At 45.0% G+C, this 288358-nt stretch overlaps 3 protein-coding genes across 3 annotated transcripts; 1 reads left to right on the plus strand and 2 right to left on the minus strand.

The window, feature by feature from the left end:
• Positions 1-69033: 69033 nt before the first annotated feature.
• On the minus strand, positions 69034-119010 carry GLUD1 (glutamate dehydrogenase 1). Its single transcript, XM_065408754.1, has 13 exons — positions 118593-119010; positions 99753-99833; positions 98971-99026; positions 95903-95966; positions 92625-92719; positions 83104-83283; positions 77834-77971; positions 75776-75913; positions 75553-75633; positions 74318-74441; positions 72787-72878; positions 71158-71220; positions 69034-70470 (listed from the first exon to the last, which is right to left on the minus strand). Exons 1-13 carry the CDS (start codon positions 119008-119010, stop codon positions 70351-70353), a joined length of 1650 nt encoding a protein of 549 aa, XP_065264826.1. The 3' UTR covers positions 69034-70350.
• A 183-nt stretch (positions 119011-119193) lies between these two features.
• On the plus strand, positions 119194-194248 carry SHLD2 (shieldin complex subunit 2). The gene is made up of 10 exons (XM_065407681.1): positions 119194-119268; positions 153392-153542; positions 158156-160820; positions 163030-163137; positions 163858-164052; positions 169550-169684; positions 180950-181156; positions 183095-183329; positions 192253-192368; positions 193842-194248. The coding sequence occupies exons 3-10, from the start codon at positions 159248-159250 to the stop codon at positions 194012-194014; spliced, it is 2742 nt and encodes a 913-aa protein (XP_065263753.1). The 5' UTR covers positions 119194-119268; positions 153392-153542; positions 158156-159247; the 3' UTR covers positions 194015-194248.
• Positions 194249-213107: 18859 nt separating this feature from the next.
• Positions 213108-226003, minus strand: LOC135881534 (synaptotagmin-15-like). The gene is made up of 8 exons (XM_065408204.1): positions 225958-226003; positions 224537-224747; positions 223586-223728; positions 222603-222898; positions 221794-221964; positions 220567-220687; positions 215213-215392; positions 213108-213244 (listed from the first exon to the last, which is right to left on the minus strand). The coding sequence occupies exons 1-8, from the start codon at positions 226001-226003 to the stop codon at positions 213108-213110; spliced, it is 1305 nt and encodes a 434-aa protein (XP_065264276.1).
• Positions 226004-288358: the final 62355 nt, after the last annotated feature.

Here is a 288358-nt window from a genome sequence, read left to right on the forward strand (position 1 = left end):
GGAAAATCAATGTAGAATCTCCTTTCCTGCAAGTGAAAATGAAATTCATCTGTACCTGCTATGGTTCCCATGTTCAAAGAGCCAATGTTCCATTTTAGATTAAAGAAAACTACTTAACAAAAAAGGACAAAGTCTCCAAGAAGGAGAAAGTAGGGTGTGTCTGATTCTGTAAGAACTTCCAGTTCAAATCCTTTCACAGCCCTGCTCCCCAGCAGGCACAGACTTGATACACTTCGAGGTGCAAATACAGAAAACTGAATCAGAGCTGTATATGCCATAGGGAAAACCTGTTATTTTCTCCACATATGAAATATTTGACTCCATTTTGCAAAGTCTGTTTGAGTAGCCTCTTTAAAATTAAGTGGCCGATACACCATGCTGCAACAAGGGTAAATGTATTGTGTATATCCTGCAGGATGAGTTATCTCACCCAGAGCACCCTACAGAACCAGCTGCTGCAGAAGAAGAGACCCCAGCAGAAGCCATAAAAGCCATTGGAGAGGTAAAGTCCAGACTCAAACCAGCTAACCCTAGAATCCTTAGCTGGTCCAGGGTTTTTCTCATGATCTATCATATGTACATTTTATGTACCTTTTTGTTCTCATGAAAATGGAAGACTAACGTAGTCTTTAGCTAAGCATAGGTAAGCAAGTGATGTGCAAGCCTCCTTAAAAAGGTCTCCTAATGCACCTTTAACCTTACCTGCACCACCGTAGGAGTTCTATTTATGGATCTTCCCCACACCCACCATTCTATCAGTGCACCTCAATGCTGCTGCACAAAGGACCTATGCTCTAGTCCTGGGTCTCTCTGACTCAATGCTGCAGGATTCAGTGGTTTTATGACAAACTTAAATGGAGATTAGGCTAAGAATCATCAAACTAAATTTTACTAGGAACTTGAGCTAGAATAGGAATGTGTATGATTCTCAAAGGGGAAAGGATAACTCACTAACCTTCTGTATCACCTATAGTTCCTATCTTCTTATGGCCTATTTTTAATGTGAGGATCAACCTTGGTAATCTATGTTTTCCTGTTATATACATTCTGTTTGAAATATTACTCCATTTTCTTGTCTTGCTTCTCTTGCAGCGTGAAATTGAAGCCATTTAATCAATTTCAGGACTACTAGTGTGAACGTGAGAATTCCAGGAGTACACACTGAAATGTTAGTAGACACCATAGTAGGGAAATCATCCTTCCCATAGGCTAACTACTTTCAGCGCTATAGCCTTTCACATGCCTCGCTAACGTATCATACAATATATGTATGTCAGACTCTTGATTCTATGTATATGGAAACTGTTCACTACCGTCTGTCTCTCTCTAAGCATCTCTATCTCCTTTGTGGCTTTTTACCTTCCCATCTTTGAGTGTTCTGACTGTCTGGTTTGTTAGCAAATGACATATTGTGGTTAAAATCACTGATCAATGTCTTATCTCCATTTGCATCAGCACTTGGAATCCCTAGGTATGATGAAAATGATTTTTTTTTAACTACAAAATAAAAGTGTTTGAACTACTTTTTTCTTTGTCTTGTCAGTCCCTTTTATATGTAAAAGTTCTTTTAAGCATTAATGGTCTTGAGCTGAGTTTCAAAGCTGAAAACATTTCCAGAAGTGTGCACTTGGTGCTCTAAGAATTAACTGTCAAAAGGAGAAATAATCCAGTACTCTGCTCCACATGTCACCAATGAAATGAGGGGGGAGGGTCTGAAATCCTTAGAGGTACCCCTGACATGGGCTAGGGTGACCAGACAGCAAGTGTGAAAAATCGGGATGGGGGTGGGGGGTAATAGGAGCCTATATAAGAAAAAGCCCCAAATATTGGGACTGCCCCTATAAAATCGGAACATCTGGTCACCCTGACGTGCGCAAGGGTGCGAGGACTGAAATCATTAAGGGGAAAATCCCTTCAAGTGCTCTTCTCCTTTCCCATTTGAAATCCTCAGCAGGAATCACGTCTTGAAATGTGGATCAGTGTGGTCTGAAATGTTCAGGGAGAAATTCTTCCGGGAATGGAGGATGAGGAGTGTTGAAAATTTCAGAGGTGTTTCCTTCCAGAATAATACATAAATAATTAGTAATAATACCTGTCATCTGTCGATCTCAAAGCACTTTACAAAGGTGGTCAGTAACAAAGGGTCTGAAATCCTCAGAGAGGGTAAATGTTTCTGAAACTCACTCTGATAACCACAAAATATAACATTAAAGTAACTACAGATAAGCACAGCACATGGATGCAGTAGGCATTCTTTTATAGGTATAATACCTCCATGCAGCCAGTCAAATAATATTTGGATACTTGCTTTCTACTGGAATGATGCTGGAATAGATGCTAACTCTGGAAATGAGAGCTATTTACTCCGCATAGCCTACAGGATCTTTTTGAGCTGTTACTAATTAACAGTACAGCTCTGCATTTGTCCTATTTTTTGAACCAATAACGGAGTCTTTGGAGTCATTCTGGTCTAGCCCTTCTTTGTGGCTGAACTATGGTTGCCATCTATCACCACCCTCACTAGCCACAAAGACTGTAATGGCCTAATATTACACCAGAGCAGTTGCTACATTAATGAAGAATGGCTCAACCTCTTCCTTATGGGTAATGATGCAGATAGGTGGGGATTTTCCCTTGTGAATATACCCTTGCTACAGCTCAATGTAAGACCAACTGGAGGAGAGAGGGTTCAGACAGAAATAGCAAAAAGCATGTTGGGCCTATTTCTGTATTCAAACCCTTTGTTATTTATTCCACCACCAACATAACCTGAAAATTTTCGCTTGATCTAATAGGTTTGTCTGTATATAATGGACAGACAGAATAAAATTAAGTAACTGATATCCACCAACCCACTGGATTAAAAATTGCTCTGCTGTTGTCATAAACAGGCAGGATTATTGTAAACTGAGTCATCCTGATGTCAGAGGCACATCATAACCACATTAAGGAGAACTACTAGCGTAATGAGAACACATAGGCAAGTATGTGTTACAACAGAAAGTCAGTCATTGGATAGCAAATGCTCTCAAAGGTGCTGAAGACACAACGGAAGAGGAAATCCTTTGGATCCTTTGGCCTGGATTTAAATTATTCCAACTGAAAGTGAATGAGAGAAAATTGGTCCAGAGTTATCTTCCTAGCAGCAGAAAATATATAGATTGATAGATGTTAAGGTCAGAAAGGACCATTATGTGCATCTAATCGCACCTCCTGTATAACTCAGGCCCTAGAATGTCACCAAGTGGTTCCTTCAGCCAGCCATACTATGTGACTGAGCCAGAGCATGTCTTTTGGAACGACATCCACATGAATTAGCGCCAGCTGGCTAACAGAAAATCTTTCTTCTGCAGTGATGTGGGGCTAAGGGACATGGAGGAAAAGACATGGAGGCTGTGACTAAAGTTAGAGCAGTGAGGCCAGGATAGCCGGGGCTAGGTCCCAGGACTGGCTATCGGAAGACCTGCCATTTTCTATTCCTGGCTTTGGGACCATGAGCGAGTCTCTTCACCGCTGGGTGCCTGCCTCGGTTTCCTCAACTATAGCTAATCAAGGTTTTGTTTGTTTTTCCCATTTTACAGGGTGGGAAACCGAGACACAGTTGGGACCTGTCTATACTACAGGTCTGTAGTGTATTTGTAAGCTGCTGACCCCCACATGTTGTTGAGAGCCTATGGACAACACAGCTCCTAAAGGTGTGTTTGTTCTGTGCCTTTCCCCTATGTACCAGCAGGGCTGGACGGCCTTTTCTCACTGTGCTGTGGGGAGCAGGTCCTGGGTACTAAGGGTCTGAAGAAGCTCCGAAGGACTAATTTTTTAAAATAATTTTTATCAATGAATTGGGAGAAAACATACAATCACTGGGTGACAAAATACTGGCAGAGTGGTAATTACTGATGAGGAGAGGGTAGTGATACAGAGCAATCTGGCTCATTCAGCAAGCTGGGCCCATTCAAAGAAAACAAGTTTGACCAGAGCCAAATGCAAGGTCCTATACCTAGCAACAAGGCATGCCGGCCACACCTACAGAATGGAGAGGTGTATCCAGGAAAGCAGTGATGCTGAAAAGGATTTAGGGGCCATAGTGGAGAAGCCACTCAACATGAGCTCCCAGTGTGATGCTGTGGTGAATAGGGCAAAAGCCATCATTAGCCGTATGAGCAGAGCCGTGAGTAGGATAGGGAGGTGACACAGCATCAGTGAGACTGATATTGGAATACTGCATCCAGTTTTGGTGTCCTCATTTGAAAAAGATGTTGAGAAATTGGAGTTGGGGCAGCAAAGAGCCACCAAATGTTCTGAGGACTGGAGAAAAATGCCTTCTAGTGAGCTATTGAAAGAGCTCAACCTGTTTAGCTTATCAAAAGAAGAGTGAAAGGTGACTTCATTGAAATGTTGAAGTGCCTTAATGGAGAGAAAATATTGGGTATTAAAGGGCTCTTTAATCTAGCAGAGAAAGGCATAACAAGACCCAATGGCTGGAAGGTGAAAAGAGACAAATTCGTATTACAAATAAGGCACAAATAATTCAACAGCAAAGATGATGCACCACAGGAACAAGCTACCAAGGGAAGTGGTGGATTCTCCATCTCTTGATGTCATTTAATGAAGACTAGATGCCTTTCTGGAATGTGTTTGCCAAAAAAAGTAGCTATTGTGGTATACAGGAGGCCTGTGATATGCAGGGGGTCAGATTAGATGCTCTAATGGTCTCTTCTGGTCATAAAGTCTACTCATTTCTGAAAAACTGAGTGTAGCATTGGGAGCAGCCTCTGATGTTTTACTGTCTAGCTGGCTTGCTTCCTAGAATGAACACTCATTGAGTGGGGTGATCCACAGGGAGTAGCTCAAACTTCCAAAGTGTCTGGCCAGCGGCAGGACATTAGCACTGCAGGGGAGGGGTGGGTGTGGCAGTGACATCACAAAGGCCTTTTGCAGGACCTCAGCCTATTGGTCAAAGGTGGTGGGAGGTGGTGACCTCACAGAGAGATGCTGACATCAGCCAGGCAGGACAGGGGTGCAGGGTCAGGGAAACCTTGGAGACCCTTGTGGCTTTGCTTCAGCAAGTCTCCTTCTCGAGGTCTCTCTTTGAGGACTGAGAGAGTATTGGGGTTCATGTACTTGAGCGTGAGGAGGAACCTCTTTCAAGTTTTCGTCTTTTCTTTTACTGATTTTACTAGAAAACAGACGTCCTTGTTTAGAAGGTAAGAGCCTCCGAGAGGTTTGGAACCTCTTCAGTCTGATCCATCTGGTGCCAGCTGAACTCTAGGCATGGAAAACACTAGCTTAAGGTGGCAGAATTTTATTCCCAACCTAGGATTTTGTCCCTTAGAATCACTGGGGACATTAGGGTTTGTCCTTTTTGTTTTACCTTTTTCTCCATCCCTCCCTCCTTTCTCTTCCTCTCTTACTTATTTTGTCCTTTCCCCTGTTCCCCTCCCACCACCAGGAGGGGTGTGTGTGTGTGTCACAGGGAGTGCTCTGCAGCTCCCATTGTGGGAGGTCCACCCAAAAATGTGGGGCTGAAATAGTTCTCGGACAGTGATCCCCACCGGTGACCTGGGCCATCCTTTGGGCTCTCTGGTGAAAACCCTCAGCCTCCTGCCCCTCAGTCTCTACCCTGATTGGCTGAGCAGGGGGTTATTGGGAGACTCAGGTCCTTGTTGTTCTCTTTTAAGACCAAGTAAATAAGTCATGACCAGTCATATGTTTGACGAATTTTGCTGCTTCTCTGCATTAATTGTCACTGAGCAGTTCATGATTCTCTCTAGCATTCCAGTTCTCCTAAAATACTTGCTGAATAATTACTATGAACTGTTGTTGGTTTGGAGCTCATTTGAGAGCACTTTATTCAGGTCATTCAATATATGAAATTCAAGATCCGATGGTTAGTTTGAAAGTCAGGACTCTTGGGTCATATTCCCAACTCTGCCACTGACTGGCTGTGTGACCTAAGACAAGTCAATTCTCCTTTCTCAGCCTTAGCTTCTCCCTCTTTCAAGTAGGGATAAGAATCTGCTCCTACCTACCTCACAGTGGGGGAGCAGTGCATAATATGAGGTGTCCTATCACATTTACTCAGATCAGATTATGACATAATAGAGTAGCTGAAATATTCTATTTTATTTGTATTTTATTTTTAAATTGTTAAGAGCAGCAACTACTTAGCTCAGACTGAAGCATCTTGTCTAATTTTCGAGATCTAAGTGTTTCCTCTTTGTGTGCGATGAGACAATTTAACACACTGTGACAAACAGGAGATGCTTTTGTTTTGCAACAAAATATTTTTGCAAAGAATTTTCATCCCACTTGTTAAGATTTCAAGAAACAAACTGATTTATTCTGAATGGGATTTTCTGACAGAAACAGTTTCAGTGAAATTTCCCCACCATCTCGATTCCTGGGCTTTATCCCTGCCTCTGGGGAGTTTGTTGTCTGTTAGAACAGGAGTCAGGACTGGTGGCTTCTCTTTCTGCCTCTGCCACCGCCTTGCTGTGTAGGCCCTTGGGTAGGTCACTTCCCTTCTCTGTACCTCAGGCTCCCCATCTGTCCAATGGGAACAGGGCTAATTCTTGAACTCTGGGCAGTCGTGAGCCTGGGTGAGATAAGGGGCGTTAAAGCCCTTTGTGAAGAAGAAAGAGGAGTTTCACAGTGTTGAGCACCAAGGAATTCTAAACTTTGCTAAACTGTCTAGTCTGCGGAAACAAGAAATGGTTGGGGCCAAATTTTAACCGTTGTCTTTTTTAAAGCCCATTCAGGGGTGTGAGTCCCACTCTTTTAGGTACCTGGGGTTGTTTGCCAGGAGGAGAGAAGAGGTTCCTGCCTCGATTTTTGTGGCCTTAACAAACCAGGTGCTGTGCCCCAGTTCTCGTCTGAGATCCCCGAAAAAGAACATCTTCCCATCCATTAACAAGACAGTACCTATCTTTAAAAGGGGAACAAAGAGAACCCTGGAACTTACAGACTAGCTAGCCTCACTTCCATACCTGGAAAGATACTGGAACACATTATTAAACAATCAGTTTGTCAGCACCTACAGGATAATTTGCTTCTTAAGACTAGCGAGCATGGATTTGTCAAGAACAAATCATTCCAAACCAATCCTATTTCCTTCTTTGACAGGGTTATGGGCCTAGTGAAGGTGGGTAAACAGAAGATGTGATCTATCTTGGTGTTAATAAGGCTTTTGACACAGTCCCATAGGACATTCTCACAAGCAAACTAGGGAAATGTGGTTTAGATGCAATTAGTATAATGTGGGTGCGCAGCTGGTTGAAAGCCCAGACTCCAAGAGTCCTCCTCCATGTTTGGCTGTCCAACTGAGAGGGTGTACCTAGTGGGTCCAGCAGGGATCAGTCCGGGGTCCGGTACTATTCAATATTTTCATTAATGATTTGGAAAATAGAGTGGAGAGTATGCTTCTAAAATGTGCAGATGACACCAAGCACTTTGGAGCACAGGATTGGAATTCAAAACGCCCTTAACAAATTGGAGAATTGGTCTTCTTGAGCCAAACTCCATGGGTGGGCCCCTCTCTATAGACGGGGCTGAAGCGAAACCCCAGAGCCAAACACTCCTCCTCATGGGCAGTGCACTCCGACCTTTAATGGTCAGATGCTGCTTAGCACTGTCAGAGCAGCTTTTGCTGGGGGAATTCTCCCAGCACTTTCCAATAGTGGGAAAGTATTAAATCCCCATTTGACTGCTGGGGACAGAGCCATAGAGGTGGAGCAACTTTCCCAAAGTCCCACAGGTCAATAGGAAAACCAGCAATGGAACCCAGGAGTCCTGACTCCTAATACCCTGGTCCAGTCACTACAGCAGAGCACACTCCCTCTCAAAGGCAGGGGGACCGGACATGAGGGCCTGGTTGTAATTGTCAGCTGTGGGAGGGAGTGTGCAGCCGTGGTTAGTGAAGGGGCCTGGAAATAAGGACTGCTGGGTCCCATCCATGGCTCTGACACTTGGTGTGACCCTGAGCCAGTAGCTTCCCCTCCCCAGGCCTGTTTCTCATTGGTAGGGTTGGTGTTGCAGTCCCTACAGCCCAGGGGGCTTGGGAGGCTCCAGGAAGGTGTGTAAAGTGCCGGGATGTCAGGAGCTGGGAGGAAGTGCCACCCCCACACTAGGGCAGTGTTCTGCACCCCCTGCTGCTGGCTGAGTTTCTCTGTCCCTTGGCAATAAGACAGACTCTTGTTTTCACAGCCAGTTGATTGCCCATTGTCATCACCCTGCCTGCTGGCTGGGCAGAGTAACTCCTCAGGTCACCACCTCTCCAGCCTGCCTTGGGCTTGGAGAGTGAGGAGGAGGGCGAGGGACAGCTGGCGACCCTGAACATCTGCCACCCATCACTCCATCACCTAGAGCAAGTGAGTGGCATTAGGGTTCCTCTGTGGCGTCCCCTGTCTGTCTGGGGAGAGGCAGAAAGAGGGGGAGAGAATCTCTCCCAAAGGAGATTAGATTTGCAAACCGCCCCCAGGAGCTCCTCACTCTCAGACCGGGGAGGGGCTTCTCCAGTGTGTTTGGAAAGGTCCCAGCAATGGGGCTCCCAGCCCTTCCCTTGTGGGAGACTGTTCCCCAGGCTGAGTCTCTGAGCTGGGCCAGACCCTGTGAGCTGCTGAGCATGGAAATCAATGGGAAACGAGGGGGCCCTGGACTTGCTATGCCTAAGGACTTTGACATGGGGAATGGTTTCCCAGGAGAAGTCCGGACTCCTGGGTTCTGTTCCTTCTCTAGCCTGGGGAGAAGTGTGGCCTGGGATGGCTTGTCCAAAGTGACTGATGGTCTTTGTGACTGACCCCAGTGCTCGAAAAGGAGGAGACTCCCCAGGTATTGCAGCACCAGGGATGACGAGGGGGAAAGTTGGGAGCAGGCAGGAGTTCATGCAATGAACTCCTGCCAGTGTGTGTAGATTCCACTCCCTGTACCCCTGTTGGGAGAGGAGGAGCTGCTGTGGCTGAGGCAGGGATGGGGAGGGACCAAAAAGGCTGGTTAGTGAGAGGCTGCCTTGACCCCAGACTCATACCTGCTCCCCACTCAGTTCCAGGATGGCCAGGCTCCTGAGGATGTTCAGGAAGAAGGCTCTGCAGGTGGCCCCAGAGCCTGAGGGAAGCAGCTGCCATCTTCCCCAGGAGCAGAGCGGTCCCTCCATCCCCGCTGGTGGGGAAGGAGCTCCCAGCTGGGCCAGGAGGTGGAAGTGCCCAGCCTTCTGGCAGAGGAAACCCGCTCCTGGCGCAGGTGACGAGGTGGGAGAGGCACCGGCCAGGCCGAAATAGAGCTGGCCCGGGATGCGGCTGGGCAGGCAGGACCCAGCCCAGGAGGGGAGCTGGACAGGGTGGCTCTGGGGCTTGTTGTGTGGGAAGCCCTGGCCCCAGGAGCCCAGCCCTGATTCCCAGCAGGAGGCATCGCCCTGCCCTGTCACTGAGGACCTTCACCTCCTGCCCTGGGGAGGCTGGGAGGATCCCTGTCCCAGCACCAGCAGCTTGGCCTGCTCCCCATGGGACAGCAGCAGCACCTGGGACTCGGGCAGCAGCGAGGCCGATGGGTGCTGCTGCTTTGTTCCAGGTGAGGAGCCAGGCTGGGCTCAGGGAGGAGTGAGGAGGGGGCTGTGAACACCCGGGCCCAGGCACTCAACCAGTGCTATGGGGGCGGGTCCCCAGCCCAGGTGTCTGGCCTAAGCCATGTGAACCCCACTGACACTAGATGCTGCCACTTTGGTCCTTGATGCTCCAGTTGGGGGGGGGGGGGGAGGCAGGCACCTCCCAGGGAGTCCAGGACAGTGTGTGTGTGTGTGTGGGTCTTTTGCTATGGGCTCCTGACGGAGTTGGGGGCTGAAGGCATCACTGAGAGGGGGGGAGTGTGGGGCCCAATCTGCCCTGGATCCTGGAAGTGGGAAGGGAGCACGTTGCCCCACCATGCCTCTGTCCTTCCCCCGAATGGCAGCAGACGTCACCCTGTCCCCTTCTCTCCCTGGTGCAGGGACCCCCAGGGACTCAGAGGACAAGGAGGGGGAATGGGTGGATGTGGCCACAGAGGAGGCTGCTCTCAAAAACATCCGAGAGCAGCTCCAGGGCCAAGAAAAGGTACAAACATTCCCCTGCTGTGCTGGAATCAAGATTGTCCTGCCCCTTCCCAGCACCCTGACCCCCTGCAGAGGGTCTTGTCTCTATGATCCACCAGCCCTAATGGGGACCTTTCTAGTCCATGATCTGGGACCCCCAAGATGGGGGTGTTTGTCACACAGCAGCCGGGGTCTCCTCCCCGCCCCCACAGGCACTGTCCCAGTTCTTGACCCTGCTTGTGCAGGAGTCGTGGGTGATTTGGACAATGGGCGGGTCCCCACTATCCCCCATTCAGGTTTGAGTCCTGCAGCTGGTGTGGGTGGGGCCGGGAGGTCCCTCGCTAACTGGCTCTCTCTCCCCTAACCCCACTCCTGGTGGATGCAGGATGAGGCCCAGCAGCTCATGTTCCTGCACGCCATCCACCACACATGTCTTGCTGCACAGCAGAGAGGGCAGGACACATTGGAGCCACACTGCTGAAAGGCAGCTGTGGTGGAGAGGATTGTGGTGAGTGAGACATGGAGCCCAGCAGCTGGAGGGAGGACAGAGACATGGGAGGGGCAGGGGTCTCCCCGGGCCAATGGATGGGGGATGGCTGGTGCTGGAGGGGCAGCTGAGAGCAGGGATTGCTGGGGCTGAAGATTGGGGAGAAGAGACGGGAGAAATTCTGAGATTGGTCACATAGGCGTGCGCAGAACATTTCATTAGGGTGTGCACCCAGAGAACCCCCGCCCTAGCCCCACCCCCATCCACTCCCTCCCATTTCTCACCCCCTGACTGCCCCCCTCAGAACCCCCAACCCCCCCTGCTCCTTGTCCCCTGACTGCCCCCTCCAGGGACCCTGCCCCTAACTGCCCCCCAGGACCCCACCCCCTATTTAAGCCTCCCTGCTCCTTGTCCCCTGACTGCCCCCTCCTGAGACCCCCCCATTGTAACTGCCTCCCTAGGATCCTACCACTGCTCCATCTACTCCCCATCCCACCCCCTTCTTTCCCCACTGCCTCTTTCCCCCTGCCTGCCCACAACTCACTGTTGTACAAAATGAAGGATGGCTCCCAGCACACAGAAGGGAGTTCAACCAGCACTAGGACCCAGAAGATTGTGTCCAGCTGCAAAGTCCAGGGAGCTGAGCAGCACCTCCTTTTTTCAGCGGGGCTGCACAGCAACTCTGCGTTCACAGAAATGGGGGGCAGGGGAGAAGTGGCTTGTGACCTTGCACTCCATGTGGCCCCCACCCCTCGCCTCTATTTGGGGGGGCAATGCCCCCAAACTATGCCATGAACATTCCCAATCACATTCCCTGATCCTCCTTCACTTTCTGCAGGGAAGCAAAGAACACTGCAGGAGGGGGACCTGGGCTGTTTTCATTCCCCCTGGGGCCCAGGAGTACCCCACACAGACCCCCACTGCCCAGCACCATCCCCAGAGATCCACTCCCCCCACCCTGCCTGCCCCCCAGCCACACTCACTGGCCTGCTGGGCGGGGGCTATTTGCCTTGCCTGGGCTGAGCCAGCGTCATAGCTGGGGTCGGTGGGGGATCAGAGTGGGAGAGGAGGGGCCTGCCTGGGCTGGGCTCCCTCATAACCCCCTTGCCTAGGGTGACCAGATAGCAAGTGTGAAAAATCGGGACAGGAGGTGGGGGGTAATAGGAGCCCATATAAAAAAAAGCCCCAAATATCAGGACTGTCCCTATAAAATCGGGACATCTGTTCACCCTACCCTTGCCTGGCGCCCAGACGAGTCCCCCCTCCCCCCTCGGTGGCCAAGAATGACCCGGCCCCTGCACTGGTCTCAGGTGGCTCAGCCCCGGGAGGTGGCAGGCTGAGTAAGACAAGCCGGAGCCGCGCTGGGGAGCGGAGCAGGCAGATTCCTGTGGGACATGACTCCCGAGACGGAGGAGCAAGTGGGCGGAGGGGACAGGGTGGAGATACCTGGGCTGGCCGGACAGCTGAGCGGAGCATGGGGGAGGGGCTGGAGAGGAGCGGAGCCAGCCTGCGGTGGCTCCTCGGCTGGCAGCGCAAGTGAAGTGCAGTGCCTGGCCGGCTGACGGGCCCCTGTTGAGCATGGGCCCGGCGCCAGGGCGCCTGTGGTGCCATTGTAAACCCGCTGCTACTGCTCAGGGGCCAGGCATTAGGGTGTGCCTGGGCACACCCAGCACACCCTCTGCGGACGCCTGTGATTGGTCACTAGTGGGCAGAAATTGGAGGAGCAGGAGGCAGGTGGGGGGATCCTGCTGGCTGTGTGGGGCGCTGGCTGTGTAATCTCCTCACTGGCAAGTGTCAGTGAGGCCCGAATCTCACACGCTCCTTTGGGTCTCACAGGAGCTCATTGAGGAGCTGCCTGATAACTTTCCATCCGGCGCTGTCCTCGCTAACTCCCTGATTGCTGTGGGCAACCTCAGGTACCGAGACCCTCCCACCTGGTTCCCTTAACCCCGGTGCTGCTCAGGCCCAGTGCTGGGAGTCACTGCCCCTCCCACTCCCAGGTCACCTCCCAAGGGTGGCTCCTCTGGCAGAGGTGGTGGGAAGATTCACTCTCTCCTGGCTGGGCTGTTCTTTTCACTCCAGTAACATTGCAATGGCTTTGGGGGAAAGGCTCACTCCCAGGATCAGATACAGGAGGGGCAGCAGGGTCCAGGGAACGGGCGTTATTCCTACCCTGCCACTGTCTGTCTGGGAAACCTTGGCCTTGTCATTCTCTGGCTCGGTGCCTCAGTTTCCATTCTCGCCAGCCTGTGCCTATTTCCCTGCAGTTTCACGTCCGTGTTGGTGCCAGTCCCACCCCCGCACTGCAAACAAGTGGCCATCCTCGGTCAAGGCAGTCAGTGCCAGGTGCTTCCTCCTTGAAGGACAGAGGAAGGAGCTGGGACTTCACCCAGAGCTCTGCCTGGTTCTGTTGAGCACTAACCATAGGGCCCCTGGCTGGCTTGGGGAGTGAGAGTCTGAACCCCTCCTGTGAGATCCAGAAGATGGTCCTCAGAGAAGAGTTACAGGAGGACCCCATAGAATCAGCCCTTATCTCCGATGGGCCCTGAGATTCCTGGGGGGATTGTGCTCACACTCAGTCCCTTCACCCAACCAAGGACTTGAGAGCCAGGGAGGGGAGAGGGGTCTGTCTCCTTCCTGGTGAGCTGTTCAGGAATCAGGAGTTCAGGGAGGACGGGACCAGCCCTGACACCGAACATTGTTCCAATCTAGAGAGACAATGACAGGTTGTGAGCTGCAGGATACAAGCATCGTCCTGGGGGCAACAATCCCCTTCTAAAGCTTTGTGATCAATGAATCAGATATTCCACTCTGCGCACAATGTCTCAGCCCCCTGGGGTTGAGGTGTGTGTCTCATTTGCACAACACATGCACCAGCCCCTTGATCCTGAGCTGCCTCCTTTCCCCACAGCACATTAACTACTGGATCATGTCCAGGGTGTCACAGGAGAGAGCCAGGGCCATTAGGAGCAGCACGGCCCTGCTTAGATTTGCCATCACCCTCCCTGAGTTTGATGTAAGTGACCTCTGACCCCAGCTTCCTGACTCCAGGCATAGGTGGGCTGGCTCCAACTGGCTGTAGGATCTGCTGCTGCAGGTGCTGTGGGTTAGGAGTGTTCCTCTTGGAGAGGCAGAGCAGAGAATGAGCTTGGCTTGAGTCAAGTTCTTCTTGTCCTGGTTAAGTGGTGACTCTGGGCTTTTAAGGGGACCATGCTTCAGGTTCATGCCTTCCTGTCAACCTGGAGCATCTGGGGAACAGGAGCGGCACCAGGGTTTTTGCCGCCCTAGGCGGTAGCGCTCCTCCTCTGAAGCTGCATTCTCGGCGGCAGGGGTCCTTCCGCTCTGGGTCTTCGGGGCACTTCGGCGGTGGGTCCCGGAGCGAGTGAAGGACCTGCCGCCGAATTTCTGCCGAAGACCCGGAGCATAAGAAGCCCCTTTGGGTGGCCCTGGTTCTCGGCGGCGTTTCCGCAGCCACTTTTCTTCCCGCCCAGAGGAATCGCCGCCGAAATTCCGCCGAGGGCGGCGAAATGCCGCCCCCCACATCCGGCCACCCTAGGCAACCGCCTAGGGCCGCCCATGGAAGCGCCGGCCCTGCTGGGGAAGCAAGTCCTCATGGAGGGCCCTGCCCACATCTCTGTGCTCCAGGCTCCCTTGGGGGCAGAGGAAATTAAGGGTCTAGCATCTCCTGCAGAGGGGCTGAGGGGAAGGAGAGTCCTGGCCCCCTGGGGATGGGGAGCTGACAGGAAAATGCTGATGGAGTCCCCTCTCCCTCCCATTAGAACTCAGCAGAATTCCCCAGGATGGGTCACCATGTGGCACAGCTGGCTCTGTTCATCAGTGACCCAGCCAAGGACATCAGCCAGCAGGCCAGGGAGGGGGTTTACCGGCTCTACCAGCTGCTGCTGCACCAGAGGGGTAAGGAACCTAGCTGAGAAATGGCACCCGATAGAAGAGTGAGACTGGGACCCCAGCCAATTTCTCTCAGACTGACTCCAGCTGGAGGATGAGTCTCTCTCTATCTCTTTCTCTGTTCTACACCACCCCCTGCAATTCTGTTGGGCCAGGCACGCAGTGAGGACTCTGCCCACTGTGCAGCCACCAATGGGATTGGAAGGCCACAAGCACTGCAAGCAGAATGACAAATGTGTGTGTGTCTCTCTTTCCCAGGGCTGACCATCCATGAGGCCGAAGACCTGTGGTGCTGGGACTGGCACCAGGAGAGCAGGCTCCTGGGCTACAGGAACACAGCCAGAGTTGGGGATGTAAGAACACTCTGCCAGGGCATGAGACAGCTCAGGGAGTGGGGATGTCTGGGTCCCCTGCAGTGGCTGCCTCCTGGGGCCACTAGACGGAGATACTGTTCTAGCCCCAGGATTTGGAGCCTGGCTCTGGGCAATCTGCTAATACCTCACATCCTGTTGGTTTTAGGTCTTGGGAAAGTTCTTCTCGGAGGGGCAGAGAAGATTCTTCCTCTGGACAGCAGTGCTGGCCATCCACGACCCCCTGCTGCATGTCAGCCAGGCTGGGCTGCTCCTCCCCTACTCCCTCCTGGGGGAAGCCCAGCAGTTGATGGGGGACAAGGTAAGCAGCTGCATTAGACTCAGGAGATTCAGGCCTCATTCCCATCCTATCGCCATTTGCTGGCCTGGCAGCAAGGAGCAGGGCCGGCTCCAAGCACCAGCAAACCAAGCAGGTGCTAGGGGCGGCATTCCAGCCAGCCTTTTTTTTTTTTTGGCGCTTGGGCCCTGGCAGCAGCAGCGTGTCCTGCACCGGGGGCACCCTGGGGCCGCTGCAGTTCGCATTGGGGAGCAGCGCCCGCACCTTATGGCTGGGCAGGCTCCGAGCACGGGACACTCGGGCGGGGGGGCTGCCCCTTGAGCACATGGAGCTGCCTGCAGCTGCTGCAGGGCAGCCGCCCCCCAGTGCCGCAGCCGGGGCGGGGCGAAGCAGCCCGAGCCGCCCAGGGACTGCGGCAGGGCAGCCAGGAGCAGCAGCAGCAGCGGGGCCATAGTGGGAACTGGTGCCCAGGGCGCTGCTGTGCGGGGCCCACGTCCCGCTCTCCGGGGCTCCGCTCCCTCTGGGGCTGCCCTGCCCCGGCTCCTCAGCCCCCTGCCGGGGCGGTCCCCCAGCTCTGCCCTCCCAGGTCCCGGCCGGTTATGGAGGCAGGAGCCCTGGCTGGAGGGACCCTGGGCTGAGGCACGGCCCGGGAGTCCCACTGCTTACCCCGACCCTGCCAGCGCCGGACTGGCTGGAGGCGAGGGGGGAGCGGGCGGAGTCAGCACTGGTGAGGGGAAGCCCAGCGCTGGGGCAGCAGGGAGTGCGGGTGGGGTAGGGGGGGAGAGCCCAGCTCTGGGGTGGCAGGGGGTGCAGGTGGGGGAGGGAGAGCCCAGGGCTGGGGTGGGGGGCAGCCAAAAATTTTTTTGCTTGGGGCGGCAAAAAACCTAGAGCCGGCCCTGGCAAGGAGCCTGGTGGGGAATGAGAGTGAGAGTAGGTGCTACTGGGAAAGGAGATGAATTCACCTCCATGAACAGGAGAGAGCCAGCTTGTCCCCGGAGCAGCTCCAAACCAGCTCTTTAGCAAGGCTAATTAATGACAAGCATTGCCTCATCACAGACTTATGTTCTTAGGACACAGTGCTGTTGCTCTTGGGAAGGGCAGAAGAGTCCCCTAAGTGCCCTCTGCGAGTCTCTCCTGTCCCACCGGGCCGCACCCAGTTCCCAGTGGCCTAGTGTCCATGTGATCCAAGCCACCACCCAGAGTTGCTCCCATGCCTGGTAGACTGGGAGGCCAAGGACTGACTGGTGATGGCAACTGACAAGGCAGGGCTGAGGCACATGGGTGGGGGAAGCTTGTCCTGCTGCTGGCAGGGCTGGACCCGCTCTAGAGAGAATGGGAGGATTCAGCCAGCAGGGGTGGCTGATCTGCCCCATTCACCAGGGCTGCCATCCTGCAGCTTCAGCATTAGTGGCTGGGATGACTTGGGGAAAGGTCTCAACCTCCCCACATCCCACTTCACTGATGCCAGAATCCCTCCTGCCCCCCCTGCTAGAGTGGGGGTGGGGGTGGAGAAGAGGGTTCTGAGAACTTGAGCTGTGGATTGGAGGTGGAACAGCTGTCAGGGGCACTGAGGGGGAGGTGGCAGGAACTCACCCTACAAAGAGGGGGGTTGGCACTGGAGGTCACTAGAAAGGACAACAAGACCCATTCTGGGGGTCAGGAGAGTGAATCCATCCCTCAGAGGTGGGCAGGTGCTGTGTGGAAATGCTGCTGGTTCCAGGTGCCCTTAATCCCCCCGATTCCTCAGGGGTGTCTGAGTCTCTGACAGATTCTCGTTCCCTTGCAGCAGGAGGACGCCAGCTCCGCATCATCCGGCACATGCGCCAGGTGCCTGAGGCACTGCAGGGGCTGTGCCTCTGAGGCCACCAGCAACTCCCACTCCTTGCTGCAGGTACTGCTCTGGCTCACTGTAAATGGGGAGCTAGTGGAAGGGGAAATGGAGCCCCCTGGCACTCACAGAAACTCTCTCCCCTCTCTGTAGAGCAGGGTCCTTCCCTCTGTCCCCCAAATTCCTTCATCTAGGGCAGGAGCTCTTCCCCTCACACCCATTCCTCTCCCGCCTTTCCTTGGTCTACCCCCATCCCATTCCCCCTGCTCCCAGGCAGAGCTCTCCCTGCCCCATATCATGCAGAAGGGCTGTTGTGTCAGGGCCACAGCCCCTAGCCTCACTGAAGCTTGGAAAGCTCCACTTTTGAGGCGGTGGGGGTGGGACAGAGTATCAGGGCTAGCTTCACCTCCTGCCCTTTATTCTCCCCTTGGCCCTTCTACAGGGTCTCTGGGTGTGAAATGAATAGGAACCTCCTTCCCAGCTGTCTTCCAGGCCCTGGGATCTGTCACAGCCTCCCAGACGGGTGCAGCCTGCAGCTGAGCCACCTCAGGGAGCAGTGGGGACAGGTCACCTCGTCCCATCAAAGCAAGCAAGGCTGGGTCTCATAGAGGCTTAGATGGAAGACCCCACTCCCTCATGGAGGTAAGAGCCATTTACTCCTTAGGGCATGTGGGTCTCTTGTGGGAGAAATGCGATCCCCGATGCATAGCCTGGCTGGGAGCTTCCCCCGTCCCTGGCTCCCAGCTCTGGGACAGAGATGTCTCCATCATCGTACCACCCTGGTTTTGTTCCTAGGAAGGGGCTCCCCAGAGATGTCCTCGAACCTGGACTCCTGAGAGCATTTCCGGTAGGAGGCTCCAGCCCCCCAGGCATGAAGAGAGCATCAGGTAGTCTCATTCACATGGCATCTCCGCTCTCCAGCTCCACTTCCTGCAGCAGGGCAAACGAACCCATCAGCTCCCAGAATCCCAACTCTTTGACCATCTTCCGCTCAGCAGTGGGGTTTCTCCAGCCCCCTCACCACACCTGTCAGCCTCTGAATGATGAAGGTCCTGAATGTCAGAGTCACCAGAACAAGAAAACTCCAGTTCCAAGCAGTAGGACCTGTGTGTACTCAGCCCCTCTAGAAACCAGGTCTGAAATGGGGAGCAAGGACCCCAGCCAGTAACAGTAGGAGTGGGCAGAGCAGGCCTGTAACAGGGTGCTTTCCCCTGGGCTGCACAGCCTGGGGCTTAGCCAAGCTGATTACAGAATGAGCCCTAACTGACAGGCACCATGTACCTCCCCCTAAAGAGCCAGACTTCAGTGGTGATACAGCCCAGCTGGGGTATCAACAGGAATGAGAATGAGGTAGGAAATTCAGAGCAGCAAGGAATTCCTAGAGGGGAACTTGAGAAGAGAGGTAGGAAGTGCCCAGGGAAAACTGCAGCAAAGAGAAAGCAGCAGACCTAGCTGTTGGGTACAGGGCCCTGGGCTGCTACCAATGTCAGGATGGGACGGGTTCCCCTACTGGCCCCAAAGAAGGAGGCGTACACGCACCCAGAGAGGGTTACCATGCCCAGCAAGGGGGCTTCAGGCTGAGCAAGAGCCCCAGCGATGGCAGAAGGACTTCTTTTTGTGGAAAGACCTCTTTGGACTTTTAGTGTGAGACAAGCTGGGCCCCAGAAGGGTGGACTAATGGTGGTGACCTGGCCGAAGGCTGAGTTACCAGGCAGAGAAACTGCCATGGTGCTGAAGTGACCATTGATGGGGGACACTAGCCCAGCAAGAGGGCTGTGATACCATGCCTGGCCGCTGGGGGGGGGCATGTAATGATGAGTAGATTCGTTTATGATTGGCATAGTCAGGAGGATTGAATTCCCCCTGTGAGCCATGAGGGCTGATGGAAGTCTTGGTTGGTGAAGGAAGGTCTGTCCTCCCAAGCAGGTGTATCGAGGGACCGACGGGTCACTGGATTTCCCACTTCAGTTCCAGGGACTGGTTAAGCAGCCAAAGCAGATCTAGGGGTTTCTCCAGCAGCTCCTAGAAAACCAACAGAAGCAGAAGGAAGTGCAGGCGGAGCTGCAGACGCAGGAGCAGCAGCAATACCTGTGAGAGATCCTGCAAAGGGAAATCAACCCAGGGTCTGCTGTGCCCGTGGACGAAAAGAGCAGACAAGGAGAGCATGCCTGGGCTGTGCTGAGAAGGTTAGCCCAGGAGAGCAGGGCATGAGAAAGTGTACAAGCGTGGCCTAATGCCAAGATGGGGACAAGAGTTCTTTGTTTTGGGTGCAGAGAAGCAGGCCATATCAAAAGACATGGGTGACGGCCTGCTTAGGAAATTGCTGAGTGGCAAAAGGAGGGGCCAGGGCCCCGAGAAGGTAGAAAGAAAGGAGAAGGTGTCCTCTGACACAAACCCACATGAGGCAGGCAACGTGGAGGTGGCAGGGATGGCCATGGACCTTGCAGACCCTCCACCAACACACCTTGTCGGGTGCTGCAGGGAGGTGAAGGACTAAATGGTTGGCGCAGAGATGAAGCAGACTGAAGTAGGGACAAACACAAGGGTGGGGCAGTCCATGGTGGATTCTCAGACCCTGACAGAAAAGGTTTTGGCGTATGCAGCGGCAGTAGCAAAAAGGCTACAGAAGAAGCTAAAGGCTTCAGAACAGGCTCTGCAAGCAGTTGTTAATGAGAATGAGTGGCTGCAGGAAGAGTGTTGGGATACTGCAGAAGAGAAGGATTGCCTCTTAATTCTGGTGAGCGAGCTGGCAGTGGAGCTGGAGACACTGTGCGCACAGGCTGTACAAGCGCGCAGCTGGTGACAGTGATGAGATGACGAGGGATGAAGCGGACAAGAATAGAATTTGGGGGCCAGGTTCTAAAGAGGAGGGTAAATATGTGGGCTATAAAGCCTGGAGCTAGGCCAAATGGATTACAGAGTGAGCTCCACCTGAGGGGAAAACCAGGGAAAACTGCAGCAAAGGTACAGGAGCAGGCCTAGCTGTTCGGTACAGGGCCTTGGGGCAGAACCTAGACTCCAGGGTAGGACTGGTTCTCCCATGGTCTCTAAGGAAGGGGATGTACAAGGCCATAGAAAGGGCTACCAAGGCCAACAAGGGCAGGCCGAGCCAAAGTCAGGCTGAGGAAGAGCTCCCAAAGGGATGGAAGACCTTGTTTCTGTTAAAGACATTTTTTGACTTTTAGTTTGGGATGAGCGCGATCCAGGAAGGAGTGGACTAAAAAACGGTCACCTGGCTGAAGGGCTGAGTTCCCAGCCAAAAAACTGCCAGAGTGCCCTAGCGACTATCGGCGGGGGTGCTAGCCCAGCAAGAAAGCTGTGACACCTTGCCAGGAAAGGCATCTATCGGTGAGTGAACTCTGTTACAAGCCTGCTTCCATAATGGAAACAGCCTGGTATTGGAGAGTGGTGGGGATGGCCTATGTGAGAGGATGGCTGGAGGGGTCATACAGGAGGGGCAGCAGGTTCCAGTGATGAGAGCAGGGAATGGGTTGTACTGCAGCCCTGCCACTGACTGGTAATATGGTCCCGGCCAGGTCACTCTCCCACCTGGTGCCTCACTTTCTCTATCTTTGAAAGGGGGATCATCCTGATCCACATTAAGAAAGTGTTTGATCCTGTGCTCTTGCTTCCCAAATCCCTGCTCTCTTTGCCCCACACAGGCCTCTGCCCTATTCCTCAAACTTCCATGCCCATGTTAGTGCCTGTGTCGCCCCCCAAATGCAAGGTCTCATGTACAGTTTCCTGCCAGCAAACTGAAGCCACACTAGATCCAGAACAGGAATTGCAGTTCCTGTGCGCTGCCCTGAATGGAGTATAGACCATGGGCCTGGGGAAGGCCAACACTCACATCCAGGTAGATCATCAACCTACTCCTCTGTCCCAGGAGCAGGAAGGCCTCTGGTTCTTGCTCTCTTCCGTAGCTGGAGCTGCTGAGTTGGGCATGCGGTGGGCAGAGATGGGAACAGGCCATAGGATTAATCAAGTGTCAGGGGGAGACTCCCCCTCTGTGGGAGATTATGTTGCCCCTCTGTGGGGAATCCCTTCCTTGCAGATGCTGTGCTTTGGTTCCTGGACTCTGCCAGGAAGCCCAGCTCCCATCCCTAGCAGCTTGGGTGTTCCCTACCCTGCTGTGCACCAGGCCCTCTGCAGAGAGCTGCTCTGGGTAAGGACTGCAGAGCCAGCTGTCGTCCTGGCAGGTGTAGCCCCAGGTTCCATAACCCTGACCTATGGTCTCCCTCCGCTGACAGGGTCTGAAGAAAGCCTGCCCAGAGACATGGATGCCATGCTGAAGAGCTTGCTGACAGCAAACCCCAGCACAAACTCCAGCACAACTTGGAAGTGAGCATAATGGGCAGGGGCAGCAGGAATTTTACCTTAGCTCTGGGGAGGCCTGGAAATGAGAGACTGGATGATCCACATTTCCATTGCGTCCTGCTACCTGAGAGCCATTGGGCCACCTGTGGTCAGGGCAGTCAGTGCCGAGCAGTGTTGGGGCCCTTCCTCCTTCAGGGACGGAGGGAAGGCGCTAGTGCTTGACAACAGGGCTCTGCCTCAGTCTGTTGAGCATTAACTCCAAGGCCCCAGGCAGGCTTGCGGAGTGAGAGCATCTGACCCCTGTGAGGTCCAGGAGAAGGCCCTCAGAGAAGAGCACTGGCTCCTTCCTAGGAAGCTGCTGAGATTCTCAAGGAGGGATTCATCCCTTCTCTCCCATGGACACAGAGGATTGTAAGGAGCAGGGCGTTGTCCTTTGTCCAACAGAGACCTGTCCTAGGTCTCACCCACAAACCTGGGAGAGAGCTGGGAACTTGACTGGGTCCTACCCCAGCACTTGCCCTGATACACTCTCTTCTCCCCTCCCCTCTTGGCTATTTAGCTATGGCTCTATGAACATGAAACAAACAGGAACTTCTTCTCCATCTCTAAGCCAAACTGGTTTATCAAGTCTGACCCCTCAACATATTTTAGGGGGCGTATTTCCAGTACATGTACAGAACTCATTATACCCCACTCGGACCTACATCACACAAGGATATTCATGACCTGAGTGTTGTCAGCTTTCCAAACATAAGAAAGGCCATACTGGGTCAGACCCAAGGTCCATCTAGCCCCGTATCCTGTCTTCCAACACTGGCCAATGCCAGGTGCCCCAGAGAAAATGAACAGAACAGGTAGTCAAGTGGTCCATCCCCTGTCGCCCATTCCCAGCTTCTGGCAAACAGAGGCTAGGGACAGCATCCTTACCCATCCTGGCTAATAGCCATTGATGGACCTATCTTCTATGAACTTACCTAGTTCTTTGTTGAACCCTGTTATATTCTTGGTCTTCACAACATCCTCTGACAAGGAGTTCCACAGGTTGACTGTGCGTTGTGTGAAAAAATACTTCCTTTTTTTAGTTTTAAATCTGCTGCCTATTCATTTCATTTGGTGACCCATAGTTCTTGAATGGCGAGGAGTAAATAACACTTATTTACTTTCTCCACATGAGTCATGATTTTATAGACCTCTATCATATCCCCCCTTAGTCGACTCTTTTCTAAGCTGAAAAGTCTCAGTCTTCTTAATCTCTCCTCATTTGGCAGCTGTTCCATACCCCTAATCATTTTTGTTGCCCTTTTCTGAACCTTTTCCAATTCCAATATATCTTTCTGAGATGGGGCGACCACATCTGCACACAGTATTCAAGATGTGGGCGTACCATGGATTTATATAGAGGCAATATGATATTTTCTGTCTTATTATCTATTCCTTCCTTAATGATTCCCAACATTCTGTTTGCATTTTTGACTACCGCTGCACATTGAGTGGATGTTTTCAGAGAACTATCCACAATGACTCCAAGATCTCTTTCTTGAGTGGTAACAGCTAATTTAGACACCATCATTTTATATGTAGAGTTGGGATTGTATTTTCCAACGTGCATTACTTTGCATTTATCAACATTGAATGTCATCTGCCATTTTGTTGCCCAGTCACCCCGTTTGGTGAGATCCCTTTGTCACACTTTGCAGTCTCTTTTGGACTTAACTAACTTGAGTAGGTTTGTATCATCTGCAAATGTTGCCACCTCACATTTTACCCCTTTTTCCACATCACTTAGGAGTATGTTGAACAGTACTGGTCCCAGTACAGACCCCTGGGGGACACCACTATTTACCTATCTCCATTCTGAAAACTGACCATTTAGTCAGACCCTTTCTTTCTTGCCTTTTAACCAGTTACCTATCCCAGAGAGGACCTTCCATCTTATCCCATTTTGCTTCAGAGCCTTTGGTGAGGGACCTTGTCAAAGGCTTTCTGAAAATCTAAGTACACTATATCCACTGGATCACCTTTATCCACATGCTTGTTGACCCCCTCAAAGAATTCTAGTAGATTTGTGAGGCATGATTTCCCTTTACAAAAACGATGCTCACTCTTCCCCAACAAATCGTGTTTATCTATGTATCTAATAATTCTGCTCTTTACTATAATTTCACCCAATTTGCCTGGTACTGAAGTTAGCCTTAGTGGCCTGTAATTGCGAAGAGCATCTCTGGAGCCTTTTTTCAACATTGGTGTCATATTAGCTATCCTCCAGTCATCTGGTATGGAAGCTGATTTAAAGGATAGGTTACATACCACAATTAGTTAGTAGTACTTCTATTTCTCATTTGAGTTTCTTCAGAACTCTGGGTGAATACCATCTGGTTCTGGTGACTTATTGCTGTTTAATTTATCAATTTGTTCCAAAACCTCCTTACTGGTCCTTACTGAATACATGGCATTAAGGGGTAGGCTGGGTCCCCAAGGATAACTATAGGCATTTCAACATTCCCAATGGTTATTTTCTGGTCTGGAAAGTAAGTCCTTTGCTGCAGCTGTTCAGACAGACCAGAGTTCCTGAAGATGCGAGGGTCATGTACCTTTCCCGGCCATCCCACATTGATGTTGGTGAAACGTCCCTTGTGATCCACCAGTCCTTGCAGCACCATTGAAAAGTACCCCTTTCGGTTTATGTACTGGCTGCCTTGGTGGTCCAGTCCCAAGATAGGGATATGCGTTCCGTCTATCGCCCCACCACAGTTAGGGAATCCCATTGCAGCAAAGCCATCCACTATGACCTGCACATATTTCCCAGAATCACTACCCTTGATAGCAGCAGCTCAGTGATTCGGTTGGCTACTTGGATCACAGCAGCCCCCACAGTAGATTTGCCCACTCCAAATTGATTCCCGACTGACCGGTAGCTGTCTGGCGTTGCAAGCTTCCAGAGGGCTATTGCCACTCGCTTCTCAGCTGTGAGGGTTGCTCTCATCTTGGTATTCTTGCGCTTCAGGGCAGGGGAAAGCAAGTCACAAAGTTCCATGAAAGTGCCCTTACACATGCGAAAGTTTCTCAGCCACTGGGAATCATCCCAGACCTGCAACACTATGCGGTCCCACCAGTCTGTGCTTGTTTCCCGGGCCCAGAGTCGGCGTTCCACGGCATGAACCTGCCCCATTACCACCATGATGTCCAAATTGCCAGGGCCCATGCTTTGAGAGAAATCTGTGTCCATGTCCTCATCACTCTCGTCACTGTGCTGCCATCGCCTCCTCGCCTGCTTTTGCAGGTTCTGGTTCTGCATATACTGCAGGATAATGCTCATAACTGCCGCGGTGATCTGAGCGGGCTCCATGCTTGCCTTGGTATGGTGTCTGCAGGACAGCAAAGTTGCAGGGGAAGCAGTGGTTGGTTGACCAGTTTTGCACACCGTCTGCTGCCAGGACACAACAGCTGAGTGGGCTGCACGCGTGCCGTGGTATGGCGAGACAAGAGCAGGAGAGCAGAGTTGCAGCAGAAGCGGTGGATGACGACGATCATATAGAGGACCTGCAAGACCACCAGGAGAGCAGAGTGGCAGTGGAAGCAGTGGTCGGAAGACCAGTTATTTTCGACCTATTGCACCGTCTGCGGCCAGAACAGGAGAGCAGAGTGGCAGCAGAAGTGGTGGTTGGAATGCCAGTTTTTCCAACCTATTGCACCATCTGCGGCCAGAGCAGGAGAGCAGAGTTGCAGCGGAAGCGGTTGTTTGATGACGACGGTTAGCAGTCCTACTGCACCATCTGCTGAAAGCAGTATGGCGCCCGCACGGAAAAAAGGCGCAAAACGATTGTCTGCTGTTGCTTTCATGGAAGGAGGGGCGACTGACGACATGTACCCAAAATCACCCGCAACAATGTTTTTGCCCCATCAGGCATTGGAAGCTCAATCCAGAATTCCAATGGGCGGTGGAGACTGCGGGAACTGTGGGATAGCTACCCACAGTGCAACGCTCTGAAAGTCGACACTAGCCTCAGTACTGTGGACGCACTCCGCCGACTTAATGCGCTTAGTGGGGACACACACAATCGACTGTATAAAATCACTTCCTAAAAAATCGACTTCTATAAATTTGACCTAATTTCATAGTGTAGACATACCCTTAAATAGCCTGGGACCTACCCATGAGAGACCACACTGCCACATCTCAAGTCAGCAAAGGCACCTGAGCCGAAGCCCCATTCCTATGAGAAAGAGGGAGCAACTGGCAGGGTTTCTCCATTAGGGCTCCAACCCTTTAGAACTTATTTCCTCCCCAGGTCTATAACAACGTGAGTTTGTTAGCCTCTGGGGTCAACCGCATAGCCCCACTTTTCTCCCTTGCCCAGGAGATGAGAGCTGGGCAGTGGTAGCGTGGGACTCTACTGGGGATTGCAAAAGGAGGAGGCTGATTACTTGTTGTTATGTCTATGTTGTTGCTGGATTATTTGATTTGATCATGGTACCTGATGGTTCTGTTTTTTTTATTATTATTTATTTTTTAAAAGATTATCAAGGGACCCAGAGCATTCAATGTGTACTCGTTTATTGTAGTATGTAAAAATCCAAATAACTAAATCATTGAGAAAAAGAAAACCAGCCAGAAACTAGAAAAAACTACCAAGGGGAGAAAATAATTAAAATGCTAATAGCCCTGACTGGGAGAAAGGATGGCTGCTGTTTGAAATGAAAATGAGTGGTGCCAAGAGTTCACAAGTTCAAAACAGTTCTTTGAAATGACCAAATAGGCTGAAGGAAACTGGAGACTGATCTTCATTAAGGGCCTGTAATAGTCTCTGCCGAGGTTCGGCCCTCAGCGGGGCTGTGGGGTATCCCACCGCCTCGCTCTGGTCCGCCATCAGTCCTGGTCCAGCGACAGTCTGGGACAGCAAACACACGGTTAGGGGCTCAGGCCCCTAAGCAGGGGCTGAGCCAACAGGTCAGAAAAAGCCCCGGGCCCTCAATCAGGGCGGGGCAGCAACCACGCAGTCTGGAGCTCAGGTGCTGAGTCAATGTTTATAGCAGCCCAGGCCCTAGGTCAGGGCGGGGCAGCAATCAAACAGTCAGTCAGGAACCCAGGCCCTTAAGCAGGGGCTGAGTCAATGTTTGTGGCAGCCCAGGCCCTCGGTCAGGGCGGGGCAGCAATCAAACAGTCAGTCAGGAACCCAGGCCCTTAAGCAGGGGCTGAGTCAATGAGCAAGAGGTCCCAGGCTCTCTAGGCCAGGGAAAAGGGGGAGTCTGCCACCCAAGGAGTGGGTGGCAGGGGGGATGCAGGCCCTCCCACTCCACTGCGTCCCAGCCCGGGGCCCTAGCAGCGGCGGAAACTCGCTGCTGTCAGTGGGGATCCTGGCTGCAACACACTGACATAGGCTCTGGCAGTGCTGCAGCCAGACTGGGGTCGGCTGCCCCCGGGCTACTTCCACACTCCCCCTCATAGGGTACCTGGGCCGTACTAGTGTCCTCGGTGCTCTCCACCAGCATCGGTTCCACCGGGTAGGTAGCGAAGGGTATGCTCGGCTCCTCCTCGGGATAGCAGGAAAGGGGCAGGCTCGGCTCCTCCTCGGGATAGCAGGAAAGGGGCAGGCTCGGCTCCTCCTCGGGATAGCAGGAAAGGGGCAGGCTCGGCTCCTCCTCGGGGTAGCTGGAAAGGGGCAGGCTTGGCCAGTCCTCCTCAGGGTACCGGGCGAGGGGTAGGCTCGGCTGGCCTGGTGGGTCAGCAGGCCAGTCACGGCCTGCTGCTGTCTCCCAAGTGGGAGCTCGGCCACAGACGTCTGCTCTCTCCGCCGGCTTGTTTTCCACTGAGCTCTGCAGGCGGGCTTTTATACTTCCGGGTCGGCGCCGTGACCTCTGAGGGGCGGGTGCCGGACCCGGTGGCTCCGCCCACGTTGGTGTTAGGGGAGGTTCGGCCCTCAGCGGGGCTGTGCGGTATCCCACCGCCTTGCTACAGGGCCTAATTCTAAAAACCCTTAATCATCTTGAGTACTAACCTTACTCTGCCATTGAATGCACTCATCGAAGTGGGACTACTCTTAGAGTAAGGTGCTACTCAATGTGCATCAAGGTATCGAAATCTAGACCAAAGTGTTTTGTGAACTGGAAAGTACTCTGGTGATAAAGATGACACCACATTCCACAGTGCTAAATGGACCACTAATACCTGACTCTTCCAAGAAAACAGTAGTTTATATGGATAAATGTTCTCTGCACACAGGATTAGTGGTGGAACAAAAACTTTAAAGGCTAACAGAAAGCCATGAAACACAGGAGACTAAGGCCAGGCCTAGACTAGAAACTTTTGCCCATATAGTAATGTCAGCTGGAGGTGTGGATTTTTTTTGTGTGGACATTTCTATATCAGCAAAAGCCCTAGTCTAGATGCAGTTATACCAGAAAAAATGCTTTTGACAGTATAGCTTTTTTTCATTCAGAGAACTGGTATAATCTATACCAGCAAAAGCACCCTTTTGCCAATATAAATTGAGTCTACACTAGGACTATATAGATAGTTATACTGGCGAACATCTTCCAGTGTAGACAAAACCTTAATAAACCATGAAGAGGAGGTTACTTAACTTATAGTAACTGGAGGTTCTTTGAGATGTGTGGTCCCTATCTGTACTCTGCTTGCAAGAATTCTCCGATTCTGGACACACAGTGTCCGTTGGTCCATGCATGTGTCCTTGCCTTCCTCATGCTTCCAACTGATGGCATAAAGGGCAGAGCAGACTCTCCCACTTTCCAGTTCCTTTTTTACCACAATCTAGTAAAGATCCAAAGGAGGGTGGGTAGTAACATCCAGTTACAATAAGGTAAGTAACCTCCTTTTTTTTCTTCAGGTGCTGACCCCTATCTGCATTCCTATGTGCATTCCATTGTGGATGACTGACAAGCAGTACTCAAGTGGGTGCGAAGATGCAGATGGCAGAGCCATCTGGAGAACCACTGTCCTAAAGGAAGAGTCAGTGGAGTTCTGCAATAGAGCATAATGTCTCGCAAACATATGTTTTCTCCTTTGCAGGTAGAAGGCATGAGTGTGATGTACATTGAGGGAGTAAAGTCTCTCTTCTTCAGAAGCATGCAGTTTCAGAAAAAACACAGGTAAGTGAATCGATTGATTCATTTGAAATTCTGAAACTACTTTGGGGGGAGCATTTTGGATGTAGTTGTAAAGAGACTTTGTAGTGAGACCGAATGGGAGTACCCTGTGTTGAAAGTGGTCAGGGCCCACAATGAATTTGATAAAAGGCCTGTGGGCAAGGTGAATATCCATGTGAAAGTAAGCGTCCTTCATATCAAAGAGCTGTAAAGCATGTCTTTTTCTATTATTAATAGGATTATTGATACCAGAGTGACCATACGAAATCTCAGCTTGCATATACAAGAGTTAAGATTGCAGAGATTGAGGATAGGTCTCCAACCTCCCGTCATTTTGGGAACTTGGAAGTACACAAAGTAAAAACCTTTCCCTTGGTGTTGAAAAGTATGCGCTCTATTGCTCCTCCCTGGAAGAGGGATTCCACTTCCTGCCTGAGAATCCCCTCATGATGGGTCCCTGAAGAGGGACAGGGATAGGCGTTTTGCAGGAGGTAGATAAGTAAACTTGATATCATAGCCGTTATGGATGATATCTAATACCCACCTGTCTGTTCGTATGGCACTCCAGTTGTGGAAAAAGAATGCTACATGACCTTTGTAAGGGTATGTGGAGGTTGGGTAGTGGTGTCATCATAAACAGTTTTCAGCTCTCAAACTCCCATCAAAAACATCTTTTTGCAAGGAAACAGGATTGAGGTGATGCTGTAGACGTGGCAGGTGCAGGGAAAAGAGACGTCTGTATTCTTTCTCTCTTACAAGGAGGGCCATAGATTGATGGAGATAAAACTGTTCAGATGCTGGTCTAGGTTAGTAAGGTTGCCTGTGATACTTCCTTTTGGGGGAAGATGTATATACTCCCAGGGTGTGGAGGGTGGCCCTGGAGCCCTTTAAAGTATGTAAGGACTCATCCATCTTTTCATTGAAAAGATGGGCTTCATCAAAGGGTAGGTCCTCCATGGTGTTTTGGACCTCGCTGGGAAACCCTCAGGAGTGCAATCATGACTCACAGCACATCACAATGGCCATTGCCATCAACCAGGATGATGCATCTGATGCATCAACCACTGATTGGGGTGAGGTTCTGGCCACTAGCTTACCCTCTTCAATAAGAGCCTGGAAGTGAACTCTGTCCTGCTGTGGCAGCTAGTCTACACAATTTATTAATTTGAAATCATTTAGGTAGTCGTACTTAGTCAACAGTGCTTAATATTTCGGTATAGGAAACTGAAGGCTAGTAGATGTGAAAACCTTTCTTCCCATGAAGTCTACACATTTAGTCTCCTTGTCAGAAGGAGTGGATTTAAGATATTGTTGTCTAGATCACTCCATGGCAGCCTGGACGACCAGAGAGTTCAGTGCAGGGTGTGTAAAGAGAAAGTCTACTCTCTTAGCTGGAACAAAACAGGGTTTCTCTGCCCTCTTGGGTATTAGGGTGTATGTGGCTGCTGTATGGCAGACTGCTTTAGCAGGTTCCAGAATAGCTTCATTAACTGGAAGTGCTATTTGATTGAAGCCAGTGGTTTTTAGGATATCCAGGAGTATGTGTCAAGGGTCCTGGACCTCCTGTAGGGAGAAATGGAGTTCCTCTGCCACCCTTCGCAATAAATCCTGAAGCTGTTTATGATCTGGAGGGGACAGAGTTGCCATGGTGACTCCTTCGTGAGAAGATGAAGATGACAATCTTGTCGGTACCAGTGGAACTGTTTAGCATTCCTCCTCTTGCATGGAGTCAGGAGGCTCTGGCTGTTTCCTTAGAGGCTGTTCCCTGGCAGAACGCACAGGTTCTGTATATCTGGCACATCAGGATGATGTTGTGGAGGTCCCCATGGCATGGAGTATCAGCGATCCAGAGGCAGAGGTTGGTACCAGGAGGCTCTGGATCTCCTGTCTGAACTAACATTTTTGTAGAGGAGGAGACAATGGGTCCTCTGGCAATTTGGATCCTATCAAGTAAGAGAAGAAAGGGTCCAGATCAATGGCAATAGTGACGGTTCAGACGGAGGAAAGGCATAACCAACAGATACAAGAGGGGATAGGTTTCTATCAAAAGTAATCACTTGGTGGAGTCACAGTCTCCCTAGTGGAAGAAGTGCCCTGATGATGGGTGAAACTAGGACTTGGGAAGAGCAAAGACATCCTCTGGTGCACTATTAGTCTTTGACCTTCCTGGAGTGCAAGGGGTCTGATCTTTTTGTGCTGATGGGGCAGGAGTAGGAAGAGTGTTCCATGTGCCAGAGTATGAGACAGTGATTGTACCACTGGCAGTAAAAGCTCGGATTGTGCCAGAACCAATGGATCTCGACTTTTTGACTTGTATGTTACCAGTGGAGTGGGTGTCGCTGGTATGGGGTCTGGTACCGGTAGAACCCTGGATTTATGGATTTAAGAGTTGTGGCCATGGGATTTAGGACATACTAAACCTTTAGGGGTTTGTGACAATGTAGGGACTTACTACCGTGGCACCTCCTACTGGTCGTCTCGGGGAATTGGTTCGACCCAGTAGAGCGCCCCTTTCTGGTGGCGTCCCGTCTGTCGTCTCGCCTTTGGTTGGCATGTGGTCCCGCGTTGCTCCCAACGCACAGTGTCCTCTTCTGGAACACTGTCCTCCGACAGTGTCCCTTTGTCCATTCACACCCCCTTCCGGGGGCAGGGTGACCCACAGTCCTACACCTCCAAGTCCGATCCCTACAGTCCAGGATCTGGTGTAGTTTTGGCTGGCCGCTCCCTGCGGCCTATGGCTGGGAGTACTGCCAAGGGGAACAAAGGGGGGGGGGGGGGAGACCCAGGCCCACCCACTACTCTGAGTGCCGGTCCAGAGGCCCTCTAGCGACAGCCTCGCTATCCTCCTTCTCCTTCCTCCTCTATCTGTTCCTCTGGACCGCTTCCCCAACGGCCCTTCTTCCCGCTAGGCCCTTTCCTTCAAGGCCTGCCGCCCGGCAGGCTACGGAGTAGGACCTTCTCCCGCTCTCCAAGGCTGGCCTGCACTGCGCTGTCCGTGGTGCTGGCCTCCCAGCACTGGAGACAGACCTTCCCCTCTGAAGGCCTAGGACAGACTGACTGCTCTCTCCCTGAGCAGTCTTTTATATGGCTGAGCTTGGCCCTGATTGGCTGTCCCCAATCTGGGCTCTGATTGGCTCGCAACAAGCCCTTCTCTTATTGGCTGCCGGGATGTGCAGGCACCCGGGCCTGCCGCAGCCCACACTCTCCGGGCGTGGGGCAGCCGCCCCACCACAGGGTTGAACGATCAGATTTGCTTGATTTAGGCAGAGTTGCTTCAGATGCAGACTTTAAGGGAAGACCTGCTCTTCTGCTTGTGCGAGCATTCTCAGCCTTCCTGATGGGAGGTCTTTGGGTATGGATTCCCCTGCAGTCGGAGCTGGGGCTGTGTGCCCCCGCGGCTTTGGCTGGTGCCAGAGCCACTGCTGCCTGCCCCTGCCCTGTGACTTTGGCCAGGGCTGAAGCCTGGGCTGTGTGTCTTCCCCGTCCTGTGGCTGAAGCAGGGGCTGGAGCCAGCGTTGTGCTCCCCTGCATTGGTGGTGGGGCTGGGACTGTCAGTCCCCACCATCGGGCTCCAGCTGTCATTCCTCCCTCCCCAGCCTTTTCTCCCCCGTTATTTTTAGTAAAAGTCATGAACACGTAACAGCTCCCATTAATTTTTGTTGATTGTCTGCAATCTGTCAGTGACTTTTACTAAAAATAACCGTGACAAAATCTTAACCATACCCATGGGTATGGCCAGGGAAAGAGTGGCAGATATTACACCTAGCCACAACATGTGCCTCCTTGAGACAGTATAAACTGTTATGGGGGTTGTCACTGACCGAGAAAGAGCAGGAAACACAGTTTTTTGAAGCCTGGAGTTCTGGGCATAGTCCAAAACCTATAGAGGTACGGGGGTGAGGTGTTTCCCCAAGGCTGGGAATCTACCTAACTAGAAAACTCTGCTAAAAATTATAAAACTATTAAAAACTTACTAACTGTACAGAACTATATACAAAAGGCACCAAGGCAAACTTTGAAATATTTACAGATTGAAGAAATCGAAGGAAAGCTCTGGACACTGGAGGTTCTAACCCAGGCCACCTGGCAGTAAGAAGGAACCGGAGAAGCAGTCAGTTCATTCCACCCTTTATACCTTCGTTGGAAGCACAAGAAAGGCAAGGAGGCACGTGTGGACCAATGGATGCTGCTTGTAAGAATTCTCCGATTCTAGGAGTATGGAGCATACACTCACATCCGCAGTGGAATACACATAGGGACCAGCACTCAAAGAACCACAGGCATCTGGAGGATATTTGGGAGACACAAACTCTACCTTTGAAATCCAACTAGACACACAACCAGATTGTTAGGTTCACTTTAGGGCCTATGTCCATTAGAACTCTCATCTTGTAAGGATATTCCAAGGGATTTATAACAGCCAAATATGGGGCTAAGGTAACAAAGTGCTTCAAACTGTAACATCACTTATAAGGACATTTTCTTTGTGTTTTTAGCCTACTACCAACAGGTAGAAGTTAACCACAGCACCTACAGCATGAAAGAAAAAAAGAAAATAAGGGGAAAAAAGAGACCCATTGGAATAAAAACCTAGCCTTCCAAAAATCCATTCTAAAGCTTACTTCAGTAATTTTCAATGTCCTTCCATTGCACTTTTATGTTTTGCTGAGAAAGTTCAATTTTTTTGTTTAGAAATGTTTATAAAAAAACAAAGGTGATGAAAGAATTAATTCCTCTGTTGCAAAAACCCTAGATGGATACACCCTCTCTTTGGGAAAAATAAATAATTCACAATTTCACTGCACACTGTCAGCTCTCATTCATTAAACTCAAACTCTAAGCCTTCCAGCAGCTCCACCCATTGAAACAATTTGCCCAGTGGGCATCTGGAGGAGCCTTGGCACATGTATAAAATCAGCACAAGTTAGAGCAACCCTGGCATAGCGTATAGCAAATTGCTTTGCTTTTTTAAACTGAAGCAGAAGATTTTAAAAGCTTTTAAAAGTAACCATGTCTGGTAAGGGCTTCCAGGGTTTTAAACAACACGCAGAAGGGGAGGTCCAGGATGCTGGTAAGAAACATTAAATATAATTTCTCTGTTTGTTGTTCTGAAAAAATCAAGGGCTAGTTTCTGCTCTCACTTACACCAGTCTAAATCTAGAGTTACTCCACTGACTTCAGTAGAATTACTTTGGATTTAAACTGGTGTAAATGAGAGCAGAATATGGGCCTGGATCTATTTTTGTTTGTCCTGAGGCTGGTTTTGTAATTTTGTCAATCTCATAATGTCAAAAACAACATAATATTTTGGTGTTTTATTTGATAGTACACTGAGAATCCAATCACTTTATAGATGGGATTAGCCAATCAATGTCCATTATTATTTGAGACTGATTTTTTACTACTTCTAAAGGGAAAAAAATACTGATTTTACTGCTCACAAGAAGACTCATACTGATAGTATGGGAGACTAGTGTCTTCTGTTCACAAACAAAATAACTGGAATGTAGGGTTTGGTCCTGCCGCACTGAAGCAATGGTTTTGCCACTGACTTCAGCGAACACAGAATCAGAGCCATGGACTCTAGTTAGACAAGCTTCCCTGTTAAAGAGCCTTAGCCATGATTTGGAGAACACCACCTTCAGGATTAAGAACCCGACCCTGGAATGAGCTCCATGTGGACAGCCCCCCTCACCGGGATGGAATTTACTGCAGGATAGGGTTCAAAGAAGATGGTTCAGTCTTTATGCCTGTTGAATAACAACTTATTTTAAAACTTCATATTTTGCAAGCAACTAATTACTTTTTATTCTGAACCATTACAAATACTTCAATGTTTGTTTTTGGTTTTTTTTAAATGGTTACTGCCTATGAGCAGTGTAACCTTTTTCATACACTGCTCTCTAAACTGACCTCTGTTGAAGAAATTAGATTTAACCTGTGGCGGGTATGTTTGCAACCTGGAGTGAATAACAATGCTTTGCAGAAATCAATTTTAGTATTTATACTGACTAAAAATATAGACTAATTATAATAAATATAATATAATACTTTGGTTTTACTCTCTACTATGAGCTTTCAGATTTCTCTGGCTTTAAACAAAAACCTTTATACTTTTTATCATAGGGGATGTTTGATGTATTGCAATAACTATAACTATATTATGACTATTATTGTGCATCAGAGGTTTATATTTCAACTTAACATACAACAATTTTCTTTGTAAATTAATATATCCACTCTATAGATGGCTCACTATACCCCTTAAACTATGTTTGCTGTAGATTTATTTACCCTCTGCTGAAGCTTCTAGAGTTTGTCATGAGGTCACATGACCTCCTTAGCCAAGAGCAGATCTTCAGCAGGTAGCGACAGCACTGCTGGATATAATCCAAGGCTCTAATCCTGCAAATACTTACGTGTGTAGCTTAAGCATGTGAGTAATCCTACTGACTATAAAGGAATTATTCTTGTGCTTAAAGTTAAGCATATCTGTAAGTGTTTGCACAGCTGGGGACAAATTTTAATATACAAACAAAACCTAGTTTATTTTGGTATCTACAGGTTTTATATTTCCATACTTGGGGAGTCCAGTTTCCAGAGATGCTGATTTTGAACATCTCACTTCAGATGCTGCTCCAACCACACTCAAAAATGTGTAAAATTAACGTACCCCAACCTCTTTAACTGCTCAGTTGCTAGCAATCCAGTTAAACAGCATCAGTTTAAGACATTGTTCAAATATTACTTCCAAATTCATTCTAGAATCCAGGCTGTGATGCTCAGTTTCTTTCTTAATATATTTGATACTCCTTTTATGGCTTGAAAACAGGTACAGAAACAGGGTATATAAACTGAAGTTGTCCTTCAGGGTTAAACACCTTCTCTTGCATTTACTCTCATCCTTCTTTCCTTACTCCATCTCTCTATGTTAAGCCAAATGTGCAGATGACTGAAAACTGGATTACCTGGGGGGGGTCTCCCCAGGAGGGCGACAGGAACTCCCCTCCCTCAGCTCCTAGCTCCACGTGCTGCCTCCGCCCGTAGGCACCAATGGGAGCTGCAGAACCGGGGCTTGAGGTGGAGTGGAGGCAGCACATGGAGCTAGGAGCTGGAGGTCACCATTTCCCAGGAGTCGGGTAGGGAACCTGCCCCGTTCCTGCCAACCCTCCTCCCCCCCGGCCTCCCGAGCACCCGTGGCGCCCCCCGGGCCACAACACTTCCCCCCAAAGCACCTGCGGCGCCCCCAAGCACTCGCGGCACCCTCCCAGGTTACCCCCCCAAGCACCCATGGTGGGCCCCTGGGCCATCCCTACCGAGCCCGCCCCCCCCCCCCCAAGTTTTAGTCAGGGATATATAGTAAAAGTCATGGACAGGTCACGGGCTGTGAATATTTGTTTACTGCCCATGACCTGTCCATGACTTTTACTAAAAATACCCGGGACTAAAACGTAGCCTTAATCATGATACACTGACCAGAATTTTCCAATACAATTTAACTCCAAATCAGTGTGGATCAGACAGAGGTGCAGGGCACTTCAGCTGGAGATTTCTATTGCTGTATGTATAGATGTTCAGTTCAGAAGAGATTAGGAAGTAAATGTCATTTAATGTTAATGTTTAATGCTAGCCTTATGAGCTCTTCTCAATGTGGTATATGCACTCCTGTAACATAAGGTTTATAAAACAAAATGTACCTAGCTATGTTTCTAAATGCCACATATTTTCAGAAAATTCTTGTCATTGATAAGGCAGGTCACAGATAGTCACCCAGATGCTGGGAAAGTGAGACTGTGCTTTCATAAACTGTATATATCTTTGATGTGAAATGGCTTTTAGAGGGACGTTCCCACATAATTTCTCATTATTGTTTGGTGTTCTGCAGTTGATCCATTATATTTTTACCTCTTGTTTCTCTAGCTGTTCCTTGTAAACATACCCCTTTCCCTTCACTGGCCTGTCATGCCTCCATCCTTCTTTCCTTCCTGAAACCACACTCCTTCCAAAAAGTCTGCAAAGACTATTTTACCCTTTGAGGAAATGTTAACAACCCAGATGACAAAACATCTTCAAAACAAGAAATGTAAATACATAAATAAAAAACCAGCATCATGGAATTAGCAATGTGCAGCTAAACGCCACTGCTAATCACATCATTCTCTCTCTCTTCCTACATTTTGTCGTCTTATCTATCACTAACATGCCCAGAACACTGTTGTTGCTATATAATCGCATAGCACACTTCGCTGGCAGCATGCCAGCCAGCTTATGTACCTCATACAGATACCCATCAGCAATCTGCATAGCCTCAACCTATTCTCTATTAATAATCTTCTGATATACTCCCACCATGGTCTACAGCCTGTTAAACATGCAGCAGAGCCAATGGTCATAAGCACTTCATGGGCTGTGATGTGGAGAGTATGGGAAGAGAGAAGAGGAGAACATAATCTTTAACAGGTTAAATGCATTGTTTTTCTTAATTACAGCAAATGCACTGGGAAAGTCTGCACAGCACGTAGTGAACCAGGCTACAGATGCGGGTCAGAAAGGTATGAGAAATTATATTACATTCAATGAGGGCAAAACTGGGCATGAAGGGAAAGCTAGCAAAAGACATCTTTAAAAAAAAAAAAAAAAAAAGAGTACAATGAACCCAGGGCCAAATCCTAATATTCTTACTCAGTTTTTACTTGGTGCTTTCTCGGGCAAAACTCCCGTTGATTTTAGTGAGAGTTTGACCTTACAAAAGGATTTACTAAAATGTGGGTAAGGATTTCAGGATTTGTATATGTATTTACTCTTGTTGTAGCTGTGCCAGTCCCGGGATATTAAAGAGACAAGGTGGGAGAGGTATTATCTTTTATTGGACCAACTACTGTTGGTGAGAGAGACCTGAAGAAGAGCTCTGTGTAAGCTCGAAAGCTTGTCTCTCTCACCAGCAGAAGTTGGTTCAATAGAAGATATCACCTCTTCCACCTTGTCTCTTTGCATATTTACTAGCAGATTCACTACTATTCCCATTGATTCTCTATTTCTATAGCTCACACAGTACATTTAGCATTGTGTTCAAAGTTCATCATTGATCACAGTGCGGGTTCTGGCAGTAGTGTAGTCAAAACTTTGTCCATCTTTCCTAGAGGCTAAGTAAGCATGTGGTGTATCTTGATTTCTCCAGCTCTAAAGGCAGGAGGCCGTAATGATCCCAAGCCCAGCTCCAATATGTGGCAGCTCAAGGAGCTGCAGAGCCAGCAATGATGTCAATTATTAAATGGTGCTGGCAGCCCTATGGCTGTTGTGAGGGGAGTATTTTGTTTCCTTTCTGGTGATGAGAATTGCCAGCGCGAAAGACAAAAAGGTCACTAAATCAGTTTCTAAGAATGATGGAAGCATTAGCAACTTTGGAGTCTAAATGTGCACTTATTTGAAAACCAGAAGCTAATGGTAATATCATGTTCTCTCCCTCTAGAACAGGGCCTCTCATACTGGTGATTGTGACACGAAGGAAGGTCACCAGGGAGTGGGGTTGTAGCAAAATTGCCAAAATATGGCAGCTGCTAGGACCCAGGCAAGAGAACTAAAGGGACACCAGGAGAAGCTCCACTCCTTCTTGCTGCTGCCATCCCCTTCCCTGCCATTCCAGCTCTACTACAGCTTCCCATTCCTCCCGCTTCCCCTCACTATCCACAACATTCTCTGCTTAAAAATAGTGAGAAACCAGCAATTTTGTTCCTGCGGCCTCTCTCGGTGTGCAGCTCCCTGCATAACTAAACAGTGATTTCCTGAACTTATGCAAGCTAGGGAAGGGAGGGGCCAGGAGGAAGCACCTCCCTACATTTCTTACCCCACTGACCAACACCACTCTCCCTTTCATCAGTACCCAACATCCACCCATACCTCCAGTAGCCACTAAAACACCTATCATCCCACAAAGTAGCATCCAGCCACTCATCCAGATAGCACCTCCACCATTCTTAACCAGCAGCCCCCCAACATCCATCAGTTCCAGCACCAGTATCCCCAACCAGCATGCCCTATTATCCCACCTAATAGTTCCCAAAACCCACAGGCACCTGCCCAGCAGCACCCAACCTGTGTACCAACACTTAATATATCCCACCACCACCACCCCAACCTGCACTAGCAGAGAGAAACTCATCTTTAGGAAATGTAAGCAGCTGGTATCTGGTGTAGTGAACATGAATCATATGGTGTAATGATTAAGTACACAGTTTGGTGTAACAACAATACGGATACTTGAGTCAGTTTCTCACTTCCCCATTCCACGATAAATATGAAATAACATACATTTGAATGTATTGACTTTGCTTTTATGTTAGCTGCCTCTTTATCTTTCTCAGCTATTGATCAGGCTTGCAAGACTGCTCAAGATGGTGTAGAAAAAACAACTGGACAAGCATCAGAAGCCGTGTCTGGCCTTGGGAAAAAAATTGGACTTAAGAAATGATGAGAATTTAAACAGAGTGTGAGATGTTGTAAAATCAATGTTTGCACTGAAATTCAGTAATCATTTCTGTAGAAATATGAAAGCTGTTTTAGATTTGCATCATTTACTGTGCTTAGCTTTATGCCATATGCAGAATGCTCACCCACCAAATAGTTTTAAAAAAAAATCTTGTATGCTCTAGTCATAATCTCCCATTCAACATTAATCACAAAAGTTTCAGCAGTGACTAAGGCATTGTCTGTCTCATACAGTGATGTAAAGGTTGTTGATACATTAGTTCAATGTACCTAAGAATTTAAATGATGAAACTATTAATACTCCTGCCATTACATAGGTAATAAACAGCAGAAGATTTACCTATGACATTCATGTTTTTTTCCCCCAGCCAGAGCTAAGTTGTTACATTTCAAGCCAAATGTTCATTTATTCTAAAATTTTAAAATAATGGATAAGGGAATAAGAAAAACATATGATCAAATGTCTTTCACAAAGGAAAAATAACATATCACCTATAAGTACACTGGTTAATTATATAGAGCTCTCCACCAAAGGATCTCAAAATGTTTTACAAACCTCTCTGACCCTGATCCAAAATCCATTGAGTGAGCTAAGTATCAAACACATTTTACAGATAGACAATTCAGCCTCTGTGTGACTCAGTTAGCCTAAGGCCACAGAGGAACTCAGTGGAAAGGTCTGGAACAGAATAGAAGAGTCTTGGTACCTAGTTCTCTGTTCTAACACGGCCTGCCTCATTTATTGTTATATTGTGCACCTGTCATAGTGCCTGGTCCTACTGCCATTGGAGTCAATGGCAAACCTCCCATTGACTTCAATGGGAGCGAGCAGGATCAGACGGGTATTCTCCAGGCCCACTATATAACAACTTCAAAAACACATACCAACAGTCAGTTCTAGTGATGCATCACCAAGGCTGAAATAACTCTCTTAACCTCCAACTCTTGCCTATCCCTAAAGTACCCACTCAGAAAAACCCTGACTAAATATACTGCCTTTTAAACATGCCTTAAAACTAATCAAGTTTAGTTTGTCTCACACCGTGCGGAAGTGAATTCTAGAACCATGGGCCCTCCACCAGTCTAACCTCACCCATTTAATGTACAAATCTAGGAAATGTCAGCTTGAAAATCTCTGCTGAGCTTAACAGTTGATCAAGACCATGCAGAGGGATGCAATCTTCAAGGTTACCTTGACCAAAACCTTAAAGCGCTTTGTAGGCTAAAATTATTACCTTGAACTGATCCCTGAAATATACTGGAAACTAATGCAGTCAATACACTCCTGGCATAATGTACTGTATGCATGAAACATTGTTAAAGATGTGGGCACCTGCATTCCATGTGAGGTGAAGTTTTTGAGTGGTCTTCCAGGGCAGGCCCGAATACATTACATCAGAGTAATCCAATCTGGAGGTTCCAAAGCATGGATGTCTGGTACAATGTCCAAATCCAAGAGGAAAGGAGACAATATTCTCACTTGGCAGACAGTACCGGATTTACCATGGCGCCGGGCCCACAATCAGAAGGAGCCCCAGCCAGCCCCATCCCCCAGCTGGCTGAGCCGGCCAGGAAAGCTGCCCCCGCCCCCGCTCCACCCCTTCCCCAAAGCCCCCGCCCCTGCTCTGCCCCCACCCCACCCCTCCTCTGCCCCAGTCCCACCCCAACTCCACCCCTTCCCCTGAGCTACATCCCAGGGGTCTGCAGCAGGGGTCAGGCCTGCCCTGCACTTACCGGGCAGCGGGAAGTGGAGCAACCTGGCCCCAACCGGCTCCGCGCCGCTGGTGAGTGCTGGGGGGAGGTACCCCCCTGCCCTCCAAAACCGGGAGCCAGGGGAGCAGAGTGGAGTGGGCTGGGGCCGGGTCACTCCACTTCCTGCCGCCCCGTGAGTGTGGGGGGTCAGGTCCGCCCTGCAATCACCGGGCGGCAGAATGTGGAGCAACCCGGCCCCAACCCGCTCCGCTCCTCCGGCTCGTGTTGGGGGGGCAGTTTCCCCTCTGCCCCCCAAGCCTGAGGAGGAGATGGAGCAATGGGGAAAGGGTATGGGATGGGGAAGAGAAGGGGGCAGGGGGAAAGAGGCAGTGAGGAAGGAAGGGGGTGGGATGAGGAGGAGATGGAGCAGTGTGGAAGGGGTGTGGGATGGGGAAGAGAAGGGGATCGGGGAAGCTGTAGCCCAGCATGCGGCATCCCCTTGGTAGAAGCTGGGGCTCCCCTGTTAAGCAGGCCCATCGAACCCTCACCTTGACAAGCCCCACCTCCCCTGCAGCTGTACCTCCCCGATGAGCCCCCCCAGACACTCTCCCCACTGAGCCCCAACCACCTGCACCTGGACCCCCACCCAAATGAACCCCACCGCCCCTGCACCTAGACCCCCACCCATGCTGAGCCCCAAACACCTTCAGCTGGATTCCCTGCACAGTCCCATTGCCCCTGCACCTGGAACCCCCCAATGAGCTTCTGTGCCTCCAGATCTCCCACTGAGCCACCCGCACCCAGACTGCCCCACAGAGACCTCTCTTATCCCCACCTGGATCCCCCCACACTAAGTCCCTCTGCACTTGGATATGCTGCCGGGCTGAGCCTGCTCACCCACACAGGGTGGCACACAGGTGGGCAGGGCCCCTGGGTGTTTCTGGGGCAGGCCTGGCCCTTGCACTGTGTCAACACTGTGGGGGTGGGGGAGGCTGCAGGGTAATCTCCCACCTCCATGCAACCAGCAGCCTGTGCTCCCCACTGCCATGTTGGAGCCTCCACATTTATTTATTGACAAATAAAATGTGGGCATAAGGGTGGGGCACTGGGCATGCTGGCAGCACAGGGCTGGGCAGGCCAGTGTGCGTCTGGCAGCTGCAGGCTGCGCAGAGCAGGGCTACTCCCACCGCACTGTGCCTCATTGCCCCCAGCCCGCTCTTCACTCTGGAGACTGACCATCCCGTCGCCCCTGCACCTTGCCCCATGGGGGCCCACAAATATGTTTGGCGCCAGGCCCACAAAGTTAATCCAGCCCTGTTGGCAGACACAGATCATAAGGAGCATTTTTGTTTGCAGCTGCTTTCTGGCCAACCAGGAACAAGCTGGAATGGAATAGAACCACTGGTTAGTGCTCCTTTTCAACAAAAGAAAATGATATCCTCTGAATCAAAGGGACCAATAAATGCTCTTTCTTTCTCCTCTGAGTATTTGCTCGGCCACCAACATCAGCTCTATTTTATACAGTTCAAGACTTACCCAGCCAGCTCTTAATCAAGCCCTAGTCTTGGCCACACACAGGAAAAGCTGAGTGACCATAGTATCTGGGTCTGATGAAATCGCATGTAGCTGTTGGCACAGCAGTGCAGAGTGACTCACTGTCTCCCCCAGTGGCACATACCTACTGATCGGGAGGCATAACAGAATAGATCTTTATGCATAGAGCCCTGCCAAATTCATGATTCATTTTGATCAATTTCACGGTCATAGGATTTTTAAAATTGTAAATTTCATGATTTTCAGCTATTTAAATCTGAAAGTTCACAGTGTTATAATTGTAGGGGTTGGGGGGGGGTGAGCAAGGTTATTGTAGGGAGGTTGTGGTACTGCTACCCTTACTTTTGTGCTGCTGCTGGCGCTGCTTTCAGAGCTGGGCAGCTGGAGAACAGCAACTGCTGGCCAGGAGCCCAGTTCTGAAGGCAAAGCCACCGCCAGCAGCAGCGCAGAAGTAAGGATGGCATGGCATAGTATCGCCACCCTTAGGTCTGTACTGTTGCCTGCAGAGCTGGGCCCTCGGCAAGCAGCTGCCATGCTCCAGCTGCCCAGCTCTGAGGGCAGCAGTGCAGAAGTAAGCGTGGCACAGTATGGTATTGCCACACTTACTTCTGCGCTACTGTTGGCAGTGTGCTGCCTTCAGAGCTGGTGCCTGGCCAACAGCCGCCGCTCTCCGGCCGCCCAGCTCTGAAGGCAGCGTAGAAGGAAGGGTGGCAATACCACGACCCCCCTACAACTTCCTTTTGGGTCAAGACCCCCAATTTGAGAAACGCTGGTCTCCCCCATTAAATCTGTATAGCATAGGGTAAAAGCACATAAAAGACCAGATTTCACAGGGGGAGACCAGATTTCACGGTCCGTGACGTGTTTTTCATGGCCGTGAATTTGGTAAGGCCCTATTTATGCATATTAGTAACTGTTAACAGGATCTCAGAAGAGTGACTCACTACTGCAACCGCTGGAGAAAGCTGTTACCTCCAATCTGCACAAGGAGTGTTTGCATTAAGAGTATGTTTACACTGCAATGTAAACTCAGGGGTTGAACTAAGGCTCAAGCCTAACCCCCCTTCTGCCTACATAAAAATTGCGCTAATCCAAGGCACAGACCCAGGGTTCCAGTACCCCACAGGAATAGAGGGTCCAAGCCTGACTCAAGCCAAGACCCAGAGTTCAAGCCCTATTGCCCTGCAGTGTAGACACAATCCCACTGGCCTCATGCTCTGTAAGTCTGCCAAAAGTATCCCACAATCCCACGAACTGACTTTCTTTGTCCTCCGGACAATGACGTTTGGTGGACAGTCAAGTTTTCTCACACTGCACCACATTTTGGGAAGGCGCTAGGAAGTCTGGGATATGGGTGGTTAGACACGGGCCCGCATGATGCAGTGGAGCTCCAGGGCTCAACAATTCCTAACCTGGGGTTACAAGTGAGTGTAGATGCTCAAACCCTATGTTAACAAACCCAGGGTCTGCTACCTTCAGTTATACTAACCTTGGGCTTATTCTGCTGTTAGATATACCCTAAGAGGCCTGCATGGATAACCACGTATAGCAGTGGTTTTCAAACTGTGGGTCGCAACCCAGTTCTGGGTTGCAGAATGGAAAGGACTGGGTCACGACGGCTCTGGTCAGCACCGCCGACTGGGCCGTTAAAAGTCCTGTTGGCAGTGCTGCCTGGCTAAGGTGGGCTAGTCCCAACCTATTCTGACACTGCGCTGCGCCCCAGAAGTGGCCAGCAGCAGGTCCAGCTCCTAGGCGGGGGGACACGGGCGCGGGGGGAGGGGAAGGCGGCCGGAGCCCGGGGTGGGGGGGGCGGTGAGCCCCGGCCGGGGCTCCGCTCTCCCCGGCGGCCAGAGCGCCGGGGGGAGGGCGGCGAGCCCCGGCGCTCGGGGCTCCGCTCTCCCCGGCGGCCAGAGCGCCGGGGGGAGGGCGGAGTGCCCGGCCGGGGCTCTGCTCTCCCCGGCGGCCAGAGCGCCGGGGGAGGGCGGCGAGCCCCGGCGCTCGGGGCTCCGCTCTCCCCGGCGGCCAGAGCGCCGGGGGGAGGGCGGAGTGCCCGGCCGGGGCTCCGCTCTCCCCGGCGGCCAGAGCCGGAGTGCTGCGCCGCCCCCCTCCAGGTGCCGCCCCAAGCACAAGCTTGGTGGGCTGGTGCCTGGAGCCGGCCCTGGACACGGGGCTCCACGCGCTGCCCCCACCCCAAGCACCAGCTCCGCACTCCCATTGGCTGGTTCCCTGCCAGTGGGAGTTGGGGGGGGCGGTGCCTGCGGGCGAGAGCCGTGCAGAGGTGCTTGCGTGCCTCTGCCCAGGGGCGGCTCTATGTATTTTGCCGCCCCAAGCACCGCAGTGAGACTTGGCAGCAGCTGCAGCCCTAGCAGGAAGACAGCTGCAGCAGCACCGCAAGGCACCAGAGTGGTGGCATGGCCACAGCTCCTGCGCTCAGGTCAGCACAGAGGATAGCAGCAGCAGCTGGGGCTCCCCTGTTAAGCTATCCCAGAGCTCACCCCTCTCCCCCAGCCCCAGCATCAGCAGCCTCGGTACCACTCCAGAAAAGGAGGAGAAAGCCAGTGAGCTTGGGACACTGGCTTCACTGCGCGCATGCATGCTTTCTTCCTCCCTCACCCCACATATAGGAGTCAAACTATGCCTATGATTACAACTACAGACTTCATATCCTTCACCACAGACCACATGCCTCATGAACTCTGGAACCCCAAATCTTGAACCCCACAACTGGACACAGCATCCCAGACCAGAGTGGAACTGAATGGGTACCTCTCCCCCTAGACTCCAATGATCTGCACCACTATGTGTTGTGATGAATGTTTTATTCCTAGTTATCTTAGAGCCCAAACTCTTTGACTCTTGACTACAGAGCCCCTTACAGATTCCTTCCCCTACTGCAAGCAGTAACTTAAGTTAGTTTGCCCTGTGAATCTAGGAGAGAATCTGATAAAACAAACTCATCTCTGTCTCTGCCTTGCCTGCTCTTTCCAACCTAAAGCAGCCCCTACCCTGCAAAGTCCTCACAAAAGGGAAAGTGAGGAAAATGCAATGGAGGTGGCACTCCCCCTTTCCCAAATAATTTAGGGGAGCGTCACCTTTGTGCATGAATCTCTGGGGTAAGATCTGGCCCATGATTTTAAGTTTCAAAGTATCAGAAGTGAGTTTGAGCAGTTTATTTTAGTATCTCACTTTCTAAAAAGTCACCACAACTTCATCATGTCAGCTAAGGGAGGCTTACTGCAGTTTTTTATATGCAATAAAAACATATATTTTTAAAAACAGCTTTGGAGCTTCAAAACAAAAACAAATCCACAAAGTTACATTCTTGCGCTCTAGTCACAATTATTTGTCGTCTTGTAGTTTCTGTTTCCAGCCACAGCGTGGAGCAGCTGTCTGTGAATACAATTATGTGGTATCTTCATTTATGTGGTTGGTAACTGTTACTCAGGTTTCCTCTGTAATTATAGCACTGTGTTTTGTGCAAACACAAAGTAACATGAAATAAAATGAAAAACATTAAATGAAAAATATCCCCTTGTCAATTACTGTTCTCCCTCACTTTATCCCCCTCGGTCCTCATGTGAGGGAAGTGTGAAGATGCATTCTACATGAGTGACGTGATTGTGGGGTGGAAGCATGTGGGGTGCACCTAGAGGTGGGTGAGTGGCAACAGTACCAGTTCCCAGGCTAGGTGAGGGGGATGCAGCTAGTGAGCTAGACAGCCAGGCACAGACTCCACCACCCAGAGCCAGAAATAGAAGCTAATAGGGAGCTGGGGTTCTGTTGAGAAGGGGGGGTGGGGAGGGGTCCCTGAGACTAATGAAGGAGCTGAGGTTCAATGGGAAAGGGTCATTTGAGGAATTTTATTCATGTAACTATAATAAAAACAAAATATTTTAAGGATAAAACAGTAACATTAAATTCCCCCCAAAATAAAATGATAAAAAATAAAAATGTCACAGGGCTGTAGCTGTAATTTGTAATTTTTGATCACAAAACACAGTGGGTTTGTTTGGCATGTACAGTGCCATTGCATCACATTGGATAGGATATAGGAACGAGAATGGGAGCAAGTAAATAAATGTATCTGAAAAGAATCAATGTCTCCAGAGAGACCTATGGCCAGTCTAACCAAAGAGTGAGTGAGTGTGTGTGTGTACATGTGCACCTCTTCCCCAACACATACACAATGTGGGAACTGTATTAGAACACCCCTTTTGCTCCCTACTATCACTCTTACCACACCCCCTATTAATGCAGAGCTAAGAGAAGACAGGGCACCATGTCAAAATTTGTTCTGGGTCTCCAGGTGCCCTTTTTACTACACAGCATATGCAAACTTCTCTGAATATATCTGGTGAGCATGTGGAGGGTGGTTGCATATGTTCATTGGCACGGCTTGGTGAGGCCACAGCCTTTACCCTGCCATTGCCCTCAGTTAAATAATTGCCAGGTTTTCCTAGTATTGCTACCTCTTGCAATTATATCACGAGTCTCACATATTTTAATGTTTTATTACAAGTCCAGGTGCTGGAATCATGATAGCATGAGGGAATCTCAACTCTCTTTTTTTTCTCCTTCTTTTTTTAAGTAAGTGTTCAGTCCTCTTGGGTGCAGAGAAAAACTTCCAAACATGAAATGAGTGCAACCTTAAAGGTTCAAAAGTCAGAAGGCAAGTGCAAAGAAACCACCTTCTTTTTTCATGATTTTGGGAGGCTGACCTCATGATATTTGATTACTTGGGGTTGGAAATACTGTTTTCCCCAAAGCATTGTTTCCCATAACTATGCAGAAGGGACGGTGGATGGGGAAGTCTTGTCTGTTTGTGGTCATAGTGGGGGATGGAATTTGTAGGAGAAACTGGAAAGCTGGCATTCCTACTGGGGGCAATATTTAAGGTTGTGGTGCATTCTCTGAGGTGTAGAGTGATTCTACTAGTGGTGAGCTGTGTATCTTTGGCTGGAAGAGCAGAAGCGATAAGTTCCATGGTGTGGACAAAAGATCCTGGGATATGATTGAGAAGATAACTTCTGAGGCTCGTGTACTTGAGGAAGTCAAATACTCACTTAAACTAAGGGACTATGCAGGACGTGCAGACATCATTTTTTAAGTGGATGCTCAGGTACACAACTATCATAGTAGGAAAAAAAAGAGCCAAAAGGAAAAGACTATCACTTCAAATGATCTCTGTGCATAAGTTTTGAGCATGACAAATAGGACAACAATCTTATGCTCTGCTTGCTTCTAGTACAATCCATAGGCCAAATTCACCACTAATGTAAGTGGGTGAAGCTACAATGATTTAAAAGGATTTGAACTTCCCCACATCAATGGTAAATTTGGCCCTATGCTTCTAACTTGACAACTCAATTGTGCTGAACTCTATGGATGGGGAAGAGGTAGCAAAGGTGTAAAGAACCTTTTTCCCCTTATGCACCCTCTAAGCTAGGATTGGTACCAACTCTAACTGCCTCAAAGTGATTAGAGAGAAATGAGTGGGCACCTCAGCACCATCCATTTTGCAATAGCCAGGAAGTCAGTGAAGGGAAAGTGTACATGGTAGCACAGTAGACACACTCCGCCTCTCTTCCAGGAAGCGTTCTGTCTGACTGAAGCACAATGCCTCCTGAAATTCTCACTGGCATGACGCATCTCCGCATTGCTACATCACCTCTTACTGCAGACTGTGGCTTAAAGTGCAGTTCTAATTTGAAAACTGACGGTAAAAATGATACCTTCATACTCAGAAAATCAACTCCAGCAATGTATTCAGTCAGAGCTCTACTAAATACAAACTGAGCTTTTGCTAAATGAACCCATTAATAGTTTTATTTTGCTGGGGTATAGGGAAGTGTTTTTAATCAAGTTAAAAAACATACTATTCTGATCAGTTACCTTTTTCAGCAGTTCTGCTTGAGATGCAAAGCCGGTTGTCATTTCCAGCTTGTGCATGTCTACTCAGTACACAACTTGTCCTCCTGCATCCTTATTGGTGACGTACAGTCTGACTAGATGTGTAGAACAAAACACTAGAAGGAAACGCTAAAGAAAAAAGTAAGGGTTGTGACAGACCCAGACCAGTGGGGTACAGGAGTCTGGTAGAAGGCAAATATACTGGTCACTGGATGAGTAGTTTTCTGTTCCCTGAGTGACCAGAGCAGGGGCTGCACTAGAGTAATCAGGAACGTGCTAAAACCAGTTAAGACAGGCAGGCTAATTAGAACACCTGGAGCCAATTAAGAAGAAGCTGCTAGAATCAATTAAGGCAGGCTAATCAGGGCACCTGGGTTTTAAAAGGAGCTCCTTTCAGTTTGTGGTGGGAGTGTGAGGAGCTGGGAGCAAGAGGTGCAAGGAGCTGAGAGTGAGAGGGTGTGCTGCTGGAGGACTGAGGAGCACAAGCGTTATCAGACAGCAGGAGGAAGGTCTTGTGGTGAGAATAAGGAAGGTGTTTGGAGGAGGCCATGGGGAAGTAGCCCAGGGAGTTGTAGCTGTCCTGCAGCTGTTACAGGAGGCACTATAGACAGCTGCAGTCCACAGGGCCCTGGGCTGGAACCCGGAGTAGAGGGCGGGCCCGGGTTCCCCCCAAACCTCCCAATTGACCTGGACTGTGGGTTCTTCCAGAGGGGAAGGTCTCTGGGCTGTTCCCCAACCCACATGGTGAATCTCTGAGGCAAGAAAATCCGCCAATAAGCGCAGGACCCACCAAAATATAGGAGGAACTTTGTCACCCTGGTGTCAGCAGTGGGATCTTGGGGTGCACAGCGCGGCGGAAGAAGGAGGGTGATTTAAAAACAACAACAACAACAACAACAAAACAAACAAATAAAAGGGAGAGGGGTTATTTTTTTTCACCACAATGGATGACGTAGTGCGGGCACTGATACAAGCTACGGCGGCCCAGCAGGAGGCTACCCGTGTCCAGGCAGCTGCCCAACAGGAGGCAGTGTGGCTGCAGCAAGAGACTAATCGCCTGCTGATGGACCAGGCTGCTCAAGACCGAGCTATGTTGCGGGAACTGGTAAACCAGGTAAAGTCCCTTACAGAGCTGAATCGCGGCCATGATGGGACACGGCTCATACGGGCCAGCCATTGGTTGCAGAAAATGACACGGGAAGATGATGTAGAGGCATACCTTCTGGCCTTTGAGAGGACAGCCCTATGGGAGGCCTGGCCTCGAGATCAGTGGTCTGGCATCCTTGCCCCATTCCTGTGTGGGGAGGCCCAGAAGGCCTACCATGATCTGCCTGAAGAGGCTGCGGCAGACTACCCCCAGCTGAAAGCAGAGATCCTGGCTAGATCTGGGGTAATGACAGCAGTGCGGGCCCAGCAGTATCACGGTTGGAGGTACCAGGAAGACAAAACCCCGCGGTCCCAATTGTATGACCTCATCCATCTCACACGAAAGTGGTTGCAAACAGAGTCCCGGAGTCCGGAAGAGATTCTAGCGGTTCTGGTCATCGACCGATAGATGAGGGGACTACCACCAGACCTTTGTGCCTGGGTAAGCCAGAACGAACCCTCCACCTATGATGAGGTTGTCGCCCTGGTAGAGAGGCGAAGGACAGTGAGGGAGCTGACCCGACCAGTTAAGGAAGAGGCACCCCGGGTTAAACTAGCAGCACCAAGCCCTAAAGTTCAGGTGACTGGGCCACCAGGAGGGCCCAGGTGGAAAAAGAGATAGGCTGAAGGCCCATCAGAGGCCACAAAGAGTCGGAGCACTGAGGGAGAAGAGGATCGTGGTGCTAGACTGCCCAAACCAAGAGACCGGAGAATGCCTAGGGCTCCATACAGATGTTATGCCTGCGGGGAGTGGGGACACATAGCTGCACAGTGTCCCAATGCTGAGGAGCCTATGCAGTGTAACCTGGGGAACTGGGCAGATCCATGCTCCCTAATCCACCTTGTGGGGGTCTCACTAACCCCACATATGTATACCAGACCAGTGAAACTAAATGGGGTAGGGACCACGGCACTGGTTGATTCGGGGAGTGCTATCACGCTTATCTCAGGGAAGCTCGTGAAGTGTAGTCAGCTGCTGCAGGCTAAACGTACGGGGATAACATGTGTCCATGGGACAGTTAGTTACTACCCCACCATCCCAGTAAAAATCGAGATCCAAGGGAACACTACTGAGGTAGCAGCAGGTGTAGTCCCTAAACTCCCATACCCGGTGCTCATAGGGAGGGACTTCCCAGGGTTTGGAAACTTACTCCCAGTAGAGGGATTGGAGAAAGATGGGGACCCTAAAATTGGTGAGGCATCCACAGCAGACTGTCAACCCCCAATCTTCTCTGAAATATCCCCAGATTTGTTCTCCACTCCCAGACAGGGTAGAAAGACAAAAAGGGAAAGAAGGGCAGCTAAGGCCTTGGGAACCCGAATACTGACCCAAAGCTAGAGGGTCGCTCTTGTAGGTAGGCGGACCCGCGCAGCTGAAAAGGAGGCCACGCAGGAGGGAGAAGCACCTGAGTCTGACCCCCACCCTAATGCTTCTGAACCAGTAGAGGCAACAGAGACTGGGCCCCTAGATCTTTGGCAGATTAGCCCCGGGAGAGGAAATTTTGGACGGGACCAGGCAGAAGACCCAAGGTATGATAACTTTAGGAAGGAGGTGACTGAAATAGATGGGGTCCCCGTGGAAGGGAAAACCCAGCGACCAGGACCCTACTTCATAATGAAGAAGGATCTCTTATACCGGGTTGCACCAGTACAGGGGCAGAAGGTACAGCAGATCCTAGTACCTCAAAAACACCAGAACGCTGTATTAAGTCTTGCTTATAGTCATCTTTTTGGGGGGCATTTGGGGGTAGAGAAGACCCTGGCACGAGTCCTACGACGGTTTTTCTGGCCCGGAGTACATGAAGAAGTGCGGAGGTACTGTGCCTCCTGCCCGGAGTGTCAGCTGCACAGTCCCCGTCCCCACTTGAGGGCACCTTTAGTACCCCTTCCCATCATAGAGGTCCCCTTCAAGCGAATAGCCATGGACCTAGTGGGACCCCTGGAGAAGACGGCTCGGGGCCACCAATATATACTTGTTGTTTTGGACTATGCTACTCGCTACCCAGAAGCCGTCCCCCTGCGGAACACGGCCTCTAAAACTATAGCCAAAGAGCTGGTGGGGATCTTTGCCCGAATGGGGCTACCGAAGGAGATATTAACCGACCAAGGAACCCAATTTATGTCGAAGCTAATGAAGGACCTCTGTACGCTGCTCCATATACATACCCTGAGAACTTCGGTCTATCATCCGCAGACTGATGGGTTGGTAGAAAGGTTTACCCGAACCCTCAAGGCTATGATAAGGAAGGTGGTAAGTCGGGACGGGAAGGATTGGGACACCCTACTACCTTACCTTATGTTCGCTATCTGGGAGGTACCTCAGGCCTCAACTGGGTTTTCCCCCTTCGAGTTATTATACGGGCGTCACCCCTGTGGCATACTAGATATCGCCAAAGAGATCTGGGACGAGGAACCCAATGAGGGGAGAAATATAATAGAGCATGTAATGCAGATGTGAAACCGGATAGCCCGGGTTACCCCTATTGTATGGGAACATTTGGAGAAGGCACAGGAGGCCCAGCGAACCCATTACAATTGCCAGGCAAAAGTGCGACAGTTCCAACCAGGGGATCGGGTTATGGTGTTGGTACCCACGTCAGAAAGCAAGCTTCTGGCCCAATGGCAGGGGCCCTATGAGGTGGTTGAACCCGTGGGGGAAGTAACCTACAAGGTGCGGCAGCCAGGACGCAGAAAACAAGAACAGATTTATCACGTTAACCTTCTGAAACCCTGGCATGCACAAGAGGCATGCACAACGGTCCAAAAAGACCTAACCCAGGAAAACAAGCCTTCCAAACAGGTGAGAGTGTGTCCCGATTTAACACCAGACCAGAAGAATGAGGTGTCTGAGATGATCTTCCGGAACCAAGATGTGTTCTCGACAAAACCGGGTCGAACAACCGAGACATATCACCACATCGTCACGAACCCTGGGGCCAGAGTAACAATGAGGCCCTATCGGGTGCCAGTGGCAAAAAGGGAGGAAATAAAAGCAGAAGTAAAAAAAATGCTGGAGTTGGGGATCATTGAAGAATCCCACAGTCAGTGGTCCAGCCCAATCGTGCTGGTGCCCAAACCTGATGGCACCACAAGATTTTGCAACGACTTCCGGCGACTAAACGAAGTATCCCAGTTCAACGCGTACCCCATACCTCGCATAGATGAGCTAGTGGACCGTCTGGGTAATGCCCGGTACTTGACTACCCTAGACTTGACAAAGGGGTACTAGCAGATTCCCCTTGCAGAAGACGCAAAGGAAAAGACTGCGTTCTCTACACCAGAGGGTCTTTTTCAATATACTGTCCTCCCTTTTGGACTACATGGGGCCCCAGCTACCTTCCAGCGCCTCATGGACAAGCTATTACGCCCGCATAACAGTTATGCTGCTGCCTACTTGGACGATGTGGTCATTCATACCCCAGACTGGGAAACCCACCTGGAGAAGGTGGAGGCAGTCCTCGATACCTTCAGGCGAGCTGGCCTTACAGCAAACCCTGCCAAGTGCGCTGTAGGGTTTACAGAGGCCAAATATCTTGGCTACATTGTGGGAAAAGGTCTGGTAAAACCCCAAGTGAACAAGTTAGAGGCCATCCAAAATTGGCCCCGACCAAGTCGCAAGAAACAAGTCCGGGCGTTCCTAGGTGTGGTGGGGTATTACCGACGATTTATCCCCCACTTTGCCACAAGGGCAAGCCCCCTGACAGACCTAGTGAAAGCCAGTGGACCTGATCTGGTGAGATGGTCTGACGCAGCAGAGGAAGCATTCACAGACCTACGGACTGCCCTCTGCAGTAACCCCGTACTGATAGCCCCTGATTTCACCAAGGAGTTTATCCTGCAGACGGATGCATCGGAAGTAGGGTTGGGGGCCGTTCTATCACAGATGGTCGGGGAGGAGGAACACCCAATTCTATACCTCAGTCGGAAACTCCTTCCAAGGGAACAAAAATATGCAGTGGTGGAGAGAGAATGCCTCGCTGTAAAATGGGCCATGGAAACATTGCACTACTACCTGCTCGGGCGCAGATTTGTCCTCGTGACCGACCATGCCCCTCTTCAATGGATGCAGCGGAACAAGGAGAAGAACACAAGGTTGACCAGATGGTTCTTATCCCTCCAACCTTTCCAGTTCCGTGTGTAACACAGAGCAGGGAGCCGTCATGGCAATGCCGATGGCTTGTCACGTGTGCACTGTCTGGCGTCCCAAGCTGCCCAACCCCTTGGCGTTGAGCAGGGGGGAGGGATATGTGACAGACCCAGACCAGTGGGGGACAAGAGTCTGGTAGAGGGCAAATATACTGGTCACTGGATGAGTAGTTTTCTGTTCCCTGAGTCACCAGAGAAGGGGCTGCACTAGAGTAATCAGGAACCTGCTAGAACCAGTTAAGGCAGGCAGGCTAATTAGAACACCTGGAGCCAATTAAGAAGAAGCTGCTAGAATCAATTAAGGCAGGCTAATCAGGGCACCTGGGTTTTAAAAGGAGCTCACTTCAGTTTGTGGTGGGAGTGTGAGGAGCTGGGAGCAAGAGGCGCAAGGAGCTGAGAGTGAGAGGGTGTGCTGCTGGAGGACTGAGGAGCACAAGCGTTATCAGACACCAGGAGGAAGGTCCTGTGGTGAGAATAAGGAAGGTGTTTGGAGGAGGCCATGGGGAAGTAGCCCAGAGAGTTGTAGCTGTCATGCAGCTGTTACAGGAGGCACTATAGACAGCTGCAGTCCACAGGGCCCTGGGCTGGAACCCGGAGTAGAGGGCGGGCCCGTGTTCCCCCCAAACCTCCCAATTGACCTGGACTGTGGGTTCTTCCAGAGGGGAAGGTCTCTGGGCTGTTCCCCAACCAACATGGTGAATCTCTGAGGCAAGAAAATCCGCCAATAAGCGCAGGACCCACCAAAATAGAGGAGGAACTTTGTCACAACAGTTAATTTTGTCTCCAATCTCCTCTCCCTGCCCACAATACCATGAGACCCCCAATTCCATGAAGCTCCCAGCTGCTCCCAGCTCCAAAATTTATGTTCCTCCTTGGGAGAGGAGGGGGTCAGTGTTCATTGTGGGGCAGGGGATGGGCAGATGTGGGGGAGAGATCTCTTTCAGCACAGGTCTCAATCACCTTATCCAATAAATCTGGGGAGCATGGGCAACACTAATTGCCAAACACCTGAGGGTGGACAGGGGGACATTCAAAAATCAGAAGACAGATCAAAGAAAAACACAGTGTAGTCTTTAAAAAACTCATGATTTTTAATAATTTAAAGGGGATCAATTTATGATTTTTGATCTCTTGAGGTTGGCGCTGAGGGTGCATAGGACAAACTTGGACTGCCACATCATCCTACTATAGAAGCGAAGCTGGAGTCACATGTTGTCCAACTCTGCCTTGATTGCCATTCAGAGTAATCACTGGGTGTGCAAAGTCATAAAATATCAAGGTTGGAAGGGACCTCAGGAGGTCATCTAGTCCAACCCCCTGCTTAAAGCAGGACCAATCCCCAGACAGATTTTTGCCCCAGATCCCTAAGTGGCCTCCTCAAGGATTGAACTCACAACCCTGGGTTTAGTAGGCCAATGCTCAATCCACTGAGCTATCCCCCCCCTCACTAAGATCTTACTAAGGAAGCTTAGTAAGATCTTGCTAGTCTAAGGGCATGGCTACACTTGCAGATGTAGAGCGCTGTGAGTTAAACCCGCCTGCGTAGATCGCAGTAGGGAAAGTGCTGCAGTCTGTCCACACTGACAGCTTCAAGCGCACTGGTGTGGCCACATTTGTGGCACTTGCAGTGGCATTGGGAGCGGTGTATTATGGGCAGCTATCCCAGCATGCAAGTGACTGCAATGTGCTTTTCAAATGGGGGGGTGGGGTAGAGTGTGACAGGGAGTGTGTTGTGTGTATGTGGGCGGGAGAGAGAGTGGGTTTTTGGGGTGCTGAGAGTGTGTCAGCATGCTGTCTTGTAAATTCAGATCCCCCTCCCCCACCCGCCTCTCTCTCACTCACTCAAAGCAAACAGTAAATGTTTGCTTTTTTTTCGGAACTGATAAGCAGCTGGCTTCTCCGAAACGGAGCTTTGAAAGGGCATTTCCGCATTCCTGCAGCCGATTTCACAACAATGACAAGAGTGGCCACTTGACTTAAGGGGATTATGGGACATTTCCGGAGGCTGATCACAGCGCAGTAACGCAACACCTTGTTCACACTGGCGCTGCAGTGCTCCAGCGGGGGCGCAGCAAACGTTATTCCACTCGCCGAGGTGGAGTACCAGCAGCGCTGTAGCTGTGGAGTCAGAGCACTCTACGTGCCTTGCCAGTGTGGACGGGGAGTGAGCTAGGGTGCCCGGGGCTGCTTTATTGCACTGTAACTTGCGAGTGTAGCCAGCGAGCCTGTTCATGCGGCTGCGTTATGGAAGCATGTTAGTGCCTCTATAGTGAAGGTTGTGTCAAGTTTTTGCATTTGATGGGATATAAATACCTCTTGTCATTCAAACTGACAGATTTGTTTTAAAAAACAGAAAGTGGAAGCTACTTTTTGAGGATTTGGATGAATTTTGAAAGCCATTCTGGGCAATGACAAATACTACTTGGTTAGGATATAAATGTGCTAAACTCTCCCACTTCTAAAACTGAGCTAAGTGCATCTCCCCTATTTTTTATCTATTTTCTAAACAAATTTACTGTGAACATTCACAGTAAACTTGAAATAGATTGAAATTTAATTTGCATATATAATGCAAATATGGCCATTTTCTCAATAGTTTGGTGAAACTGGAATTATGTCAGAAATGTTTTTAATCTGTAGAGCGCTAGGACAAGAAATGCAGGTAAAAATCTGGAGTTTCAGCACATCCTTCTACTTCTCCTGCCACATACCTGACCAATGTAGAGGAGAATGGGAGGCAGGGAGTGAGAGTCAACATGTGGAGGGAAGCAGGGAACCAGTTGCAGGTGTGGGGAGGGCAAGGCACACAATCACTCCCCCGTTGCTTCCCATTTTCATTGCCCCCCATAGTTGGAGAGGGTCAGCCTCCCCAGTAGTGCTCCCACTTCAAACTTGCAAAGCTCATCAGAGCGTGTGGGCTTATGTGAAAGCATTGGAAATGGTATGGTTGAAGGAGGCAGGGATATGGGGAGAATGGCAAGTGGAGTTGGCTTGGTAGCAGAATTCTTCCAATAATAAAGCTTCAATGTACAATGTGTCATTTGTGCAACAGCTTCTTATCAACCTCAGTAGCCTTAGAGTTGACGAAGCTGTTCAGGTGAAAAGGGAATGAGTGGCTAACTGTGAGGGATTGTGGGAATGATCTGAGACTTGCGGAATCTCTTTTTGGTATCTCCAGGGGGTAGAATTTGGTTTGTGAGTGGAGTTTAGGATAAGATGTAGTGTACAGGAACAGGGTAGTATTGCTTTAAATTGTTTAAATCCCTAAGAGAGCTCACTGGCTTTTATGTTTTAGAAGTTGCCAGAACCCAACCAGAGCAACAGTGCGTATACGTAGTAGGGCCATGCATGTTGTCTAAATATGGTTATTTGGTGGGCCATGCTGTGTGATTCTTTCATATTATATTTCTTGTGTGAATAGCAAAAGACACAACAGAATAGTACTACACCTCTACCCCAATATAATGCTGTCCTCAGGAGCCAAAAAATCTTACTGCATTATAGGTGAAACTGCGTGTAGTAAGAGGAGGTCCTAAGATATAAACCCTTATCAGAGGCCCAATATGAGGCCTGAGGCCTGAACTAAAGTAATGGTCAAGACTTTGCTAACATAAAGCAAAGTTAAGCTGTGAGCCAGAGGCAGGCCCTGCTCACAGAAGCTGGCAAGGAAAGGGCTGATGTTGCATAAATATATATTCACCTAGCAAAGTTAAAGTACAAACATGGTACCAAAACACACTATACTGGAACATTCCGCAGATAACTGACCCAGCAGACCCGAAGTCCCTTCCTCCAGCTTTCGAAACAGACCAGAGTGCCTGAAGACGCGAGCATCATGTACCTTTCCCGGCCATCCCACACTGATGTTGGTGAAACGTCCCTTGTGATCCACCAGGGCTTGCAGCAGCAATGAAAAGTACCCCTTGCGGTTTATGTACTCGGTGGCTTGGTGCTCCGGTGACAAGATAGGGATATGGGTTCCGTCTATCGCCCCACCACAGTTTGGGAATCCCATTGCAGCAAAGCCATCCACTATGGCCTGCACGTTTCCCAGAATCACTACCCTTGATATCACCAGGTCTTTCATTGCGCTGGCAACTTGGATCACAGCAGCCCCCACAGTAGATTTGCCCACTCCAAATTGATTCCCGACTGACCGGTAGCTGTCTGGCATTGCAAGCTTCCACAGGGCTATCGCCACTCGCTTCTCAACTGTGAGGGCTGCTCTCATCCTGGTATTCTGGCGCTTCAGGGCAGGGGAAAGCAAGTCACAAAGTTCCATGAAAGTGCCCTTACGCTTGCGAAAGTTTCTCAGCCACTGGGAATCGTCCCACACCTGCAGCACGATGCGGTCCCACCAGTCTGTGCTTGTTTCCCGTGCCCAGAATTGGCGTTCCACAGCATGAACCTGCCCCAGTAACACCATGATTTGCACATTGCTGGGGCCTGTGCCTTGTGAGAGGTCTATGTCCATGTCAATTTCCTCATCACTCTCGTCGCCGCGCTGCAATCGCCTCCTCGGCTGGTCCTGGTTTTGCTTTGGCATGTCCTGGCTCTGCATATACTCAAGGCAATGCGCGTGGTGTTCATAGTGCTCATAATTGCCGCGGTGATCTGAGCGGGCTCCATGATCCCAGTGCTAGCTATGGCGTCTGGTCTGAAAAAAGGCGCGAAACTAGTATCTGACGGAGGGAGGGGGGGAGGGAGGGGCGAGTGACGACATGGCGTACAGGTACAGGGAATTAAAATCAACAAAGGTGGCTGTGCATCAGGGAGAAACACAAACAACTATCACACAGAATGGCCCCCCCCAAAGATTGAACTCAAAACCCCGGGTTTAGCAGGCCGTTGATTTCACAGAGGGAGGGGGAAGCAAATGAATACAGAACAAATCTATTTTTTACATCTTAAGCTGGCAGACGACGGTGCAGCATGACTGATAGCCCTCGGCATCTTCTGGGTGCTTGGCAGAAAATACTGGGTGCTTGGCAGAAAATAGCATACTACAACTGATAGCCATCATCATCAAGACAGTTCGATAGGACTGAGCATGTCTGCCCAGGTGCCCATGATTGACAGCCACTGCACTACAATGACGACGGATACCAGTCGTAATATACCATCTTCTACCAAAAGGCAAGGGGCTGCTGCTGTGTGTGCAATGCAGCCCCACGTCTGCCAGCACCCAGATCGCCGATGAAGGCTACCAGTCATACTGCACCGTCTACTGCCAAAAGGCAATTACCTGCTGCTGTGTAGCAATGCAGTACCATGTCTGCCGGCACCCAGATGACATATGGTGACGGTGAGCTGAGCTGAGCGGGCTCCATGCTTGGCATGGTATGTTGTCTGCACAGGTAACCCAGGTAAAAAGGCGCGAATCGATTGTCTGCCATTGCTCTGACGGAGGGGGAGGTGCCTGACGACATGTACCCAGAACCCCCCGCGACACTGTTTTGCATCATTCAGGCATTGGGATCTCAACCCAGAATTCCAATGGGCGGCGGAGACTGCGGGAACTGTGGGATAGCTACCCACAGTGCAACGCTCCAGAAGTCGACGCTAGCCTCGGTACTGTGGACGCGGTCCGCCGACTTAATGCACTTAGAGCATTTTATGTGGGGACACACACAATCGGCTGTATACAACCGATTTCTATAAAACCGGCTTCTATAAATTCGACCTAATTTCGTAGTGTAGACATACCCTAAGTATTGGAATAACCACCAACTTCTGGGATTTGTCTGCCCCATTTTGTTTGCAGTTCACCCTAATTGAGTGACCTCAGCTGGCTCCCATGGGCAGCACCGTCACATAGGTGGAGACCATTTCAGGAGTAACGAAGGATGTGGGCAGAGCTGGACCTTATCGTTATGGAACACGGTGTACGGGGGCTCTGAGTTCCAAGACCCATCTAGCAGACATGCTTGCCACCAGGAAGGCTTCCTTCCACGAGAGGTGTGACCAGGAGCATGTAGCTAATGGCTCGAAGGGGGGACCCGTCAATTGGGCCAACACCAAGTTCAGGTCCCACTGTGGGACTGGGGGCCTAATGTATGGGAAGAGACAATCCAAACCCTTAAGGAATCGGCCGGTCATAGCATGGGAGAAGACTGTGTGCCCCTGCCCCGGTGGGTGGAAGGCCGATATGGCCACCAAGTGCACCTTGACGGACGAGGGCTAAGGTGCAGAAGATAGTCTAAAATGAGCTGGATCGGGGCAGCCACGGGGGAAACGCCCACTCAGCCGCCCATTGGGAAAACCGAGACCACTTTGCCAAGTAGGCTCGACGCGTGGAGGGTCACCTGCTTTCCAAGAGGATGCGCTGAACCCCCTCTGAGCACGTCCTTTCCTCTCGCCCTAACCATTGAGCAGCCACGCCGTGAGGTGGAGTGCCGCTAGGGTGGGGTGGAGGAGGCGGCCCTGGTCCTGGGAGAGCAGGTCCGGGCGCGATGGCAACGGCCACAGCAGGGCGACTGCCAGGCTCATGAGGGTCCGGTACCAATGCTGTCTGGGCCATGCCGGGGCAAACAGGAGGACCTGGGCCCTGTCCGTCTTTATCTTTTCCAGGACCTTGCCGATCAGCAGCATTGGGGGGAAGGCATAGAGAAACTGGCATGACCAGGATAGGAGGAAGGCATCTGAGATAGCGTCCATTCCCAGCCCCCCCGGAGCAGAACCGGAGATACCGGCAGTTCTGCCGAGTCATGAACAGGTCCACCTGGTGAGTTCCTCACTCTTGGAAAAGTCTGTGCACCATCTCTGGGTGTAGAGACCACTCGTGCTGAGAGGATAAGTCTCAGCTCAGGCGATCCGCCCGCGAATTCCGGGTGCCTGGTAGGTGGTAGGCCTGTAGGCAAATGTCATGGGCTATACAGAAGTCCCACAGCCTGAGGGTTTCCTGGCAGAGGGGAGTGGAGCGGGCCCCACCTTGCCTGTTGCTGTAAAACATCGAGGCTGTGTTGTCCATGAGAACCCTGACCACTCTGCCCGCCAGGTGTGAGCAGAAGACCACACATGCCAGCCGGACCACCCTGAGTTCCTTGACGTTTATATGTAGGGCTAGGTCCTACGTAGACCACAAACCTTGTGTCTGAACGTCCCCCACATGGGCTCCTCACCCCAGGTCCGAAGCATCGGACACCAGCTCCACCGATGGGCGCCTGCCCCTGAACGGGACCCTGCGGAGCATGTTCCCCGGGCAGGACCACCATTGTAGGGAGGCGATCACCGGCTCGGGCACAGTGAGGACCTTGTCCATCCTGTCTCTGGCCTGGGAGAACACCGAGGCCAACCAGAGCTGGAGGGGCCTCATCCTGAGTCTGGCATGGCGAACCACATATGTGCATGCCGACATGTGACCCAGGAGCTGGAGACACGCACTGGCTATCGTCACAGGAAACCTTGTGGCTGTGTCAATGAGCCCTTTCAGGGTCTCAAATCTGTCCGGTGGGAGGGAGGGCCTGGCCGACATGGCATCCAGGACTGCCCCAATAAACTCTATGTGCTGTACCGGGCCTAATGTGGACATGGTGTCGTTCACCAACAGGCCCAGAGTGGCACACGTGGACAGGAGGAGCACCACGTGATCCCGCACCTGTGACCAGGAGCTGCCCTTGACCAGCCAGTCATCCAGAGAGGGGAAGCTCTGGACCCCACGATGTCTGAGGTAGGCCACCACCACAGACATTAACTTTGTGAATACCCTGGGAGCAGTGGACAGGCCAAATGGGAGGACCGTAAATTGGTAGTGTTCCTGCCCAACCGTGAAACGGAGGAAGCGCCTGTGCCCCTCAAATATATGGATGTGAAAGTATGTGTCCTGCAGATCGACAGCGGCGTACCAGTCCCCAGGATCCAGGGAGGGGATGATGGAGGCCAGAGAGACCATGCGGAACTTGAGCTTTACCATGTACTGGTTCAGGTCCAGGATGGGCCTGAGCCCCCCTTTTGCCTTCGGGATAAGGAAATAGCAGTAGTACCCCTTGCATTTGAACTCTGCTGGCACCACTTCCGTTGCTCCTAAGCCAAGGAGCTGCCCCACCTCCTGCTCGAGCAGGGCCTCGTGAGAGGGGTCCCCCGGGAGGGACGGGGGGGGGGGAGGGTGGTTGGGTGGGATAGAGGTAAATTGGAGGGTGTAGCCCCGGGAGATAGTGTTGAGGACCCATTGATCCGAGGTCAGCTGCGACCACTCCGGGAGAAAAGCACATAACCGGTTGGAGAAGGGAAGCTTTATTGCAGGTGGATCCCTGGTGTGAACCGGTAGGTTGCCCCTGGGTGTCCTGTCAAAACTGACGTTTCCCCGCCTGTTTACCCTTGGAGGACCCAGGCTGGGGGGCAGACCGGGACTGCCTCTGCAGGTATTTCTTATAGTCCCGCAACTTTTTATAAGGGGGCTCGTATTTCAAGTGGGTGGCCTGGGTGGGAGCCTGCTGTGGGTTATGTAAGTGTATTACCTTCGTAATGTAACTGATCTCTGACTCAAAGCTGGAATCTTTTCAAATACACTAGAACAGTGGTTTTCAAACTTTTTTTTCTGGCGACCCAGTTGATGCCCATGACCCAACGGAGCTGGGGATGAGGGGTTTGGGGTGTGGGAGGGGGCTCTGGGTTGGGGGGGCTCAGGGCTGGAGGGGCAGTCTCTGGGGTGGGGCCAGTGATGAGGGATTGGCGGGGGGCTCAGGGCTGGGGCAGGGGATTGGGCACAGGGTCGGGCTTACCTCGCGCAGCTCCCGGGCAGCGGTGCAGTAGGGGTGCTAAGGCAGGCTTCCTGACTGTTCTGGCACCGCAGACTGCACTGCACACCAGAAGCAGCCAGCAGCAGGTCCGGCTCCTAGGCAAACGCAGCTCTCACCTGCAAGCGGCGCCCCCACCCCCAGCTTCCAGCCAATGGGAGTGTGGAGCCAGTGCGCCCCGTGGTCCCCCTCCCCAAGAAGCCAGACCTGCTGCTGGCAAATTCCATGGCACAGCACGGTGTCAGAACAGATAGGAACTAGCCTGCCTTAGCTGGGCAGCACTGCCGGGACTTTTAAAAGCCCGGTCAGCAGTGCTGACCAGAGCCGCCATGACCCAGTGCCTTACATTCCACGACCCAGTACTGGGTCACGACCTGCAGTTTGAAAACCACTGCACTAGAACCTATGTTTCTTGCATAACCATGCACTACGCTGCTGTCAGAGCATAAGGCCAGTACTGTTCAGAGAAGCCAGAGGTGGAAGAGTCTTTCAAGGGGATCTAACCCACCCTTTTTCAGCCCAGGATTGCTCCCTAGAATGTAGTACACTATTAATTTTAATCCTCACAACACTATATTTTCCTGACAGACCATTACTCCTAGTTGTGTCATCATCTACCTTAAATAATTAGTCTTTCCTTGAGATTCTTAAATTGTCCTTACCCGTTAAATACATTAACTGCCTTTGGGACTGCAGTTGGATTAATTTTCAATATAGCTCTTCTAGTAACGATGCTTATCAAGGAGATAGTGAAATCTGAAGTAAAAAATACATAAGTCATAGTAGACTTCTGAAGAAAGATTCTGAAATGGTAAAGTCTTCCCCTCCTTCAAATGGCTGATTTGATAAGAATCGTCATATTTGTCTTGCCTCAATAAATGAATACTGGCTTCCCATGAAATTTACCCCAGTTTGTATTTCATAAGCTACACATGAAGTAGCTATCATTTTAGAGCAAACAGGACAGAATCAGGTGGGTATAATGGTTATAGGTCACTTGCTTCAGTTTCTTCCATGCTTTCCCCCTGTCTCTAGTGGGAAAAGTAACAGACATTTGATTTGCCCACATGACCCTAAATTTACCCTCCACTCCACCCATTTTGAATGTGGCTAAAATGTGCAAAGCTGCTCAGGACGCTGGTGACAATGCTGTACAGTGTACCAAATCAGGCATCTGCCTGGGGCAAAAACTGTGGACAGTGAAGATAAGAGAATGTACCAGCACTATTGCTTTTGAACTCTCATGATTTTTATTATATGCTTTTAAAAAATAAAATACCCAAGATCTAGACAATTGTACTAATCTTTTGGTGGTTTTATTTTGTAAGATGTTTACAATTTTATAATCCCATTAAAGATGAATTGACAAACTGCCCTAAGGACTTAAGCTTTTATCTAGCCATCTTTTCTAACAGTTTGACTGTTTTTCACTGTTAAAGTAAAAAGTAACATTATGAAAAATCATGTTTTGGTGTTTCTAGAAAGACAGCTGCTACTGGGCTAGATATGAGGAAGTATGGTCCAATGCTTAGGGCGCTAGCCTAGGACTTGAGACATGGGTTCAATTCCCTGCTCCACCACAGAATCTCTGTGCGATTTTTGGGCAAGTCACTTAGCCTCTCTGTGCTGCAGTTTCTGGTCTGTGAAATTAGGATACTACTACTTCCCTACCTCCGAGGGGTTGTAAAGATAGAACCATTAAAAATAACAATCCTGAAGCACTCATACCACGGTGATGGAGGGGATGGTCTTGAGTACCAATACCTACCTATTTATAGCGTTACCAGAAGGGTACAGTTCCCTTAAACCACATGGAGAGTGGGAAGATGAAAAGACAGCAGGTAGGTGGGAGCAGAAACAGTGAAGACAGGTTTAACTAGGCAATAGCCTTGGGGAGGACTTTGAACCAGGAGGAAGAGCTTGAACCTAATGCAGAAAGAGGGAAACCAGTGAAGGGAGTCACAGAAATCTGAGGTGTTGAAAGATGTGGTTATAGCACTTAACTAGCAGTAAGGTACCAATAGTTAACCTCCCTCCCAAACTTAACTGTTAATTGCTTATTTGATATCCTGGATGAGGTCACACCAGGAAGCATCACTGTTCCATAGCAGTACTTCTGGAAGTGGCAGTAGTGAAAGCTAATTGGGCCTTAATGGTTGTTCGTTCCTGAGATTCTTTTCAAAGGTGGTACTCATTACTGAAACAGGATAGTGCAAGGAGACAGAGTTGAATTCTAACTTTCCTTAGGACAGAGGGTTTCTAAGGGTGGGGTAGAGAGCACATATGTATTTATGCCTGGTTGGATAAGCAGAAGCATTACTTGCTGCTCCTTCTGGAACCAAACCACCTACACAAAGTACTTGGGCAAGCAGCATTACTGGCAGCTTGTGGGGAGGCTGATTCCAGGCCTTAATCTTGTTCACCCCCATGACTGCTTCTGCTGAAGAGGCTACAATGGAAAACAGCCCCCATCCAACCTAAATCTTAAAATTACCCATTCTTCCCAAAAATAGCTATTTAAATACACGCTATTCAACTCTGCACATGGTACTATATCGTTGAAGCTGCTTGGACATTGAGGAAAGAAATCTGATCATGAGTCAAAACAGGACCATGATCTTAGGAATGGAGATGAAGTTTATGGAGGAACCTTGCCTCAGCAATTTGACCCTCTAAATGCTGAAGGTGTTTTTTTTTTGCACTTTTTGCAAGAGAAATTCACAACTAAGTGCATTAGGAATAAGTGGGAGAGTTAACTAAAGGAATGGCTAGTGTATTCTTATTTGAATAATTTACACTAAAGGTTGATACAAAAGTGGTGTGCCAGAGAAGTGGCAACATTTTAAAAGTTTGATAAAAATTAGTTCAAATTAAATGTGATTGCAGCATGCAACTAAACAGATCTAGTATTTCATATTTATCCTCAATTTTTCTTTATTACTACAGAGTGGTTGGCTGATAGGTTAGAAAAAAAACTGCATTAAAATAGAATTAGGTTTGCAATGCTTATAAATAAACTCAGTAATTCTGCAACCTGCCTCTTATTTATTAGGCCAACTACTAAAAGGCATGATTCAGAGCATGGGTCCCCAACGCGGTGCCCGCAGGTGCCTAAGTGCGTCCCCGTACTGGCCGGCGGACGAGCATCCGCTGAAATGCCGCTGAGAAGCAGCAGCAGCATCCAGAGGCGTCGCCGCCGAAATGCTGCCGATTTTTGGCGGCAACGCCTAGTGACGTTGCCACTTGTTGGTGGCATTTCAGCGGATGCTCATCTGCCGCCACGGTCCTCCGTGGCTCGTCGTCTGGCGGATGCCAGACGAAAAAGGTTGGGGACCACTGATTCAGAGTATGTTTGTTAAATGTATAAAGTAGGGAAGGTAGAGTGCTACTATACAAAGGAGTCAGAATACAACTCATTTTCCTCTAACTTTAATTAAAATCTAATTTCCTTATCACAACGATTAACTGTGGCTGACAACATCCATGGCATAGCCTTTGCGTACGCTTGCTAGGCATTGAAGTGTCTGATGGTTACAGCTTCCTCAGGGAAATTTTAATCCGATTTTGACAGCTCTTTGAATGTATGATGTTTTTACTCTTAAAAATAAAAGGTAAAGTTATAACAAAGAATAGGGCAAGCAACTCCACACTACTATTCCAGTCTATCAGAGAAGTTTTACAAAACTTGTGTCACTGGAGAAGTTACACCATAAACCATCTTCATAACCAAGACTGAGCCTAGGGAGTAGGACTCCACGAATTCACAGAGCTGTTCTTTGGTAAGCTTCTTACAGCTACTCACCCTGTATGAAGGCAGTATCAGTTTCACTGAGTAGCATTAGATAGCTTTCTGTAATTCAAGGAGACGTTAGGTATCTGCCTAAAGCACGTGACATTGTAGCCTATTAGTCTAATAAACCTGAATTCGTATGCAGGTAATAGCTGTAAAATATAGTTTTGATTAGACAATACTTCAGACTAAGCCCTATGCATGAAGGATGTCTTTATACTGTACCTAGGACAAGGCCCAATTCTACTGTGCTCCACTGTAGTGGGGCTTTTTGTGTATGTAATATTAAGGGGCTGAGTACTGGCAGCCTCTCACATCTACATTGCAGACTCAACCCCAGTCTGCACTGGTAGCCAAATTATAGTCTATGATATTGGTGCCCTCAGGCTACTTCCCAGAAGACAGGTGTCCAACATTACAAATATTACTCATTAGTAGGCTCAGGATATAGGGCAAGAATTGAAAAGGATAAGATAGAGGCACATCTTTGTGAGGAATCTTTCATGTGTCATAACTTGGGGCATGTTTGGCGCAGTGGCCAAGTAGCATTTCAAGCTGCAGGGTTGTCATTCCAGGGTCTTTCACAAGGATATTTCAACCTGTCACCCTGACTTTTGAATGACTGGTCATTTAAAAATGCTGGAATGTCACAAGATCAAGGTTTAAAACTCCCTCTACAGCCCTAGCGGCAAAATATCTTCCAGCAGGTACTATTGCAAATGTCACTATTTCTTTGGCTATGGGATTGACTGCTCTGTCTGTGTGCAAGAAGAGGAACAGTGGCTACCTTGGTCACCTCTACCTCAACATGCTCTTATATGCTTAACTGCTTCTCCCTAATGCCTCATCTTCAAACACAGTCTACACATTTGACACAACATAGACGAGTCTTTCTTTCTGAAGCACTCAGTGATGTTGGCCAGGTTTATCAGTCTGAACAGAGTTCATATAACTGTTAAATTTATATTTAAATAACCAATCACTGCCATGGTGGAACTGAGATTAGGTGTGACTTGTGGAAGCCAAAACATCCTATACTTAGACTGCAAGTGGCTGACAGCAACTTAGGGAAATTTTAGGAAGAGACTGCATCTCAGTACAGCTTACTGCCTACCTTCCAATGCATGCTACCTTCAAGAGCAGGGACAATGCCTTGAACAGCCTGGCTATACATGATTTTCCAAAACAAGATGCTAGGTGTGAGTTCAGCAACAACTGCTGATAGTGGCAGGAGTTCAAAACCTAGCCAGTGTATGCCCCGCTACGGACACCATCCTGGGGCTGAACTGTTCCTGATCCAGTTAAGCTGGAAAGGAGATGGGTGCCTAAGCAACTAACAAGTCTGCCAGAGGCAGTCTGGACTCACTCCTGCTCAGAACAGTACAGCTGAATGACTTGTCTATTGCTTTGGAGACAAGAAATACTCTTGGGTTAAACCGAAGTACACCTGTAAATCTGTACAACTACTCAAGAGTGTGCCCAACTGCTCTGACTGCATAACATCTCAGGAGTCTTCCTCTCAAGCGATTTATTTCCCATAAGTCTTTTGTGAGCCAACTAGATTAGTTTAAAAACAAACCTACATCCTTAAATTGATAGCCATTCTGTTCCTCTCTACATTTATGATAGTGTATACGTCTTCTTTGCCACAAATCAATCAAAATATAATTTCAGCATATCTTACAATTTTATATAAGCCTCCAACTCAAATGCTATTGTAAATCATAGTAATAATCCATCTGTTAAATGTGCATCAAGTTGGCTACAACTGAACCCAACTGCTCTAATTTCAGGGCTAGATCCTTGGGTCCAGTCAAGCTATGCTCAATGCAGGACCTGAGAAGAGGGGCAGACGGCATAGTGCTATTATTCCACTCGCCCCATAGCTGGGGATTGCTGGAATATTAGCTACTCTGACCAAGACCCTGGGAGCAGATGGTGTAGAACCAACAGCAACAGCTTTTGCCATCCAGAGATTCCTTTATGTGAGAGGAATTCCCAACTGGCAACTCAGAATAGCTATTCCACAGGAACTCCCTGTGTGGACAATTATTCTGCACTCAGAGCGCCTTTGGGTGGTTTAGCTTAATCCACTTTGGAAGTGGAGTACTGCAGAATAGCTATTGTTTTAAATTCACTCCTATCTTATTTTGCAATAGCTGCCCTGTATTGACAAGCCCTATGCCAGTTTCCATTACCTTTGTGCATGGCTCCAACAGTGCAAGAGCACAGGACCCAGGCTCTGGCTCTATCTTTAAAAGCAGCAGTGCCAGAGTATAACGAAGACAAGGAAGATACGGTATTAGTCATTTGCCCCATGAAAGCACTAAGGAATTTTAAGCACAAGTACCCAAGTCTTCTTACTGTTCCCTTTTTACATTATCCAGGCCATAAAAGATTCTGAATCCACTACAATTAGAACAGATGAGGTTACAAAAAGTGACATTCACCTATTTTCAACATAACTGATAAGATTAAGGTTACTATTATTGATGTTGCAAACTTGTTTAGAGGTTGATGCCACTTAAAATTTGTCAGGAGTAGATGACCTTAGACAAGGTCTTATTTTAGCACTTCATGGAGATTTACATAAAAAGCTGTATTGAAAAGTAACCTCCCAGAAGTTCACTTTTGTTCTCTAGCTTTTGGATCTAGACTTTAGACAGCAATACAGACTTACCTAACTTTTACTTTAGGTCTCAAAATTAAAAAAAATAAAATAAAAAAAAGCTCTAAGCACTTCTTAAAGAATCCAGTATCAATAAGCTATGCTGGCATGTGCATTACTTAACTACTACTGCACTTCTTGGACAGCTGAAATAACTCTATTCTGGCCTTTGGCCTCACGACACATGAAGGGGTAAGACACTAAGTGCCTCACCGTGTTGTAGTTTATTGCTTCATAATTCTTCTATGAAGAAGGCGGCTAATTTCTTCTCAGAACTTAAAGACATGGAAAGCAAAAGGCTGAGATGATTACCAGTTTCAGAAGTTGTGTTGGGTAAATAAGTAATTTTGTTTGGGAGGGGAGGGAAGGTATAAAAATCTTTTTATTTGTCCTGGGAATCAGAAGGATTAGGGTCTTACCGCTAGTGATGAGTTGAATAAATGTGAAATTCTGTGTGACATTTCAGAGATTTCACTGTTTAGCAACTGCTACACAACAAAGCTATTACCATGTAAAGTGATTGTGGAAAACAGTAATACACCAGTATAGTAGATTTGGAAAGGTCAACTTTTTAATAACTGCTTTTCTCACCCTGTTATGTCTTGCAGTTACAAAGTAGTTAGAAAAAGCATGAGTTCCTCAGAGGGATTAGGTTTGGGTTTTTTTTTAAAAAATTCTTCTTCATTACATAAATAACATCTGACACTTCAATGGGACTCCACTGGACAAAGGCCTTGATAAAAACTCAAAAAGCTATGTTTGATCTAATACTATATCAAGGTCCATTTTGTTACAGTTGAGTATGTTCAGAATATGCAAGCTTTCCCAATAAAGAAAAAAAAAATTGAAAGTCAATGTGTGTTAAGACATTGCATAAGGTCTACAGCAGCAGTCTAGCTCCTTTGTAGTTAGGCTAACAGTTTCAGGGTTCGACTCCACTTCTAATTGTTCATTGAGGCAACTAAATGTTCAGAAAAAAGCCTCTGGAAATAAGATCACTGAAAAGAATTAACGTTAAAAAAAGTTAGAGTTCGCTGGACTACATAGATATAGGATTATACATCTCAAATTCAGATAATCTTTAAAAAAAAACTATAATTGAGTGGTTATGTAGAGTGACTTGATTAAAACATAACCAGATATATGTTTGCTAGATATCTGTACACAATGATACTGTTTCAGCTTATAAAAATTCTAGTTCCTGTCACCTCTAATGTATCTCATAATGCTTGAGTCAAGTTCAGGTTCAATTAGTGATTAAAGGCAGTCCTATAGGAGAAGCACAGTTTATAAAAAGAGAAAAACATTGCCTAAAAAAACCTCAGGCCTGGAGTTCTGCAACAAGTAGAAGTTAGAGAGTCCTATCAAAGTTACTCCCTGCAGGAGGCCCATTCTGCCTTTGACAATGCAACAGCATTGATCATACAAGGCCTTACTGAAAGTGCCAAAGCCAAAATTACATCATTGAACAAAAGTGCATGAAGTAATAGGATGAGCTAACTGCTCATCTAGTACAGTATGTTATCTGAAATTTGATAGGTTGCCCATGTAACATGACTGCTGATCCATTCAGGAAGTGTACCTTTTTATTTTAAAGGTGAAATATCCAGAATGGCCCCCACAAGTGCAGATGAACTGGTTATCTTTAGATACATACTTGTATTCAATACCTAATCCATGGATTTTTCTTTATTATATTAAAAAAAAAAAAAGATTTGTTTGGACTGCAACTAATTCAGAATAGTACCCACTATAATGTCAGAAGAAAGAGGAATTTTTGTGGTTACATGTAAACTTGTGATAAGCTTCTCAAAAAAGAGGGTACACAATGGCAGGAAGAGTAAGGATATCAATGAGGATAGGTAATGACCCGTTTATGTAAAAGTCAAGCCAGCCTCATTGTACACCTTGAAGACTTTCTCAATTGCATTGACGTAGGCAGCTGTTCTCAGGTCCAGACCCAGGTTGTACTTCATGGCAGTGCGCATGATTTGCTGAAGTGAAATGAAAGAAAGCAGAAGTTATTTATGATTGCTTGAAAAGCCTTTCCATGTACACTATTTTCAAGGAATTTCAGAGAGAGGCTAAGGCTCAGTACAGAGAGATCCTAGTATTCAGATTACAGCCCAGCATCCACGAGGTTTTAGTCTTTCCTAGATTTCCAAGGTGCCACTTCTCACCATCCAAGACTCTATCCCCTCCATGTATGTAAAATCTTCACAAAAGCCATGGCGTATCCAGTAGACTTCATGCCCCCTTCTGCAGTATTTTCCATTGGAGGGACAGTCTGATCTACATATATGTGGTAATATTAAGTATAGCTTTGAAAATATTTCTGCCCCAACAGATTTCTAGAACATAAAAAGATAAATGATGGGGCTCTCCAATGGCTAAACTTTTTACCAAAAAATATGCTTGCTAAATCCACACAAGTTGACTTTAACTTTGTTTTCAGTTTCCGGATGGCCTACAACATCCAATTAAAGGTATCCACACAAACATCTATTCAAAGGAGTGTCTTACGTGCAGTGACTACCATTATTGTCAATAGCTGTCTTCTATTTTAAGTGCAAGGAAATAGTGTCGTTCACTGATACCATTACATGCTGACTTAGTTTGCTTTTGTGACAGTTATGTTTACGTTCCCTTGCTACAACTCTACATGTTAATGCAATACTTACTCTGGCGGAACGCTCCATGGTGTAGGCCAATCCAGAGTGGACAATGTCTTTTTCAGATGCACCCTGAAAGGGAATGAATGCAATCCGGGTTCAATATGACATGAATGAATATGCAGGATTATTGATTTTCTCTTAGTACATCAGACTAACATGCTGGGTTCCGATAATTAAGTCAGCCTGCTTTCACTGTAGATTTCTTCTAATTTTTAATATTTTTTTTTAATACCTGGTAAAAGGAGACCAATATGTGAACACTGCTAATTCAGCGGGTGATCTTACAGACAGTAAGCCCTAGAATATGGTATGTGAAATGTTTAGAGGTTCAATAAAAAGAGAAGATAGACTCTAGATATCAAGCCCGCAGTGAATAAAATGCCCAGTAGTGGCACTCTGACTTTAGTGTTTCTACAGAGAACTACAATTTATTACTTTTACATTTATAAAGTCAATGAAGATATATTCTGGAATAAGGAAGATTCTTTTTTACAAAAGACTTCTAGGATAAAATGTTGCTCCATTACAGTGGTATAGATTCCAAAGTGACATGCATCACTGAATGAGTTGGTCAGGACTTATGCAAGTACGAGCAAGCTATTTGGTCCCTGTTTCTCAGTACATTTCTTATGGCGAATACAGGAATACTTAAAAAATCCTGAAGTAGGATGACTAACACAAACCTCAATTTTTAATATCCTATTCCTAGGGCAGCCACAAGACTGGTAAATTAGGACTGGATATCATTCTAAGAGAATTTCTGTTTGAGATACAGCATATATGATATTGACGCAACAGTTATTGTCTGAAGATCTATGACCTGTGTTGCGAAGGTGGTCAAAAACACATCATCACAATGGTCCCTTCTGGCCTTAAACGCTACGAAATCAGTATACTAGGCTTCTGACTCAGTCTAACATGTGACCTTTCATGAGTATTTAGCTCATTATTGAGAAACTCTCTGCCTCTGAAGTACCTATTTGCAATTCCTCTTCCTTTCAAAATGATACAAAACAGTAACACATTATTTGTCCATTGCCCCCCTCAAAAATCCTTTAATTACATTTTCATATAGTTATGTATGTATAAGAAAGGGAGAGTGTTATTCAGAATACTGGAGTTGGTGATCACTTCATATAAACAGCAACAATTCTGAGTAACATTTTTGTAACGTATCACTGAAGTATAAGAGGTAGGCACATCAGAAACATGTTCAGTAAATCAATCTATCTATATATATAGTGTCACCGTAGAAGAGGCTTAGATTTTGTACCTCTGCAAAAGGAGAAAGTTGCTTTGTAATACTAGTCCCTGTTTATAGTGCAATAACCTATCTGATTAACAATGCAAGACCAAATTACTTGTATGTACACACTAAATTTCAGCTTTAGAAGAGCTTTAGAGCTAGAAATGTTCTGTGGAGTCAGGTGCAAGATACCAATTGGCCATAGCTAGCCTGCTTGCCATACTACTGGGCATTTCAGAGCACCCTGTTCGATCATGTAACTAACCACACACTAATGCCTTATGGCAAAAACATACGCCCAACAGCAAAATAATGGATTTTATTTACAATTATAATACTAGAATGCAACTGGAGTAACAAAGATTAAAAGCATCACAGCAGCTACTTACTGATATTCTATCCTGGAATTCTGCTGTAGGCACAACTGGAATAGTTCCACCATGTTTCCCAAACTTTCTTTCCAAGCTCTCTTGGACAGACACTGGAAGGGGAAGGAAAACAAGGCAAGTTAAATTTCAGCAGCGATAAAAAATACTTTCACTGAAAAGTTATTCTAAGAGTTTCAGCACTCATTACTTCAACTAGTAGTATAAACTGAGCTGTGCTAGGTAACCTTTTAAAGAACTGAAACAAAGTTTGAGTCCGACTGCTTTGATATACAAAGGCCTCAAATTAGAAACCTCAAGGTCCCAAATACGCTCTTTGCTGCAAGACAGTTTGGAAGACTGGGATGGTGAAGTAGAAATGGTGGTGGTAGAGCTGCAGCCTAAACTCAACCAGCTGATATGTCACCATCCCAGTCCTCTATAAATGACCACCCTGAAGAGTATAGACCAATACTTCTAAAGTAGAAACTTCAGGCACTGAGTTTCAGAGAGTAAAGTGAACAAACATTTCCCCTTTGTAGCTCAAATTTAAGAAGGACAGCACTTACTAACAATAAAGCTTAAAAAGTTTTAAAAGCTTTCTAAGTTCCAAAGGAATTTAAAATGTCTGCACACAGGACACTGTCTCTTACGCAAGTTTTTGCATTTATATTGGTAGGGATTCCTAACCAACTCTGCATAACATGTTTCAGATAAATGCAATTTTAAGGCACTGTTCTAAATGCTAAGAAGGACCCTCTACTACTTGAGCAATGCCAGAGCAAATATTCTCTTCACATAGGGTAAACTATGTTTAAAAAAGATTCCTTATCTAAATTTTGTCAACTCCATTAAGTTCTGAAAAACTAAGGCATCTGTTACTGGTATTTAGTTTTACGATGAAGTGTTATCTAAGCCTGGTGACAAGTCTTACAGTTCTTCTACTCCATGAAGCTCATTTTTTTCAGAAGATCAGCATTCTGGTCAGGAAATGGGAAGCCCAAACAATGGCCTCCAAGTCAGGAGCCAAGGGGGCCACAAGCCAAGTTTCAAGAATAGCCGTATCAATTATATTATTGCACTTCACAGAAATCCTACTTTGCTGTATAACTGCTCAGTGTCATAATGCAGTGATCTTCAAAGCTGTAACTTGTTGATTAGCCAAATACACCATTGAAGGTTTTTGGATTTTGTTTTTACACTGAAGAGAAGTGAATATTTTCTTTGATAAGGGATTTGAATTAGTATTTGTAAGGCATTTTGACAATACCAAAAGCTAAGCATCACTTCATGAAGACACTGTTAGTTTTCTACAATGTTTTCCCAAGTATTACCCAATTCATCAGTTACTAGCTTACAAATGCACCTAGTGTGACTTTCTCACTGTCCAGCATACACTAGGAGCAGATTTAAAGAGAAGTTAAATTTAGAACATCTTTGTATTTGATTTCTTCCATGTTTGGCATAGGAAGATATTAAATGTAACCTTGGTTTGAGTTCCTTTCTAGTTCAATTTATCTGTTGAAGAGCTAATAAAAGTAGAAATAATGCTTACTCAGCAAGTGGTAGTTCGAATCCCTTTCGTATTTAAATGTCAAGCGGCCATAGCTGACGTGGTTCAGGTTTTTCAGCCACTCAAAGTAAGACACAGTTACACCACCAGCATTTAAATAGAGATCCTGCACAGAAACAACATTAATAGAAAGCTTTCTGAACGATAAACCTATGATAAGACAACTTACTCTGTTGTATTTTTAGAAGGCAAATTAAAATGCAAAACCATGGAAATCCTGTTTAAACGTAACAGGCAGCACAGAGAATAATTCAGTCATTAATTCCCCTAAGGAGAGCACTGAAGTTATCAGGATTACAAGTTTTATTAATTTAAAAATGTATGAATTTAAAAAGCCTCAAATTCAACTATGCATGATTAACTGTTATTTCCCCCCCCCCCCCCCTCACCACCTGTAAGTTTTTGGCAAGAAAATAAAAGCATGCATCAGACTAGCCAAATGAGCAAGATTTAAAATAAATCACTTGGCAGCAACATCACTTTCTTTAGAGATAGCATTTCCCTTCCCCAAAAAGGATCTCACTGTCCTAGATAAGGTTTCTTTCAAGTAATCAGTACAGCATGCAACCTTTAGTTATGGCTATACATTCCAGATTCATCTGTAGCACAAAGCTCTATCAAAGCACCCATGCTCAGGTTTATTTCTAGAGCACAGAGGACAATGGCCAAAATTTTCCATACTTGGCTGCCTAACTTTAGGTACCCAGAGAGGCAGCTCTGATTTTCAAAAACCCTTCCACTGACTTCAATAAAAGTTAGACATCCAAGTATGAAAAATTTGGCCACTGCATTTAGACTCTCCCTCCCTACTCCGCTCACTGGACTGGGCAGTTAACGAAGCGCCAATTCCCAGAAAGGAAAACCAAGGTTTTAGGGATTTGTGTCATTATTTGATAGGAATAATTGTAAATTGTTTTTCTTTTGAAAATGTCACTCCCATGCAATAGATGAATTTAAGTAAGCGAAGATGGTTGTAATGAGGGATCTGGGATTTGAGGATAATTACCTCACAAGTCTTGAGTGAAGTTAGAACACCCATTTTCAAGGTGAAAGGCACAGAAAGGAGGGCATTGTAGGAATGGCTTTCATAGGAAAATTATTCTGAACACTTAAGTGATTCTTAAAGAATATTAATGCTAAGGTTGATCCTGTGATCAGGAGAAAGAATGCATTTGCAGACAGTCTACTTTCCATTACTGTTGGCAAAATAATCTTACAGGAATGACCATGATATTCCGCTCCAAAAAGATTTTATCAGCCTCAGGGGTTGTAGGTCCATTGGCACCCTCAGCAATAATCTAGGGAAAGAACCATGACACAATAATTACTGACACACAGAGGCATATATTTATATTCACACCAATAACTGGAGTAAATATGGAGAAAGGCATTTGCCATACTGTTTCCTGTTTTAATATTTAGTTTAACTTTTCTTCTTACTTTCGCTTTGACCTTGTGAGCATTGGATTTAGTCAACTGTTTCTCACTGGCAGCAGGGATGAGAATGTCACAGTCTAATTCCAAGATGTTGCCATCATACAGTTGTGCTTTGGGGAAGCCGACAATTGTCCCATGTTGCTGTTTGACGGGAAGAGAAGTGTGACTATCGGTTATTTTCAGTATCACTATTGCACAACAATCTTCACTTATTCGTCTTTGCATGGGTCTGTACAACACCTTGCACAGCATGTCTACTGCACTATGTGTTTAAAGCTAACACAAATGCCCTCCTTCCCTTCCTACAACTATAGCAAGTGCCATAAAAAAAAATCCAAATACAATGAAATTTTCAATTAAACCTTAAATATCTCTAAACAGAGACTGTACAATTCTAACAGGTTTGTATAAGCACTTTACTCCATTTGAGACAGGTAAAATACTCAGTATTTTCAATACTCTGTTTCTCTAAAGTACTTGCACTTTAGAGAAACAGAATGCAAGTTTACCATACTAGAAGAGTGAGAAAAAAGGGGTCTGCTTCCTTGCTTGTTCCCCAATCTTGAATTAAAAACAGTGTCAATTCAAACACCTACTAATCCATCTCAGTAAGTAAAACAGATATAAGGAACAGCATGTTCAAAAAGTCAGTATAAAATGTGGTTGCCATTCCTATTTACATGGGCAGCCAAGGATCATCCCACTAAGACTGTTGGATAAAAAGTTGAAACTTAATGCAGTTCACATTAAAATTAATTCAAGCTCAACCAGTGTGTCAATTAATTTAAATGCCTGAAATACATTCATATTGATTAGATTCTACAATCTGTTTACAGTAGATCTGTGGGATAAGAATGAAGATTAAGGGTATGCTCACCCTAAGCTCAAAAATACACTCTAAAAACATAGGTGAATCCCAGGCCGCATCCATGGAAGATCCTTACATATATTTTCAAAATATCAGTCTAGATTTTAAGTACATCAGAACATCTACAAATAATCACTACTGCTGCAGTACACATTACTATTTTATATTAAAATGAAAGTGCCTTTTCTGTCTTAAGCACTACATCTCTTGATTCTAGTGTACTCCGGGGGGAATTCTGCACCACTGTGCACACCCAGAATTCATGTCCCCTGCATATTTTTTTTTCCCCCACAGAAAATAGATTCGGTCAGGGAGGTGCTGCAATTACACCTCTGCCCACCAACGCCTGCTGTGATGCTAGAAGAGAGGGCAGCAGGCTCAGGGCCAGAGCAGCTAGCTGCAGAGAGGGGGCAGTGGCTGCCTTCCTCACAGTACCCTGTCTGTGGGGCCAGGTTAAGAGATACTGGATATAAGTAGTACCAGGTTTACCATGGCGCCGGGCCCAGAGTCAGAAGGGGCCCCAGCCAGCCCGATATATTTGGAAGCTAGCAAATTAAAGCCACAATTTACAACACCATATTCAATTTCCTCAAAATGAACTTCATCTCTTTTCTTGAGCATAGAAGTTGCTCAAGAAACTTCTATCTGTCCACACAACAGATGGCACAGAGGCAGCAGCAATGCAAGCTCACTCATAGTACTACACTAGTAAGTCTAAACGAGCAGTTCTCATCCTGTTCCGAACCAGGACCCTTTCCTTCCCACCTTTTGCAATCTAGCTGGGACGCTGCTACTATTTAGCAAACATGGGGGGGGAGGGGGGCTTTGAGATCGTGACCCCCCACGTTAAGAATTATCTAAACCAGGGTAATTTAGTTTGTTTGGATGCAATCCTTTGCCTTTTTGCAGAGACTCAGGTCCGCAACTGTGCCTATCTGGGTGGCGATGGGCAATGTAGGGAAACGAACAGACCAGCACCACTCAGGCTATTAAAGCCATGAAACCAATTAGTTTAGTCTATTTGGTCTGCATTCAAGCTAGTGAAAATGGAATGCTAAAAAACACAGTTGCCAATCCTGAACATTATAAATTGCTGATCATAACTTCCAAATATTCCGCACGATTAACACCAGCCTCTAGTCATCTCCAGTATTTTCAGAGTTTACATAGGGAGCAATACATAAGTCTCATACCAATTTGTAATCTTCTAGTTCTTTTGGGTCAATCCCATCAGGATTCCAGATGTTACCATCAATCTCTCCAACACCAACACATTTAGCACCAAAACGATGAAGATATCTCATAGAATGCAAGCCCACATTACCGAATCCCTGTAAATAAAAATGGGGAGAATAGAAGGAAGAGTAGTTAAATCATGTGAAATGATCCCACAAGTCTTAAAACATTCAATCCTTACAAGCATATATCTGCTTTTCACCTTTTTGTATCGTATGTTGGCATGGAGTGATATGGGATGGGGACATATTTGTATATGTTAACCACACTGGCCTGATGTTCTAGAGAGAATATTAATGTTATAATGTACTTTGCAAGATCAGTGACAGAACTTACACATCATAGACTCTAGGACTGGAAGGGACCTTGAGAGGTCATCTCCGCTGGAAAGGCATAACAAGTGGGGTTCCGCAGGGGTCTGTTTTCGGACTGGCTCTGTTCAATATCTTCATTAATGACTTAGATATTGGCATAGAAAGTACGCTTATTAAGTTTGCAGATGATACCAAACTAGGAGGGATTGCAACTGCTTTGGAGGACAGGGTCATAATTCAAAATGATCTAGACAAATTGGAGAAATGGTCTTATGTAAACAGGATGAAGTTTAACAAAGACAAATGCAAAGTGCTCCACTTAGGAAGGAAAAATCAGTTTCACGCATACAGAATGGGAAGAGACTGTCTAGGAAGGAGTACGGCAGAAAGGGATCTAGGGGTTATAGTGGACCACAAGCTAAATATGAGTCAACAGTGTGATGCTGTTGCAAAAAACAAACAAACAAACAAACAAACAAACAAACATGATTCTGGGATGTATTAACAGGTGTGTTGTGAGCAAGACACGAAAAGTCATTCTTCCGCTCTACTCTGCGCTGGTTAGGCCTCAACTGGAGTATTGTGTCCAGTTCTGGGCACCGCATTTCAAGAAAGAAGTGGAGAAATTGGAGAGGGTCCAGAGAAGAGCAACAAGAATGATTAAAGGTCTTGAGAACATGACCTATGAAGGAAGGCTGAAAGAATTGGGTTTGTTTAGTTTGGAAAAGAGAAGACTGAGAGGGGACATGATAGCAGTTTTCAGGTATCTAAAAGGGTGTCATAAGGAGGAGGGAAAAAACTTGTTCACCTTAGCCTCTAAAGATAGAGCAAGAAGCAATGGGCTTAAACTGCAGCAAGGGAGGTTTAGGTTGGACATTAGGAAAAAGTTCCTAACTGTCAGGGTGGTTAAACACTGGAATAAATTGCCTAGGGAGGTTGTGGAATCTCCATCTCTGCAGATATTTAAGAGTGGGTTAGATAAATGTCCATCAGGGATGGTCTAGACAGTATTTGGTCCTGCCATGAGGGCAGGGGACTGGACTCGATACCTCTCAAGGTCCCTTCCAGTCCTAGAATCTATGAATCATTCCAATATTTTTCTTCTAAAAAGTAGCATGCAAGATTCCACTGAGATTCATTCAGGCTGCATACACTTGCAAGGATGCTACCAGTTAAGTGATATGAAGAAGGCATTTATTTCGTGAGAGAAAAACTAGCCAAGATGAAGCCCTCTCCTATTCCTAAACTCTGCTATTCCATGCTTTTTTTGCTTCCAGTTCCTGAACATCTGTAGCAGAGCGCTTGTGGTAATATTGGGGATCGTAAAATTTCAAAGACTAAAACTTCAGTTGAAATTTGTCATAAGTTACTATTAATTTTTACTGCATTAGTGTACTTGTAAGTTCTTTCTTGAGGATAAACAGCTTTAAAGCTATTCATTTAGTCACTTAATGTAATGTTTCATAACTACATTTGCCTTAATCACATATTTTCTGAATGTGCACATAACTGAATGTTATATACGATTCCGGGGACTTTTAAATGACAATTCCCGAATTTGCTTGACACTTGTGTTCCTCTAGTCACTACAGATATGGGATGCCTGCAAAATTTAAAGCCTCTAAGAGTGGCTCAATATCATTTTATTTATTAACAAAATACAACTAAATTGTTTTCTCATGTTGACTCTTTAATGGAGCCCTGTCCTTCTGATAATCCATTTTATTGTCTCTAAAGCAGTCTTCCACAAAAACTATCGTTTTAAATTACATGATCTTATACTCTGCACTTCAATAGTAGCCTCTAACCATACTACTTTACAAATGTGAATTAAACCTTAGCCCCCTGGGATGTTATGCAAGTTTCCATATTTTACAGGTAAGGAAGCATGGATTAAGTGGTTTGCCCACGGTCACACAGGAAGTCTTTGGCAAAGCTGGGAATAAGATTAACTCCAGGGAAGAGTGAATATGAAACTCCTCAATTTATTGCTTTCAAATTATTTTGCATAGTTCCCCTTTTACATCAGAAGCTAGCTTCGATACAAGAATTAAGTTCTATTTATGTACGGAGTTTGTCTTCAGTGCTGTGTCCTCATTTTTTCTTGATTAGTCTTCAACTGTTTTGCCAAGTTTTCAGTTTGCTTGTTTAGTTTTAGACTCTTATATTTAGGCGCTGCCAATATGTGAATTCCAAAGGTTGGGGACGTTGCTGTGCTATTGTGTTTCTACATAGGGTACAGGAGGTTTGTCTCAGGTCACTGGTTAAGTGGCACAGCACAGTAGGTTACGATTAGATGATGTTGTGGATTCATTACTAAAAATGTAGCAATCAGTCCTCTGCCATTTCTAACACTAGCCACATTGATATGAGAACAGTTCCAAATAAAGCATTCTGGCCCATCATCCAGATTCTGCATTTAATAGCTCAATAATTATGGATTTATCCAACCTGGTGAACAGGACAAATTTCAAAAAACCCTTGAATGATATAATTATGCATGTTAAGTAGTATTAGAAATCCATTTCTCAGTGTAGTCTTTCTTCTCGCCCAATATTCATGTCCTAAAACATGTAGGAGCATAGTTTGAATGAAGGGTCTTTTGAGGTCTCACAAAAGTCAAAAAAATTCAGAACTAAAACTGAAAATCTAGGTCATCATGTTGACCTAAATACATCTGTGTATTTCATAATACCACAGATCAGATCAGATTCAAATTTTTCTGAGCTCTGAATTTTTTTCTTTAGGATCCAAAAATAAGGTAAATAAAGGGCTCGTGTTTCCATTATATGGAAGTAATTACAGAATGTAATTTTGCAAAAAGTGGTGTTACATTACACATGAAATGTGTAATATCCCTTAGTTTAAAGCTCCAAGAACTTGGAAAAGATGTCTAGAGCAGTAAGAGTATGTCTACATAGCAAAGAAAAACCTGCAGCTGGCCCGTGCCAGCCGACTCAAGCTCATGGGGCTCGGGTTGTGCAGCTCTATCGTTGCCTTGTAGACTTCCAGGCTCAGGCTGGAGCCCGAGCTTTGGGAACCTCCCACCCTGCAGTGTTTAGAGCCCAAGCTCCAGCCCAAGCCTAGAAGTCTACACAGCAACAGAATCATAGGACTGGAAGGGACCTCAAGAGGTCTAGTCCAGTCCCCTGCACTCAAGACAGGACTATGTCTTATCTAGACCATCCCTGACAAGTGTCCCTGCTCTTAAAAATCTCCACTGATGGAGATTTCACAACCACCCTGGGCAATTTATTCCAGTGCTTAACTACCCTGACAGTTACGAAGTTTTCCTAATGTCCAACCTAAACCGCCCTTGTTGCAATTTAAGCCCATTGCTTCTTGTCCTATCCTCAGAGGTTAAAGAACAATTTTTCTCCCTCCTCCCTGTAGCAACCTTTTATATACTTGAAAACTGTTATGTCCTCCCAAGTCTTCTCTTCTGCAGACTACACAAAGCCCAACTTTTTCAATCTTCCCTCATAGGTCATGTTTTCTAGACCTTTAATAATTTTTGTTGCTCTTCTCTGAATTTTCTCCAATTTATCCACACCCTTCCTGAACTGTGGTGCCCAGAAGTGGACATAATACTCCAGTTGAAGCCTAATCAGCACGGAGTAGAGCAGAATTACTTGCGTCTTGCTTACAACACTCCTGCTAATACATCCCAAAATTATGTTTGCTTTTTTTTTTTTTTTTTTTGCAACAGCACTAGACTGTTGACTCATACAGTATTTAGTTTGTGACTCATTATGATCCCCAGATCCCTTTCCGCAGTACTCTTTCCTAAGCAGTCACTTCCCATTTTGTAAGTGTGCAACTGATTGTTCCTTCCTAAATGAAGCACTTTGCATTTGTCCTTATTAAATTTCACCCTAGTTATTTCAGACCATTTCTCCAGTTTGTCCAGATCATTTTGAATTTTAATCCTATCCTCCAAAGGACTGGTTCTCAACCAGGGGTACGTAGAGGTCTTCCAGGGGGTGCATCAATTCATCTAGATATTTGCCTCGTTTTACAACAGGCTACATAAAAAGCACTACCCAAGTCAGCACAAACTAAAATTTCATACAGACAATAACTTGTTTATAGTGCTCTATATGCTATACACTGAAATGTAAATTCAATATTTATGTTCCAGTTGATTTATTTTATAATTATATGGTAAAAATGAGAAAGTAAGCAATTTTTCAGAAAAAAACATACAAGTGTCACAGCATGGTATTTTGTAAGCAAGTAGTTTCAGTGAGGTGTAACTTGGGGGTACAGAAGACCACTCCTGAAAGGGGTACAATAGTCTCAAAAGGTTGAGAGCCACTGCTCCAAAGCACTTGCAACCCCTCCCAGCTTGGTATCATCCGCAAACTTTATAAGTGTACTCACTCTGCCATTATCTAAATTACTGATGAATATATTGAACAGAACTGGACCCAGAACTGATCCCCGCGGGACCCCACTTGATATGCCCTTCCAGATTGACTATGAACTACTGATAACTACTCTCTGGGAACGATTTTCCAACCAGTTATGCACCCACCTTAGAATAGCTCCATCTAGGCTGAATTTCCCTAGTTTGTTTAGAAAACAGCCCCGAGACAAGTGAGGCTGAGCTGGCTGGCACGGGCCAGCTGCGAGTTTTTCTTTGCTGTATAGACATACTCTTAGTCTATAAATACAACATTGTTCTTAGAAAATGGCTGGAGTTTTAGCTGTGTGCCTATGTATATAATTTTTAAAAAATGCAAAATAAAGGATGACTCTTGTCTGAAAAGTGCTTTGAAGTTTAAATTGATTGCAAGGCTAATCTCTACAGTTATAAAACCTTACCAGGTCTACCGCTTTAATAGTGATTTTAAAAGCAACTACATTTTCAACGTTCTTTACCAAAACAATTGCATTTCTAGACAAATTACCTGGACCACGAATGTCTTATCCCCAAATCCTGGAGTCATTCCTAGAAGGCTCATATATGAAGCTTCGTTGATGAAGTTTTCAATTCCATGGAAAAGACCACGACCAGTGGCAGAGATACGTCCGTGGATACCACCTTGGCTGATAGGTTTACCAGTGACACAAGCATGGGCATTAATATCCTGCAAGACAGTTTAGAATTCTATAAATTGCACCAATCTTTCCAAGAAGAGGATCAGTCAAATGACAGCTGAGGTATAATGTATATGTGAGCTTCAAACACATTAACAGATTTCTTTCCCTGATGTACTTACATTATAGCTTTTACTGACAGCAATAATGAAGATATGAATCACCTTTTTAAGCTTACCTCTCCAAACTCCCTTGCTCAGCTTACCATAAGCATCCTAGAAAAATTCTACCCTGCCATACAATGCAGTATAATTACATAACCACAGTACTTGAGATACTGTGCAACTTTCTGAAGTGTGATTTGCACAATTCAGCTCTATGCTTACATTAATTTACAGTGGTATGTTTATTTACAGTCATGTTGTAAGGATGAGGGGCCCAGATAGAAGCTGCCATCTGACTAGCCACAGAAAGGTAGTGAGTTACATGCCTTCTAGTGGTAAGTAATCACTCTACAATTGTGATAACCATCATTGTTCTTGACAAATTAATCCTTTAAAACAACATAAAAAGTTTAGACATATCCTATGGGCAGTTTAAAGGTGATTAAACAGTTTTAGCTTTAAACAGTCACAACAGGAAACGTGAATATAATGATCTGAAAGCATGCAATACAGGTGTACTAACAACTTTAGAAGTGAGTATACAATGATCTGGCTGAGATGCTATCATAAGAAATTTACCCCCAAGTAACAGGTTTTACCCACATATGTTATGAACTAGTCTTTCCTACTGTCTGAACAGAGGGGCCACAGTTGACCTCAAGAGGATAGCCTACAGTGCAAAGTCATGTGGAAAAATAGTAGATAAGTATCTTTTCCTACATGGAAACGCATTCACATGCCACCAAATCCCCATCTTTTACGCAGTCTCAAACTAAATAAAACTTCTATCTAGTTGCCTTACATGTGCTTGATACCCAAAATAAACCCTACTCCTTAAAACTCTGACAAAGATTAACATATAGGAGTCTCAGTATCCTTCATTTTCCAACAGTGAGGTCCATCTTATTAAAAACTTTATTCCAAAATCTAAATGCAAGTGTTTCCTTCAGAAAGTAGTCTGCTCCCTCTGGTGGTAAGTCAACTGTAACCACTTACCAGGGATACGACCATCATGGCCAACTCAAAGTATTACCAGGTTTCCAATCAGTTACATTTTAAAAATCTAAACTAGTCACACAGAAGAAATAAGTAGTTTATGAGCATATAGCTGATGAACACAGCTTCTTTCCACAATTCCCTCCATCAGAGAGGCCAATGCCTTAGAAAATACAAGGGAACGGGGAAAGAAAGGAAAGAGTTGTACCAGCTCACTAATGTGAATTTCAGAGCCGAGAAGTTTAGATATATTTCTTAATTCAGTGATCAAGAAACTTACTGTGGCTTTTCTGGACAAGTTAATATGGTACCCATTAAAGACATAATTGGTTTGGCAGGAAAGGCCCACTATTCTTAAAGCCATCCACATTCAGATAGCAATGTTGTTTAAATCTCTGCTTCAATATTTAGTATCAGTAGAAACTGCTGAGTGAGATTCCTAAAGATTAAAATCATCATCATCATCATCATCATGTTCCTATTACGCCTCTGGTGTTTAGGGCAGTGACAAAGCTCCTCCACTCCGGTCTGTTTCTGGCAAGTCTTTCAATGGTTCCCCAGCTCTGCCCCAGGTTTTTCAGGTCGGTTTCCACAGCTCTTTGCCATGTTGTTTTCGGGAGACCTCGTTTTCGCTTGCCTTCAGGTGTCCATCTTATTGCTACTCTGGTGATGGAATCAGTTTCCATGTGAAGCACATGACCGATCCATCTCCAACGCCTCCTGGCAATGATGGTGCTCAGATCCTCTTGGCTGCACTGTGTCAATAGATCTTGGTTTGAGGCATTAAATGGACATTCTTCTCATCCCTTGAAGACCTGGACTTTACAGATGATGTCGCTCTCTTATCACATACCCAACACCATATACAAGAAAAAACAACTCGACTCAACACATTCAGCCAGCAAATTGGACTGAAAATCAACCGCAATAAGAGATATCATGACCTTTAATATTGCCTCACCATCACCAGTACGGATACAGAATTATGTTCTCACCAGTGTAGAAACATTCACATACTTGGGCAGCACCGTTAGCCAGGATGGTGGAACAAGCCAGGACATCCGGAACAAAACCAAAGCCAGGAACACCTTCAGGAGCTTAAATACAGTCTGGAAATCATCAAAATACAACACCAAAACCAAACTCAAGATTTATCAGAGCTGCGTCTTTCAACACTACTTTATAGTATAGAATGCTGGGGAATGAGAAAGTATGACATGTCCAAACGGTCTTCATTCCATACAATCTGCCTCAGAAAAATCCTCCGTATCTTTTGGCCCAGAACAATCTCAAATCAAGATCTACTGACACAGTGCACCCAAAGATTAAAACAGCACTGTTTAATTAAACAAATGAGCGCAAGAATTTTATGGTAAACTTCAGTTAGAGGAAAGAAGACCCACCATAAATAATTTTCAAGCTTTTTTACAAATATTTATTATTGGTCATGTCAAAAATTGGTTAGTGGCCCTGCCAGACATCCCAACTTAAATAAAAAGCCCTCCCTCCCTCTTAACCCTTCTCCCAAGCCTCTCCTGCCCTTGTGGCTCTTTCCTGTCAATTCTGAAGCAGTCAATTTTCCCTATCCTCCACTTCTCTCAGCTGGCTTCTGCTTGCCAGGAAGAGGAAACAGAATCCTACTCACACAGCCCTGCAGATCCAAAGCAGCTATGTATGTAGTCCGTCGATTTGACAATGACGTTTTCATGCTCTCTCGTTGTGGATTCTGGAGTGACTCTGAAGTCAAAAGCATGACGCGCATGCTCGTGAGCAGATTGGGCAGATAAAGTCATTGGTGAGCATCTTGGTAGCTATAGAGGTAGTATGACTTTTCCCTTGCAGCTAAAAATCGATTATATCTGTCCTGTTCAAAGACTTGAAAAGCTCGGAGTGTTGTGTGTTGCCATGCTGATCTATTTAACACAGCCTTCTCAAGATCATCCGGTTTTGTTGCACTGAAGTGTATGCTGTTCTTGATGCTGTCTTTGTAGCGCTTTCTGATGCGGCCTTGATTCCGGTGTCCTTATGCCAATTCTCCATAGAAATTTTTTCTGGGGAGTAGATATTCAGGCATCCTAAAGATGTGTCCAACCCAGCATAGTTGGGCTTTTATCAGCATGGCCTCAATGCTTACGGCATTTGACTTTTGGAGAACCTCCAGGTTGGTAATTTTGTCCTGCCAGAGGATCCCCATAATGGTGCGCAGAGACCGCATATGGAAGGCCTCTAGCGGTTTGATATGCCATTTGTATGGTGACCAGGTCTCACAGCCGTAGAAGAGAGATGTGAGCACAAACGAATTAAAGTTTTATTTTTGTTGAGAGGGTTATGTTGTGGGATTTCAGGACTTTGTTACGTAACTTTCCTAATGACGGAAGCTCTCTGTATCCTCTTCGTGATCTCTTTGTCAAGAGATCCATCATGGGAGATGTTGGTGCCAAGATAGGTAAAACTGTCAACTTGCTTTAGTTGGTCTCCATTAATGGATACGCTAGGGGATTTGACACAGAGCAATGAACAGAATTGGTGCAACACCACAGTTTTCTCCAGGTTGATTGTGAGGCCAAACAATTTTGATGCTTCAGCAAAGCGATCTCCAAGGCACTGGAGATCTCCCTCTGTGTGTACCAGGAGGGCACAATCATCCGCAAAAAGTGCTTCTCTTATTAATAGTTCTGTTACTTTTGTTTTTGCTTTTGCTTTAAGTCTTCTAAGACTGAAGACTGAGCCATCGTGACTGTATCTGATGTATATGCCTCTGAGCCCATCTGTAGCATGTTTGAGAACTTGGGTGAAGAAGAGGTTGAACAGTACAGGGGCAAGGACGCAGCCTTGTTTGACTCCAACTGAAATAGGAAAGGAGTCAGTGAGTTCGCCATTAAAAAGTACCTGACCTCGCATCCCCTCAAGAAATAAACGAATGATCTTTACCAGTTTTTGTGGGCAACCAAGTTTGCTGAGGATCATCCATAATCCTTCTCTATTGACTGTATCAAATGCTTTTGTCAGATTGATGAAAACACTGAACAGATTCATGTTTTGTTTGATACTTTTTTCTTGTATTTGCCCGATACTGAAAATCATGTCTGTGGTGCTATGATCAGGTCTGAATCTGCAGTGAGTCTCGGGTAGATTGGCTTCTGAGACAGGTGAAATCTGTCAGGTTCAGGAGGACACAAACAAAGATTTTTCCAGCGACAGATTACCGTGGGATCTCTCTCTTGTTATCACAGACAATTTTGCTGCCTTTATTTTTAAATAAAGGCATAACTGTGGCATCTTTGAAGTCTTGTGGCATTTCTTTACTGTCCCAGACGTCGGTAAGGCTCTTTTGGAGTGTTACCACCACTTTTGGACCCACAGATTTATATATTTCTGCCGGTAGCTACCAAGAGTAAAAAGTCGTATCTTTCAACTTTAGTGACCAAAACTTAATGCAAAGTATGTCTGAGTAAGAAGGTGCCATGCTTAGATCTACATTTTTTAGTTATTGGTTTTTGTTTTTAACTCTAAATTAATCTTACTAAAGTTTGTCTGTGTATAGCTTACACCTCTGCAGAAACTGGCAAAACAAGTTGGGTTTATGGAGTGGGAAAAGGAAGCAAGGAAACTCTCAGTGCTGTAGAGTTTACTCTTTTCCTGTGCAGTGGTTCAGCTCTTTTTGATAAATGTTTATTTTCCCATTTAAGAATTACAAAGAAGATACTGCAAGAACCTTCCATAAATGGACAGATGGTATTGAAAAGTACAGAGAAACTTAATTTTTACAGCACACAAGTCTTAAGTCATTGCCTTGAGTTCTCAGGAGCACATAACGGACAGGTTGTTGGGTTATAATGAAATATGTATTTTTATACTTAAAGAACATTTTACTGTGCTGGCAGTATACTATTTATAGTGTCTAGCTTTTAGTTTCCTTGAGGACTTGGATTTTGTAATTTATGAGAGGGCAATATATTATCATTTAGCAACCTGAACTACTTTTTGAAGCCAAGTATTCTTCTGGATTTTATTATTTTTTACAAAGTAAGTTTCATGTGTGCAGTACAAGTACAGGAAGTTATTCATAACACTTATTTCCATAGCTAACTCAAACAGGCAGAGTGCTGTGTAAGAGCAATCTACTTGACTGATTTATGAAATTATTCAAAGTCTTTCCCCACAGGGTTGTTATTTTCCCCCATGAATAATTGACGATGCTTGAGAGACTGGCCTGTTGGCTCTAGAATACCACACCCAATGTCAAAGATTACAACAACAAGTTGTAAATGCTTTGCCAAGAGGCACATGGTCTCAGCAAAACACAGTCATCCCTTAAACATGCATTCTATGCCAGAGATGAACAAGCAATAACAGGTTTATAGCACTATGAATGAAAGTATGAAATCAAAAAAAATAAGCTATGCCCTAAAGAACTATTTTAAATGACTGCAGAAACCAAGAAAGGAAGATTTTTCATTCAGAAGTAGCAGAGGTTGAGCTAGTTATGAGATAGCACATTAAGCATTCTTTTCTATAGCTTCAAAGAGTATATTAGTATGCTCAGCACATCAGGGAAATTGTAAACCTGTATAAAATCTTTGAGATCCAGTGATGCATGCCCCCTAGGGGAAACTCAAGAGCTCAGAGGGCACAAACAGTACAGCCTTTTAAAAACTAGGCCAGGGATCGGCAACGTTTGGCACGTGGGCCGCCAGAGCTAGCCTCCTGGTGGGCCGTGCCAGTTTGTTTACCTGCCGCGTCTGCAGATTTGGCCGATTGCGGCTCCCACTGGCTGTGGTTCGCCGCTGCAGGCCAATGGGGGCTGCGGGAAGCTGTGGCCAGCACATCCCTCGTCCTGCGCCGCTTCCTGCAGCCCCCATTGGCCTGGAGTGGCGAACTGCAGCCAGTGGGAGCAGCGATCAGCCGAACCTGCAAACGCAGCAAGTAAACAAACCAGCCCAGCCCGCCAGGGGGCTTACCCTGGCAGGCCGCATGCCAAACGTTGCCGATCCCTGAACTAGACCAATACAGCAGAACCTCAATGATACGAACACCAGAGTTACAAACTGACCAGTCAACCACACACCTCATTTGGAATTGGAAGTACGCAATCAGGCAGCAGCAGAGACCCCCCCCCAAAAAAAAAATCCAATCAAACAAAGCAAATACAGGACAGTACTGTGTTAAACAGAAATGAATAAAAAATAAAGGGAAATCGTATTTTTTTCTACATAGTAAAGTTTCAAAGCTGTATTAAATCAATGTTTAGTTGTAAACTTTTGAAAGAACTACCATAATGTTTTGTTCAGAGTTATGAACATTTGAGAGTTACAAACAACCTCAATTCCTGAAGTATTGGGAGCATAAGCTTTCGTGGGTAAGAACCTCACTTCTTCAGATGCATCTGAAGAAGTGAGGTTCTTACCCACGAAAGCTTATGCTCCCAATACTTCTGTTAGTCTTAAAGGTGCCACAGGACCCTCTGTTGCTTTTTACAGATTCAGACTAACACGGCTACCCCTCTGATACTCAATTCCTGAGGTGTTCATAATTCTGAGGTTCTACTTTATTTTTTTGTTTTTGTTTGGCTGGACTGTTTAAAGGACACACTTAAAGAGCCACCAATAAGTATCTTATATACACTCTGGTGCTGAAACATCAGAAAAAAATTAATTTGAGTACTTGTCTAACCAACAATTATGTTTTCAGACAGTCAGAGCTAGTCGCTAAAAAAATCTAACTATTGACTATGCAGGGACAAAGCAGCCTTGCACAATCATAAGCAGGATATCATCATTAAGGGTGCGATTTAGTCACGGATGTCACGGAACCCGTGACTTCCAAAGACCTCTGATTTCAGCCAGCGCTGGCTGGAAGCTGCAGGGAGTTGGGGAGTAGCCCCACCGCTTCTGGCCGCCAGGGGGGACCCCCCCCCCAGCTGTTGTGAGAGGCAGGGGGGACCCCAGCAGATTGGAGCTCCCAGCCCCTCCTTCCCCCAGCTGCCCAGGCTACCCCATTTTGTCATGGGTATTTTTAGTAAAAGTCACGGACAGGTCACGGGATTCCGTAAATTTTTCATTATTGCCCGTGACCTGTCTGTGACTTTTATTAAAAATATCCATGATAAAAACTTAGCCTTAATCATAATAACTGGAAGGCATAAAATTCAAGTTTTTCTGCTTTTGCTTTGTGGGTATCCAAACACAAATTGTTCTCTTGCTCTATTCTAGTTTTGAAATCTACATTAATTCTTTCCTTGGTAATCTGAAAACATCTTGATGCTTTTGTAGCACCTGTGGTATATAGAGGATTAACTGTGTGTGATCAACAGGGTATTAACACAATACACACAATTCCACAGTCGCAGTATTTCTCCAGCTTGACAGTGTCACTTCAACAGGCCCTGCAGTGATGTCTCAAACACTCAGGCACTTTAACAATTAAGACTAGCCATTCATAATTGTCAATATATAGATGAACAATTTCAGAGAAATCACTGCAATAACTGATGCAAAAACCTGAGATACTGTGCTTTAAAAACATTTGATAAATGGTAAAACTTCATTAAGACTTTAAAGAGCTAAATATATGGGCTTTGAACAGAAACACTATCTTTCTTCATTGTACAGAGATGGAGTATTTAATACAGTATTTAATTTAATACAGTATGTAACAAGTAGTGTTAAACTAACAAACTAGTTTAGCTAAATAGTCAAAAAGGACTGAAAGTCTGATTTTAAAACGCAAGCCAATTCTGAATTTTGTCCGTCATTAATCACCCACCTTATTGTGCTTTCATATTGTTCTAGAACATTGTATTTTACAATAACTCCTCACTTAAGTTTGTTATGTTCTTGAAAAATGCAACTAAGCGAAACGATATTAAGCAAATCCAATTTCCCCATAAGAATTAATGTAAATAGGGAGGGGTTAGGTTCCAGGTAAATTTTTTTCACCAGACACAAGACATTATATACATATACAGTATATATTTTAAACAAGTGCTAATCAGAGGATTGTCTGGGGACCTGCTCATGAGCTCCCTGAGCTTGTCCTAAAACAACCGTGTTGATAGCAGGTGAGATATTTCCCAGAGAATCCCTTGCTGCTAAATGATGAACTAGCACTTGACTGAGCCCTCAAGGGTTAACACATTGTTGTTAATGTAGTCTCACACTCTACAAGGCAGCACCAAGGAGAGAGACAGTAGTTGCAGGGCAGCAGCTGCAAACACTTCCCTGGGGAAACTGAATGTGATGATGAACCCACGCTATCCCTCTGGAGCGCACCACTCCCTCCTCCGGATGGTGCATGCATGGCTGCACAGGCCCCAACTTTCCAAAGTCCCGGGGGGGAGGGAGGGGCGTGGAAGGGTGTGTGCGCTCAACTCCCGGCTCTACCCCAGGCCCGCCCCCACCCCAGCCCTTCCCCTGAGCGCATCCTTGCTCCTGCCCCCCAGAGCCCCTGAATGCCCACAAAACATCTGATTGCTGCGGGGGGAGGCACCGGGAGGGAAGGGGGAGGCTGTGCTTTGCGTCCTCCCTCCTCCCCTTCAGAGTCTCATGAACACCCGTGAAACAGCTGATTGCTGCGGATGGGAGGGGGGAGTTGCTGATCCGTGGGGCTGCCGGGGGCGGGAGGTGCTGGGGGGAAGGACTGGAAGGGAGCTGATGGGAGGCTGCTGACCCACCCTGGTTCCAAGCCCCCACGGCCAAACAACGTTATAAGGCAACATTGTGCAACTTTAAATGAGTATGTTCTCTAATAGGTCAGGGATGTAACAACGAAACAATGTTAACCGGGACGACATTAAGCATGGTCAGAGTTACCAGGGGCTAACGACCGATCTCCCTGAAAACTTGTTTGCGGGTCTTTATTTTTAAATACTGCTGTGAAAAGAGGAGGACATTGGACCAACGGTTTAATGCAGTTTGAATATGACCATACTATTTGTTCCATTATATGCAACACATGAAAACATGTCAAATGACTGCAGAAGCTGCTTCGTTTTTGGAAATTGGTCATATCAACTAAACTTTTACATTGTGATGTCTGAAGAGGAAGTCTTCATACTCTTTTTTCATAAACATGACCTAAAACCCCATGATTAAAGTGCTATAGTTACATACACAATTAAATAAAATTAGAGGACTAGTCAACAAGGCAATAAATCTCTGGCATAATGTTGGCTGGGTTTCCGCAAAGAGCAAGGAAGCTCTTTTACTTTGAAGCATTTGCTCAGAACTTACATAGTGTCCTATGGTATTGGCGTAGGTATCTGCAATCCAGGACATCTCCCTCTCACCTGTGCTCATATCGGGGGCAGGAACATCAATACCAGGCCCTATTAGCAAGAGTAAAAACAAGTATCAAGGATTAAATACAAATATTTATCTTCAAATTCTCTATCTCCTCTCCTTGGTGTGACAGCTGGAATTGGTTGAGATGACCTAATTTCATATTTAAACCTCAGTTATTCAAGGAAGAGCAGACCATACTTTTAACAACTGTGGATTTTAGACACCATATCTTGTTTTAGTAACCTGGCAAAACCCCTTTAAGCTATCGCAATCATTGACTATCTGGTCCACATTTTATTTAATCAAAAATGTAGTTAGTGATAAAATAACACATTAAAAGTGTGTTTGTGCTTTTGCTTTATTTATCTAGTATATTTCACGTAGACCACAGTAGAAAGGAAGGAGAGAAAAAGCTACACATATACAACATACTTGGCATAACTACACTTGATTTTAAATGTAAAAGCCGTATACTTCAGTTTCATTCTTCTTTACATCAATGTTCTGAGTTTGGGTAAATTTTCTTGCTTGCAAATACTTGATAGGCTGTTCTAGATATTGCTGTCTAGTTTATTGATACTCATTTCTTATTCATTATATCAGAAGTAACCGCTTAAAAATGGAAGAGCCAAGGCATCTTTCATGAAGAACATTCCTGGAGGCATCTTCATTTTTTTTTTTTTCTAAATTAATGGAGATATCCTATCTCCTAAAGCTAGAAGGGACCTTGAAAGGTCATCGAGTCCAGCCCCCTGCCTTCACTAGCAGGACCAAGTACTGATTTTGCCCCACATCTCTAAGTGGCTCCCTCAAGGATTGAACTCTCAACCCTGGGTTTAGCAGGCCAATGCTCAAACCACTGAGCTATCCCTCCCCCCTTCATGTACTACCCTACCAGTAATTTTATGTACTCTTCTGGGTAACTGCTTATGGACTGTGCTAAACCAAACTATTTGAAATAAACAAGATCTAGATATCCTTGGCAAGAATTTAAACAAACCAAGCCCCCTTTTAATTTTCCAAAATTTCAAACAAATTACACAGCATCTCAAAATCAATCAATCAATCAATCAATCAAGACATTCTATCTAACCATTTCAATTGTCAATGCAGCTTAGCTACCACTAAGTACAATACACAAATCATTTATCATTTTGATAAATATATTTGTATGGACGCTGACAGACTCTCATGCATCCTAGAAAACACATACTTCTGCCCATGTAGACAGCAATAAAATGGAAGATACATGAATATGCTTGTTGGGACATCTATTGGGACTTTGTTTTCTTAAGAGATCAGGAATGAAAGAAAAACCTTGCCTTATTCCTCTCCTGCTCCTATGAAACCAAGAGCTCTTTGCCTGCAAGTGTTCCAGCATCAGTTCAACTGGGAACTCTCTTCAAGTAGATAGGCTTAGGTGTTCAAAGAGATTGAATGAAATGGGTCACCTATAAATGTCCCCACACAGGCTATGGGTTCACTTCATTTCTTTTGAAACCATCTCTGTGGTTGCTATGGGGTGGATCTTCCATTTTCTTTCTCTGATATCAGCCAAAAGCCTTGATTTTGAGACTACAGGAAACAGGGTAGTAGTGAACAGTTCAATCTAAAAGACCATACATAACCAACCATATTTCAAGTGTGACAAATTATGTGTTCTGAGCTAACCACAAAATAAGCATAGTGCTACACTTATCACCTAAACTATTTTAAACTTTCATAGAAAGTGTACTACAACTCGAGAGTAAACAGGAAATTTAATTATTTCTAAATGGCAATGTCATTACCTTAATATGTACAAGGCAGAATTGGCATAAATCCTTTATTGCTAGGTACTCAGCACTTTGACATTAGCCGAAGCATGTTTGCATCACAGAGCCTACATCATACTAAAGATACCAAACACCTTCTTAAAAGCAGAAATTCAAATAACGATGTGCATCAATCTCACATTAGACAAGAAGAGGTTAATAAAAGCCTGTAAGCTTAATTTGCCTTACCCTGCTACGCCCACAGAAGATGTCAAGCATGGAGGGAGAAGTTAAAAGGGCTGAACCCAGCTCAGTGGGGAGCTGACCAGGAAGGAGAGCAGATGGCTGGCTATCACTCAGTAAGAGAATTCTGCAGCGAGAGAACTGGATTTGGACTGTTGGCAGGCAGAGCCCCCCTGAAAGTAGGCCTGTAACAGGGATCTCAAGGCAGTTGGGAAGGTAAATGGGAGCAAGTGAGTCCCCTCAGAATTCTCTATTCTGCAGAAGGGGCTGCAGGAAGACTCCTGCAAGGTCATGGACTGCCCTGTCAGGGAACCAGAGAGAACTTCTACAGCAGAACCAGGTGGGTGGTAGAAAGCACTAAAAAGCTCTGCAGTGAGCCAATGGAAGAGGCTTAGAGACAGAGGCACTGATACACTGTGAACCCAGGAAGAGGCTATGGCCAAGACCCAAGACAGGGCAAGTAGGAAGTGGTGCAGGGATATAGCAAGGGATCTGTGTAGTCAGGCCCTGATTGCTTAGAAGAGTCCCTGGACCAAAATCCACTGGAGAGGGAGGGCCAGAGTTCCCCTACCCACTGAGGAAGGTGGAACAGAAACCCCTTTACCTCTAGTCAGGACTACTGAAAACCCCGATATCCAGAGTAAAGATCAACAAGTCCTGAGTTGGACTGAAGGCCCAATGTGAGATTGATGAACTATTGTCTTACTCTGCACTATATCTGACCCCATCAGAGGCCAAGTCTCAAGAAGTGTATCACAACAGGGCTGGAGCAGCATGTTTACAGGATACTATCTAGTCTATATTGCTAACACACATGAAATTAGATTCCCAAGTTACAAGTTTACTAGTATCAGGGACATAGCCACAGGTGAGCCGTGGCCTACCCTCTTAACATCCAGACCCACCCAAATCTGAGCAAGGATGTAGTGCTGCCACAGTGGCCCGAAGCGTCACTTGGGCACCTGAAATTCAGGATGGAGCTATGCGCCCACCCTTCAGAAAGCTACGCTCCGGCAGCTCTGCCTTGCCATTTTCTGAGCCGCCTCACGCGTGTGCCCAGCTCGGCAGGTGAAGCCCTGTGTCAGGGGGCGCCAGAGCTAGAAAGAGGGCATGGCGTAGGGGGAGAAGCTGAGCTAGCACAGAGTCATTGCTCGTCCATCCAAAAGTCAGGGCCCACCCAAATTTCCACTCCTAGCTATGCCACTGACTAGTATCACTGTACTTACATACCAATAAATCCCTTCTTTGCCAGCTCCATAGTAAATCTTCTTGTGATCTTTTCCAATTCATTATCCTATTAAGAAAATATAGTAAGTGCCAAAGGAGTCACCAGGATTTGGTATAAGTGTTAAAAGTCAGCCTAAAATTTTCCACAAACATCATAGTTTTTTTTAAATAAAAAGCTGTTCATGCGTTTACACATCGATTTCCATGGTGTCTGCCTGGTAACTCCCTTTTTTTGTACGGTCAGTATAGTAGGTGAATTGCCTAGGGAGGTCTCATTTTCTTTATATTTTCAATTATTCAAAAGAAATCATGAATGCATCAGGGAAACACAGGTAAGGACACTGTTTGGTCAAATATTTCAGTGTTTAAGAAAAAAACTTGTAAAACAACCATTTTCCTAGCAAACAAATGTAATATAAATTAGATGTATAGTAGATGACAGCAATCAGTCCTGATTATTGCATAATTAACGCAAAGTTTCAGTAATTCATACAAATATTAAGTTTATTTGAACTTTGACATTTCATGTAGTGGCTATTCTAGTTCTATAACATCTGATTACCGGAAAACATGGCTGCAATTGGCTCACTTTAAAAATTAGTATGCAAATCACCCACATTATAGAATACTTAAGACTTTAAAAATGTGTCAACCTCATTGCTAAAGAAAGTTTATGGTACACTAAGTGCAAAATTATTCTGAGAAGAAAGGTAATGTTTGGGATTAAGCTTTCTGCATGAATAGCATCATTTGAAAAAAAAAAAAAAATCTAGGCTGCAGACTAGTTGCATTGCCTTTAAGTTTCAGGAAAAGACTTTGCAAATTAAATGATAAGAGTATTTGACCTTTTACACAGGGAGTTCTTAAATATCAAATTGTTTTTGATACATCTTTGCCTGCCAGTTGTACACAGTGTATTCCTGGGGGAATTCTGCACCAAAAAATTAAAAATTCTGCTAAATTCTGAAATTTTATTTGTCAAAAAACACACAATATAATCACTCCAGTTTACATTATTTTGGTAATTTATTTGAAAATATCTGTCAACAAGTATGTCAACAATACACATAACAACAACAAAAAGATTTCCCCAGGCATAGACAGTTAAAGAAACCCCTATGACAACCCAGTTCCAGTTGGGGGGTACTGGAGGGGGCTGCGTGGGTGCCCCCAGAGCTCCCTCTCCCCTTCCTCCCCCCTCGAGTCCAGCCACAGGGCATCCCCCTACCCCAGAGCCCAGCCCTGGGGCATCCCCTGGCCCAGACACCTACACACCTCCAGAGCCTTTACTCCCCCCAGCTTCTTTACTGTCCTGCCAGGGGAGGTGGTGTGGTGCATCCCTGCCCTTCCTCACTCTTTGCCAGAGCTGGGTCTCCCGGGCCCTCTCCTGTCCCCGGGAGAATGAGGATCGGGCCTGGCAGCCAGAGTGTGCAGCCTCCATCCCCACTGGGCTGGGCATGCTGCTCATTGCCAGCAGGGCTCTGCAGAGTCCAGCTGCCCCTAGTGGCAGCCAGCAGCTCTGCAGCCCCAGTTCTGTGGGGGAAAACATGGAATTCTGTGCAAATTCTCCCAGGAGTAACACAGAGACTTCATTTAATCCAGGGGTGGGCAAACTTTTTGGCCCGAGAGCCACATCTGGGTGGGGAAATTGCATGCAGGGCCATGAATAGGAAGGAAGAATCCCATGCACCGCTACAGGCTGGGGACTGACTGGCTAAGCAGCCGTTCTGCAGAAAAGGACCTAGGGATTACAGTGGACGAGAAGCTGGATGTTGCCAAGAAGGCCAACGGCATATTGGGCTGTATTAGTAGGAGCATTGCCAGCAGATCGAGGGAAGTGATTATTCCCCTCTATTCGGCACTGGTGAGGCCACACCTGGAGTAATTGCGTCCAGTTTGGGGCCCCCCACTACAGAAAGGATGTGGACAAATTGGAGAGTCCAGCAGAAGGCAATGAAAATAATTAGAGGGCTGGGGCATATGACTTATGAGGAAAGGCTGAGGAAACTGGGGTTATTCAGTCTGCAGAAGAGAAGAGTGAGGGGGGATTTCATAGCAGCCTTCAACTACCTGAAGGGGGGTTCCAAAGAGGATGGAGCTAGGCTGTTCTCAGTGGTGGCAGATGACAGAACAAGCAGCAATGGTCTCAAGTGGCAGTGGGAGAGGTCTAGGTTGGATATTAGGAAACACTATTTCACTAGGAGGGGGGGTGAAGCACTGGAAAGGATTACTTAAGGAGGTGGTGGAATCTCCATCCTTTGAGGTTTTTAAGGCCCAGCTTGACAAAGCCCTGGCTCGGATGATTTAGTTGGTGTTGGTCCTGCTTTGAGCAGGGGATTGGACTAGATGACCTCCTGAGGTCTCTTCCAACCCCAATATTCTATGATTTTAGGATAATGTAGGGCTGGGGCAGAGGGTTGGAGTGCGGGAGGGAGTGCGGTGTGCAGGAAGGGGCTCAGGGCAGGGGGTTGGGGTACAGGAGGGGGTTCGGGCTCTGTCCTGGTGCTGCTTACCTTGAGCGGCTCTGGGGTGGCAGTGGCGCGCAGCGGGGCTAAGGTAGGCTCCCTGCCTGCCCGCCCTACCCCCATGCCGCTCCTGGAAGTGGTCAGCACCACGTCCCTGCGACCTGGGGGAGGGGGAGGGCAGAGGGCTCTGCGTGCTGCCCTCGCCTGTGGGTACCTCCCCCGAAGCTTCTGTTGGCCACGGTTCCCCATTCCTGGCCAATGGGAGCTGCAGGGGGCGGTGCCTGCCATTGAGGCTAGCGCGCGGAGCCCTCTGCCCCCCACGGGCTGCAGGGTCATGGTGCAGGCTGTTTCCAGGAGCGATGCGGGACCAGGGGAGGCAGGGAGCCTGCCTCAGTCCCGCTGTGCCATGGGGCTGGCAATCCCGCAGGCCGGATCCAAAGCCCTAATGGGCCGGATCTGGCCCGCGGGCCATAGTTTACCCACCCCTGATTTAATCTCTTCTAAGGAAGAAATAGGTGGATTTCTACTGAGCTTTCAATGCTGTCCTACAAAAGAGCTTTCAAACTCTTCCCGTTTACACAATATATGTATATAATTTAGACTTACGGTATAGTTCTTGGTATTGATCTTAACACCAGCCTTTGCACCGCCAAATGGCACATCTGTAAAGGAAAAGAGTTTCATTTTTCAAGATAAAGGTAGAACAGAAGTGACAAGATCTTTAAATTATGCAAAAAAGGGGGAGCTTCTCTAAGTTTGTGTAAACATGCATATTTGAAAGTTATCCGTCACTAAACCCTCACTGTCAACTGCGAAGCTGACTCTGCCACATCCACAGCACAATTTCACTAATATGTTCACTAAAAATTTACATTCTGTTCATACAAGGGGCAGTCTTTTCAGATTAGTTTGAAGAAGGTCTTCTAAACTCAGGAAGTCTAAGATCTATTTAAATCTATTTCCTTCAAGTTTTGCTGTTTATTAAGGACACTTTTGTTAAAATACAATCTTAGACCTTCCTTACAGCCCCATCTACTCAATCATGAAATAAGTCCTTATGGTCAAGTGGGATGTTGCCATGAGGTACTAACATATTAAGCATGGGATAATTTTACTGAGAGATGAAGCACAGTAGAAGAGCTGAATGTAGAGAACAAAGTACTATTCAAAAACATGTAGCTTCAATAATAGCAAAGGAAATACAGCACTATAGTTACTGGGTAAGCATTCAAAATCACTTGTTGCAGATTTTAACAGGTTAGATTTTAGTAAAAGGAGATTAGTATCTAAAAATAACAAAATTCAGTCCTTCAGCTATTTCACAGTGACTTAAATCAATGCTAATTCAAATAATTATTATCCATACTTGACAAACTAGTATCACTTACCAACCACAGCACATTTGTATGTCATTAGAGAGGCCAAAGCTTTCACCTCATCCACGCTAACATCTGTGCTGTAACGAATACCTGAAAAACAAAGGAAAACAAACAAGAAGAATGAAGTGAGTTTGCAATTAGTATTTGAAAATTGCAAACAGCAACTCTAGGACAGTGGTCTCCAAACTTTTTTGATCGCGCACCCCATCAGTAAAAAAATTGAGCATGCACCCCCTGCCACGCCGAAGCAACAACAAACAAAACAAACAAAAAAGCTCCTCCTGCCACGCGCCCCACTTTGGAGACCACTGCTCTAGGACACCAGCCCACTACATGCAAGTGGGCAATCTCTCAGCTTGTGAAGATTGAAGTAAGAGATGATGTACAACAGCCTCAAAATAACAAAAGCCGTGTAGGAAATAAAATACAAATCATTAACTTCAAGTTAGTTGTTTCTGGTAGTTTTCAATAGTAGAAATGAAAGGGGCACTTAATGTACACCATATAGTTAACTTGGGACAAATGGTGTGCCATTAAACGAGGGGCAGTTGAGAGGTATTAAAGGAGAGGGACAGCTTTCCTGTAGTAAAGGTTTAAAGCTTAACTGTTCTAAGTGCTCTAAAATACATAAAGTTAATCAGATTGCCTTGAAATTTGGTGTGTGTCATGGAGGTACAGGGTAGAGTCAGTGTTCCAAGTTTGGGTCCATTTGACTACGAGGTTCTAGAAATACATCCCCCAGAAAGAGAACAGCTTTTCTTTATGTTGATGCATTCTGGCAACTTTTTTTTTTTTGCGCTCACGGATAGATATCAACTTGCATAGGATACCACCAAAAGCTGTTCTTTCCCCTATCATTAAATCCACAGACTGTTCTCATATCCCACCTCACAACTGAAAATACCCATGGGAAGATGACCTCAGTGCCCTGCTACTGACACAACCTACACAATTCTGTACTGTAATGATGAAGACTGGAACCTCAAGGTACACATCCACCTCTTTCCTTTGATAAAGCACACAGGGGAATCAGATCCAGATTTCATTGAAGCATAATTACAACTCTACTATGCTCCTCAAACTAATCCCCAGATCTCCTCATCACAATCACAACTCTTCCCAAGCTGTTCCAACTTATTCCTTTACCATTCTGTACAGCTAGGACAGTGAATGCAGCTTGAGTACATGCAGATAACTCCCAATGGCTATTGCCAGCTTGGGGGGAGTGGCGGGGGGCGCAAAACTAAGGTTTACCCTACTCTGTACTTCCTGGTGTTCAGAAGCTTGAGTTTTGCTGAAATCAACATTCTGGAAGGACATGAGCTATCACTAGGCAACCTTAACTCTGTGTTAACAAAGCTTGCCATTTAAGAATCAGTAGCTTCCAGAATGAATCATTCAGCAACATAATGCTAAAGTTTGCCAGGATCCCTCTAACCCTAAGCGTTGCAACTCATTCACTTTATAGAAAATGAAGTGATTTGTCACTGGGCATGGAGACTTTTACAATAAAAGATCTTGAATATGACCTTGCAGGTAGGGTAATGCAAAACAGCTTTTGTAAAATGTGAAGGGCTTGTAATATTTTGTATCTTTCTGACTTAGAGGCAGTTCAAAACAAACTGGAAGCTAATTTCACAAAGGTTGGGAGTATAAATTGTGTCTAAGAACTTTTATTTTTTTCTGATTACTGAAGCTGAAGACAGTGTGTCAAATGTCAGAAATTGGTTTTTAATTCTTTTTATATTTAATTTACATGGCAGCGTCATACTGCCTTATCAAGTTGCAGCTGCAAAGTAGGTAACTTTTTTTAGTCAACCCTAACTGGGTACATAAATAGAACTCTAGATGCTTAGACTTGCAGTTTAGAATGTGAACTTAGTGCCCACAAAAGCCAAGGGATAACAGCACAAGGTTGCAACCAAAAGTAGCTACTATGCAAGTTTCTCCCACAGCTCTACAGAGTCTAAATTCTAACCTACAATGATTCTCTCCCTAGTCCTATGATTCTTGAGCATAGGCTGTAAATTGTGCCAAACTGGGGAGTGGGAGGGGGAAGGCTGTAGCAGGGACAGAGTGTACACTAGAAACTAGAAAGACTCCACAGATTTCCTATTATCCAAAGAAGAGCACAAATCCAGGTCCTCAGACGTGAAAAGCATTATCCAAAGTAAACCCCTGAGCTCCTATGAAAGCCATTCCTGAATGCACTGGAAATGATCCCAAGTCTACAAAGAAACTGAGTGCAGCTCAAAAGTTTGCGGCCAAATTTCTGCCCTCCTATGTGAATATACTTTTCAATAAGTCTAACAAGAGTTATAGGGCTGAATGCTTCCCTCAGAACAGGCATATGATTTTAGTTTTTATCTGACAGTAAATTAAAAAAGACTGTTAGATTTTTCATTGCAAATTCATTACATAAATGGTTAGTGTTGAGACTAGAAATACCACAAACTGTTAGAGGAAATTTTAAGTTTTAAAAAAGGTGCAAAGCATTAGAATAGTAATGTTTAATTACTGAAATGCAGTTTACATGTTCTCCCCAATCTTGCTCTGATAACTCAGAGGAAGCGGAATTCACTACCTTCCTGAAAATACTTCATCTGGAACGTATACTACATACGGCACAGCTTGTTCTGACTGAGAACAACATTCCATTTTTGTTCAGTTTTTCCTGACACACCCATCTTTCTAGGACATGCTTGCCACTCAGTGTCAAACTAGAAGTGGCTGAAGCACCATCTACACTAAGTAGAAGCCAGCTTTTCTGTAACCAGGTTATGATATGCTTATTTGACTTAGTTACAGACTTCTGTCCACACAGCAGCTGTTTCAACTATATGTCAAACAACATTTCTACAGAGATGTAGACTACCAGTCCAACTCCATTTGGCCATGCAGCAGAAGACAACTTTAATGTAGTGGACAGACCCAGTCTCATACTAGTTTTTTGAATGGATGTATCCAAAATTTGGAAAAAAAAAAACATTCTATGCTTGCTGAACTTGCTGGACACTGATGCAATTATTTTTCTCAGTTTAAACAGGGTTTAAGCCAATATTTACCAGTGTCCTGTCCTAAACTAGTTTTTCCTGGGAAATTGCCAGCCCTTTGCAGGAGGATGCACAAAGATAAGACTTAATTTCTAGTATACTAAGGACTTCGGTGAAATCTAGTTTGACAACTTCCTAGTTTAGCAAAAGACTCAGTGCAAATTAGATTGGGAAACAGCATTGCTATGCATCTGGAAATCCCTTCTGCACTGTGTTCCCACTTCTGAAAACTTGTGCACATTTTTCACATTAGAATAAAGAACAAAGCTTGAAGCAATCCAACAGTTTATGGCACTCCAAAACATTTAAGAAACACCATGAAGACTATCACATACAAGCTGCACACCAAAATTAACATTTTAAAAATCCTAGCATGGCCCACACAATGTCTCTTGAACCAGTAACTTTTAAAGACAGTTAGACAAAGTTATCTTTTGTAATGAAAGTCTTAAGTTAGAGCATGACTCACAACCATGGAAAATACTTTCCACTGGAAAAAACCCAGAAAGTCTTGTTTATAAGTGAAGGATTTTCTTTCCCCACCACACCCAAAAAAAGTTAAGCCAAGCCACAGTACAGTAAGTTATTAGTTTCTTGTTCCTTTTCTTTACATTGTTTAAATTGCTTCAAATTCCAACCTACTTTTCTATTTAATTGCTGAAGAATAGGGAAAGACATTCATATTGCAGGGTCTCAGCTTTTAAACCCGGACACACACAATTTTCATTACTGGTCAGTAGTACATTAGAAGAAGAATAAAGGACTGATTCCCCCAACCTGTGACTATGATGTAGAGAGACAGGCCAGAGGCAAGCCAGTCAGCTGAATCACCTTTAGTCTGAATTGTTAGAGAGGTTAAAAATTAGATCATACCAGAAATATTTAACTGTATAATACATCAGGAAAAGCCCATACCAGCAGAAGGAAAGGAAAAAGTAGTAAAGATCATAAGTAGCATGTTGCCAAATACAATAATTCACTAAATATCACCTACCTCACCAGTCTGCCATTCTAGAATTTTTTTTAGACAGAAGAATAGAATACAGGAGGTTTCAATAGTGCCAAGTACATTGGTGCAATAAGTTAATTCCACAGGATAATGTGTAAAAGAGTACTATCACTACAGTTAACCATCTAAAGCAGGGGTGGGCAAACTACGGCCCATGGGCCAAAGCTGGCCCATCGGGGCTTTGGATCTGACCCGTGGGATTGCCACCCCTGTGGCGTCGCGGGGCTAAGGCAGGGTCCCCTGTCTGCCCCAGCCCCGCGCCGCTCCCGGAAGCGGCCGGCACCACGTCCCTGCAGCCCCTGGGGAGGGGTCGGGGGGGGGAGGGGAAGAGGGATCTGCGCTGTCCTCGCCTGCAGGCACCGCCCCCCGCAGCTCCCATTGGCCGGGAACCCTCCTTCACCGTTTCCCGTTCCCGGCCAATGGGAGCTGCGGGGGGCGGTGCCTGCAGGCGAGGGCAGCGCAGAACCCTCTGCCCCCCCCGACCCCTCCCCAAGGGCTGCAGGGACGTGGTGCCGGCCGCTTCCGGGAGCGGCACGGGGCCAGGGCAGGCAGGGAGCCTGCCTTAGCCCCGCTGCGTGCCACTGCCACCCCAGAGCTGCTCAAAGTAAGCGGTGCCGGGCCGGAGCCCGCACCCCGAAACCCCTCCTGCACCCCAACCCCCTGCCACACCCCTCCTGCGCCCCAACCCCTTGCCCTGAGCCCCTTCCTGCACACCGCACCCCCTCCCACACCCAGCCCTGCATGCAATTTCCCCACCCAGATGTGGCCCTCGGGCCAAAAAGTTTGTCCACCCCTGATCTAAAGCCACCAAAGTTGAACGTGTACTCAACAATTACCCCTCCAACATATAACAGGACAGAAGTTCAATAATTTTTGGATCGGAAAGAGTAAGTGGAGGCTTTTGTTTTTTTCCTCATGTATTCAAGAAAGGAAGCCAAAGAAATCTTCTCTACTGGACATACTAAAGCCTAAATCAGATCACACTCTGGCAGATCCCTAGAACATATTTTTAATGTTTGACAAACTCAGATTTCAAAACAGACTTGCACATCTCTCTCTGTGTCTAAGTATCACCCTCTAAGGGTCATGGATGATATATTCACAGATGCTAAAGCCACAAGGGATCATTAGATTACCTAGTCCAGTGGTCTCCAACCTTTTTCGTCTGGCGGGCGCCAGACGACGAGCCACGGAGGACCGTGGCAGCGGATGAGCATCCGCCGAAATGCCGCCGACAAATGACAACGTCAATAGGCGTCGCCGCCGAAAGCAGCGTCATCCAGAGGCATTGCCACTGAAATGCCATCGAAAATCGGCGGCATTTCAGCGGCGACGCCTCTGGATGCTGCTGCTTGTCGGTGGTATTTTGGCGGATGCTTGTCCACCAGCCAGCACACGGGCACACTTAGACGCCCCGGCGGGTGCCATGGCGCCCACAGGCACCGCGTTGGGGACCCCGACTTAATCTGATCTCCTATAGATTGCAGGCCATTAAATTTCACCCAGTTAACCTCTGTATTAAGTTCAAAAGCTTTTATTTGACTACAGCATAGCTTCCAGAAAGGATCCTTGGACACCAACAAACAGTATAGCAAGATGAAATGGAAACTTTAGATCTGAATTTCTTCTCTTTACAAGTCCTGAATCAGTTTAGATGAGATCTTTGTTAAAGGATGTGTCAAAACAGAAGCTACTTATAAGCATAAGAACATCTTTTGGATTCTAATGTCAATGGAGTCTGCAATGGTGCTCTTATCTACAAATCATACTCCAGATGTACAGCAGGCGTATTCAGCCTAACCAGTTTAAATAGGAATTACAGAAATGAAGAGAACTGTCATAAAACAGGTACCAGCAGGTACCCCATGAAAAACCTTGATTTTTTAAGTGAAAAAATTCAATCAACCTGGTTTCTAATCCAAGACTTGAATGTGTACAAATTTTAATGTTAGGCATATTAATATGCCTTGGCTTCTGAAAGAAACTGACAGTATGTTACTTTTAGACACTACAGAATAACCAAGTTTCAAATGCAAATTAGATTTCCAGGCATACTGAGAACCTAGTGATGATTAATAAAATGTACCCATTTGCAAGTGGATACATTCAGAATGTTTCTAGACCCTTTGAGTTTAGTTATCCCACAGCATGATCTCTACATTAGATACTCCAACGTCTACAGAATATAAAGTAGTCCTTCCATTTAAGGAGCAAATAAAGGTTCTCTAGTCACCATAGTAACACTTCATAGCAAAACATCCCAGACCACTACTCCCACTGAATTAAGCTTCTTACAGAACTCAGCAAGTTTGAATAAGAGTTCATCACGACTTGGAAGCGTCCTTCCATCTGCTGGTTTGAATCCACTCATGTAAAGTTTAGGGTTTTGTTTTCTACTTTGAATTTCATCTCTTCAAACAAAAACAAAAAACAACACCACACCCCCCCACAAAAGAGAATCAAGATTGGAAGGGGATACAAGCTTCAGGCATTTTAAAAGATCATAATTTACCCCCCCCCCCTTTTTTTTTTAAAGTGTACAAAATGTACTTGTTCTGTACACCTCTCTATATGCAAAACATATAGGTATCAGAAAATAAGCTTTTTCATGGCAGGGACTATCCAACTCTGATTGTACAGCACTTACCACAATGGGGTCCCAGATCCCAACTGGGACTTATAAGAGCTACAGCAAATAGATATTAATTGTAATCCCACATTAGCAACAGCTCTTTTGATGCTGCAACGATCAGTTTAAATCGGCTTTCATTGATATAAAGTAATTCTGCTATAGATACTCATTTTAGATATGTGATCTCCTGGTAACATTTTCACATGGGTTAAGTTTGGGAAGAGTACAAGGGAAGAGGTTAGTTGGTTTTTGTACTAAAGGATTAGTCCATATTATGGATTAACCTTCAATTGCATATATAGAAGTACCACAACCACCAGCTTTCATATGTGACACTAGGAATAGAACTCTTAACTGCCTGCTCCAACATGATTCACAGGCCTCTTCAGAATGCATGGTCATTTTTCCACATGTGAAAGTTAACCAAGAGGTGCACCAAGGGTTCCATACCAGGACTCGTGTTTAATGTTTATTAATCAGCTGGAAATGGGGGTGAGCAGTAAAGTGGCAAACTTGCAGATGGAAAAAAAAAATAGGTTATTTTAATGAAACTCTAGAGGGACCTAACAAAGCTAGGTGAGTGGGTAATACAATGCAGGATAATAGTCATTGTTGACAAATGCAAAGTAACTTGCATTGGAATAAAGAAATTTAACTACTCATGCTCATTCCTGGGTTCTAAATTAATCACCCAGGAAAGAGCATGAGTAAACTACATTAAACGGAGATTTAAAAAAGGGAATAAAATCCCTCTTATTCCCAGGGATTACCCAACCACTAAATTAACAAGTGGTTAGTTAGGGTTAGGAAAAACCCTCTCTGTGGGTAGATTAGTCTACAGTTGTCTATAATAGTGATTCTTCCATTTTACTTTGACGCATCTACTAAAGGTCATTGTTAGAGCAGATACCAACTGTATGGACCACCAGTTTATTTCTCTGACAATTCCTGCATTCCTAGCAGAAACAGCTCTGCTACTTCAGACCTACTTATCTGCACGTACATTCCCTCTTTGGATGGCTTATTTCTTCCAGGAGAGCAGTGAAACAAGAGTGTGTTTATTAATGGCCTACAAAGATTCATTTTAATAAGCAGTGCTTGTTCAAGTGCACAGAACATTAAGTAAATCATTCCCTACCAGCAACCAGAGAAGTCAACAGTAGCTCTTCAAATCTGATATTTAAATGTATACCCACAATTGCATCTGTTCTAGCATGCCTAGTTTCAACAAAAGGGGAATGCTAAACCTAAATGATAATGCTAAGACCTAATGCTAAAATAAGGAACCATTATGTAAAATATACACACAAACTTAGCTATTGGTAGAAGTTGTATCACCATAACATGGCTCATTTCCATCAGTGTTTTCCATAAAAGTGTCCATAACTTGAAAATTAAGTTATTAGCTTTCAGGGTTCATTTTAGGTTGCAAGTGTCATATGGTGTGCAAAATCCCATCTGCTGTATGGCCCCCAGTGACAGCTAGTAGCGTGAGCTGCACTAGAACTGGTTGACAATTTTAAAGTCCTTGTGGTAAGGGCCTGTAACTTTTTAAGGCCTGATCTACATAGTTTTTGCACTGGTATAATTATTTGAGTTGGGGTTATTAAAAAAAATAGTTATACCAGTACAACCCCTCTTTCTACCGACATAAAGATGTCTTAGGGTAGGTCTACACTTACCCCGTAGTTCGGCGGCGAGCGATCGAACTTCTGGGTTCGACTTATCGCGTCTTGTCTGGACGCGATAAGTCGAACCAGGGAGTGCTCGCCGTCGACTGCGGTACTCCAGCTAGACGAGAGGAGTACCGCGGAGTCGATGGGGGAGCCTGCCTGCCGCGTGTGGACCGAGGTAAGTTCGAACTAAGGTACTTTGAACTTCAGCTACGTTATTCACGTAGCTGAAGTTGCGTATCTTAGTTCGAATTAGGGGGTTAGTGTAGACCTGGCCTTAGATCAGTACAACTTATTCCCCTTCCCATACATGAATAAGATATTCTGGTAGAGGCACCTTTTATATCAATATAATGGGGGATGGGATTGTACACTCAAGCTATATGGGTATAGTTAAAGTAGTACAATGTGTATATTTATAGATTAGGCCAAAAGGGACCACTGTGATTATCTAGTCTGACCTTCTGTACACCATAGGACTTTCCTAAATTAACTCCTGTTTGAGTTACAGCATCTCTCCTGGAAAAGCATCCACCTGAGTGACATAGCTTACATCAACCTAACACAGTGTCTACACCATGCTATGTCGGCTGGAGATGCTCTCCCACCAACTTACCTTCCACCTCTCAGCAAGGTGGAGTACTGAAGTCAATGGGAGAGCACTCTACCATCAATTTATCACATTTTCACCAGACCCAGTAAATCGACGCTGCTGCATCAATCGCAGCGGCACCAATTTAGCGTATCAGCATAGACAAGCCCTTAGAGAAATCAGGCCTTGTCTAAATAAAGCCTGTATAATAGAGCACTGCCAGCAGCAGAGAACCAATATTAGCAAACATCTAGTGTCCAATTGTAGAACCCCTGTTGGGGGAAGAGGATAACAGTAGAATGGGGAAGTAGAGGAATGAGTTATTAGGGTAAGAAAAACACTGACATGCAGATACAGGACAGGAGAGAAGGTGAACTCTACTAGCCAGAGGAGAACAGAAAATAGAAGAGAGAGACTAGGAAGTTTCTCAGCAGAAGTAAGTTCCCCATGGCAGTCAGTCAGCTAAGCTGCTCCACAAAGAAATGCAGATTCATCATCCACAAGTTGCAGGAGCAATAATTTAAGGCAGTCATTTGTCTCTAAAATAAGGAATAAGGACTGGGCCATGAATATTTGACCACTGTCATGTGTCATTCCACTTCAACAGGTTATTGAAAATCCCTAACATCACGGGACTGCGAACGGTCTGACCAGAGATGCAAAATGTGTATGGAAACCAGAACCCTTAGCTCTCAGCTACACTGGAACTAAAATATATGCTTGTTGCATCAGTGTTAGACTATTTAAGGTAGCCAGTGTGGACAGGGGCCAAGCTATTTCAGACCATATGGTCAATTTGGATTCATTGACAGTGGACTCCTAAACAGTTAGCATAAACAAGTTTTAAGTAATTTTTAAAAGTGTACAATTTTAGCCCCGATGTAAATGGGGCCCTATGAACATCAGTGAATCCATTCCTTACTACCAAGTAGCTGAGAACCCCACATCAGATGTTAATATAAAAGAATGCCTTCATTGACCTTAAGCTTTCAAGCCCCATTAACTCTAGGAAACCTACCTGTTGACAATTGTTCTCAACTGGCTCATGCGAAAACCCCTTAACTAAACAGTTTTGTCCCAGCTATGCTATCAGTTACACAATTTTTAGACTGTTAAATAAGATTATAGATTTTAGTTAGAAAACAGCTAGTCTAGTCTACTTTGCCTTAAAGTCAGTTGTGTTCTGCTGCCTCCCATTTCCTGTACCCTATTTGGATTGTTTTAGTTCTCTAGGCAGCTGTCGCTATGATGAGCAACAGCAGCTGTGGTTTCCTGTTAACTCCAGCTCTTAGCACGCAAGTCACCATATAAGCAAAGGAAGGGAAAATGATTCTTAGTAGCATTTTAGCTACCACTAAGCATCTCTCCAGCTTTAGAAAAAGATGAATTTTGGGTAACGAGTAATTAACATAATACGCTCCAGAAGTTACACCACAAAAAAAGGGAGGAAAGAAGGACCCTTACTTCTCTGAGAATTTGTAGAAGTCTTATTCTTCCTTGTCATTTAACTTTATTTTCTACCAAAAGGTAATTACTAGAAACTGGGATGTGTAAGATTTATAAAAGAATGATCTAGGATATCTCAAGCAGAATATTTCAATGGCCAGATAACTTGATAAATTAATGGCAGTTTTTGAAGTGTTCCTAGAGCTTATAGAGGAGAGGCACCAAAATGTAAAGAAAAAGATTTATGCTGCTGGGTTCCATATGTTTGAAACCCCCAACATATATAATTAGTACCCTCTTGACTACTTACTCTCTTATAATAGAAGTGCCATGAATGCTTGAGCAAAAAAGTCATTTCAGGTGCTCTTTAATTGTTTCTGATGGCAAGTGCTTTTAATTATAAATTGTCTGTTTTTCTGAAGGGACTCAAAACACTTCCCTTCACCTACCACTGAAACGAAGCAGCTGCTCCTTCCCTGAACTATTATTGTGTAGGGTGTGCTATTGGTAGTGAATTACGGTATTCAAATGAATCAGAGCATTTTTTTGTTTTTAAGCCTTTCAAAAGAGTCACCAAACAAGTTCTTATATATATCACCAACACCTTAGGGTACGTCTATACTTACCTCCGGGTCCGGCGGTAAGCAATCGATCTTCTGGGATCGATTTATCGCGTCTTGTCTAGACGCGATAAATCGATCCTGGAAGTGCTCGCCGTCGACGCCGGTACTCCTGCTCCGCGAGAGGAGTACGTGGAGTCGACGGGGGAGCCTGCCTGCCGCGTCTGGACCCGCGGTAAGTTCGAACTAAGGTACTTCGACTTCAGCTACGTTATTAATGTAGCTGAAGTTGCGTATCTTAGTTCGAAGTGGGGGGTTAGTGTGGACCAGGCCTTAGACTACTGAATCTAGAAGTAGTAAAAAAACGTATTTAACTATTTATGCTGCTTACTCCTTACATTTCATTGATTGGACAGACCAAGTCAGTTTCACTTTTGGATGAAAGACTTAACACTAGTATTTGAGTTGCAAATACTGCAGGAATATGTGAGCAAAGTACACTTCCCACTGGAATACCAAATTATGAAAACATTTCTATTGGTCTTAGATTTTGTAAATGCATACAGTATTTATAAATTTTAAACTTTGAAGTAACTCAAAGTTTGACAGGGTTATTGCATAACTACTGAATCCAACAGATACTTAAATTAAAAGTAGACTATTCTAGATAATTGTATTAAAGTAAAATGACCCAAGTATGACATTTTAAACCAAAATACATACAGGCATTAAAGACAGTAAATCACCATAAATGAATTACGGAACTTATATGAAGGAGATGAGAACAAGTGCAAAAGAACCCTGATCTAATGGAATAACATGTATTGTATTATATACCTAAGATCTTAGAGCCTTTTGTCTATAATCTTCAGACAATATTTAATACTGATCCTTTTAAAAAGCAGCTCTTATCTTTCAGTTTAGTACCTGGTATGACCTGGATTTTCCTCAGTTACATCTTTATTTAGTAAAAAGTGTAAACCCAAATTAGATTACTATAAGTATTTGCTGAAGCTCAAAAATAACCCAGTGATACTGGAGTTCAATAATTAGCATAAGCATTGTACATTAATGCTCATGTACTTACTATCAGTACTTTACATAGAGGTCCAAAACACCTGTTCAAGCATGTTTATTTGGCGATACATTTGGCAAATCTTGAAATAGGAAAGGTTCCCATTTTCCCCCCACAGCGAAACCCTTCCTTTCACCAGCGCTCAAAATTTGGGTTCACCAGCTGCAAGTGAAAAGTCTGTTTTGGAGATCGAACTGATCTATGAGCGGTGTGTCAGCTAGTACCATTAAAGCCTTCCCAAGAGCACTACTTGCCACTTCTCTCCTTGCAACAACTTCTGTCGCAGAGGCCTTAATTTCCCTACTTGGTTCTTGCTGCTGCTGACTGTGGTCCAGACTATCTTCTGGCCTCCACAGCCTGGAAAAACCATAGCCAGTAATTTTCATATTTGGCAAACAGCTTGCAATATTAATTTTTGAGCTCTGCTTTCACACACTTATCTTTTGACTCCAGTTTAGTTTATGCAGACATCTAAACGTACAATAAAAGCACTGAGTGTTTTAAGCACACAAGCAAGTCCCTAAAAATTCACTTACTGGAATAAGAAACCTTCTCTGGTTACTAGAAGGGCATAAGTAATCAATTTCTGCAGAATGCATGTTTTCTGATCACAAAGATAACTTTCCAAATGTTATCCAATCCAGTACAACATCTTCCTGAAGCCCAGACACTTTCAAAGCTCCTACTGCTACTCAGAATTTTGCTGAGCAGCAGCATATTAACAAGACTTAGATTAGACTCACTGCTGCTATGAGCAGCAATGAAACAGTAAAGAATCATGTCCATTTCATTACACCACTGCATGTGAAAGCCAGAAGTGGCAAAAGAGGCAGAGACTGGAGGAGGACTCAAAACTAGGAGTAGTGAAGACCTGCCATCTCTTCAGGACACGAAGGCAGCTCTGACAGAAATTGAGTGAGAAAGGAGAAACAGAAAATTCCTTCACCTTTCTAGCAGTGAAGTGATGGAGCTTGAAGTTTAAGAGATATACTGTACAGAGGCTCATAAAAGTTGAAGCACTCAAAGAAGGGTTATGGGGTAGCACCAATGTAGAAATAACAGCATCATCCCATTCTTTTTCTACAACTCTCAGGAAATTGATTTTTTTTTTTTTTTTTTTTTTTTTAAACCAGGGTTTCTTTCTGCCCCTAACCCTTGCTGGTGCATATCCCCACCCTAGTCTATCATAGCTACCTGCATAGTGGGTTTAGTCCTCCAGCTACCTAATGCATAGCAAGTGTACAAGTCCCATCTCTATAATCTGTTTAAATATGATTTCAGGTACTTGAAGTCATCTGATGAACTATCATAAATGAATTACGGAACTTATATGAAGGAGATGAGAACAAGTGCAAAAGAACCCTGATCTAATGGAATAACATGTATTGTATTATATACCCAAGATCTTAGAGCCTTTTGTCTATAATCTTAAATTAGATTTGTATTACATTAATCTCTTCCCTCCTTCCTCCCCCAAACCCATCTCCTGTTATTCAAACAGTGAACAACATGTTCAGAGCTGGGCCACTGACACCAGAAGGGATGGAATGTTGGAACTTGAAAGTTCCACAGCAATTGGAAGTGACAGCTGAAGAGAGGATCTAAAGAAAGTACAACACTTGCCCCACTGGGGAGAAAAGAGATGGGAAAGTGCACAGGAAGCTAGGGAACCATGAGAGCAACAATGTTAGGAATGGGAAAGGAAGGAGAAAGAAAATAAATGAAGAAACCAAGGGAGCCAGGAAAGAGACTAAGAAAGACCCTTGGTCTCACTGAACTGAGGGGAATGAGGCGTTTCAACTATCTGGTCCACTGGGAATAATGGAAATGCTCCAGAGAGTGAAATGTTTGTGTAAGGCACTGAGTTGAAAAAATGAAAAAACGGGGGGAGGGAAGGGGTTTAAGACCTGACAGAATTACTATCAGAACTCAGGTATTTAATGGTATAGAACAGGGGTGGACAAACATTTTGGCCCAAGGGCCACATCTGGGGATGGAAATTGTATGGCGGGCCATGAATGCTCACAAAATTGGGGTTGGGGTGCAGGAGAGGGTGAGGGCTCTTGCTGGGGGTGCAGGCTCTGGGGTGGGGCCAGAAATGAGGAGTTCAGGGTGCGGGAGGGGGCTCTGGGGTGGGGCAAGGGGTTAGGGTGTGGGCTCTGGCTGGAGATGCAGGTTCTGGGCTGGGGGTGAGGGATGTAGGAGGGTGCTCCAGGCTGGGATCGAGGGGTTCAGCATGTGGGAAGGGGCTCCAGGCTGGGGCACGGGTATGTGTGAGGGCTCAGACTCGGGATGGGGATGAGGGGCTTGGGGTGCAGGAGGGTGCTCCAGGCTTGGATCGAGGGGTTCGGCGGGCGGGGGATCAGGATTGGGGCAGTGGGTTGGAGCGTGGGGTGCAGGCTCCGAGCAGCGCTTACCTCAACAGCTCCCGGATGCAGCAGCATGTCCCCCCTCCAGCTTCTAGGTGGAGGTGCGATCAGGTGGCTCTGCACGCAGCCCCGTCCACAGGCGCCGCCCCTGCAGCTCCCATGGGCTGCAGTTCCTGGCCAATGGGTGCTGCGGGGGCAGTGCTTGGGACGGAGGTAGCGTGCGGACCTCCCTGGCTGTCCCTACATATAGGAGCTGGAGGGGGGACATGCTGCTGTTTCTGGGAGCAGCACCACATGCGTGCAGAGCAGCCCCAGACCCCGCTCCCCAGCGGGAGCTCGAGGGCCAGATTAAATCATCTGGTGGGCTGGATGTGGCCCGCAGGCCGTAGTTTGCCCACCCCTGGTGTAGAAGGTTCAAGCTAAAAAGGTCAATTACCATAGTAGGAGACATCCCAACAGCCAACCCTCATTACATTTACTTGCAGAGTAAATTGCTACAGAACATTATTAACATTGATGTTAAAAACATTTTCTGGATAATACTGCTAATGAGTTTATAGTAGAAATCATTATGTTCATAATAACAGCATTTAATAAGTCACCTGAAGTTTTTTAGGTGAATCTGAAACTGGACTATAAAAACTAAATGTTAACATGATGAGTGCAGAAATATGGCTCTGACCAACAACAGCGGTAACACAAAGAATGGCTTTCTACACAACTGCAGTATGATGGATCAGATAACTTACAAAGCAGGAAGGACAGAGAAGCAATTACAGGAGAAAGCAGCATACTTGCCATCTGTACACCAGGGCAAGTCTACACTACAAAATTAAGTCGACCTAAGTTACGTCAACATTCAGTCACTGAACTAATTAAATCACTTTTGCATGTCCACACTATACTCCTTGTGTCAGCAGTGTCCATCCTCTTCAGGAGCGCTTGCACCGATTTAACTGTCAGTGTGGGGCATTGTGGGACAGCTTATGAAAGGCAGCAACAGTCAATATAAGCAATGCAGTGTCTACTGCGTCAACGTAAGTGCTAGGCCACTTGCAGAGGTAGAGTTATTAAGTTGGCGTAGTGGGATCTACGTTTTAGAGTAGAGACTTACAGAGTTAGGTTGACAAAAGTGGCTGGGTTGTGACCGGCAGTTTGAAAACCACTGGTGTAGGCCAGGCCTCAGACAAGGTTGTGGCAATAGTTAGGGACACTGACTCCACGCAGATAAAGCCATTGCCTGTATGAGAGGAGCTTTGAGTTTGATGTTCTCATTTCTTACTCCTAAGTCATCAGAAATGCACATCTTGAAACAGAGTCAAAGGAAAATGTATTTTAAAATGCCCACACCATTTTAGAGACAAGGTGGTTAAGATAATATCCTTATAGGGGATAGCTCAGTGGTTTGAGCATTGGCCTGCTAAACCCAGAGTTGTGAGTTCAATCCTTGAGGGGGCCACTTAGGGATCTGGGGCAAAATCAGTACTTGATCCTGCTAGTGAAGGCAGGGGCCTGGACTTGATGACCTTTCAAGGTCCCTTCCAGCTCTAGGAGATCGGATATCTCCATTTATTTCTATTGCCCTGGTCTACACTACAAACTCATGTTTGTATAACTAGGTCACTCAGGGGTGTGGAGTACTTCCTGCAGCGCTCTAAGTGTAGACAAGCCCTTATTGGATCAATGTCTGCTGGTGAAAGAAATGAGCTCTTCTTCAGTTCTAGGAAAGGTATCGAGTGTCACACCTATTACAAGGTGGAAAAGGTTGTATAGCATAAGTAAACAAATTCTAAGGGACGTTCAAGGTTAAGTGGCCCATTAACCCCTCTGCAAACATAGGCAAAAGAGGGGTTAGTGGGTTACAGACTGTTGTAAGAAGACACAAATCCAGTGTCTTTATTAAGACCAGTTTTTAGTATCCAGCAAAGTTATGAATTTAAGCGTCCATGCTCATCTTTTGAAGTTGTTGTGCACATTTCCTTTGAGGATGAGGACTGGGTGGGTCCCGAAGCCTGGGCTCCAGCCCAAGCCTGAATGTCTACACCTTAAGTAAAGTGCCCTGTTGCCTAAGCCGTGTGAGCCCAAGTCAGCTGACACATACGTGTCAAACTGCAGTGTTGCTATAGAGTTAAAAACGATGCAAACAGTCCAACTTGCAGAGAAAAAAAAAAAAAAATCTCAAAAGTAGATTATTGTACCAAAAAACAGAAGAAAAGTGCCTCAGTCTTTCAAGAGGAAGTTAAGGAATCCGAATCCTAAGCATAAATCCAATATTCAGACCTAGAGAGCACCTATACTTAATGCTTTATAAGATGAGTAAGTGTTCTTAACACTCCCCCAATCTTTTTCTAGCAACCATAAAGAGGCGGTCCATTATGACACAACATGCAGGGGTGCGTTCTGTACAATTACAATTTCAGATGTCTGGCAAAGGTAAGGTGTTTAGTTTGAAGTCCTATACTCGCCTGTAATGATCTCATAGTAACTGTTTTGAAAGATTATGCACCTAACAGAGCGCACAGTGCTGACTGATCCAGGCTGGAAGCCAGGGTGTCTAACTCTATCTTTCAAGGGGATATAGTACTGGTTGAAAGAACAGGAGTACTTGTGGCACCTTAGAGACTAACTGGTTGAGTCTTTAATGATGGTTGGGAGTCTTGCTTCATAGGCTCACAGCCCTGGAAGTATTAGGTATGCACGGTTGCCTGTACCGGGCCTTGGGGTGGGACAATCCTCTCAATTCCCTTATAAAGGTGTGACGTTCTTTTCCTAGAAGAACGCTAGTTTTTGGCTTTTTCTGTACATCTACCTAGAAACTTGACCAATTGGCTATTTTCCTGTTCTGGGCTGGAGGGGGATTTTGTATTAAATCAAAGTATGTATTAGAAACAGCTTTCTAATTTCAATTCATAATTAAACTATGCAAGTGTACATACTTCCTCAGATTTCACCATTCATGTTATTAACGTTTGAGATTTGCTGAGAACGTCTCTGGGTAAATTTGAATTGTTCAGAATATTCCCTGGATGAGAATAATCATTCTTTGCAAGACAAAACTGCACTGTTTTGGATCCCTGACATTAGTATATAACCTTGGGATGTCACGATCAAATCTCCTAAACAAACTAGAAAAGTTGTTGAAAGCACCCTAGCATTTTAGGGGTTAAGTGATCATTTAAATATTAACAAGAACTGAAATCCCTCTACTTCCCACCTTCTTAGTAAGCACAGAAATATTGGAAATATGGTACTAAAATTATTTTCCCTTGTAGAAGGTGCTTATCAAGCTCTAAGTGCCCCATAGATGTAAGCCAAGTTCCTCCTCTTCCACCCATTGAAGTTTTGTTACAATGCAAGCTGAAAATAGGAAAGTATGTGCTTCAAATGACTTGCAGTTGAATTTATGTAAATACATGTATATTTACATTCTACTGCTTATTTTGGCAGGCATGTGGCTAGGTTGGGACAGAGATGGGAGTTGGCCTCTCTTGCAGAGAATGCATGGATGGATGTAGGGGGTCAGTGGCAAGGAGCTCCCCACCAGGCCTTGGAGGGGCTGCAGGGCTAGCGCTGTTGAATATGCAGTACTGGGAACATGAACTCCCTTTTAGGGGTGCAATGTTGGCTGTGTATGTGTCCTATCTTTTGCAGGGAGCCAACACTAGCTGAGAAACAGAAAAATGACTCTGTCATACTCCTTTCACACGGTACAGTTCCAGCTGTGAAGCATAGGAGGGAATCTCATTCTTACAATGGATATATTGCTGGCTGTGTCTGGACCAGGTGATAACCAAGGGGAAATTATAGCTCCCACTCTGCTGAAAGTAGATGAGAACTCTCCCTATTTCTGGGTCTGGGTAAGCAGTGATCCCCAATAATTGCCCTTCCCTCCTGGGCTGGCACAGTGAAAGCTCTCACTCCTGTTTCACTCTACTTTAATCACTTGTTTGTTGGGTGTAGTGCTGGCTGTATATGAATAAAGAGACTCTCCTGCTTTGCAGAGGGTTGGGTGCTAACTATGAATGAATGGAAAATAAAGTGTTAACAATCCATGGGGCTGGGGTGTCCCCTTTCCTGCAGGTAGTGCAGTGCTGGGTTAGTTTATATAGGTGCAGTACTGGCTCTGCATGAGGAGTGCTGGGTATCTATGAGGAGGTCTCACCAACCTTGCAGGGGGTACCCCAGTATGTATGACTCTGTCTATATGTGGATCTCATGCGTGGGTCTCAATTTGCAGGTTGTCGGGGTGCTAGATGTCTGTATACCATGGTAGAGGGGCTCTCCCCTCCCTTGCAGGAGGTGCAGCGCCGGCTGTCTGAATGGTGGGGGGTGCGGAGCCGGCTGCGTGTATGGTGATGGTGGGGGTGCAGAGCTCACCCCCCGGGCAGGGGGTGCGGTGCTGGCTGTGTGTGCGCGCGCGCACAGAGGTGCGGAGCTCACCTCCCTTGCAGGGGGTGCGGTGCTGGCTGTGCTGCGCCCGGTAACCCTCGATCACCTCCCACTCTCCGTTGTCGCGTTTGATGGGGAAGGAGACGCTGAGCACGTGGTTGCAGGGCTTGATGATGCGGAGGATGCCGCGGACGCGGTGGCGCCGCTCCTCGGGGCTCTCCCGCGAGCGCAGCCCCTCCACCAGCTTGTCCTCCACGATGCCGGCGCCGCGGTCGAAGAAACCCTCCACCATCTTGAAGAAGTTGGGGTCGTCCTCCCGCTCCGCCTCGCTGTAGCGCCGCCGCTGCGGGAGCCCCCCGCTGGGGCCGCCCCACAGGGCTGCCGCTACCGCCGCGCTGGGCTCCGTGCCCGCCAGCACCGAGCCGGCCCCGGCGCGGGACGCGAGCAGCTCCCCTAGGTAACGGTACATGGTGGCAGCTACAGGGGGGCTGGGAGGCAGAGTCGGGGCTGCTCTAGCGCTGCGCGGCCGGTGGCACAAGAGTCGCTGCCGCCGCCGCCGCCTTTAAATGGCCCCGCGGGGCGAGGCCGGAGGGGTGGCTCGGGTCACACAACACCTCCCTGCTGCGCGTGCGCACACGCCTCGCCCGGAACCCCTCCGCCCTCTTGGCTCCACCGTGAGGAGCTGGGCGCGGTGCCGGCCCCCAGCCCGTCTCCCGGAAGGCCCGAGGTGGGTGTGTGGTGCGCATGCGTGTCGGGATCTCGCCTCGGTCGGTCTTCGCTCTCAGTCCAGGGGGCTGGTGGGGGAGCGCGAACCTAAAGTGCTTCCGCCCGTGCAGGGGGTCGGGAGGGTGCGGTCGCTTCTCCCGAGTGCAGGCGCGGGCAGCCCCGTGGGAGGCGGCGGCGGCGGCGGCTGCGCCTGGGCAGGGGGCACTGTACAGTAGAGTCGGTCATCCTTCCCCTTCCGCTGCGGGGAGCGGCAGAGCCCCTGATCTCCCATTTCGTTCCCCGGGCCACTGCTGCTCGCCCCGCTTCACACTCCTTTCCGGTGCCAGCTGCCCATAACCCTCCCCAGCTGCACGCCCGCCCCCGAGCAATGGCCACATTGGCTATCCCGGCTGAGCGAGTTTCAGCCCAGTGGCTCTCAACCTTTCTAGACTACTGTACCCCTTTCAGGAGTCTGATTTGGCTTGCGTACCCAGTTTTACCTCACTTTAAAAACTACTTGCTTACAAAATCCGACATAAAAATACAAACGTGTCATAGCCTATTACTAAAAAATTGCTTATGTTCTATCTTTTTACCATATAATTTGGAAATAAATCAATTGAAATATAACTTGTATTTACATTTCAGTGTATAGTATATAGAGCGGTATAAACAAGTCACTGTCTGAAATTTTAGTTTGTACTGACTTCGCTAGTGCTCTTTATGTAGCCTGTTGTAAAACTAGGCAAATATCTAGATGAGTTGATGTACCCCCTGGAAGCTCTCTAAGTACCTCCGGGGTACACGTACCCTTGGTTGAGAATCATTGCTTTAACCTACAGCGCTGACGGGCTTTGCTGCATCGCTTATCTGGGGTACAGGGACCCTCTGCCGTAGGTAACACAGGGCTCAACATGCCACCATTTGTATCTTCCTTAGCTTTGGGTATTCCCTATTCTGCCTGCCTGCCTGGCCTGGGCTTGTCACCAGGTGACACAGAGATCCCTGTTCTCTGACCCTCTCAGAGCAACGTTCTTGTACGGTTCGATGGGAGCCAAGATTAGAGCAGACATGCATAGCCAGGGAGGAGAACTGCACAAGTAATCCATTGGTCAGTGTGTGTTATGTCCCCTTCTGGACCCAGGCCACAGAGGATGTGAATGTGATCGTGGTGAAAACCAGTGTACTAACTTCCTTGACAGAGTTAGACAATAGCAGTCTTCTTATCTGTTATTCAAGGATGTCATTTCAGAAAGAAAACTGCTGGTGTATAGAATATATATGATGATATTATATCCTGCAAAGTCTTGGGGTGGCAGGGAAGGAAGTAGAGCTTATAGATCTATGAAAACTTCCCCCGAGGGGGGCATCAGCTGCCCCCTGATCCATAGCAAATGATGCTGCCAGTTTTCTGAAAGACTCATTTTTTGTGGGAAAATATCCGTCTTAAATAGGAGCAAGGAGGGAAAGCATAAGTGGAAATATTTATTGTTGAATACAATTTCAGGCTTCCTAACCTGTACAGGATATTTTTTCATTTGTTCTCTAGTTACAGATGAATAAAAGTACTGTTTAGTACAAATCAGGCTAATTTTGGCCAGCGCATGCAACCCCTTTGCCAAGCAAACATGCTGCCCTCCAAACAGTGGGAACAGGGACATGTGTCTATCTAGGGTAGATTGGTCTATCTAGATCAGGGGTAGGCAACCTATGGCACGTGTGCCAAAGGCAGCACGTGAGCTGATTTTCAGTGGCACTCACACTGCTCGCGTCCTGGCCACCGGTCCGGGGGGCTCTGCATTTTATTGAATTTTAAATGAAGCTTCTTAAACATTTTAAAAACCTTATTTACTTTACATACAACAATAGTTTAGTTATATATAATAGACTTATAGAAAGAGACCTTCTAAAAACGTTAAAATGTAATTCTGGCACGCAAAACCTTAAATTAGAGTGAATAAATGAAGTTTCGGCACACCACTTCTGAAAGGTTGCCGACCCCTGATCTAGATAGATATGCTAATCTCAAAATTCTTCAGGCATGTACAAGATATATGTTATACCTGAATCAACCCACAATCAGTAGGGTGGGAAAACTTGAAAAAACAAGCCAACTGAAGTAAAATAAACCTACCTTTTGACAGGGAGAGTGTTTGACTTCTCCTATATTGGAAACAAATTTCAGGACACAGTCTGAAATAAAATTCTTTCCTGCAGGCCAAATCCAAGCAATAATACTTTGCAAACTGTGTGAAGAGACCACCTAGCTCAGGGGTTCTCAAACTGGGGTTTGGAACCCTCAGGGGGTTTTGAGGTTACATGGGGGGTTGTGAGCTGTCAGCCTCCACCCCAAACCCTGTTTTGCCTTCAGCATTTATAATGGTGTTAAATATATTTAAAAGTTTTTAATTTATAAGAGGGGTCGCACTCACAGGCTTGCTATGTGAAAGGGGTCCCCAGTACAAAAGTTTGAGGACCACTGATCTAGCTGCTGTGCAGATGTCTGTGATGGAAATACCTTAGGGTTTGTCCTCCTTGCAATTAAGTTGAGTTTTCCCCCTAATTTGAGTCACATCCACACAAAATGATTAAAGGTCTAGAAAACATGACCTATGAGGGAAGACTGAAAAAATTGGGTTTGTTTAGTCTGGAAAAGAGAAGACTGAGAGGGGACATGGTAACCGTTTTCAAGTACATAAAAGGTTGTTACAAGGAGGAGGGAGAGAAATTGTTGTTGTTAACCTCTGAGCATAGGACAAGAAGCAATGGGTTTAAATTGCAGCAAGGAAGGTTTAGGTTGGACATTAGGAAAAACTTCCTGTCAGGGATGGTTAAGCACTGGAATAAATTGCCTAGGGAGGTTGTGAAATCTCCATCATTGAAGATTTTTAAGAGCAGGTTAGACCTGTCAGGGACGGTCTAGATAATACTAATTATTCTAAAACTCCTTATTTTGAGTGTGGAGGTGCTTTTAACTTTAGTTGGCTCATCAAGGGGTATAGATAAAGCTCAAGTTAGCATGACTTGCCACCTGCTAACACAACCAGTTTGTGCATCTCAAAGTGTTTTGTGATGGGGCAGCTTTTGCTCAAAATAGGATAATTCGAAAGGAGTTAGGTAGAGATAACTTGATTTAACTTACAATCATACCCTAAGGCAGACTGTGGTGGCTACAGTGTCCCAGTCTAAAGAAACTTTGAGTCATCTAATATGAGGAGCAATCAGATATCGGTTTAGTCCTCTGGGTTGCAGCATTTTTCAATTAGTTGGTTTCAAAAGAAAAACCCACTTGTCTTTCTCCCTGGAGCTAATGACTGCCTCACTGATAAGAATTTACTCAATGGGTGGAGTTATTTGCATCATGTCAGGCAGGAGCTCAACCCCCTCAGTGCAGTGAAACTCAAGAGTCTCACTCATATTAATGGGGCTTTTCCAACTGCCAGGAAACCTTTAAGTTCTGACATTTCAACCTTTCTCTGTGAGAGGCATCACCCAGAACATGTTTGCTGTAAGAATTGCAGGAGAGACAGAAAGAATGGCTCTCCCCTGTGTATCCAGTTGTGTTGACATCCTTATGCCTGCTTTTCAAGTATTATATTTGGGAACATCTGGGCCCAATTTTGCCTTCAGATAAATATATGTAACTTTCATTGAAGTAAATGAAAGTTGTGTGTTCTAATCAGAAGTCAGAGTTGAGCTCGGAATGTGTGGCTGCCCAATACTGCAGTTGGTGAAGATATCATTTGTTATCGTCAGAAGCAGGAGGTAATATCACTAGGAGCCTGTCTATATGGACACTTAATTTGCATCAAACCAGAGTGTAAATCTACCTTGTGTTAGCCAGCACTAAGTGCCCATATGGATCTGCTGCTGCACACAAAAGTTCTGTAGTGCTCTTTGCTCTACCGCGCTTTGAAACGGACGATTAAAGCGCACTAGAGAACTTACAGTGCATGGCAGCAGGGTCCACAAAGGCGCTTAGTGCAAGGTAGATTTATGCCCCAATTTGCTGCAAACTAAGCAGTCACCTAGACAAGCCCTAAGTGACAAGCTGAACTATAGAAGAGTCATGAAAAGGGGATTTCAAAAAAATACACAAAACCTCCTGTGTACGCATCTCAAGAAGTGATATGGGTAACCTGCAGTTAGTGAACATCAACATATTTGATGCTTTTTATTGTGGGGTCAAAGACAGAAAGGTCTTGGCAAAAATCAATCTTTTTTTTGTTAATTTTTGCAGTTTTGAACAGGAAAGACTGTTGTACATGCAGTGGAAAAAAGTCCAAATTATATGAAACAAAAGCACTATGTACAAGTGCAGTCCCACATCACACAGTATACACTTATGCAACTGTATTACAAGTATTTTTTACAAAGGAGTTTTTACACGTACATAGTAGATCAGTGTTTCTCAAACTGGGGTCCGTGAGGATACTTCAGCGGGGCGCGGGCCCCGCTGATCAACTTCTTCCGCTCCCTCCCAGTGCCTCCTGTAGGTCGGGGAACAGCTGTTCAGCGGCGTGCAGGAGGTGCTGAGAGAGAGGAGCGGGGACAGGGTGTGCTTGGAGGTGGGATGAGAGTGGGGCCTTGAGGGAAGGGGTAGAGTGGGGGGTGGGGTCTGGGGCTGAGCAAGGGACTTGGGGGTCTGTGAAAATTTTGTAAATCAAAATGGGGGTCCTCCAGTTGCCAAAATTTGAGAACTGCTGTAATAGATCAATGAATAAAGGAAACTGAATAGATAGAATCCCAGTCTCTGTTTTATATTGTCACTGCATGATAAATACCCCTAATTGTCAGTGATAAGAAGTAGGGAAGACCACTGAAGAGAGAATGGCAGGCTCCTGCTCACCTTCAGGATTTGTGTGGTATATCATTATGTATTACGGCAGTTCTTAAAGGCCAACCAAGAATGGGATCCTTTTATGCTAGGTGCTGTGCAGCCACAGAGTAGTACATAGTCCATGCACCGAAGAACTTAGAATCTAAATAGACAAGACAAGCACAGGATGTGGGAATGGGTATAACACACAAGCACAGTGAACAATGTGATGGCAGCAAATTACGTTAGTTCTATGATTTTTTGGCTTAGGGACTTATTTAGGAGGGGATAAACTAAAGGGGAAGGGGAGGAGACAGCAGGGATTAAAATTATCATGTCCAGAGTCTGAAGATGCCTGCTAGTAAAACAGAGGGAAGCAAAGGCAAGAAATGTTTCTTTTTAGGGAGAACTGGTTATGCAGGTATTGTCAAGCCTGCTTTAGAGACTCAGCCTCTCAATATATTTACATTATTAGAATTGCTCAATTACTTCGATATATTAATATGGGGATAGATACTGTCAAGACTGATTCCCCACTCTGGCACTTCGAGTGCAGAAGGTCGGGGCCCGCAAGGATTCAAAAATTAATACTGGCCACTCAGGCTGGTATTAAACTCCCAAGGTCACAGTTTCTCTCTGACCTTGGATGGATAGATGCTGCCACCACCAAGTGCAAAAGAACCCCTTGGGACCCAGGGAGGCTCACTTGGGAATTCCTTCCTGTGGGGTACTCTCAAGCCCTTTCACTCGCCTCTCCGGGGAAGAGCTGAGAAAGAAAACAAAGGCAATTAGCTGTTGCCCCCAGCTAATTAAACAACATATGCACAAACCTCTTAGGACACTAAAAATCCAATCCTGTTCTTAAAAAAGGGAAATTTTATTAAAAACAAAAAGAAAGAAAATACATCTGAAAACCTAGGCTATTGCTAGATTTTAAAAGAAACAATTACAAAAATTAAGCATCAAGATAGCTCTCTTGAGGTTCAGCTTAAAAGTTACAAGCAAAACAAAAGCATCTGAGGTTAGCACAGAGGAGTCCACAAGCCAATAAGAAATAAAAACAAAAACCCTAATCGCATCTTCCTAGTCATTCCCTGATTTACTTACATATTTGGGGTTTCAGATAAGTAGTTTGAGGTGTGATTTGATGCTTTTTCATACATGGTTTTAAAGCTGCTTACAGCATTGCTGCTCTGTGTCTCCACTCTCCGCAGGACAACAAAAAGAAGACAAAGGGAAGTTTTTTTTCCCCATTTAAAAAAGTTCTAGCCCTCCCATTGGCTCTTTTGGTCAGGTGCCCACTCCTTTCCTTTTACCTGTGGGCGTGTTAACCCTTTAAAGGTAAAGCAATAGTATTCCTATATTACAGATAGGAAAACTGAGGCAGGAGTTAAGTGGAAAATGTGACAATTATTTGACATGCTCAAGAGCTCAGAAAGGCCTACATCAGAGTTAGAACTGTAAAGTTCCTGGCTTCCAGTCCTGTACTCCGATCGCTAGAATACACCTCTCTGAAAGTGTTCCTTACTTATTTATCAGCTGCATGCATTGACCCAGATATGTTTATAATACATTACGTCATATGTTAGGGATTCAGAATGGTAAAACACAATGTAAGAGTGAAAATGAATATCCTTTTTCACCAGTTTCTGTAGCACGGCTTTTTATGAAATAACAGCATGAGCAGAGCCCTTCTGCTTTGATAAAGGTGAAAGTCCAGTATTACTGAATTCCAACAAAATATTCAACAAGTTACACTTGGAACTCTTTAAAAAAAGTAAATCAGAAATTATCTTTTATTTTTGTAATGTTTGAAAACAATCACATGTGAGAGAAGAATAATTGTGTATGTTTCTAATATATATAAACACTTCACTGGCATAATTGACTTCCATTACACTCCTGTGAGGTTGATTATGAGGTGGATGCAGAGGTTAAGTGACTTGCCCAATGACACAGAGCAGGTCTTCGGTAAGAGTTAAGATTAGAATTCAAGAGTTCTTGTGTCTTGGTTCCTATCAGCTAGACTGCATATCTTCTCTCTATTCCAGTCAAATCTCTGCCTTTCTTGTGTTAAGGAGTAAGCAGTAATTAAAGGAGCTATTTCTCGTGATCTCAGAACATTGCTCAGTATGCATATATGTCTGTTAATAGTTTATTGGGACTTGTAGATATGAAAACAATAATTCTAATAATGAAAGATACACTGTAAGTTCTTTGTTTAGAGCAGGGATCGGCAACCTTTCAGAAGTGGTGTGCTGAGGTCTCTTTCTATAAGTCTATAATATATAACTAAACTATTGTTGTACGTAAAGTAAATAAGGTTTTTAAAATGTTTAAGAAGCTTCATTTAAAATTAAATTAAAATGCAGAGCTCCCTGGACCGGTGGCCAGGAACCGGGCAGTGTGTGTGCCACTGAAAATCCGCTCACGTGCCGACTTCGGCACGCATGCCATGGGTTGCCTACCCCTGGCTTAGAGTAACACATGGAGGACTCTCCTTTCAGTTAAACTGGTAAAAGATCACTAGGATGGTTTTAAAGGTAATTTTTTATATTTTTGTGTGCAACTAGAAATTTCAGTACATTTCAATTAATTTCATATTGAAATTGAATTATTTTTCTCTCAGTCGTTTAAACACACAGAAGTACAATGGTAAACAAGCGTATGTACTGAAGGAAACTATCTGCATGGGTGATGGACTTACTTAGCTCTAATTTATGGGAGATGGTTATATACTTGTTCATTACAACCTAAGAATTGGGAAAATATTCTGAAGTTGGAAAAAATAGAACAGACAACTTTTTCTGTGCCAGTTATTTTTGAAATAGCGTTTCCTTCCAACTTTAAATATTATGGCTTATTTCATTTTAGATATAATATAAACACTTTTACTTATTTTGTGCTTACCTGAATTGAAAAGATCCATGTTTTTAAGATATGCATGCTATTTTAGCAGATTTCATTACAAATAAGTATATTGGCAAAAATTATTGTTCAAGGTGTACTAAGAAAATCAGTTCAAAGCCAGGAACCCAGTAGACTTTTGCATTTGCTTTGTTGACAGAATATTACTCAAAAGCTTATATAATTCTACTGTCTGAAATTACACAGGAATGACCACTGGGTATCCTTGTTTGCTATTCCTGAAACTGATTAGTTCACACAGAAGGAAAAAATCCCTAATAATTTTACAGGGTTAAAACTAGAACTGGTCAGAAAAAATTAGAAATATTTTTTTCTTCAGAATTTGTTTATTCATTGAAATCAACACATTCTGCAGTACAGTCAGTTTTGACAGAATTCCTCCAGAAGCCTGGGGGGTTTCCATCAGTTTTCGGCCAGTTCACCAACTTGATTCCTCTTCTGCACACCTGCTAGGCTTCTAGGAAATCCTGGCTCCTCAGCAGCCCACTTTGTGGGCTGCCACCAGCACCTAGGCTTGTGGCTTCTGAACAGCCTTGGTTCCCAGGGCTTCTAGGCTTCCTGTCTGCAGGAGCTACCTTGGAGTTGGAACACCCAACCAGGCAGACTGCCCTGGAGTCAGCGCTCTAAGGGCTTCCATGGTCCCTGGTTTTTGGCAACCTGCCAGGCAGACTCCCCCAGAACCCAGGCTCCCAGTAGAACTGATTATAGAATGATAATTCCAGTTTGCAGAAAATTTTCAAAATTTTGAATGGATTGAAACCACGTTTTGGAATCTCAAAATTCTCTGCTGTTGGCAATTCACTTCGGCTATTGATGATCTGTTAAGTGATGTTCTTTCTCCAAATTGTCGTAGAAATTCCTGTCCGTTCCAGCTGAGGAATAAGGAGAGACGGACACAGCTAGTCAAGCAAGGAGCCCCGGGAGGGGCGATCCGTTTATTTCAATTGCAATTGGGTTCGAGCTCATAAGTCAGCAAGAACAAAGAAAACACTTACACCAAAGCATTATATGCAGTTGACTATGATAATCTATCTATCCAAAATTGGCCAAAATTTGCTATCATTACCATACATAGTTAGCAAGCTACATGTATCCGCCCCTCTTGTGACCCCTTATTGTTCATCTATTTGCCCCCCCCCCCCTTGCGTTATTTGCAAACCAAGCAGTTAGTTATCTACAGGATGCAGGCATAGAAAGTTCCACTGTCTCCAGGTTTGGAGTTTGGTTACATTTCCTCTCGAAGGAACTTCCTGACTTAAGACTACCCATAGCTGACACTGCATGTTGCCCTTCTTCTATCTCCCATGTGTACGTGACAAATTTGCCCCCTGGCAGTTAAATAGAATAATTTTATTTCAAAATCAATTCTAAATCAGTGCAAACAAGACCCAAAACTGAGGTCTTGGCCAAATGTGGCAATTAAAGATCACATGATACTTTAAACAAGTGATGGGGGTATTATCCCCTTACCCTTTGTATCCTGTTTGGACTCCAGTCTGAGTAATTACATTCTGCCTACTTAAATTTCAGCTGCAGTTTCAATCAGTTAAAGTATTTTTCTTTATTTCCTATCTTAACCTGTTGTGTAGAGTTCACTTAGGCATTTAACGCTTGTGGTAAGTGAAATGATACCTGTGTGTGTTTGTAAAGCACTTTTGCAATGTGCAAAATTCTGATTGAGGTAAGTGGAAGTTCTGTGATTGGAGCAAATGTGTGAAATAAATGCAGAATATACCATTGAGATCTGCATTGTAGATAATAAATTTGCATTGTGTATAGAAGGTAGCTATTTTGTATATAACTTATACATTTTGAGGTCCTTGGGATGAAAAGTCCAGTCTAAACTTCAGTTGTAGCGGTCTTTATTTTTAAAAGAAGCAAGGAGGCTTGAAGGCAAAAATTTGTTTTAGGATTTTGGGGGCAAGGGTTGAGTGTATAAAACAAATAGCATCTTAGGCATGCAGAACAGTCACAGAAAATGTCACCCAGTAAGTATCTGAGCTAAATACGTTGGTTATGTCAGACAAAATCAAATAAATCTATTATTGAAACCCTAGATATGTACATTTTAGCTAAAAATATTGGTTGCTGCCTCTGGAATTTATATTATAAAATCAGATAAATGGGCAGTTTTTTACTTGAGGACTATGATCTGTCTAAAGATGGAGTTTCTCTGTTGAGCAAGAAAAAAAAATCTTGTTTACTGTATTTAACTGAATGTTGCAGCTGGTTCCAGTATAAGTCACTAAGCCTTATAAGCGCCAAGAATTCATTTTCTCTCATCAGTAATGCTCAGTGTATTAGAAGATCACTCCACTCGGTGTTCTTGTCACTTAGTATTCTGATGGTGTGTTTATTCCGTACAATTTTTTCCACCAATCTCTCCCTCTTCCCCCACTCTTGTAATTCTACTGAAAAAAAAAATTTTTTTGGGTTACTCTGGGTTATTGAATATCAAATAATTCTACATCATATGGTATTTTGCAAACTGAATTGGTGGTCAAATACTGCTCTTTCCAGTGTAATCGCTCCAGAGAAGTGAACATTTGGAAGAATAATCAGATTTTTTTAATATTAATACTTCTTGATACAGCCATTAATATAGGTACTAATATATATGACAGCAAATGTTATTGGATTATATAAAGACAGCTGTCATTTTTTGCAGCTTCATGTGCTGACATTACATGCCAATTATTGAATGAACTAATTTTCATATTTGCAAATAATTTACATACATGTCATTTTAAACAATTTTTAGAGTTTGTGTTTATGAAAGGTATCCGCCTCAATTCAGCCTTGAGTGTGTAGACATTAAGATTCAATTACATAGTATTTTCTCCCATATGGATCATCAACAGGGATTAAACCCAGGGTTTTCAGCTCAATAATACAAACCTTTTTCACTTGAGCTGTAGGAGTAGTTGATGAAACAAGTTATTATCAGGGTAGACTGATTTTTAAATCAAAACAATTTAAATCACTGATTTTAATTGTGATTTAAATCAGCAAGCAGGAAACATTGATTTAAATAATCAGTTTTAATTGTGTTTTTCAATAGTACTTTTAAATTATTTTCCTAAAGAAAGGTTAATTCTCATTTGTGTCCAGTAAAGCAGTGGTTTTCAAACTTTTTTTTCTGGGGACCCAGTTGAAGAAAATTGTTGATGCCTGCAACCCAGCGGAGCTGAGGGTGAGGGGGTTTCGGGTATGGGAGCCGGGGCTCAGGGCTGGGGCAGAGGGTTAGGGTGCTGGGGTGAGGGCTGCGAGGTGGGGCCGGGAATGAGGGGTTCAGGGTATGGGAGGGGACTCTGGGCTGGGGCAGGGGGTTGGGGTGCAGGAGGGAGTCAGGGCTCTGGGCTGGGGGTGCAGGTTCTGGGGTGGGGCCAGGGATAAGGGGTTTGGGGTGCAGGAGGGGCTCTGGGTTTGGGGAGGGGCTCAGGGCAGTGTTGAAACAGGTAGGTACTAGCTTGCCTTAGCTGGGCAGCACCGCCGATGGGACTTTTAACGTCCCGGTCGGCGGTGCTGACCAGTACTAGGTTGCGACCTGAAGTTTGAAAAATGCTGCGGTAAAGCATGTTGGTTTGCAAGTAAATATAGACTTTCCACTAATTTTGCTGCTTCCTTTTACTCACGAGGAGGTATACTATATCTATACATGTTTGTTTAAGCAATTATGTAGCATAAGTTACATTTTTTTCAGATTCTTAATTTTTACATATTTTATGTTAGAAAATGATGACCAACTCATTTCTCATTTACTAGATGTTTACTAATATTTTACTTGCAATTTGCATCGAGTTCTATTTGGATGGATATTCAAATACAACACAATTTTAATTGTTTTATTAAATGTACTGGATACATAAGAAAAAAAGTTTAGCAAACGTGTCTTACTGATCTTGCTAATTTATTAAAAAAGAAAGTGTTATTTGTAGTTAGCAAACTGAATGATTGTTTCTGGTCAACATATCCTTCAAGATTCTAGAACTATTCTTATTCTCTCACACCTAGTTGTTGTTCCTAGAGTGGAAGAGGAAAACAAACTTTCCTGCTTTTTCAGCTCTCCGTTGGTTTCTTAACTTGGAATGAACTAGTCATTGAACTGAACTAGTTAAATAAACTGAAATGAAGAAAATATTCTCTCTGCACTTGGAGAAGAGGCTTCTGCTGTCAAAAGCTGGTTTAGCACGTCAACAAACTCTGCTCCAGGTGCTTAGCCAGTGACTTCCACTAGTTCAGTAGTGTGGTTTTTCTTTAAAACTTGGCAACAAACGTGCTTAATATTTTTTTTGTATTTAATTTAAATTATTTTAATAGATTATAATAAATTTAGGCCTTAACATAGGTTGCCAATTTCAAAATTAATTTACAGTAGGTTAATTTAATAAATATGGATATCCGATTTAAATGATAAAAAAAAAAAATGATTTAAATCCCAAATAAATACATTTTAAAACAGAATAAAATTAATATTTTCATGAACATTAACCAAATGGATTTTGCTGAGACTTAAAAATAAATCACTTTTGGTCTTAAATTGAACATGGGAAGCATTTTTCAGAAAGTCATAAGCAACAGACAATGGGAGTTTCAAATGGAGTTCCCTTTTGTTAGCCGAAATATTGCTACTAACAACACTGATAAATTCAGCAAGTAGAATGAAGAAAAATGCTGACAGTAGTGTGATTAAATATTTATACTGTATAGTAACATTGAAATGTGGAAAATAATTAGGTATAACAATATCTGTTTAGGACCTCACCCAGCGCTCATTAAAGTTAACAGTAAAACTCCCATTGACTGCACTGGTGCAGGATTGTGCAGTGCCATATTGTGCTATCAGTTTTTAAGAAATTCGCTGTTTAAATCAGTGTGGAGTTACGCTTATAAACGAATGGCATGATATGGCTATTCTTGCAAAGTTTTGATTCCCTTATGAAGATCAGTTCCAGATTTATATTGAATATATATTAAATGAAAGGATTCCAAAAGAATACAATACCTGGACTCTAACTCCTTCTTTACAGAAGGATTTTTTTTGTTTAAGTTCTCATAATCACTACATAATGTCTGGTGGAGCTTTAGGTTTCCAGGTAGCTTTGCTTTTTCTTTTTGTCATTAACACTGAGAATGAAGAAATGTTGTATGGGTCTTAATTAGGGCTGTCGATTAATCGTTGTTAACGCACACGATTAACTCAAAAAAATTAATCTCAATGAAAAAAATTAATCGCGACGAATCAGAGTTTTAATCGCACTATTAAACAATAGAATATCAATTGAAATTTATGAAATATTTTGGATGTTTTTCTACATTTTCATATACATTGTGTTCTGTGTTATAAGTGAAATCAAAGTGTATATTTTATTACAAATATTTGCACTGTAAAAATGATAAAAGAAATAGTATTTTCATACAAGTACTGTAGTGCAATCTCTTTGTCGTGAAAGTGCAACTTACAAATGTAGTTTTGTTGTTGTTGTTACATAACTTCACTCAAAACCAAAACAATATAAAACTTCAGCGCCTACAAGTCCACTCAGTCCTACCTCTTGTTCAGCCAATTGCTAAGGCAAACAACGTTGCTTACATTTACAGGAGATAAGGCTGCCCTCTTCTTATTTACAGTGTCACCAGAAAATGAGAACAGGCATTTGCATGGCACTTTTGTAGCTGGCTGCAAGGTATTTACATGCCAGATATGCTAAACATTCGTATGCCGCTTCATGCTTCGGCCACAATTCCAGAGGACATGCTTCCATGCTGATGACTCATGTTAAAAAAATAACGCATTAATTAAATTTGTGACTGAACTCCTTGGGGGAGAATTGTATGTCCCCTGCTCTGTTTTACCCGCATTCTGACATATATTTCATGTTATATCAGTCTTGGATGATGACCCAGCACATGTTGTTCATTGTAAGAACACTTTCACTGCAGAATTGACAAAACGCAAAGAAGATACCAATGTGAGATTTCTAAAGATAGCTACAGCACTTGACCCAAGGTTTAAGAATCTGAAGTGCCTTCCAAAATCTGAGAGGAACGATGTGTGGAGCATGCTTTCAGAAGTCCTAAAAGAGCAAAACTCCAATGTGGAAACTACAGAACCCTTACCACCAAAAAAGAAAATCAACCGTCTGCTGGTGGCATCTGACTCAGATGATAAAAATGAGCATGCGTCAGTCTGCACTGCTTTGGATCGTTATTGAACAGAACCCCTCATCAGCATGGACGCATGTCCCCTGGAGTGGTGGTTGAATCATGAAGGGACATAAATCTTTAGCGCATCTGGCACGTAAATACCTTGCGACGCCGTCTACGACAGTATCATGAGAATGCCTGTTCTCGCTTTCAGGTGACGTTGTAAACAAGAAGTGGGCAGCACTATCTCCTGCAAATGTAAACACACTTGTTCGTCTGAGCGATTGGATGAACAAGAAGTAGGACTGAGTGGACTTGTGGGCTCTAAAATTTTACATTTTTATTTTTGAATGCAGTTTTTTGGTACATAATTCTACATTTGTAAGTTCAACTTTCATGATAAAGAGATTGCACTAAAGTACTTGTTGGAAAATACTATTTCTTTTGGGTTTTTTTACAGTGCAAATACTCGTAATCAAAACTAAAGTGAGCACTGTACACTTTGTATTATGTGTTGTAAGTGAAATCAATATATTTGAAAATGTAGAAAACATCCAAAAATATTTAAATAAATGGTATTCTATTATTGTTTAACAGTGCGATTAATCACGATTAATTTTTTTAATCGTTTGACAGTCCTAGTCTTAACATATTTTTCACGTTAAGTAAGAGACAGTTTTGGGGGACACAGGAATTCCCATATGTATTTTTTTGGCATTATGAGCTAAAATTGTATTCCAGTAATTCGACAACTTTGGACTGCTCCAAAGCATCTGAAACATGGTACCAATCTTATTTTACATCTTTAGCAGTAGGGCGGCATGTTTGGCAATTTTTGGCTGGAGTAATTAATATCTTCTGTAAAAGACTGTAATATGACCTGCAAAATTTTACACTAATTGCAATGGTTCTTTTATTGCTACATATCTTTTGCTAATGTGTTTCAGACCAAGTGTCACTAAGGGCAGTTTCCCATGCTTTTAAAATGTTTCTTATTCTGCTGTGGGAGCCAAATAATACTGAATAGATTCTGATAACTGCCTTATGCATACAAATAATCTTGATTGCACTATGAAGCAGCGATGCTTATGTTTGTCTTTTGTCTCCATCTGTTTGCATTGTTGCTGTTCGTGATGACTTAAGACTGTTAACTGCTTACTTCATCTCTGTGACAGAACAGATATAAAAGCTCTTCATGTGCACATCTCTTGTTTAAATAGTCTACAGACATGCAAAAACAGTATTCTAAGATCTGTTTAGGTACCTTGTTGCTCTGAATGTTACTAATAGGCCTCGCAAGTTAATGCATTTGCAAAACAAAACGCATCACAAAGCAAATATATTTACTTCCACCTTTCAGATGAGTAGAACTTGAGAGGGCTTTCTTTGGAGTACACAGGCCTGATCCTGTGCCCATCTGAGTCAATGGGAGTCTTTCCACTGGCTTCAGTGGGCTTTGAATCAAGCTGTATCAGCACAGGCACACACCAACCCAGAGAGATTATGCAGTGCAAGAAGAAGACTCTTCCTTTCCTAGGGTTGCCAACTTTCTATTAGCAGAAAACTGAACATCCTTGCTCTGCCCCTTCTCTGAGGCTCCATCCCCCCTCCCTCCATCGCTCGCACTCCCCCACCCTCGCTCACTTGCTCATTTTCACTGGACTGGGGCAGGGGTTTGAGGTGCAGGCTCTGGGGCGGGGCCGGGGATGAGGGGCTTGGGGTGCAGGAGAGGGCCCCGGGCTGGGGTCATGGGGTTTGGAGTGTGGGAAGGGGCTCTGAGCTGGGGCGGAGCCCCCGTGCAGGGCCGGCTTTAGGCCGATTCAGCCGATTCAGCTGAATTGGGCCCCGCGCCAAGAGGGCCCCGCGCCCCAGCTCTCCACCCCGCCCCCAGCTCACTTCCCCCTCCTCCCCTCCCCTGAACGCTCCGCCCCCTACCCCTACTCCTCCACAGCCCCTGATTCGCGGGAAGTCTGAAAAGAAGCAGGGGCAGGCAGCAACAGGTAACCCGGGGTGGCGGGGGGCGCGAGAAGGGCTCCGGGGAGGCACGGCCTAGTCCGGCCCTGGTTCCGGCCGAGCGCGCCGGGGCTTCGGGTCCGGCCCCCGGCCCGGCCCCCCCGGCCCAGCCCCCGCGGCTTCGGCCCCCCCGGCTTCGGCTTCGGCCCGCCCGGCCCCCCCGGCCCGGCCCCCGCGGCTTCGGCTTCGGCCCGCCCGGCCCGGCCCCCGCGGCTTCGGCCCGCCCGGCCCGGCCCCCGCGGCTTCGGCCCCCCCGGCCCTCCCGGCCCGGCCCCCGCGGCTTCGGCTTCGGCCCCCCCGGCCCCCGCGGCTTCGGCCCCCCCGGCTTCGGCTTCGGCCCCCCCGGCTTCGGCCCCCCCGAGGGACTCTGGGCCGGACCCAAGCCCGGCGAACACAGCCGGAGTGCGGCTCGATTCCTGGGGGCGGGGCTTGCCGCAAGCCCCGCCCCCAGGAATCGGGCCCCGCTCTTGCTAAAGGCGGCCCTGCCCCCGTGGCCATCCCTCTGCCTAGGAGTAGGACATGCTGGCCGCTTCTGGGAACTGCGCAGAGCCAGGTAGGGAGCCTGCTAGCCCCGCTGCGCCGGCAACCAGCTTTTAAACAACCTGGTCAGCAGTGCTGACTGGAGCCACCAGGGTCCCTTTTCGACCGGGTGTTCCAGTCGAAAACTGGACACCCGGCAACCCTATTTTCCCCCTGGTCCAGTGACTCAGAGAGCTGCCTCTGCAGTGTTTATTGGAACTACTTGTGAAGCAGGAAAACAGACTGTGTCAACTCTCTGTCTTTGCAGAACACAATGAATCATAAAATATTAGGGTTGGAAGAGACCTCAGGAGTTCATCTAGTCCAACCCCCTGCTCAAAGCAGGACCAACCCCAACTAAATCATCCCAGCCAGGGCTTTGTCAAGCTGGGCCTTAAAAACCTCTAAGGATGGAGATTCCATTACCTCCCTAGGTAACCCATTCCAGTGCTTCACCACCCTCCTAGTGAAATAGTTTTCCCTAATATACAACCTAGACCTCCCCCACTGCAACTTGAGACCATTGCTCCTTGTTCTGTCGTCTGCTATCACTGAGAACAGCCTAGCTCCATCCTCCTTGGAACCCCCTGCTCAAAGCAGGACCAACCCCAACTAAATCATCCCAGCCAGGGCTTTGTCAAGCTGGGCCTTAAAAACCTCTAAGGATGGAGATTCCATTACCTCCCTAGGTAACCCATTCCAGTGCTTCACCACCCTCCTAGTGAAATAGTTTTCCCTAATATACAACCTAGACCTCCCCCACTGCAACTTGAGACCATTGCTCCTTGTTCTGTCGTCTGCTATCACTGAGAACAGCCTAGCTCCATCCTCCTTGGAACCCCTTTCAGGTAGTTGAAGGCTGCTGTCAGATCCCCATTTCTTGCACTATTTGTGTTTCCATAACTATTTAAAAAAATCCACTTATTTTTTACTTTTAGAAATGTTGGTTATTGAATTCTGAGTTAAGCCTTCCAAAACTTTCTAATAATATAAAGTAGGCTACAGCTTTTAGTGATCTGTATGGAATGTCTTGGTGGTTGAGGTCCAGATCCTGGAGAACAAGATATGCCTTTGAAAATCACCAGCACAACTGGCATTGATTGGCAGTTTCATCAGAGAGACCAAGCATTAAACAGACCATTGAGTCCAAGGATTGAATTAGACCTCTCATCCCAGAAATGGTTCATCCAGGGTAGGACAATAACATAGCAGTCCTGTGAAAATTTGCGCTTCTACTAACCAGGCTGTAGCTGTTCTCTGTATAAAAAATAATCTATAATTCTAAAACGGTAATACAGTACACCACAAATTAATTTTAAAAATATAATTTTACTTTGTAAAACAGTAAAATAAAAAAGACTTGCTTCCATTTTGTAATTCAGAGTACACCATGCTCTGGTAAAACAGTATGATATGTGTAATGCTTGATTAAAGGTCTCGTTTAGATCTGTGAAAATCCACTGATTTCCATAAATTTGCATGGATGTAACTGAGAACAGAATTTACTCTAAAAGATTTATGGTAGCTCTATTTAGATGCTCATATGTTGTTGTTCTCCCCTCCCTCTCCTTCTGCTGTCCCCAAAGGAATCTGAGCATTTATTTACATGGCACATATTGTTTCTTATTTATTTTTCTGGATCATACCTGAGACCTTAATCCTGCAAACACTAATCACTTCCAATCGATCAACAGCTCTGTCCCTTTCTCGAATTCAGTGGGGTTAATTTCATGGTTAAAGTTACGTATGTGCTTAAGTGTTTGCAGATTGGGGCCTAAGTGCATCTTTGTTGGAAATCACTGTAATTGATCTATTCTGCTTGGAGATTGTTAGTGATACAGTTTTGATGGTATGTCAGGAAGCAGGGTGGATTTGATTTAAATCAAATTGATTTAAATCATGATTTAAATCACTAGTCAGGAAGACTCAATTTAATCATGGATTTCTACATAAAAGTGCATTCTTGTTGGTTGTTATAATCTTAATACATATTCTTCATAACTCAAAGATAGATGTAGGTTTCATTTTTAGAAGGTACACACTATACATTTTTAAGTGATTTATTTTGAAAACTTTTCAAATTAGTTTTGCTGCTATATCAGCAAAAGATTATTTGGTTATTTAATTTACCAAAGGTAATTGAAGCAGATCGTTCACCTCCCAATGACTTCATAAATATCTCCAGTTCAACAGGTTAATCATTAATATTTGGAGAATTTTCTTGCCATGCTGTATTAGGAGGAGAACATCACCAGACAGACATTTAAATTTTTATTTAACTAAAACAACAACGTTATGTATTCTGGATTTTTCTTTAACAGCAAACATACAATATTTTAACAAAACAAGCATTTGAATTTAGTTAAACACTCAAGTTTTTTAAAATCAGGCTTGTTTTTGTTAAAATTGTTTTTAACTAAAATAGTTAAATGAAATATTTAAAAAAAAAAAAAAACTAAATCGACTATGTCAGCCAGGTCAACATGAGAAACTTAAAATATTGGCTTCTGCAGCTAACTAGGTCGTCTTTGCCTTCGTTTTCCTGTTTGTTCATAATCTGGAAAAGAAAAACAAGCTTTCCTGCTTTTTCAGGTCCCAAACGATTTCTCAATTTGGAATGAATTAGTCCAAAGGAAGAAAATATTCTTTCTACACCGGCAGAAGAAGCAACTGCTGTTAAAAGTTAGATTATCACTTCAACACACTCTGAATCCAAATGCTTAAGTGACTTCCACTAGTTCACTGGTGTGACTTTCTTTAAAACATCATCAGCAAACCTATATTTATTGAATGGTTCACCCTTAGCTCTGAAGTTTATTATAGTTGGCATTATGGAGGGATGATTGCTGGATGTCCATGTCATAGCCAACTCCTCTTTTTTAGCAGTTAAGGTTTGACCCTGGTACCGAGTATTGAAAATATTTGCAAGAAAATGAGCTGGAGATAGTGCTTGTCCCATTCGTTTTTTCAATGCTTGTAATTGAATTCTGTCATTGCATATTTCTCTTTTTAAGATCTCACTCAGTGCCTTCCAAATTTCAACAGCGTCAGCAATAAAACAGCTATTTCCCTGCATTTTGTTCAAGGCTACAGAAATAGGCTTCAGGGTACTCAGCATGTGTACAACATTTCTCTTAAGCCCAATGTTGAGAACTTTGGCTGTGCCATTTTTTTCACGATTTTGTTCACAAACTGTCATCAGATTCAGCCAGTTCTTGATATAGTGCTCAAAACAGTCCACTACTGAGTTCCATCGCACGTCTTGTGGGAGAGTTAGCTTGGTTTCTCCTATTACTTTTAGAGCAGCTGCTACAATGTGGTTGTTACGGAAGTATTTTGCAATTTCAACATTAGTCTTTATTTCTGCAACACTGAAGTCTTTGGTAGGAGATGCATCAAATGAGCACTGCAACCGTATGTTATTAGCTTGGGACTCTCTTCTAAATAATGTCTTCTCATCTTGAATACATTTGCAGCATTGTCTGTGACCAAACTGCATTCTAGACTTTTTGAATTTTTTTTCAGTTTGTTATAGCTTTTACTTCTACTTCTTGTAAGTATTCTGCTGTGTGTGCATTTCCTGATGTATCAATTGTTTCTGTAAGGAAGACATCCCCTTCTTCTGTTGTCACACCAGCACATACAACAGGATCATTGTGGACGTTGCTTCATCTATCAAGATCAGGTTAGCAATTTTACCCTCTAGACCTTTTGCACACTGCTCAATTTCTCTTTCAGACACTTTATCCAGCAATTTGCCTGCAACATCTGCTGTGTCGGGTGGACTGTATCCTGGTCTTAATGACTGAACCATGTTAATGAAGAGTGGGTTCTCAATCATACGGAAAGGAGAGTTTGTTGCATAAACAAACTGGGCAATTTTTTCATCAATTACCTCTTTTTGTAATCTGCTGGTTCTTATCACAAACTTATCTATGGTTGTTTCTGGATGATGGAAATTTTTGCTGTTAACAAGCATGTTATCTCTGGAGAGACAAATCCACAGTTTGAGAACTGCAAAAGTAAGCATCTCTGATAGTGCTCAGTCTAGAACAGGGGTGGGCAAACTTTTTGGCCCGAGGGCGACATCGGGGTTGCGCAACTGTATGCAGGGCCAGGTAGGGAAGGCTGTGTCTCCCCAAACAGCCTGGCCCCCACCCCCTATCCGCCCCCTCCCACTTCCTGCCCCCTGACTGCCCCCCTCAGAACCTCCAATCCATCCAACCCCCCCTGCTCCTTGTCCCCTGACCACCCCCGCCCCCTGACAACTCCCCCGGGACTCCCACCTCCCATCCAACTGCCGTCTGCTCGTCATCCCCTGACCACCCACTCCCAGGACCCCCCACCCCTAACTGCCCCCTTGGATCCCACCCCCTTATACAACTTCCTCATTGCTCCCCATCCCCTGACTGCCCTCCCAACCCCTATCCACATCCTTGCCCCCCCTGACAGGCCCCCTGGGACTCCCACTCCCAACCCTCCCTGTTCCCCATCCCGACAGCCCCCCAAGAACCTCCACCCCATCCAACCACCCCCTCCTCCCTGACTGCCCCCTGGAACCTCCCGCTCCCCGCCCCCTTACCAGCAGCAGGAGCTCGCAGTCACGACACCTGGCCAGAGCCAGCTGCGCTCCTCACACTGCCCAGCGGGAGTGGCGGCCAAAGCGCGGCGGTATGGCTGCGGGGGAGGAGGGACAGCGGGGGAGGGGCCGGGGACTAGGCTCCCCTGCTAGGGGCTCAGGGGCCGGGCAGGACGGTCCCACGGGCTGGATGTGGCCCGCGGGCCATAGTTTGCCCACGTCTGGTCTAGAAGATATCAAGTCCCATTGGGTAGATAGAAACATTAACCTAAATAATCTATACAGAAGCCCCTGGAACCTCATAAGATTGGGTGCCTAATCCATGAATATTGGAACTCATTTCCAAACTTTTCTTAGACATTACATGAATATATTGTCTCATACTATAGAATTAAGATTTATAATCTGTATTCTATGATGAGATATCTTTGAGCTATAATGTATCTTAATTAAAACTATCATTAGATAGGTTTTTCCTCAAAAAGCATTTTATCAAAAAAATCCAAATTAAATTAAAAAATCCAATTTTATTTTTTTTTCCAAAAAATCATTGATTTTTATCCACCCTGTTTATAATTATATGGTAAAAATGAGAAAATAAGCAATTTTTCAGTAATACTGGGCTGTGACACTTGCATTTTTATGTCTGATTTTGCAAGCAAGTAGTTTTTAAGTGAGATGAAACTTGGGGGTACACAAGCCAAATCAGACTCCTGAAAGAGGTACAGTAGTCTGGAAAGGTTGAGAACCACTGTACTAGGTTATTAATAGATTTAATTACTTTATTGGAAACAGTTTATGTAAAGATGGGTTTCCATTTTGTCACTGATGCACTTTGAGACTTTTTTTTATAAACTATGATTTTTTGTGAGCAAAGAAAATTGAAATGTATGTATTTTATCCACATAGTACTGTAGCAAGTTAAACCAATAAGTAAAAGTTGGTATATCTTCATAAAAGTTGCTTTTGTTCTACTGATAGCTTCTAGGCATCAGGGATTTCCAAACATCAAGATTATTTCTTGACATTATGCTTGGAACTGTACAGAACATTGGAGGAGACCGTTTCTTAGGGCTGGTCTATACTGGGGGCGGGGGTCGATCTAAGATACGCAACTTCAGCTACGAGAATAGCATAGCTGAAGTCGACGTATCTTAGATCAATTTACCTTGGGTCCTCATGGCGCAGGATCGATGGCCGCGGCTCCCCTGTCGACTCCGCTTCCGCCTCTCGCTCTGGTGGAGTTCCGGAGTCGACGGGGAGCGCGTTCGGGGATCGATTTATCGCGTCTAGATCGATTACTACCCGCCGATCCGGCGGGTAGTGAAGACACACTCTTAGAGGCAAATGTAAGATAACAGATCAGGGTTTTTTTGTATAGGGTTTTTATAGGCTGCCCAGGGTCAAAGAGTAGATATCTGGAGCTCAGGCCACTGGGTTCTGTAATCCTCAAGTGACCAAGAGTATTCCCTCTGGAGTGGGCAGCTAGAGAGGGACTTAGCTCACACCTCTTTTGTCCTATGAAGATGATGGTGATCTATCGTGGCTTTTGTGGTCATAAGAACGGCCATATTGGGTCAGACCAAAGGTCCATCTAGCCCAGTATCCTATCTTCCGACAGTGGCCAATGCCAAATGCTTCAGAGGGAATGAACAGAACAGGTAATCATCAAGTGATCCATCTCTTGTCACCCATTTCCCAGCTTCTGGTAAAACCGAGGCTAGGGACACAATCCCTGCCCATTCTGAGGCCTTTCAGAAACTGCTCGAAGAGGAAGAGATCAGTTAAAGGGTTTGTCTGCACAAGAAAGGGTTTGGCAGTATAGCTATACCAGCAAATCCTCCGAATGGGGAGACAGCTTATACCAGCAAAAGATATATTTTGTTGGTGTAACTTATATCAGTTCTCCCAAACAAAATAAGCTATGCTAGCAAAACGACATTTTTGACAGTATCACTGCCACTACACTAGGACTTTTGCTGGGATAACTGCGTCAGATAGGGGTGTGATTTTTGTCGAACACCCAACTTTCATAGCTATGCCAGTAAAACTTTTAAGTATGGACCAGGTCAAAGATGTCAGCAGTCTGCAATTCAGGAAGTTGATAAGCAGCTTGTTTCATTAGCAGAGAGAAATATAATCAACCCATTGTGAAAACAAAATGAAGTGCATTTGTTTCAATACCATTTGCTTCACTGCCTTAGAGCAGTGGTTCTCAACCAGGGGTCCGGGGCCCTCTGGGGGGCCACGAGCAGGCTTCAGGGGGTCCTCCAAGCAGGGCCAGTGTTAGACTCACTGGGGTCCAGAGCAGAAAGCCGAAGCCCCACTGCATGGTCTGAAGCCCGGAGCCCCGAGCCCCGTCATCTGGGGTTGAAGTTGAAGCTTGAGCAATGTAGATTCGTGGGGCCCCCCGTGATGCGGGGCCCCAGGCAATTGCCCTGTTTGCTAACCCCTAATGCCCGCTCTGGCTTTTGTATGCAGAAAAAACAGTTGTGGCACACATGGGCCACAGAGTTTTTATAACATGTTGAGGAGGGTTTCAGAAAGAAAAAGTTTGAGAACCCCTGCCTTAGAGCACACAGTTTAGTTTAAAGGTAGAAGAAGAGGGAAAAGAAGTGGGGCAAACTACATATAAAATGTAAAAAGGCACCTTTGGTGCAGTCATCTATGTTTGATAGTTACTCAGTCACTTGTTTTCTGTTAAAGCTTAACTAGTTTGCCGAACTAATATCTATCCATACTACTGAAAGCTAAAAGATCATGCATCTCCTATTCTGAAGGACACCAAAACTCCCTTCCTCAAAACTGAGGTTTTGGAAAATTGTGTGTCTCGTCATAATGTGCACTTGATGTGTGTGAGAAAAGAGTACCTTGATACTTTTTTCTTGAAGACCTGATACCAAAGCACAGTCAAAGACTTGAATATTTCATCCTTTTTGTGTGTCTCAGTTGTTTTACCTGACTTTTTAACCTTTATCTCTCATTCTTTGAAAGGTCACTGTTCTAAAGGACTTTTAACTTCTGTTATTTGTAATGGTCGCTGTATGCTCATGTCTCTTTAATTGTGTGTGCTGTATGTATTGCAAAACAAAAATCAATAATGTTTGTTTCTTTTCAAAAGGAAAAATCCTGCAAGTGATGCTACAAGAATCAGCAAAGGCATTATTCAGCTATGGCAAAGTAACTTCTCCTTTTATTCTAATTTTTAAAGACAAAAGGAAGGCATCTCAGTTGTTTGAATAGAAAGAATATTCAGATGTTTGAATATTCAAAACTTGCAGCCTTATTACTATAAAATAGCCTTTAAAATGAATGTCTATTATAGTTAACTCTAACTGAAAATATCCAAATGTAAGCTGTCTATTTTGAGGGAATAACTAGTCAAAATCAATTAGCCCATTGTAGGCGAAAACAAAATGCAGATCAGAAATTGAGAAACTCCTGGTCCTGATCCTGCAGACACTTACATGCTTAACTTCAAGCACCTGAGTAGTCCCATTGGACTACTTCCCATTCAGTAAGCTATTGTAATAGTAAAATCACTGTATGAAGGAGTTATGAAGAAGAAATAAAGGAGTATCTCACAGTGAGGTCAGCTTTAAACTCTAGGCTCCATTTTCTGAACTGACTGTTCTTTTAGAACAGGGGTGGGCGAACTTTGGTCCACGGGCCGCATCCGGCCCATCAAACATTTTAATCCAGACCTTGAGCTCCTGCCGGGGAGCAGGGTCAGGGGCTTCCCCTGCTACGCATGTGCCGTGGCTTTGTGCAGCTCCCGGAAGCAGCAGTATGTTCCTCCCTCCAGCTCCTACGCATGGGGCAGCCAGGGGGCTCCGTACGCTGCCCTCACCCCAAGCATCGCCCCCGCAGTTCCCATTGGCCAGGATCCACGGCCGATGGGAGCTGCAGCAGTGGCACCTGGGGACAGGGCAGCGTGCAGAGCCGCCTGGTCGTGCCTTCACTTAGGAGCCAGAGGGAGGACATGCCGTTGCTTCCGGGAGTGGAGGGGGCAGCGCCTGTGGACAGGGCAGTGCGCAGAGCCGCCTGGCCGCTCCTCTGCGTAGGAGCCGGAGGGGGGACATGCCGCTGCTTCTGGGAGCTGCTTGAAATAAGCGCCGCCCAGAGCCTGCACTCCTGACCTCCTCCTGTGCCCCAGCCTCCTGCCCCAGCCCTGATCTGCTCCCACCCTCAGAACCCTTTGGTCCCAGTCCAGAGCATCCTCCTGCACCCCAAACTCCTCATCCTCAGCCCTAGCCCAGAGTCCACACCCCCAGCTGGAGCCCAAACCCCCCTGCACCCGAACCCCCAGCCTAGAGCCCCCTCCCGCACTCCAAACCCCTCAGCCCAAGCCTGGAGCCCCCCCCCACATTCTGAACCTCTCCTTTCTGGCCTCACCCTGGAACCTGCACCCCCAGCCCAGAGCCTGTACCCCCTCCCACACCCCAACCCCTACCTCAGCTCGGAGCCCCCTCCCATACTCTGAACCCCTCTGCTCTACCCCCAACCTGCAGCCCCCTCCTACACTCCAAACCCCTCATCCCTGGCCCCACCCCAGACCCCGCACCTCCAGCCAGAGCCCTCATCCCCTCCTGCATCTCAACCCCCTGCCCCAGCCTCCGCGGAGCCCCCTCCCGCATCCTAAACTCCTCATTTCTGGCCCCACCCTAGAGCCCTCACCCACAGCTGGAGCCCTCACCCCCTCCCATACCCCAACCCCAAATTTCATGAGCATTCATGGCCCACCATACAATTTCCATACCCAGATGTGTCCCTCAGGAAAAAGTTTGCCCACCCCTGTTTTAGAATGGGTAAAAGCTTCTGGGCACATAGTGACAGCACTGGCTGGCTCTGGTTTAAACTCTTGAACCTGCTGCTTATACTGGAAGAGTGCTATTAAGTTCTTCTATGGCAATGTTGAACTAGTTCTTCATATATAAAATGTGTTTCTTTGGTGAATACAGAGTTGTAAAATATACTATTTTATGGCTACATAGGCCTGATACTTCTCTAATGCCACTGTAAATTAGCTGTAACCAATCTGCTTTTATCAGTCTGGGTCAAAAATGAGATACTAAGTAGATAATTTTGAGGGGTAGGGGGATTTTAATATTGTTAAAAATAAATGGCTTTCCTGTTCATTATTAATGTAGATTTGAATTTCAATGAAAAGTGTAAGTACTATTTACATGGAGCCAATTTCATCCTTGCTATAAGAAGAGCCTCCCAGGAAAATAATAAAGACATAGGTATCGTCTAAGTGGGGAGATTGAATAGCATAGCTATCGCGGAATAAATTATTCCACAGTAGTTGTCCCCATAGAATGTCCCTTGTGTGGACACTCTGTTCTAGAATAATTACTACACTTTGTTAGCAGAATAACTGGAATAAAGGCATGTCCAGTATTCGAGAATAGCTACTCTGAAGTAACTCTGTTAGCTGATTTTGCTAGGTAGTGAAGGTCATAATCTCTGTGCAAAGACTTATATTTAAGGTTTAGATGAGAGGCATTGTGTAGTGGTTACAAGCCATGACATTGGGATAAGGAAAAAAGGAGGACGAGGATGACAAAAAGAAGTCATGCAGTTCTCTTGTGTGTGCACAGCTTTTTTTTTTATTCCTTACCATCTCTCACTATGGCTGCTACTCCAACAGACCATCCGAAATCATCTTATTTTTCTGGACCCCCACTTAGTAGTGGGACTGGATTCTCTTCCAAGCGCTGCACATATGAGACATGACCTGGTATATTGTGCAGATGTTCAATATGATCACGTATATGATCTTAGCTGGCTTCCCCTTCCTGATATTTGTATGCCCCTTTGGCATTCTTGTGCACGTCTCTCCATGGGAGGGCTCAGTGTCCCTGCTGGGCTCCTGGGCTTGACTTTTTACTGATTTGGGTGGGACAAAAAGTGGTGATACACTCTCTAGCTTACCTCACTTGTGGTGCCAACATGAGCGGTGTGGCAAACCCAGGACAAACAGCTACAAAGGGGGGGGGGGGGTAGTAATCAGTCCCAGGGGGTTAAAAAGGCCTCTCCCAAGCCACTGAGGAGAGAGAACCATGGGGAAATAAGGTTCAGCTGGGCAAGGGGTTACCAGGGAACTAATTAGGTTCAGCTGGCTCCAACTGCTTGGGACCTTTTTAAACCCTCCCCGGCGTGGAAGGAGGGGGGGAGAGAGAGAGAGTGAGAGAAGCAGGGAAGCTGCCAGTAAGCTAGGAGCAGCAAGGCACTGAACCCTTCCTGCATGGAAGGCCGCACTCTGTCCCCAGAAGGGAAGATAAACAAGAACAAGACACTGACTGAGGGAAGGAATAGCCAGACCCTGTGCTACCTACAAGGATTTGCTTTGCCCAAGCCTGTGTCTCTAAGGCTAAAAAGGACTGAGCCTGCTGAGGAGAAGAAGGTACTTTGCCACAGCGGTCACTGTAGATCTTCATAACATGATCCTTCCTCTCCTTTCTTATTTGAATTAATGAGCAGTTACCAATGTTGATATTTAAAGGATTATCATTGGCATCTGAATGCTTATTGAAATGAATGGGGCAGATGTGACAGTCTGTGCAGATTACATCTTTCAGCATTTCCCATGCTGCAAATGCAGGGAAAAGTCAGTGCATTGATTACACTTGTTTCACATTTTTGAGGCTATCTCAGCAGTCACAACAGCTAGAGATTTATTTTTTTTTAAAAAAGCTTTGATTCTGGAGAACATGAAAAAGGAGCCAATATGTCATGCACCTGTGTACCAGTGCAATCCTAGCCCTGATCCCACTGAGACAAATCCCATAGTGATCTCTGACCCCTTTGTTCCCATTGTGATTTTCCTTGTAGCTGACACATTACCTGACCAACCTTTTATTCGTTAGCCACCTAGGGCAGATTATTTTTCACCACAGACTCTAAACCCTACTTTGAACTGAACTTGAAAGTGAGATAAACGAGATTATTAGTAAGAAGACTTTGCACTGCAAGGCCAATGGAACTTTAGTTCGGTCTTATCTTTGTTTAAACTGAAGATGGGAAAGGCCTGGAAGTAATAGTGAAATGAACAAAAAATAAAAGCACTTGCCACCCTTTACAACCGCAGAGGAAATTCTCATTTATTAATAAGGCACTAAACATACAGGGCCATATCCTCAGCTGGGCTCAATCTGCATAGCTCCTTTTAAATATAATGGAACTACGCAAGTTAGTAACTGTCATCCTGAGTAAAGGGGTTCACAATCTGGCTCTTACCTATTGCCGTCACAGAATACCAAATCAAAGGTTCAAGTGCAATAACATATTGGCATTTTCACAAAATTTATTGAATGAGAACAATTAAGCTTTATACACTACTTGAATCTATTCCTATTATCTCCTTTGGTACATTTCCACCAGACTTTTTTTATTTACCAATTGAACATATGAGTGACCACACTGGGTCAGACCAAAGGTCTATCTAGCCCAGTATCCTGTTTTCCGACAGTGGCCAATGCCAGGTGCCCCAGAGGGAATGAACAGAACAGGTAATCATCAAATGATCCATCATCCCCTGTCGCCCATTCCCAGCTTCTGGCAAACAGAGGCTAGGGATATCATTCTGTGTTATAGATATATATTGAAACTATGAGGTGGAATTGTAGTCATTTTTTTTTCTAAATAGGGAAATAATCCTTCTGAATCAATATTGGAGCTGTGATTTTTTTTTTTTCAGAGACTTAAAGGGAGTAAGGCACCTTACTCGCATTACATTTCAGCTTGAGTCAGACCCCTTTGAAGGTTTCAGTCTTATGTGTGATGATTAATGTACTAGCTTTAGTGGATGCAGAGACACATAGTTAGGGTAATGGATATTGACTTGTAAATTCATTTAATGGTGTTTAGCATCTATCTGTTTAAAACTATAGATATTTAAAACTGCCTTGAATATTGTGTTAGGCAGATCACACATTTTTTCAAATGCTAATAAATGACATTGGCATAGTGGCTTCAAAAGAGTTGTGTTAAAATGAGAATGTCTTATTGTGTGGGCTGGAGAAAAACTTATTAATATGCTCTACCAGATTTGATATGATTAGCTGCAGTGCATTGCAAATGCAAAACTTGCTGATGCAGCTAGTTGTGTTTTAATAGATCATTGACCCGTCAATCAGACTCTGACCACTTCAGAGATAAGAAGCTATGTTTCCATTGGTCTCTGAGTACAGCACCCTTCTGCAAATTGAGAAATGGTGTAATCATTAACAGGAGTAATGGATGTGGGCATTCAGGTTTCAGCTAGTATCTCTGAGTTTCAAGTCCTGTTATCTTTGTGTGATTAACTCTTTAAGCTATGGGTGCATGACCAAACGTGTTGTAAATAGGCCTTAGTTCTGTGACCGTGGTATGTCAGCAGGCACTCAGGTGGCTTTCTGATCATTTTAAAGGTCTGCAGTCTTAATAAGAAATTCTGATTTGTTTCTTTTTTTCAGACTTGTTTCTTTGAGTGCAAAACATGTAAAGACAGAGAAAGCACCCCAGTAATGACTTACTGAAGTAAATAAGTGATAGAACTACCTACCAAAGAGAGCTGTTTTAAAGGGCCATCAGATTTAGAGAGAGATTTTTCCAGAACCTCATTAAAATATTACATATTTTTCCATATGAATACTGATTATGAAGAGCTATTCAGTGTTGTCAAAGTTCAGTGCATTTGACCTAGTAAATCACTTGGGTATTGCCAAAGCATATTGCTTTATTGTGGCATCGCCAGATGAATTAGGGAGTAGACCAAAGGCTGATAATGCTTCCTCTTAACTTTCCAAAGTTCAAAAGAACATAAGAAAAATCGCAGTGCAGAAAGCTTGAAATGAGGGGAATTAATTTCTTTACCTTGCACAATAATTTCTGTAACCTCTCCTTCTTAATTCTGTGTTTGTGATGTAATTTATTTACTGCAGAAAAAGTGTGAGGATACAAGGATCATGAAGGATAGAGGTAGATGTTAGTGTAAATTGAGGCTAAAAAAAGTATAGGAGTACTTGTGGCACCTTAAGGACTAACAAATTTATTGTAGCATAAGCTTTCGTGGGCTACAGCTCACTTCCCATCGGATGCATGTAGTGGAAAATACAGAAGGAACAAACACACACACACACACACACACCGAAACAATGGGTGTTACCATACACATTATAAGGAGAGTGATCAGTTAAGGTGAGTTGTTGTCAGCAGGAGAGAAAAATAACTGTTTGTAGTGGTAATGAAAATGGCCCATTTCCAGCACTTGACAAGGAGATATAAGGAACTGTGTGGGAGGGGGGGAGGTAAGCATGGGGAAATAGTTTTACTTTGTGTAATGGCCTATCAACTCCCTACTCTACTTGTGCTACATTGATGACGTCTTCATCATCTGGACCCATCATGATTTCAACAATTTCCACCCCACCATCAACCTCAGCCTGGACCAGTCCACACAAGAGATCCACTTCCTGGACACTACAGTACTAATAAACGATGGCCACATAAACACCGCCCTATACCAGAAACCTACTGACCGCTATACTTACCTACATGCCTCCCGCTTTCATCCAGACCACACCACTTGATCCATTGTCTACAGCCAAGCTCTACGATACAATCGCATTTGCTCTAACCCCTCCGAGACAAACACCTACAAGATCTCTATCAAGCGTTCTTACAACTACAGTATCCACCTGCTGAAGTGAAGAAACAGATTGACAGAGCCAGAAGAGTACCCAGAAATCACCTACTACAAGACAGGCCCAACAAAGAAAGTAACAGAACACCACTAGCCATCACCTACAGCCCCCAACTAAAACCTCTCCAGCGCATCATCAAGGATCTACAACCTATCCTGAAGGACAGTCCATCACTCTCACAGATCTTGGGAGACAGGCCAGTCCTTGCTTACAGACAGCCCCCAAACCTGAAGCAAATACTCACCAGCAACCACACACCAAAAACACTAACCTAGGAACCTATCCTTGCAACAAAGCCCATTGCCAACTCTGTTCACATATCTATTCAGGGGATACCATCATAGGACCTAATCACATCAGCCACACTATCAGAGGCTCGTTCACCTGCACATCTACCAATGTGATATATGCCATCATGTGCCAGCAATGCCCCTCTGCCTTGTACATTGGCCAAACCGGACAGTCTCTACGCAAAAGAATAAATGGACACAAATCAGACGTCAAGAATTATAACATTCAAAAACCAGTTGGAGAACACTTCAACCTCCCTGGCCACTCGATTACAGACCTAAAAGTCGCAATATTACAACAAAAAAACTTCAAAAACAGACTCCAACGAGAGACTGCTGAATTGGAATTAATTTGCAAATTGGACACCATTAAATTAGGTTTGAATAAAGACTGGGAGTGGATGGGCCATTACACAAAGTAAAACTATTTTCCCATGCTTATCTCCCCCCTACAGTTCCTTATATCTCCTTGTTAAGTGCTGGAAATGGGCCATTTTCATTACCACTACAAACAGTTATTTTTCTCTCCTGCTGACAACAGTTCACCTTAACTGATCACTCGCCTTATAATGTGTATGGTAACACCCATTGTTTCATGTTCCCTGTGTGTGTGTGTGTGTGTATGTGTGTATATATATATATATATATCTTCCTTCTGTGTTTTCCACTACATGCATCCGATGAAGTGAGCTGTAGCACACGAAAGCTTATGCTACAATAAATTTGTTAGTCTCTAAGGTGCCACAAGTACTCCTATTCTTTTTGCGGCTACAGACTAACATGGCTACTACTCTGAAACCTGAGGCTAAAAAGTTATGCTTTCATACAGGAGAATACCTGAATTTACATGTAGATATTTTGCTTTATCAGCAAAGATGAGAGAAAAAGAAATGGAGAAGAAATATGACCGTTTAATGAGAAGTTGCTAAAGCATTCCATAACTGAGAGTTTGCCAGCCCATAGTGGAGATTTCTGATGTTTTGAAAACTGCTCTGTCAATTAATAAGAACCAGACATCTTTAAAGCAATGTTATATGTTTACATTGCTGTATGCAGAATGTATGCAAAATTTATTCTGAATACATTTTCATGTACCAAAAAAATTGTTTCAAAATAGATGACTTGCTAGAGTAAATGACGTCTTCATGCAAATAACATTTTGTTTCTATATTAAAAGTTGACAAAAATCATCAGATTGCAGTCTCATTTAATCCACTTCAGGGAAAGTAATTAATGTAATGTCACAAGGTGCCCCCAGGTCTGTACAGTACCTGTACGGTATTACACCCTGCCAACATTCCAAGTTTTTTTCCCCATCTGCAGCTGGCAGATCTTTCTGTGCTTGACAGTATTTTGGTATTGCAGTAAACAAGTCACCATTTAATACCTTTTTGTTTATATAAGGCATGTGTATATTGCTAGATCATGTAATAGCTGAGGCATTAATGCAAAAACAGTTGTCTAAAGAAGAGAACATGTTAAAATGGCTTTGAAAATATTGTAGTCACATATTTATATAGTGCCTCTCACCAAGGTGGATCCCAAAGCAGAGATTGGTCTCTGTCTGTATGTGTGTGAACAAGTACAGAGACACGCATAGATGACTTTCACTTTTCCCAGACATACATATAGATGACTATCACTTTTCCCAGTTCTGAAATCCTCTGGGAGGAATTAAAGCAACTTTCAATATCAACCGGTCTTTCCTTCCCTCCATTTTCCCGTGCTCTGATATACCCCACTTCCTTTACCATGTGTATACTTTTATCTCATGTATCCTAAACCCTATAAATACACACTTATGAACAGCAAGCACAATTATTAAAACAAAACATAGAGCTATTTAACCCACAACAAACCAAAAAAGTACATAATCATATTGTTATAAACCTCGTCCTCCCTTCCCCATGTTTATTTTTATAATTTATTTTATGATGTCTAAACTTAAATTGTAAGTTTTTAGGGGGCAAGAACCAGGTCTCCTTTTCCCCCCTAAAGTTCTATGGGTATGTCTACACTACCCACCGGATCGATCCAGCAGGGGTCAATTTATCGTGTCTACTCTAGACGCGATAAATGGACCCCCGAGTGCTCTCCCGTCGACTCCAGTACTCCACCGCCGCGAGAGGCGCAGGCAGAGTCGATGGGGGAGCGGCAGCAGTCGACTCACCGAAGAGAAGACACCGTGGTGAGTAGGTCTGAGTACGTCGACTTCAGCTATGTTATTCACGTAGCTGAAGTTGCATAACTTAGATCAATTTCCCTCCCCCCCCCCCCCCCCCGTGTAGACCAGGCCTTAGACAACATTATGCAAAATCAAGAGAGAATGTTTCATCCAGTTGAATTTTCAGGGGAAATTTAGATAGGTAGAGTGTAATTACCTATGTTAGAATTTGGTAAAATCTATGCTATGGAACCTTTAAAGACAAGTCTGCCAGGACCTCAGTTTTACATCTAATCTAAAATACCAATATATACTGGGATAAACGGCCATAAATACAGTTCATGTTCTCATATATTAACAGAAAAGAGCTAACTTTGGGCTTCTTTAGTTTTACCTTTTGCAGTTTTATTCTCATATGTTGAAGCAATTTTTCATGGAAACTAAAGATAGTAGTGCCTGGGAATTAAAAACAAATCTAGTTCCCATGTTTTTAATCATAGACAAAATTACAAAATAAAAGAACTGCATATGTTTGACTGTAATTCTCCACCAATGTTTTTCCTTCAACAGTACACTTAATTGATCAAGTCTGTGTCATTGTTGTTGAGCACAATCATCTTGCAGACAGAGTATGTATGAAACGTGGTATTCAGCACACTGCTGGAAATAGTGTAAAACAACACCACATTTCTAAGATATATTTCTTTTTCATACTTGAATATTATGTATTTATCCCTTTAATTAAAATGATTTTTCTGTTTCTCAGCTAAACACTGCAGGAAGCTGCTTTAGACTGCCATGTGAATCCCTACAAAGTATTTACAGAAAACAGCAGCTGGGTTTTCATTTTAACTATGATGACTTTACATTTTGGTGACATTTTTAAATGACAGTTTACCTTCAGATATGAATATGTGGTGAGATACGTCTTGCAGTGTTGATTTGTAAACAAGTCACTCTTAGCACAGTACCTGATCTAATAATCCCGTCTCTCCAGAGACCAGATTGTCACACTGATGTCCTCATCAAGATTTGCCAAGAACTGAATCACACTGTGGGCACACAATTGTTCGGTGGACACTATCTCAAAATGACAATCCACTGGCCTCCTTTTTCCTAGAAGCTTACCTTGCAGGAGGGTGAAACAGGTAAGAGAACTTTGATTCATACACATTTCATTCAGTCTTTTTCTCTTGTGGTAGATGACAGTATTGGAACTACAGTACAGTCTTTTCACCAAACTTTTCAGAGATATACAGTCTAGTTTCCACAGATAGGACAGGAACATGTTTACATATTTCTACATACAAAAATTTACAAAGATTTCAAAGACTTTGCCCTTCAGGGACATACATTTTTGAAGCACAGCCTTTCCTTCCTTCTGTCTGTGCCTTTGATCCCATAAGGATTTAAAGGTTGTTTTCATCCTAGTCTACAAGATATTAAATTTGTTATATTTAGAAGTCATCCTACTTAATGCTGCATCCAAAGATTAGGTTATAATCACAAGATAACTGAGATCCCTTTTTATTTCCTTAATGTTTCCTTGGTCTCTTTCACGCCAAATTTACAGCTTGTCTACATCAGAAAATTATTCTGGAATAAGCTAATAATAGTTATTCCGTGAAAATTTCTCCATGTAGACAAGCCCTAAGTCTTTTTTCAGGCTGCCCCATATGCTTGGAACAACCTCCCTTTTCCCATGTGACAAGCATCTGAACCTTCTCCCAGACTTTCCTTGGAAACATTTTGTTAGGCTTCCTTTCCATCACCAATCACCTCTGATTATATTTGATCCCACCATCTTGCCTTGTCCTTTAATTGTTTGTTTTGCAGCAGGACAATTTAGATATATAAGTCCTTTTCTCTGAGAGTTTTCAAAGTTTGTGTTATTGTAAAATATTCATCTTGCCTATGACAATAAAGTAATTAATAAAATAAAAGAATCTTGGGGGCTGATAACACAGGAATAGCCTATACAAGAGCTGAAAAATTAAATTACTTCTTAATTTTTTTCATACGGGTGTCTAGAGCCAAGATACCTTAAGTGGAAATAAAAGTTCCAGGAAATGATAATTTCACTATCACATCCAAAAAAAAAAAAAAAAAAAAAGTATGACGGTCTTAAATCCCTGAAAATTCTAGGACCAGATGGGTTAAATACTAGAAAGGACCCTAGAAATGGAAGCCTAAAGAGATTGTTCATCCAGTATTAGATAATTTTAAGACATCCTTGGGGGCACTGAATGAAGTAAAGACATAACTCAATCTTTAAGAGGCTAAAGAGGAGCTAGGACATTGTCAACAGAAAATCTGACCTCAGTGGTAGATAAGATGATAGAGATATTCCTAAGGAAAGTGATCTCATAACATTTGAAGAAATTACATGATCAAATGGAAATCAGCAAGGTTTTCTAAAGTGTAAATTGTGTCTGACAAACCTGGTAGCTTTTTTTTTTTTTTTTTAAGATATGGTTCAGTAAGCAGATAAGGTGGGGCCTTAATCCTTTTGGGTTTTTAAAGCATACTTGTCACTGCACACCACACTGGGTGACATACTTATATATAAAGGAAGCAAGTACAGCAGAGAAGACACAGATTTTGAGTGGGTCAGAAGCTGGTGAGGTGACCTGAAGCTGATAAGTGCAAAACATTTGGGGTCAGCAAGGAGAAAAATAACAAGTGGGGTGCCACATGGATCTATATTGGGAGTACACGTGCTGCACACGTCCCATTTCCTATGGTGTGATCACAGTCCTAAACTGTTTCTATACCTGAAAGTGGGAAAGTAATCCAGAATCTTTCAAGATCTGAACAAAATCCTCACTGCTATAGGGTTTCATAAGAAGACTTAGAGAGGGGGAAATTACTGTAATGTTTACAGCAAGTGTGAGGTATTCTACATTCCTAAGTGACTCCATCTCCTATCTCAAAGTGAGCATACTGTGAATTCCACTATGGGCACCTTGGCACTGATGTGCTACAGCTGTTTTTATAGATTCTCATGAATGTTTTCCCCCAGATACTGTGTCCTAGGGGTGCATGAGCTGATAGATACGGTAGAGGGACTAGAGGCTTCATTTGCTTTCCAGTTTGGACAAGAACACTTTTTCATAACTGAGAAAGAAGGCACTGCTATTTGGCAAACACACTTATCCTAAAAGAAATGGCTGGAAATACTATTTTCAACATGTCTAATTTGAAGTGTGGGAGGGAAGACCATGTATAGGGGGGCTTGGAATATCCTACTTTAAGGAAGTATCTGGAAAATGTCTGACATTCAGCGAAATCTGGCCTTGTCCAAAGGCAAAGCATCTGCTCTTCAGAAGTATTTTTATGAGACCCAAGGATAAGTCATTTTTGTAAGGGATGATTTAGCAGTGTTCAAAGGAAAGAGCTTATTAGAAGCAGGAAAATCATTTCAATCTCCCTTTCATTTCGGAGGTAGAATTCTAACAAGAGCCTCCTGGAAGTCCAGATACCTCTCTCTAGCTCAGTGATTTTCAAACTTTTGTACTGGTGACCCCTTTCACATACCAAGCCTCTGAGTGCGACACCCCCCCTTATAAATTAAAAACACTTTTTAATATATTTAACACCATTATAAATGCTGGAGGCAAAGTGGGGTTTAGGGTGGAGGCTGACAGCTCGTGATTCCCCCCCCCACATAACCTCACGACCTCCTGAGGGGTCGCGACCCCCAGTTTGAAAATCCCTGGCTGCTTATCTCTGCATCCTGGTGTCTTGGCTGGTACAATATGATGCTAATACATCAGGACGCCTGCTATTTGGGTCAGGAACTGGGGGCATTGGCAAGCTGGTGCTTTTAATACTAAGGGAAAGGAATAACGTTTGTCAACAGAAACACACCCTAGTAAATGGTGTTGGAAATACAAATAATAAAAGAAGATGCTGGTCTTCATTTTGACAGGATAGGTACTGCAGAAGGGAGGCATGAGTGTGCTACGATATTTTAAAGAGGATTAAAAGTATACAGGAAAAACTACAGCCTGCAACACAAAGGTGAAAATAATGAAAAGAAATGTATGGGCTAATACCTGGGAGGTAGTAGTCATGGACCATAAAAAGAGAATGAAGCTGTTACTCTGTGAACAAGAACAGAATTAATAGTGTCAATTGATCACAGTTAACTGAAGCAATTAATGCAAAACAAATTAACTAGATTAAAAAATTTAGTCACAATTAATCACAGTTTGAATCACACTGTTAAACAATAATAGAATACCAATTTAAATTTATTATAAATATTGTTGGATTTTTTACAACATTTTCAAATATATTGATTTCAATTACAAAACAGAATACAAAATGTACAGTGCTCACTTTATGCTATTATTTTTATTACAAATATTTGCACTGTAAAAAAGATAAAAGAAATAGTATTTTTCAATTCACCTCATACAAGTACTGTAATGCAATCTCTACCATGAAAGTGCAACTTACAAATGTAGAATTAATTTTTATATAACCGCGCTCAAAAACAAAACAATGTAAAACTTTAGAGCCTACAAGTCCACTCAGTTCTACTTCTTGTTCAGCCAATTGCTAAGATAAACAAGTTTGTACATTTATAGGCGATAATGCTGCCCGCTTCTTATTTACAATGCCACCTGAAAGTGAGAACAGGCATTCACGTGGTACTGTTATAGCTGGTGTTGCCAGGAATTTACATGCCAGATATGCTAAATATTTGTATGTTCCTTCATCCTTCAACCACCGTTCCAGAGGACATGCTTCCATGCTGATAACGATCATTAAAAAATAATGATAGAATTAAATTTGTGACTGAACTCCTTGGGGGAGAATTGTATGTATCCTGCTCTATGGCTTTACCCGCATTCTGCCATATATTTCACGTTATGGCAGTCTCGGATGATGACGCAGCATATGTTAGATTTAAGAACACTTTCACTGCAGATTTGACAAAACGCAAAGAAGGTACCAATATGCAATTTCTAAAGATAGCTGCAGCACTCGATCCAAGGTTTAAGAATCTGAAGTGCCTTCCAATATCTGAGAGGGACGAGGTTTGGAACATATTGTCAGAAGTCTTAAGAAAGCAACACTCTGATGCGGAACTACAGAACCCAAACCATCAAAAAAGAAAATCAACCTTCTGTGGTGGCATCTGACTCAGATGATGAAAATGAAGGTGCGTTGGTCCGCACTGCTTTGGATCACTATCAAGTAGAACCCACCTGTTCTCAGTTTTAGGTGACGTAAATAAGTGGGCAGAATTATCTCCCATAAAAGTAAAAAAACTTGTTTGTCTTAGTGATTGGCTGAACAAGAAGTAGGACTGAATGGACTTGTAGGCTCTAAAGTTTTACATTGTTTTATTTTTGAATGCTGTTACATTAAAAACTACTATCAGAGAACATTATTAAGGTTGAAAAGTCAAGCACTAAAAAGTTAGGGAAGTCCAGAATCGAGGTTGCCTTTGCAGCCTTAATTCAGCCTCTTTATGTGTATGCATTATAATAAAGTCTTTAACTACATAATCACATACTATTTTTTTCCAGCTTCTGAAATAGCACAAGTCTCTGTGTCACAGAACTATTATACGGCCTTTCTCTGTTTCCTTTTATGAATTTTGTGAATGTGAAGTTTGTCATAGGGTTTGGCGACCCCTAATGGGCAATTAAGAAACTGACTATATTAAATAAATGAAACTGATAAAGAAAAAATATCATTTTTTTTCATTGCAGTGTTTAAATGTTTTCCTCTCTTTTATCTGCAGCTGGATCAAATTTCTGAACTTCCTTCATGTGATGTTATGCTTGCGGCTTCAACAGGATTCACAGTTCCATGACTTCCAAAACATTTAGACAGAAATAAGCAGATGTCTACACTTTCCTGAAATTCCATATTAGGCAGCTATCTTTGGACAGTATCAGGATTGGGGTATTATTCCAACATACAGTTCAATTTGAAGACTCATAGCATAGATGAAAAATCTGAGAGTCCTTTTTTACAAACTGTTTAAGATGGACACAGTGTTATTAATTTGGAGAAGAGACTAGTAACTTCCTAGGCAGTGTGTCATTACTTACATGAATAACAGCTGCTACTGAAGCAATTACTCAGATATAGTGTGGGTTTTTTTAGTGTGTATTGAAAAAGTATTAGAAATTCTGCAATAACATTACCTGCTTTGATAAAATAGTCATATAATCAATGTCATTTTTATGTTAAAGTAGCAAGTTTTTCAATTTGAAAGTAATTTTTTAAACCAGATTTAACCCTTTTAATTACTTATTATTTATTTGAGAATTCCCCCTTCCCCCCATAACATGAAATCAACTGGTAATCATGCAGTAAGAAATTTCTGATATAGGTATTTATTTCTGCCAATATAAAATGAAAGTGTAAATAACCAGTTCATGTTAAATTGTTTTAAGTAGTTGATGATGATGATATTTGAATCTTCACAGAAATAAAGGAGGTTTAGCTTCCTGGGAATTGGTTCAGGACTGTTCAGTTTTTCTTTGTTTGCACTGCAAATTTACATATGTTTCATAGTGACACGTATCAAAATGAAAAATGTAGCCTAATTATCATTGTAGTCCTATATACAGCTGTAGGGCAGACTAACTTGTTCCAATTTCTCTATATTATGAATCTGTGACTATTTAAAATGGTGGTATTTATAGCTTTAGCCAGTTAATTTATAAAACACAATATTTATCTGTATGAATTAATTATTTGAAAATTTAACATGACTGCCAGGAAAATAAGTTAATGAAGTTTTGTGGCATTTTATGTTAAAATTTGAAATTTTGTATTTATTGCACAAAATTATATTTTCTCAAAAAAAAAAAATACAAAAAGCATGTCTGGAAAACCACAAATCCATATTTTTTTGGGAGCACCCATCATTCCAACCCCACTGGAGGTGTCGGAGGAACAGAGTTTTTCGGTAGTCACTACTGAAACATGGAAAGAACTCCACCTTTCATCTGACAAACATGCCTTCCATCTTTTTGCTGGAAAATGCAAAAGCATGGATCATGTGGAACATCAGGCACCAGACCCTAGAGACCCAACTGTTCACACAAGAGATCATTTCTCTGTGAACTCTGAAATGGGAAGGTTTGGAGTGGCAGAAGATTATTTAACATCATGTGTACCTGTAGTTGAAGGGATGGAAACTCATGGCAGTACATTGAAGAGGACTGGTGATGTAACTTCCTATGGTTATCAAATATCTGGAGATAGAGACACATGCAAAAATATGAGTCAAGTTGAATATCAACAGCTTCCTAGTATATTTACAAAAACAGATGGACAGTGTACAAAACCCTCAAAGGACTGTTTTCCAAACCTCTCTGAAAAAGGTGTCAGCCATCTGGAAGATAAGTGCTGTGATATTTCTGATTTGGTTTCCAGTACTAAACAGATTAGCATAGATTTAAGGTCTATGGGAAAAGAAGACGTTCCATCAGACAATCATAGTGTCCATCATGAACATCTTAGTCAGTACCTGGAAATGTTTTTTCCCAAAATAGCAAAGGCGTCAAATACAAAAAAACCACTGCGTGATTGTTCAGACTTTGCGATATCAACAGACACCGAATTTCTTAGTATAATGACATCAAGTCAAGTTGCCATTCTTGCACAAAAGCACTTTAAAGAACAGAATAAAATGCAGAAAGAAGCCATGAAACTAAAGGGAATAGAAGCAGGAAAAAAATATAGAGAAAATAAAGTAGTTTTAAATGAATCTTTCCAGACTAATTTTGTTGTTGGAGCATGCACTAATGTGGCAGAGACTGACCAGCAACAAGAGTCTGCAAACTCCCTTGAACTTTTCAGTTCGGAGAGTGCTGGGAACATTATCTGTCTTGAGTCTACAAGAAGAGAAACAAGTTCTCAGGAAAATGCAGAGGACTCTCAAGAACTTGTCAGTGTTGCTGATGAACAACTGCTGAATGAGATCCATATTGAACCATTGAGCACAGGAATATTGTGCTCCCAACTAGATAATTATAATAAGGGCTCTTCTAAAAGAGCCCGAACATCTGAAGATGCCCTAAGTATTTCTTACTCTACACTTAAAACTCAGCAGACATCAAAGAGAGCTAAATTGGTTTGGTCTCCAACCAGTCCTGAAACAAAAGTGGATCAAGAGAGATTGTCAAAGTTTTGGAAACTTCAGAAGAATCCATTGCTACTTAAAAACTGCTGCGGCAAGAGCCAGAAGTACAGTGTTTTGGTCACAGTAGTACATCCTTGTCATGTCAAAGAAATACAGATAAAGTCAAGACCAAAAGCTTCCTCTAAAGTTCCCATAGCAACTATTGTAGTTATTGACCAGTCAGAAATAGAGAGGAAGGTTGTGTTGTGGCGGGCTGCTGCATTTTGGTCACTTACAGTGTTTCCTGGAGATATTGTACTACTTACAGGTAAAAACTCCATTTTTAATGTTTGCTCTTTAAAAATTTACCTTTTTAAAACGTTTTCTATATCTGATGTAGAATAATTTATATAGAGAGACTTGCAATCATTAGTTTATTCACTGAAAATTATCTAAATTATCCTGCCACTTAAAAAGCAACAAATTGTGATTTTAGGGAGCGGGAACTTTGCATTATTATACAATACATATTGATTCTTTGATTTCCAGCATGCACCATGTAGAAGAGCAATATATTGACCTTGAGATATTGCAGTAGGTCAAGTCAGGTGTATTCTGTGTATGTAATCTATCTAGCCAATGAGCATTTATAAAGCAGCTATCACTGTGGCATCATAGAAACATTGGGATCTCTCCAGAAGGAACAAGGTGTTTAGTGTTTTGCATTTTCATTTAATCTGCTTTTGAGATCCTTATTTGGATTTCTTCTGTTGTAGTTCTTTATCACTGGTAGTCATGTACCAGACGATTATAACTGTTGTGGCAAATCCCAGATAGAGAAGCAATCCTTGTCAGCTTTGTCCTATGCCGTTAAGGGCTTTGTACATCAATATTAGAAACTTGAATTGGATATTCAGTGGATGGGGAGCCACTGTAGGTTGCAGAGCATTGGCATAAAATGCTCTGTTTGGTTCATCCAGCTCAGCACAAGTTAATTAAGATTGATGACCACTCCTTATTATACTTGCTATCTCCTGGAACTCTTTAGTTACACTTGGGATCAAATTCATCCCTGGTGTAAGAAGATGCAACCCAGGGGAAGCGACATCTGCTTAAGATATGGCTGGATTTGGTCAAAATAAAGCAAAAAAAAGGAAGGAGGATGTGGAACTTTAGAACCGTCATCTTTCCCATCCAATCAACTCTACAATACATTTAAAAGAGATTGCACGATGTCATATCTACCCAGTCTGTCCCATTTCATATGGTGTGATAACAATCCTAAACTGTTTCTATACCGGAAAGTAATCCAGAATCTTTCAAGATCTGAACAAAATCCTCACTGCTGTAGGGTTTTATTATCTGACCATTTATTCCTTGAAGGTGATATAGAATTATTCCTATTATCAAATCCTACAAACACTAATGCTGGGGTATTTTTATCTGGTTATCCCTACTTTTATGTAGGCTCTTATACTGCACCGAAGACTGATATCTGAACCTCTAAGAATTCAACATGAGAAATAATTGTGATTTTTCTCCCCCCCCCCCGACTTTTCAACAAAATTGTTTCTAATATTGATAGTCTGCATTATCTCTTGCTTGTTGAGACTTTTTCAGTCAAAGTTTTGAATGTTTAAATTCTGTTTGTTGTATAGTTTTAACTTTTTTACTATTGCTTAGATACTGTGGTATTATGTGTTATAGAAAAACTGAAAGTAAAGATAGCTCCCCCTGCCCCTTTCCTCTTTTTGTTTCCCTTATGTCAGACTCCATCCAAAGTATTTTTAAGCCAGCCTACCACTGCCTGCCTCAGACAGGCTATATGAGTCAATAAGAAACTGTTAGTCTACCTGCCTTGCTGTTTGGAAATCATACTTGATAAATGTAATTCCCTTGCACAATGTGTCTTTATGAGATACTTGGTGTTGGACTATTAAATATCATACAGTAGAGGATGACTACCATTGAGAAGACTTGATAAAGCGGTGCTTTTATTGGTTCTCCGTGAATTCTGAAAATTATTTGTTTTAAAATTAAGCTGTTGTAAAAAGATAGCCTCTTCTAAAAACACTCTTCAGCCACAAGCTAGTGCTCCAGTCCTGTCAGCTGCTCTGCATGGGCTATGCAGAGTTCCAGTGAAGTACACAGGGTTCTGCATATGCACAGGTTTCTGCCTGCATAGAACAACTTTGCAGGCTCAGGTCTTAGGAATATATTTAAAGCCAAAATAACAGCTTGGCTGCATCTTTCAAGGTCAGCCCTAGATCACTGTTTAGATAGCACATAAAAGGAAAGTAACCTACCTGAGTAGTGGAGAAGGCCACTGGCAAGACAGGAACAGCAGGTAGGCCATAATGCATTGGAAAAGACCAAGGAAATAGATGGAGCAACTGAAACATTAGAGGAGTGAAATAAGATTCCAAATTCAGATTCAGAGCTAACGTCACTTTAAAGATTTCCAATGCTGAAGTACGACCTGTATATACATCGACCATTAATGTGCTGTGGATTGATGTCTGCTTTCTTTGTTGCAGATGTCACTGTGTATGAGAACCATTGGTATGGAGAAATGATGCTGCAGTCAACATTTACCAGTCAGTTATTTAATCTGGGGAGCTGCTCAGCTATCGATCCCAAAGAATGTGAGACTGCAATATGTGCATAAGGGAGTCTTTATATTTTATCTAATTCTCAACTTCACTAGATTCGAATTCAAAGAAGAGAATTGTTTACAGATTAAATCACGTATTTTCTAGATTTTATTTTAAAAGAAAATTGGCTGTTTAAAAAATAATCTTTTTATTGTTGTTTGGATTTTCCCTGCAAAGGTAAACCTCTAAAGTGTGCAGAACACTAGAAAGTGATCTGTAAAGAGCAATCCTGGACTATTAGCCAGATGGACTATGTGACACAATTGAGTGTTCATCATACAAAGCAAACATTTACGGAACTATCTGAGTTCTCTGTACTTAGAATAAGAAATAACTGCCATATTTCAGATATAGCTCTTTAGTAAATGCTGACTTTTTAATGAGGACCACTTTATATGATTCTGTACCAATGTAAGAGCTGTTTTTGTTTTCTTACTAATTTTGGGTGCATTTAAAGCAACACACATGTTGTGCTGAAATTCTGTCAAATAATAAAGTATGGTTAGTTTGTTTGTTTTTAATGGCAAATAAAAAAAAGCTTTAATTTCAAGTCTGAATCAAATAATAAACTGTTTATGATGATATTTCCAGGTTCTGCCCTGGTTCAGAATTATTTTTTTCAATTCAAACACTCACTAATCAGTTTATAATACATTTCTTGGCCAACAAAAGAGAAAGGGTCAGATTATTTTCTTTTTCTTTTCTTTTAAGTTTCCCATGTTGTAGACGTTGATGTTCTCCAAGATTTATTGGCATATGTGTCTTCAAAATTTGCCTACTTCAGAGATCTCCCACACAGACAACCGCAGAAGTTGGATCGCATACAGCACGTCCAGCTAGATCGACTTCAACCAGATACATTGGTGCATTCAGTACTAAAACTTGTCAGCATCACTATACTAACAGGTAAGTGTTAGAGCTTAAGTGACACAAGTTCATGATTATGTTGCAAGCCCAGATACCTTGCCAATATGCTAAAGGGTAGTTAAATCCTGCTCCACAAACCAGCATTTTTAAATGACAGTAAATTTTAGAGAATTTTTTTCAAACTTTTTAAAAATCAGCAGTTAAATTTTAGATGATGTTTGCTTTTTCCCACCCTATACCTCCATATTCTGCTCTGGTCACCCCAGAGTGACCAGGCTTTGCTTTCAGTCAGAACTGTGTTCCAGCACAAAAGATGATTGTTGTATCAATGAAAGTGTTTCTCCCCTCTGAATTCAATTCAGCATGAAATCCCCAACAGCTGATTGTTGGTGGAGGGGCAGAGGGGACCTGAAAACTGCTAGTTGACTGGGAAGGGGGTGTGACCCCAGGAACCCCTCAACGTCAACTGGTAGAAGGCACATCATACCATAACTCACATCAGGCCTGACACACTCATTGCCCGAACTCATTGTTGTCATAATCTATATCTTAAAGGTGTCATGTAAGGTATCATATGCAAATTGGTAACATGCTGGTCATTAATATTACTGCATGACATATGTACAGATGGTATATAAAGAATTATAGATGTATCCTGGAAACATTCTTATAAAGGAGTTTGGCAGGCAGTGTATAAGCCCAGCCTTTCATAGACAAAATAATGTTGTTTTGTCTGCTTGATTGTGTCTCCAATATAAATTGAGCAAGATGCGATCAGAAACAATGGAAGTACATTTGCGTAGAAGGTAAACAAAGCCATCAAACTAGCAAGTGGGTGAGATGACCACTTGATCATGATGGGGGATGGAGGGTGTACCCTCAGGAAGCCGTCCTGGCTCCTGAAACAGAGACAGTGGAATTATGGAAATTATAAGCAAAAACAGAGAGCCATTTTGTCATCATCACCAGAGAAACACAAGAGGCCAGAGCTCTTGAAATCTGAGAAAGGTGGATCTTTCAGCTAAGGGGGTTGAAGTCTCTGGAAATTGACTATAAGTGATAAACCTGCTTGGACAAGGATTGTAACTTGCTGAAGTTAGGTTTTAGTCACTAGAAAGCATGTTTTGTTTGTAACCTTTTAAATCTTTTTCACTTTTACTTGAAATCACTCAAACCTGAGTTCTTTGTTATGAAACTTATTCCTGTTTCATTACAAAACCATCTCAGTGCTGGTGTATTGAAGTGTAAGTCGTCTGGTAACCTAACAGGCTTTTCTGTGCTCTGTCTCTTTGGAGGCAGAGATCTTAATAACTTCTGTGAAAGTCTAGTGGACATTGCAGGAAGCTGTCTCCGGGGAACCTGGAAACTGGTGTTCACTAATTGTTACCTGCAAGGTAGTATTTGGACTGGCAGAGTCCCGAGGAGTTTGCTGGCAAGGCTGACTAGCTGGTGTGGCAGGGAGCTAACACATAACTTAGCAGCAGCAAAACTCACTCTTGCTGAGACAGAGCAGTAACACAGTGGCTCACAGTTCTGGGTGACCTGAGCAAGACATAACGGGGTCAAGTGTGAGCATGACTTGACAGACGGAGAGGGAAGCTGATAGCTTTTTGCCTAAAGCAGAGAAGATAGCCTTTGTTTTCTCTAAGTGGTCCTAGTCTGGGATCACTGGCATGAGCTGGTTCCTTCTTTCAGTGAAAGCAGTAGTAGTCTCCCTTTCACCTGTTTCTCCTACTTCCCCACACCGTTATCTGTAATTGTCAATATTGTCTTTATTCTCCTACAGATTGAACTTTCTAAAGGTGGAATTCTTCATGATGTATGCTTGCATATACTGTACATACATCTCAACAGTTCTATTTTGAACATAATTTGCTATTGGAGAACTATGTTAAGTATTTGTGAGAAACACTGAATGTAGGCGGGTTTAAAGCCCTAAACTATCCCAGAATACTGAAAGAACTGGCATATGAGATTGCTAGTCTCATAGCAAGGATTTTTAATAATTCTCTCTGTTGGGAGATAGCTATTCCTCAGTCATATGGTACTAACGTCATACCTATATTTAAGAAAGGGGGGGGGAAGTGATCCCAGCAATTACTACCTAGTTCAGACTAATAGAGCTGTATGCAAGGCTTTAGAACAAATTGTGAGGGGGAAGGATAATTAAATTAATTGAGGTAAATGGTAAAGGAGATAAACCCATGTTACATTATATCATAGGTAGATCATGCCAGAACTGTTCGTTCTTTCTTTGAGAAAATAACTGATTTTTTAGAAAAGGGAAATGCAGTAGATCTAATAATGTACTTGGACTTCCTTAAAGCTCTTGACACAGTACCGTATGAGAAATTATTAGTTAAATCAGAGAAGGTGGGAATTAGTACTGTACAAGAATTGTAGGATGGATAAGGAACTGGCTAAAGGGGAGAAGGCAATGGGCTGTGGTAAAAGGCGAACTATTGGATTGGAGGGAGATTACTAGTAGAGTTCCCCAAGGATCAGTCTAGGGCCCAGTCTTACTCAATATTTTATCAGTGATCTTGATATTAAAAAAAGGAGTGTACTAATGAAATTTACTGATGATACAAAGTTGGGAGCAGGGCCGGCTCTAGGCACCAGCAAAACAAGCTGGTGCTTGGGGCGGCACATTTTTAGGGGCGGCATGGCCGGCGCCAGAATGCCGCCCCTAAAATTGTGCCCCGGCCGCCCTAGCTCACCTCTGCTGCTGCTGCCGCTCGCGCGCCACGGCGCACGAAACAACTGATTCGCGCGCCGCTACTCGCCCTCCCTCCCAGGCTCTCAAACCTGGGAGGGAGGGGGAGATCCCGAGCGGCCGCGGCGTGGGCGCCGCTTCTCCCCCTCCCTCCCTCCTAGGCTTGAGAGCCTGGGGGGAGGAGGCAGGGCTGGGGATTTGGGGAAGGGGCGGAGTTGAGGCGGGGCCGGGGGTGGGGCAATTAAAAACCGGGGGGGGGGGGGCGGCCAAAATTGTTTTTGCTTTGGGCGGCAAAAATCCTAGAGCCGGCCCTGGTTGGGAGTGATCATCAATTCAGAGGCGGATCAGAATATTATACAGGAAGATCTGGATGACCTTGAAGACTGGAGTGACTGTAATGGGATGAAATTCAATAGTACAAAGTGCGGTGTCATGCAGTTAGGGTCTAATAATAAGAATTTCTGCTACAAGTGTGGGCTAATCATCTGGAAGTGATGGAGGAGGTGGGAGAATGGTGTGTATGGGTTGATTACAGAATGACTGAGCCACCAATGTGGTGCAGCTTCAAAAACAGTAAATGTGGACCTAGGATGTATCAGGCAAGGTATTTCTAGTAGAGAGAGAGAGAAATATTTATAAAAAAATTGTATAAGGCACTGGTAAGACCTCATTTTGAATACTCTGTACAATTCTGGTTGTCCATGTTCAAGAAAAATGAATTCAGACTTGAATAGTGCTGAGAAGAGCTATTAGGATGATTAGGGGAATGGAAGGCCTATCTTATGAGAGGATACTAGATGAGTTTGGCTTGTTCAGCCTATCAAAAAGGAGGGGAGTAAACAGCAGGGAGGGAGGGTGAGGATCTATTTAAGCAAAAGGACAGTGTTGGCACAAGAACAAATAGGTATAAACTGGCTATGAACAAATTCAGTCTGGAAATTAGAAGGAGAACTATCAGGAGAGAGGTTCTGGAAGAGCCTCCCATAGGAGTTGTGGGGAAAGCAACTTAGTTTTGAGAGAGCTGGACAAATTTCTGAGTGTGATTTTATGTCTAGTTTGTTTTCTGATGGTTGGGTGCAGTGACAGCCCTGGAGCTCACTTCCAGTTTGTCTTATGTTCCTAAAAGCCCGTGCTTCAGGGCTTTAGCCAGCCACCTGCAGGGATTCTCCTGCCCCCTTCCTCCAGTATATTTTGTTTTGTTTTGTTCTCTTTCATCTGAAGTATTAGAGATGGCAATGGGCCACTGGAATAGGTGGGACCAGTGTTCTGATATGTAACCAGACATTCTCACCCTTACGTGCTTCAGTGCCCGGTTTCTGCGCAGATGCTCAGCATCTAACTGATTGCCGTATAAGGGGTTGGGAAGAAATTTTCCCCCCCAGGTCAGATTGACAGTGACGTTGAGGGTTTCTGGCCTTCCTCTGCACTGTGTGTGTGTGAGGGGGGTGTCACTTGCCAGGATTATCTGGATATACACCTCTACCCGGATATAACACGACCCGACATAACACAAATTTGAATATAACGCGGTAAAGCAGCGCTCCGGGGGGCGGGGCGGGGCACTCCAGCAGATCAAAGCAAGTTCGATATAACGCGGTTTCACCTATAATGCGGTAAGATTTTTTTGGCTCCCTAGGACAGAGTTCTATCTGGGTAAGAGGTGTATTTCACTTAATCAGTGCACTGCCATTACAGTGGCCTCGGGCATTGGTGCTCCTTGGTCCTTCCTATTCGCTCCCTGTGGCACGTAATAGTTTAGTCTTCTGTGGACTGTAATATTTTGGTCATTGGGTTTAATGTGTGGGTACTGGTTGGTGTTGATGACCTGTGGTATACAGCAGGCCAGGCTAGATGATCTGGTGATCCCTTCTGCCCTAAAACTCTAGGACTCTAAGTGACTTCAAAAATGAATAGGTGAATAGGGCTCTTATAATTAATACATTCAAGATTTACCAGTTATCCCTTTCAGTCTGTTTGTACACACAGCAATAATTCCTGTTTTGAGTGAAAAGTAGTAGAAAAATGTTTCTCTTTGAGAAAGCAGCTTAACTATTACAGCATTTTTTTCCTAACTTTGACTTAGAGCTTGATCCTGAGACATGCTGAATGCCCTCTTATCCCATTGATGTCAATCCGAGGGTGCTCAGTGCCTATCAAGTCATTGCCATAAATGTTTGGGGCAAGATTTTAAAAAGTCTTAGTACTCAGCACCTACCATTAAAGCACCTAAATAGTGGCTCTATTTTCAAAAGTGCATCTCACCTGTTGTTCTCAATGGAGGTCTCCTATTTCTCTGACTCACAAAGTGCTTGAGCCAGTTGACTTCTTGACAAACTCCTATACACTGTGCTGCACAGGAACAGACTCCCCGCATTCCAGGTCGCAACACCATTTGGCCCGGCCACCCCTCCATCCAGCAGCTGGATGGAAGGGTGGCTGGGCCAAATTTGAGTGGTGTTGTGACCCTGAGCACCATGTCACAATGCCACTCACTGAAATTTGGCCTGGTTGCAACTCCATCTGTACAGAGTTGGGTCCAATTTCAGTGCCATTGTGACCAAAAAGCTGAAGCAATGCTCTGGCAGCAGCTGTACTGATATAGTATGGGACCACTGCTTAAAAGTGGTCAGGCCGTTCCCCCCACCCTCCATGGCTCTGTGACTTACGGAACTTGAGCAAGTGCAAAAAATGTGGGAGTGGGGGAAAACATCTGCTGCCCACTCCTCCCTAATTGGTGCTGTGGGTTCACAGGTATTTTCATGTACATTTTAAATAAGTTTTTCTGTAAAATCACAGTGATATAATTTAAAACCTTTTCAGAGTCTGTATACAGTTACAAAGGAGAAAAGCAAAGAAAAATTATTCTAACCGTGGAACAGATCAGAGATCAGCACTTTCTGATGGTATTATGGGGAGCAGGGGCAGCCTGGTGTCCTCAACTTCAAAGGAAAAAGGGTAAGTATAAATAAACTCTTTGTATGTATTATCCAGGTCAATGATTAATATGTGTAATCTGCAGTCATAGTAAAGGTCAAGAGAAGAGTGAGAAAGGGTAGCATGAGAATATGTTTTGCATGATGCTGTTAATTGTGTTAAAACATTCATTTAGTAAATATTTTTATTCAATGGGTAAATGTCCCTCGGTCCTATTGTGACAATGTACTTGAGGTTTTTAGAAGTTTTAACAATTCCCACCATTCTGCACTACCTTTTTTTATGCAAGTTGGCTCAGAAACGTCAGCTTGCTTCATCCACTTTTTCTGGAACACCAGTGAGAGTTTTAAATTGCTGTTTAAGGGTTTAGCAGTGATTTCATAATGCTTTATCTATATTTTCATATATCAGAATCTCACAGGGCTTTACAGATGTTAGTCTAGCTTTGACTTAGAGGTTGATCCTGAGAAATGCTGAATGCCTTCTTATCCCATTGATATCAATCCGAGGATGCTCAGTGCTTATCAAGATTATTGCCATAAATGTTTGGGGCAAGATTTTAAAAAGACATCACTTCAGTGAGGTGCAATATTATATGCATTTTTACAAATGGGGAAACTGAAATACATAAAGGTTAAGAAACTTGCCCAAGTCACATAGTGAATCTGTAGTCGAGCTGGAAATAGATCCTGGAAATTCTGACTACTGCTTCTCCTGCTCTAACCTCTAGAGCACATGCTCTTTCAAAACTCAAGTAGCTGCAGGTAGAACTAAAGCAATAAGACACAAAAAATAATAATGGGAAGAGAGTAGACTACCAGCAGAAGTTGAGCATTAAGCTGATGAAACCTTCATGACCTTATTTTTTGGTATGTTGTAATAAGAAGGGAATAGGACATGTGAATATTGTCCAAGAGAAATAAGGAACTTATGGGAGATTAACATGAGATGAAATCCTGGACCCATTGGAGGCAACGGCAAAACTCCCGTAAGTTCCTTATTAGAACTGAGAAAGGTGAAGTATTAATTGGTAAATAGTATGGGAGATCACTGAAAAGTTTCTTGACACTACAGTATGTGCTGCAGCAAGTTAAATAGTTACAATGGATAATCAAGCCATAAGATACTATACTATAATAAAGACTTTGTTGTTTGGTTCCTTCAGTGGACAATAACAGGAAATTTTAATAACATATAACCATGTATAGGATTATTATAATTGTTTTAACTGTGCCAGAGAGCTTGTAATTTATTCTCCAGTTAGTGTTCTATGAATCTAGCAATTCACATATTTTAATCATTAAAAGACTATATCTAAAATGCAAGATAAAAGACTGATTTCTCAACTGTCCAAATACCCATCAGTGATAGACAAGCCATGAACGTTTGATCCCAGCAAGACAGCCAAGAAAAGTCCACGTCATGCCAAACAAGTGTATAGGTCACAACAACTAATTGGCATGATTGGGTCACAGGAAGACACCACATGATGGTCATTCTTGCTAGGAGACAAAAACAGCTAGGCATGTGATGCCCATGTGTACTAGAAGGTTAAACTTTACATAGTAGTCTTGATAAGTAGGGATGAGGAATTGCAGTTTTTTTATACTTCCCTAGAAAGACAGAAGGATATTTAGTGATATTAATAACTCTATCTTGAAACATCAAAGCAAATTCTTTTAACAAAGAGGTACAGTTATTTTCACCTCTCACTGACGTTGTAAAGAAAACACTCATACTCTGCCACTAAAAACTGTGCCAGTTCTATAGACTTTCTTTGTAATAGCATCAGGTAGTACAGACTCTATTATCTATATTACTCTGATCTGGCTGAGGTTACCAAACATGATGGCTTGAATAATGAAATACTTTTCTGTAGGCCAACAGCCTTTGGAGAGCAGAACAGGCCTAGTAACATGGGGTGAAATCCTGGACCCATTGAAGGCAATGGCTAATTCCCATTAAGGACAGGATTTCACCCATGAAGATTTTACAACTAAAAATGTATTCCTTGTGTTCCTAAAAAATGAATTTGCGGCACACACTAGATAAGGTTGTGTCAAAATATTGCAGTCCTGACTAATGTATGTAAGCACCTCATCCTGACTAAGTAGAAATATGCAGTTTATGTCAAAATCGTAGCACAAGTAGAGAATTTACTGCTGATACAAATTAAGCTTTTGTGAAGCCAAAGAAATAAATGTAACATTTAAAAAAAAAAAAAAAAAAAAGGGCAGTAGTCTCTGCTATCAAGTTAAATGAATGTCTTCCATGCTTTAAAGAAGGACATGAAAATTAACATCTGAGAGCAGTAGTTATTACAACAATTATTTTTATACTGCCCTGGAAAGAATACAGCAAGAGCTACTAGGATGATTCCAGCATTTAGGAAAAGTAAAGGTCTCTCTATTAGAGAAAAGCCAATGTGGGTTAACTGAAGCAACAGAGAAAATTATTATGAAAGAATTTGGAAAAGTGAAAAAGATTAATGCTCACACTAGTGAGGAGTATTAAAAACCATAGAAAACAATCTAAAAATTGAGAATACCGACAGAATTGTTTTTCCCCAAAGAGTAGTAGCACTGGGGACTGTACAAATTGCCAGATAAGGTCATAAAAGCAAATAGATTAAAAGATATTATAAGAGCTAGATAGACTAGGCTAGATAGACAGTGACCAAGCACACAGCGAATGGTGAAATGAGCATGGCGGATCTGATCGAAAGCCCATGGAAGTCTGTGGAAAGTCTCTCATTAACTTTAATGGGCTTACAATCTTCTGTGCTTGTTGAGCCAATTTCAGGCATCTTTTTTATCAATTCCTTTTTTTTGGGGGGTGGCGGGGGAGTGTATTTTCTCAACCATAGTAAGGTGATTTAAAAAAATCAATTTAACATATGAAAATTGCTTTCTCTAGAAACAGCTTTTCAGATGATTGACTGAAAAGAAATTAAATTATATGGCAGTCATGTTAAGGATCCACGTGATATTTTTCAATACACCTAAAATACAATTCTGCATAATTGTGGAATCTGAATTAACCTGCTCTAACCCAATGTACATAGTGACAAGACAGGACTTTCTTCAGCTTGATCCAGAAGAAGAGTGAAAAGGCAAACAAAAAGTGGCTTGCTTCAGCCAGAGGAATGCAGTCTGTAGCATTACTTCTGGGCAGTATAGTTTGTCTAAGGCCTTGCCTACACTATAGGGGAAATTTGATCTAAGCTACGCAATTTGAGTTACATGAATAGCATAACTCTAATCGATGTAACTTAGACCTGCTTACCACGGGATCCACACTGTGCGATGTCATCATGTGATTGTGTTTCAAGAATATGCACAGGCATGTGGTTTATTGCCCCCTGAAGCAGAGAGTGTAGTATTTCTGTATTTTAATGCCTTCATCATTTGCTGCGTGTGATCTGTAATGGTGCAAGTCAGTAAAATGAAATGTCCTGAACAAAGTACAGAGTTTTGGGAGGATGGATCAGTGTTTGGACAATGGCAAAATGACTTTTATCAGTGATCTCCGCTATAATTCTTATACTAATATAATTTCCTTCTTCAAGTTCCAGGATTCAATTCCATAACCGCATGCCAATAAACTAATTCTGGACAACAGTTGGGTTTAGTAGTGTGTTTTGACAGTTTGGGCCCTTTTTACAAGTCATAAAGGGAGAAAAAAATCCACCTCTGAACAGTTGCTTTATTGTAAGTTTAAGGATTACTGTTTCATTGTTAGAGCTAAATTCATCACACCAAACCCCGTTCCCTACCCCCACAATTGATTTCTTCATGGCTGTTCTACTCTCCCAGAATGCACTGAGCTTCTTTCAATAGGAGTTCTAGGCACAAAGAGAAGCCAGAATAGCTTTGAAGAGACCCATTTTGTGGACTGGAGAGGAGAATTTAGCTTAGTGTTTTTAAGTCATCTTTCTCGTAATTAACCCTTTCAGCATTTAGCACATTTTCCCCTTTGTTTTCCCAAACACAGATAGGAGCTTTTTATAACGAACCAAAATATAAAAAAAATGTTTAGTTATTTTATAGGTAACTCCTAAGGAATAGTAGTGTTGCAGGCACAGAATGCCCGAGGCAAAGCAACAGCGAAGGTTCGTGGCCCGGTGTGCTTCGCGCCAATAAACACACCAGGTGGAGAAGCAAACAAAGTTTATTTGAGATCTCAAAGCGGTGCTAGGAGACAGGCACGTCTCAAATCCAGCACACTAGCAGAAAAAAACTTTCTTCCTTTATACCTTTTGCAGTCAAGCCTCATCCCCCCCCTTCCCCCGCTACCCCTCCCTTTCTCCCCCCCATTCCTCTCTCTACCCCTCCCGTCCCTGGTAACAATTACTAAGCAAATAGCAATTACATTTAAGCAGTTAGTTTATGTTGGCAGCTATAGGTTCAGCTCGTTAGTAACACTTCTTGAACTACTATCTTGTCCCGTTCCTTTGATTTATTATCTTTTCTTCGGCCAGAGGTATGCAGGCCTCATTATTACCGCTTGGTACTGCAAAGGGGGGTTTACCACTGATATCAGGCTGCTTACACATTTTACTTGCACCTGGCTTTTGAGGTCGATTAGAGTTTAAACATGGAAGGAGTTTGGTTCAGGCCTAGTGCAGGAAGGCTTCATTGACACTTGTGATTTTCCACCCTCCTGAGTTACCTAGGGTGATGGTGATGCCTGGTGACGTCAACAATCCCTCCTTTGAGAATACTCAACAAGCTTTTGGCTGAGTTTTCTCATATTCTGTGGACAAGATATGATTGAGTGCTATGAAGCTGGGGTTCTCAATGAGAGGGTATGCCGGGACTTCTGGGGAACAGGTGGCACAAAGCTTACGGAGGAGCATCTTAAAACAGGCAATCAGGAGGAGGGTGACCAAGCACAGTACCACACCCGTGAGGAGGAGACGCACAAGGCTATTTCCCAATCCTCCTAGGTTGGGCAGCCAACTCCAAAGGGAATCGAAGCCTGTGGGTTCCCTTTCCTGGGCCTTCCACTGCTCAAAAGCCTGTTCGGCTGACAGGACGTGCTTGTTAATGTCCTGTGAGTTTTCCGGAACATAAGTACAACATTCACTTCCAATAAGGGCACACACCCCGCCCTGGGAGGCTAAAACATAATCTAAGGCCTGTCTATTTTGCAGGGACAGCAACCGGAGCTGGTAAAGCTCTGAGTTAAGGCTTTTCTCTATGGCCAAGGTTTCATTGGCGAACTTGGTGAGAAACACAGAGAGCCTGCGATAAAATTGGGTTAGCCGTCCTACCCCATAGGATGGGAGGAGGATCATACCCAACCTGTCTCCTTCTGTAATGGGCGCTGGGGTGGCATACAAAGATCTACGCTGTCTGGGGCGGCCAGGGGGCAGTTTAGGGAGAACACGAAGGGGAGGGGCAAGATAGCCTACATAGCAGCTTCCATACCACCGATGCGGTAGCCACTTATAGGCAGAAATTCCGCAAATATAAAAGGAGTGGCCATTTCCTACCAAGCCATTATAACCGCGGCGCCATCTATTTGTTTCTTTGTCATTAAATGTTGCTAGCCGGGCGGTAGAGTCGGATTTGCCATTAACATAGACAGGGACAGAAGCATCACTGTCAGGGGATACATAATACTGACAGGTGCTATTCCCAGCGGACCAGGTGTGATTGCTGGACTTAAACTGTCGATAGCACACCAACCCGGGGGCCACTGACCGCAGCCTAATAGGGGAAGGGATCTGCGTTGAGTTGGCCCGCGGCTCCCAAGGGTTGTCCCTATGGCAAAGAGTACCACTGTGGCAGACCCTGGACCTGAACTCATGCTGAGCAGGTGACCCTAGGGCCTGACAATTACAATTCCCCAAATACCCACAAAATAACGATTACCAATAGCAGGCAGACTAAAAGCAAAAGGGACCAGGCCACCAGGATAGGCCGGCCCTGTGAAAACAAACGCAACCAACGCTCAGAGTTCTTGCGGGGAGTGCGCTGTGACTGTCCAAAGAGATCACAGGGCATTCCCAGCAGGCCTTATTGTCTTTTGAATAACAGCTTAAGTCCCAGGTCGTCGCTGGCAGTCTTCTCTGCAGGCTGGACGGTCCACCGTTCAGGAGCAGGCACTGCTTTCAGGCGAGAGTGATGAATCCAGTTCTTGTGTCCTTCGACCTTTGCTGCTGTGTGGGAGACCAGCAGGACGGTGTGGGGTCCCTTCCACTTCTCTTGGAGAGGCTCGTCCTTCCAGGTCCGAACGAGTACGGAGTCACCTGGCTGCAAGGAGTGGATCGGGGCATCCAGCGGGAGAGGCTGCAAATCTTTGGTGTACCTGTGGAGAGAACAAAGAACAGCAGACAGAGAGCACATGTACTGAGATAAGAAACCACAGCCTACGTCCCACTCCCCTGCCAGAACCGGTGTACCGTTCATAGGCCATGCCCTTCCAAACATAATCTCGAAGGGACTGAGCCCTAACCTGCCCTTTGGGAGAGCGCGAATGCGGAGCAAAACAAGGGGTAGAGCATCAGGCCACTTAAGGGAAGCCTCTTGGCAGACCTTTGAGAGGTGCCGCTTAAGTGTCTGATTTGTGCGTTCCACTACCCCACTGGCCTGCGGTCGCCATGGAGTGTGGAGCTTCCAGGGGATTTGCAGGGCATCCGATATCTTCTGAACAACTTGGGATGTGAAGTGTGTTCCATTATCAGATTCCATCCACTGGGGGAGGCCGAAGCGAGGAATGATTTCCTTGACAAACTTAAGAGCCACTGTTTTGGCAGTGTTGTTGTGACATGGGAAGGCTTCAGGCCATCCGCTGAATCGATCCACTAAAACAAGAAGGTATCTGAATCCTTGGGTCCGGGGGAACTCAGTAAAATCTATTTGCCAAACTAGTCCTGGGCCTAGGGTAGGTTCCAGAGTGGCTGGTGGCACTGACACTCCTGGTCGAGGGTTGTTCTTTTGGCAGACTAGACATTCAGCCTGCACCTGGGAGGCCAGAGGCCTAAGTCCAGAGGTTAGAAAGTATTTATTCATAAGCTGGGAAAGAGCCTCTCTTCCCGCGTGGGTAGACTGATGTAGTTTCTGTAGTACCGGCCGTATTAGATTCCTTGGTAGGAGGATTTTTCCTTCCGTGGAGTGGAGCCATCCCTCCTTTTCCTGGAGCCTAAGTGTGTTGGCTAGGTTCCTTTCTTTGTGAGAGTACTGAGGGGTCGGGAGCTCCCCCACTGATGGGATGAGGGCATGCATATGGGCATTTTCAGCTTCCTGTGGTTCCAGGGCAGCAGCTCGCTTGGCCTCTCTGTCCGCCCTGGCATTACCCTTAGCCACATCTTGATCTTCTCTTTGATGAGTCTTGCAGTGCATCACTGCTACTTCTGTGGGGAGCTGTACCGCTTCTAAAAGCCGGAGAATTTGAGGCCCATGTTTAACCGGAGAACCTTGGGCTGTTAACATTCCTCTTTCCTTCCACAGACCGGCATGAGCGTGTAGTATTCCAAAGGCATATCTGGACTCAGTAAAAATGTTCACTCTTTTTCCTTTTGACAGTTCAAGTGCACGGGCTAAGGCTACCAATTCAGCCAGCTGAGCTGATGTCCCAGCAGGTAAACCCTCTGCTTCCACAGTCTCATGGAGAGATACAATAGCATAGCCTGCCCTCCTCTGTCCGTCTACAACTGTACTGCTGCCGTCAGTGTACCACTCATCATCAGCATTAGGGAGGGGCTGATCTTTTAAGTCTGGGCGGCTGGAGTATTGGACATCTATGATTTCCAGACAGTCATGTTCCTGCTTTTCTGTCTCCGGTAACAGGGTGGCTGGGTTAAGGGAGGGACAGGTCTGTAGGGTAACTTCAGGATTTTCTAACAGTTTTGCTTGATACCGAGCAACCTGTGCCTGTGTAAGCCAGAGACCACCCTTAGTATCCAGCAGGGCTTGAACCATATGGGGAGTATACACTTGCACAATTCCCCCCAGTGTCAATTTCTCAGCTTCCCCAAGCACTAGTGCAGTTGCTGCGACCGCCCTCAAACAGGCTGGCCATCCCTTTGAAACTTGATCCAGTTGTTTAGAAAAGTATGCCACAGGACGCTTCCAGGCACCTAATAGCTGGGTAAGCATTCCCAAAGCTACCCCTTTTTGTTTATGCACATACAGTTGGAACGGCTTAGATATATCGGGCAAGCCGAGGGCTGGAGCTTCCATTAGCTTCCTTTTCAAGATCTTAAATGCCCTGTCCGCTTCTGGGGACCAGTGAAAGGGGTCTTGATCCGCTCCCTTAACACATTCATACAGAGGTTTAGCCCACAGTCCAAACTCTGGAATCCATATTCTGCAAAAGCCTGCCATGCCCAGAAACGCCCTAAGTTGTTTACGATTGCTTGGAATAGGAATTTGACAGATAGCTTCCTTTCTTTCACTTGAAAGCTGACGTTCCCCCTGCCTGATGTGAAATCCCAGATATTGAACCTCTGTAAGAGCAATTTGGGCTTTGTTTTGAGATACCCTGTATCCTCGCAATCCAATAAAGTTTAGGAGACTCACAGTAGCTCTGAGACAAGGGATTAGACCCACAGCAGCAATTAGCAAGTCATCTACATATTGCAGCAGGAGGGCTCTGGCCAAAGCCTGTAGTTGCTTGGGCACATTCAAGCCCCCCTTTCTCTTGGTTGTCAGCAAAGTCTTGGCTTACCTTGGACTGAGGCCAGCTGTATTTTCCTCTCAGTTAACTCATTCTATGCTTTTTCCTCTTCTCCCTTTCTCAGCTTCTTCTAACTTCCAAAGGAACCTTCCACTCTTCACTCATACACCTTTCCTCCAACCATTATCACATACACATTGCCATCATACACCTTTCCAGTAACATAACTTCTGTACAGAGCTTTGAAGCAACAATCCAGGACGAGCACACTCACTTCTGAGGAATCCCTCTGTACAACCTCTGGTATCCAATAGCTTTCCCTTTTAAACCTTAAATGCCTTCTCTGTGCCTTCTCCTTAGCCTTGGCTATAACCTGAATCCACTCCACTTCAGACAACAGGGTTCTCATAAGTATATTACAGTCATCCCAGTCAGACTTATGACTAGCTAGACAACCTTCAAAGATAGAAATGAACTTGCTTGGGTTCGTAGAGAATTCCCCTGCCTGTGCCTTAAAAGCTGCCAGGTCCACTGGGCTAAAGGGCACGTGAGTGTAAACCTGCATTGTAGTGGCTTGGCGATGTTCTGATCCAGGGCGAGCTATTCGAGTCTCAGTAAGTAATGGATAGAATCCCACCGAGGGGGCAATCTCGGGGACCTGAGAGACCCTGTCTTTATATGGTGGGGGTGTTGGAGCCGAAGGGGACACCGACTCTGCCATCACAACCGGAGGAGGGTTCTGGGGACTAACAGTAGTTACTACCGAACCTGTCGGAGTCAAATTACACCTTTGCAAAAGATCTGACCTATCTCTTAACACCATAAACGTATACGCATAGAGATGTTCATTCCATTTACCTGTTTTCTGACAAAACAAAAGCAACTGAAGGATCGTGTTGTAATTAAGTGATCCTTCCGGTGGCCACCTTTCTTGGCACTCCAGCTGGTACTGAGGCCAATCAACTGTACAGAACCTTTTCAATTTACTTTTAATCAACTGATCAGATCCAAACACCTTCCAGTTCACCAGAATGCATTCCAAGGGTGTACACCTTACCCTGCCTGCCGTACTCTGTCCCTGCCCCATATTAGGGAGACTCTGGGCGTCCCCAAGTCAAAACAGGTAGACACTGGGCGTCCCCAGGTCAAGACAGATAAAGTCCCCACTGGACTGTTCCTACCTTATCCACAGGACCGGTTCTGCACCGTCGCCCTATCGACGGTCCGTCGCCCTATCGACGGGACCGGTTCCCCACCGTCGCCCGCAGCCACAGCTGCTTCTCCACTACTCAAGCGCGTTGCACCGTTGTGCCCTCCGGGGTCGACCAAACCACGTCTCTGCCGAGGCCCCCCGATGAAGTCACCGGTGAGCGCTCTGGGCGTCGGTCATCGTCGTAATCCGTCGGCCACCAGGAGGGATCCGGGCAAGGCTAAATTTCAGCCTCGAGCCCACCCAGGGACGCCAAAACTGTTGCAGGCACAGAATGCCCGAGGCAAAGCAACAGCGAAGGTTCGTGGCCCGGTGTGCTTCGCGCCAATAAACACACCAGGTGGAGAAGCAAACAAAGTTTATTTGAGATCTCAAAGCGGTGCTAGGAGACAGGCACGTCTCAAATCCAGCACACTAGCAGAAAAAAACTTTCTTCCTTTATACCTTTTGCAGTCAAGCCTCATCCCCCCCCTTCCCCCGCTACCCCTCCCTTTCTCCCCCCCATTCCTCTCTCTCTACCCCTCCCGTCCCTGGTAACAATTACTAAGCAAATAGCAATTACATTTAAGCAGTTAGTTTATGTTGGCAGCTATAGGTTCAGCTCGTTAGTAACACTTCTTGAACTACTATCTTGTCCCGTTCCTTTGATTTATTATCTTTTCTTCGGCCAGAGGTATGCAGGCCTCATTATTACCGCTTGGTACTGCAAAGGGGGGTTTACCACTGATATCAGGCTGCTTACACATTTTACTTGCACCTGGCTTTTGAGGTCGATTAGAGTTTAAACATGGAAGGAGTTTGGTTCAGGCCTAGTGCAGGAAGGCTTCATTGACACTTGTGATTTTCCACCCTCCTGAGTTACCTAGGGTGATGGTGATGCCTGGTGACGTCAACAGTAGTATTCATAGTACAAGGTGTTCTGAAAAAGAAATTTTACAAGAAATTATTACAATACTATTTCACTGCATTAATTGAGAATGTTTTATGGTCTCGTGACTGTCCTATGTCAGAGAGCAACAGCATTGCCAAAGACAAGCATTCAATATTATCAGCCAGCACCCCACACCCAGTTATTAGATTGCCTTAAAAAACCACGAGATTTTTAAAAGGATAAAATTGGGGTTCATTTTACTTTCTGGGTTTGCTTTTTGGGTACACTTGGATCATGTCTTAAAATTTTTATATGGAACCATGAAGACTAAAAAGCTTACATTTTTTAGTGAAACCTGAGAGTCTGATGCAATCAATTTGATCCAGGAACTGAGTTTTTAAGAAAAATGCCAGCTATTATGAGACTTATAATACAGTTGCGATAGCAGACAACACTGAGCACATCATTCTGTTTTATTAAGGAATCTCATAGGTGTTTGCAGCTTTCTACAAGTATTAACCATAGCATGGAAGTTAACTCAATGTCTTGCGTCTTTGTTTGTTCTTGCTTTATTTTTCAGATCACATATGGGAATTTAAATATCTACTTGCCCAACATAGTTCTATTTCAGGTGACCTTGAACTGCACACAACTCCATGGTCATCCTGTGAGTGTCTGTTTGATGATGATAAAAGGGCAGTTGAATTTAAAGAGAAGTTTCAAAAAAGTGAAAAGTCTCTCATGAAAATGACAAATCTGTCAACACACCTGGAGGGAAAATGTTCAGGTGAGATTGTAATCCATAGTTCTTTGTTGACTACCTATTTAAGTGAGAGACACATTGCTAAGCAGGAAAGCTGATTATATTTATGACCATTAACAGTGTTTTCATTAAAACCAGATAGACACAGCTGGCTGTAGGCCTGAAATTGTGTGTCTTGGAAGCAGTTGCTCAGTATCCCAGCCAAAGTGTGAATGCAGCCTTCATTCAGAAGGCATAGAGATGACCTGTGAAGGGGAGCAGAATAAAAACAGCTTGGATTAAATGTTTTAATATCGCCATCTACTCTCCACTGTAACATTTTTTATTGTGAGGATAATTAACCATTGGAACAGCTTTCCAAGGAATGTGATAAATTCTCCATCACATGAAGTCTTTAAATCAAGTTTGAAATCTGTCTAAAATATATGCACTGGTTCAATAAAAATTACTGGGGCAGGTGTAGGAACTACTAGATGAGGTTTTTTGGCCTATATTATGCATTATGGTCCTTTTTCACTTTAAAAGCTATGTAAACCCCTGGATCAGAACAAAACAGACATTTTCTCTCAGAGCATAGGATGGACTCCTATGTCTGTGTATAGTCATTCAGCAAAACTGTGCTGGAAGAACATTGTTGAGGATGCAAAGTCAAGTGTTCAGAAGATAGGAAATGAAAGAATTATAGTTTCCTGTGCACTCTTGTGTGTGTGCATTATGATATAGCTTTTAATTATATTGCTACGAACTGTGTTTTCCACAGGACGCCTCTCTGGTTCAGTGCACAGGGTAGATAAGGCGCCTGTTCAGTATTTTTTTTATCCACATCAATAACCAGTTGTTTTCCATTGCTTGTAACTGTGATCAGTTTTAACAGTACAGCCATTTTTGGGAACTTAAGTAATGAAAATAGGTAGTTTTGCTAGTATATTTTTTGTAATGACATTTTGAACAAATCTAATGCCTTTGAAGTTTGAATCACAGACTTAAAATGTGGCGGGGCATAGTCCTGAGGTTCGAGAGGTGTCTTTTTTGCTGTACCCATGACAATCTATCCAGATTTGGTTAAGTTATAAGCTGTGGAAAATCACCATTTACACATACACAGTAGGACTTGTTTAACATTTATCCCTTAATTTTCTGAATGTTCCAGCTGCACTGCTCATGCTCCTGGGCTCCACTGAGTCTCAGTCATTGTGCCCATGTGATACATACAGAGCTAAAACTCCAGGTGGAACAAAGGCAAAACAAATGCTGCTCCTGCTCCCGCTCCCCTCCATCAAACTGTCCTTTGATGCTATAAACTTTTGGTGTATCATAGCATCCTGTTTCCCCATTTTCTGTTGTTGTACCTGCCATAGAAAGTTTTATGTTTCCAGGTTTACTTACCAAGACATCTCTATACACCTCTACCCCGATATAACGCTGTCCTCGGGAGCCAAAAAATCTTACCGCATTATAGGTGAAACCGCGTTCTATCGAACTTGCTTTGATCCGCCGGAGCCTGCAGCGCCCTCCCCGTGGAGCGCTGCTTTACCGCGTTATATCTGGTCGCGTTATATTGGGGTAGAGATGTATATGAGAAATGTTTGAATAATCCCTGGTACTGTTATAATCAGAGAACATCTGAGCTATTATGATGTATTGCCTATCTGATCTCTAAGTCTGGTGGTTGTTGTTTTTTAAATATTGGCCTCTATCACAGTAATATTTAAGCACGTAGGTCATTACTTTCAGATTTATTTTTCTTTATCATAATGATTTCATCACTGAGGAAATCATTCTTTGTAAAGCAAGTCAATATGCAGTTCCAAAAGATAAAGTAAATCTCAGGCTATTGTTATGCTATTTATACACCGTTTTTGTTTGGAATCAGTTGAGCTATATCTTCTTGTTACTGCTTTCTATGATATTATAAAATACTAAGATGGCACAAAATTTGATCTAATCCTTTTGTTTTTGTAGGAGTGATTCAATTGAAAGCCCATGTCTTAGACTTGAAGTTTACCATTGCTACTCCCCAGTACAGGCAACTCATCTTAGATGCTGACACTTCATTAGAATGTATTTTGGCTTCTCTTCCTATGATCATCTATTCTGGTTGTGCAAAATGTGGGTTGGAACTACAGACCGATGAGAACAAGATCTACAAGCAGTGCCTTAGTTGCTTACCATTTAACAAAGTGAGAAAGTTCTACAGGTAAATCAAATAAGAAACTAAGACCAGTAAAACAATATTTAGTATTAAAGAGAGAGATTTAAAATATGTTGAATAACCATAATAAATTTCATGTAAATTTGGCTTCACATACATTAACATTGTGAATGGAAATATGTTTTATTCCTTACTATACTTTATGTGTGCTCTTTAAGAAATAGCATTTTCTGGTGGTCAGAGCACATTTCTGGGACTCAGAAGGCAGTTCTGTTCCTGGCTTTGCCACTGACTTTTTGTGTGACATAGGATGAGTCCTGTAACTTCATTTTGCCTTAACTTCCCCACCAGCAAAATGAGATGATAATACTTATCTTCTTCAAAAACAATATTAGGTTTACTACATTTGTGTTTGTAAAGTACATTGGATGGAAAACTTTACAGAATGCAAAGTATCCTTATGTGTTATATTATTTTTATCATTACTTAAAGGTTATATTCCATCTTTAAATAATCCATCATAATTTGTTAACTCCCATTTAATGTGATGAAGGGGTAGTAGTGATTTTTGGGGGTTACTGTAACACTGGACTGGGATCAAGGAGGATCCTGGTCCTAGCGCTTATGTGAGAACCCAAGAAATCCATTTGACCATGTCATGCCTCAGCCTAGCTTTCAAATTTGGTGAAAGCAGAACCTCATCCTAAAACGAGATATGCCATCTAATTTAAACTAAGAGGGACAAAAGGCAAAAAACCCTGCATCTTTCCAATTGATTGCATAGGAAAGAACAGGCATACCGTAATGAACAGCAGATGGCAGTATGAGATAGGCTGTGCAAACCCTTGGATTTATAACAGGTTAAAGCAAACTTAAGCCTCATCATTTGATTTAACAACATAATTATTAAATGTAGAGATCATTATTTGTTTTAAATAATTTATTATTTCAAATACTTCTTTACCTTTACCTTGTTTGCAAAGTGGATTAAGCATAGCATGCATATAGTACAGGTGAATTCTGAGGCAATGTGCATAAAGTCTGGCATATAATTTACTTTTACATATAACTCCTTATTTTCCTAAATTATCCTAACTTGCTTTATAATGAGATGGAACAGGGAGTGTGGTGATTGAGTACCAGCAAATAAAGCAGTAATTTCTTACTCAGTAATAGCTCACACAGCAATTAACATAAGAGCCCCTTTTATTGAATAAGGTAATATTAGCTTGGTCCTTGGAATTATCCCCTACTCAAAAATACCAGGGGATTAGTTTTTGTAGTATTAGAGATTTTAGTAATTATTATTTTGTTATTTTCTGAGTGCTGACAGCGTGCTTAGGACTCTATTAAATAATCATAGATGACAGCATGATCCCCTTCCCCAAAGAAAGCATACAACCAGAATTAGTCACGGACAATACAATGTGAACATACATGGGTACAGTCCTGTCTACTAATATGAGCTACACAAGTGGGGAACAGACACAGCACACCATAGCATATGGCTAGAGGGGGGCAGAGAGTCTAGCCAATCCCAAAGTGTCAGACTGTACCCCCTAGAGCTGTAGTATGCCAGCACCTGCAATTAGGTATGTCCCTCCAGTAGCACTCAAGAGGATGGTAGAACAGTACCCTGCTGCTTGGGTGCTGAAGTAGTAGGACATCATCTGTACCGTCTCTTCTTTATGAGGGTGGGCAGGGACTAGGGGAGCTAAGAAGGACCTCCTGGCTGGCTGCTGGGACTGAGTAAGGACTGAGCTCAAGGAGAGCTGCAAGAAGACAGTGGCCCCAGGGAGGACGCTCTGGGGTTACAGCTCCCATACCAGGGCCGGGACAAGGTGAAGACTGTATACCCCGGAAGGGGTTTATTCTGTTTCACCTACAGACCGTGTGTGTGACTCAGCCAGAGAGCTGAGTCACTGAAAAACTGCCTGAGAAACCACTAACAGGAGTCACCATAAACTGAAAGATTGCAGACACACCCAACCAGAAGGGGGCGCTTGCGGAAGGTGGGTGCTGCCCTGTTACAAATACGGATAAGGATTTGGCATTATTTCTTTAATAAAAGACATAACAAGAATACCGAAACCAAACTAGTCCAAACCTTTGAGAAAAATACATAAATTACCAGTTGCATAAGTTAAAATCCATATGAAGCAGCCATCAGTCAGTCACCCTACCTTATAATAAAGCCAAGCCTACTTGCCTACTGTAGATACAGAAGAAAACAAGTGTGCACATGACCAGTCCTGGAATAGGTCTGGGGCACATGGGAGGAGATTGCGTCTGTAAGATGTTAATAATGCTCATTTTGTTCTTGTACAGTTCCCTACCTTCAATTTGTATATCTCAGAATTGCTAGTAGGGAATTTTCAGAAGAGGCCCATAACTCTGGAATTTGCTTCCCACCTTTGCTGTAACCCAGGCCAAATATTATGACTTTCAGGGCACATCGCAAAGCTTATCTGTTTACTCAGTGTTTTCCTATGAGCATGAATTAAATGAAAAAGGTTTGGTTTTGTTCAGCAGGGAGAGATTTCTTTTAACATTGTTGACATTTTATCGGAGGAAATTTTTTTTATATTTTTCAACTTGTTGTAAGAGCATGAAAGAAATATGGTAAATTCATGATATAAATAAAATAAATAAGGTGCCCCTGCCATGGAAATTTTAACTTTCTCTTTTCAAGATGAGCATAAAGGACATCTGTTTAACCTCTCACCCAAGGCTGGCACAAATGATGGTGAGACAATCTCCTAGAGTTGCATTGTATAGCAGTTCCTGAGTCTGAGCCTTTATGTGGACCTTGAATCCATAACTTTTATAAAGAGTAGTGTGTATCTAATGTTTTCACATTGACATTCTGGTCTTTGGTGTTCTAGTAAAACATCCTGCATATCTTAATAGCAATTCCAAGTTGCGTGTTGTAACACTACTTAGTGCATGCTAACAAGAGATGTCTCTTTCCCCGGCTTCACCAGAGAGAGATCTCATCTAAATGAATGAGATACAATTTATTAACAAAACATGTTCTTCTCATTCTATTTCCCTATTTTTGTAAGAGCATGAAATGTCAAAATTTGTTCCATTTAAAATAGTTAATATTAGTGATTGAGATCAAGTAACATTTCTTTCTCAGCCCACTGAATCATGTCCCCCATGACTTTTTCAGAAGGTTATTTAAAGCTGTTTGCATGAGAGTGTTGTAAATTCAGCATGATTGGTGGTTCCAGAAACAGAATTGCTCCTTGCACCTTTTTTGGGAGTCAAATTTTTATAATCTGCATGTTGTTTGTACTTTGTTACATGAAGAGTTCTAATATGGATCATCTGTGACCTTTAAACAGGTCTCACTTTAACTAATTCATATTCATAATCTTAAACACTTTCACTAATTTTAGGGCATAATTAGGAATAAGATATAATATTTCATAGTACATTTGCTTGTGTTTCTGGTGTCTCACAAAGCAAGGGAAATGTCTAACTTGAAATAGCATCTGATTTTGATTCAGGAGCAGCACAAAAATTACAGCTGATGAGCTAACTGTTTTAATATCTTAACAAATATATCATTATCTCTGGAATTATAAAATATTTTGACCGCCTCGGCTAGATTTTTTTTCCTTTTAAATGTTTAATCTTTATTTATGAAATGCAACCATGATCTGCCTGAGCCCAGGTTTATTAACCTTTCAGGCGTGCTATAAAGCTCATATTTCCCCCCTGTTGACTTAGGCTGTACATGGCCTAGGCTGAGGTGGTTATTACAGTGTTTACATATAAATGTTTGTTTCGATTTTTAACTTAAGGACCAAGAGCCCAGAGCACTGAATGGGTACCTACAGTTGTATTTTAAAAATTCAAATAAATAAATAAATAATAAAAATAAACCACATTCCTTCTGGGCTATGGTTACAATGGCCCAGAAAAAATATTGTCAACTAAGGGAGATTAGAAAGAATAGTAAACTATTCATACAATCATGCATCTTTTGGATTTCAAAGGTCACAATGTTATTTCTTTTCTTCCTCTTTCCATGTTTTTATCCCAGATACCTACCCTTTTGCCTCCCCTCCTTATACTTTCTTTATGGAGGAGGATGTAATAGTGTTTCCTTCAAGTGGCACACAGCTGTATTTTCTTTATCTATAGCTAACAGCACTTTGTTAGTTAGAACACAGTAGTGCCAGTAATAATGAGCAAACAGATTCCCAGTGGACAGGGAATTATACACACAATGCCTGTTTTAGTTCAAGGGGGTTATATGCTTTAGTCCTCAGGGGTTTCTTTAAATGTAGTACACACAGCATCATAATTTTGGCCCAGCAAACTTGTATATATTGTATATTGCTGTGGAGAGCTGGAATTCTGGCAGCATTTAAGGATTAGAGAGAGTTCTGGCAACATGGAATGAAAATACCCAGTTTCCCAGTACCTGCCTATCTGTACCAGTAGTGAATTTTAGGGGTATTTTTAGATAGCATGTTTGACTTGATAGAGGTGGCTATATATACTCTCTCCATGGTTGCCAAATTGTAGCTGGATATCTAGTTTGCAGTGGGTTAAAGTAGCCATATTAGAAAATATAGTACTTGTGCAAAAGAGATTAATTACAGATCAGTATTTTCTGTGGTATGCTTCTGTAAATAAAAATGGACATAGGCTATGTCTACACTGCAAGCTAGGAGTGCGATTCCCCTGCTCACATACACATACTTTCACTTATTATCATTGTGCTGGCCATGCTGAGTACATAATCACCTAAAACTGGTGGGTATGAATTCGGTGTGGCTAAGCTGGTCCTCCGCCGCTACCCGTGCTACTGTGACTACATTGCTATTTATATTTGTGTTAGCTCTCATCGAGCTAGCTGAAGTACCGGTATGTGTATGTGAGCAGGGGAATCCCACGCATAGTTCAGAGTCATAGCCATTGTGTCAGGCACCAAACAGAAGATTGAATTGAGAGTGACAGATATTTGAAAAAAATTACTACTAGGTATTACAATAAGATGTTGATTTTTATTAAACCGTGTAAGACCCTTTGAGTGAAGTTAGATGACATTGGGAAGAAAGTCTCTGAATTAAGAACCTGAGACCAGGCAGCAACCCAGAATAAGCAGAACCAAGCAAATGTAAATGTTTTCCAAGTGCCTCATTTGATCCACTACAGGCTTTTTCTGCAATCTATTTTATACTGTGGATTGCAAAAGTTTTAAGTTTTGTCCAGAGCCAGTCTAAACAGAAATCTACCTAAGTTTGTTAACCCACATGCCCTGAGAATCCCCGGAATGATGAGGCAGCAAGACTTACCCCATAAAGTGTTACGGATACAATTTGTAAGAAAGATACAATGCAAAAGACAATATTTTGCATTTCAGAGGTCTAAAATGAAATCATTTCTGGCTTATCTCTGATGTGAAGGGTTTTTGCAGCTAAGCAGTTTCTCCAGGAGATTATTTGAATTTATTAGGAAATCCAGTGGACAGTTATTTATTTCCATATTTTTGGAGGAAATAAACTATATTTGTTGAATGCTCACAATTTCATAGAAGATGAAAAATCCAAGACTAAATATGATGCAGAACAGAATCACCTCTTTTTTGTTACTTTTGCCTTGGGTAGTGCTTTACTTTCATTATCTTAAAAAAGTATCCCCCAATTAGGTTTTTCTCATCTTTTGTGATTTAAAAAAACAACAACCTGGAAATAAATCCAGCTTCTCTGCAGTCTTCTTAACCCCTTTGATTTACCACTTTACAGTCTCATGGTCCACAGACCCTTGCTTCTTACTTATGATGCACTAAAAGAATTTCTTGTTTATCTTTATATCTCTAGGTATTTATTCACATTTCTTCTTAATCGACATCTTAGCTAATAAAGTTTATGTTCCTTTCTTTTAGCTGATTATATGAACTTTGATTTCCTAACTCTTCCCTTCAGGCAACTTTAACTAACTTCCTCATTTTTTTAAAAAGACCTGAAGCACCAGGTCTAGGTATGTTCCCCTGAAAAGGTATCTAAATTAATTATATTGCAGTCAAGTTGTGGGACTGGCATTTCTGGAAGCCACTAATAATTACTTACACTTATATATGACACCTTATATATGTCCAAGGATGACAAAGTGAGATCTAAACTAACTACACTGAAATGCAACCACCTCTTCTGAAGTAAAACCTTGCATCTGTTCAACAACAATTCTCCATAACAGCTCAGGGAATTGAGTATACAGCCTCCAGTAAAAACTACTGGGAGAATTTTGAGTAAGCAGAATAGCATTACCCAAATTAGAATTTAGCCAGGACACCGTGGTTATTAAAAGTACCACCAGATCATTGAAGACCACATGTGATCAGGGCCTTGATTTTTATCTGTCTAATCCAACAGATTTCAGCAGCACAGGGATAATATCACCAATACCACTTTCTGTAACTCCTCACTAACTTCTTAGAGGTCTCCTATCTTAACTATTTACCAGGACTGTCCATGTTTAGATAATGAGATCTGATCCAAAGAAATATGGCTACGACCCTAAGTGTTTAGCGGATGGTGTGTCAAAGAATTTGCCCATAGACAGGGCTTTGGAGTGGAGCTGCAGGTTTTTGCCTGGAGCTGGAGCGGAGCCGGAGCACAGCTCCAAAGCCCTGCCCATAGAGAAGATGTCCCAGCCACAATCAACTTCTCTACGTGCTGCAGAAATGTTGAACGTTAAGCATTAAAAGGTAGTGCAGTTTGGTGCATTTTCTCCTTATATTACCTGCTCAATTATTATATAAATAGTGATAACAGCTAAACATACCCCAAATAGGATGCAACACACTGGAGCTATGGAAATCTGCCATTCTTACCTTGTACCTCATCTGTGTTTGCAGATCTCTTCTATGGAAGTGACTCCTTCCCTTTCTCCTATCTTCCTCATGCCATCCTAGTGGGGTGGCCCCTGAGATGTGGGCATACCCGTTGTAAAGACCCAGACTTGGAATGATTTTGTGCCTGCCTTTTATTCATTTATTTATTTAGGTTTAAAATTATTAAAAATGCACTTATCCAAGGCTCTGAATGCCTATCACAATTAATGATACAATACAGTGAAACTCCAGCAGCATTAAAGTATTCATTCCAACAAGGAGTCAGACAGACACCTAAAAAACGTAGGGTTGATGTTAAAATTTAGTATTGATTTGACTCTGAATTATCTACATTATCTATCTAATATTTGCCTGAACAAAAAAAGCTATATATATTTCTTTGTTAGCATTATACTTATTAATATCTGCATGTGATAGCTGGTGTCATTATAGATTAATTATACCTTTGGCTATTTCTCAAATATCTTTTATAGTGAATCCTGCAATGTCCTTAGTTCTTATCAGTGTTTGTTGGGAACTCTACTAGAGAGAGATGCAATTGGTCAGTCCTTGTGTAGTCTTATGGGCTTTGGACTTGCTTATTAGAGTGATGAACTCTTAGTTTTGCTGTGAACACATGGACTTCCGAGAATCAGTTTCTTGATGCTTATCCTGTTGACACCAATAAGCTACATTGCGATGTCCGCACCAAAAAGGAGACATAATATGGGACAAAGATCCAAAATGTGAGCAATTAAAATATATTAGAAAAGGGAAAAAATTGATTTTATATGATTGATTGGGAGAGTGAGGATCAGTCTCTAAATGTGGGATTGTTATTTTCTGTTTCTTTAGATCTGATGATAAAAGCTTTCTGTGGCTGACATGTTATTTACTTCAAATAATTAATTTTAGTTTGTGAAAGTTAATAGAGAAAAATAATTTTTAAAGATTTTTTAATTGTCATGGGCTCCAAGAGTAATATCATCAAAAACTGATGAAAACTATAAATTAATTAGAACGTAGTGTTCTATTTTCATTATTTATTAATTTTTATTTATTTCTGAAATAGAAACATATGACTCTTTCTCTTTGATATTGCAATTTATTCTTAATTGATTAGAAATTTCAGCAGGGGGTCTGAAGCGACTGCTAAGCTGCCAACAGGTTCTGCTAGCTTAATTGCTTGCATACAGAGAGTACGCTGATTAGGCTGAACCACTGGTCAAGGGTCTGGAGTTAAAAGCAGAGAATGTCCTTCACTCCTGAAATGCCATAGCTTTAGGTACTTGAGTATATTTGTTTTTGCTATAATTTAATTGTAAATCATGTGGCAGAAATGGTGGGCACACTTGTGCACTCTTATGCTCTCTCTCTCTCTCTCTCATACACACACACAAACATCTTTGATCTGCTCATTCTTGGCATTAGAGAATTTAGCATTTCACCCTCTACTAAAAATACCTACATCATTCTCTGAGCGATGAAGGGAAATAGTCATTTCCCACTGAATCACAGAAAGATCAGTTCTCCTGGCATCTTCTTAAGGAATCTTAATCTCAAGACTAAGGTTTTGAGCTTGAAGAATGTGTCAGATGCTCAGCCTGGTGCAAATCAGTAGAGCCCTACAAATCTGTGGATATTTGCTTTATATCCATGGTTATCCGCAGACCATGTTTGTGGATCACGGATTAGATGCAGATACAAATTTTGTATCCGCGCAGGGCTCTAGAAATCAGCTGAGCTCCATGGCTTCATCATCTGAGGGTCTGGCCCTAAACATGTTGTATGGGGCAATTTTCATTTTCTTTCAAACTAAAGCACAGATTACAAAAAGCATAAATCTATCCCTATTTTCTAAAATCACAGCTTGGTTGATAATTCTGTGGCATCATCATGCACAGCCATTAGAGAATCCATTAAACTGTCAGGCACAAATTCCTGATCTGCAGGTTGGCAGAAATTGAGAGCATAAAAGAGATTTACCAGATCAATAATATTAGGTGAATAAAGGCAATATTATATTTAATTACCTTGACCATAAATTTTGTTTCTGCTGCAAAAATAAAACCATTTCAAATGCAAGCATTTATGGGAATCTGTTTTCTTATTTAGACCAGCCCTGATGACTGCAGAAGACAAAGGATGTGAGATTTGTATTCAAGTGGTGTCAGAGTTGATGGAGAAAATATTCCTTAATATTCCTGCAGACTGGCTGAACAGATTCATAGGTACTGTACCATACATTCTTTGTTAGAAAAACAATCAACTGCAGCACAGAACCAGAAACACTTAACTGAAACAAAGTTATAGTTACTGCCCATACACACCAGAGGCCAGAACATTGATCTGGTTTGGCATGATGTTTCTGATGTTTTGTGTAACATGTAGCTTTAAAAGAATTGCATATGTTTCATGTTCCACTGTGGATTTGTCAGACATTTATACTTAATTCCCAAACATTATTAGTCTGGAGTTAAGTTTATAAACATTGATCAATTGTTCAGAATCCTGAAGGCAAATATTGTAATTGTCACAAAAGACAAATGTGAGACATCTAGGAAGTTCAGAATAGAATTTAGGTAACAGGAGGTATTGTGAGATGATTATTTATAACTAAGACTACATTTTAGTCACGGATATTTTTAGTAAAAGTCGTGGACAGGTCATGGGCAGTAAACAAAAATTCACGGCCCGTGTCCTGTCTGTGACTTTTACTAAAAATACCAGTGAATAAAACTTGTGGGGGGCTGCCTGGAGGCCCCAATGGTGCTGGGATAGGGCGGCCTGGCTGCTTGGGGGGAGCTGGCAGCACCGCGCGGCCCAGGACCTGTGCTGGTTCTGGGGGGTTCCCAGCCAATGGGAGTTGCAAAGCCAGCGCTCTGGGTGGAGGCAGCCCACAGAGCTGCCTGGTCAGGCCTCTGTCTTGCAGCTGAGCAAGGGGGATATTGCCATTTCCGGGGAGTCCCCCAGGTAAGCGCTGCCCAGAGCCCACCTCACTCTGTCTGGTGCCCCAATCCCCTGGCCCCTCCCACACCCAAACTCTGCTGCTGGGGCGGCGGAGGCCCGAGACTGCTCCAGCAGCGAACAGTGCGCCTGGTGCAGGGGCTGCTTGAGCTGCCCCTGAGCTAGATGCACCGGCCCCTGCAGAACTCATGGAAGTCATGGAATGTCACGGAATCCATGACTTCCGTGACCTCCGTGAAAAACTCTCAGCCTTATTTATAACTTTACATAGCTCAATACAGTTACTACCTAGGAGTGTGTGTGTCTCTCTCTCGCTTTCTGTGTGTGTGTGTGTGTGTGTGTGTGTGTGTGTGTGTGTGTGTGTGTGTGTGTGTGTCTTGCTGAGAATTCCCGTGTTGCTGACATATCCTCAAAGTAGACTTCCTGCTTGGGAGCTGCTATAGGGTAAGTCACAGGAATTGTAGTTTAGCTTATGAATGACAGGCTCAGCAAATCAGAAGGTGTTCAAAACTCTCCTAAGCAAAGGTATACTTTTTTTAATTACTAAATTAATTATTCAACTGTGTTATTCAAATGCTGAGCGGTATTTCCTGCGTTTTATCCCTTCCAGGGAGGAGATCTAATCTGAGGATGTGACATTACAATGGCAGCTTTTTGGGGCTTGGAGGAAGAACTTAAGTGTAGATGTTAGCATGATAACAATGAAGTATAACTGGTTGGTTCACTGTCTTTTGCAGAGCCTCCCTCAGATACAACCTATGGCATGATAGTAGCAGACCTGTGCCACTCGCTGCTAGCAGACACCGAAGCATCCTATCTGTTGGACATTAGAAGCCATTTTGTGCTGGATGAAAACAGCTATCCTTTGCAACAGGATTTCTTTCTGCTGGATTTCCATCCTGATCTCTGAAGCCCTGTCCTCACAGTGACTGATTAACAGAGACCTTATGGACAAGCATATTGCAAAAAAAGAGAAGAAAAATTAATTATCTCATGGAAGGAAGCTGTAAAAAAACACAGTGAAAAAGGGTTTTATCTTTACTTTGTACCAAAAGCTAAAAGACTAAAAATGAAAATCCACCAATTGTATATATTGCTTCTGTAGTATTTTATGAATTGTCATATAGTGATTTTATATCTATATTTTAAAGATTTTGCATATATCTTTATTTTAAAAATGATTTCACCAATGTTTTCTCCTTGTCTTCCTCTTTTCTCAGCCCCTTCAGAAAAGTCTTCTGGTGTTGATAGATAGTGAAGTCTTATGAACATTGGCAGAGGAGAGGGAAGCCATTATTCTGTAGTATGGTCTTAGTTGTAAGATACTCTGTTTTTGTTATTTCTTACGTCTTTTCTTTGGTTCCCCTCCTCTGTCCTGCGGATAGCAGAGTCTTCTTCATTTTCTCCCAGCAATATAGTCTTGCCTCCGTTCCACCAGAACACTTTCTCACTCAAGAATCCCAATTTCTGAGCCCACCATACAAATTGTGTAGCTAGGGACTGATCTTCACACACAAGTCACACTGGTTTAACTAAAACTAATATTAAAAACGTGTTGAGTTAAACTGCTGCAAACCCCTTTGTGGACCCTCTTAAATTGACTTAACCCGGGTATATATTGATTTATCTTAAGTTGGCAAGAAGTTGAATGAAGTCAAATCAATATAAGCCAGATTTCTATCTCATTAACAGTGTCCATGCAGGGTTTTGCACCAATTTAAATGGATTTAAAAACACATCTTCAGTTAAATTTTGGCTCACCTTTGCATGCAGACTGGGCCTAAAGCGAATATACAGAAATCATGAGTTGACTACCATCTGGTCCACAGTTTCACTGCTGGAGGGGCTGATAGAGCCAGTCTGTGTATGGCAGTTGTCACTTTGTGCCACTAAAAAAACAAATTAGCATTTAAATGAAGATCATTAGTTAACATTTACCATCCTATGTTTTCTTAACAGTTAAGGACAGAGTTGGGGGTGGGGGAGGTATTTTATGCTCTCATTGTCTAAAGACCTCAGATATAGCCTGGAGTGAGAGGTAAATGTTTGTATTATAACTTTGTTACTCTAAGGGTATGTCTACACTACGGGATTACTCCGAATTTACAGAATTCGATTTTGGGCAACCGATTGTATAAAGTCGCGGCCACACTAAGCACATTAATTCGGCGGTGTGCGTCCATGTACCGAGGCTAGTGTCGACTTCCGGAGCGTTGCACAGTGGGTAGCTATCCCATAGTTCCTGCAGTCTCCCCCGCCCATTGGAATTCTGGGTTGACATCCCAATGCCTGATGGGGCAAAAAATATTGTCGCTGGTCGTTCTGGGTACAGCCTCACCCCTCCCTCCATGAAAGCAATGGCAGACAACCGTTTCGCGCCTTTTTTCCTGGGTGAACTGTGCAGACGCCATACCACGGCAAGCATGGAGCCCGCTCAGCTCAAGACAGCAGTCATTAACATTGTAAACACCTCGCGCATTATCGTGCAGTTTATGCTGAACCAGGACCTGAAAAACCAGGAGAGGAGGAATCGGCTACGGCAGCACGGCGACGAGAGTGATGAGGACATGGACACAGAATTCTCTCAAACGGCAGGCCCCGGCGCTTTGGAGATCATGCTGTTAATGGGGCAGGTTATAGCCGTGGAACGCCAATTCTGGGCCCGGGAAACAAGCACAGACTGGTGGGACCGCATAGTGTTGCAGGTCTGGGACGATTCCCAGTGGCTGTGTAACTTTCGCATGCGTAAGGGCACTTTCATGGAACTTTGTGACTTGCTTTCCCCTGCCCTGAAGTGCCAGAATACCAAGATGAGAGCAGCCCTCTCAGTTGAGAAGCGAGTGGCGATAGCCCTGTGGAAGCTTGCAACGCCAGACAGCTACCGGTCGGTCGGGAATCAATTTGGAGTGGGCAAATCTACTGTGGGGGCTGCTGTGATGCAAGTAGCCAAAGCAATCACTGAGCTGCTGCTACCAAAGGTAGTGACTCTGGGAGATGTGCAGGTCATAGTAGATGGCTTTGTTGCAATGGGATTCCCTAACTGTGGTGGGGCGATAGATGGAACCCATATCCCTATCTTGGCACCAGAGCACCAGGGCAGCCAGTACATAAACCACAAGGGATACTTTTCAATGGTGCTGCAAGCACTGGTGGATCACAAGGGATGTTTCACCAACATCAACGTGGGATGGCCGGGAAGGGTTCATGACGCTCATGTCTTCAGGAACACTAATCTGTTTAAATGGCTGCAGCAAGGGATTTACTTCCCAGACCAGAAAATAACCGTTGGGGATGTTGAAATGCCTATAGTTATTCTTGGGGACCCAGCCTACCCCTTAATGCCATTGCTCATGAAGCCATACACAGGCAGCCTGGACAGGAGTCAGGTGCTGTTCAACTGCAGGCTGAGCAAGTGCAGAATGGTGGTAGAACAGGGGTAGGCAACCTATGGCACACGTGCCGAAGGCGGCACGCGAGCTGATTTTCAGTGGCACTCACGCTGCCCGGGTCCTGGCCATCGGTTCGGGGGGCTCTGCATTTTAATTTAATTTTAAATGAAACTTCTTAAACATTTTAAAAACTTTATTTACTTTACATACAACAATATGGTGGAGCTTTCAGCTACAGGCAAACAGCCCAATAGGAACTGCCACCTCTGTCCCCTTAATTAAATTCCTGTATTTCAACCAGGTTACCATGAATGATATCACTCTCCTGAGGATAACACAGCGAGATAAAGAACAGATGTTGCTTGAATGCCAGCAAACACCGGGACCATACGCTGCCAGGCTTTGTCATGCAATGATACCAGATTACTTGCTACTAGCATGGCGTGGTCAAGTGTCCTACCATGGAGGATGGAATAAGGCTGCACTGCCCAGAAACCTTCTGCAAAGGCTTTTGGAGTACCTCCAGGAGAGCTTCATGGAGATATCCCTGGAGGATTTCCGCTCCATCCCCAGACACGTTAACAGACTTTTCCAGTAGCTGTACTGGCCGCGAATGCATCCCAAGTCCTCAGGGCAAATTAATCATTAAAAAACACTTGCTTTTAAACCATGTTTTATATTTACAAAGGTACACTCACCAGAGTTCCTTTCCATGGCTTCATGGTCTGGGATACCGCATTGGGAGGGTACTTCAGTCAGGCTGAGAAAAAGATCCTGGCTGTTGGGGAGAATGGAGTGCTGTGTGCTCTCCGCAAGCTCGTCGTCCTCCTCCTCCTCCTCCTCATCTTCCCCGTCTGCAGAATCCTCAGGCATGGCTGAGAGTACCCCCTCCTCGGAATCCACGGTCAGGGGTGGGGTTGCCCCCCCTAGAATTGCATGCAGCTCAGCGTAGAAGCGGTATGTCTGCGGCTCTGCACCGGACCTTCCATTTGCTTCTTTGGTTTTCTGGTAGGCTTGTCTAAGCTCCTTAACTTTCACATGGCACTGATATGAGTCCCTATTGTGGCCTCTCTCCATCATGCCCTTGGAGATTTTTTCAAATGTTTTGGCATTTCGTCTTTTGGAACGTAGTTCTGCTAGCACGGAATCCTCTCCCCATATAGCTATCAGATCCAGTACCTCCCGTACGGTCCATGCTGGTGCTCTTTTTCGATTCTCGGACTGCATGGTTACCTGTGCTGATGAGCTCTGAGTGGTCACCTGTGCTCTCCACGCTGGGCAAACAGGAAATGAAATTCAAAAGTTTGCGGGGCTTTTCCTGTCTACCTGGCCAGTGCATCCGAGTTCAGATTGCAGTCCAGAGCGGTCACAATGGTGCACTGTGGGATAGCTCCCGGAGGCCAATACCATCTAATTTCGTCCACACTAACCCTAATTCGAACTGGCAATGTCGATTTCAGCGCTACTCCCCTCGTCGGAGAGGAGTACAGAAATCGATTTTAAGAGCCCTTTATGTCAAAGTAAATGGCTTCGTTGTGTGGACGGGTACAGGGTTAATTCAATTTAACGCTGCTAAATTCGACCTAAACTCATAGTGTAGACCAGGCCTTAGACTTGGTCTATACACAGTATTTGTACCGGTATAACTATTTCTGTCAGGGGCCTGATTTTTTTACCAAGATAGCTACATCAGTACAATATCTAGTGCACATTGTTTTATCAGTATAAAGGTGACTTATACTGGATGTAGCTTATTCTCCTTCCTCTATGGGAATAGGTATACTGGTATAAATCACCTTTACATCAATATAACTGGGTGTAGGTTAGGCAGAGTCTTTTTGTGACCCAAAAGATTTTGCATCATATAAGGCACTGGTTCTCAACTGGGGTTCTGCGGCCCCCTGGGGGGGTCATGAGCAGGTTTCAGAGGGTCTGTCAAGGACTGGACTTCAGCCCCGGGCAGTGGAACTTGGGCTCAGGCTTCAGCCCTGGGCGGTGGGACTTGGGGAGGGAGCGTCACCTCCATCCCCTGACTCACCTCAGCGGGCTACCCAGCCTGTCTGGGTTAGGGGGACACAACCAAAAATTGCAGTGTCACTGCAGAAGAAAGAGCTCTCCCTGCTATCAGAAGGTGTTGCCTCATAGCCATTGACTCCATGAGCAGGCAGCAGCTAGCCAAGAAGACACACCACTGCTCTTCCCTGCTACATCAGCTCTACAGGGAGCAGGGCCAAATGGAAGGCAGAAAACTGTGTGTGGGAGGGGGGAGAGCATGTGGCATGGGCCAGCTGCAGGTTTTTAATACCCTTAATCTCTAGCCTCTGCAAACCTTAGAGATCTTCAAGTCCATGGTCATGCCCTTTTTTGTCTTATTAAGCACTTCCTTGCTCATACTTCAGTGCATTGCCATTTGTCCTTTCGCTCTGTGACACAATTTTTTTTTTTTAGTAATTCCTAAATCAAGGAGATTCTGGGATTTGTAGTCCAAGGACCATTGGAGTTGTAGGCCTGAGAGAGAGCAACTCCTGCTGGAAAGGGAAATGGAACAAAGGCAAGCCACTTTTATCAGGATGAGGAGAGATCTGGGGAGAGTCAGAGCTGCTGGCAGGTATCTCCAGTGACTGGGGTGTGGTCAAGAACTGTGGTGGGGCTTCTGCTGAGAAGGAGTTGGAGAAAGCCCAGGAAAGGCTGTGCTGAAGACACCTGTGGAAAGGCTGAGTTGGAGGCCCAAGAGGCAAGCAAGCACAGGAAGTAACGTGGAGGGAAGAGTGAAATGAACCTTTTGAGGCTGATGAGGACATTTGTTTCATAGCTTAGGGCCTCAAGGCTGGAGATGATGGTAGAAGAGAGAGGATGGGTTCCCCACATCTTAGTAGCCCACCTTGAAGTGGTATGCTGAGACTCCTCCAAACAAAGAGGAAAGGACTGTTTCTGACAGCAAGAAGGGTGAACCCCTGAGACAAAGGGAGACGTTTGTGGTCACACAGATTTGGAGAGAGCTGTAGCCCAGGAAGGTGTTTGTGGAGCCCTCCCTGAATGGTAGCAGTTTGGACTTACTTTATTCTAAACTTTTATTTATCCCAGAATAAGAGGATATTTTAGTTAGTTTTGAAGGCTAAGTTACTCTACAAGCAGAGTGAAACAGAGGCATAGAAGGGGGAAATGAGGCAGTGATAGCCATACCATGATGTGTATATTAGTAAGGGCTGGTAGTTTTTCAGGTGTAAGGTGAATCTGGCAGTGTTCGGAGTGGGAGAAGCTGCAGAACAAAAATATAATTTGACTTGTTCTCTCTCACTGTGTCTTTGCAGGTCTTGATCTCATTTATCATCAATCTCCCTCCCAGTAAGCATGACTCCACTGAGCTCCCATGGACTGTTGTGAACCTTTTAAACCTCTCAACACTGTTTCCAGGAAAAATTAATTTCCTAATGAGTCAAACTGTCAGACGCAATAGAGAAAATGTTTATAATCTAGTGATACAATTGAGCTGAGATGATACTGAACAGACACAATTTTCTTTGCTGTCTGATGTAAATAGTTGCTTACAAATGAGAAACATACTGTCCAAGTACCTGTCACTGGGACCTCGAGTGTGCCACACTAGAAGGTTTTTTATTTAATACAAGTATCTGTAAGGGCCACTTGTATGCCCTGTGCCTTCTCTTGCTCCCATATGAGGGCATTAAGGGCAGCAAGGGTCCAACCCACTAGGTCTTAGCTTAGGCTAAACCTTGTTAAAAATCTTCCATATTCTTCAGTATATTTGACTACATGAACTGATCCAAACTGTCTGTCTCACCCAAACTCTGCTGATCAGACACTTCCTGCAACCACACCCCTGTACAGGGTTCCTTATCATGCTAAACTCAAAACCTGAAGGTTTCAAGCCTTGTCCATCTGGTGATGGACTAATTCCCCTGAAGGATGGACACAGTAGGTGTTTCTTTTGCCTTGGGGGACTCATATTCTGAGTAGATGCTCAGTTTGCTTGTCCTTCTCTGCTAGAACATGCAAGCTGTGAGACAAGAGGCTAAAACTCCATATTCTGGAACAATCCCTGAAAGTATCATCAGACCCTAATTAAACGAGCTTCAGAATCCTATTAGTGGATAAAACATCTTAATCCAGCAGGCAACACCTAAGACAGCACTTAGGAAAGATTTGGTACTGACAATGGATGGTGCTGATATCTGCAGCACCAAGCTGACCTCAACATCAGCGTTAAAGCCAGCATTGACACCTCCAATATTGAAGCCAGGCACTGAGAGGCTGCTCCAAATATCAAGAAGCCTGAGAAAGGAGCTCAATGTCCTCCCATAAATTCAAACACAGCAAAGACTCTGGAAAAGACTCTGCTAAGCCTCATGTGGTGTCAAGGACTGGGGAGAAGGAGGAGTCTGTGACACAGCAGTCTCTGCTGGCACCATTCCTGGCTCCAGTGATGCACCCCTCAGTGTCAACCCCAGCCTCGCTGGAGGGACTAGGCCTGAATGTGAGCCACCGTTGGTACCAAGATACCTAGTGGCACTGGTACAGACTCCAGCACCAAGAGTGCCTTATGTGTTGGCACCACCCCAGAAGAGGTTCGCTCCTCACTGTCACCAGAGCATACATTTTCCCCAGAATCAAATAGAGAATCCTGTCCCCTGAGATCTGCGATCGCACGACCGAGACCAACTTCATCTCTATCATCCTGTCAAGACTGGCACCAGACTGGCCAACCCCCATTGAATCAAACTGTACTCCTATAGCATGTCACCATGGCCCTATTGGGTAATGAAGGTCCACCATCACAGGCATCAAGAACCTGGTCTCCTCCATTGCCTTCAATGCCCCACTGAAGATTCTCTCCTCTTTTTGTCACTGGATGAGGCAGTGTACTTGGCACCGATATTAGCACTGGGTGACTTTTAAAGTATCCCAAGAGCTCCTTGTGGTGATTGACAAGATTAACTCAAGACTGATATGTTTGTAATACTGAAGAAATCCCCACAAGCCGTTCAACATCCTGTCAACTTCTGGTGTAGCCAGGATTGCCCTTCCCATTGATGAGAGACTCCTTGACCCAGTCAAAGCTATGTGGCAAACGCCACTCACAGTAACACCAACAGCAAAGCAAGTGGGGGGGAAAAAAAGCACCAGGTTTCCCCCTATGGGGTTTGAGTACTTCTGCACTTACCCCAACCCGAGCTCCATAGTCATGTCTGCCATACAAGAGAAGTCGACACTGAGCAAACGAACACCTAAGGAAAAGGACTCTAAAAGACTTAGGGAGGAAGGGTTGCATTCAGCTTTACTACAGCAGCATTTGGCTAACCGCCAGGCTGTGCTGCCCAACTACAGTGTTCTCACCTGGGACAGGGTGACACCTTTCCTCATGACAGCAGAGAGAAGCTTAAGGATATAATTAAGGACGGTCAGTGGATGGCCAAAATAGACTTGCAGGTGGTGACTGATGCCTCAGAAACTGCAGAGAGGTTATAACCACCACAATGACCATGCACAGAGCATTGTGGCTGCAAGCATTAGGCATACGAGAGAGGTACAGGCCACAATTGAGGATTTGTCCTTTGAAGTCTCAGGGTTCTTTAGTGTGAAAAGAAAGATGCCATTCTGCACTCACTGAAGGACTCTGTTCACATCCCTGTTCCATACCACAAGTTGTCGCGTCTTCAGCAATAGCTGTGAGAGTTCATAGAATATCACACCATAGACTATCACACCAAGAAGAGCCGAAGTCACAGCAGAGGGCAGCAGCCTTCCTCTTACTGTGGAACACACCTTGCTCCTTCAACACGGCAGCAGATTTTACAAGACCATCAAGAGCTACATCAGACCCAATCTACAGAGCATAATCTTCAGAAGTTACCTTTTCCCATTCCACTGTGTGTCATCTGCCATGACATCAGACAGGTGGATACTAGAGATTATTGCGCAAGGCTACCTCATCCCTCTTCAGGGAATCTTCTTACAAGAGCTTGCTACAAACAGAATTGTTCTTGTTGTTTTGTCTAGAAGCCATTGAGGAGTTCCCAGTAGAGTTGAGGGAAAGAGGCTTCAATTCCCAGGATATTTTTCTCATTCCAGAGAAGAAAGGGTGTCTTCATTCTATCCTAGACCTGATCATACTCAATAGATATATATGCCATCTCAGGTTCAGGATGATAACACTTGCCTCCATCATTACATGTCTCCAAGCTCAAGACAGGGTTGTGGCTCTGGCTCTTGACTTGCAGGATGCATATTTCCACATAGTCATCCACCTGGCCCACAGGAAGTACCTAAAATTCACAGTGTGGCCCAACCATTATAGAGCTCTATCATTCAGACTTTCAACAGTACTCCGTGTGTTCATGAAATGCTTGGCAATATTGGTAATGTGTTTAAGAAGACAGGAAATCCACATCTACCTATACCTGGACACCTCGCTGATTAGGGAGGGTCCCAACAGGAGACTGCAACAGCCTTGCAATACATCCTTTCCCTGTTCTCTCATCTAGGACTCCTGGTGAACTATGAGAAGGGGTGCCATTCTTGGTCCCTTCCCTGATGATAACTCTTACCATGAATATTTGAAGGACAGATTGGGGTGCCCACCTGAACTATCAGCGATACAAAGACACGTCTCAGGACAACCTGAAACCTCACATGACTGCCTTAGCTCCAGGATGTTCATACTGGGCTGCATAATATTCCTGCCAGTTCTGTGTAACTCCTGATGGACACACATCTGTAATGTGCTCTGTAAACAAGCAAGAAGGTGCTCAATCATACCTTCTTTGCCAGGTGGCCATTAAGCTCTGGATATGCAGTTATCAACCGGGGGTAGCCTCACTAGCTCTATATGTTCCATGGTTACCAACAACCTAGCAGACTTCTTGAGCAGACAGTGATGACCAACCACACCTGTCACTGCAGAAATCGATCCTAGACCCAATATTCTGTCAAATAGACTTATTTGTCACAGAGGTCAACACCAAGTGTGTTTGCACTTCTGCTCCAGAGGACACGTGAGCTTGGGCTCCCTGCCAGACACCTTTCTCCTTCGATAATCTCAAGGATTCCTTTCCCCCCAAGTCCCCAGATCTCCAAGATAATATCCAAGATCAGACAAGACAAGGCCTCAGTCATCATGATAGTCCCATACTGGCCAAGGCAGTTTTGGCTTGTTAGAGTGTTATAGATGTCTGGGTGGCCTCCCACTCATCTTTAACCTTGTCCAGACATACTATCTCAGAATCAAGATCAGATACCACACCTAGGCCCTCAGTCGTTGCACCTGATGGCTAGGATGTCAGCTGGTTCAGCACTACCGACAGAGACTGCTCCCTACAAGTTAAGGAGATTCTTATACAAATCAGGAGTACTTCCACCAGGAAGATTAGTTTTCAAAATGGAAGGGAGTCTCCATAGGGTCAACTCAGACTCATGTTGACCCAATGGAGGCTCTGATACTGAAGATCCAGGAGTATATCCTGCTCCTGAAACACGAAGGGTTAGCCCAATTGTCTCAAGGTTCACTTTGCTGCGATATCTGCATGTCACGCTCTGGTACAGTCATACTCAGTATTTTTATGCCCTATGGTATCAAAATTCCTCAAGGGCCTCCTTCATACTTGCCCTCCAGTCAGAGACCCAACTCCCACGTGGGACCTGAACATCGTCCTCCTGAAGCGTAAGGAGCCACCCTTTTATCCACTATCAGAGTGCTCAATACACCACCTTGCCATCAAAATGGTCTTTCTCATGGCCATTACCTCAGCATGGAGAGTCAGTTTGAACTCAAAGCCTTTATGACTGGACCGCCTTACACATCCTTCCATAGGACAAGGTGATACTGAAATCACACTCCAAGTTCATTCCTAAGGTAGTCTCAGAATTCCACTTAAACCAGTCAGTTACTTTACCAGTCTTTTCCCTGAAGCCACACTCAACGTCAGGAGAGCAAAAACTGCATATTTTGGACATCTCCAGAGCTTTGCCCTTATTACCTCATGTGACGTATGGTCAGAAAGGGTTAAACGTCCTCCAAAATAAATAAGTAACCCTCAAAAGACATGTGGGGAGATAATGTTTGTGTTTTTGTGTATTTACATATATATGAGTAGGATCAACGATGTAATCAACCGTCCCAGTCTATGCTGTATTCTGATAGTTCAGAGAGCAAAAGAACATCCTAGCATTTAAATGAATTGTAAACACGGGATATCTCGGTATTCATCTCTCTTTGAAATGTACTATGAACGGTGGAGGAACAAGCAAATTGCCTCATGTTAATTTGTATAGCTAAGTACTGGTGCTGGACCTCCTTCAAAGTCATCCTAATTACCTTTTGTTCCCCGCCTTGACAACTCCCAACTTGTCAAAGAGGACATATAAAAGATCCTTGGGTCCTGATTCTGTCATCTCACATCTGCTTAAGCTTCATCGGGGAAGTTTGAGTCACAAGACTGAGGTCCCAGTTAGCTGGTACACCCTGAATATGATATTTGGACATTGGACTATAACCTATGAACTATTTCTGAAAAAACTCTTTGCAACTACAAAGCTCACCATCTCTGCTATGAATCTGAATCTTAAGAATTGAACTCATGTCTGTATGTATATTGATCTTTTAACCATACGCTCTCTCTTTTTTGTTTTTTAAGAAATATTAGTTTAGTTAATATGAATTGTCTGTAGCATGTATTTGGGTAAGATGTGGAATATTCAATAACCTGGGAGGTAATGTGTCCGATCCTTTGGGATTGGTAGAACCTTTTATTTTATATGATGAATTAAGATTTTCAGGAATCTTCATCATATTTTGACTTAGGTACTTAGATAGAGGCCTGAGGCTGGATCATTTTAAGGGAACTGTGTTGTTTGGACTTCTGAGTAACCAGTAAGGTAATTAAGACGCTTTCAGGCTGTCTCCCCACTTCCTTGTGTGCATTGAGAGGCCAAAGTTTCTCATCGCAGCGACTCTCTAAGTGGATCACACAGTGTGTTTCCATCTGCTGTCAAATGGCTGGTGAGCCTCTTCCTCTGGAATGTCAAGGCACCCTCAACAAGGACTCAAGCAGCATTCTCTCCTGCTTCAGAAACATGCCAGTCTCTGAGATCTGCAGGGTAGCTACATGAAGCAATGCACTGACCTTTGGTAAACATTATGCACTTGACATGGCAGCCTGTTCAGATGCCAAATTAGGCAGTGCAGTACTTCAGTCACTGTTTGATTGATACAGGTGAAACTCCTCATGCCCACCATCCAAGGAGGATACTGTTTGCTGGTACCCTACACTGGGGATCTACACTGACATATATACTCAAAGAAGAACGAATGATTAGTGTGGTTCTTTGAGGTGCTGTAGTCAGTGTTGACTCCATGACCCACCTTCTGTCCCTGTTTTTGGGGTCCTCAGCAACATGGGCTTTGAACTGCAAGGAACCTGAGGGAGGGTCATAGCTGCCCCATCCTTTGTGCCCCACATGGAGGAGGCAGAGAGTGGATGTGCAGCCCCAACAGACACTACTATTAAAGAACCTCCAGCCTTGCACTCATGAGGTACGTGTACACCTACAGTGGTATCCACACCTATTATATCTCAAAGAACCACAGTCTCTGTAAGGTAAGTAACACTCAAGTGTTACGCTTAAGGCAATGGAGTTAATCCACTTTTACACTGCTATGAAATCAGAATCGGGCACTAGTAGAACAATAAGTTTTAGACTACACAGGGACAGTAGGATCTGCTTGTCTGCAAAACCTCACATGGAGTTCTTTTCAGACATCTTTTGCTGCTGTTTTCTTTTGCTGTATTAAATTTGAAGTACTTTCTGTCTCCCTCTTCTTTTCATAAACCCTGAATATGGATCTATTAGGACCTTAGCAAACTTCAAGGTCTGTTCCTTCTGCACTGAGATGAGAATATGATGTTACATACACCAATTGGTCATCAGAGACAAGTGAAACAGCCCTATTTTAAGCTTTGCATACACAATCACCATAACTCGCTGTTACAAAAGAAACAGTTGCTGAGAAATTACTGTGTTGTGTTTCAGCTCTGGCCTATGCACACTCATAGGTACACATCTCTGACTCTAAAAACTCTCTTGACTGTCCTTTCCATCAGAACCTATGCTTCTTGGCAATGCTTCACATTGCAAGGTGAATGTTGCAGAGGGCCTGAGCCAATCTGGCTTTGAGTCCTGCCACTGCCTCAGTTTCTTCCCCTTGAGCTCCTCAGTTACTGCACTTAGGCTCTCATTTGTCAAACAGTACCCCCTGGGATCCAGTTTATTAACACATCATCACAGTTCAATGTAAATTTAAATCAAAACCAGCCTTTTTTCAGCTCAACAGTTCTTAAAGCCCCTTGCTAGACTCAATGGTTCCTAGGACTTTTCTCCCTGTCCGTCAAAGCAAGAAGCTCCAGCCAGGCCTTTCCATCTGGCTGGTGTGGAAAGACCCATCCCAGGGTCTTCCTAACCCTGGGTCTCCTGCAGGAGCCTTCCTGCTCCTTGCAGGTCTCTTGTCCACTGGTTGAGAAGGCCCCTCTTATAAGAAGCATCACCTATTATCTGAGGATCAGGTGACCTCCAAGCAAACACCTAATGCCTAGTTTCAAAAAGCCATAATCTGGGAAGGTAGTTTAGACCTGGTATGGATGACGGGTGGGCAAACTACAGCCTGCGGGCCGGATCCAGCCTGTCAGGGCTTTGGATCCGGCCCGCGGGATTGCCACCCCCATGGTGCTGCGGGGCTAAGAAAGGCTGCCTGCCTGCCCTGGCCCCGCACCACTCCCGGAAGCAGCCAGCACCACATCCCTGCCCTGAGCCCCTGCCGCACCCCACACCCCTCCTGCACTCCGCACCCCTCCCTGCACCCCAACCCCCTGCCCTGAGCCCCCTGCTGCACCCTCCTGCACCCCAACCCTCTGCCCTGAGCCCCCCCAGTCTGCACCCCAACCCCCTGCCCTGAGCCCCCTTGTACATCCCGCAGCCCTCCTGCGCCCCAACCCCTTGCCCTGAGCCCCTTCCTGCACACTGCACCCCCTCCCACACCCTGCACTCCCTCCTGCACCCCAACCCCCTGCCCCAGCCCTACATTCATGGCCCTGCATGCAATTTCCCCACCCAGATGTGGCCCTTGGGCCAAAAAGTTTGCCCCCTCCCTTGGTGTAAGCGCCAAACCCCTTAAAGGGCTATCTCCTCCTATGACATATGTAATTTACATTGTGGAGCTGTGCTGATATGGCTAGAGAATGGCTCAAAGGGAAGTACACATCTCTACATGCTAACTGCCGATCAACTGTTGAATAAGCAATTCTCATTTGGGGGCATAGTGATAGGAAATACTGTGAAAGATGTTGCATCTTATACAAACTTAACTCATAGCTTCCGTTTCTTCTTTTCTATCTACTTTTAGAATCTGGATTAATTGTTTCATTCACTTACATTCAACTGTGAATATTTATGCTTTCTGTATTTAGGAAGTGAGGAGATTCCAGTTAGGAAAAATAACAGGAGTACTTGTGGCACCTTAGAGACTAACAAATTTATTAGAGCATAAGCTTTCGTGGGCTACAACCCACTTCTTCGGATGCATATAGAGTGAATCATATATTGAGGAGATATATATACACACACATACAGAGAGCATGAACAGGTGGGAGTTGTCTTACCAACTCTGAGAGGCCAATTAAGTAAGAGAAAAAAAACTTTTGAAGTGATAATCAAGATGGCTCAGTACAGACAGTTTGATAAGAAGCAAGTGTGAAAATACTTACAAGGGGAGATAGATTCAATGTTTGTAATGGCTCAGCCATTCCCAATCCCTATTTAGCCCTCAGTTGATTGTGTCTAGTTTGCATATCAATTCCAGCTCAGCAGTCTCTCTTTGGAGTCTGTTTTTGAAGTTTTTCTGTTTTAAGATAGCCACCCGCAGGTCTGTCAAAGAATGGCCAGACAGGTTAAAGTGTTCTCCCACTGGTTTTTGAGTATTATGATTCCTGATGTCAGATTTGTGTCCATTAATTCTTTTGCGTAGAGACTGTCCGGTTTGGCCAATGTACATGGCAGAGGGGCATTGCTGGCACATGATGGCATATATCACATTGGTAGATGTGCAGGTGAACGAGCCCCTGATGGTATAGCTGATGTGATTAGGCCCTATGATGGTGTCACTTGAATAGATATGTGGACAGAGTTGGCATCGGGCTTTGTTACAAGGATAGGTTCCTGGGTCAGTGTTTTTGTTCAGTGATGTGTGGTTGCTGGTGAGTATTTGCTTTAGGTTGGGGGGTTGTCTGTAAGCGAGGACAGGTCTGTCTCCCAAGATCTGTGAGAGTAAAGGATCATCTTTCAGGATAGGTTGTAGATCTCTGATGATGCGCTGGAGAGGTTTTAGTTGGGGGCTGAAGGTGACAGCTAGTGGTGTTCTGTTATTTTCTTTGTTGGCCCTGTCTTGTAGGAGGTGACTTCTGGGTACTCGTCTGGCTCTGTCAATCTGTTTTTTCACTTCAGCAGGTGGGTATTGTAGTTTTAAGAATGCTTGATAGAGATCTTGTAGGTGCTTGTCTCTATCTGAGGGATTGGAGCAAATGCGGTTATATCTTAGAGCTTGGCTGTAGACAATGGATCGTGTGGTGTGTCCTGGATGGAAGCTGGAGGCATGTAGGTAAGTGTAGCGGTCAGTAGGTTTCCGGTACAGGGTGGTATTTATGTGACCATCGCTTATTAGCACAGTAGTGTCCAGGAAATGGACCGCTTGTGTGGATTGATCTAGGCTGAGGTTGATGGTGGGATGGAAATTATTGAAATCATGGTGGAATTCCTCAAGGGCTTCTTTTCCATGGGTCCAGATGATGAAGATGTCATCAATGTAGCGCAAGTAGAGTAGGGGCGTTAGGGGACGAGAGCTAAGGAAGCGTTGTTCTAAGTCAGCCATAAAAATGTTGGCATACTGCGGGGCCATGCGGGTACCCATAGCAGTGCCGCTGACTTGAAGGTATATATTGTCCCCAAATGTGAAATAGTTGTGGGTGAGGACAAAGTCACAGAGTTCAGCCACCAGGTTAGCTGTGACATTATCGGGGATACTGTTCCTGATAGCTTGTAGTCCATCTGTGTGTGGAATATTGGTGTAGAGGGCTTCTACGTCCATAGTGGCCAGGATGGTGTTTTCTGGAAGATCACCGATGGATTCTAGTTTCCTCAGGAAGTCAGTAGTATCTCGAAGATAGCTAGGAGTGCTGGTAGCGTAGGGTCTGAGGAGAGAGTCCACATAACCAGACAAGCCTGATGTTAGGGTGCCAATGCCTGAGATGATGGGGCGTCCAGGATTTCCAGGTTTATGGATCTTGGGTAGCAAATAGAATGTCCCTGGTCGGGGTTCTAGGCATGTGTCTGTACAGATTTGTTCCTGTGCTTTGTCAGGGAGTTTTTTTAGCAGATGGTGTAGTTTCTTTAGGTAATCCTCAGTGGGATCAGAGGATAATGGCCTGTAGAATGTGGTGTTAGAGAGCTGTCTAGCAGCCTCTTGGTCATATTCCAATTTATTCATGATGACGACAGCACCTCCTTTGTCAGCCTTTTTGATAATGATGTCAGGGTTGTTTCTGAGGCTGTAGATGGCGTTGTGTTCAGCATGGCTGAGGTTATGGGGCAAGTGATGTTGCTTATCCACAATTTCAGCCTTTGCACGTTGACGGAAGCAATCTATGTAGAAATCCAGTCTCTACGCAAAAGAATTAATGGACACAAATCTGACATCAGGAATCATAATACTCAAAAACCAGTGGGAGAACACTTTAACCTGTCTGGCCATTCTTTGACAGACCTGCGGGTGGCTATCTTAAAACAGAAAAACTTCAAAAACAGACTCCAAAGAGAGACTGCTGAGCTGGAATTGATATGCAAACTAGACACAATCAACTCAGGGCTAAATAGGGATTGGGAATGGCTGAGCCATTACAAACATTGAATCTATCTCCCCTTGTAAGTATTTTCACACTTGCTTCTTATCAAACTGTCTGTACTGAGCCATCTTGATTATCACTTCAAAAGTTTTTTTTCTCTTACTTAATTGGCCTCTCAGAGTTGGTAAGACAACTCCCACCTGTTCATGCTCTCTGTATGTGTGTGTATATATATCTCCTCAATATATGATTCACTCTATATGCATCCGAAGAAGTGGGTTGTAGCCCACGAAAGCTTATGCTCTAATAAATTTGTTAGTCTCTAAGGTGCCACAAGTACTCCTGTTATTTTTGCGGATACAGACTAACACGGCTGCTACTCTGAAACCAGTTAGGAAAGTGATTGAGGACTGGTAAGTATTGCTGTTCATTCCTCATCTTCACTCCATCATAGGCCTCTCTCAAGGACAATAAAAGACCAGTGGGCTAAACCTCAGCTGGTGTGACTTGCCATTGCACCACTGACTTCAAGTCAATGGAGTTATGGCATTTTACACAGGCTAAGGATCTGCCCCCAGTTCTGTCATACCTCTTTTTTGTGGTTTTGTATTAGAGCAACAGCATTCTCTAGTGAGGAATCAGATGTGACCTTTCCAACTCCTGTTACTCAGGTTAGCCTTGAACAGCAATTCCAACACCCATGACAACAGCCCAAGTGCAAGGTTATTGATGAGTATCCTTTAATCCCCACAGATCCATTTCTCCATCACTTCATTTAGAATTGGTGAATAGCAAACCTTACGTTGTCCCAGCACTTGTCATTCTGTAATGTATAAGAAGCATGAATAAAGGAGACAGCACTGGTGCAATGTATTGGGGGTTTTTTATTACATACAGGATACTGTGCGGCGAGATAGAGGTGGATGTGCTGTCAACTTGAAAAGTGCAAGCAAAGAAACAAAAATCCTTTGTTTCCTAGCCTAGCAGCATTTATATTAACAGATATAGTACATTACACATTTAAACTACATAAACACACACCATCTAGTAAAACCTAACTAACTGAAACACATTATTGTTCACCTTCATTTACAACCAAATTAGTTAGGTTTGACTAACTTAAGGGGGGATGGACAAAGAGTAATTTTAGTGTCCGTTACAATTTTACTATAACAATATAGTTAGCACACTGTCATATCGTTTTCCTCCTCAAATCAGACTTGCTGCATATTAGACTGTTTTTAAACAGCTTTTGGGGAATAAAATTGGGAAACCAGATCTATTCAAAGTTTTGGGGACTCAACAGTACTGATTCAAGGCAGACATAGTGTGGTCAGGTTCTTTACAAGTTTCTTCACATAACCAGTCCAATATGTCTTCATCCCTGATTCACCAATATTGGACCTCTCGTACACACACTGCTATTCATAACAAACTATGAGATATGAGGATCCCACATGACTTCTCACAATTAGATTGAAGCCCCCAATATATTTCACTTGAGAGCTCAGGCAGATTTGAACCTACTGTACTATTGCCCATTTCAGACATATTCCAATTCATGCTACCACCTTCAGACAGCAGCAATGTTTTCAAAAGGAAAAGTGCTCTGGTTCTCAAGAGAGCTCTACTTTTGACATATTAGGTTAATTAACACTGTATCCGGTTTGAAAGGAAGCCTGTTTTATCTCAACTGCAAAGATTACAATGCTGATTGAAACATATCGTACTAAATGCTGCATTAGAAGGCAGTTTGTTGGTCTGGTTTATGATTTTAGGTTAGGATGTAAAAAGTACTGTGTTTAAGTCCTAGGTGAGCCATCAAGAAGTGAAGCTGTCCTGTTGCTTTTATTCTAATTAAAATATAATTGATTCACTTTACTTAATAAAGAAATGAAGGAATCACCACCACAACAACAGTTTCATTCTGCCAGAGTTTAAGCTAACAACAAGGCTGTAATATGATCAGAATTTTAGCCAGCATTTTCAATACTTTTACCTTGTCTTCAATGTCACCAGAAGGTGTGTTTTTGGAGTCAATTGCAGACATTCAACTAAACTGTTGATAGAAGTACAGTGTTATTTTGAGATTCACAAAAGTATGTTTTATGGCTGCTGGGTCATTATAAACCAGATTCAAATTTACACTAATTTGAAATATAAAGCAGTTGTCCTGGATAATTCAAATATTTACAGTGCTTACTGTATTCAGCTGACATATTTTGGGCCTGATTGACCCCATTATGTTACTCCAGGTCTATGCCTGTGGCACTCCATTAATTTCAGTAAAGCTGCACTAGTCTAGAACTGAAGTAGTGTAGTGGTGAATCAGGCCCAGTATCCTTAAGGACCATTTGTAGTTTGTTTGGGGTTCAGTCCAAATGAGGAAATTAGTGACCAAGGGCCAAGATTAGCAGCTCAAATAACTGGTCACGGGATTAGGGTACTCATGTTTGTCTTTCTGCCTTGTGTGATCTACTGTATGTTGACCAAACAGTACATTTTGGAGGGAGAGGGAAGACTCTGTTTCAGCCAAGGAGAGACTGAGTTTTCTGTATGTTTAGTGTAGAATAAATGTTAAGTTGTTGGCTGGTTGCAGAGGTTAAATGGTGGAAAAGTTTTCTGTGTGTGTCTTTGATTCAGAAAAAATATGAGAGCTTCTACATTTTAAAGGAGTCCTTTGTCTTTCAGGTGGAGTGATGCTGCTCAATTAGGTGTTGCGGCAGAGAGCGTGCCATCGTTTAACCAACTCCTTGGGCTTGCTGATCATTTCATTCCAGTGTTCCAGCTCTTTGCCCCTCGTGTACATGAAGGGCCCAACCACTACACGACCCAGCAGGTGGGTTTCTGAATAGAAAAAAAGAATGTGGTTAGTGGCCAGCACCCATACTATGTTCTGGTTAGATCCTTACCTAGGAGTGGAACAACAGCATTTCTTTTACTGTTTGTATAATAAGAGAAAAAAAAATTTTTTTTAAATCAAAATTTCCAAAGTGTGTGCTATAGATCTGGGGCTATAGTGTTCTCTCAGTACACACACATTAAAGATGATCACCCCCACCACTGCAGAGTTCCCACCAGTGACTCAACTGTTGGGAGATATTGCAGGTGGTGCACACCCAATCAGATCAGCTTCGGCCTGTTCCATCACTTACAGTGTACTGCCAGTCAGAGCTACTGTTCTGGGCAGACCGATCTTTATCTCTTCAAAACCTTCCACCTAGAGATTTATTTCAAAGATGTGCCCTGCTGTGGTCACCACCAACTTGGCTAGGATTCAGACCAATGTTGGAAGGTGAAAGGCTTTTGGCTCATGGAGGAAGCATATTTAGTTAGTGGAGCATCTGACTAGGCGTCAGAAGATCTGGGTTCTGTTTCTGGCTCTACCAATGACTCTGTGACAGTGGGCAAATCACTTAACTTTTCCAAGCCTCAATTACCCATATGTAAAATGGGGATGATCATCATCTGAACCTGCCTCACAGAGATGTGTTAACAGTTAATGTGTGTAAAGCACTTTTAAGATCCTCACATAAAAACTGTTGTATATTTACATCTTAATTACAATGCAGGCCATTACCGATCCCCCAAAGCCAGTCCATTCACCTAAACATTTTATATGGTAACCCATGAAAGCTTTTGTGTTTCAATACTGAATTCATCCTTGGGCTAGAGAGAGCAGAATCAGGGCCGGCTCTAACTTTTTTGCTGCCCCAAGCAGCAAAAAAAAGCGCCGCCCCCCCAGCCCCTCCCCCGCCGAGCGCCCCCGCCCCCCCGCGGAATGCCGCGCCGCACTGCCCCCCCACCGAGCGCCGCGCCGCCGGAGCGCCCCCCCCCAGGGAATGCCGCGCCGCGTGTGTCCCCCCCCCCCCGCCGAGCGCCGCGCCACCGGAGCCCCCCCCCCGCGGAATGCCGCGCCGCCCCCCCGCCGAGTGCCATGCCGCCGGAGCGCCCCCCGCCGAGCGCCGCGCCCCCGGAGCGCCCCCACCCCCCCGCGGAATGCCACGCCGCGTTGCCCCCTTAAGATTGGCCGCCCCTTACCAGGTGCCGCCCCAAGCATGTGCTTGGTTGCCTGGTGCCTGGAGCTGGCCCTGAGCAGAATGTAGCTGCTAATATACAGAAATTGACTAGATTGCAGCAGTTCTGGTGCTGATTTAAAGTTTCAGTTAATCTCAAACCTTTGGAACAGGATTCTCTCCTTCCCAACCCGAATTTCAAATGACAGGCTGTTGTCTGTCTAGATTACTTCCTTACTGATGCTGCTGTAAAGCAAGTATTGGATTTATGAATATGTGTGTGGAGAATTTCCAAATGTCATTCTAATATCACATTAGATATCTAATATCAAGGAACATTCCAGATAGATCCAGTCTCTGAAAAACATGTAAGGAACATACCCAAACAGACTAGTGAATGGCTCTAAAATGATTGTTGTTCGTTTTCCTCACTGTGAGACTCAAAAATGTACATGATTAGAATGCTATAGAATGAATGACATCTAACATATGAATTGTATTTAAAACCATTTTTTTAATGTCAGCTCTTTTAAGCTTTCTTCTGGTGGTTTAGTCATCTAAACAACAGCTTCTGAAATACCTGGCTGCCCATTAGCTCCTGATGGTTATCAGTGCAGGTTACTGTGACACTCCTGTGTTTAGAATTATCAAGAGTAAGCCTTGCCTTGCTGCAAATGTACAAGAACCTAGGAAGAGCTTTAGCGTTTCTCGACTCTCTATGAGCTGAGGGGTGAAAACATTATCTACTATCTGTTCTTATCAGTTTAATATCTCAGATATAGTAAATTCTGTTTCTTACTGTCTCCCTCAGCACTCTGGAGCACAGACAGGCTCAGGCTTGCTGTATCCAGCTCCGTCTGGTCTGCCTTGAAGCTGAAGGTTTCGTTATAGACTGGATTGGGAGATCCCAGAACAGCTGTTGTCTTTTTACATTTAATGAATTTATTGTGGTTCATTAGGGACACTTTGATATACACACCTGAGGTGAAAAAAAATTCCAAGGAGAAGAAAACAACATGTCAGGGGCACTTGAGAGAAAGGATAAAGATAATTCAAAACAATTTCATGATTTCAGAAACTATATTTAAAACAAATTAGGTCATAAAACTAATTAGATGAAAGCCTTATGACACATGCAGAAAGATGGCAATATGCACTGACATTATCTAGTGAGTACACTAACTATGTAGACCCTCATTCGGGAAGGCAGAATCCCTGTTCCAGACAGCACTTAAGCAGGTAGTTAAGTCTCATTGACTTTTTATCCTCCCTTGAGTGGATGGGTAAATTTGTGGAAGGTATTGGCAGTTGGGAAATAAAGAGGTGGCTGGGAGCTGTTTAAAATTGTCTCTTTGTTTGGTTGATTATTTCTTCTAAGAGACCTTGCAAAATAGAAAAAGAAGGGTGAGGTGGGGGAAGAACAGCAAGAAAAAGTCTTCCTTGCTTCCTGTCTGGACTGACCCTGCTCCTCAGTGTTGTTGAGCCAACATTTGAAAATAAGAGCCAAAGCAGCCTCTAAATTATTCCATTTTCCCTCTTCATCTTCAGTATTCACTGGCAAGCATAGAAGAAGGTTGATCTTAGTGGCTAAACAGTATTGTTTTCCTGAGGGAGAAATAAGAGCTCCCCTGCTGCAACTGTTTGTTACTCCCTGCCACTCAGGGAGAAGACGGCAGAAAAAATCCAGGCCCACCATCATTTCCAGTCTTTTGTTGCAAAACTAATTAAAAATATGCTAAGGCTGGTCCTGAACAGTCTGATTCACTGGGGAATGGTATGGGGAGCCCAATCACCTTCAGAGTAAGAACATAATCCCACTCTCAATTAGTAGTTTTTGAAGATTAAACTCTAGGAATTGCCATTTTGAGTCAAACCCAAGATCCGTGTAGTCCAATATCCAGTCTCTGAGGAAGGGGCAAAAACGTAGCAATAGGCAAATGTAAGAGACACCCCCCTCCCTCCCCCCCACACACACCCGGCATAGATCTCCTCCTGGCCTCTATGGTTCGGGATTGACTTAAACCCTGAAGCACAAGGTTGAATATCCCTTCCAAAATGTTGTTATAATTAATTATGTTAACTGGATATATAATAATTGAATATTCTTGATTTCCATATAAATATGCAGTCTCTTTTTTAATCTTGCTAAATTGGTTTTGAGTGAATGTAATTTCTCAGTTCCTTTTACCTCGTATCTTGGTTTTGCATGAATAATGTTCTTTGATCAGAAGAACAATTGTTTTGGTATCATTGTGGATTATCCTTATAGCTAGAGAACCAGCTTTTGAAGGGACATCTGGAAGTTCAAGTAAATTATAGATGATGTTTTAGATGCTCTGGGACCCACTGTAGCTAGTACATGAGATTTTCATCTATAGGGACCTGAGTTCAACTTAAATCTCAGGTGACTTATTGATCCTGCTCCCCTTCAAATCAATGGAAATCAGTGGATCCAAACAGGAGTTTGGAGATTAACATTTTAGTCCTGGTTTATCCACATCACAAACTTAGTTAGTCAGCAGTTTCTGCTCAAGAGGGACCATGGATTTATCAGAGTAGTGGCTTTTCACACAACAGCTGAGGTATGTTGATTGTGGTATGCCTTGGCTTAAAGAAGTTAGCCCATAAACTGCCTGCACTAAGCCTGGGTCAAGCCACTCCTCATTTTCACAAGCACTACAGTCACTCAAGTTTTAATCAACCAGTAAACAGTCCCTTATTGGCCTATACCTTGCTATAGAATACAAAGCCCTTGCTCCTAAGATCAGCTCTTTGGGGAAGGGACCTTTTCTTTGTTCTGTGTTTGTACAGCACCTAGCACACGGGGGTCCTGGTCCATGATTGAGGATCCTAAGTGCTATAGTAATACACATAATCATAATTAACAACAATCAGTACGGAAACAGAGAGCCTATAAACTGTAAATGTAGGAACCTTCTCATTCAAGTTCTTCCCTTTAGGATTTGCCAGAGAATCTGCAGTCACGAAGTCAGCTGGAGCAGTGGGCATTATCAAAGGAAATAAGAGCGGTTTGTTTAAAGGTCTTTAAATATTAGCCCTTTATCCTGGGGAATTGCTTATTGACAGCACTTCCTTCCTTCCTTCCTCCTGCAGAGCTTCCCCAGCCCTGTCAATGCACGGATTACTAGAATAATGTGCAAGAGCCTGGCATCCAATTAACACAGCAGCTCAATGGCCAATGTGATGAAAGAAGCAAATTTAATCGGACTCTCACTGCTGCAAAATTTAAAGTCCTGCACTTTGGGCCAGAGCGGAGATGAGCTGTGAGAGGAATACACACTCTCGTGTGTGTGCGCGCGCACACAAACACACTCTCTCCCTCTCTCTCTCTCGCAGGACCCCTTTTCCAACCTTAGGACCCTACATTCACCTCATTTGCAATTCATCTCCCAGAAGTCAGTTGTATAAACCTCCTTATCTTAGCTATCTGTTCGCTTTCTAGTGCCCATTTATAATAGTTGCTTTCTGCCTGTCCATTATTTACCTCTTACTGCAGAGGCATTACCTGTTAGGTCATGACTTTGCTTACTAGAAAGATGGGTATTTTCAGTGCTACTACTGTACAACTCCTCTTACAACATTCCTGGCCTAAACAAGGAAAATTCATCTCTAGTAACGTTATAAAAAATTTTGAGAGAGCATTTATTCTGGGGTTAATAGAATGATTCCCACTGCCTGGATGTTTATAGATATCTTGTACAAAGACAGATTTCAGAGCAGCAGCCGTGTTAGTCTGTATCCATAAAAAGAACAGGAGGACTTGTGGCACTTTAGAGACTAACAAATTTATTTGAGCATAAGCTTTCGTGGGCTACAGCCCACTTCATCGGATGCATGTAGCGGAAAATACAGTAGGAAGATATATATATGTATTTTCCGCTACATGCATCCGATGAAGTGGGCTGTAGCCCACGAAAGCTTATGCTCAAATAAATTTGTTAGTCTCTAATGTGCCACAAGTCCTCCTGTTCTTTTTGTACAAAGACAGTTCATCTCCATCAATAAGACAGAGACTCTACGCACTTTATAATTACAGCTACTGAAGATCTCTATAGAGAAAATTAAACTGTACTCAACTGTAAGAGAAAATCTTTTATATTGATATGGCTCCTTTTATCCCCAATCACTTCACAAATCACTAGAGATGGATACAGCTGGATTCAGAGATGTATTTTGAATATCCACCAGTTCAGGTTGTTTGGATCTGTGGGTTTTTGGGCCAATCTTTACGTACATCAACTCTGAAATGCAGCCCCAGCCCCACTTTCCCCCCAGACTGAAGGACAGCAACCAGCTGATATTCACTACATAAAAAGATGTTGGGAGAGTAAAGCTTGGCCAAGGACACCAGGGCAAACCATTTGCATCCACAGTTAATTGCAGGCACAATCCCCCAGGCCTCCTTATTTGTAGACAAAATATTATGCCTCACACAAATGGAGGCCTGGTTGAGACCTATTTTCAAAGTTAGGCCCTATTTATCCAGATGTGCCAAACAAAAGCTTTGATTCACATTGGATCTACATACTGGAAAAAATGGCCATCTTTAATTTACGAGCCTTTGTGATTTTAGCACTTGGAGATTTCAAATTACTAAAAAGAAAAGGTATGATCTGACCTAAAGCTAAGGGAATTTCAGTGTCTTGCTAGCTATTACCTGAGCAGCAAATATCTACTAACAGGCTATATTAGTGCTGTTACACAAATATGCATTTTAAACCTATATTTATTTTTCATGCTTTGAAAATTCAATGGTGACTGTTATCTAGGGTTACCATACGTCCGGATTTTCCCGGACATGTCCATCTTTTTGGTCCTCAAATCCCCGTCTGGGAGGAAATTCCAAAAAGCCGGACATGTCCGGGAAAATAGGGGTCGTGGGGCTTGGGGCCGGAGCCGGAGCCGCTGGGGCCGGAGCCGGAGCCGCTGGGGCCGGCGGTGCTCGGCCGCCAGCTGGCGCCGCTCGGCCAGGGCCAGCGGTGCTCGGCCGGGGCCGGGCCTGGGCCGGGCGCCGCTCGGCCGGAACCGGGGCCCGAGCCGAGCTGGGCCGGAGCCGCTGGGACCGGGGCTGGGGGTGCTCGGCTGCCGGCCGGCGCCGCTTGGCCGGGGCTGGGGTCGGGGCTGGAGCCACCGGGGCCGGGGTGGGCCAGAGCTGCTCGGCCGGGGCCGGCGCTCGGCCAGAACCGGGGCCAGCGCCCCAGGGCCCGAGCCGAGCCGGGCTGGAGACACCGGGGCCAGAGCCTCTTGGCCGGGGCCAGCCACTGGAGGGTGCCGCTCGGCCGGGGGGCCCGGACTGGGCTGCGCCTCCCCCGCCGCCCCAGCCCCTGCCTGTTTCAGGCTTCCCACGAACGTTTGATTCATGGAAAGCAGGGGAGGGGGAGGAGCAGGGGGCGGAGCGTTCAGGGGAGGGGGCGGAGTTGGGGTGGGGACTTTGGGGAAGGGGCGGGGTTGGGGCGGGGCCAGGGCCCCGTGGAGTGTCCTCCTTTTGTTTTATTAAAATATGGTAACCCTACTGTATACTTGTCCAAAGCCCTGTTTCCTGCCTCCTCTATCTGCTGTGCTTTTTCTTGCCATCAATCTTTGTCTTGAGCAATGGACATGTTCAAAAGATTTCCTTGCACATTGAGCCCTAGTCTGCCTTCAGTCCACATGCTGAAATCCCAGGGACATCTCCAAAATGGCCCAACAGAATTATGCCAGAATTATACCTTCCAAAAATCATTTGCTTCTAGGCTGAACATTAACTGCAGAAATACAGGGTTTGTCCTGGACATGCTCTCTCAACTGTAACAGCAGATTCACTGGTGCAAAGCTCTACCTGCAACTTCCTCAGGTTGTAATCGAGGCAAAGCAGAAAGCAGGTCACAACAGGATTTGACAAGTGTCTTGCCTTCCTTTCATTTCCCTCCTCTCTGCAAACCAGTTTCCCACCCAATGAATATGCAAACAGCAAATATCCAAATCTAGTTAGCACAGGAACACAACACAGTTTGCTTCTGTGCAGAAATTTAAATCTCCCTAGTGTTTGGTCGTTCAGTGGAGTCACTTAACGTAAGCACTGGGAAGATGTTCCAGGAAGAAGCAAACCAGAACAGGAATCCAGGGGTAGTAACAGAGGCAGGTAATACTCACTGGCAGCATATCTCTCATCCTGGAATTTTAATCCCTTCGCTCTCAGCACCACTACAGTGAGACGGCCCAGGTAGTCATTGTAGCTGAGAGAAAACTGGATATCGCCGTACTCTGAAGGAGGCTTTGGAAGTGGAAGGTCACTGTTAGAATGCATCTAAAAGGGTTTCTTTTCAGTCAGATATATTGGAAAACAGTGATTTCTGCCACTTTAGGAATGGGACATGAATTCTAGCATCTCTGTATTTCACTGTAGGGGTATTTGAAATCAGACACTAGTATAATTGCCTACATAGTGATTATTGCTCTACGGTTCTTTGCAGGAGATTTTGGCTTTATCCCTCCCAGTAAAACCTGCTTGCCCTTATTCACATAAATAGTTATTTACATCAATGAACAGGATTTGACCTTTCTGGATCCCAGTCTCAGCTGTGCCTCTTATCCACCCAACACAGTCAAGGTGTCATTCCCCACCCTGCCACCCGTATTCACTCACTCTCTGCCCCTCCCCCAAGGCAGGAAACCATCTTCTCCTCCTCCCAGTTCCCCAGCACCAGCAGGAGTAATACTGTAACTCTGCATTGTAACAGTATGAAGTATTCTTACAATTGTCACTAACCAAGTTTCTGGCTTTTCTGGGTTTACATAAATGGTGGTCAAACCGTCTTCAATGTGTTATGAAAGTATTACCCACTGAGTCATATTAACACACTTGAAAAAAGTTTCCCCGAAAGGCTTGCCAGCAGCTTTCCTGCATTCCTATCCCTCCTCCTCATTTGGGATACAGCATCATTCATCCTGCTTTGTGCTGGGCCTTTCTTGAGTCCCCATTAATTCATAACACAAGCAAACAGCAGCAGGTGTTTTTTCATTTGGCTTTATGCCTCATCCTAGACATTGGGGAGATAGCTGTGTGCAGATGCAGCCGTTTCATTCCCGTGCTAAACACTGTGATGGGAAGCATTAAGTGTTATAGTGCTGTATGTGACACCCCCTCTCCCACGGCACATGTTAGGACCCTTGGTAAACTCTAATCCCCTAGCCCTTAACAAAAACAATCCCATATTTGATCTTGCCTTCCTCTGCCCCATCTATGCCCATGTGCAGGTACTATATATGTGCTGTAAAACTCCCTGGTCTCCCCAATAGGCCCATCACGATGGGAAAGCTCAAAAATACAAAACAGAGTGGTATTTGCCTAATGAATGTACCCTTTAATTAGTTGCCTACCTCCAGGTTTTCTGCTTCCAAATCTCTCCAAATTACCAATTTGCTGTCACCAGTTAATGTCTCATTTTTCAAAGGAAAAATCACTTGGCCTAGGAGATGGTGCTTTTTCTGTTTATCGACATGGTAGACTGAGAATTTCAGAGTCCGTTGATGCAATGTCTTACTAGAAACCTGTACAAAAATAGGCAGAACATTTCAATATAACAATATAATTTATTACATAGCTCTGCAACTTATCATTACCACATATGTGATGCATATATCTCTGAAATATTTTAGGGCATGTAATTTCTGTACTTAAAATAGGATATATATTTATATTTTTTATTAGCAAAATAGCTATGATAATCTGCATCCCAGTCTGCCCACTGCTTCTTCTGGCTTTTGAGATTGTATTTTTTTGTGTATAAATGCACTGAGAACTATGATAAACGTAATATATTATAAGAAATCAGAAATTAAGATGCCAGTATCTATGCTACTTGGGGCAAAATGGTGTAAACCAAATAGTGTAGATGAAAAATTAAATAAGATTTGTTTGACTTAGCTTGTAAGTTTGTTGGGGTATGGGACCATCTCTTTTGTGTTTTTTTTACAGTGCCTAACATAAACACACACCCCTGACTGGCCCTGGCAGTGCAAATAATAATAAATTGCCTCACAGCCAGAGAGCATTGTGACAATGTATGTGCTGGGAAAGGTCTGCCATGAGATGACACAGACCTCCTGGCTGCACAGCCTAGTGATCTTGTGTCCCTGACATCCAGAGTGACACATCAGATGTACCATCACAGTTAAAAGGCAAGTACCTGAAAAATAAAATTTTCATCAAACTGAGGGTTGAGGGTTTTGCGTTTGGTTTTGGACTGAAGGTAACGCCTTTCATCAGGCAGCAGATAAATTTTCACAAAGGGACTGCAGGAATCTGTAGGAGGCTGCAGTTTTCTAGCTTTTATCAAGGAGACGAGAAGCCTTTCAGCCTCTTGCTCATATTCCACTGAGAACCAAAGACGGCCAATGTTGCACTCAGGGAAGTCTGTCTCACTCTTGTCTTCAGGGAACTTGTACAGCTCTGGGTTGATAGACCCTATGACATAAGCTCCAGCTTTGCAAAATAAAAAACAAAACCAAGCAAGTTAACCTCAGACTACAGCAGTGTTTCTTACAGCTACTGCCTCTTTAGGGAAACCATGTAAAGCTCTTCTTTATTCACAGTCTATCTCTGTGTATAAATTCTGCATTTGAATTCCTTTTCCCTCAAAGGTTGAGGAGAGTTTGTAGAATCATCTCTTTTCTTCTTAATATTGTTATGGAGGCTTCTGTAGTGACTCTGCCATGGACAACTACTGGGGGGATGTAGCTGATGTTTGTTCCAGCCCTCCAGAGTGCAGCACATGGTCTCTTCTGCAATTGGCCATGCCTGCCCCTTGTGGGAGATGCTAACACTGACCAGACACTAGCCCCGAGCAGCCCATGTGTTGTCCCTATATCGAAGATACAAGGAAAGACTTGCTTCTTGTGCTCTACCCTCTCCCTTGTACAGCAGTGTAAGGGGTGGCCCCAGTCTGGCCCAATTCCTATCTAAACATACAGTATAGTGTTTGGGGCTATTACTGAAGAATACTGTAGTGTATCTACACTTTGTGATTTTTTATATATATATATAATCAATATCACTCCAGAGTGTGGCCAGATAACAATTGTAGTGTATAATATTTGCACAGCAAATGTGTTGCACAGTACTCAAGCTTCCTTTCCAATAATCTGTCCCACCTTTGCAGTGTCACCATACCCAAGGAGTGAAAAGAACACCGGGGCCCAGACTCCGGAGTCACGTAGGGGTCACTGTCCTCCTGAACATGCTCTCCATTTGTCAGGTTAATCCAGTCTCGCCCATGAAATTTTGGTGGAATGATGAACGGAACGCTTCTAGTTCTGCTCAGAACAACAAACAAACAACTCTTCCAGTTTAACTAAGAAAACCAAACTCCATCAGAGAATAATACAGTTAGTTGTAGTTCCATAGTTTTGCAGAAATTGTAGCTGCATTAGTCCATAGGTGGACGTGATTGATAATGCAATACCCCTTGTTTAGCCCATATAAAAATCATAGAAAGTTATTTATTTGTATGAAGGTAGCACCTAGAGGTCCCAGTCAGGGATTTGTGGCCCTCATTATGGCGGGCACCTTACATACAAGTAAACTTTCAGTCAGATCCCCTCTCCTTCTCTTTAATTAATGCTTCAAAGAAAAAAAGAATCAATTGAACTTTTTTGTTTAGAGATTGAGCACACCCGTAGCTCTCCAACTTTTTCAGTCGACTACTTCATTAGCTCATTAATTACTTTCCCTCATATCCAAAATTCCCACTGCTTGGTTCTTAAAATGTTTCATTCTAAGGACCACCAGGAAGGGCTCTGGTCCATGGATCAGAGTTTGAGAACTAACAAAAGTTATCCATGGTCCACGTAAGTTTGGTTTCCCCATCTTTTTATTGTTAAATTATATTACATCATATACATCAGAAATAAAGAATTACTGAACTGAGGTTATAGTAACAGTCACTTACCCTAAAGTAATGAATCACACAGCATTTTACCTTTCCTACATGATTGATTCCCCCCTCTCCCTGCATCATTTTGGGTTCCTGTCATACATTGTGTCCCACATTTGGGCCTTTGGCAGGTAGAGAAGTATTTAGCTTTATAAACAGTAGCCCATAAGAAAAAGAGGTCTATTCACCTTATGCTTTTTGGTTGAATTACAGAAGATGGCTGGGTTAAAGTCTGATCCTCCAGACTGGCATCTGGATGTGTTGGTGTGACTGAATCTGTGAGTTCCTCATAGGAAGGTTGGAGGCATATCTTCTTCCAAAGCAGGTACACTGCTATTCCAGTAAGTATCAATAAAAGGATTCCTCCTATTACACCTCCAGCCACAGCAGCTACCTGTTCTGATTACAGGAAAGCATACAAAGTGGGATCATCAATACATATAGGGCTTTTGGACAGGAATATTTAAATTTAAGAAAATGCTCCTAGGACTAAGAACTTAGTTTTTTGGTTTGCTGAAAGATTTGATGAGAATGGATTTGCTTATTTCACTGTCAATTATATTGGCTGAAACTTTGGAAATAGAATTGGACCCTCAAGAGTTTTCTTGGGGGGCCAGTCTGAGACTGGAATGAACTCCTCCATAACCTAAGGACCATCACAAACCCTCACCATCTTCCACTCCAGCTGCAAAGCACATTTCTTTGACCTGCCTTCTCTAACATAAATATATAGCAGCTTATAGTTAACAAAAACCTACCAAAACAAAACACTCCCCTGGATAGAGAACCTAACACCTGATAGATATTAGTTACATCTCTTAATACTCTACTGGAAGGTGATCAGATACTATGGTGATGAGCATGGAATAAGAACCTGCATAGAATATAAGTAAATGCCAACGCTTTCTTATTTTTATTCCAATTATCATGAGAGATTTTGTAGTACTCCCATTACAGGGAAAACAGGCTAGACTGTGTAGGGTGCACATTATACCATTACTTTGATTTGTTTCCTTTTACTTCAGTGTTCAGTTGAGACAATGTGTCCAAATGAAGAAAAAAGCTTTCATAAACATAGTTTAAAAATGAAACAAAGCAAAGAACCTTTAGTACAAAGGAAGTTTAGAAACAACAAAACAGAATTAGAGGATATGTATGTTTCCTGATCTGGAAAGATCAACTCAGGCACATCATCTAAAAGTTGTATCCTGAATCCTGATTTCTTAAGATAAAAATGAAACCCCGAGGAAGCAGTTTTGTAGCCAGCAAAAATGAAGATAATTTATCAAAATATCAAAGATGCCTTTAATTTAAGATGAATATGCAGAGATTCCTTGATGAGGATCTCTTATTCAGTAAAGAACAAGAGTTAGATATTGATAATGGACCCAATTCATTGGTACCCCAGGGCTACTTTACACCATCTCTGCTGGAATACAGAAGCCATAAAGAGACCATAAGGCCCACCACCACCCCACCCTGTCCCAGACCAGGAACTCCATTGGAAATCAGAGTCACCATAGCCAGTGGTATGCTACCCCAAGCAGGAGTCTTTGGTGCAAGTGGCATGTCATCTAGATTCCTAGTGGGGAGGGATGCATTCCTATACCTGGCTGTTCCTGGCTGCTGGAACAGTCCAGGGCGATTGGGGGCATTGCGAGGTAACCCCTCAGGCTGCTCTAACCTGAGCTAGGGTGACCAGACAGCAAGTGTGAAAAATCGGGACAGGGGGTGGGGGGTAATAGGAGCCTATATAAGAAAAAGACCCAAAAATCGGGACCATCCCTATCGGGACATCTGGTCACCCTAACCTGAGCTGGGGACTAAAATGTCAATCCTCAGCCCCAGAATAGAGGGAGGTGCTGAGGTGATGTAAAGCCACTTTCTTCAGTGTGGCCTCTCGATCTTCTTACATGTAGGAACAAGAGCCCCCTAAATCTTTTAGCAAGTATAGTCAATGGGGCCTCTCATCCCTCCCCTTGTATAGCATTCCAAGGGCATAAAAGAGGGAGTGGCCACAACTCTGCAATTCCTTCTGATCGCTGAAGGTGTGGTGAGCTCTGAATTTGCTTGGTGTCCTCTATTAGGCTTCCTTTTCTTATGCCTCACTTTTTGTAAGTGATTAATTCCACCCATGGAGTCACTTCCCTCCTAACTGCATCTGTTGTGTCCTTCAACTTTCTTCAGGCCTCTCCTTTGGCTTTTAACTCTCTTCTTTTGAAGGCCCAGACAACCTCCCTCTACTGGCTTAAACCCCCTCCATAAAAAACATTTTTTCTGCAAAGACTTTCAATGCTGATCATTGCAAAATTTCTCAAGTTCATGCTATCCCCTGGTGATATGTTTTGGGGTCACATGGGCTGGAGCCACAAAGTCTAGATCTGGAGCTGAACTTTCCCAGAGTTTGGTGGTATTTGAAATCAGGCTTCTCTCTATTTTCTGAATTGTTCTGGCTGTATTTGAAGTTCTGAACTAGATTCTAAACTCTTTTTCTGATGGGAGGAAGAGGAATCCTGTCTTATTTGTACAGCATCAAGCACAGTCTGCTTTCAGTAACTAATACTGGATAAAATAGCTCAGTGGTTTGAGCACTGGCCTGCTAAACCTAGGGTTGTGAGTTCAATCCTTAAGGGGGCCACTTAGGGATCTGCGGCAAAAATCTGTTTGGGGATTGGTCCTGCTTTGAGCAGGGGGTTGGACTAGATGACCTCCTGAGGTCCCTTCCAGCCCTGATATTCTATGTTTCTATGACATATTTGTTCAGATTTTGAAGTGACCAAATAGTATAAAGTATATAAATGGTTCTCTGGTAGTGATACCTCCAATTATACTTCACGCATTCATGTTATTTATGAATTCCCTGCTCTTCTTTATCTCCTCCTGAGGTGTGGTAAAGGAGCTGTATTTAATCAGCAGTCTGCATGGCAATACCAGCAAAAACTATTCAAAGATTTTTCGGGCCAGAAAGCACCATTAGATCATCTAGTCTGATCTCTGTGTGATTAAATAGAGGTTGTGACCATACTTCTTTTTTGTTTCTTTATTTTTTAATCTGCTTTTATATATTCCCCCTCCTCTCAACCAACATATGGATTTTTCAGAACAATGAATGTTATCTTTTTCTTGTAATCTGAAGATAGTGTGTCTAGAAACCAAAACATATCCAGCCTATGATTGTAATAATTGCTCTGGGAAACAGGAAACTCATTTGCCTGTTTGCTGTGGATTAATATTATTCTTGAAAGTCTGGGTGTGCTAAACTGGTAACCTAATTTCTTAACTGTTGCATAACTTTGAAGTTTGGAGAAACTGGCAACTCAGAAATTAACTCTTGAGCAAAGAACTTCTGTAGATGCACATTACCTGTTAGTCTTAGAGAGCATACTCATAAACTTCCACTGAAACACTCATGTAGGTAAAACTGGCTAATGTACAAATCTTCATCCATTGCTTTTTGAAGAGCAGAGTGAGAAGTGTCTAATGAAGGTAAGTCTTTTAGCTAAATTCCATGATAAAATGAGCACTGGTAAAAATGAAATAGTTCCACAGGTGTAATATCTGCACTGCAAATGTTTGTATGGTTGATGGTTTTATTCTCCACTCTGATGTATGTATATTAAAGAAAGGCAAGCATTTCAAGGGCCATAAAAGCTTAACCCACTTATCTTCTTTGCTATTTCCTTGTTTTCAACATATTTCCTTCTCTCCATTTCCGAGCACTTACTCCCTTTCCAACTATCCTGTGTTCTGCTTACGTAGCCTGCCCACGCAGCCTTATCCACACAACCATCAGTGACAATAAACCAACAGGTGTTGTGGTGTAACTACAACAGCCATCCATGGAATGCACTGAAGTAAATCCAAAGAGAATGAGCTCTTAACATTTGCACAAATTCAGTGAGATTAATTTGTTCACTGTTGAATCACATCATTAAACATTTCTGACCCATTTGCCCCACCCATTGACAGCAAATCCATCTTTTATTCATATTTGGGTAAATCCACAGGAATTTTATTGGGTTCAACAGAGCTTCTTAGAATTCACACCCCGTATCTAAAGCAGAATTTGGCTTATTGTCTTTTTAAAGCAGTTTGCCTGATCTGTTTAAACCAACAGCAGTAGCCAATAGATTAGGAGGATACAGTGCAGTATACATCAGAAAGACAGCCATTACAATAGGTGTGATTGGTTGTGTATAAGAAGAAAAATGTTTGTATGATTAAATAACTGCCTATGTTCATGAGAAATTGGTGTACTGTATGTATGATATAGAGCATAGGAGTTAGAGATGGAAAGAACCAGTTAGAACATTCAGTTAATCTCCTCCAACCTCTTGCTTTGCAAGGATGAGCTATCAACATGTGTAAGATACTACCCTTGATTTTAGCACACCCACTATTTTGATCGGTGGGTTTTCTGTCTCTCAGGCTTAGAGTCTCTTGTTTGCAAAAGTAACTGTGTATATAAGCTTTCTCCTCCTCACACTCCCCATCCTTCCCACCACTCTCTGGTAAATCTGCAGCCTGCGAAATGACCATACCGATACCATACCAAATAAATTCTATTGTGGTTATATAGTCCGGCAGCACTGCCTCACAAATTTTAATTCATACACAAGTCTCAGATCTGCAATGTATTTTCTCTTCATTCTCATTATAGTTTACACATTTGTCTTAGCATAAACCTTTATGACAGAAAAGTGCAGAGTGTTTTCTGAAAAATCTATCAGCTTTTACATTTCCTTATTTGCTTGCTCTCTCTGCCTTACATGCATTACATACAACAGACTCTAAGCAATTATTTGATAGGAAAGCAATCACCAAGGGCATATAATAAAAATCAAGTGGGAGACCTGAGAATTAGAGGGATGGTGCTTCATAGCTGGGGTTCTGGGCGAGAGCTGAATAACTGTATAGTGGTTCATGTTCACGTGTGCTACTAGAGATGGGTTGGAGCTGCAAAGTTCTGCTTTGGATCCATAACTAAACTTTCCTAAAGTGTTTATTATTCTGTTATTTATTTAAGGAGCATGTTAGCAGGATGGAGCAGGTCACCCCCCTCCCCCCCCAGCACAGAAGCAACCTGGAGATTTCAGCAACTCAGGAAGTTTAGAAAGTGGTTTGTCAGAGGAGCAGTGTGGAGAGGGGCTGGATTTTTGAAGAGGAGGGAAATTTCAGGTCAGATTGGGTTCACAGGAACCTATATCAGAGAAGAGCAAGGATGAGATTGATGCAGGCATGGGGGTGCTGGAGGGGACCTAGCCATGTACTGACATGCCCCCTCTCCTGGCTGATGAACAGCTGGTAATGGTTTGGTATCCAGTCCCCTGAGACATTAGGGAGGGGGAGGTGAAGGGGGGAGAACAGCTGTGTCTGTGTGCCCCCCTCCCCATACCAGGCATCACTCTCTCCTCGGTGCTTGGGCAGCTAAGTGTCCAGTGCCACCACTGACCTCCCCAGGGACAGGGCTGCTGGAACTAGGGGTGTAGGGGGTGCTGCTACACCTTCTGGCTTGAAGTGGTTTCCATCATATACAGGATTTACAGTTTAGTTCAATGCCTTTCAGCACCCCCACTGTACACATTTGTTCCAAGGACACTGGCCTAGGTGTGGGGCCGGCAGAGATCTGAGCCCCAAGTTACACCTGATTGGCTCCCCTTAGATTGTGCCCCATTCCCCACACCCCCCTCGCTGGCGGATGCCCTGGGCCTCTACAGGCCAACCCCGGCACTTACCAGACATGGGTCTTGGGGCCTCAGCTGCTCGGCTGGATCCTTTGTCCCTCAAATTCACAGGCTCTCCCCTATCTCCCCCAGTCCACGGCAGGGCGATCAGCTCCTTGTCTGCCCTTCCCGCGGCGGGGGGCACGGGCTCCCTGCCCCCCAGCAGCACTAGCAGGGTCCCAGGTTCTCAGGTGCCAGCTGGTGACTTTTTCCCCACGTGCATCTTGTGTTCCCAGGCAGCAGCCGGAGATTAGGGAGCGGGAGGCAGCGAGTCCTTGGCCAACTGGCCGCTGCTTCCCTCGCTCCTGCTGCCCAGCCTGCTCCTCCTCCAGTCACAGAGGAGCTGCTCGGTATTTAAAGGGCTGCAGGGATCTGCCTGCAACTGGAGGCTGGGCAGGGACAATGGAGCAGGCTCTGCAGTCAGCCCCCCCTGCCCACCCCTGAGGTTTATAGCATCCGTACAATAAAAGCACCAACACCAAGCCGCTTCCTTTATTGGCTTCCTGGTCCTTGAAGCTGTGCTCTTCGGCTGGAGGAGTTGGTGGGAGGGGAGGTTCCTGGTTCCTGCCTTCTGCTGGGAAAGTCACGCCGGGCTTTATCAGAGCGATGTTTGTTCAGCTAAGAAAACAGCCGTAGTCCGAGTGTATTTAAGTGTACAGGTATCTAGTGTTGTTACAGCACGTCATTAAAAAGGAGTTTTCTGCCTGCAGAGCGATGCCCTCTGCACTGAGGCAGTGAAAGACCTTGAAGTGCTCGTTCGAAACCGAGCTTAGTTGAATAGGGATCAAACTTCAGGGCAGGGACTGTGGCAAGCCTGACATTCGAACCAAGGTTTTCCTCTGGGAGGCGGACTCCAGCGGTTACCGCGCCAGCCTGAGAGGCAGGGGAGTGGGATTCTGCCACTGACTTGCTGTGGGCATAGCGCTTCACCTCTTTGCTTCAGTTTCCTCCGTGTTAAAATGGGAGTTACGGATCTTTGCAAAGGACGGTAGGAAGTATTGTGTCTTAGTGCTATAGATGTGCAAAGTACTATGCAAGAATTATCAATTATTTATACATTTCTAAAGTGTAAACCTTGATAGGCTGGTTCACTTGTTTTAAGCCCCATAAAGAACAATGAATTTATTGTAGTGTATTTAGCAAAGTTGAAGGTGAATTAAGTCTCCTCCTTATCCACTGGGCAGGTATGGCAAAGACAGCACGAGAGCAAACTTTCTCATAAGGCCCCCGCCCCCCCCCACCACCACCACCTATATGCCTCAGACATGTCCTGAAGGGGCTCCCTGCAGGCTGTTGAGAGCAGAGTTCTGTTCTCATTTAACATCTATATAAATGGACTAGAAGAGAGAGTAAACTCCATATTAATGAAATCTACAGTTGATACTAAATCGGGAGGAGTTCTGAATACCAGTGGGGACAAAGAAATAGTACAAAGGGGATAGATTGGAAGCATGAGCATAAATAAAAAAAAATAGGATTCATGTTGGAAAAAAGTCAAGTACCTCATCTAGAGGAAAAATAACTGAAACACGGCTATTCATTGGGGAGGGAGATAAAGGTGGAAAACAGCAAGGTTGAAAGAAACCCAGGGGTGATCAGAGGTGTCAAATAAGAGACAGGCCTCCAATTAATTTCACATAGATGAAACAGCCTAGCTTTCCTACCACTGACACTGGATTTGGACTGGCAACTTCTACCTCCTTAGTAAAGGTGAACTCAGTGGTGTAGTGATTAAAATAAAGAAGTGTGTAAACTCTATATTTCCCAATGCAGAAGTCGGTAAACTATGTTTACCTGTGTTTACCATCAACTACACTACTGGGTGAAATGTAATGGTTTATAGATTGTGAGCTCTTCAGGGCAGGGAATGAGAGTGGGATATTCAAAAGAATCTAAATGAGGAGTATAAGTCCCAGTGAAAGTCAATGAGACTTGTGCTCCTAATTCACGTAGGCACTTTTGAAAATCCCACGCCATGCCTTCATATTTGTTTGTGCAGTGACTAGCACAAGGGTGAAGAAGGCAACCCTGACTGGGATCTCTGGGCACCACTATAATTTTCATAATGACCATTATAGGCAGGGCTGGTAGCACCATCTATTATTAAGGTTTCCCGTTATAAGACCCCATTTTCACTTGCTGATATTTTTGTCAACCTTTAATCATTTGGGCTGAATTTTTTCAGGCTAGGTGTCTTCCACAGCCAAAATGGTCCAGCTGTTTCTAGTAACAAGGTTATGGAAAAACACATTGTTTTGCCATGTCAGAAACTTCCGGCAATCTTTTCTTTTGAAACACTTTAGTGCCCCATGCTTTGGAACAGGAACTTGAAATTTAGCAGTGGGGGAGGGCTCTCTGTCAGGCCTTTTGTCATCTCTGAAAATCCACCCACATTTGACCAAGTTATAGTAAAATTGCAGATTGTTCATGCTCAGTAGAGTCTTCTTAGATTTTAGCAGCTAAAATATCTGAAGATTCCTGTGGAAAAATAGTATGCGATCATATTGTTAAATATTTTATCAGAATGCATATACACGCAGGGGCAGATTAAGGTAATACAGGTAACCTTAACTCTGGGATTTCCTAACTTTTTTGTGGCTTGACTTTGCAGCCTTAATACTGTTCTTTTCATGTTGATTTTGTGTGTAATAAATATACACAGACTCCAATTCATTAACAAAATATATGTGTGAACTTAAAAATTATAAAGGAGTATATTTGAAAACAAAATTCAATTCTTCTTTCACTTACCTGCCAAGACATGGAAGTCAAGATTCTGTCTTTCTCCTACAGCAGCGGATGCCATTACTAATAAAACCTTAAGCACTGTAAGGAATGCGGCTCCCTTCTTTTTTACATCTTTGAGTGTTTTAGGAGAACTCCTGAACTCGGACTATGGTAACTACCAAGACTTTCAGTCTAATTTTAGACTGTATTTGTACTTTTTGCATGTGTCCTGTTCATAACTTGGGCTCTCTGATGGGATGTGCATACTCCACACCAGGCAGGAAAGGGTTAATCACACACTCTGGGTGGAGGAAGTCCATAGTGGAGGCTCCAGCCCAGGCGCTATTACAGCCCTTGCCTGCGGGTGCCAGAGATCCCAAGACACAGACTGAAGACCTGTTGCCTACAGCTGACTGGCTAGAGTCAGAGTCGGAGTCCCAGGGAGTTACCTGTGCCGTGGAGACCCTGATGTCATATGGATTGCAGCTTCAGGAATTGACCCAGCGAGGTGGAGTGAGTGGTATCTCCCACCTGTGTAAGGTCTGCGTGTTGCAGTTGGATTCCTTGCTAACCCAATGGCGGACCACTCCGCCACTGTTAGGGCCCTTGGTTGGGACTTGATGGAGTCAGATGGGCCCAGGTCTCCCTACCCTGGCCGCCACCCCTTTGGTGACTGCCACTTGATCTGGCCATTAGGCTGCGCTGTCCTGCACTTGAGGGCCATGCTATTGACTCTGACCACTAGGCCACACTGCCCTGCACTCGAGGGTCGCCATATTGACCCCGGTCTCTTGGCCACACTGCCCTGCACTCGAGGATTGCTATATAAACTCTGTCTGCTAGGCCATGCAGCCCTTTACTCAAAGGCTGCTCTATTGACTCTGGCCATTAGTTGACACTGCCCAGTGCTCACAGGCGGCCATATTGTCTCGAGCCAATAGGCCACACAGCCCAGAACCCAAGGGCCAATGCTTTGACTCTAGCCATTGGGCAGCACTGTAACCGCTATATCAGTGCACCCCAAACGGGGTTGGGGTGCACATACAGCGCCACACGCTCTCATATACTTTTTTAAAAATTGGCTTCTTAATACTTATAGACGTTAATAAGGTTCTAATGAAATTAAATCTGGTTCAATAAAATTTACTCTAAAATCCTATTAGACTTCATTAGAATAAAATCCTTTCTATAGAATGTTTGAATCCATCTTCATAACACTTAAAATTTCCTGCTGTAATTCTTAGCTAGATTGGCTTAACACTCTAATTATTTTGTATAGGAATTTTCCAGCAGGGAGATAGCATTTCAGGTCACCTTTAAATATAAAGCCATTTATCTCTCATGTATATTTCATCTCCACCTTCTCACATGTTGCTAGTTACTGAATGTATTTATTTTACAAAAGTGATTTTCTCTCTCTGTCAGTTGTTTCTGCTATACTTATTTCTACAGTGGATTCATAATTATTCTGGATTTGGGCAAGAGGCCCCCCAGTTTATGAGCAGACTTCTTGCTGTTTACCTGGAAGGGATGTGGAATGCCATCACCACGGTATCGTGCCCCTTTCGCTGTACACTTGTAGAAGCCTTTCTGCTGAGCATTGCAGGGTTGAGACTCCTCAACGTTTGGAATTGTGTGGGGATTGCAGAGGACTGACAGCTTCCCATGCTACTGTCCCCTCCTCAACCAACAGAAATATTAGCTGATATCCTAATGGGAGTTACTGCTGGTTGAAGCATTGGACTGCTTCGTGGACTCTTGGATTGCTACAATCCTCCGTGGACTGCTACTGAGCAGTTACAGGGATCCCAGTCAGTGCAACATGGTTCCTACTGGAACCATGCTGCCAGTGTGGGGATAGGACCAGCATAGGTGCCTAGGGATGGGCAGTCATCCATGTGTACATCTGCTTTCATGGAGTGGGTTCTTTCTCTGCATACCCCACTATATTAGTAGATTTAATTCCCTCCATACTTTGTGGCCATCTCATACCTTTCTGTCTGTTTCCCCCCCCCCCCCCCCTCTTTCCATTTTACCTTTTAGCAAATAACCATTACCAAAACAACTTGTCATCCAGGGCAGGTATGTGTGTTTTGCTATATTTTTGTATCCTTGATTGCTATGTATTGGTATTTATGTGTACATTGTAATCTTGGGACAAAAAAAAAAAAATCCCAAGCCAATCGCAACGTGTATTCATAAAACAAGATCCGGGTGATGTCAGCAAATCTGATATATCAGTGGGGTGATATCAATTTTTCTTCCTAACAGAAAAAGGGATTCTGGTTTATTAGGAACTGGAGAATCTTTTGGGAAAGGAGGAGTCTATACAGGATGGATGATCTCCACCTAAACCAAGATGGAACCAGATTGTTGGCATGTAAAATTAAAAAGGTGGTAGAGGAGTTTTTAAACTAAGGGCAGAGGGAAAGCCAACAGATGTAGAGGAGAACACACTTCAGACAGAGACATCATTTAGGGGAGGATTAATTAAAGGGGATACGCTATATCCTAGAAAAGAGAAATTGATAAAGTACAGTAAGAACTGAAAATGGAAGAGTCCCATTCAATAACATCACATGACAACAAACAACTGAATATTGACAAATTTTATAAGTGCTTGAATACGGCTGCTAGAAGTCTAAATACTAAGATGAGTGAACTTGAGTGCCTGGTATTAAAATGAAAATATTGATATAATAGGCATCACAGAAACTTGGTGGAAGGATGAAAAATTAGTGAGATACAGGAATACCAGGTTACAAAATATATACAAGTCCAAAGCAGACTGCGAAGAGTTACAAAGGGATATCACCAAACTGGGTAACTCGGCAACAAAATGGCAGAAATTCAGTGTTAATAAATGCAAAGTAATGCACATTGGAAAACATAATCTCAACTATACATATAAAATTATGGAGTCTAAGGCCTGGTCTACACTAACCCCCCAATTCGAACTAAGGTACGCAACTTCAGCTACGTGAATAACGTAGCTGAAGTCGACGTACCTTAGTTCGAACTTACCGCAGTCCAGACGCGGCAGGCAGGCTCCCCCGTCGACTCCGCGTACTCCTCGCGCCGAGCAGGATTACCGGAGTCGACGGCGAGCACTTCTGGGTTCGATTTATCGCGTCCAGACAAGACGCGATAAATCGAACCCAGAAGTTCGATTGCCTGCCGCTGAACCAGCGCATAAGTATAGACAAGCCCTAAATTAGCTGTTACCACTCAAGAAAGATCTTGGAATCCTTGTGGATAGTTCTCTGAAAACATCTGCTCAATGTGCAGCAGCAGTAAAAAAAAAAGCTAACAGAATGTTAGAAACCATTAGGAAAGGGATAAACAATAAAACAGAAAATATATTGCCGTAGTTCAAATCCATGGTATGCCTACACCTTGAATACTGCGTGTAGTTTTGGTTGCCCCATCTCAAAAAATATGTATTAGAACTGGAAAAGGTACAGAGAAGAGCAACAAAAATGATTAACGTATGGAACAGCTTCCATATGAGGAGAGATTAATAAGACTGAGACTTTTCAGGTTGGAAAAGAGACAACTAAGAGGGGATATGATAGAGGTCTATAAAATAATGAATGGTGTGGAGAAAGTGAAGAAGAAAGTATTATTTACCCCTTCACATACAACATGAACTAGGGGTCACCTAATTAAATTAATAGCAGATTTAAAACAAACATAAGGAAGTACTTCTTCATGATGATCCATGGTAATGAGTTCCATAGGTTGTGACTGTACATTGTGTGAAGGCCAAAAGTATAACTGGGTTCAAAAAAGAATTAGAAAAGTTCATGGAGGATAAAGGGTTATTAGCCAAGATGGTCAGGGATGCAACCACATGCTCTGGGTGTCCATAAACTTCTGACTGCCACAAGTTGGCACTGGACTGCAGGGGATGGATCTTTCAATAATTGCCCTCTTCTGTTCACTCCCTCTGAAGCCGCTAGCACTGGCCACTGTCAGAAGACAGGATACCTGACTCGATGGACCATTGGTCTGACCCAGTATGGCCATTCTGATGTTCTTAATTAACCATACCATTTATATCCTCCTCAATATGCAGCATCACAAAATGCAGCTTTCAGGCTGCAGAGAAAAAGGAAGTTTTAAAGAGAGCAAGTGGCTAGGAATGAGAGAGACAGATGGATGGGGCAACACATTTGAAGGAATGAGTCCTCTCTCACTATGGAGACTCAGAGGAAGAAAAGAACAGTGGGAGGCTCCAGGGGTTAGGATGCTAGCCTGGGGTTTGAGAAACCCAGGTTCCGTTCTCTACTCCACTGCAGACTTCCTGTGTGACACTGGGCAAGTCACTGAGCATAAATAAATGAGGATTGTAAGATGCTCAGATATTACAGTAATGGGGGCTATATAAGTACCATAGATAGATAGACAGGCAGACCAAGTTTCTTCTCACTCAGCAGATCTGCTCCCTTTGTGTATTCAAATAGCACAGGGAGTGATGATGGCCCAGTTTTGTAATTATTTTATTCCCCCCCCCAAATCAAGTGACTGAATAGAGGCTTAAAATGGAAATGCATCCTATCTTCAGCCTTAACTATATTGTCTACTATGAGGCTATAATTCTATGGGAAACAATATAAACAACTAATCGCTTGTGGGAATAAGCTTATTTAAAACCCTTACCACCTCATCCAATCTTTATCAGAAAGGAGTCCATTTATGCCAACAATTACATTTTGGAAAGCAATTTAATATATCCTTGTTCCTCACTGCACCCTTCCTTATGGATCAATATCGTACTATTAAGCCTTCCCTTATATATTTAGAATAAGAGGTGTTTACTGCTATTTTTCATATCAGTATTTCTGATATATATGGTCACCTGTTATGTAATAGCATTCACAAACATCATAAATATAGATGTAGAATTTTATTGACTGGATCCTTATATCATCTGTGTAGGAAAGGGGTGTGGTCACAGCCACACAGATGATGTTGAACTGCCAGTGAGTGAGTCTCATGTTCCTGTGCCACCTGAGGTATGCATGAAAATTATCACCACGCTCACCTCTTTCAGCTGTTACCTCTTGAATGAGTTCATCCTAAGGAATGATTCTAAACACTTCTCGGTGTGATGTCTTCTCTAATCAACATGAATTATACCATTGAGATAGATTATGGAGGCAGTGGGCACAGCTCCATAGATAAGGTTGAGTTGAATTCTGTAGATACTACATATCAATGTGATGTCTAATTTAGGATTCTATAGACCCCACGTGGTATAAATGTAACTTTAGTATATTACCTTCCTCACTACCCTAGCTTCACCTTGTAGGTAAAGAGACCCCTCACCACATCTTTCGAACCAGCCAAGCTATCTAAGTACACTCCAACCTGCCAAGCCTAGAACTTCAAAAAACAATTGCAACAAAACCCAGAACTCTGCAATATTCAGCGCGTTGGGTGTTTCTTTGCAAACTAATCATTAAAGGCTTTATGCAACTTTTTGTAGGAAGCAGACTGTTAACTCTCTTCTGTCTTGGCCAATTTACAATTTGGGTAATTGCACTCGGCTTCCTTTAATTGCCTCTGTTGTTTCAATTAGGTAAAGTAGTTTTCTTCAATTCCTGTTGTAATCAGTCATTGTGGTATTGCATTAAATAGCTACTGAAATCCACATCTGAGGAAGTTGCAATTCAGTGAAGTGTAAAGCTCCACCTGTGTGTGTGTGACGCATTTTGTGAATGTTCAGGATGAAAAGCACTAGACTATTTTAGCATAAGTTTACTTTTCTGTTACAGTATATACAGCTTGCTATACCTATGCAGCTTATACATTACAAAGCAGATGACCTCAGCCAGTCAATATGGTGAATTTTAACTAATCCCATGTTTCTCCAGGATTTTAAGACAAGGTAGGACTGGCCAAAATTTGGTTGTTTGAGAAATTTTCTTGACCTTCAAGAATTCAAAAATGTTAATTCTCATGATTAAATGAGAAAAAGTTCTAACAGTCAACAGTACTGTGTACTTGTATTGTTACTTATTGTTTGTATTTTGGTAATACCTAGAGAGCCTAGTTAGGACCTCATTGCACTAGGCACTGTACACAAACAGAATAGAAGATGGTTCCCTTCCTAATGACCTTGGCAATCTAAACTCAAACAGATAAGCAGCAAAAAAGTAATGTATCAAAAGTTTCAGCACAATGTCCCACACTTTCCACTCACATAGACACTCCTTCCTGCCCTCCTGTCTAGCCAGTTGACAATCAAATTCCTTCACAGCCCTTATTTACCACAAAGTTCCTGCTCTCACCCTGTACAGCCTGTAGTAAAACTAGGGTGACCAGATGTCCAGATTTTATAGGGACAGTCCCAGTATTTAAGGCTTTTTTAATATGGGCTCCTATTACTCCCCACCCTCTGTCCTGATTTTTCACACTTGCTATCTGGTCACCCTAAGTGACCATTTGGCCTCACTGTGCTTGGAGAAGGTAAAATAAACAAACCAACACATATACTGCCCGCCAAAAGCATCTGGAGGTGTGTTCTGGACCACTTTCCCCTCCTGGAAAAAGAGGGCCCCACTGCTACTCCATGGGAAAGGGGGCAGATGTCCATGGGGTGTCTCTCTGCCCCCCCATCCTCTGTGTCTGGCTGCGGCCCTAACTACTTCCATCTAGAATCTGAACGTTATTTTTCTCTCTGTCTTAAAGCATAGCATTGGGTTTAACCACAGGAAACTGCCCATCTGCTCCTTTTCACACTTGCACAGAAATCCTGTTAGCATATCGGGAAACTAGAAATGCCTCCGGGGAGAGTTCAGTACAGAGGGCTAAATTCTGCCTCTCAAACAGGCAGACAACCCCCATTTATTTCAGTTAGAGTAATATATATGTGTCAAAGGTAGAATTTGGCCCATTGTTTCTCTCCGGTTGGCTGATTTGAACATTCCTCAGGATTAAAGTTGCCAATGCTCTTTGTTTCCAAATTCATGCTGGAGTATTTACTCACTTGCATTGATGACCTATGGTAGGATGAAAAATAAAGACGTCTGAAAACGGAAGTTTCTCTCTTAAAAAAAATATATAAGGGGGAAAAAAAAAGGAGCAAAATGTAATTCCAATTACCCTTGTATGCTGCTGGGGGCAGGGATAGTGTTTTGTAGATGTTCTGTAGGGTTCCTAGCACATTCTTAGGTGCTGTAAAAATAATAAATAATATTTCTGCTACAAAGATCAAGGTCTAGCTTCTAATAGCAAAATCTAAGAGTTTAAAGGCATAGCGTCCATGTGAAAATCTCATTTTCATCTACAAATGGCTGCACCTGCTGTTATTATTCAAGGTAACAATTGAAATGACTTTGTTATAGCAAACTAACGGGAGGGAAACATATTTTTCTCCTTTTTTTTCCCATGATGTTTACAATGTTTACATTCAAAACCATGTCAGAGCCCAGAAGATTTAAAAAACCCCAACACTTTAATGTTGTTTTTTTCTTTGCGTTGTGGTATTTGAAACTTCCTTGCAAATTCAGGTCATTTTTTTCAAGCTTTTCTTTGCAAAAATGAGGATTAGAAATGTCCCCCCAACCTTTCACAAAAGAAAAAGTTGAGATTCTAACAAAATAACATGACACTAGGAGCTGAGGAAATACCAATTATCGCAAGACTCACAAAATTGTGAGAGTTGACAACACAGTGGTTACTTTGTGCCACTGACACTGCTTCATATCTAGGCAGTGTCAGGGTTTTGTTAATGGTGAGTTGCTCTTCCTGTCTCGTGCACTAGAATGATGACATCACTCTCGTGCTGCTCTGGTGAAGGCTCACCTATAACAGCTGCTACAAAGCTGCAACTGAATAAGAAGAAGGCAGGCATGTACACAGAGAAATGTGGTAGAAGAGAGCTTGGACATGTTTGGTGGCCTTGCTCTCAGACTTGCCCCAAAGATCATTCTAAACATCAGTAGGGAAGCTGGAAAAGGATTAGAATTATTTTTAAGGATTTTTTTTAAGAAGTCAAAACATGCTATTTAAAGGGCACTCTATTAGAAAACAGAGTTTTCTTTAAAAAGGCAGTTTAAAAAATACCCTTCAGCTTGTCAATGTCTCTGTAAAGGGACCCGATCAACTTAGGTTACACTTCTGTCTGAATAGCTTTGCCTATAGTGTTGTTACAATTTACACCAAAGAGAAAATTTGTCTCTATTTTGTTTTTCAGTTTCTGCTTTATGCTTGTGCTTTCAGTTCAGCTTTGTGTATTTGACAACATTGTGTTTATATTCAGACTCTCTGTTTCCCCTGTATAATCACTTTCCCCTGTTGTGTCATCACAGCAATAGGGCAGAAGAGACCTATTTTTAAAATATATGGTTGTAAAAACACAAAATTGGTAGAATGATCTAAGGGACGCAAAGCTATTTTTAGATACTACCTATCTCTTATAATTGATGAGCTTTCAAGTTGGCAGTGTCTGTCTAAAATCTAACACCTACTATATTTCATTTATAATTTTGGAATTATTACTGACACCTTTACAAGAAATGCCAATCTCAGTAAAAACTGGTCTCAACCAGAGAATAAATACAAACCACAGGACTTACTGAAATAGCAAAGTATTTTAATATACTTCCTCTCTTCTCCTGCCTCCCACAGTTCATGAGTTTTGACTTTCACATAATTAGCGCACTAAGCTAATGAGCTCAAGAAAAAGGTAGATTTTTCCAATTAAAAATGGTACTGACTAAGACAGGTTTTGTTGAAGCTGGTGAATCATCCAGAGAGTTGTCCAATTAACAGGATCTGGAGGGATGGAACAGTGATTTGCACACTGAGTACAATAAATAGATTACTACGCCAAGAGAGAAGGCTTAAGTGTAATTATAAATGGATGAAATAATACAAATACTTTAATGTTTCTATAGTATTTTCATTCCAAGGTTTCCAAGCTTTGCCCCATTACTTGTATTTAAGCATCACAACAGCAGTGTGAAGTAGTTATTCTTATTTTATAGATTGGTTGACCATTTGAGTTACTCCAGATTTATAGTAGTGTAACTGAGATAAGAATTTCAAACTGCAAAATGCCTTATATTGGCATTTATGACTTAACTTCACTAGGTTTCAGATACTTGAATGTACTAGAAAAGAAAGTTTTTATGGGACAAAGACAGAGATTTGCAAAATATTCCTCAGTGGAACTTATTCCAGGAGGCAGCAGCTCCTCACACTTCAAAATGAATGCTGATAAATAGGGAAAGCAGGGAAATCCTAAAGGGGGTGAGCCTGTCAGCCTTGTTTTTTGCCAGTTTTATTGCTGAATTTGACTTATCTCTAAGTACTCGTAAGCCTCTCAGATCTGAATCCAGAACACACTCCGAACAAAATTACACAGAGGGACAAATCCTGCCGACAGTGACAGAAGGGAAGAGAGAGGCAGGAACAAGGTGGATGAAAGAAAAAGCACTCTGATATTTCAGTGATAGACACCAATATAAGAGCGACCTAGATAGACAGAAAGAATAAGAAGAGAGAAAAGGGAGAGAGCATGAGGCTGCAAGAGGAAGGATTAGAGGGGCATGGGGCCCTGCTTTGACATCTTGTCTGAAGCCCTGGGAATGCTGTGGCAGGCTGGTAGAATGTTTTGTCCACCTGCACAGGCCTTGGCACTTGGCTGTATCAGTCCCCGTCCATCTTCTTCTGCAGGAGTGCACACATATTGCCACAGCTGGCACGGAGAGTGGATAGATTTTTTTTTAAATGCCCATTCCATTTCTATCTGGGCACTAGTATGCCCCCCTCTGAGTCCATCACAGACAGTAATTCATTTATTTTCTCTAATTAGACCCCTCTAGAGCTTTATTGCAAACCTTTTCAGTGTAAGTGTAATGTGCCTCCTGATCTGAAAGTGTAACTCAGTGAAGTGGTAAAATGGGGGCAGAATTTGGCTCACATGCCATAGCTGCTGCTGACTGGAGAAGTTTTTTTATCTCTTCACCTTTCTCATATATAGTTTTATCATAAAACTTACAGGAACAGGGAGTCCGGTGGCACCTTAAAGCAGCTTATGCCCAAATAAATCTATTAGTCTTTAAGGTGCGTCCGGACTCCTCGTTTTTGTGGATACAGACTAACACGGCTACTCCTCTGATACTAGGAACAATAGTGCCACCTACTGGCAGCCTCTAATATTGCTCAGCAATGTGAATTAATGCAGTAAACAGTTCTCTTAAAGGTGACCCAAAATATATTTATAAAAACTTGAGCCTGGGACTTTATTTGGCTTTGTATGATGTATAAAGAAGGCCTAAAAAGGATTTTTGAAATTCCTTCTAGTTTTTTAAATTGGAAGTTTCAGAGATGCCAATCCTGGTTTTGCTGGAGGATTTGTTGGGTTTGAAACATATTATTCAGGTGCTTCTCTGGTCAGTTTAGATTGTATTAATGAGAACTCCAGCAGTTGCTGCTATATTTAGTAGCGATGTGCAAAATATTGTATTTAAAAAAGTTCTGAGTTTAATTACAAGCCTCCAAATCAGGGAGATGTGTCCCAAGCATTGCAGATATTTGCAAACGCAGGGTGAGCATTGTGAACTGAAGTCGTGTATGCTTATTTATAAGATTGGTTGCGGGTACCATCAACATTATTTTTATAAACTTCATCACTTCAGAAAACAGCTGATGTTTAGTTTGGCTGAGTGAACTGAGATATTTCTGAACTGGCTTTCACATTTTTCCTGTAAGCCGACAACTGGCTTGCAAGAGATGAAGCTGAGTATTCAGGCAGCCATGGCTGAAATCAGGACTATACCATTGAAGGATATCTTGAACTTGCATTTATGTTGTTTGGAATAATTATGAGAGTTTTAAGATTTTGTAGCTTCTCTGTTCAAATCTTGATTGAATACTGGACATTTTAAAATCAATTACTTTGAAGCAGATATATTCATAAAATTCCTTTGCTGAATTTGGGTAGCTGGTTTCACCTGTCCCCGTCTGTATTTTCTTGGGACCTTTTCTCTTCCTTGGAAGCTCAGGCATACTGACTGTCTCCAACTTTAAACTTTTCGGATGGGTTTGCTCCCAGAATAAACACCCACTGTACGGCTTGCCTAGTATGCGCAGAATGCCAGGATTCAAGATCTGCGTGGCCTGCCTCCAGGCTTTTCTGATCAGTGACAACAATGACATGTGCCTCTATTATATCAGGAAAGCTCATATCCCCTCTCAGTGCAATATCTGCTGGTCTTTTCCTAGCCAAACCCATCAAGCCCATGAGTACAGGCTTAGAAGGTTCCTGATGGACTATGCAATGAGGCCTCAGTCCGATCCTGGCCTCTCAGACCCCCCTGTATGATGGGCAGAGGAACCAAGAAGCTCACCTCACAGCACGGTGGTCTCTGGTCTGGGGACTAAAGATTCTTCCAAACAAAAACATAAGGAAGGTAAGAGCAAACACTCTCACAAGAAACATGAGAAATGCCCCTCCAAGTCCTCCTCTAAAAGAAGCCATCCTCTCCCACACACTCTAACCTGGGTGCAAGAGTGTCCGGAGCTCACAATGAGCACAGTACCAGTTTCCTGGCACTGAAAGGCAGGAGTGCCCTGAAACAATCCCTAGCCAAAGGCACGGTACTATCCTTGGTACCAGCGAGGGAAAGAAGGTAGCAGATGCCTCCTACACTATCAGTACCAACACAGCAAGAGAAGGAGTCATTGGTTCTGAAGCCATTACCTCTGGCACCACCAAGGGACAGAAAATCCCAGTCCACTCTCCAGTATCAGGGCCTAGATACACTGCCCTGGAGGACATTGGTGATTCCAGATCTGTGTAGTAATGTGGTTGGATCCAGTCCTAACCAGGGATGTCCCTAGACCATTAGTTCACCACTCACCAATACTATCAACAAGTCGAGGCATAATAAGGCCAACAGTACTGATGGCACTACCCGTTGACATAAAAGTCTCCTTTTCCTTTGAGTCCAGAATCAGTGGGAGATTTTCACCACCCCTCTAAGACAGGGAGGTTAGCTCCCAGAACTTATGGGCACCTTCCCTTTCTCTTACAAGGGACTCCCACCTTGGGATCAGTCATACCCCATTTTGCCTACAACCTTTGCAATGGCCTTACTAGGGTCTCTGGGATCCATATATGCAACATCCCACATCTATATGGTCACACCAGGAGTCAAGACAAGCTTCCTCACACAGGGAAGAACCTCAACCCTCTCAGGAACAAACTGAGGAAGAGCAACAACCTGACCAGCCAGAACCACTCACCTTGGCAAGGTCATCATCATTTTCCCCAGATGTGTTGGTTGCACCAGCCTCACAGTCACCACCTGATGGCTACAGGCAGTTCCGGGACCTCCTGAGAAGAATCATAGATACACTCCTGATCCCCCTGGCGGAAGTACAAGACACCCCTAATAAGGTACTGGATATCCTCCAGAGAGCTGGTCCTAGTAAGAGGGCACTGCCAATTAATAAGGTCATCTTAGAACTAGCCAAGATGATCTGGGGTACTCCAGCCATTTGTGCTCCCACTCTGAAGAGAATGAAAGAAATATTTCATGCCATCTAAGGGGGCAGAATACTTATTCTCACACCCACTCCGAATTCTTTAGTGGTGCAGGCTGTCACCGAAAGGAACAAGCAACACCACCCCAGGCCTATGCTCACTGACAAGAAGGCCAAACGTTCACATCCCTTTGGGAGAAAGAACTTCACTTTGTTGAGCTTGCCATTCCGCATAATGAATTACCAAGATTTAATATTGTAATATGATTGTATTAATTACAGTAAGTCCTTGGACTTCACCAATAAACTCCCTCAAGAAAGATTTTAGTTCTAAGCAATTATCGATGAAATACATTTCTAGCTAGATCAGCCCTCTAGGCCTCAGTGGATGCAGCAGATACAGCCTCCCACTTGGTGGCAACTTCCATAGTCATGAGATGGCCTTTGTGGCACCAATCTTCCAAATTTCCCTAAGAAGTAATCCACTCTGGAGAATCTCCTTTTGAGGGAAATAACATTCAGTGAACGGACAGATGAATCATTATATTCCCTCAAAGACTCTAGCAACCCTTTACTCAGTAGGTATCCATGCCCTAGCACTATGGAGGAAATATCCCAAGACTCACCTCTACAGACTATGATCAGCTCCTCAACCATTCTACCATGAAAGGGCTTATGAGCTATGCCAGAGAATTCAGCATAGTAAACATAATGCTCCCCTTCATTCTCCTTCCACCCCCAGTCTCCCACCAAGAAATCCTTTTGATGGGACGTTGGAGAGGTGCAAATTAGCCACCCTGCCACATTTTCCTGTTCAGGACTCCTGCACCCCATATGGTGGCTTCCTAACTTATTTTTCCCAGGCTTGGAACCATATAACATTCATATTAACAAACGCAGGGGAGCAAGGGCCACCCCTCTTTGCAGAGAGGCTGTCAATCTCTGGAACTGGTGCATTTGCCACCAGATCACTCTCTCAGCAGTGCATCTTCCACGGGTGTACAACATGTTGACAGACGCTTTTTCAGAGTGTGAGGTTCTGCTTAAAACCCAAGTTTCTGGGGTGCAGGACAGCCAACACCTCCACACCACTACACAACAGCTATGATAGGGCCATATGCGTTATCACATAGACCCTCTGGAGATAAACACTACAGGAAGTAACATGTTGGAGGCCAGACTGAGAGCTTCCTTCATGGCTTCTGAATGGTCCAGGGGCCCTATATAAATCCAGGAGGAGTTCCAGTAAGTGCCTGTGCAGCAAGATGAACTTTCCCATCAGCTGCAGCAACAGACTACATCTTGGCTCACTCTCAGACTCCTGACCCTGGCTCTGACCCTTGGCTTTGACTCCTGGCTCCTGATCCTGGCTCTGACTCTGATCTTTGGTGCTGTTCCTGACTGCTAGGCCTGACTGCCACAGCTCTGATCAGTAGGCCAGATAGCCCAAGCCCTGGTCATGACACAGAGACCATGAGTGGGAATTGCATGATTTGGTGCAGTGGGGATTGCTATCTTGGGATCTCTTTGCATCCCAATGGAACAAGAAATGCCTAGCTCACTGCTCTAGGGCAGCTCAAAGCCACAACTCCAGAGAGGATTCATTTCTAGTTCATCAGGACACCTGATGTATGCATTTCTGCCCATTCCTCTCTTACCTCGAGTCCTGAAGAAGATCAACCAAGATAGACAACTTGCTATCCTGATTGTTCCATGGTGTCCCAGGCAGTTCTGGTTTGTTCCTTAGCGTTCTCTAGATGTCCTCATAACTATGCATCCATATTTAGCTTTTCCTAGACCTTCTGACTCAGGACAGAGGCATGATCAAACACTCTAACCCAGCACCCCTCCATCTAACAACATAGTATTTGGATGGATGACAGGCCTAGAAAAGTCATGCTTAGAGGAAGTACAATCTATCCTTACCAATAGTAGGAAAGATTCCATGAGGAAATGCTACACAGCAAAATGCAGAAGATTTTCTATCTGGTGCTAACATCATCAGATACTCCCAGAAAGTGCCAAGATCCCTACTATTCTGGACTGCCTGCTCTTTTGAATACCTTACTGAAATCCAGGTAGATTAGAGCTACTGCATTTCTATTGTCTAAAAAAATCAGGTAACTTCACAAAGGGCTTTTCCCCACTTACCGGGGGATCGACGCATGGCGATCGATCCACCGGGGGTCGATTTTAGCAGGTCTAGTGAAGACCCTCTAAATCGACTGCTGATCACTCTCCTGTCAACTCCGGTACTCCACCGGAATGAGAAGCATAAGGTAAGTCGACAGGAGAGTTTCTCCCATAGACCCAGCATGGTGTAAACACTGCAAAAGGTCGACCTAAGCTACGTTGACTCCAGATACGTTATTCACGTAGCTGGAGTTGCGTAACTTGGGTCAATTGAGCCCCATAGTGTAGACCTGCCCAAAGAAAGAGGTTGGGTTGGCACAATCTATCTTTTGTAAAACCTCTCTACTTATGGGCGTATGTTCAGCTTCTTCAGTATAATGGCCTCACAGTGCAAGTCCTTGTCTGGTAAGATGATGTGTGCTGCTTAGTATTTTCATTAGTATCTTCCTGTTTTCAGGGCCATCCTTAGGATTTATGGGGCCCTATGCAGTATTATTAAACTGGTGCCCCTATGCCTGATGGCAGCCCGGGCTTGCATGTGTATTTTAGATAAGGGTGGTCTTTTGAAGGATTTATTTAAAAAACTGTATGTCTGAAGATCCAAGCATTTAAAGCTAAAGATGAATACTCAGATTGTGCATCTAAAAATCTATGCAAGGATTTTTTAGAGATGTGATTTTATAATCTTCAGCAACACACTAATGAAATATTTTTAAAGCCAATTTTAAACTAAGATCCTGTAGATTAACATGTTCTGAATAATATTACAGTAATGCACAACTGTTTTTGTCAGTAAATTCAGAAACTGGGGGTTGGAAAATGCCTGTTAAATGGCTTCATTACCACTTGAATGGCTTTTTAACAGTTTCAGTGTTGTGCTAATAGGTCTGGCAGGCTGGAAGGCTTTTTCACTTTTAAGTACTAGATCCCCTCCAGAGGAAGACTCACCAGGCTGCAGCAGCCAGCTGTGGTGGGAGTCTGCAGGAAGGGTCAGAACAGAGATAGGAAGAGGTGGGAGGATGGACACTAAGACCCAGGGGTGCCCCAAATTTTCGGGTGCCCTACGCAGCCACATATGCTGAGTATGCCTAAGGACGGCCCTGCCTGTTTTCTTTTCTCTTCAGAGAGTACTGAAAATTTAGCATGTCACCAACTTTCTTTGTAGTCTTTTGAAGAATATTACCTGCTTCATGGTGACATGAAGAAACTTTGTGCCTCTCAAATTTATCTCAAACTGTTTTCCAGTTAGATAATCCAGACTAGGGTTACCATATTTCAACACTGAAAAAAGAGGACACTCCACGGGGCCCCGCCCCAACTCCGGCCCTTCCCCACCTCCATTCCAACCCCTTCCCCAAAGTCCCCGCCCCAACTCCGCCCCCTCCCCTGAGCACCCCGCATTCCCCCCTCCCTCCCGCCCCCCGGGCTCCGGCTGCTGCTGTGCTGGGGAAGTTGCTTCGGCCCCCGCTGTGGTGGAGAGCGGCGGGAGCCGGGAAAGTTGGAGCCCGGGGAGGAGGCAGCTGCGTGCTCGGATGCCGCCCGCCGCCTCTGTGCCCCAGCAGATCAGCAGATCGCGGGAGTTGTAAGTTTTGCTGCAGCCACTCGCACTCGGGGTCCCCTTACCATGCCTCCCTATTTTCCCAGACATGTTCGGCTTTTTGGAAATTCCTCCCGGACGGGGATCTGAGGACCAAAAAGCCAGACATGTCCGGGAAAATCCGGACATATGGTAACCCTAATCCAGACTGTGTGAAAACTTCATCTTTGCACTTACTTAAAAGTAGTTTGTGCCTAAAAACAAAGAATGCTGTGTGACAAAGTTCCTCTTCTATCTTGGTGGGTCCTGCGCTTATTGGCGGATTTTCTTGCCTCAGAGATTCACCATGTGGGTTGGGGAACAGCCCAGAGACCTTCCCCTCTGGAAGAACCCACAGTCCAGGTCAATTGGGAGGTTTGGAGGGAACCCGGGCCCGCCCTCTACTCCAGGTTCCAGCCCAGGGCCCTGTGGACTGCAGTTGTCTATAGTGCCTCCTGTAACAGCTGAATGACAGCTACAACTCCCTGGGCTACTTCCCCATGGCCTCCTCCAAACACCTTCCTTATTCTCACCACAGGACCTTCCTCCTGGTGTCTGATAACGCTTGTACTCTTCAGTCCTCCAACAGCTCACTCTCAGCTCCTCACACTCACACCACAAACTGAAGTGAGCTCCTTTTAAAACCCAGGTGCCCTGATTAGCCTGCCTTAATTGATTCTAGCAGCTTCTTCTTAATTGGCTCCAGGTGTCCTAATTAGCCTGCCTGCCTTAACTGGTTCTAGCAGGTTCCTGATTACTCTAGTGCAGCCCCTGCTCTGGTCACTCAGGGAACAGAAACCCTGTCTGACCTGGGACTAATAGATCTGTCCCATAGATAGCTCTCCTGTAGCCCTCTGGCTTGGAGGGAGGAAGGTAAGGGCCTGCTCCTCCTGCTACTAGGCCTTGGGCTCTCCCTACAACTGCAGCTACTGTTGCTGCTCCAGCTACTCCCCTGGCTGGGCCAGAACCCCCCCCCCCCCCTTCTCTGCTACCTACTTGCTGGCTGGCTGCTAGACCCCCTGCACCCTTGATTGCTGCTGCTCCAGTTACAGCCCCTTGGGGGGGGCTGCTAGCCCACTCCCCAGAGGAGGGGAGGGAGAAACCCCAGCCATTGCTCCTGCTGCTGTGGACACCACCACCACCATCTCCACCTGAGAGGGGTCCTTCCTGCTGGCCACCGGACTGCTGCCTGGAGCTGCTGTGTTTGCTGCTGGGAGCTGCTGAAGCCCCGAGGAGGAGGAGAAGAAGAAGACCATCTACCAGTGGGGGAGCGCGTAGGAATTCCACAGACCACCGTGGAGGGGGCCCTTATGGACTGAGTAACTTTTGAACTGTGCTCTTGTGGTGGGGGTCTAGACTGTGTTTGTGGGGACACAGGGGGTGTGGCGTGGAGCCTGCCCCCTGGTCCATCTGTGTCCCCCCCGACCTCCACCACCACCATCATCGTTGCCCCCTCCACCACCCCCACCGGCTACTCACCATCTGCCTCGAACTCCTACCTCTGGGACTCAGCTGCTCACCTAGGCTTGCCACGCCCTGTTGCCACCATTGGGCCTGAAACAGCAGCCAACCTTAAAAGACTTTATTTTCATTGCAAGCGCACGTGGGTGCACGTGCCCCCCCTTTTGGACTGACCCCCTGCCCCCTGCAGCAAGCCCCCAGCTTTGCCCCTGCTGCCTATGCATTTGCCCCTTGCTGCCTTTTACCCCTCCCCTTTGCCCCAGCCCCTCGCTAGCTCCAGCTTGTTTGCCTGCCCCGCCCTTTCCCTCTGCAGCCTTTGTTTGTTTGACCCGCCCCAGCCTCTGAAGCTCGCCCCGTGGTTCCTCTGCCCCACTCCCAGCCTGATGGTTCCCCTTCCCCTGAGGTCCCCTTGCATTGATTAGCCCCTCCCCTCGTGCGCCCATGTCCCCTCCCTTGCGCTTGTGCCCCTTCCCGTTTTAGTTTGACCTTGTCTCACTGCACCCCCCAATGCTGTTATATTCCCCCTTCCTTGGTGCGACTAGAGGAGCCGGAAACCCTCCCCGAGTCAGTGACTGACCCCTAGCCCTTGATAGTCCCGCTCCCATCCAGCCCACCCCTTTTTGGCGCCCTCCTCCCCTGCCTGCAGCCTAGCGGGGAGTAGTGGTCGACCTGCTTCCCCTCTCCCTGCCCCCTCCGGTGTTTGTTCTGCCCCCGTCCTCATTATGGCAGGGGACGAGGCGAGTGGGACCTCTCGGGCAGACCCTGCTGCCCCTCCTCCACCCGCCCCACCATCGTCCCCCCTAGCCTCTACCTCAACCGCCGCTGCCGTGCCACCTGCTAACGCCCCTATTGGAGCGCCGGCAGCGGCAGATACCGAGGTGACCTCCGCTGCTGCCACGTCCCTCGCTCCCTCCGACTCTGGGGGAGCCCCCCCAGCCGGCAGGAAGGGCCAGGGCACAAAGAAAGGTAAAGGCCCCGCCAAGAAGGCCAGGCCCTCCATGGCGGGGGCTGCCCCCACTGCCACGGCCCCGCCATCGGCCGCGGCATCCCTCCCCGCTGTTCCCTCCACCAGCTCTGTAGGTGTCCCTCCCCCGGCCCCCAGGGCATATGCCCAGGTAGCGGCGGCCCCCCCGCCTGCCGCTGCATCATCATCTCAATCAACCACCGCCTCTGCTACCATCTATAGTGGCCGGGGCCCCTTCCCCACCTTGACTAGGAAGCACGGCGTCCGTTGCCTCCTGGTACCCGCCTCGCCCCACGTGGAAACCTACGTGCGGGCGTTGGCGAGGGTGATGGGGCCCACGGCCATTGTGGCGGCCTCCAAGATGTACGGAAAGATCGTCTTCTACCTAGCATCAGAGGCCGCCGCCCAGGCGGCGGTGGAGAAGGGCCTGGCGGTGGGGGGCGTGTTCGTCCCCCTGGAGCCGCTAGAAGACCTGGGCGCCCGACTGGTCCTGACTTCTGTCCCTCCCTTCCTTCCTAATGCCGCCCTGTTACCTGCCCTCTCTACCCTGGGGAAGCCGATCTCCGTGGTCAGCCCTCTCCCGTTGGGCTGCAAAGACCCCGCCCTCCGTCACGTCCTCTCGTTCCGCCGGCAGGTACAGTTACAACTGCCGCCGGCGGCACGTGACGGTGAGGCGCTTGAGGGGTCCTTCTTGGTCCCCGAGCAGGGGGCCCGCTACTGGGTGCATTATTCAACGGGGGAGGCCTGGTGCTACCTCTGCCGGGCGATGGGGCACGTCCGGAGGGACTGCCCCTTGGCCTGGCACGGAGGGGCATCCGGGACCCCCGAGCCCCGGCAGGGCGCCGGCCCCGTCATCGCCGGCGCCCCTGGCTGCCCGGCGCCCGAAGCCGCCCCTCCTCCTTTCCGGCCCAACAACGCTCCCGCTCGGGCCCAAGAGGTATCTCCCCTAGTGTGCCCAGACGAGCGGGAGGGCCCCGCCTCTGCCGCCTGCGATCTGGCGGGGCCTGTGGAGGAGGGTGAGGTAGGGATACCGCCGGGCATAGAAAAGAGCATGCCCCAGGGTGGCTCCTCCCTCCTACATGCTGCCCCCCCATTGCCTCCCCGAGTCCCTGAGCCTTCGTCCTTGCTCCCTGACCCGACCCCTGTTAGCCAACCCCCGGATGATGCCATGGAGGGCTGGTCCTTAGTACAGGGGAAGCGGGGCAAGCGGAAGGCTCGAGCTCCGCTCCTCCCACCTGATGCTGTAGCCCCCCGGAAGACCAGGAAGGGGGGCACCGATGCTGAGCCTTCCGCTTTGCCCCCGGGTGGGTTTTGTCCACCATTACCGGCTAGGGAAGACGTGGCAGCATCGGAGGAAAGCACTACCCCTCCTCCGGTGTCCCTTCCTATGGAAGCCCCTGATGGAGCCCCTCTCGCCCCCTTACAATCTGAAGCCCCTGCATGCACCAAGGCGAGCGTAGCTTCGGGTGCAGGCGGGGAGAGCCCTGGGGTGGTGGAAGGTGATCTCCCCTCCATTTATGAGGAGATCGAGGCCCTGGGTCTGACCCCGGTTACCCAGGGGGAGGACGACCCTCTGCCAGCGGGCCTCAATCTGAGCGACCTCGCCTCAGCCCCCCTTTCCCCATGTTCTGTCCCCTTACCCACTGCTTCCGCTCCCGCCTCCGAGGAGCCCCTGGACTCTTCCACCAACCCGGCTGCAGATGGCACCCCGCTAGCGGCCGCCGAGCCTCTTGAGGCGATGGTCAGTGCCATGTAACCGGGACCCGAGTCGCCAGGGGACTCCCTCGTGGCTGAGGGGCAGCCGACCTCCTCCCTGGGTGGGGGCCCCGTCGTTGATTCTCCACCTATGGATGCCGTGACCTTACCATCTGCCTTGGAGCACGAGCCCGGCATCACGGAGGGCCCACCTCCCTCCCCGCAAATCCCTGAGCCCATTTGCGGGGTGCCACCACCCCCACCCAGGAGCCTGGCTGCTGGGGCCCCCGATCCCACTATCGCCCCTTCCCCTGTCCCTATTCCTGACTCCGACCCTGCCCCTGACACCGACCCAGTCTCTATCCCATCCACTTCCTGTGATGCTATTGCCGCCCCTGGGGCTGTCTCCTTCCATATCCCAGAGGACGACCCCCAAGGAGCGGCCTTTGTTTTTCCTTGTCCCGACCCACCAGGGGCTGCTATTTTCCCTCCGCCGCCCCCCATTGAGCCAGGGTCTGAGGCAGGCCACGTGGCGCCAGCCCATCGGACGCCACGTCGAGGGTCTGCCCCCTGCTTGCCCGTCTCGGTGGGCCACGGGGCTGTGACAGGGGCCCCGCTGGGGGATAGCCATAGATTGGTAACCCCACCCCCCCCCCCCCCCATACGCTGAGAGAGGAGCTACGAGAGTTCCTTGAGGACGTCCGTGGCTCCCGCAACAAGGTACAGCTTGCACTCCAGCGATGGGGGGATTTTCATCAGATCCTCCGGGCCGCGAGGGCCCTCATGGGGGAGGGTAAGAGGACCGGGAGGCAGGCCGCCGCGGCCTACCAACGGGTCCGCCTCTTCCGTGACTCCTTAATCGCCTACGGGGTAGGTCACAGATTGTTGTGCGGCCCGACGGAGGCCGTGGGCGTCTCTGCCAGCGAGGATCCCCCCCAGCCCTCCTCATGGCACCGATCATCTTCGCAACATTGAACACCCGGGGCTGTAGGATGGGTCTCCGCAGGAGCCAGGTGCTCTCCTTCCTTCGGGAGGGGGGGTACTCTGTGATTTTCCTGCAGGACACCCATACGGATCCGGCCGCTGAAGCTAGCTGGCGGCTGGAGTGGGGGGACAGGGTCTATTTTAGCCACCTCACAGTTCGTACGGCTGGAGTGGCGACCCTGTTCTCCCCCGACCTACGGCCCGAGGTGCTGGGGGTCGCCGAGGCTGTGCCAGGCCGCCTGCTACACCTCCGGGTCCGCATGGAGGGGCTTGTGGTTAATCTCGTCAACGTTTACGCCCCGACATTGGGCCCGGAGAGGTTGTGTTTTTATCAGCAGGCGTCCGCCTTCCTCGGCACCTTGGATCCTCGTGAGTGCCTGGTCCTGGGCGGGGACTTTAACGCCACCCTTGAGGAACGGGACCGCTCGGGGACCGAGCAGCACCCGGCCGCCGCGGATGTCCTCCGGGAGATCGTCGAACATCACTCCCTGGCGGACGTCTGGCGCGACCACCACCCGGATGATGTTTCGACATTCACTTTTGTCCGGGTGGAGGTCCATCGGTCGTACCACTCCCGGTTGGACCGCATCTATATGTCACGCTTCCATCTTTCCCGAGCCCACTCCTCCAGCGTCCGGCCGGCCCCTTTTTCAGATCACCATCTAGCCACCGTGACAGCCTCTCTCTGCGCGGAGAGGCCGGGGCCGGCCTATTGGCACTTTAATAATAGCTTGTTGGAGGATGTGGGCTTCGTGGCGTCCTTCCGGGAGTTCTGGCTGGCCTGGCGAGGGCAGCGGCGTGCCTTTCCCTCGGCGCAGCGGTGGTGGGACCTGGGGAAGGTGCGCGCCCGGCTCTTCTGCCGTGACTACACCCGGGGCGCCAGCCGACGGAGGGATGCAGCGATAGGGCAGTTGGAACGGGAGATCTTAGAGCTGGAGAGGCGTCTGGCCGCCAGCCCCGGTGATCCATCCCTCTGCGGAGCGTGCCGGGAGAAGCGGGAAGAGCTCTGGACCCTCGAGGACCATCGGGCCTGAGGAGCCTTTGTTCGATCCCGCATCCGCCTCCTTCGGGAGATGGATCGCGGCTCCCGCTTCTTCTACGCCCTGGAGAAAAAGAGGGGGGCCAAGAAGCACGTCACCTGCCTTCTAGCAGAGGACGGCACCCCCCTCACGGATCTGGCGGAAATGTGCGGGAGGGCCAGGGCCTTCTACGCAGGCCTTTTCTCCCCGGATCCGACCGATCCTAACGCTTGCAGAATGCTCTGGGATGAACTCCCGACGGTCAGCGCGGGCGACCGAGACCAGCTGGAGCTACCTCTCACTCTGGCCAAGTTCTCGGAAGCCCTCCGCCGCATGCCCACCAATAAATCTCCAGGCATGGACGGGCTGACCATGGAGTTCTACCGCGTGTTTTGGGACGTCCTCGGCCCGGACCTTGTCACCGTCTGGGCCGAGTCCTTGCAGGGCGGGGTCCTCCCTCTTTCGTGCAGGCGAGCCGTGCTTGCCTTATTGCCGAAGAAGGGGGACCTCCGCGATTTACGGAATTGGCGTCCCATCTCGCTCCTCAGCCATCTCGCTGCGGCTAGGGTCCGTGCTGGCGGACGTGATCCACCCAGACCAGACCTACACCATCCCGGGCCGCACCATCTTCGACAACTTGTATCTGGTCCGGGACCTCTTGGAACTCGGGTGTAGGGATGGTCTGTCGTTCGCCCTCCTGTCCCTGGATCAGGAGAAGGCGTTCGACAGGGTGGACCACGGGTATCTCCTGGGCACTCTGCGAGCATTTGGCTTCGGGCCCCAGTTTGTGGGTTTTCTCCAGGTGCTGTACGCCTCCGCAGAGTGTTTGGTCAGGCTCAACTGGACCCTGACCGAACCGGTCAGCTTCGGGCGAGGAGTACGTCAAGGGTGCCCCCTCTCGGGCCAGCTGTATGCTCTGGCGATCGAGCCCTTCCTCTGTCTCCTCCGTAGGAGGTTGGCAGGGTTGGTGCTGCGGGAGCCAGAGCTGCAGCTGGTCCTGTCAGCATATACCGACGACGTGCTCCTCGTGGTCCAGGACCCGGGCGACTTGGTGCGGGTGGAGGCTTGCCAGACCATCTATTTGGCGGCCTCCTCCGCCCGGGTCAATTGGGTCAAGAGCTCTGGCCTGGTGGTAGGGGACGGGTGGCAGGCGAGCTCCCTCCCACCCGCGCTTCAGGCCATCCGGTGGAGCGCGGGTCCGCTGCTCTATCTCGGCGTTTACCTTTCTGCCACGCATCTGTCTCCGCCGGAGAACTGGCTAGGTTTAGAGAACAGGGTGTCGGAGCGGCTCCGGAAATGGACAGGACTGCTCCGGTGTCTCTCCCTTCGAGGGAGAGCACTGGTGCTCAATCAACTAGTCCTGTCCATGCTCTGGTACCGGCTCAACACCCTGGTCCCGGCCCCGGGCTTCCTGACCACCCTCCAGACGTTGATTCTGGAGTTCTTTTGGTCAGGACTGCACTGGGTCTCTGCGGGGGTTCTCCATCTACCCCTGGAGGAGGGAGGGCAGGGCCTGAAGTGTCTGCACGCTCAGGTCCACGTCTTCCGCCTCCAGGCCCTGCAGAGGCTCCTTTATGGTGCAGGTAGTCCGGCATGGAGCGTATTGGCGCATGCCTTCCTGCGCCGCTTCCGAGGGCTCCGATATGACGGCAGCTCCTTTGTCTCCATCCGAGAGGTCTTCCGCGAGGCCTCTCCGAGCTGCCGGTCTTCTACCAGGACCTCCTCCGGACCTGGAAACTGTTTTCAGTGACCAGGTCCGTGGCGGCCACCGTGGGGGCAGATCTCCTCACGGAGCCCCTGCTACACAACCCCCAGCTTCGTGTGCAGGTGGCGGAGTCCCCCATGGTGCGCCAGAGGTTGGTCCTGGCAGAAGTCACCAAAGTCGGAGACCTCCTGGACTACGACCGGGGAGACTGGCTGGATCCCCTGACGCTCTCTCAGCGCATGGGGCTCTCCAGACCTCGTACTCCCCGGCGCGTACTTCAGGAGGTGAGGGCCGCTTTGCCGCCCGCTGCTCGGGACTATCTCGACTGGGTCCTGCGAGAGGGCACGCCCCGCCCACCCTCCACTCCGAGCCCTCCAGACTTTTTCATCGGGCCCCTGCCCCGTGGACCCAACCAGCCCCCTCCCCGTCCATTTGCCATGAGCCGGCTGCACCATCTGCAGCCGGTTCTGTTCCGGACCGCGCCAAGGAAACATCTATACACGCTCGTGCTCCATGTTCTTCATGTCCTCACCCTCGTGTCCCGCCCCGATACGAAGTGGCGGGACCTTCTGCCACCTCTGGAGGGTGAGGAGCCCCGGTGGGCCAGCCTTTATTCTGCTCTGATCCCGAAGCCCACCGGGGACATCAGTTGGCGGCTCCTTCACGGAGCCGTGAGCACGGGCGTGTACTTGGCGCGGTTTACCCCTATCCCAGACACCTGCCCCTTTTGCGGCGTGAGGGAGACCCTGGCGCATGTTTACCTGGAGTGCGCCAGGCTGCAGCCCCTATTCCGGCTCCTCACGGATATTTTGTTAAGATTTTGGTTACACTTTTCTCCTCACCTTTTTATTTATGCACTCCCTATCCGTCGCCCCACAAAGTCGCGGGACCTCCTGGTCAACCTCCTTCTGGCCCTAGCGAAACTGGCCATCTATAAAACCAGAGTGAGGAGGTTGGCCGATGGTGTTTCCTGTGACTGTGGGGCGTATTTCAGGTCCTCCGTTCTTTCACGTACCCGGGCAGAGTTCCTCTGGGCGGCGTCCACTGGCTCCCTTGACGCCTTCGAGGAGCAGTGGGCGCTGTCCGGGGTTCTCTGCTCGGTGTCCCCATCTGGTTCGCTTCGTTTGACCCTTTGACCTCACTCCTGTCCCTGTTCTTTTATTAGTTGTCCCCCGTAATTTTTTGGTCTCCAGGTCCTGTGGACCCCCCCTTAGGCTGGGGGGGATCCTTTAGCAGTGGGCGGGCTTCGCCCGCCCACTTCCTGGATCCCAATAGGTCTGGTCACTCAGGGAACAGAAACCCTGTCTGATCTGGGATTAATAGATCACTCTCCTGTAGCCCTCTGGTCTGGGTCTGTCACAGCTGTCTCTAACTTCAGAATAATGGAGCCACTGAAAATCATCAAACCAGGATAAGAAGAAAGAATGTTCTGGTTTTCCAAAGTTATGCACTAGAAAAAACTTAATTCATGGTTGTATGTGTCTAAGAAATGCTAACACTATCAGGCAACTGGTAGTAGGTTCCTTTTGCAGGTGATGATGGTGACAGCTCAGTACTATAACCAGATGTTGATCTGCTTGTTGTTGGAAGGGTAGTTTCCTCCTTTTTCATCAGCCATGTTTTAAGTGATGTAATTTTAGCACCTTGAAAATATACACTTTATTTTTGTACTTCACTGTCATTACTCACTTAGTAAGAATGGCATAGGATTGCAGAATTCAAAAACACACAATGCTTTCTGGCGAACAGCAACATTTAGCCAGCCTCTTGATTTTATATAGGCACTGCTTTCTTTGTAGAACAGTCTAGAATGTGGCAGAATGAAAAAAAGGAGCAGGCTACATCATATCTGTTTATCATATTGGAAAAAAGTTGCTTTTATGTTTTGCTTATGTAAACCTCTGGGTTCCTATCTCACTCACAGACTGACAAGGAAAAGATAGCACAGATGGTGTTGACAGGAGGGTTTCAGCTTCCTTGACTATGGGATGCCTTTCCAGGAAAAAGATCTGCTGTGAAGGGATGGGATCCACCTGACCAAGAAGGGGAAGAGCATCTTCGTGCATCGACTCACCAACCTAGTGAGGAGAGATTTAAACTAGCTTCAAAAGGGGCAGATGACAAAAGCCCACAGGTAAGTATAAAAAAGGTGACCTTAAAAGAGCTCTGTTTGTTGGGAGGATGTGGAAAATTACAATAGGATCACAGGAACAACAAGAGGGAAATCAGTAGAGGAATGCACTCAGCATCTTAGATGTCTATACACAAACGTAAGGAGTATAGAGTATAAACAGGAAAAACTGGAAGTATTAGTGCATAAGCTATATTGTGACTTAACTGTCATCATAGAGACTTGGTGGGATAAATCTCATGACTGGAATATTGGTAGAGAGGGGTATAGCTAGAAGGACAGGCAGGGGAAAAAAGGGAAGTTTTGTTGCATTGTACTCAAGAGTATACACCTTGTTCTAAGGTCCAGAAGGAGAAGAGAGGCAGACCAGTTAAGTCTCTGGGCAAAAGATAATAGGGGAAAAATTGGGGTGACGTCATGGTGGGAGTCTACTCTAGACCACTAAATCAGGAAGAGGAGGTGGATAAAGCATTTATAGAACAAATACAAGAAATATCCAAAACACAAGACCTGGCAGTCATGGGGGACTTTAACTACCCAGACATCCATTGGAAAAGTAATATGGCAAAATACAAAAATTTCCAGTAAGTTCTTGGAATGTATTGGGGACAACTTTTTGTTTCAGAAACTGGAGGGAGTAACCTGGGGGACAGTCATTTTAGACTTGATTCTGAACAACAGGGAGGAATTGTCGTGAATCTGAAGGTGGAAGGGAATTTGGGTGAAAGTGATAATGAAATGATAGATTTCATAATTCTTAGAAAAGGAAAGTCTGAGACCAGCAGAATAAGGACAATGGACTTCAGAAAGCAGACTTCGGCAAACTCTGAGTACTAGTAGGTATGGTCCCATGGAAAGAAAATCTAAGGGATAACTAAGTTCAGGAGAATTGGTAGTTTGTCTAGGAGACAATATTTAAAGGCACAACTGCAAACTATCTGATGCTAAGGAAAGATAGGAGAAATAGGAAAAGGCCAACATGGTTCCATTAGGCATTCTTTAATGATCTGAAAATAAAAAAGGAAATCCACAAAAAGTGGCAAAGTGGACAAATTGCTAAGGAGGAGTACGGAAAAAAAAAAGCACAAGCAAGTAGGGACAAAATCAGAAAAGCTAAGGCACAAAATGAGTTATTTTTATCGAGGGACATAAAAGGCAGTAAGAAGAGTTTCTTTAAATACATTAGGAGCAAGAGAAAGACGAAGAAAAGTGTAGGTCCTCTACTTAGTGGTGAAGAGCTAATATCTGAAATCATCAATAAGTCTGAGGTGTTTAATACCTATTTTTCGTCAATCTTAACTAAAAAAGTTAATGGTGACCAGATACTCAACCCAATTAATATTAACAACAAGGGAGAAGAAACACAAGTCAAACTAGGGAAAGAACAAGCTAAAGTATGTTTAGATAAGTTAGGTGTATTCAAGTTGGCAGGGCCTGATGACATTCACACTAAGGTACTTAAGGAACTAGCTGAAGCAATCTTGGAATCATTAGCAATTGTCTTTAAGAACTCATGGAGGATGGGTGAGGTCCCAGGGGACTGAAGAAGGGCAAACACGGTACCTATCTTTAAAAAGAGGAAAAAGGAGGATCCAGGGAATTATAGACCAATCAGCTTAACTTCAAAACCAGGAAAGATACTGGGATAAATTATTAAATAATCAGTTTGTAAGCACCAAGAGGATAATAGGGTTATAAGGAAAGCCAGCATAGATTTGTCAAGAGCCAATCATGCCAAACCAACCTAATTTCCTTCTTTGACACAGTACTAGCCTAGTGGATGGGGGAAAGCAGTGGACATGGTGTATCTTGATTTTAGTAAGGCTTTTGACAGAGTCTCACATGACATGCTCATAAGCAAACTAGGGAAATATAGTTTAGATGAAATTATGATAAAATGGGTGTAGAACTGGTTGAAAGACTGTACTCAAAAAGTAATTATCAATGGTTCACTGCCAAATAGTGGAAATGTATCTAGTGGGGTCCCAGATGGGTCAGTCTTGTCTGGTACTATACAATATTATCATTAATGACTTGAAAAGTGGAGAGTATGCCTATAAAAGTTTTGAATGACACCAACTTGGGAAGGGGCTGCAAGCACTTTGGAGGATAGGATTAGAATTCAAAGTGACCTTGACAAATTGGAGAATTGGTTTGAAATCAACAAGATATTCAATAAAGACAAGTGCAAAGAGCTACTAAGTTAGGAAGGAAAAATCAAATGTACAACTACAAAATGGGGAATAACTGGGTAGGTGGTAGTGTTGCTGAACAGCATCTGAAGGTTATAGTGGATCACAAATTGATGCAGTTGCAAAAAAGGCTAATATTATCCTGGGATGTATTAATAGGAGTGCTGTATGTAAGACAAGTGAGGTAATTGTCCCACTTTACTCAGCACTGATGAGGCCTCAGCTAGAGTTCGGTGTCCAGGTCTGGGCACCACACTTTAGGAAAGATGTGGACGAACTACAGAGAGTCCCGAGGAGAGCAACAAAAATGATAAAAAGTTTAGAAAACTGGACCTGTAAGGAAAGGTTAAAAAAATTGGGCCTGTTTAGTCTTGAGAAAAGAAGACTGAAGGGAAAAGACTTCCCAGGGAGGTTGTGGAATCCCCTTGAATGTGCCTTCCTGACTGACTGTGGCCACAGGACCATTCCGTCATTTTGTGAGTCTGTATGCAAGTGTGCCCCATGCGATTTGGTTGAATAGGATACTGGGAAAGTTCAGTTATAATAAAATAAAATGCTAAATACTAACAAACGCAGTGAGCTGAGTTCTGCCCAGTTACACCCATAACTGGCTCTGGTGCAACCGCCGGGAATCACTGTGGCTGCATGGGTATACCTGAGGGCAGAATTCAGCCCAGTGAGTCTTTGTTACTGGGAACATATACAATCAGAATAAGGTGTTGACGGCCTGATTTTCATCAGTCTGAAGACTGAGAGGTATGAGTATTTGTGCATCACTTTACCCATGCATTACTTCAACTGTGCATGGATCAAAACATCCTTCTGTGTGCACAATTGCCAGATTTCCAAATGCCATCACATGCATTTGTGTAAAAAATAGGAGTGTAATTGTCCATACAAAGATGCATTTGAACATTAGGTCTCCGATCTATGAAAATCAAACCCTGGAAGTCAAAACACTTTTCATATATCCAAATATTTATTTCATTTGAGCTGATGATTCCTTTCCCTTTGTGAAACTGCTGTGTGATTACAGGCCAGTTGCAATTCTCTGGCTCCCTCTGCTGGATTTTGGCTTTGCCGAATTGTCTCAGAGTTGAGGAAATGACTAATTTGCTGTGCCCATTTATCATCTCTGCCAGAATAAATGATCCAATAAAATCTGACAGAAGACAAGATGAATGTGCAAAGGAACTTTGTAAAGAGGCCAGTTCTCAAACTGGCAACAAACAGTAAAGACATCCTGGATAGATGACATTTATTTTGCATAGTACGTCAAATGTACATGATGCTATCTAGCAGGTCAGGTATATTTAACCAGTGGTTCTCAACCTTTCCAGACTTCTGTACCCCCTTCAGGAGTCTGATTTGTCTTGCATACCCCAAGTTTCACCTCACTTCAAAACTACTTGCTTACAAAATCAGACATGAAAATACAAAGGTGTCACAGCACCCTATTACTGAAAAAATTGCTTACTTTCTCAGGGCTTGTCTTCACTACCCGCTTGGATCGGCGGGTAGAAATCGATCTCTCGGGGATCGAATTATCGCGTCTCGTTGGGACGCGACAATCAATCCCCGAATCGACGCGCGTACTCCACCAGCCCAGGTAGGAGTAAGCGCCATCGACGGGAGAGCCGTGGAGGTTGATTTGCCGCTGTCCTCACAGCGGGGTAAGTCAGATCGGATACGTCGAATTCAGCTACGCTATTCGCGTAGCTGAATTTGCATATCTTAAATCGATTTCCCCCCCCCCCCCCCCCCCAGTGTAGACCTAGCCTCATTTTCTGTATGCAATTTTAGTCTCATTTTCTGTATGCAATTACACATACCCCTGGTTGAGAACCAAGATTTCCACTGATTTCAATGGATTTTGGACTCAGCCAGGGGTTCTATGCTGATCAGACAGAAATAACGTACTAGGCACACCTGTCATATTAATTTATTGCTCCCTGGGTATTCCTGGCTTCACTATAGCTGGTATATGTACCCCTTTGATTATAACTATAAGCAATACATTCTTTACCAAGGTAAAAAGTGATAGATGCTCTGTTAACAGACTGAAACCTGGTGTAATTTTACTGCCATAAATATATCTCTAGTCCAGTGTATGGTAAGAGTAGTTGTTGGATACTTTTAATTGTTTCAGTGTAATTGGACCCTTCCTACACAGAAATCTTTTAAAACAATGATTCTTTTATAATTCACATTTAGGGGACTCTTCATTACCAATTTTTACATAGGGAAGTCCTTTTTCTTTCCATTGATATAAAGGTACCAATGAAAAGTTTTCCTTGCAGAGGAAGTTGTACGGGGGCCAATAAGTTGTGTGTCTCAGTGGCTGGGCACCTCAAAAAATGGACAAGAAACTGTCACTCTCTGCCCCTGCCTTGGCACACACATTGTTCAACACTGGTGTCTCTGGTTGCTAGTACAACCAGTCTTGCCCTCTAAGCTTCCCCTCAGGATGCCTGTCTGTGTATATTGGGTGATCCGGACTGCTTTTCCTAACTCTGTTTCAAGGGCCAGGCACAACTCTTCAAAACCCACTGATTGACTGTGCTGCTGACATCTAGGTTTCAGAAAATACTAAACTTTCATTTAACCAAACTAAACTTAACAGCAGCATTCAGTACCCTTCTAATTCTTACTCCCAGAGGGAAAGCTTAATTTTGTAAGAGCCTGGCAGCGCTCCCCTCCCTGATCACAGCCTAGCTCTCTGAATCCCTGTGTGATCCTGCTCCTCAGGAACCAACTGATGACCCTTCAGATTCAACCTCCCCTAAATTCCAAACAGTCTGGGTAGAACTTCCATGCAGGAGTCCAAGTTCTGTGTCTCCGTACACCCAGCAGTGTGTGTTCTTTTGGCCTTCATTCAACAACTTACCCCAACATACAATTTTGCTTAACACTTATTCTAAAACAATATCTTATGCCATACAATTTCATCTTAGCATATAGACCCTTCTCCACAAGTACATACCGGGTTAATACATAAACATTGGGGAGAAAGGAACTCCGGGAATTTAAATTTGTGGCTCTGCCATGGTGGGATAAAGAAACAGGCTCACTAATTGAACCCAGTATATACTCTGCCATGAAAGCCCTGAGATTACAAACAGGGCACAGAGGAATCTTTCCAAACAAATTTAGACAGTCTGTTACCAAATGCAGAATACACTGGGGCTGAGTCATATTGGCGGGGCAATGTGGGGAAGTTTGTATTGATACTTATTGCTCTATACAGAACCTTCTGTGTGTGTAAAGTGGAGACCTGAGATTATGCAACTGTTAATCTTTCATGTCATCTTTCATGAGTATTAAAGTAACTTCAAAAATGTACTGGATTGATAAAGATCTTGGACCAAATTCTGCTCCCTTGAGTCCAGTGGGGTTGCAAAGTGGCAACTAATGAAAGAATTTGGTCCACAGTTCCCACTGAATGAAGTATCCACAGATCTCTCATAGAAAGCGTTTTAAAGCTTTTTAATTAGATATAATTTTCCATCTTTTTTCCCTTTTCTCTTCTACTGTTTTTATTATTATTAGGAGCATTGCAAATATTACCTCTTATTTAAAAAGACCTTATTAGGATCCACAGACCCACCCATCCCAAGTATCAGCTAACTGAATGTAGCTGGCATAGCAGGAAATCTACCTCATGTGACCAAATTCCACTCTGTTACCTCTGTGCTACCCAAGGGACTTTGTATGTGTGTAGTTGAGAATGGAATTAGACCCACGTTCTTCAGCTCCAAAAACACAGGGTCAAATTCTCCTCTCAGCTACACTGATACAATGCCATTGAATTCAGTGAGGTTTCTCCAAAAGAGAAGAGAATGTGACCCTGAATCTTAGGGCTTGTCTACAGGGCCGGCTTTAGCAGGTGCGGGGCCCCACGCCTGGACCCGAATTGTCTCGTGCCCCCCCCGGCCCCGCCCCCTCCCTGCCCCATTGGATCCCTCCCCAAATCCCCACCCTGGCCCCGCCCCCAGCCCTGCCCCCTCACTGCCCCATTGGATCCCTCCCCAAACCCCGCCCTGGCCCCGCGTCTTCCCCAAGCACGCTGCATTCCTCCTCCTCACCCCTCCCTCCCAGGCTTGCGCTGATCAGCTGTATGGCGGCGCAAGCGCTGGAGGGAGGGGGGAGTAGCAGGACGTGGCCTTTTTTTTTTTTTTTTTTTTTCCGCTCCGCCGGTAGCCCCGGACGTTGCGGGGCCCTCTTAGGCGCGGTGCCCCATTCCGGGGAATCGGCCGAATCGGCTTAAAGCCGGCCCTGCTTGTCTACACTGGCAATTTACAGCGCTCCAACTTTCTCGCTCAGGGGTGTGAAACCCCGTCCCCCCACCCCCAAGCACAGCAAGTTTCAGCGCTGTAAAGCACCAGTGTAGACAGTGCACCAGTGCTGGGAGCTGCGCTGGGAGCTATGCCCCTCGTGGAGGTGGGGGGGTTTTAGTGTTGCCAGTGTAGACTAGCCCTCTCACTAGGAAGCAATAAACTAATGGAACAGCTCTATGAACTCAGCCTATAGAGAGATTGATTCAACACATAGCAGAGAGCAGTCACCTGCACAGGAACTGTCATGCTGTAAAAAACTTCTGCTGCTGCTTATTCCGCACTTTAAGGAGTATGTGTAGATAATCTAATGTGGAAAAAAACAATGGAAAGGCCACTCTACATTCCCCAAGCTCAGAAGTGGATGAGACTCCTTTTGATACACATCATCACCTCACTTTCATCAGAAAGGTAACAGCTCAGTGCCATAAAGTGCCCTTTCCCCCCCAGGAGCTCAACACAGCACTCTTAGTCTTTCTCAGGGTATCATGGACTGGGGCTCAAATCCTATGCTATGGGAGTGCAGGATGCTAGCCGCAACACCAGCACTATCCCACCCATTTTATAACTTTGGTTTAATGAGAAATAGACTTTCTTCTTCGAGTGATTGCTCATGTCAATTCCAATTAGGTGTGCACACACCACGTGCACGGCAGCCGGAAGGTTTTTCCCCTAGCAGTACCCGTCGTATTGGCCCAGGCACCCCCTGGGGTCGCGCCTTAATGACGCTGAATATTGGGCCCTGCCAATCCGCCACCACTTCAGTTCCTTCTTACCACCTGTGACGGTTAGCTTGTATCTCTTGCCTCAGAAAACATCTCTCTTAGCAGTCTTTGATCTTTGAACTTTGTATATATACTTAGATACTAGTTAACAGTTAGTATCATATAGTTTGGTATAAGTTTCATTTGGGCGTACCGCCCCCCTCCCCTTTTTTTCTTTTGTTTCCCCGGTACCGGGGCATGCCTCAGTCCCCGGGCTTTAAGCCCTGTGTGGCATGTGGCAAGTCTATGCCCAGGAGTGACCCTCACATTTCCCATCTGAAGCGTTTGGGGGAAAGCCACCAAAAAGAGATCTGCAGGGGATTCTGTCCGAGGACTCAGAAGGCGAGGGATCAGCGCATCAGATCCTTCTGATGGAGGCTGCTCTCCGTCCGCAATCAGACCCCGGATCGGCAGAGCCGACGCCGAGCACCTTGTCCTCGGTGCGCAGTGTGCCAGCACCGGCGGCACATGAGTCAGTCCTGAGGAAGGACTCCGCCAGAGACCTTCGGCACCGTATAGGCTCCGCTCATAGGTGTTCCATGCATGTCAGTGGGCGGCACCGTTCCCAATCCCCAGTTCCCCATAAGAAGAGGAGACCTGAAAGGGGCCGCTCCCCTACATCCAGACCGACACACAAGGAGCCTGCTACCATGAGACCCATGTCGGGTCACGTGAGTTTGGCTCCACTGACTAGGCTCTCGTCGAGTCTGGGCCCACAACACTCTCCTATCTGGGAGAGCTGCGACCTACAGTTGCCATCCATGCCAGAGGCATTTGAGGCGGCCGAGGACCTCATCGCCCTCACGGCACCGCCTTCCCCTCCAAGGCGGGACACGTCTCCTACATTGGTCTCAGCAGCACCCGTGAGACCCTGGGTGCCATCCGGGGCAAGACTGTGATGATGCCACGTCGGTCGCCGTCCCCTTGGCACCGGTCGCCAATGCCCTCCACCAGTGCTCACATAGGGGAGCCGCACCGGTCCCCGAGTTCCTGGCACCAGTCTCCTGCACTGACGGGCACCGCTCCTCCATTGTCTTCCTACACAGAGTCCTCATAGTCAGAAGAGGAGTCCTACCGGTCTAGGAGAAGCAGGAGATCCAGGTTGGGCAGGCACGGACAGCAGCCTCATCTAGGACCGTGGCCTGTTCAGTGGCAGACTCCTGCCCAGTGGCCATTGTGGACCCCCTGGGCATTCCACCAGGGCCAGGGTCAGAATCAGAGGTCCTACTCCAGGTCTGCATCGGTGGCCTCGGCATCGTATGTACCTCTGGCACATTAGCAGGACCAAGCGATTGCGCCGGCCCTGACCATGCCAGCACCGACCATGGCCCAGGCACCGATTGCATTGGTACCGACCGCGGCACTGACCACGCCGGAAGACCGGGTGCTGCGAGATCCCCTTGGTGCCAAGGGCAGGGAACAGTGCCCGCTCCTAGCTAGGGCCTCATCCTTGCCCGATGAGGCGGTGGCGGGAACATCGACGGCCCCTTCCCTGGAGGACAGCAGAATTCTCCAGCAACAACTGAGGAGGATGGGGCAGAATCTGGGGATCCAGGTGGAGGAGGTCGTTGAGATCAGATCCCACGGTGGACATCCTCTCCCCCTCTGGTCCCTCCCGTATTGCTCTGCCACTTATCAAAACTATTAATGATGCCACCAAAACATTGTGGCAGACCCCCACCTTCTTACTACCAATGGCAAAGAGGAATGAACGAAAGTACTTCATTCCCTCTAAGGGTTCGAGCACCTCTATACTTATCCTCCACCAGACTCCTTTGTGGTAACCACGGCAAATGAGCGGGAGTGCCAAGGCTACCAGGGGCCCTCCCCAAAAAAACGTGAGGCTAAAAAGCTGGACCTCTTTGGGAGGAAAATCTACTTCACTGGAGGGCTCCAGCTCTGAATATCCAACCATCAGGCCGTCCTTAGCAGGTATAATTACAACTCCTGCAGAGTGATGGCAAAACCTATGGAGCTGTTGCCAGAGGACTCCAGGGTAGAGTTTTCCTCCTTAGTAGAGGAGGGCAAGCTCATTTGCCCAAGTTTCACCACAAGCTGCCCTTGACGTGGTGGATGTGGCCACCCACACGATGGCTTTAGGGATAGCCATGGGAAGGAGCTCCTGGCTACAGGTTTCAGGGCTCCCATACGAGGTACAACAAACTATTCAGGACCTCCCCTTCAAGGGTTTGGCCCTGTTTTCAGAAAAAACTGACTCACGACTTCATAACCTTAAGGACTCGAGGGCCACCCTCAAGTCCCTTGGCCTCCACACTCTGGCTACCGAACGGAAATATTTTAAGCCCCTTCATCAGGCCAGGGTTCTGATCAAGAGAAACAGTTCTCTGGCCAGAAGTAGAACTTTTGAAGGTGCACCCGGGGGTGATGCACCAGTCTGAACTGTGGATCCATCCTGCCTCACCTTCTTGTGCCAACTGTCCCCTTTCTACCCTGGTATCGGGGTAGAAATCCCTGCCCCGGCCCCGCCTCTTCCCCGAGCATGCCACGTTCCCCCTCCTTCCCCCTCCCTCCTAGTGTTGCTGCTGCAAAACAGCTGTTTCATGGCGGGAAGCTTGGGAGCTAGGGGGAGAAGCAGGGAAGGCGCGTTCAGGGGAGGAGGCAGAGCGGAGGTGAGCTGGGGTGGGGCGGGGCGGGGAGCTGCCAGTGGGTGCAGAGCGCCCACCAATTTTTCCCCGTGGCTGCTCCAGCCCCAGAGACCCACGGAGTCGGCGCCTATGAATAAAGGTACAGTTCTCCACCATCTCTGCCTTCCACCCAGGTGTGGAGGGCCAGTGGGTCTTTGCCAACTCCTTGGTGAGTCGTTTCCTAAAAAGTCTCGACAGACTATACCCTCATGTACGACAGCCGATCCCGGCCTGGGACCTTAACTTGGTCCTTTCCAGGTTAATGGGGCCACCCTTTGAACCCTTGGTGACATGTTCTTTGCTGTACCTCTCATATAAGGTGGCATTCCTGGTAGCGATAACGTTGGCCAGGAGGGTGTCTGAGCTCAAGGCCCTAACATCTGAGCCTCCTTACACCGTGTTCTTTAAGGACAAGGTCCAACTCAGACTGCATCCCGTTTTTCTCCCTAAGGTTGTCTCCCAGTTCCATGTTAACCAGGATATCTTCCTTCCAGTTTTCTACCCTAAGTTGCACGCAAGCAGCAGGGAGCAAAAACTTCATTCGTTGGATGTTCAGGCATTAGCCTTCTATATCAAGCATATGAAACCGTTTCAGAAGTCCATTCAGCTGTTTGTCGCAGTAGCAGATAGAATGAAGGGGCTTCCAGTCTCCTCCCAAAGGATTTTGTCATGGATCACATCCTGTGTCTGGGCATGCTATGATCTGGTGAAGGTACCAGCTCCTCCTCTTACAGCACACTCCACAAGAGCGCAGGCATCATCAGCGGCATTCCTTGCCCCTTGTTCCAACGCAAGAGCTCTGCAGAGCTGCGACTTGATCATCTATACATACTTTTACCTCGCATTACGCTACTGTAGGCCAAAAGCCTAATGGGGAAAAATTGTCTCAAGTAAATTGTACTCCTTTTTGCTTATTTTGCTTTATACTCCATTTTGCTAGCTTTGAATTAGTAAAAAGAAATTGTAGCCTTGAATTAGTAAGAAGAAATTGTTCTGAGTTTATTCTTTGCTAATTAAGTTAATGTTTGTTCTTAGAAGAATAGAAGTTTTATGGCTGTAATTATTGCCTTCTTTACTGTTTGGTGTGTGAGTGAAGAATATATGGTATACTGATTGACTGAGAAGAGACAGCTGGGCCGGATGGTCAAGACGGGAATGGAGGAGTCGAGAGGCACCAACTTTATTATCAGAATCACCCAGATGGCAGATTGATGACCCTAAAGCAAAGGCATACACCCCAGGGACAAGATAAGAAACAGCTGTGGATCCTCCCGGTAACTACTCAAAATAATGCTGATTTAAGAACAACCTTGAGTACCTCGTGATTGACAGCTCTGGTGTGACACAGCAAGGTCCATAGGATTGTATGGAAACTTATTACTATAAAAGAAGGGTGTATTGCCATGGGACTTTGGGTTCGTTCTGCATCAACATCGGAGCTTCAAACACGTTTGACAGAGACCCAGCTCCCCTCCCTCGTGTGCAGTTTCAGCTGGAGCAACACTAAAGACTAGTAACTATAAGATCCAACTGCAGAACCTTTTGGGGTGTGTGTGTGTGTGTGAATGAAAGCATATGCTGATTTTAATGCTTAAATTGTACACACGGCACGCGCACAACTAATTGGAATGGACATGAGCAGTTACAAGGTAAGTAACCGTTTTTTTCTGTTACTTGGATCATTACATTTTTTTTCTTCAAACTTATTGTTTTCCAAGGTGAAAGGAGTAGAGCCTCCCGCATGATTTGATGTTGCCATCTATTTCGTTTATTTGGCAAAGGAGAAAAGGGAAGCGTTGGGTTTTTTTATGCTCCTGAAATCTGAGTAATTATGTCCATGAGTAGAGGTTACATAAATCTGATAGATTAGAACAAGATTTAGTTGCATAAACACCATTATTGGACTTCAATCTGTCACAGAGTCAACCCTGCAGATTATTGCAGACAGAGCCAGCATGGAGCTCAGATTCCATCCTACTGAACTATCTTTGGCAGGGTATGCGCTTGATGTATCACTATATTCCTTGCTCCGGTTTTTGTTCAAACCATCTGTACTATTTTATAGCTCTTATTTCTGCATCTCATATCTAACATATAGTACCGTTACTCTGCCTTTGCAAATGTGAACTGCTACCCAGACATACTGGCTGTATAGCATTTATTCTGTATTTCATCTGAGCAGGGGCCATTCCTCTAAATGTACTGTAGGCTACATTATTTGGAAATATTCCATGTCAAAGAAGTAAACAGAACCCTCATTAGGGCTGCGCACATATATTTTTAAAAGCACACTATTATATTAAATAGTGCTTACACCAAGTTAAGGTTAACTAGACCCATACCTCTTTTTTTTAATCATTATCCCACATTTTACAGATTGGAGCTGAAGCACAGAAAGACTAAGCCCAAAAATGTCAAGTGTCCACTTCCCATGGGAAGATTGAGGGCAACATTCTCTTCTCATTTACACTGGAGCAACCTCCTTGAATTCAGTGAAGTTGCATCAGTGTAGCTGAGAGGAGAATTTGACCCTGTGTTTTTGGAGCTGAAGAACATGGGTCCGAAGGTGTTTTTCCTTCCAGGGTGAAAAATATTTTTGGTACCCCACAAGCAGCCAAATAAAAAGAAACAAACAAACAAAAAGAAACTAGCAGAGTGATTTGGCAACTGCCCTGATCACCTGTCCTTAAGGTCAGTCCTGTACCTAGGGCCTGATTTTTCATATTTATATTTCATATTTAGCATATTTATAGCATGTTATATGTTCAGAGCATAACTTCAATTGACTTCAGTCGCACCTGTGAGTGCTCAGTGCTTCTGCAACTCATATCCCAGTGTATTAAGCTGGGTATGCAGAAAAATGAAGACTAAACAATTAGCAGCCACCTGTGAAAGGTTTGGTTTAAATGGCTTGCCCAGCATTACACGGAACTTTGTGGAAGAGGCCAGAATAGAATATGATGCTCCAGAATGGCAGTCAACTTCTTCAGCCAGGAGACTATCCTTTTTTCTTTCTGCGGTCCCCTGCCTCATTCACTACACACCTTCCAACTTCTGCACCAAACAAGACAGTGGTCCTATAGACAATACTGTCATATACTACAGAACTCTGATTCCCATCCAAACTGTTGAGTAAATAAGGCCGGGGTCGTGTGGAAAAAATAGTATGTGCGCATGTAACAAAAGACTATATAATAGTGCATTGGGACACAGGTGCTGAATTAAGGTTGCACAGGCATCCTTAAGTCTGGCATGTCCTTATTTTTATGTTGGATTTGGCAACCTTATTTTTATTTTTTAATTTTGGTAGTATTTTTTTATGTAATTTCCTCAGGTATTTTTTTAAAGATGAACTGAAATTCCATCCCTGCTGGAACCAAATTAACCTCCAGCTCGGGTCATCAGGAGGGTTCGGACCTTTAGCTCCACAGGACAGACCTCCATCACTTGAGATAGCTGCCTACTATTGCCACCAATTCCTGAGTTGTCTTCTGTGTGGAGCAACCACTACAGGGGAGAATGAGACATATATATGCTTTGCCTGTGGGTTTCACAGCTAATTGCTAGACAGCAGAGGAATGCTGAGACTCAGGAATCCTGGTTTCAATTCTAGGTTATGGAAGGGAGTGTTCTCCTGTTCATCTAGCATGCCCTATCCCACTCTGCTCTTATGCCCACCCACTCCTGTCCTGTTACCTTCAGGTACTATCCACTGCTCCCAGCTCCTGTACCTGTTACCAGCCACTCCTGTTGCTGCCAGCATATCGCTGTCCCCCGCCTACTTCTCATCCCTCTGCATTTAAGTCAGGCTGCATCCTCCTTCTCCTCCATGCTGCTTGGGTACCAGCAGGGGGAGCACTGAGAGCACAGAAGACAGTCTCCCTAGTCCAGGGGTCAGCAACCTTTCAGAAGTGGTGTGCCGAGTCTTCATTTATTCACTCTAATTTAAGGTTTCGTGTGCCAGTAATACATTTTAACATTTTTAGAAGGTCTCTTTCTATAAGTCTATAAAATATAACTAAATTATTGTTGTATGTAAAGTAAATAAGGTTTTTAAAATGTTTAATAAGCTTCATTTAAAATTAAATTAAAATGCAAACCCCTCCCCCCAGGACCGGTGGCCAGGACCAGGGCAGTGTGAGTGCCACTGAAAATCAGCTTCCGTGCCACCTTCGGCACGCGTGCCATAGGTTGCCTACCCCTGCCCTAGTCAATTCTGGTGCCTGACACTACAGCAGCACATGGAAAATGCAGGGGAAGTTATCTTCAGAGCCTGCATCCCCAGAACAGAGCAGTCAGTGACTTGTATTGAGATTTATAGATTCCAAGCCCAGAAGGGACCATTGTGATCATCTTGTCGGACCTCCTGTATAACTCAGGCTGTAGGACTTCCCTGAATTAATTCCTGCTTGAACTAGAGCAAAACTTTTAGAAAAAACATTCTTGTTTTAAAAATTGATGGTGATGGAGAATCCGCCAAGACCCTTCGTAAATTGTTTCAATGGTTAATTACTCTATTAAAATTTGCAGCTTATTTCCAATCTGAATTTGCTGAGCTTCATCTTTCATCCATTGGACTTTGTTCTACTTTTGTCTGCTAGACTGAAGAGCCCATTATCAAATATTTTTCCCACATAAGTAATTATAAACTGTGATCAAATCACCCCTTACCCTTCTCTTTGTTAAGCTAAATAGATTGAGCTCCTTGAGTCTATCAATGTAAGCCACATTTTCTAATCTTTTAATCATTCTTGTGGGTCTTCTCTGAACCCGCTCCAATTTGTCAACATCCTTCTTGAACTGTGAACACCAGAACTGGACATGGTTTTCCAATAGTGATAGCAGAAGTGCTAAATACAGAGGTAATATTATCTCTCTACCCATACTTGAGATTCGCCTGTTTATATATCCCAGGATCGCATTAGCTCATTTCGCCACAATGTTGCACTGGGAGCTCATGTTCAGCTGATTGTCCCCAAGGTTCTCCAAGACTTTATCAGAGGCCCTGCTTCCCAGATTAGAGTCCCTCATTCTATAAATATGGCCTACATTCTTTGTCCCTAGATGTATAACTTTAGATTTGGCCACATTATGCATATTGCTTGCTTGCATCCAGTTTACCAGGCAATCCAGATCTCTCTGGATCAGTGACCTGTTTTCATGATTTTACCATTCTGCCAATCTTTGTGTCATCTGCAGACTTTATCAGCAATGATTTTAGGTTTTCTTCCAAGTCATTAATAAAAATGTTAACTAGCATAAGACCAAGAACTGATCCCCACTAGAAACACACCTGTTCAATGATGATTCCCTATCAGTTAGCTAGTTTTAAATCCATTTAATGTGTGGCACGTTAATTTTGTATCATTCCAGATTTTTAACCAAAATGGCCTTAAGTGTATGGATGGACCTATCTGTAGGCTAATTAGTACATAGGAGCTGTGTGGGAATGGAGCATGCTCAATGCTTATGGAATCTTTGGAAAATAATGTTCTCAGTCTTTATAACAAACTGTGATTTTTCAGAAGCTATAATATGGCCAGGTTTGGGTGGAATTTCACAGGAACAGCATTTCTGACAACAAGGTAACCCTCCCTCCCAGCCACATTTCATGTCCCTGCTCTAAAACATGGAGATGCTAGAGTTTCTCAATAAAACCATTCTACAAATTCAAATTATTTTAACATGGGCAAGACACCATGTTTTCCCCTAACCTTGTTCTAGAAAATGGTTGAATTGTGTTTGCTGAAACTTAATAATAACAATAATATAAGGAGCCTGAGGCACACACCAAGCATGGCAAATTTCAGCCGGGACAGTTAAAATTTGGCAAAGCTATAAGTAATTAAAAACAGGGTCTTACCATGAAAAGTGTTAGGCAACCTTAACTAGAGGCATTGCTAGGAGTGCTACCTTTGAGCCAAATTCAGTTATTAGTCACATACATAGAGCTCTTATTGACTTCAGGATGAGTCTTGTTTACACATACAGGGGCAGAATCTGGCCATCTGCTGTTAAAAGAGAAAAACAAAAACATGCATGTAGACATGGGAGTTTGATTTCACTCAGCCATGCCCACTGTACTCACAAAGCACTTAATATTGCTTTCCACCTCCCTACCTCATTGCTTGTGACAGCAGCATCACTGCACAACCTTTTCCTTATGCCTTTCTCCCTCTGGTAGTTAGGGCCTGTGACAATGCGGTTCTGGCGGGACCCAACTGAGAGTGCCAACTCAGGACAAATTGCTAAAACAGGGCAGTTACAGCCCAAGGCTGGGGTTTCTCTACCTCTAAGGCAATCCAAACCAGCCAGACTAAGAGGACTTCGGTCTCACCCCACTGGCTAACCGCAACCTCACAAGCAATTTCCTTAGACACTCCAGTTTCCCAGTATTACCACCAGTGCCGCTCGTTATGGGGTAAATGGTTATGAAAACCAATATCCCAATATATACAACAAGGGTTCTCTCGATCCCAAAGGACCAAGCCCCAGATCCAGGTCAATATACAAATCAGATCTTTCCCACAAATCACGCTGTTACCAATCCTTTAGAATCTAAAATCTAAAGGTTTATTCATAAAAGGGAAAAAGATAAAGATGAGAGTTAGAATTGGTTAAACGGAATCAATTACATACAGTAATGGCAAAGTTCTTGGTTCAGGCTTGCAGCAGCGATGGAATAAACTGCAGGTTCAAATCAAGTCTCTGGAATACACCCCCACTGGGATGGGTCCTCAGTCCTTTGTTCAAAGCTTCAGCTTGTAGCAAAGTTCCTCCAGAGGTATGAAGCAGGATTGAAGACCAGATGGAGATGAGGAATCAGCCTTATATAGTCTTTTCCAGGTGTAAGAACACCTCTTTGTTCTTACTGTGGAAAATTACAGCAAGATGGAGTCTGCAGTCACCTGGGCCAGTCCCTGCATACTTTGCTGAGTCTCAAGGCATATTTGCCTTCTCTTAATGGGTCCATTGTATAGCTGATGGTCCTTAATGGGCCATTAAGCAGGCTAGGCAGAGCTAACACCAGTCTGCCTGGGATGTCACCCAGCAGCATAGCATAAGTTTGAAATACAGACAGTATAGAGCCAATATTCATAACTTCAACTACAAAATTGATACACACATATAGACAGCCTAATCATAACCAGTAAACCATAACCTTGTCTTAGACACCTCATTTGACTCCCTTTATACAAGATTTGCGTGCCACTACAGGACCTTGGTTGCAACAATGATCTATATGGTCCCAGATTATATCAATAACGTCACACCCCCAACGCAAAATTGATGCAGGAAGGGATGACACAAACATCACTGACTGCATCTCAAGAGCTCCCCATCCTTGGGTTTGTTTCACTACAGTATTGGGGTTAGAAGCCATATTAGAGTATAACAGAAATGGTTTATCAAAATTATGTTCAATAATATGATTGAACCTCTTTACAAACTCAAGGTAAAACTTAGTTAGAACAATAGTGGATTGGATCTGCTCTTGCAGCATGGTTCCTGTATGTCTCATGTGATCTTGCCAAGAGCTAAAAAAAACAGCTACTTTATCCATACAAGCTCTGGCAAATGTTTGGAACCCAGTTAACATTAAATCAATGTAGATATTAATGATGTTCATAGTACAGGAATCTTGGCATTCAGCCGTGAAAGCAATATGGTAGTGTGCCTCGGTTTCCCTTTTTATACAGCACATCAGGTCTGGAATGTCTTTTCCCCGGTGAAAAGTTCCAAGACTGTTTACAGGCATTACCTGTGAAACACCAGTATAACAAGGCCTTTTAACATAAAGTGTGTTCTCATGTATTCCTTTTAACCTGTTCAATGGATTTTCCAAAAGATTAGGCACATTGTACATTTTTACAGTTTGTGGTAATAGCAACACATTTGTTACAAAAATTACCATTAGCAATAATAACAGATTCATTGCAAGTGTCCATTTACAATCATGTTTGTCATGGCACACCTTTGGCTTAATACCATTGGAGATTGGGCAATTTAGGGTTAACCTGTGGCTTCCCTTTGCAAAATTTAGTTTTCTCTTTCCTCCTTGTCCTGCAGGATCAAACCCTGATTTCTCTTGCTTAACAGAATTCACTGGCTGATGGGGTGGGCTCTCTGTGCTAACAGCTATTAGCAAGTCCTTCCTCTCCCAGCCAGGCAAGTAATTTGCATTACCACAGACAGGAGCCAGTCCACCAGTTTTCATATCCTTAACTGCTATCCTTTCCAAGGCTGGACTCTGTCTTAAAGAGATACCACACAAATCCAAAGAGTCTGAGGGTGAGAGTTTGCTTGATCTCCCCTGCATCCTCAAGCATTCGGCCATAAAACTGTTCTGCTCTGAAACACCAGTAACCAAATCTGTCCTCAGACCCTGAAGCACCAACTGCTTACTTAACGAATTAGCATGGAGACAGTCCTGTCCCAACACCATTGTCTTCCCAACAAGATGGCCACACACAGCCACCTGGTTATAGGGCTGCTTAACTTTCTTAACAGCTCTTACTTCATCTGAGACCTTCTCAAAGCTACCCACACTGGATCTTTCAAAAGGAAAGTCAGGGGATCCATTCACAACAGAAAATTTCTGGCTGTTAGGAACTGAAACTTCCTTGATTAAATCACTCTCACACCCTTCAGTTGCAGTGAACTGCTTGCACAGATTACCATGAGGATTCCTTTCCCCAGGAGCTTTTCTAAGCAGCAAATTACCCCTCACAGAAATTTTGCCCTTATCCTCTTCACCTAGGGCTTGCTCTAAAGGAACACTTTCCTGAGCAACAACAGACTCTGTCTGGGTCTTACTTACATTTAGGATCACCTTTGGCCCATCAGGCAGATTCCTACACAATCCCCTTTCAGGCAAACCCATAGACTCATTAGATGCAAGGTCAGAAGCATTCTCCTTTCCTTTGCCACACACAAGCTTAGGAATTTTGTCCTTTTTGCTACAAGTTGTTAAACTGTCCGTAGGTACCACAACCAAATTACCTTTCTGCTCTCCTTGTGCCCTGGCTAGGGTATCACTCTGATTAGACAGAGTTGTTACCCCCTTTTCCAACCACACATGAGCAACAGGCAAGATACAAGCACCAGAATTGTCTGGTCTCTGGGATTTTGCTAAGACACTAACTGGATGCAACCTAGTTACAGTGCCATTCTCCCCAGCAGACACAAACTTAGGACCATTCCCTTCCTGGGCTTTAGTTGAATTCAGAACCAAATCTGAGACAACTGAATTACTCTCAACCATCACAGGCTGAAAGGCACTTTCTGTCTGCTCCACAGACAAAAAAGAGTTGTAGACACATTTTCCTTTACTAGACACACAGTTTGGGATTTCATTTCCCTTGTCCCAGCACACCGGGCTGTTCACAGACAACTGCTTGGAGACTGGGGTAGCTTCCTCCATAGGCAAGTCAATACCCCTGACAGACACAGGCACATTTCCTTCACTGTCACTATTCTTCACACAGGAAACAGGTAAGGTATGGGGACACTCATCTTCCACTCTCCTTGCCTTCCCAAACTGCTGACTAGATAAAGCCATCAGTTCACAAGACTGCCTAGGCTCATCCAAAATCTCCTCTCCCTTTGCTTGATCTAATTCCAGATTTACTTTTGAGACATTAGATAGACATTTAGAAACTTCATTCACAGCCAAATAGCTACTTTCCAAAGACAAACTTTTGGAGAAACCCTCCATAGGCGCAACCTTAGGATCAATCCTCTCCTGTGCCTGGTTTGTGTTAACTTGACTGACCATAGCTTTAATATCATTTCCAATCATAATATCCTTAGGGAGTGCATCTTTTACTCCCACAACCATGGTGCCCTCAAATCCCTTCCATTTCAGGTGGATTTTAGCCAAAGGCACCCTGACAAAATACTCAGAAAAGGCTACAACAGTCACATTTTCACCTGGCCAATAATCTTCCTTCCTGACAAGACTTGCTTTAACCAAAGTGATATCTGCTGCGGTGTCCCTCCATGCCATACACCTTACTCCATTCACTTCTGCACTGCTAATAAACTCTGCATTATTTCCCCCATATTTAGCTTTAATGTGAGTTTTAAGGTCAAATTTTTCAGTGACCACAGAAACAGCATTTGCACACAGGGCACCAATGCTGGGCTCTGTGTAGCTTGCCTGTGAGTTTATAATAACAGGGTTAGCATTTGCCTTGGCATGTGGGGTTGCTGGTTTTGGGCTGCCCTTCAGTGTTGGGCAGTCTGGTCTCATGTGGCCCAGCATACCACAGTGATAGCATGTAACCTGTTCCGTCCTGGGATGTGAGTTCCTACCCTCCGGGCCCCCTTGAACTCCTTTAGAAGAGTCAGGTTTACTTTTAAATCCTTCCCTCCTCTTGAACTGGGGAGAATGGTGATTAGTTTTCCCCGGGGTTTTACACCCTTCTCGAGCCCTGTTTTGGGTATGGGCATCCGCAATCTCTGCTGCCCGTAGGACTGACTCAGGGTCCCTATCACACACAGCTGCTCTCACATTGTCAGGCACAATGTTTAAGAACTGTTCCAAAGTTATTAAATCCAGCAGTTTTTCAAAACTCTCATGCGCCTTGGCTCCCACAACCCACTTTTTAACAAAACCCATCAGCTTATGAGCACATTCTACAAAAGTACAATCCTTAGACATTTTAAACTCTCTAAACTTAACTCTGTAAGATTCAGGAGTAACCTTGAACCGCCTTAACACAGAATCCTTAAACCGCTCATAATCTAAGGCTTCTTGTTCCCCCAAGTCATTAAATACCTCCCTGGCTTTTCCAGTCAGTCTGGTCAGCAGGACAGGCATTCGCTGACCCTCGGGGATCTGGTACAGATTGCAGAGGCGTTCAAAGGTAGACAAAAACTCCTCTATATCCTCAGTATCGTTGTAAATGGGACACATTCTTTCCCAGTTTTTCTCATGGCGGGGGGGAAGTGGAGTACCAGGTGGGGATGACTTTCTCCGCTCTTCCATTACTTGGAGCTGAAGTCTGGCCGTCTCCTGTTCAGCAGCGAGTAGCTCTAGACGCCCCTTACGAGCTCTCTCTTCTCGCTCCTCAGCCTCCTTCTTTCTTTGATCGGCTTCTTTCTCTCTCTCTCTTTCTAATTCTGCTATTTTTTGCTTCTCCAGCAATCGAAGATCTGCTAGTTTCTGTTCATGCTCAAACTGCAGTTTACTTGTCACCTTTTGCATCCTAATTTTTTCTGCATCTTCTGTAGCCTCAGGTAAGGGCTGTGCTCTTGCCCCCTGATCACTGGCTATTAACAGATTTCTCAGTTCTTGATTTGTAGCTTTCTTTCTAAAGCTTATCCTCTTTTCTGAACACAAATTTTCCAGGGCTTTTTTGCCAAGTCCCTCATATGCTCTTTGCTCAGCCATTGCAGCAGCTCTTTAACCAACAAAACTCTCAATCCCAAAATTCAAATTTGGATAGCGTGGGGTTCTGACCCAAAGCTTAATTGACCTGGTTCTGTGGATCCAAGCACGACTACGCCACTGTGACAATGCGGTTCTGGCGGGACCCAACTGAGAGTGCCAACTCAGGACAAATTGCTAAAACAGGGCAGTTACAGCCCAAGGCTGGGGTTTCTCTACCTCTAAGGCAATCCAAACCAGCCAGACTAAGAGGACTTCGGTCTCACCCCACTGGCTAACCGCAACCTCACAAGCAATTTCCTTAGACACTCCAGTTTCCCAGTATCACCACCAGTGCCGCTCGTTATGGGGTAAATGGTTATGAAAACCAATATCCCAATATATACAACAAGGGTTCTCTCGATCCCAAAGGACCAAGCCCCAGATCCAGGTCAATATACAAATCAGATCTTTCCCACAAATCACGCTGTTACCAATCCTTTAGAATCTAAAATCTAAAGGTTTATTCATAAAAGGGAAAAAGATAAAGATGAGAGTTAGAATTGGTTAAACGGAATCAATTACATACAGTAATGGCAAAGTTCTTGGTTCAGGCTTGCAGCAGCGATGGAATAAACTGCAGGTTCAAATCAAGTCTCTGGAATACACCCCCACTGGGATGGGTCCTCAGTCCTTTGTTCAAAGCTTCAGCTTGTAGCAAAGTTCCTCCAGAGGTATGAAGCAGGATTGAAGACCAGATGGAGATGAGGAATCAGCCTTATATAGTCTTTTCCAGGTGTAAGAACACCTCTTTGTTCTTACTGTGGAAAATTACAGCAAGATGGAGTCTGCAGTCACCTGGGCCAGTCCCTGCATACTTTGCTGAGTCTCAAGGCATATTTGCCTTCTCTTAATGGGTCCATTGTATAGCTGATGGTCCTTAATGGGCCATCAAGCAGGCTAGGCAGAGCTAACACCAGTCTGCCTGGGATGTCACCCAGCAGCATAGCATAAGTTTGAAATACAGACAGTATAGAGCCAATATTCATAACTTCAACTACAAAATTGATACACACATATAGACAGCCTAATCATAACCAGTAAACCATAACCTTGTCTTAGACACCTCATTTGACTCCCTTTATACAAGATTTGCGTGCCACTACAGGACCTTGGTTGCAACAATGATCTATATGGTCCCAGATTATATCAATAACGTCACAGGGCCTAATCCAATTCCTATTGAAGTCAGTGGGAGTTTTGCTATTTACATCACTGAGATCAGGAGCAGGTCCCTGGAGTCACTGTCTTTCCAACACACTCTGTGAATATGATGGGGAATATACCCCTTACTCTTACCTCCAAAATCATACTTAACAGCTCTATTATTATTATTTTATGCAGTGTGGTCCAGAGACAAAAAACATTTCCTGAATCACAACTTTAAGAAAAGAAATTCAAGAGATTTATGATGTGCATTAATGTGTGTTATTGAAAGATGCCCAATCCCCGTTTTGCAGGAATGTCTTGGTGTACAAGACGTAAACAATGAAGAATTTTTAAGGTGATCTTGAGGTGTGTAATTTTTAATTTCATTGTTTAGATGAGAGTTTTCCAAATTGTGCTCTTTTGAGCAGTGCCTGGTCACATGGTGCTGACTAACCTGGTTTCTACTTAAGAGAAACAAAACAGATGGAAGGGGGGCAATGAAACGAAGAGCAAAAGTAGACAGTGTGATTAACTTCTCAAAAAGGACAAAATACTTATTGCACTAAAGGCGGCTTAAAAATACCTAAATACTGAAATACTTTCCTAATATTTTTCCATGCAAACTATTGCCGTGTTTGCCACAGGAACATTATGCAATTGTGGATGGGAGGGCAGACAGTCTGGCGATGGTGCATGGGAGGGGAAGAGATCTGGGTGAAGGTGAAATGGGGGAGGAGATGGCCATGAGACAATCTCTCGATTAAGATGTGCTTCACAGTAGGAAAAATTTGGTTTTATACAAAAACTCGATTAAAAAAAAAGGTAAACAAGAACCCGTTGTAATCAACCATTTCCCCATTTGCTTGGTGAAAAATCAGCTGCGCTGCCTTGTAATTTGCTAAGTCTTTGAAATGTTTACCCTAAAAGATTAACTGAATCAGCAGCCCCACTGCAAACTGCATAGACTGAATAGAAGCAGAAGAACTAGTCTGTTTAGCTGGAAAAGCTGCTTTTAAATCCAGGGTGATAGAGGAAGGAGGTGACATGGCTCAAAAATACCAATCTCCACAGTACTAAAAAGCCTGAAGGCTTTCAAAAAGATTAATTTCCCAAAGAAAAGAATACCACACCCATGCTGCTCCTTGAAAGAAGTGATGATAATACTGTTATAACATTATTCCCAGGGAAGCTGAATCTATAAAGCCTGCCAGAATTCAGTAATGACTTTATGGAACCAACAGATGAAAAAAAGACCACAGGAATCATCTACCTTCTTTGTTCACAGAAAAATAAAATTACAGAATAGAGGCTTAATTCATAGACTGTACTTGAAACAATTAGGCCATCTAACCAGCAGTCTTCTTCTCCCAGAAGGAAGAAATGAAAAAGTAACTGCTGCTGCTTTTTAGGTGAAAATGCCCAAAATGAGTCTGACAAACTGTTCTGTGCTCAGGGCCAGCTCTAACTTTTTTGCTGCCCCAAGCAGCAAAAAAAAGCGCCGACCCCCGACCCCCCCGCCGAGCGCCGCGCCGCCGGAACACCCCCGAGCGCCGCGCCGCTGGAGCCCGCCCCCCCCCCCCGCCGAGCGCCGCCGGAACCCCCCCCCGAGCGCCGCGCCCCGCGCCGCCCCCCCCCGCCGAGCGCCGCCGGAAACCCCCCCGAGCGCCGAGCCCCGCGCCGCCCCCCTGCCGAGCGCCGCGCCGCCTGAGCCTGCCCCCCCCCGCCGAGCGCCGCGCCGCCGGAGCGCCCCCCCCGCAGAATGCCGCGCCGCACTCCCCCCGCCGCCCCTTACTAGGTGCCGCCCCAAGCATGTGCTTGGTTGCCTGGTGCCTGGAGCCGGCCCTGTCTGTGCTATCACGCTTCAGAGCTAAACGTGCTAAATCTTGCAAGGCATAAATGCAAACAAATCTTTGCACATTACAAATTAGTTTTCTTTTACAATTGACCTTCCTTATACTGGATATGTTTGAGTGCTTATGGAGTAAGCCTATTACTGCTTTTCAACCACAGAGTGATTACCGGTGATAATTGTTCAGATGTATTATAATCAGACAAATTCAAGCAGTAAGACACGTTAAGTCTTTGCAGTCTTGGGTCATTATAAATCAGGTGCTGTTATAACCAAGACACCGATGGCTTGGATGATTTTAACCATCCCTAGAGTGCAAATACCACCTTGAAATGCACTTCCCAGAGCTCTTGTTGTTGGTATAAAATGAAATTACCACATAAAAATGAAGAGAGAGGTCTGGGTGGCCAACCCTCCAGGATTGTCCTGGAGTCACCAGGAATTAAAGATTAATCTTTAATTAAATATTATGCCATGTGATAAAAGCTCCAGGAATTCATCCCACCAAAATTGGCAACCCTAGAGTGGTCAGAACTGCATATTTTCTTCTAGATGTTGTAATGAGTGTGAAGTCACTGGCATCAAGTCAGAAAGCTCCAATTTTATTCCACATGCTAAAACTATTTCATATTTTACTAATCAGATGCATCTTTGTGCTGAAATGACAGATGTGCTGCAAAGAGAGAAATCCATAGCTTCTCAGATTCTTAATGGAACATAATACTGGGAGCAGTAGGAGGTTTGGTGTAGATGCAGTGTGGTCCAGGTCTGTGTACTGAGAGACACTGGAGCACAGCTGTTCTGTCATATGTCACAACTTCATGACACTACACCAGGGGTGGGCAAACTACGGCCCATGGGTCGGATGCGGCCTGCCAGCTGTTTTAATCCGACCCTCGAGCTCCCGCTGGGGAGCTGGGTCTGGGGCTTGCCCTGCTCCGGTGCTCCAGCCGGGGAGCAGGGTCGGGGGCTGCTCCACACGGCTTCTGGAAGCGGCAGCATGGCCCCCCTCCAGCTCCTACGCGTGGGGCAGCCAAGGGGCTCCGCTCTGCACACTGCCTCCACCCCAAGCGCCGCTCCACAACCAATGGGAGCTGCAGGGGCGGTGCCTGCGGACGGCCACGTCTCCGCGTAGGAGCCATAGAAGGGACATGCCGCTGCTTCTGGGAGCCGCTTGAGGTAAGCGCCGCCTGGAGTCTGCCCCCCTGAGCCCCAACCCCCTGCTCCAGCCCTGATCCCCCTCCGAATCCCTTGATCCCAGCCCGGAGCACCCTTCTGCACCCCAAACTCCTCATCCCTAGCCCCACCCCAGAGCCCACACCCGCAGACGGAGCCTGCACCCCTTCCTGCACCCCAACCCCCTGCCCCATCCCATAGCCCCCTCCCATGCTCTAAACCCCTTGGTCCCAGCCCGGAGCACCCTCCTACACCCCAAACTCCTCATCCCCTGCCCCACCCCAGAGCCTGCACCCCCAGCCGGAGCCTGCACCCCACTTCCCTGCCCCAGCCTGGAACCCCCTCCCACACCCTGAACTCCTCATTTCTGGCCCCATCCCAGAGCCCGCACCCTCAATGAGAGCGCTCACCTCTCCCGCACCCCAACCCCTATTTTGTGAACATTCATGGCCCACCATACAATTTCTATTCCCAGATGTGGCCCTCGGGCCAAAAAGTTTGCCCACCCCTGCACTACACCATCATCATGATGCTGTGATGCAAATGATCAACCTGCGGCCTTTATAGGCTTAGTGCATCCCTGCTGGGAAGTCAGAAAAGTAAAACAGGACTCAGGGAACTCCTGAATATGAGAGAGTGGTCCACAGCTGCAGATTTATTTTAAAATTAAGCCTTGTATATTATACTGGGCAGTTCATGCATGGTTTAGGGGATGCTAACATGGCTAAAATTCTATTGTTTGGTTTTGATGTCATCTTTTTTTTAACACATCAGTATGACACTTTGGGGTTCATCCAGGCCATTAAGGGGTTCAGTCAACACCTGCCTTGAACTCTGCATGCCAAGAATGCTACGCTGCTGTGGCTCACAGGCCTGACACCAACAGCCAGCATACAAGCATGCAGGTCACACCCTGGCTCCCTCCACCCAGTTAGTCTTTGCAATGGGGACCTCAACAACTCTTCTAGCCCTGAGTTCTCCTCCCAAAATGTCTTTCTGCAGTGCACAGCCCCTCTTACTGTAGCACTCACAAAACATTATCATCTTTGCTGCTCCTTTAAAGAGACAGCACCCAGCAGCCTGTTAATTTAACTGGGGTTAACACACCCTTCCCTTCAGTCACAGAACTGAGTTGGATTGTAGTAAAAATAAAACAAGTTTATTAACAAAAGGACATAGGCTAAAGTGATACCAAGTAGAAGTAACAGGGATAGAAATGGTTACAAACAAAGAAAATATGGTACTTAGACTGAAACTCAACCTAATAAACTAGAATATTTTGTTTAAAATTTTTTTCACTATAGTCATTCTTTCAGCATGGCTGGTTAGTCCTTAGCCAGAATCCAAACACAGCTCAGTTTCTTTGTCCCCTCAGCTGAAGGATAACTTTGGGGTTCTCTCCCCCTCTCTTTATAGTCCAGGAAACCTTTTAAATGTATTCTTCTGAAGTGTATCTTCAGACAAAGGTTCTTTTCCCTGCTGGGTGTAGCACCATAAGGCTTCTCACGCGCTTGTGATTTTTACAGTGCAAATGATGATCTTCCTGCAGTTTCCAATACAAATGAATAGTGCACTGTCCTTGGCCACAGCTGGCTTGAGGTGTCAGCCCTTTTCCTTTGTCTGGAAAAACCTGTTTATCAGTTTCCCCTGAGATGCTTGGTTTAAACACATTTTGGTCACATACGACCAGCACATCTATATAATTCTTTGTAAGTTAACTATACATACATCATGCAAGAATATTAATGATCAGTGAGTTATTAGTTTTCCAATGCTGTATTACATGCCACCTTTTGGCTAAATATTGATAACAGTATGTGAGGTGTACTGAGCTGTTCAGGCCACCTGAGACTCACTGCTACATATCAGGGAGCTCTACGCCATCTGGCACTGTGGTGCTCTAAGGGTCGCAGTCAGACCCCCACAATGACTAGACTTACAGTACTATCAGAGTTGGCCTATTTACATCTTCCTAATTAATCATTCTTGTCTACAAGTGGCCACCACCTCCATAAGTAGAAAATTAATATAAACTCAAATGAATTCTACCATTAAAATTATTGCTAAGCATGAAACATAGTCTTGTATTGAACTAAAAATTAACTATGAAATTGTTTATTCCATTTGTCAGATAATGTTACCGATTTATTTGTAAAATTCCTATGTCGAAAAAGTTTCTTTAAATGTAAATATTTTATATGTCAGATTTGAAGTCCCTGCTGGATCTACAAATTCAAATGATCCCAATTTTTCAAAGTTAGAAGCACACAATTATTTGCACATGCTACAAATGCCTGCTCTAGGCATACAGATGCCAGCTGTAGGCATACAAATACCTGCTGTGCATGCATGCATACCTCATTTGTACACACACAGGCTATTTTTGCATGCACAAATTCATTGTTTGCAAATAACTGCATAAGTCAAACTTTGCAAATCTGCGCTCTACTTCTAACTGGTGTTATGTGTAATAACATTTTACTTTGATTTCTAAGATAGAGGTGCATCGGGTTGTGTTGTGTTAAGTTGTGTCATGATGGCTGAGATTGCTTTAGATTTATTCATAGCACAATCTAATCCTTTAAAAACTTACAGTATAAATTCTTAAATATGGACACCTTGGATTTGATCCAAATTGCCTGTGGCAGATGGAATTCAAGGAAATGAACAATGTAACCTACAAAATGGCATATCTTCCTGGAGGGCTACATTATTTTCATAGAATACAACAGATTGTAAAAATACATTAGGGGAAAGGCGGCCTCTTGGTGCTGGCTACAGGCAGCCTAGTTGCAGGTGCAACTTCACTGGTTTAAATGGAATAGAATCATGTGACGGCAAGTAAAAGCCTTCCTGTACCTTCTTTAGAAGAGCCTGCAGCCATGATACTCCACACCCCTGCGGCTCCCATAAGGGGAGAGCCCGCCTTGCTACATGGCAGAGGTGGGGCTTCTGTGAGTGAAATCCAAGCTGAGCTTTCCCAGTCAACTGAGAGAGGCACTTCCAGCTGAGCCTAGTTAGGCTGGGAGGTAGGAAGTACTGGCTTGAAGTCAGGATGGGGGTGTTCTAGAATCAGAAGAGCTGCTCTGTTTGTTTATATTGGTTTTGTGTTTTACAGATAGTTCTGGAGTCGGAGTTTAAGGATTTTAGCTGCGCTCAGTATTGCCATCCACGTGTTCAAACAGCGTGAGTCAGCCCCCCCAAAATGACGAGACTGGTTTTAAATCATGACATTTTTGAAATAATACATGTTGGGTTCTTTTTACCTTCTGCCCTCTGAACCTTCAGGAGTTAAATTTTGAAGCTTTTGTTCACTGCACTAAGGGCTAGAAACTTATTTTATAAACCAGCCAACACCGCTGAGATTCTTATGTCATAAAATGATTCCAGGAACTTGGGCTCTAAGAAAAACTTCAAATATCCTGAGAGCTGGCAACAGTGCAATAATTTTATTTCACAAGAACTCTGTAAAAATAAATCAGAAACCCCAGAGAGATTGAATTTAAGCAAAACACAATCCTGTGAAGTTTCTCCCCACCTGCCCAGACCCTGTGTTTCGCCCAAACCCTGCCACAAACTCACGCTAGGTTTGAATATAGCCCAAAGCATCTGAGGAATCCAGAGACCCACAATTATAAGTTTTTTTTTGTTTTTTAAATAGCACCCCAGTCATGGACCAGGACCCCCTGGTGCTAGGCGCTGTACAAACAGAGAACAAAAAGATGGTCCCTGTCCAAAGGTTCTCTGATTTAAGTAAGTATAGGTTTCAGAGTAGCAGCCGTGTTAGTCTGTATCCGCAAAAAGAACAGGAGTACTTGTGGCACCTTAGAGTCTAACAAATTTATTAG

Source organism: Emys orbicularis, chromosome 7 (genome assembly GCF_028017835.1).
Source record: "Emys orbicularis isolate rEmyOrb1 chromosome 7, rEmyOrb1.hap1, whole genome shotgun sequence".
Classification (NCBI taxonomy): Eukaryota; Metazoa; Chordata; order Testudines; family Emydidae; genus Emys; species Emys orbicularis.

Coding starts and splice junctions, on each gene's coding strand:
- GLUD1 (XM_065408754.1), bottom strand. CDS start 119,010: ATGTACCGTTACCTAGGGGAGCTGCTCGCGTCCCGCGCCGGGGCCGGC. Junction 99,834..118,592: donor CCGCACCCCCTGCAAGGGAG/GTGAGCTCCGCA, acceptor TTTGTTTTTCAG/GTATTCGTTACAGCACAGAT. Junction 71,221..72,786: donor AATTCCAGGATAGAATATCA/GTAAGTAGCTGC, acceptor ATTCCCTTTCAG/GGTGCATCTGAAAAAGACAT.
- SHLD2 (XM_065407681.1), top strand. CDS start 159,248: ATGTCTGGAAAACCACAAATCCATATTTTTTTGGGAGCACCCATCATT. Junction 181,157..183,094: donor CCTGGAGGGAAAATGTTCAG/GTGAGATTGTAA, acceptor TTGTTTTTGTAG/GAGTGATTCAATTGAAAGCC. Junction 183,330..192,252: donor AAAGTGAGAAAGTTCTACAG/GTAAATCAAATA, acceptor TTTCTTATTTAG/ACCAGCCCTGATGACTGCAG.
- LOC135881534 (XM_065408204.1), bottom strand. CDS start 226,003: ATGCCCCCAATCGCCCTGGACTGTTCCAGCAGCCAGGAACAGCCAG. Junction 223,729..224,536: donor ATTCAACCAAAAAGCATAAG/GTGAATAGACCT, acceptor TGTTCTGAGCAG/AACTAGAAGCGTTCCGTTCA. Junction 221,965..222,602: donor ATGAAAATTTTATTTTTCAG/GTACTTGCCTTT, acceptor ATTTTTGTACAG/GTTTCTAGTAAGACATTGCA.